The 243,793-nt window shown below is 44.2% G+C and overlaps 4 protein-coding genes and 1 long non-coding RNA gene across 14 annotated transcripts; 2 read left to right on the forward strand and 3 right to left on the reverse strand.

Moving 5' to 3' along the window:
* Nucleotides 1-30,638: 30,638 nt before the first annotated feature.
* Nucleotides 30,639-36,404, reverse strand: LOC308574274. The gene is made up of 2 exons (XR_014002426.1): nt 34,856-36,404; nt 30,639-30,951 (listed from the first exon to the last, which is right to left on the reverse strand). It is a non-coding gene; the product is annotated as an uncharacterized lncRNA (long non-coding RNA).
* Nucleotides 36,405-38,412: 2,008 nt separating this feature from the next.
* DOCK5 (dedicator of cytokinesis 5) lies at nt 38,413-188,774 on the forward strand. Of its 2 annotated transcripts, XM_081171580.1 has the most exons (53): nt 38,414-38,638; nt 78,929-79,012; nt 81,456-81,496; nt 89,657-89,712; nt 91,551-91,647; nt 98,209-98,357; nt 102,007-102,142; nt 103,037-103,194; nt 104,339-104,420; nt 107,827-107,956; nt 110,857-110,929; nt 112,729-112,871; nt 113,073-113,198; nt 114,275-114,399; nt 115,134-115,232; nt 116,666-116,738; nt 117,910-118,013; nt 118,542-118,728; nt 119,678-119,775; nt 120,795-120,884; nt 121,894-121,994; nt 124,505-124,639; nt 126,310-126,421; nt 127,942-128,012; nt 130,206-130,312; nt 133,656-133,792; nt 135,115-135,210; nt 138,262-138,360; nt 146,920-147,014; nt 148,602-148,680; nt 150,392-150,492; nt 156,795-156,853; nt 157,663-157,817; nt 159,536-159,621; nt 160,281-160,437; nt 160,519-160,559; nt 160,712-160,802; nt 162,481-162,600; nt 163,211-163,300; nt 164,232-164,336; nt 164,897-165,038; nt 165,225-165,306; nt 166,303-166,387; nt 167,234-167,320; nt 168,971-169,147; nt 172,762-172,845; nt 173,688-173,825; nt 174,997-175,163; nt 176,184-176,361; nt 180,201-180,339; nt 181,212-181,315; nt 183,148-186,319; nt 186,747-188,774. In XM_081171580.1, the coding sequence occupies exons 1-52, from the start codon at nt 38,596-38,598 to the stop codon at nt 183,247-183,249; spliced, it is 5,616 nt and encodes a 1,871-aa protein (XP_081027706.1). In that variant the 5' UTR covers nt 38,414-38,595; the 3' UTR covers nt 183,250-186,319; nt 186,747-188,774. The 2 variants fall into 2 exon arrangements, with proteins under 2 accessions (XP_081027707.1, XP_081027706.1); XM_081171581.1 differs by lacking the exons at nt 181,212-181,315; nt 183,148-186,319; nt 186,747-188,774 and adding an exon at nt 180,464-181,143 and having other exon boundaries at nt 38,413-38,638.
* Nucleotides 188,775-189,704: 930 nt separating this feature from the next.
* On the reverse strand, nt 189,705-196,458 carry GNRH1 (gonadotropin releasing hormone 1). The gene is made up of 4 exons (XM_081172415.1): nt 193,626-196,458; nt 193,386-193,527; nt 192,346-192,441; nt 189,705-190,237 (listed from the first exon to the last, which is right to left on the reverse strand). The coding sequence occupies exons 1-4, from the start codon at nt 193,658-193,660 to the stop codon at nt 190,199-190,201; spliced, it is 312 nt and encodes a 103-aa protein (XP_081028541.1). The 5' UTR covers nt 193,661-196,458; the 3' UTR covers nt 189,705-190,198.
* Nucleotides 196,459-200,258: 3,800 nt separating this feature from the next.
* On the reverse strand, nt 200,259-216,534 carry KCTD9 (potassium channel tetramerization domain containing 9). Of its 2 annotated transcripts, XM_081171777.1 has the most exons (12): nt 216,384-216,534; nt 212,860-212,981; nt 210,972-211,015; nt 210,778-210,874; nt 210,172-210,230; nt 208,488-208,616; nt 206,360-206,427; nt 205,813-205,908; nt 204,478-204,627; nt 202,728-202,833; nt 201,744-201,877; nt 200,259-200,735 (listed from the first exon to the last, which is right to left on the reverse strand). In XM_081171777.1, exons 1-12 carry the CDS (start codon nt 216,429-216,431, stop codon nt 200,619-200,621), a joined length of 1,170 nt encoding a protein of 389 aa, XP_081027903.1. In that variant the 5' UTR covers nt 216,432-216,534; the 3' UTR covers nt 200,259-200,618. The 2 variants fall into 2 exon arrangements, with proteins under 2 accessions (XP_081027903.1, XP_081027904.1); XM_081171778.1 differs by lacking the exon at nt 208,488-208,616.
* A 360-nt stretch (nt 216,535-216,894) lies between these two features.
* CDCA2 (cell division cycle associated 2) lies at nt 216,895-237,008 on the forward strand. 8 transcript variants are annotated; one of them, XM_081171640.1, is made up of 16 exons: nt 216,895-217,209; nt 217,502-217,675; nt 220,258-220,725; nt 222,720-222,847; nt 224,254-224,368; nt 225,717-225,901; nt 227,177-227,261; nt 228,377-228,564; nt 228,743-228,818; nt 229,049-229,167; nt 229,786-229,849; nt 230,558-230,623; nt 231,100-231,212; nt 232,128-232,308; nt 233,719-234,545; nt 236,853-237,008. In XM_081171640.1, exons 3-15 carry the CDS (start codon nt 220,335-220,337, stop codon nt 234,516-234,518), a joined length of 2,511 nt encoding a protein of 836 aa, XP_081027766.1. In that variant the 5' UTR covers nt 216,895-217,209; nt 217,502-217,675; nt 220,258-220,334; the 3' UTR covers nt 234,519-234,545; nt 236,853-237,008. The 8 variants fall into 8 exon arrangements, with proteins under 8 accessions (XP_081027766.1, XP_081027759.1, XP_081027760.1 ...); XM_081171633.1 differs by having other exon boundaries at nt 216,896-217,209; nt 230,558-230,628; nt 231,102-231,212; XM_081171634.1 differs by having other exon boundaries at nt 216,896-217,209; nt 217,502-217,628; nt 230,558-230,628; nt 231,102-231,212.
* Nucleotides 237,009-243,793: the final 6,785 nt, after the last annotated feature.

Here is a 243,793-nt window from a genome sequence, read left to right on the forward strand (position 1 = left end):
TTGGCCTCTGCAAAAGCAAGAGACTGGATGGGGCTTTGTAGGGTTGGAGTTCTTGTGAAGTGCTTGGGTGAGTCTGCCTTGTTCATCTTCTCTCGCTCCGGCCTCTCTCATAGATTTGTTGTGAGGCTAAAATGGAGGGGGGAGAAAAAAATCTGGATGACCTCACATTGGCTATCCCTATTTGAGGGGGTGGGAGAAACCCACACACAATCTCCATAAACATCCTGTTTTCATTGTTGATGGGTCTTGGACTGCACCTAGGAACTTGCCAAGTCAGTCACTTGTTGGCTTTAATTACTCCAGCATCTCAACAGGATCTTGTCGCCAGTGAGCAGATGGCAATAATCGTTATCTTCTAAGTGACAGTCTGCTTTCTGCTGAACAGCGATAGACTGGGGCAGTGGGGGGGGGGGGAGGAAGGAAAAAGAAAAACCACTCCAGGTCAACAATTTATCCTACCTAAGGCATCTCGGGGACCATCAGTTTCTTCCTAGATGTCTAGCTTGTCGGAACTGAGATGGAAGCGCCAGGCCCTACAGCATATGAATGTGTACATTATGATGCACTTATGGGGCCTGGGTGGCAAGATAAGTGCTCATTATAAAGCATGGGATTTCTACAGCTAGATTGGTAATCACACTAACTATGCTGTCTATCTATGATTGCTGCTTGAAAATTTAATAAACCAACCCCATGAGACTCATGGGATCAGGAAGTACCAGGGTTGCCTTTGAACTGAAGTTCCGCTCCAAAAGCTATTTTGAATAGGTTTATGCATTTGATTATTTATGCATTTATTTGTAAAAGTATTTATATGCCTCCTTCCTGCAAGATTCGGCACAATGCACAACAACTTAAAACACCTTTAAAACAATCAGTGGTGACTTAAGAAAAGTTTAAAGTCTGTTGACATGAAAACAATAAAATGCTTCAAGAGATGCCTGAAAGTCAAAAGCAAGGATGCCTGCTGAATGAGTGTTCTACAGCATGGGACCAGTGATGCTAAATGCCCAACTTCTGGTTGAGGCCAGGCAGGCCTCTGTAACATGGGGGACAACTATCAGTGCTCCTCCAAATGACTTTAGTGTCTGAGCTGCAATATAAGAGCTCGGGAGATCCTTAATAGAGTTCTCCACTACAACCCCAAGATCTCTCTCCTGCTCGGTCACCACCAGTTCAGACCCCATTTCCATACATGTGAAATTAGGATTTGTTGCCCCAGTGCTCATCACTTTTTTCTTGCTTTCAAGTACGGAAGATGTGGCACCTTTTCCTGGAGAGCCACTGCCAGTCAATGTAGACCAGGGGTCAGCAACCTTTTTCAGCAGGGGGCCAGTCCACTGTCCCTCAGACCTTGTGGGGGCCTGGACTATATTTTGAAGAGGGGGGGAAATGAATGAATTCTTACGCCCCACAAATAACCCAGAGATGCATTTTAAAGGCCATCTTCTACTCATGTAAAAACACGCTGATTCCTGGACTGTCCATAGGCCAGATTTAGGCGGCGATTGGGCCAGATCCGGCCCCCGGACCTTAGTTTGCCTACCCATGATGTAGACAATGCTGAGCTGGATGTACCAGTGGTTCAACTCAATAGAAGGCAGCTTCCTATAGTACTAATAGATGCCAGTTGCCAATGTCCCATTAGACCAGCTAGAAAATTTCAAAGTTTTTACCTTGTTTTATTAAAGGCAAGTAAAATAAGCACACTATATTGGATCACTCTCCATGGCACCAGAAAATGATCCAATACAGCTTGAAAATATTCTGATGCCAATTATTCCATGCATAGTACCTTAATTTGCCCTGGAATGTTTTCCAGTTCATTATAAAAAAAGAAAACCACACCACTTGCTCCGGATGTCCTTGTCCAGTGAAATATGTGACATGAGTCTTCTAGGTGTGCAGCCCTGTTTATGGAATGGCTCACCTCGCGGTACTTATTCTTTTTGCACCAGGTGATCTCTCTTTATTGTTTTACTTCTGTGGATGAGTTTTTATGCTCATTCATTCAGCCTTTATTGACATAATTTAGAAAATAAACCATAAAATCCCCATCCATAAAACTGGACACATAAAACATATAAAAGGCTCAGGTTTTATGTTGACTCACTTTTTATGTTGCTTTTACCTGCTACTTTAAATTTTTTGTTAATTTTATATTTTAATGCAGGGGAAGGGAAGGGAAATATCCAGTGCTATTTTTCTAGAAAAAGAGGTGCTAAAATTCATCATGAACACCTCCCTCATTCTCTTATAATGGCAATGGCACCCACCTGAGAAGGGCCAGAACTGAGTTCCAGCAAGTTCCATCTGAAAAAAAGTACTGGAAATACCTATTAACCCAAGTGGTTTATCTGGTGCCTTCAGTGCAGACTCCAGGTAAAGACTTTGTCTCCCAGGTCTTGTAATTTACAGCAGGCATATAATTTTGGTGATTTTTTTATTTTTTAAAAAATGCATCAGGTTTTTTTATGCTGGATCTAATTGTTTTTATGCTGCTAAATATACTCTGGCTTTTGGGTGCCAGTGTGTGAGTGCACTGATTTGTACTGCATGTACAGTAGTTGGTTTGGGCTGTTTGTTATGCTGTAATGTACCTGGTTGATTTATGTAGTAGCTACATTGTAGCTGGATTGCATTTTGCATTTTAAAATGTGTTTGCAAACAGCCCAGAAGACTTAATTGAGGGGCCATAGAGAAACGTAACAAATAAAATAACAAATAAATAAGTGTAAAAGGCAGTAATTGTGTGGCCTCAGCAAAGCTTAATTGCCACTCATCCCTGAGCTGTTGTCTGTAAGGAAAGCCAAGCACAGCCTCCCTTTCTCTGGCTTTCTGCTTCAACAGCGCCTCCTGCCAGTGACTTGGCCATCATCCTCTGCAGTTCGGCAAGCTGGCACAAGGCAGAGGCTGCAGCCGGTTGAAGCAGGAGTAGCAGGTGGAAGGAGGGGGGATTCTGCTTTGTGTGAGAGAGAAATAACAGCATCCTATGTAGAGTGGATGCAAGGGAGGTGGCCATGGACAGTAGTCAGTTCTGGTTGTGGGAGGGAAAGGAAAAGAAAGAGGGAGGGGAAGGGGAAGGGGTGTTTCTGCAGGGAGGTGGAGGCTGCTGCTGTAAAGACCCTGGTGGGCCTTTTTGTGGGGGACACATGTGGTTTGTGTTATGTATCTTTGCTGGAGAAGAATATAATCAGTAGGAACTAAGAAAGACCCTTCTCTGAAATGCTGGGGAGATACTGCCAGTCACAGCAATGCAGACTTTGCCAGAAGTTTCAGGTAACAGCTGTGCTGCTGTGACTGACAAGGCTTGTAGTCCAATACATCTGGAGGGCACCTGGTTGGCAAATGCTGGCAGAGAGCTAGATGGACCAGTGGTTTGCCTGACTCAGTACAATGCAGCATTCCATACTCCTATTTTGCTTGGGTTGCTGATGTACAATGCCACCATTCAGTTTAAAAATATTATTTCAGGGCCGCCTATAAATGTAACAAAAATACATAGTTGTAGTAGTAGTAGTAATGATGATGATGATGATGATGTCCCCCTGGCTTGGTGTTTCCAAGCTGGGGTAAACTGAAGTTCAAATAGGGCTGTGAACCTATATTTAGTTACCTGGGAGTAAGTCACATTGAGCTCCCCGGGGGCTTACTTCTGAGTGTACATGAGTAGGCTTGTGCATATGTGTATAAAAATGGCATTGCATTAGTAGCAGTAATAGTGGTGGCGATCATCATCATATAGGAAGGGCATCTACCCGGCTAGCTGTTCCAGGCCAGGAGTCAGCAGCAGTTTGCTGCTTCAGCTGCCGGAAGCACAGCCACTGGCAGAGTTTGGACACTGCAGCAACAGCAGCAGCCAGCAAGCGGGCTGGGGAGGGGGGGCAGAATCCCGCATAGAGGAGGAGCCTGCCCGTGTCCCAGACTGCTCTGGCCAGGAACCCACTTACTGCAATGGGGAGGGACAGACAAGCAGCCAGTCTGTCCTGATCTCCAGTTCTCTCATTCTCCCCCTCCCCATCCTCCTTTCTTTCCTTGGGAAGGGCAGGGGAAGAGAATTCTTCTCCCTGCTAGACAGATCTCCAAAGGGCTCGGCAGCACAGGTGTTGTGTGCAAGGAATGGGAAATCCAAACAGATATCCCTGTTCACTACTAGGGTTGCTAATTGGCCAAGTGAAAAAAATCTTGCTCCTGTGCTTTTAGCAGAAGTGTGATCTGCAGAGATCAGCATCTGAAACAGCATCTGACTTCCTGGCTGTTCATTGCTGCAGAGCCGGCTGCTGTTTAAAGGGACAAGGACTGTTTTTAAAGCTGGCATTTGCACACCCCACTGCAAGGGGGCACAACCAACCTCCAAACCCTTCTTCAGTTCCAGAGAATTTCTTTCTGCTTTATGTGCCCTGCAGTCAGATATGTTGTTTGCTCACTCAGCCAAAAAGTGTCAGCAGATCAACCGGGGGGGGGGGCTTGCCCTGATTTTCTGTGCCCCTTGACTGAGGAGGATTAAAATTGTTCCTGATTTTTCTCTTTCTCGGGGATGTGAGACCACAGTCTGAAGTTCTGAATATGGTCCTCCGTGCTTCTATCTGGCTCCCAAGACTCTTTCCAAGACACAGCTCCTCTCCTCAGGCCCTCACTGGCCCTATTCAAGAAGACACCAGTACCTGTAGATGTTAATTTTACCTTAGTTAAGTTGTCTAGTTTCTACACCCACCCACCCATCCCTCTCCAGGGCCAGCCCAAGACATTTTGGCACCTGAAGCGGACCGCAAATTGGGCTCTCCACCACCAAGGAAGAAGAGGGGAGTAAGTATCTGTATCAGGAACACAGGGAAGAATAAATATCAACATTGGGAACAGGGGGGCATAGGGAACCGAGAGGCCTCTGTGGAGGCAGCACTGCAGAGGGGGGATGCTGCAGAGGAGACAGCAGATCTAGCCTCCAGGAAGTGTGCTGGCACTGCTGCCGCCACTGTGGCAGGTAATGCATTCCTTGCAAGCCAAATCTGACATCCCTGTAAATCCTGCCACCTGAGGCGGTTGCCTCACCTTGCCTTTGCCTCATGTGTGGGCTGGCCCTGCCCCTCTCTGTCTTCCATCTAGGCAACCAAGAGTCATTATCAGAATTTAAGAGTGCATTTCAGCCAACCAAAAGCAGAGGCAGTGAGGGGTGTCACCTGGGAAGAAGAGAGAGGTCTGAAGAGCAGGAACAAAGTGGGGTGCTGTTTGGGGTTTTTTGTTGGGGCAGGAGGTTGTTGCTGTTGGGTATTGTTTTGTACCTTTCTTTTAGATATTGTTTTGATTTATGTGGAAATTTTTCACTTTGGTTGCATATTTTTTAGTGTTTTATTTATTGTTCACGACTACTTTTGTCATGTTGCAGTTGTGTATGTTTTTCATGTTGTAAGCTGCCTTGAGTGCACTGTAGTTTAAACTGTGAAAAAGAAGCGTGAAAATAAAATTATGTATGTTCATATGTATGACGTGCTCTCTGCTTGTGCTCAGAGGCATCACCCAATTCTCTGTATGTTCCAGAAAGGTTGCCCTGGCACTGGGCACAGATTCTAGAGCTGACCCTTGGCAGGAATTAAGCCTCCTCTGGCTCAAAGGAAGCCGGGTTGGTGTGAGACCCAAGAGAAGGGCACTGGCATGATTTCTGTCTCTCCATTGCACCCTCCAACTTGCCGCAGATGCTGAGTCATTCCTGCAGCATCAGCGCCTCCCTCTCACCTCCCTCTCCGGCTTCTGATCCCAGCTCAGCTGAAGGCAGATACTGAAGCTCAGACTTCTGCCTCCCCAGTCTCCTGCTCCTCCACCACCCACCATCAGGGTCCTTTCTCCCTCCCCCCTTCTTTGCGCCTGTCTGCCTGCAGGTCACCATTATCCAACACCTTTAGGGGAGGGGGCGGGATAATTGCTGTGGCTAAGTACATCTCCCCCCCCCCCATCCTTTCCCTCCACTTCATGGATCTCCTTTTCCCTCTAGGGCGACAGCAATCCCATTTGATGAATAGGGCTGTGTGTGCTGCAGTAATTTCCTCCCTCCCGGGCATCGAATCAGCAACAGCTAAGCAGCATGAAGCAGAAAGTTCCTGGAAAAGGGGACTGGACTGAGGGCAGGGTGAGTAGGGAGGAAGAGGGGGGAGGCAGTGATTTCTTGCTTGTGGAGGAATAGGCAGCAATAAAATAAGCCTGTTCCTCCACACGGCACAAGCAGAGACATTCACATTAACCTCTTCTTCCTCCGGGAAGGCGCCTGCAGAGAGATCTCGATGAGGTTCATCAAAGTGCCAAGCCCCATCAGTCTAGCTGGAGGAGAAAAGGGAGGGAGCCAGGAGCCTGCCACCGTAGCTTAGGACCCAGGTTCAAACCCCAGCATCTCCACGTAGAGCTGAAACCCAAGAGAGCTGCTGCTGGTCAGTGTAGACAATACTAAGCGAGATGGACCAGTGGTCTGACTCAGAATAAAACAGTTTCCTTTGTTCCTGTGACCTTCCAAGTACAAAGGGTAGCTTGGCTTGACTCTGTTTCTTAGGCCATCTGCAGAAGGGGAATCACTCTGTGGTGGTACAGCTGCCTTGCATGCAGAAGGTCCCAGGCTCAGTTCCCAGCTTCTCCAAGTAGAACTGGGAAAGAGCTGCTGCCAGTCAGAGTAGGCAGTACTGAGATAGATGGAACAATTGTCTGACTCAGTTACAAGGCTCCCGCTGAAGATGCCAGGCAAGAAACACGGTGTGTGCACTTGTAGTCTCCTAGAAGGACGTCACAGCGGTAGAGCACATGAGGTAGCAGGTGACAGAAAATACCTCTACCTGAGTCCCCAGAAGAGAGCTCCTACCAGAGTAGATTTAACTTTGGACTAGATTTAAGAATAGTGTGGCCTGCTAATCAGCAGCTTCCTATGTTGTATCCTTGAGCTCTGCCCAGTAAGTGGAATTTTTGAATTCCTGGTGGCAGCCTGAGAAGTATAAAAAGGTAGAATTGGAAGGGACCTCAAAGATCATCTAGCACAACCAAGTTAGCCCAGCCAATGCAAGTAGCTCACTACTCCAGCATCCTTGGGAGGTAGCCATTCCAGCTCCTGCTTAGAAACCTCTAACAAAGGAAAGGCCACCACCTTTCAAGGCAACCTGTGGACCAGCTCAAGCCATCTGGAAGGAGTTCCCCTCTCTAATGTTCAGTCAAAATCTAGATGTTCTCACTACCTTTGCTAGGGGTTCCCCAATTTCTTTCTTTAAAAAAAATATTTTTGTTCTAAACTAGTACTGGGGAAACTGGTGCCCTCCAGATCTTGTTGGACTACAGTTCCCATCTTCTTTTACTTCGGCGATCCCTCGTAGCCAAGTAAGATTGTCTTCCATGAATATGGTCTTGACGGTGTATTCGTAAGTGACTGTGAAGGCCAATTCTGGATCCACGTGTCCTTCCATAGTGGGGACATAGGTTTCCGAGTAGGAATTGATCACAATGAGGATTTGCCAAATGTGCCTTCCTCTTAGCTCATTTCTCCCTTCCGTCCTGCGTTCATGGTTCTTCAAAGTCCATGATGCCTTTGGTAGAGGCTTTACTCCAATTGGAGCGCTCGTAAGCCCGTGTTTCCCAATTATCCAGGCTCATAATGCTTTTTTAAAGATTTGCCTTGAGAGCGTCTTTAAACCTCTTTTGTTGTCTGCCGGCATCACGGTTTCCATTCTTAAGTTTGGAATAGAGTAGTTGCTTTGGAAGACGATAATCAGGCATCCGAACAACATGACCAGTCCAACAAAGTTGATGTTGAAGAATCATTACTTCAACACTAGTGAGCTTTGCTGCTTCCAGTACACTGACATTAGTTTGCTTGTCTTCCCAAATGATATGTAATTTTTTCCAGAGACACCATTGATGGAATCTTTCGAGGAGTTGGAGATGGCGTTTATAAGTGGTCCATGTTTCACCAGCGTACAGAAAAGTTGGTAGTACAATAGCTTCATGAACAAGCATTTTGGTTTCCCTGCAAATGTCCCAGTCCTCAAACACTCTGCCCTTCAGTTGGGAGAAAGCTTCTCTCGCTGAGCTCCTCCTGCTTGACCTTACCACCTTGGGTGACCCTACTGGGACTACGAGACTCCTGATGGCTTCACGCACAGCAACAACAACAACAATACAGTGGTATCTTGGTTTAAGAACAGTCCTGTTTACGAACAATTCAGTTTACGAACTCCGCAAAACCGAAAATAGTGTCCCAGTTTGCAAATTTTACTCTAAGAACAGAATCTGAATGGTGGAAGGGCATCGGCGGCAGGAGGCCTCCTTAGGGAAAGCACACCTCGGTTTAAGAATGGTTTCAGTTTAAGAACAGACTTCCGGAACGGATTAAGTTCATAAAACGAGATACCACTGTAAGAATAATAATAATAATAATAATAATAATAATAATAATAATAATAATAATAATATACTAAAACCTCAGCGCCTAGGACTTGCCGATTGCATGGTCGGCAGTTCGAATCCCCGCAGCGGGGTGCGCTCCCGTCGTTCGGTCCCAGCACCTGCCAACCTAGCAGTTCGAAAGCACCTCCGGGTGCAAGTAGATAAATAGGGACCGCTTACCAGTGTTCCGTGTGTTGCGCTGGCTCGCCAGATGCAGCTTGTCACACTGGCCACGTGACCCGGAAGTGTCTGCGGACAGCGCTGGCCCCCGGCCTATAGAGTGAGATGAGCACACAACCCTAGAGTCTGGCAAGACTGGCCCGTATGGGCAGGGGTACCTTTACCTTTACCTTTTTACCCCACCCATCTGACTGGCTTTCCCCAGCCACTTGGGGTGGCTTCCAACAAATTATTAAAAACATCAGACATCACAAGCATTGTAGGAATGTGCAAGCCCACTCACCATGACAAAGTGATGATCCAGTGAGTGAGCAATTCCCATCTGCCTCAGCCAGCATGGCCAGTGGTCAACGATGATGGGAGCTGTAGTCTATCAACACCAAGAAGGCCAAAGGTTTCCCATACCTGTTCTAAAGTATCAGCTGCCTCACCCACTTTAGTGCCATCTGCAATATGCCTATTATATACTTGCTGCTTAATAACCAGATAGAAACACGAATCCATAAAATCCCTATGGATCTTACACAGTCTCGTTGTCGCAGAATGATATTTCCCAATAGGATTTTTTTAAAAAAACAAAAAATACAAGTAGCAGACTGCTGTTGTTGGCCTCTGAAATCTTCATCATTTCATGCATGCTTGATTGATGATGGGGCTTCGTTGTCAAAGACAGACTGCACAAATCAGCTCTTTAAAGGAGGGTAATAAGCTGGCATCTCACATGCATTACAGAATGAAGAGTAAAGAAAGGCAAGAAGGAAACAAATGGAAATGCTAAGCCTTGATGGATGCTGGAGAGGAATGCAGGCAAGAAAGCATGCTCTTTTGTAGCATATATCCAGGCAAATTCAATTGTATTTCAATGCACAGACTGAGCCCTGGTACTGAAGCCCTGCAAGTGCTTGGGCTGCAAGAAGAACGTCAGCCAGAGTTCAAACCTCCAGACGCACATGAGAATGGCCTCCCAAGGATGTGCGGGGGGGGGACATGGTGGTCACTCAAGTCCAGGAAGCTTGAGGGCAGGGGTCAGCAACCTTTTTCAGCCATGGGCTGGTCCACTGTCCCTCAGACCTCGTGGGAGGCTGGACTATATTTTGGGGGCAAAAAAGAACAAATTCCTATGCCCCACAAATAACCCAGAGATGCATTTTAAATAAAAGCATACATTCTACTCATGTAAAAACATGCTGATTCCTGGACCGTCCATGGGCGATTGGGCCGGATACAGCCCCCGGGCCTTAGGTTGCCTACCCCTGTCCTAGGGGGCCAAAGGTTCCCATCTCTGATTTTGCAGATATTTTTGCCTGGGTGGGTAACATTAGGGATAGAGCTGCATTATGTGGGTAGAACATAGAGAGGTGGGTTTAGAAGAGACATTGACTGACCTTTTTGCATTCTTTCCTTTCCTTTCTTTCTGTGTGTGTGTGTGTGTGTGTGTGTGTGTGTGTGTGTGTGCTTTAATTAAAAAAAAAGTTTAAAGACCAAGCACCCTGACTCCATTCAAGTCTCAGTGCTGATCTCTCTCTTGGTATTTGTGAAGGAGGACGTGTCTGCACACAAAAAGCATGAAGTGGCTTTATCCCAGTTTAACTGCTATGGCTTTGCTGAAAAGCAATTTAACAACCGAATTGTTTCTCATAGTTCAAGGTCTGGAAATTCACTGTTGGGGACCCCTAAACCTGTCACAGAACTGTAGGGCTATTGGTGGAGTGATGTTATATTTCAGGTTTACAAGTAGAACCTTCAACAAAATGTTGCAGTGTGGAGGGCTCCTGTTCTGAATTCCAGCCAGGCACCTGCCGAAGCCTTTTCCCACGATGCTCCATTTCATTCCTGCTTCCAGCAGTCAGACAGCATTCTGTAGCCACTGAGCATGCTCAGTCCATATTTGATTGTTTTTCACAGTTTCTTCCTTTCAGTTTACCCCTGCCCCACATGTGGGGGGTTTTTTGTACTTCTGCAAACCACATACTACCCGAAGCCTGTTCATACCATCATCTTGTGTGAGGATGGTGCCATTTTGGCTACGTAAACAATGGCACTTCCAGCCTGAATATTAGAAACAGAGGGAAATGAGGTGTCAGTGTCAGAACTGAATCATTAGGGTGGGGCTACATTATTTACCACCCCTCCCATCACTGGGGTTGCTTCAGCTTACCAGGGTGAAATGGGGAGAGGCTCTGGTAAGCTTGGTGCAATGCAAACTGCTGACAGGAGGTCAGGTAAGCACCACCAGTTGCTCCCAAATCGAGTCCTTGAGGTTTATTTCTGCATTTTACAACAGAAGTGATAAATAGCAACATGTAAGACAAGCCAAAATTTTAATGCTCCCTTCGTTGCAGAACCAAGAGCCAAAGAAAAGCCTGCCTGTTAGCTGATGGCAAAAGAGTCATAGGCTCTATTAATGCACTGGTGCAATTTCCCAGCACGCAGACACTGCGCAATGCTAACAGCATTTGTGGGTGCTATAAATTGCAAACATGAAATTCAGCTATCTGCTGTACGCTGGATGAAAAGGCATGCAGACTTGTGAGGTTTTAAAACCTTTCATTCTCCGCCAAAGCCTGCTCCCTTCCTTGCCGCAGACAGTGGGAACACCAGAGGTAGATTTACCTAGGGTTGCCGTATTTGAAAACCTGGACAGAAAAGTTGTTGAGCTTTTTTAAATGGATTTTCCCGGACATGTGGCAGCTGTAAATTAGCACTCACAGTGACAATATCTGCAAAAAAATAACCCTGCACCCTTTTCCTTCCTCCCAGATCAGAGAATAGCTGCCACTCACTTATGCAGAGGAATAAAGCTTGCCTGCATTTGCACAGTGTTCAGGAAGTCCTGATGATCACTGGGGCTTGCAAAGTGTTGTGCTCCACACTTTGCAAGCTCAGGTGATCAGCAGATTGTTGGCACAGCTAGTCTAGTCTTGATGACCTGCAACTCCCTTCTGTTCAAGTATTTATTCACATGTGCCCCCCCCCCAATTTCATATATGATGTTTGGTGTAGGGCAGATGGCTGTCGCTTGGCCAAAATAGCCTCATGAGCCAAAGGAGGAGAGCTATTGAGCCTGTGAGCTAGAGATGCCCCACCATTGTTCAACCTCATGGTAAGGCCAGCCCTGAACACCATGAGAATGAAAAAAACTGCATACACCCAATACATTTAAAGCACACCCTACCAAAAAATGTCCTGGGAACTGTAGTTTATTCACACAGAGCTATAGTTCCCAGCACTTTTAAGAAACTACAGATCCCAGAATACTTTGCAGAGTGCTTTAAATGTGCAATGTGCCTACAGTCACAATGTAAAGCACAATTATAACTAACCTGGCCACTATTGCTTTAACTGCTGCATAGCGTTTTCAAATGCAATGAACAAGTTGAGCAGAATGTGGGACTGTCATCCAGGAAGATAAAAGAAGGTCCCTGCAGGAGTCTGGATGTTTGTTTTCATATCACCAGGATGGTCCTCTGACTTTGAATTAATTCAAAGCTGTAGGAGCAGCAGGAAGGCTTTTGAAACCTCCCTGCCTCTTTCCCCATCCTTTTCTCATGATCCCACTGCCTGTAATTAGGAGGCCTTTGCAGGAACCTGGTGTCAGACGCCTCCGCTTTGTTTCAGGGCAAAATACACGCTTCAAAATAGAAGGGGTGAAAGAGATGACTCTAATCTTGCAGATCCTCTGCTTTGCCTGGCAACAGCCATGAATTATGTATACCACCAACTTCCTCTCATTCCTGCAGCCTTGGAGAATGGGAGCAGCAGCATGAGTCTGCGCTTTTCGGCTTCAGAGGCCCTGATACGACATTGTGGGGTGCGGTGAGGTGAGATGCATCAGCAGAAAGAGGCAATAGTTGCCAGAGTCTGCAGTCCTAAGCAGAGGCTCCCTTGAGCCCTTGGCAAAGAGCTGTATCTGCACCTCCAAAGCAGAGAGAGACCATAGACCAGAAGCGCAAAAGGTTGCTTTTCGATGAATTTTGCACTCTGCTAGTGACTTCCTCTATGGCCATAAGGGCCAGATCTACTCTACTCTGTCTTTCCTCCTCCTCCATTGATCTGTTTGTTTGCCTGCCTGCCTGCCTGCCTGCATTCCTCCCTCCCTTGTGCAGCCACCCAGAGCAACAGAGAACTGGCCTCCGGGTGTGGAGATGGACAGGCAGGCTCTGAGCCAGAGTGGAGAGGTGATTTGGGGGCCTGAGCTCTTGTGGGGGGGGCACACCCTGACCAACCCCTAGGTACACCCCTGATCCTAAGCCCACTTACTTGAGAGTAACTCATGGAATTTCTGAGTAGACATGGTTACGAATGCAGTGAAACAGATAAGACTGAGCTGTGAACTTCTCCATGTGCCCTTCGTAGGCTGAGCAGGCAGTCCATCCCAACCAAAACCCATCTGCTCAATTATGAACATAAAGGTAAAGGGTAAATAGACCCCTGACTGTTAAGTCCAGTTGCGGACAACTCTGGGGTTGTGGCACTCATCTCGCTTTATTGGCCGAGGGAGCCAGCATATAGCTTCCGGGTCATGTGGCCAGCATGACTAAGCCACCTCTGGCGAACCAGAGCAGCACACGAAAATGCCATTTACCTTCCTGCCGGAGTGGTACCTATTTATCTACTTGCATTTTGACGTGCTTTCGAGCTGCTGGGTTGGGAGGAGCAGGGATTGAGCAATGGGAGCTCACCCCATTGCAGGGATTCGAACTGCCGACCTTCTGATTGGCAAGCCATAGGCTCTGTGGTTTAGACCACAGCGCCACCCGTGTCCCCATTAGGAACATAGGAAGGTGCTTTATAGCAAGTCAGACCACTGTCCACCTAGGTGAGTACCGACTACCCTGACTGGGAGTGGCTCTCCAGGTAAGGAATATTTCTCAGACCTACCTGGAGTTTCGGGGGAAAGGCAGGCTGGTGAAGGCTTTATAAGAGGGATGGGCAGTCTCTCAGTTTTTCTTTTTACTAGTCTTAAATCTCTGTCTGTCTCTGTCTCTGTCTCTGTCTCTGTGTCTGTCTGTCTGTCTGTCTGTCTGTCTCTCTCTCTCTCTCTCTCTCTCTCTCACACACACACACACACACACAGAGAGAGAGAGAGAGAGAGAGAGAGAGAGAGAGAGAGAGAGAGAGAGAGCTAACTGTTAGACCATGCTTCCTCAGATGTTTTGAGACTACAATTCCCATCACCCCTGTCCACTGGTCCTGTTAGCTAGGGATCATGGGAGTTGTAGGCCAAAAACATCTGGAGGACCGAGTTTGAGGAAGCCTGTGTTAGACCTTAATTCCATACTTCCAAGTCCTGAGTCTAGGCTCACAGGCATAAGTAGCTTTTTCCTGTTGCTTCAGTACAGCTGCACCCGATGCAATATTTTATTTACAATGTGTTGCAGAAACATTCATAAAGAGGAGAGAAAATATATGATTTCTATTGCTGTTACTTACTTGACACAGTAATTTATCATCCAAACTCTGCTTTCAGCAAGGGCTGCATTTTGAGCTCTTTATCTCATTAATTTCCAGTAAGATGTTATCTGCAATCTTTCTGGTAAGCCTAGTTTTTGTATAATAAGGGAATCCACAATGATTAGCGGAAGGGCCCAATTTGATTTGCAGCACTGGTGTGCTGGATACATTATTCCATTAGACTCCCCCCCCCCCTTGAGCTTCAGAAATTGTAGGCTGATTATTACTGTTGCTAGCAAAAGGGGTGGGGGAGAATAATAAAATTAGAGGGTATAGATAGCATGCAGCTAATCACTTTTTTGCTTTTTCAAACAGATGACAGATTAGATTCATAGAGGCAACATCTGTAGCAGCTGTGTGGCTGTATATGTTTATCCTGGATATAAATCAGTTGGAGAAAATTTAAAAAGGTATCCCTTAAGGCACAAAAGGACTCTGGCTTTGAATCAGTTAGCAGCACTCCCACAAGGGAACCAGAAATGTATTTTGAAGGGTTTTGTTTCTTTTGTAATGGGAAATTACAGTAAAATAATCTTAGCAGGGCTAGCACTTTGATGGGAAGATAGATGAACTGGTGTCTGAGTGGCACAGCACAGCAAGGCTTAAAATTATTTTGGCCCTAGCAAAAGGGACATCCATACTCCAATTGTATGGACTAACATGGTCTGAGCTGCCGCTGTGTAGACTCCATCGAGGACAAGGCCAGGCTGAAGTGGTTGGGGACCCTGATGCAGTTCCCAGAATAGGTCCCCTTTCCCTCAAAAATGAATGCATGAAAGAAGTTACCCGAAAATACATTTTGAGATATCTTAAAGACTGAGAAATGTATTTTTTACATTATTCTATACATATTACATGGACTACCAGAAATACTCTGATCAAGTGCAGCTTCAGAACTGCTGTGAGAGGCAAAGGCTTCTGCTTTGTATGCCGAAGGTCCCAAGTTCAGTTCTTGGCATCTCCAGGTCAGGCCTGAAAAGACTCCTACCTGACCCCTTGGAGAGCTGCTGCCAGTCCATGCAGGCAATACTGAACTAGATGGACCAACAATCTGACTCAGTCTCACTATGCTCCTGTGAGAAGCTTCACCCTTCCCTGCAACTTTCAGAATTACAGGAGTGCTGTCCAGTGCTGATCTAAGCTGGTGCTTTCCAATGGTTTTGAACCACAACTCCCATGGCTGATGGGAGTTGTAGTCCAAATTATTTGGAGGCAGCATTTGAAACTCCCATTGTTCTAGGTGCATGAATTTCATTAGCGTGAGCAGTTTCTGAGCTCTGTGTGCAGTTCTACACCAAAGATTTCAGATTAAAAATGCAGAGTAGAAGGAAAGGAGGACCTTTTCTGCGCCTCCACTTCCAGGTACTCTCTGAGGACTGGAGAAGAGACCCTCTTAATAATATTAGGGGGGCAGGCAGGGAAGCCTGGCTTTGTTTTTTGCAATCTTCAGATGAGAGCTAATGTGAAAAATGAATATAAGATTTTAGCTACAGTTCATTCCTTTTCAGCTTTGTATTCTTGTTATATTAAAAAATGTGCCTAGACATTCTGTTGTTGTGTCCATGACCTACCTAGTTTTAAGGTGCCATTTAGCTCCTAGCTTCGATATCTCAGTTTCTAGCACTGTCTGGAGGGCATCAGCTTGGGGAAAGGCTGATCTAAAAGAAATCTCAAAGGGAGACAACATGAATAAGTACCATGAGCATCTGTATGGCACACAGAAGGTCCCACGTTCAATCCTGGCATCTCCAGGTAGGGGTGGGAGACACCCTGGCATGAAAGTCTGGAGAGCTGCTGCTGCCAGTCAGAAAAGGCAATACTGAGCTACAATGATCTGACTTGGTAGCAGGCAAATGCCAATGTTTCCATACTCCTAAACCAGTGGTGGGCTTTGGTCTCTCAAATATCAGTGGTACCCTGTGTGACACTAAAAATTGGTGCTCCTCACCTCATGCTCTCCATTCTACAGCACTGTTGTAGTGTCCCCTGTAGCACGGCGCCCAGTGAACCAGTTGCACTACCCTAAAACCACCTCTGCATAAACACATGTGTGAATTCCACTAGCCACAGGCTGCTTTGCTTGTGGGTGCCCAGTATAGAGCAGTGCCCTGACCAGCTTGTTTCAGGTGACCCTTGGTGACTCAGCCAGGGTTCACAGAGCTTGCAGCGATTAATAAAAACAGCCATGCTTGACACTATTGTACGACTGCAGCAGATAACAGGTCAGCTGATACTTGTTCTCTTTAGAAAGGATTTTGCCTTGCAGCTAGAATCCCCTATCTTGATTCCAACCAGCCCCACCCAAGCCAATGCTGTGAGCCCAGACATTGCACCAAAATGATGTCAGCTTTTCCCTCCCCCTCTTTCTGAGTCAGAGAGAGAGAGAGAGAGACAGAAAAAGCCTGAGATGAATTTATGTTTCCAGAAATGAAGTGGGGAGACAGCACTAGAAAAAGCCTGAGATGAATTTATGTTTCCAGAAATGAAGTGGGGAGACAGCACAAAGGGGGTGAGGTCTGTCTGAAGGGCAGGAGCCGAGGGCTGCATCTTAAACAGGGTGTGGCCAATCTGGTTGCTGCAGTCTGTGCTGCAATGAGGTTTTACATCCCCCCTCAGACCTTGATCTTCCGTTAACTCTCTCTGCACCAACTGGAACAATACTTTCTCAGACCAGCTGACTGTTTTAAAAAAGACTGGAAGCACAGATCTTTAGAGCAACAGAAGAAGGGGAGGAAGGTGTTGCATTGCCCGGGAGATGCTTAACTGACAGCAACTGCATTTTAGTAAAGTGACAGCTCACCTTTCTGTTTCTGCTGAGGGCGGTCAACGTTCCCCATCCTCCCACATCATCATCTTCACAACTACTGACCCAAGCAGTGGTGTCTGGTGCCTAGTAGGGTAGAAATCAAGGAGGCCGAGGGGAGGAGAAACCAGAGCCAATGGCATGTGGAGCCCAGAGCAAAGAAGGGGCAGTCAACTAATTCTACTTTTGCTTCCCCCTTCTGAGTTCTACAAGGGGCGAGACTGAGGATTGGTTGCAAGTAAGAAGGCGTGTATTGGGGGCTGGCCAAAGGGAGACTGAGGGTGGCGGGACAGTTCTCTGCTTGTCCTTATAGATCAGCCTCCACTGGGTCCAAGGTCACCCAAGTAAACCTCTTTGTTGAACAGGGATTTGAAAACAGGTCTCTCTTGTCCTGGCCTGCTAGCTTTTCAACAGTGGAAGAGAGTGTCATGGCACCCCCTGAATTAAATTAAATTAAATTAAATTGTACTTCACCTCAGGTTCATGAGCCATACTGGTTTAAACCAAAGACCTATCTAGCCCAGCTTTCTATTTTTGACAATGGCAATGGTAGCCTGCTTTTAGGAAATATTTATTTATTCATTAGGAAATATTTATTCATTCATTCATTCATAGCATTTGCATCCCACCTTTTTTCTCCAAGGAGCACAAGGGGACATACGTGCTTCTTCCCCTCCTCAATTTAATCCCCACAATAACAGGTAGATGAGGCTGAATGGCAGCGGCTGGTCCAAGGTCACCCAAGTGAGCTTTATGAGCAGATGAGGATTTGTACCCGGCACTCCCTGGCCAAACGCGCTAACACGCATCAACAGTGTTATCTGAATTGCTGGGACCATCGGGGGGTCTTCGTCGAAGACAATTAAATCTGTCTCCTGCTTAATAATATTAGAACCTAGGGTCATCCTGTGAAGCTGAGCTTTGGGAGACTCAGGAAGACAGGCAAGTTCCTAACACAAGAAGACTATCAACATGGACATCTCTAAAAGGGGACTGGGCAAAATTTATGCAGGAGAAGCTTATCAATGACTCTGAGTTGTTATTTTTATATACCGTTATTTCCTCCATTATCAGAGGCAGTATGCTTCTGAAGACCAATTGCTGGGGAGCACTATTGCACTCCTGTCCCCATCATGGGCTTCCCATGGGCATCTGATTGGCCCCTGTGAGAAAAGGCTGCTGTCTGATTCAGCAGATCCTTCTGACTTCTGTCTGCCTTGAATATGGTGCCTTTTTATATCTCCAGGTGCTAGAATTAGGCAATTTATTTTTAAAAGGGAAAAAACCTCCTCTTGTTTTTCTACACCATGCATAATTCTAAAGCGCTCTGTCATGCCCTCACTTGGATATCTTTTGAAGAAACCAAAAAAGTCCCATACATTTTATCCATCCTTCATAGAAGCAATGGTGGAGGAAGAGGAGTGCGGGGGGAGCGCAGAACCCCGGCAGTGCGATCCCAATGGGGTGCCATTGCGGCTGCCCCCCTGCCCGTGCTGGGCGCCACTCCCCCGCAGGTGGCACGCCATGCCCCAGAACGTGTGCCAGCCCCGCCCCCACCTGCTCTCCGCACACACACACCCCGGTGCCAGAGCATGAAGCTCCACCACTGCATAGAAGGTGTTCCAGTGCCCTTGATCATTGCCCTTATCTGCACCTTGAAGAGACGGTGGGATTCAAGTATAATGCACAGTAATCATCAGAAACACTTCGCAGCTCTTCCTGGTGGGGCTGTTGCTAAATCAGGAGTCTGGAGCAGATCTCTCCATGCAAATGTCTCTCCATTTGCAGAGGTTGCTTGGGAGTTGCAAAAGACACAATAAATTGTTATGCAGACATTATACCAACTGATTGATCAATACCTTAAGTAGTCCTTGCTATTAGGATTCTCTTTCTTTCTCTCTCTCTATATATATCTCCACTGACAAGAAGCAAATGCAAAACTATACCTTTGGGGTGACATTTTGGTAACTTTTGGTGTGTGTCTTGCAGAACCCTTAAAAGCACAAACCCTTCAAAGTGCAAACCCACAGATCTCTGCTTTGAGGTAAGAACCACTGAGTTCAACACGGCTTACTCCCAGGTAGCCTATATACAGTGGTACCTCGGGTTACGAACTTAATTCGTTCCAGAGGTCCATTCTTAACCTGAAACTGTTCTTAACCTGAGGTACCACTTTAGCTAATGGGGCCTCCTGCTGCCGCCACCACGCGATTTCTGTTCTCATCCTGAGGTAAAGTTCTTAACCCGAGGTACTACTTCCAGGTTAGTGGAGTCTGTAACCTGAAGCGTTTGTAACCCGAGGTGTTTGTAACCTGAGGTACCACTGTACTAGCAAAGCTAGAGCTTACTACTTAAAGCACAGTCAGCCAAGCTCCCATTTTGATTACAATTAATTTTGTGAAGTGAGACAATGGAAATGCAAAAGTATGCAGAATTCTAATCAGCAGCATCATTGCCTGTATTATGTTCACAATTTTCTAGGCACTAAACAAATATTAAAAATGACACAGGCTTCCTATCTAAAAAGCTTAATACAAATTCAGGATCTGAAACTTAAAAAAAAAAATCCATCATTCAGACAAAATGTCTCAAACTCATTAACAACAAGAACAGTTAAAGTGTAAGAACTATTCAAATTCAGTGCAGATAAGAATAAATATCTCCACTTAAGAGGTTTGTGGGAAAAGGAAGGCCTTCCTTTGGCTCAGAGAACATAGCAGAAGCAGTGCCTTTTCTTGAGGATCAAAGTGACCAAGAAGAGAAGGAATAGCAGCCCTGCCTTAACCTAATGTGACTGAATCCCAGATCAACCCCAGTGGCCCCTGCTTGGTCCTAGATCTGGGATTCCGTCGGTGTTGGGGTACAGTCCTAGATGGTGCTTGTTTGTCTGCACTCGCCTCTGAACATCTGAATGAGGATCAAAACCTGAACCAGAATGCTAACTTTTGGTAGTACACGCAAATCTCTTCACCTGTCTTGATGTCTTTGTGGTCTAATAAAGGTGTTATCTTTGCAATTGGATTTTGGGGTTTTCTTGCGGGCCTTTACTTATTGTATGACAGAGATAAAAGGATTGTGGATCTTCCCAAAAGGTTTAGTCTGAGCGTAAGAAAGCTTGTCACTCTCATTTTCTAGTAGCTGAATGCAGTTTTTCTCATCTAACTTGTGTCTGCATTATTCAGTTTGACACTGCAGAAAAGAAACAGCATAGCTATTCAAGCATGTGACACAGACATCAGCCTGCACTCAGATTTCTCTCTGTAAGATTTGGGAAGAAAAGGAAGAGTTTTCCAGTCTCAGATTTAGTGATAGGCTCTTTCTTTCAAATTCCAGGCACAATAAAAGGGATTAGCTTTAGAGATCACAGCATGCCTGGATTTTTGAGGGGCAAGAGTGGGAGGCATATCCCTCAGCCAAAACTTGACTTCCAGAGTTTAAAAGGAGAGCCTAACTTTTCCCAGCTGGGAAGTAAGGTCAGCCGGATCTGTCAATTTCAATTCCTGTCATTTTGTCAGTTTTCCAATCTCTGTTCTACACATTTCTATATCAGATCAAGATATTTTTTTTTGAGTATGCTATTTTGCCTAATATACACATTTTTGTAAATCACTTTTCCCTAAATAAGGCATGTTTCTCCTTAATTTTCTTCCTTGCCATTCTTTTCCATCTCAGATTCCCCTACCCAGCATCTTTTGCTGATAAAAGAACAGGAGCTGATGGAAAGTTGACAGTCTAACACAGTATTAGCCAGGAAGCTCTGCCCTTGGTGACAGGAGAATCAACAAGTAAGGAAGAGACACTCTGTACATGCTTAGAGGCATTCTCCTTCATCTCTCTCTGCCCCCCCAGGATCGGTGCAGAATCCTAACATTTGGAACAAATCCTGGTCTCTGATATATTGCTAAGAGATTAAATTCTCCCATAAAAACCCAGAATTTCTTTTTTTACTGATTCACTCAATGAGGCCTGCTTTTAATGACTCAGCAATTTTTTCAGGGGCCGTGGTTTGTGGTTTCTGCAGGTACATCTGGGACATAAGGCAAATTGAGCAAAGAGATCAAGCCCATTTGACAAATGCCATTAAATCCGTGCCTGTGGTTAGTGAGCAAAGGTCAGTAGTCCAGGGAGCTGCTAGCAATCTGCAGTCTAGTAAAGTGAATTTGCGATTCCTCATTTATGGAGCCACCAGACCTGTCTCAGTTTTGTATGCTCATAACTGGTCCAGAGTTATCTCACAGTGCCATCTAGGGTTAACTGTACGCAACTATTTGCCTTCAAAACCCAGCTGCAAAAGTAATGTGGTATGTATGTATGTATTTTTGAGCAGATATCCTTTGGACCATACTGATAACACTGGGAGAAATTCTGTAGGACTTTCTGCATGAGTAAGTTTTATTTCTCTGGGACTTGTGACCAGGCTGGGACTTTGAGGCTTGACTAGCTATCAGTTGACACCTGCCTCTGAAGGCTGGCTGTGGAGGTTTCATGTCCAATGCTCTCCTACTATTCGATTTATTTCCCCTGCATTCAAAGCTAGTATGTCAGGACTTCTTCTATGTATATGCATTTACACAGCACAAATATACAGATGAGCTTTCAAAAATGTAATTACCCTTTCACTTGCAGTCTAAAGTGGTACAGTCCCACTATATGGATGCTTGTCCCATGTGATATTTCTCAATGTGTAGATTGACCCTGAAGGCGGGGGGTGGGTGGGACTTAGAAACAATGAGTTGCATCCAGTACTGGTTTTAATCCAAGTAGACTTGCTGAAGTTAATGGACATGACTATCTTTGGGTCATTCATGTCAGTCGGTCTACTCTCAGAATGACTAACACTGGACACAGACCTCAGTCTGCTTTGTGAGTGTTGTTAAGTGTGGAGGTGCAGCTTCAGTGCCCTTCTTCTCTCTTATGGTTCTTTACATTAAAGTGGTCCTAGACCAGCCAACCCTATAAACTAAGAACTCTTTCAAATAGAGGTTTGCCCTCCAAGCACAGCCTTTCAAATTATACAATAGGGCACATGGTAACACCAGGGGAAATGGAATTGCAGTGAGGGAAGGAAGAATTGAATGGAGCAAAACTGGAATCCTGAGCTGAACCACTCCATGCTGCAACATTTTGTTGTTGTTGTTCAATTCACGTGACCTTTATGCTGGCTGGCTTGCTGAGGCCTCTCCCTCGTCAGTGGTAGCATGATGAGGGGGGGAGTCCGTTTCTAAAAACCATGCTCTAACCATAGAATCATAGATTTGGAAGGGGGGGTATCTAATCCTGCTCCCTGCAATGCAGGAATATGCAGGTGGCCCATAAGGGGATTGACCTTGACATTATCAGGCGCACTTTGCTCTAACCCATGGGTCGGCAAACTAAGGTCCATGGGCCAGATCAGGTCCAAATTCCTTCTGGATCCGGCCAACGGACGGTCCAGGAATTGCTGTGTGGATTGCCAGCACACACGTTCTTTCCCTCTCCCTCACACGGCGGCGGTGGTGGCGCCTCCTCCCTCCCTCCTCCTGGCTTCTCCCTGCCCTGCCTAGAGGAGGAAGGGGCCTGGGCTTTGTTGGTGCCAGAAGCAGCAGCGCTCGAGCAGCTGCCATTTTAAGCAGCCCCTCTCTGGAGCCCTTTAACGCGCCACTCATCATCCCTCCGCTGCCGCTGCCGCTGCCACCACCTTCACTGCCAGCCCCTGCCGCTCGCAAGACACAGGTAAGCAGCCACTGGGGCTCGTGCTGCTCTTGCATAAATATAGTCATCCCCCCCCCCAAGGTCTGAGGGACAGTAGACCAGCCCCCTGCTGAAAAAGTTTGCTGACCCCTGCTCTGAGAAACTGAACTATCAGTGAAAGCAGTTCAGGATCAGACTAGGAGAGAAAAGACTTTTCCAGCTTGTTTTAAAAAATGAATCTGAGGGTGAAGACAGGTGTTACCCATTTAAAAAGAGCTTGCATGGCACTGCCAATTTTTCCTTGCAAAATGCAGCCACAGGATAGCATTGAATGTCTTCTGGGTTGCATACTCAGCCCACATACAATATTTTTTCTTCAATTTTATGATTCTGTCTGTCTGGATAGCTCAGTGGGTTAGAGCATGGTGCTGATAGTGCCGCGGTTGCAGGTTTGATCCCTGTATGGGACAACTGCCTGTTCCTGCATTGCAGGGGGTTCGACTAGATGAATCTCAGGGTCCCTTTCAACTTCATGATTCTCTGATTTTATTATTAATTGCTGAATGGCTCATTTGTTTTATACTTTTGTTGATTGATATCTAATTTCTCTTGATACTCAGAATTGCCCCCTTGTACATTTTGGGGGATAAATGGAAATTGAACCAAACAGGCCCCCTTTTGTTCTATTTCCCATTCATTTGTTGTTGTTTAATCATTTAGTCGTGTCCGACTCTTCGTGACCCCATGGACCAGAGCACGCCAGGCACTCCTGTCTTCCACTGCCTCCTGCAGCTTGGTCAAACTCATGCTGGTAGCTTCGAGAACACTGTCCAACCATCTCATCCTCTGTCGTCCCCTTCTCCTTGTGCCCTGAATATTTCCCAACACCAAGGTCTTTTCCAGAGAGTCTTCTCTTCTCATGAGGTGGCCAAAGTATTGGAGCCTCAGCTTCAGGATCTGTCCTTCCAGTGAGCACTCAGGGCTGATTTCCTTCAGAATGGATAGGTCTCCTCCAGCACCATAATTCAAAAGCATCATACCTAAATGAATAAACAACCTAATTCGTATGAAGCATCTGTGTGACTCAGTAGGCCTATGCAATGTTATGCAGGAATCGGGTGCACTCCATAAAATAGGGGTGTGGATCTCCAGATGTTGCTGGGCTTTGACTTCCTTCACCCCAGCCACCATGGCATGATAGAGTTGTAGTCCAAAAACATATGGAAGTTGCAAGTTGCCCAGTCTACCCCATGAGACCTCCGGGTATTGGGTGGTATATAAATTCAATCAATCAATCAATCAATCAATAATAAGCATGACCCAGAATTATCCCAAATCATTGGGGTTTCTGTGGAAGATGAGTCAGTACAGAAAGAGATTCCTTAAGGCATAAACTTTGAAAACCATTGTTCACCCATGGCTTGAGGGTCATAGGAACACTGGGATGGCATGCAACTCTATCTTCAAGCAGTCGAGAGATTCCAGGGTTCCTAGGTGTTTACCCAGGGTTTGGTTTCCTCAGAATGAGGGACAGCAGAGACTACAGTGTCTTTAGGATATATGGTTTATTTACATATATATACAGTACAACCTGAGCTTATGATGGAGAGGCTTACAGCATTAACACCCCAGAAAGTCTTGCTTCTCCCATGGCCACAGCCTTGGATTGAAGCAGAAACCAAGCTTGTCTCTCACTCTCAGGCTTCCGCTTGCTACCTGCTTCTAACACAGCTCTCTCTCACACATTCAACTCTGGCTTTTGTCTTTCTCAATAAGAGAGGGGGCCCACCCATTGCCCTCTGACACAAAGCCACTTCCTTTGTTACCCATACTTAGGGCCCATTATCTCACCAAGAAGCTGACTTGGCTATTTCAACAATTGAGTCCTCCATTAGATTTTAACCCTTGCTGGATCCAGAAATTAGGAGGGACTCCAGCATACAGCCTAACACACACACACCCAACCAACCAACAGCAATAGAAAAATGCCTTATGGACCACTGATCCATCTAGATCAGTACTTCCCACACTCACTGGCAGCTGCTCTCCATCTATACCTGGAGACACTGGAGACTGAAGCTAGGGGCTTCTGCATGCAAATCAGATGCTCTCCCACTGAGCTATTTCCCATCAAACTACATGTGATGCTGCATCATTAGAAAATGTAGCCGGGTTTGTTTTACAATTTAATAATAGGGACAGGGTTGCTTTTTTTAATCAGGACTGCAACATGCAGGGAGGGAAAGTTAAACCTTCCTTCCTCAGCCGTAATTCCAATGAAAATTGCACACACATCCTGCATTGCTATAAGCTTTAGAAAAACAGCTCCAACTGATGTGTCATATTATTCATTTTAAGAAGCCTGGTGTAGCTTCTAACAATGCATTTATTGTCCCCTGCATTTTGGCAGTAGGGCCTGGCTTTGAAATCTGCTTGACAGTAGGATTGGCAAGCTATCAGAAGGATGGGGGGGGTGTTGCTGGCCTGGCCTTCGTATCCCTTTAAGTCTAAGAGAAGCTTTTCATGGCTTAGAGCTAAATGTTATCACCTGCTAATTACTCCAGATCAAGTGACTGCTAAAGGGGCAGGTGCAGAGTCTAGTTCAAAAGCTGGCAACTCTTCCTGACATACATACATTCTATCAAGTGAATGTTGGATCAGCAATTAATCTTCCCCTCAACCCGTGGTGCATGGTGATTTTCTATCTTTTAAACAAATAATAATAACAATCAATGTATACATTCATTGATATGTTCATTCTTGTCTTTATATGAAAAATTTGCGAGAGTCCTTTGGGGGTGGAAGGATGGGAGTTTCTATGTGACTCCTCAGACGCTAACCAATTGGTGCTGTTTACAACAAGCTTTTCTTTACAAACTTGCAAAACCTGCTAGCCAACCTCTGTACCACAGATGATGGAGGAAGCCAAATCAAATGAGGATCTGAGTACTGTCATACCTTGGATCCCACACGCCTTGTGAGTTGAACGGTTTGGCTCCCGAATGGCACAAACCCGGAAGTGACTGTTTCGGTTTGCAAACGTTCTTTGGAACCCAAACATCCGACGCGGCTTCCCCTGCTTCTGATTGGCTGCAGGGGCTTCCTGCAGCCAATCAGAAGCTGCACTTTGGTTTCCAAACATTTTGGAAGTCGAACAGATTTGCAGAACGGATTCCTTTCGACTTCCGAGGTAACAACTGTACATGGACAGGCACATGTGGAGATGTGTGAAGCTCTGTGTACTCTGGTCCCAAGTTATGAAGGTCAAAGCCAGCACTCTTATAATGGAGACTTGATGGAGGAGCATTGGTTAAGCCCGAGACATTTCTGCTTCTTATCTTGTACTTGGTACTTGTTCTTTTTTTTTAAAAAAAGATATTTATTAAGAACATTTTTTGAATATAAGAAAAAATAAAAATAAACATACAAAATAATAAGCAGTTAAAAACACACATTAATCTTCAATAACATAACTTCCATACCCTTATTTCCTCCAACCTCCTCATACTTCCCTTCTTTGTATTCCATTTCAATTTGTTAGTTCAGCAAATCCTTACCATTAAACTTTTACCCATTTATAATCCTTTTTTCATATCTCCTAAAGCATTACAGCTGGAAACCGCTTAGTTTCTATCCAACATCTTTCTAACATTCATTAATTTTACAATATTTCTTTAAGTAGTCTTTAAATTTCTTCCAGTCTTCTTTCACCGACTCTTCTCCCTGGTCTCGGATCCTGCAAGTCATCTCAGCCAATTCCATGTAGTCGATCACCTTCATCTGCCATTCTTCCAGGGTGGGTAGATCTTGTGTCTTCCAATACTTAGCGATGAGTATTCTTGCTGCTGTTGTAGCGTACATAAAAAAAGTTCTGTCCTTCTTTTGCACCAATTGGCCGACAATGCCCAGGAAAAGTCCTCTGGTTTCTTCAGGAAGGTATATTTAAATACCTTTTTCAATTCATTATATATCATTTCCCAGAAAGCCTTAATCCTAGGGCACGTCCACCAAAGGTGAAAGAATGTACCGTCAGTTTCCTTACATTTCCAACATTTATTATCGGGCAAATGATAGATTTTTGCAAGCTTGACTGGGGTCATGTACCACCTGTATATCATTTTCATAATATTCTCTCTTAAGGCATTACATGCCGTGAACTTCATACCTGTGGTCCATAACTGTTCCCAGTCAGCAAACATGATATTATGTCCAACATCTTGTGCCCATTTAATCATAGCAGATTTCACCGTTTCATCCTGAGTATTCCATTTCAACAGCAAGTTATACATTCTTGACAGATTCTTAGTTTTGGGTTCTAACAGTTCTGTTTCTAATTTTGACTTTTCCACCTGGAAGCCAATTTTCTCATCCAAATTGTATACCTCCATTATCTGATAATAATGGAGCCAGTCTCTCACTTTATCCTTTAATTTTTCAAAACTCTGCAATTTCAATTTATCTCCTTCTTGCTCCAGAATCTCACAATAAGTCGGCCATTTGGCCTCCATGTTGAGCCTTTTCAAAGCTTTTGCTTCCATTGGTGACAGCCACCTTGGGGTTTTATTTTCCAACAAATCTTTATATCTTATCCAAACATTAAACAAAGCTTTCCTGACAATATGATTTTTAAATGCTTTATGGGCTTTAACCTTATCATACCACAAGTATGCATGCCATCCAAATACATTGTTAAAACCTTCTAAGTCCAAAATGTCTGTGTTTTCAAGAAGTAGCCATTCCTTCAAACAGCAAAAAGCTGCTGATTCATAATAAAGTTTAAAGTCTGGCAGGGCAAATCCACCCCTTTCCTTTACATCTGTCAATATCTTAAATTTTATTCTGGGCTTCTTGCCCTGCCAGACAAATCTAGAAATATCTCTCTGCCGCTTCTTAAAACAATCCATCTTGTCCACAATTTGCAATGTCTGAAATAAAAACAACATTCTTGGCAATACATTCATTTTTATCACAGCAATTCGGCCCAACAGTGAAAGCTTCAAATTTGACCAAATTTCTAAATCTTTTTTCACTTCCGTCCAACATTTTTCATAGTTATCTTTAAACAAGTTCCCATTTTTGGCTGTCATATTAATTCCCAAATATTTCACTTTCTTTACCACAGTTAGTCCTGTCTCATTCTGAAACCTATCCCTTTCAATCGGTGTTAAATTTTTCTCTAAGACCTTGGTTTTTAACTTATTTAGTTTAAAGCCTGCCACTTGACCAAATTCCTGAATTAATTCTAAAACCCTCTTAGTACTAGATTCTGGCTCCTGTAACATCAGTACTAAGTCATCTGCAAATGCTCTCAGTTTATATTGTTTGGCTCCGACCTGTATACCTTTAACCAACCGGTCCCTTCTAATCATATTTAGCAAGACCTCCAGGACCGATATGAAAAGCAGTGGGGAGATTGGGCACCCCTGTCGTGTCCCTTTTTCTATTCTAAATTCTTCCGTAACCACATCATTTACAATTAGTTTAGCCTTTTCTTCAGAGTATATTGCACCTATACCATTTTCAAAACCTTGGCCCACCCCCATCCCATGTAGGTTCTTCTTCATAAAACTCCAAGAGATGTTGTCAAAGGCTTTCTCCGCGTCCGCAAATATCAAAACTGGGTACTTGTTCTTGGTAGGTAAAAGACACTGATTCTACAGCAGGGGTCAGCAAACTTTTTCAGCAGGGGGCCAGTGTCCCTCAGACTTTGTGGGGGGCTGGACTATATTTTTGGGGGCAAATATATGAATGAATTCCTATGCCCCACAAATAACTCAGAGATGCATTTTAAATAAAAGCACACATTCTACTCATGTAAGAACACCAGGCAGGCCCCACAAATAACCCAGAGGTGCATTTAAAATAAAAGGACACATTCTACTCTTGTAAAAACATACTGATTGGCGGACCGTCCGCAGGCCGGATTTAGAAGGCAATTGGGCCGGATCCGGCCCCCGGGCCTTAGTTTGCCTACCCATGTTCTACAGCTATGTCTCTTGAGAAGTTTCCAATGCATCTGTTTCTGCTTAGACTTTGGCAAGAAGGGCTGTTGACTTTATAGAGCTCTGCAAAGATGGCCAAGAGGTTCAATGTGCAATCAATAGAAGACTCATCCCCCCAAAGAGAGATGAAGGCAATAAGGAAGCAGCATAAACAAGAAGTAAATAAATATACGTTTTATAATGAGGGCATTTATTAGATAAATGCAGTTGGCTAAGTCAATACTGATGTCTTGTTCTCCATGTTGCTTCCACCCCTGTAAAATGAGGAGCTTTTTAGAAAATTGGTTTTAGCTCATGCAATGAGGGTAAGAGAGAAAGAAATGCATCTTTCTTGGATTATTGATTTTTGCCCACATCCAAAAATGAATAGATGCAGTCTTCAGTACATTGCTGATGGGAAGAAATGCAGCCCATCACCACCAACTGCCCCAAAGATAGTGTTTCCATTGCTCACCTGATGGTGTGTTCTGCCTCCACTGTTGGAGGCAGTTTTCTTCAGACTACCAGCTGCTGGAAACTGCAGGAGGGGGGAGCACTACGGCATTTTATTATGAATGATTTTAGAATGTTGTTTATGTTGTACTTTTGTACTGTTTTATTGTTGTTAGCCGCCCTGAGCCCGGCTTCGGCTGGGGAGGGCGGGATATAAATAAAATTTATTATTATTATTATTATCTGGTCTACCACTGTGAGAACAGGATGCGGCACTAAATGGGCCACTGGCCTGATCCAGTAGGCTCTTCTTATGTTGTGTTGTGAGTTCCCTCTGGGCTATTGGCTAGTACCTATGACATCTCTAAGGTCAAGTCATACAGCTCTTTCCCTTTCCCAGGCCAGTTTATATACCTTTTAAACTTTTTTAAATGGTTAGCAACACTCAAAGGGAGATGATGGAGAATAGAAGAGAAAGAAAACAGCTACATAGTCTTCTTCCAATGTCTTTTTATAGCCAATCCCAACATATTTTGAGGATAACAATAACTCTTTCATGAGGGATAAGCCTGACCTCTAAATCAAATATGAGGCAGAAACACTTTTGGCAACAACTTTTAACAGCTGCAGTGGTGATAAACCTGAACCCTGTAGAGGACTGCCAACTTTTGGGTCAGTTTCAAGCAGCTGTGACTTTGGGGGTAGAGGATAAACATGAAATGAGTAACCTCCCCCCTCCCCAAGTTAGCTGCTGTTGTTAATTGCTTTATAAATTTATCAGTTTTAATTTGATAGTTTATGTTTTCTGATGTTATATTGATTTTGTATGCACCCCACTCTGAGATTGTATAACGAAGGTTAGGTCATTAAATACATATAACAAATAATAAATAAATGCTAATTAATTAATGCCATGGAGATATTTGCTATCGCAGCAAATTAGGGATGGAAACTGTGACACTCCAGATGTTGGACTACAACACCTATGATCCCCAACCACTGGCCATGCTGAATGGGCCAGATGGAATTGGAGTCTAACTCCAGCTTCCCTTTCCCTGCAGCTGACCACTGTCACTGCTGCCAAACACACCAATGCAGGTATAGTTGCAGTTGTTGGTTGAAAAGTTGCAGCTGTAACTGGATCTGGCCCATGGCCTGAAAAAGACCCTCCTGTCACCCATATCTTAAGTGTTTCCTAAGATGGAAACTGCAGTGATGAGAGTTTGTAGTAATGAATAAAGCTGAAACAAAGACTAAGTTGTATTGATGAGTGCAATTAGGTTGAGGAGGGTGAGCCTTTTAGGTGCCTATTTCGTCCTGGGATTCAGCTACATTAGTAAAGAGACAACGAATCAAATCCGTTTTAAACATGCAACAGCAGATGGCGCCAGAGAGCAAGAATTGTTTAAAAGGACATTTCTCATAGCAAGTTTTTTATTTTGTTAAAACGATCTAATTTCTGACTTATTTATAGTGTTTCTTTCCTGTGTTTCGATCCACTCAAGGTTCCTAACACCTCTACCTCCTTAGAAGGTAATACTTGGCCTCAAAAACTTAGAACCTGAAGTTTGTGTCACAAAACATTCTTCATCTGGACCTGTTTGGTTGGTATTTTAAATCATATCCCATGATGGTATCACTTAATGGAGCTTCTGTATTTCCATGCATTTATATTCAGGCCACGTTCATCCTTATTATGAAATAAAGCTTTATTTTCCTGCAAGCCTGGACTAAAGTCATAACTCTTCATGGGTGGGATGTAGATACAGAAAGGAATAAAGGAGGAAATATGGGCAGGGAACTGCCATTTCGTTGCAGAATTTGGCTCTTTATGACATGCTGCTGCTGCCTTGCTTCAGACATGAAGAATGACTAGAGCCCACAGATAATTCAACACTTGCATAGCTTGTCGTATGATCAGGCATTTGTCTTCACTAGGGAGAGAGAGGAACTATAATCTCTGACTCATATTCAGACCCTCTGTAGCTGTGCAGAGCAATTCTGCAGAAAAACAGAGACATTGTTTGTCATGATTTACAGTGCAAGCCTGACTGTTTCTGTTCGGAAGTAAGTCATATTGAATTCAATGGGACTTAATCTCAAGTAAGTGGGGTTGGAGTTGCATCCTCAGTTGCCTAATCATCTCCTGCTATGGGTGCAACATACCCACCAGTATTTTCTCATCAACATTTCATGGAAGCCCCCCTGCATAAGGAACCATTTATGTTAGGGTTGTGCACCAACCACAAGATTTGGTTTTGACTGTGATTTCGCACTTTGGAAAACAATTTGACACAGGGTCGGAAGCCAAACCCCAGTTCACAGAAATAAAGTTTAATGCTTCCCACATTCATTTGCACGTGTATCATGTAAGCAAGCTCACCTTCAGATTTGGGGTGGTGGCAGCTCCCCTCCTATGTCGGTGGGTGCCAGTGAGCAGAGCTGAGCATCACCAGCTGAATCTGGGCAGTCAGGGGTTTGGGGTGGGGATTTAAATGTGAATCCCTCAGCTCCACCTGCCCAGAACTCACTGGGAGCACTGGAAACATTTTTTTAAAGGGGGTCAGCAATGGTAATATAGGAAGCAGCCTTATACTGAGGTTTATGGGTACTTAATACCGAACTCGATGAACTAATGGTATATATTCTTTCTCTACATGGAGATGCTGGGGACTGACCCTGGGACCTTGCGCATGCAAAGCAGGAGCTCTACCACTGAGCTGCGGCCTCTGACTCTCCTAGGGCCCGGCCAGGGCGCTAAGATCCCAGCAGCTGCTCAGGATTGCCGCAAGCTGACACCAGGCCTGCTTGCAAAGAACTCCAGCTGCGATTTAACCTTGGCACGGTTGCCTCCACCACCAATGTTCTCAGCCGCTCAGCTTTTGAGATAATTAATCCACCTCTGCTAATAAGGCTTTTATTATTCCATGTTTCATAAGAATGAAATGAATAGAGTTGGAAAAACCCACCAGAGTTCACTGAAGGTTGATGATACATTGGCTACAGGGCAAGCTTCCATGGACTAGAGACCACTTTGTCACTTAACTGTCCTTCAGAATTTTTGGGTTGTTAGTACTGTAGTTTCTGCACTCTCTGCTGCAGCCACAGGGGGGCATGAGAGTCATCTCTTCTGCTACTCCTCAAGCTGCCCAAAAAATTCTTGCAAGTTCCACTGGTCATAAATTGGCTTATTTTTGTGCATTTAAAAAGAGAGAGAAAGCATTTGTTTGGTTAACAGCTGAACATGTGATAGGATGGGGAATCCCGACATTCCACATATCTAGGGATGAACACCAAGATTATATACTAGGCTTCCCCAACCTGGTGCCCTCTAGACGTTGTTGGACTTGACTCTCATCATTCTTGGCCATTGACCATACTGACTGGAACTGGTGGGAGTTAGTCTGGAGAGCCACAGGTTCTCCTCACATCTTCATGTCTAAAAAAATGACAGTGTTCAGACACAAATTGGGAGACATATTTGTTTGCCTTTGGGGCATGGATGTCAACTGAAATTTCAGCAGTTGGTATTGCTTTGTGATTTTAGCTTTAGAAATGTATTTTTAAAGAATGTTTTTATTGCATAGATTGTATTTTTATGCAGAGCATTGCCCTGGGTTCCCATGGGAGGAAGGGCAATATAGAAATAAATTAAATTATGTTGTGACGCAGAATGGTCACTTTATTTAGCACTGACTTCCACTAATACTTCCACACGGCTGCACCAACAGGACACAGCACACACACCCTCCAGCCTCCTGAGAAAGCCCATTGATTCTGATTTCATTTTCTTCTTTGGTAGATCTACAAAAACACACACCAACCAATAAATTTTAGAAAGGGGCAAGCTTAGATGTGGATGCACAAAGCCTTGGTTTGTGCTCTGCTCCGCCTTCCTTCCTGCCCAGGGCAGCCCTGCCCTGCCTGTCCCCCCAGAGACGGTGCGTCACGTGAGGCTGAGGCTGGGTCTTGGTGGCAGCAGTGGCCATGGAGAGGCAACAGGGGGCTCCTGCACAGCCGCCACTGCCACCACTGAGAACAAGCACTGGCTCCTCCTTCTCCTCCAGTTTAGTGGTGGCAGCCCTGGCAGGGGAAACAGGGGCATTCCAGGATCAAATCAAATCGGGGTGGCTTGTAATTTCAGAACTGTCCCTGGAAAATAGGGACACTTGGAACAGTTGTAGCTTCCCCCAAAGAATCTTGGCAACTGCAGTTTGGAGAAAGATCTGAATGTGTGTCAAAGGTACAGTTGTGGATGTGACCTAACAAAATCATAATCTACTGATTACTTTTATTATAACACTCTCCTTTTATATTTATTTTCTAGCAAAGTGTGTGGGTTTGCTTTTGATGTTTGGTCTTTATGAAGATAGACTCCCTACCACCTTTTGAGTCTATGGTTCTAAAATACTCACTACAAAAGAACAATTGCTATAGCTGTTTGCTTGTTTTAAATTACTTTCTGCTGAATTGCCTTTCCATTTGCTTGAACACTTTTAAACTGGAGTGGGGAATTTATTCCAGCTGGCGGGTCCAATCCAGACCACCACCACCCCCGCAAAAGCACTATCAATGCCACTTTAAAATTCATGGCTTCTCTGCAAATTTTCTCAGGTCTGTGCAAATTTTTCAAGCATTTCCCTTCCCTTTTTTTTATTTATCTCATAAAATGTATACACTGCTCGATTGGGGGGGATGACAACTCAAAACCGTTTACAAAAAAAGATAAAACTATAAAAATTATCACTACAGCAATAATTTACAGCAGTAATTTAAAGTCTACAAAAAGTGTTAACACAACCACAGATTGAAACAAATTAAAACTCACACCAACTTTCTAAATATCTAGGCAGGCTTGTTTAAACAAAAATGTTTCCAGCAGGCCCTGAAAAGAATACAGTGACAGTGCCTGTTAGGTATCAATAGGCAGGGAGTTCCAAAGTGTAAGGGCTGCCACACTAAATGATGGAGCACTTACAAATGCGGATGCAGGAATTACGTGACACCTGCAGTAGTGCCAATTCCACTGATCACAGTGGTTGATTGGGCAAATACGGGGTAAGGCGATCTCATAGGTAAACTGGTCCCAAGTTGTTAAGAAACACCTTGAACTTGGCTCAGTAGCAAATTGGCAACCAGTGCCGATCTCTGAGCACTGGTGATTTATGCTGACCTTTACCAATGCGCTCTTCCCCATAGGCATTTATGTATCCCTTGCTTGGCTGGAGAACAGCACCACACAACGCCAGAGTCCTTCTCATTGGTCGGCCTACTTTGTTCTGGCAAAGGAGTAAGGGAAGGAAAATAGGAATTACAACCTATTTTGAACTCTTCATTAAACTACACTGGTCTGGACATGCTGCATTTTGTTTTTGGCTTTTTAAAGAAAGCCTTTTATGTATATTTGACTCAAGTACAGCCAGTCAGCACACAAAGTATGCTCAGGGCAGATTTGGAGAAGAAGCATAAGGCAGAATTGCAGCAAAAAGTTGGCCTGTTTGAATAGAAACTGGGCGTATCATTGCAGGATCCCAGCCAGAACAGGGTGACTAACACCTTGTGCATGCAAGGAACCCTTGAGCTGCATTTCCCCAACACTGCTGACCAGGTGTTGGTTAGCACTCCTACCTTTAAAGGTGCAGTGCATATTTGTTGAAAGAATCCTAAGAGTGTTTCTTCAGAAGGAAGGCCAGATCTACTTATGCAGCGAGTTGGGGCCAAATCCTGGTGATGTGGACGTTGTAGAGGTTAGGAAGCTCATTTTTGAAAGCTTCTCTGCAAGGAGAAAAGTAGCAAGCAAGGAATGAGCTAAGCTGGAGCATGTCCCCTGCTTTGTGCGTCTATTTATAATGTGAAGGGAGGTTTATATTGTTCTTGAGTAGCATTCAAAACTGGCATCCCTCACCTGCAGCCTGAAGTGGTACAACTTTATCGCAGGATTGTGTCTTGAATTTGATTCTACATGTCTTGATTAAGTCTAAGAGCGAGCTACAAGATAAGCAGGAGGAGGCAGCAGAATTCTGGAATGTACCATTAGGCAGTAGAGGAACAATCATTTGTTTTACTCTTCCAGCCCAAGGACAACTGAGCATGCTCAGTGGGCACATGGTGCTCGCTGACAGCAAGAATTAAAAGAAAACAGGGAAGAATGGAGGAGGAAGACTGGGATAGGCTGGCTGTAACCCTGAACAGGAACATTCCACACTGCAACATTTTGTTACAGGTTCCACTTGTATTCACTAAAATGCACAACTATGTTTGGCTTAGTGAGAGGGATACAGAAGCTTCTGCTGGTTGTGAGGAAGCCATGGCTTTCCCTTCATTTCTTTAAAACCCTGCCTGGAAACAGAGCGGCACTGCACAGCAAGAAAGGCTGGCGACAGCATTTTAGGGCATGACTTGAATGTCGTCATCATGGGTCCTCCTGGGTAAAGCATTTCCCTCCTCTTTAAAGCGCTGGCCCATGTTTATTCATCGCTAGCAAGGCAGGGATCGCAAGGGATGGACGCATCTCTTGGGATATAAATTTCAGTTGTCCAAGCTTCTTAATGTTCCAGTCTTAAATTCACATTTCAGCAACAATCTGGTGTTTTTTCAAAAACAAAAAAGCAAATCATCATGAAAATACACCAGCAGTTTAGTGTGCATTTCACCACATATTTCTGTGTGCAGTTTGGACTAATATACAATTTCAGCAAGCAACTTTCCACCATATAATGAATTTTTGTATGCTATTTTCAGAACTATAGGTGTTGTTCTGCACACCTTCCCCTAGCTTATGCATTTTTGTAAGCATTATACGTGGGATGCGGGTCGCGCTGTGGGTTAAACCAGAGAGCCTAGGACTTGCCGATTAGAAGGTCGGCGGTTCGAATCCCCGCGGCAGGGTGAGCTCCCGTTGCTCGGTCCCTGCTCCCGCCAACCTAGCAGTTCGAAAGCACGTCAAAGTGCATGTAGATAAGTAGGTACTTATCTGGTGGGAAGGTAAATGTCGTTTCCGTTCACAGCTCTGGTTCGCCAGAAGCGGCTTAGTCCTGCTGGCCACATGACCCGGAAGCTGTATGCTGGCTCCCTCGGCCAATCAAGCGAGATGAGTGCCACAACCCCAGAGTCGTCCGCGACTGGACCTTACGGTCAGGGGTCCCTTTACCTTTTCCTTTAAGCATTATACTTGGCTGCAGAACTGCATTACAAAATTTGGAGAAGTGTAGATTTTGAGCCATGTCTCAGTTTGCATAGTGTTTTGAAAATTTGATGGGTCCGCCTTTAAATGCAAACTGAATGAATTTCTCACCCCTGTGACCCAAAACCTGCCTTTAACCCAAACATGCGTTTGGGATCCCATTTCTTTTTCCTCCTTCTTTTACCAGATATTTGTTGGGTTGTGTCATCATCATCATCCTTATTTTATTACCTGCCCTTCACCCTGAGGTCCAGGGTAGGTTATAACAGTTTAAAATACAGTCTAACAGTTTTAAAACTAACAAAAAAACACACACCCAAAACCAGTCACAAAAAATAGGGTGGATCCTGATTTGGGGGCAGCGGAGGGGCTATCAGGAGATTGATAGCGTTGCCATATCTCAAGAGGTAAAAAAAGCTTTTTTAGGGCAATCGCCTGATAGCACCTTCACTGCCACAGAGCCAGAAACCCACCACTGATTGCAAAATATACTGAAGAGAGTGTAAAATATGCTGCTCTACTAGGCCAAGTATCATGTTGCTAAAATCAAATGCTCCTCCACCCTCTAATTCATTTATTTAGAAGGTATATGGTTTCTAAGAATCTATTCTCTCGAATTTGTGCCTCTCAGCTTAACAGTTGGATTGTGCATATCAATCGCTGTGCAGAAATTAGATCAGGTAGATATTTAGGTGATTGGCAGTAGATCAGTAAGGATTTCCGACTCCCAATTGTTTAAAAATTACAACTACAAAATGACTTCTTTAGCCTAACTTAGGCAGCTGAAATGAGGAAAGCTGGGGCAACTCAGTCAGATGGGTGGGGTACTATTAATTATTATTATTATTATTATTATTATTATTATTATTATTATTATTATTATTATTATTATTATGGCTGGATTTTCTTCTCTTTAGAAGAGGAAAAGAAGCAGTAGACCACACAGAACTATCATTCTTTCTCTCTCCTGCTCTCACCAGCAAGGCTAGGCCTTTCGTCCCTTCACAGTTTGCTTTTTGATATATACTCAGAGTCGCAAAGTGATTTCATGCTCTTTATTCAGCTCATAGTGGTGAGGAGGAATGAATGAAAGTCCCCTCAAAGTATCTGCTTTATATACATTATTTACACAATGGGCTGCACATGATTGGCTAATTCTGGAATTCTACTGTAAGCCAATCAGGTTGTGGATTCACTTATATCTGGAGCAGGATTGGGTGGTTCCTGCCAACCAATCATAGCGCTGCATTGTTCTAGGACCAATCAGACTGCTTCAGTTTGGATCCTATTCAACTCAGTACATAACACTTGTTTTCCTTTTCCCTCCTCACCCATTTTTCCTTACTTGTTGGGTCTTTTTATACTGTAAGCCTGAGGGAAGGGGCTGCATTATTTCTGTGGATTTGCAAGCTGCTCTGTGAGAGCTTTTCCAACTAAAATCCTTTGTCTAAGAAGGACTGAGTATTTCTAGGATGAATGTGAAACTGTGACGCTCCCTTGTTATTTTTACTATTGGATGCTGAATGCTGTTTATGTAATCTTGTTATATATGTATTGGAATGTGGTATTTTGTATGTTGTTGTGTTATTATTGTATTTTGTATGTTGTCGTGTTACTATTGCATTGCCATGTTATTATAAGATTGTTTTTAGGTGATTGGCAGTAGATCAGTTACAGTGCAATCCCACCCTTATCTATTCATGTAATCATGGCATTGTAGAGGTCTACTCAGAAGTAAGCCTACTGAGTTCCATGGGGCATATTCCCAAGTAAGTTGGTACAGAGCTGAAGGCATATAACACATACCATAAGGGCCAAACTAGACATGACCCCATCCAAGTCATGAGCGGCGGCATGAATGAGGTTTCCCAGCTTTTCCTTTTAAAAGTAAACCGAAGTCAGGCTGATCCAGATGGGGAGGGAGGCGGTGGGAGGGGGCTTTCACCCTTTGCCCCCCTGCCCTTTGCACAGGAAGGCAAACTCCCTTCCATGGAAGCCCTGGAACCGCAGGTAAGGCTGCTCTCCTCGCCAGCGCTTTCCCGGGAGTAAGTCCACTTGCCAAGCTGAGTGCCAGGACTGGGATCCCGAGGAAGCCCCGCTGCCCGTCTGCCGCCAGCCCTTCCCCGCGGCGGGCAGCAGGGCGGAGCAGGTGATCCCTCCCGGCGGAGGCGAGTTCCCGCCCCTGCGCTCTGACTCGGGCCGCCCGGGCGGAGCAGCGCAGGAAAGTTCCTCCGTCGACGGCGGCGCCCGGCGGCTGCGGGAGGGCAGCTCTGCGGCGGAGAGGGCAGCGCCGCGGGCCGGATCCCGCCCCTGAGCTGAGCATGGCGGCGGCGGCGGCGAAGCCGGGAGCCGCGCAGGCCGGAGGGGGCTGACTTGGAGCCGCCTGCGGGCTGGAAGCACCGAGCGCGGAAGAGGCAGAGAGCGAGCGAGCGAGCGGGGAGGGGATCCCTCCCAGCCCCGGCATGGCCCGCTGGATCCCGACCAAGCGCGAGAAGTACGGCGTCGGTGAGTGATCGCAGGCAGAGGGATTGCTCTCCCCCCACCCCCGCCCCTTACTTTACTTGCGGTTCCCACGTGCAACAACACGCGTGCCGCCTGCCTCTTCTTCCTTGGCCCGGGTCGTGGGGACGCGCCCAGCATCATCTGAATTAACCCTCTGCTTGCTTAGTTTCCTTCCTAGCACTATTCCCCGCTCTCCTCGCCCTGGATAAAGTCGGCAGAGCTGCCCCCCGCCCCCCCCCCGTCTTAGATCAGATAACACCCTCGTTTGTGTGAATGGTTACATTTTCCTGCGCGGGTCGGCTCAAAAACACCACCCATTGAGTTCAATGGGCCTTACTCCCGGAGGGAGCGTGTGTAGGATTGCAGAGCGTTTGGGGAAACGTTAACTCCACCATAGCTCTTGAACTCGGGAGGAATAAATCTTTCTTCTTCCTTCTCTCTCCAGTCTCCACACCCCCCTCTTCTTCTTTGAAAGTTTCAGGAGGAGAGCATTCAAGATCCTTTAAGCTGATTGGTTACCCATTAACACCTTTTTCTGATCTGTCATCCCGCCTGGATGGGGAGAGAGAGGCGGGTGGATTCCCTCTGCTCCACACCCAGAGGGACCTCTGATTCACGCTGCGGAGGGTTGTAAATGTGGAATAAGGAAGCATTGCTCTGTGTGAGTTGACGGGGGGGGGGGGGGGTGTAAGGCTGCATGTTCTGACAAAGGTCACTCTGGCCCTCTCTGCTTTGATGGTCTGCTTACGGAGCTTTTCCATAGAAGTCATCCTTCCCAAGTTAAACTGTCTTGGAACCAGGGCTTTTTTTCAGCCAGAGCTCACCAGAACTCAGTTCTGGCTCCTCTCAGGTGGGCATCAGTGCCATTAAAAGAGAACAAGGGAGGCGTTCATGGTGAGTTCCGGCACCTCTTTTTCTAGAAAAATGGCACTGCTTGGAACAGTCATCCAGCAATCTTTTTCAGATCTGGGATTTGCTTTATTCTTATTAATAATACCTTTTCCCTCAAAGCAGCTTACAGATAAAATAAGAGCAGCTAAAAACATAGGGGAGAAATCATTTAAAACAATTAAACATTAATAGAGTTAAAAATGTATACAGCACATGTAGAAACACACACACACACAATTTCTTAGAAACTTACAATCACAACAAAATTGGCACTGAGCCAGCCCCCCCATTAAAAGTAGACATCCACCTGTGCGCCCATTTCTGTATATCTCTATTTATACCAGTGCTTCTCAAACTTGGGTCTCCAGCTGATGCTGGACTAAGCTGCTCCCCCATCATCCCTGACCACTGGTCCTGCTAGCTAGGGATGATGGCAGTTGTAGTCCAGCAACAACTGGGGAAATACTGATTTGTACAATATATTTATGTGTCTTGTGACTAACCCTCGGTCAGGCTGTGATGCCTAGTGGTGGGTCTTTTATGCCCGGTGAAGACCATTGCCTGTGGGTCCCCACATGTTGTTGGACTCCAACTCCCATCATCCCTTCATCCCTGTGCTGGCTGGCAGTGGTGGGAGTTGCAGTCCAACATTGTGACCCAGAAGTGTTTCCCTCTATTCTCAATGGTGTAAGAGTTGGTTGAGGTTGCTTAGTGAGGCGCTTTGTATGTGCTCAGAGACACTTCACATGTTCTCGTTCAGAGTGCTTAACTGAAAACAGGTGGTGGGACTAAGCGGGGCCCTGGCCAAAATCAAGTCCTGTTCGGGTTCGCTGGGTCTTGGGGGTTAGAGCACTGGATTTAGACTGGAGAGACTTGAGTTCAAATGCTGGCCTGGCCACAAAGCTTGCTAGGTGAAGCTGGCCTGGTCTGCCTCACAGGGTTGTTGTAATAATTGTAAAAGGGTGAGGGGGAGAGTTATGTATGGTTCCTTGATGCAACCTCTTCCCCAATGCCTCTTCCAATCTTCCCCCAAAGATTGCTGCTCTCATGTCACTGCAAAATGGCATCCTTTTCTTTCAACTTTCAGTTTTATTCCATGCTCCCAGCACTGTGTTTCCCTTTGACTTGCCTTATTTTGCCTTTTAAGCCCCCACCAGGGTGGCATCAGGGCAGAAATCCAGGGTGCCACGGGGCGAGAAGGAGCTCCCTGACCCCCATGCAGAATGGATGGCCCGACCCATTTTGATATGAGTGAAGTCATAAAACCATTAGGTTCGAGGCCTCGTTACCTATCAACACCTAGGCTAGAGGTTCCCCAAACTTTTTTATAAATGGTTTTCTTTTCAGTTCAGTTCTGGTCACCTTATCTCAGAAAGGATGTCTTTGAGTTGGGAAAGCTGGAGAAAAGGGCAAGCAAAACAGACCTGTGAGTTGGAGCGCCGTACCTAGAAGGAGAGGCTGAAGGGGCCTTCCCCATCCGGGTGCCTTTCAGGTGTTCTCTTCTACAGCTCCCGCCAGCCCCAGCCAGCAAGGCTGGGAGTTGTGGTCCTAAACGTCTGGCGGGCACCAGGTTGCAGGAGGGTGGGCAGAAACATTGACAGGAGGGAAGATTCATAAGTGAGTTTAAAAGAAAAGAAAAAGACAAGGAGCTGCAACAAAATGTTGCAGCGTGAAGGTCTCCCTATTCAGTATTCCAGCTTACAGTATTCCCTTCCATTGCCTCCCTGACTTCCTGTCCTTGCTCCTTTAAAGTACTTTAGTACACTCGTACCTTGGAAGTCAAATGGAGTCCGTTCCGGAAGTCTGTTCAACTTCCAAAACGTTCGAAAACCAAAGCGCAGCTTCTGATTGGCTGCAGGAAGCTCCTGCAGCCAATGAGAAGCCGTGGAAGCCCTGTCGGACATTCGGGTTCCAAAAGAACGTTTGCAAACCGGAACAGTCACTTCCGGGTTTGCGGTATTCAGGATTCAAAATGTCTGAGTTCCAAGGCGTTTGGGATCCAAGGTACGACTGTATTAAGTAAATGTAATACTGAACTTTTAGTCCCAACTGCACAGTTACCTCTCTCTCTTACAAGTTTTTATTATTATTTGTGCAAACCTTCTGGGTTCCCTGAAGTCTACTGAAGCCTCCCTCTTTTGTGTGTGAATAGTACCATTTTGGCTATATAACCAGCAGTGCTCACAACCTGAATGTAGGCAATAGATGGACTTGGGTTGTTGCTGGAACTTCGAGGCATAAAGAAATAAATCTTTATGAGCAATGTAGGGCATTCAGCTTGACACCTTTGATTGGGAGTCAGACGAATTCATAGCGGGCAAGTCTATCAGTGGCTATTGTCCATGGAAGCTAAGCAGAACCGCCGAGGACAGGCAGTGTACCACTGAATATCATGTGGTGAACTATAGCAAGTAGGTGCGTTGCCTTCATGTTCTGCTTATGGGCTTCACAAAAGTGTTTGGGTGGCCGTTGGCGGAAATTGAATGCTGGTCTAGATGGGCCACCCATCTTGATCCAGGTTCTCATTGAGAAGAGAAAGGCAAGAAATCTTGCTGCATGCTATTGTCTGCCCTGCCAGGATCAACTGGAGTCAAGGGGTGCTTGTTGGTTGACCTTGATTGCTGGCTCTCTCTCTCTTTCTGGTGGAACAGAAGAGTGAAAAGAGTGAAATTCTTTAACTGCCCACTTGAACTCCAAGCAAGATTCCAGTGTCTTCCTACCCCTATGATGATGTGAGATGTTGTGCTTTGGAAACCCCTGGACTTTACCTTCTCTCTCTGCTAGGGACACTGGAGGAATTTGATCTTTGCAATACAAATTGTACTAATGCCCAGAGTAGAACATAGCAAGTCTGTCTGTGTTGCAGTTCTTGTCTCAAAACTATCAACCGTATAATGTTTTTAAGAATGTGGCCTGTAAGATAAAATACAATGCGAAACATTGAGGTGTTTTATTATTTTGACATAGTTGGTTGTATCCAACTAACTTCTACTTAGAGTAAACCGTAAATTAGCCAAGTCTGTTGAATTCAGTGGGTTTGCTCTTAGAATGATTAGCATTTGACACAACCCAATGTTTTGAAATACAATATATTCAAAATATGTATTTACCGTATTTTTCGTCCCATAGGACGCTCCGTCCCATAGGACGCACCTAGTTTTTTGGGGGGGAAATAAAGGAAAAATTTTTTTCCTTTATTTCCCCCCCAAAAGCAGGTCGGGGAAACCAAACCAGGTCGAGGAACAGCGGGATGGCGGCGCTGCGCCTCCCTGCTGTCCCCCGAGCTTGTGGGGCTGGCCCATGTCTGCCCGGCGCGATGGGCGCTCTGCTTCAGGGCGCCCCTTGCGCTGGGCGGCAGGCTGCTATCCGCAGCATGGGGAGCTTTGCGGGGAACTCCTGCAAGGCTCCCCACGCTGTGGATGTCTGCCGGGCGCGGGGGGCATTCTGCTTCAGGGCGCCCCTCGCACTGGGCGGCAGGCTGCTACCCGCAGCGTGGGGAGCCTTGTGGGGAACTCCTGCAAGGCTCCCCACGCTGCGGATGTCTGCTGGGCGCGGGGGGCATTCTGCTTCAGGGTGCCCCTCGCGCTGGGCGGCAGGCTGCTATCCGCAGCGTGAGGAGCCTTGTGGGGAACTCCTGCAAGGCTCCCCACGCTGCGGATGTCTGCCGGGCGGGGGGGCATTCTGCTTCAGGGCGCCCCTCGCGCTGGGCGGCAGGCTGCTATCCGCAGCGTGAGGAGCCTTGTGGGGAACTCCTGCAAGGCTCCCCACGCTGCGGATGTCTGCCGGGCGCGGGGGGCATTCTGCTTCAGGGCGCCCCTCGCGCTGGGCGGCAGGCTGCTATCCGCAGCGTGAGGAGCCTTGTGGGGAACTCCTGCAAGGCTCCCCACGCTGCGGATGTCTGCCGGGCGCGGGGGGCATTCTGCTTCAGGGCGCCCCTCGCGCTGGGCGGCAGGCTGCTATCCGCAGCGTGAGGAGCCTTGTGGGGAACTCCTGCAAGGCTCCCCACGCTGCGGATGTCTGCCGGGCGCGGGGGGCATTCTGCTTCAGGGCGCCCCTCGCGCTGGGTGGCAGGCTGCTATCCACAGCGTGAGGAGCCTTGTGGGGAACTCCTGCAAGGCTCCCCACGCTGCGGATGTCTGCCGGGCGCGGGGGGCATTCTGCTTCAGGGCGCCCCTCGAGCTGGGCGGCAGGCTGCTATCCGCAGCGTGAGGAGCCTTGTGGGGAACTCCTGCAAGGCTCCCCACGCTGCGGATGTCTGCCGGGCGAGGGGGGGGGCGCTTTGCTTCAGGGCGCCCCTCGCGCTGGGCGGCAGGCTGCTATCCGCAGCCTAGACATCCCTGCGGGAACTCCCGCAGGGCTGCCTAGGCTGCGGATGTGTTCCCGAAGCCTGGAGAGCGAGAGGGGTCGGTGCGCACCGACCCTTCTCGCTCTCCAAGCTTCAGCAAAAGCCTGCATTCGCCCCATAGGACGCACCCAGATTTCCCCTTCATTTTTGGAGGCGAAAAAGTGCGTCCTATAGGGTGAAAAATACGGTAAATGCAAACTTTTGTGCAGATAATGTAGAAAAAGGACAGAACATACTTAGGGCTGATCACTTAGGGCTGGTGAAAGTGACATGAGCTGGAACCGTACTCAGGCTGCAATTGTACTCTCTGACCTGGGAGTAAGCCCCATTGAATTCAGTAGGACTTACGGTTAGAAATGTGCTGTTGTGCATCCTTGCTCTGCAAGACCAGTTCCTCGATACAGGATTGCACTTGGCTTCCCTGCAGGTAAAAGATCTGTTGCCTCTCTTTGCTTCTCACTTGGTTGGGCCTGCTTTGCACATGTCAGCCCTGTCCATAGGAGGGTTTTGCACCTTGGGTGCCAGAGCAGATCGGGATGTATCACCAGCCTAACATTGGAATGTATCACCAGCCAAACACTGTGAGATGGGGATGCAACACACACACACAGCAAGCTAGGAGCGGGCAAGGAGGAGTGCTGCCTCCCTGCTTTGGATTGCTCACTAGCCTCCCCAGCCCCCAGTCCCTTCCCCTCTGATTTCTCCTCTGAGCTCTGGTGTGCATCCAGCTGATCTCACCACTCCTTCACCCCCCCCCCCCGCCTGATTCTCCACGCTCCTTCACCCATCCACTCAATTTCAAGCCCGGGCCAGAGTTACTTGTCCCTGCCACTGGGCGCAGAGAGACTTGGGAGCGCTGGCAGCTTCACTCGCAGTATGCCACCGGGTGAAGCTGCTATTGCACTCTGGCCATCATACCAGTCCTGGGTGATGTATTAGTATATCACCCAGGCCTACTCAGTGCCCAGGAAAGCTACGGGCTATGTAATCTGAACAACTGATGTTTGGCATAAGTCTCTGTGCTTGTGGCTGCATTATGGTTATGGCAACAAAGGGTGCAGAATGCAAAACATTTCATGTCCTGACCGGTGTGATTCATGCTCATCTCTCCTTATAGTTCCTGATATTTCCTCCTTATAGTTCATCTCTCCTTATAGTTCCTTATCTCTTCAGCCATAAGAACTAGAAAATTTAAGAAGAAGAAAAAGGGCCACAGAGTCTCAGAATGTTGAATTCTGTTGCAGGACACCAACTTGTACAAGCACATATGTGGACAAGATGTGTCCAGACGTTTGCTGGACTAGGCAAACTCTGGTCCCTGAGCAAGTGGAGGGACGGAAGAAAAATATCTCTTGCAGACCTTCCCACTCAGCATGGGGAGAGGTTGGGTGCTGAAGGTCTGGGGCAATGTGTCTGGGCACATTGGGGTGGGGGTTGTGTGCGCACGTCTGCCCCACCAACCTACGATACAGAGTTTGTGTATTTAGGCTGTCACCTGAACACAGCTAAAGTGTGCAGACCTCCCATGATGTTACTCTTTCTAACTTCTCTAGATGTATTTCATTTTTCGATTCAGAAGCTGCTTGGAATATAGTGGTACCTCAGGTTATATACACTTCAGGTTACATATGCTTCAGGTTACAGACTCCGCTAACCCAGAAATATTACCAGAACGAATTAACTTCTTAACCCGAGGTACCACTGTACTTCCTCAAAGTGGATATAATGGACTGAACAGGCTGCTTCTAATCCTTCGTGCCTTGACTGAGCATCCTAGCATTCTTTATTCTAGTGGCAGTCTGCATGGCCCCACACCAATGTTTTATAAAACATTTTTTAAAAAAGCACTTCCCTTCCTTTTGCCTTCGCAGGCACGCTTCTGACCCTCTTTTGTGGAATCTTTGGGTTCTCCCACATCTTGATCTACGAGTTCCTCTTCTCACATTAGTCATACATACATGGATGTTTTCATGTACACATAACTCACTTCCCCATGTGTGGTCTCTTCTTCCTTAATGTCGCTTGGTGTCCCCCCACCGCAGTGGTCTCCTCTATCTGTTTGAGGGAGGCTACGGCATCCTTTGCATCCACTACAGAACCTCCCAAGTTCAGTCTCCAGCATCTCCATTGAGAAAGAAGAAGTGGGACCTGCAACAAAATGTTGCAGCATGCCGTGCTGCTTTTCAGTGGTCCAGGCACCTCATGCGATTCTCTCTTTCCCCACACTCCTGCCCCACAGTCAGTTTCCATTCTTTGGCCACTGAGCATGCCCAGATAGAATCAATTTTGGGGTCCCCCACCCTCCATTTGGCTTTTGTTTCATTTTGTTGGTGGGTTATATGATGTCTCCTGACAACACAGTTTCCCACAGTTTCCAGTCTATTCCCACATCAGTTTTCTTTCCCCACAAAAAAACCAGTTTTGGGTTTTGTTTTGATTTTTGAAGTGGGTTTGCTGCACAATAACACCATATTCACTTTAATAGCACAGCCCTAATTTGCTGATATGCAATTGAATCCCACTTGCAAAATATTAATGGTCTAGGAGCATCCCATATCACTTGATGAGTTATCACCAGATGATATAATGTTGAATATATAAACTGATTCCACTGGAAAGGGTGGCATAGTTGTGGGATTTCACACATTCATGGATGCTTCCAGGCGTTGTGATTAATCCGAATGCAGGCATCCTTGCTAAGAGCATAATGTATAGAATCGTAGAGTTGGTCAGTTAGTCCAGCCCTCTGCAATGCAGGAATCTCAGCTCCATCATTCATGGCCATCCAACCTCTGCCTCAGACCCCGGATATCCATTGTCAGTCAGATGGCAGTGCTGGCCTAGACAGACAAAGATCCTGGCCTGGTGTAAAGCAGCACCCTACGTTTTACATTTTGTACTTCGGCACAGATATCAGGAGTACAGAATAAGCACATTTGAAAGTGCCTTGGGTTGAGTCCAAAGGGTATATGTGCCTGACGTTTGGGGCATTTCCTTTTAAAAATCTCAGAGGGAGAAACCAAAGGTTGACCTGGCAGGATTGGAGAACCTCAGGCCCAGGGGCCAGATGTGGCCCTCGCCCCCTCTATCTGGCCGCCAAGGCTCTTGTCCAAAGCACCCTCCCCAGGTCTTATATCTCGCTGGTTCCACTTTGAACTCTTGTTGTGTGTTTCTGCCTGCCTGGAATGGATGCTTGTCTTGATGGAGGATAGAACAGTATGAGTGAGGGTGAAAATTAGCCTACTTTAAAAATGTGAAATTCACGTTTGTCTCTCTGCCCGCTTTTGCCATCCACCGCTGGCATTGGAAGGTTGCCCAGAAGGAAATGCCCTTGAGGATCTACTTCTGTGTAATTTAGAGGCACACATAAAATTCTGCACATGTGCACCCTTCAGACGCAGACAGGGCTAGAGAAGTCTGGGGTGTTTTGTGGTGTGTGTACATCTGTTCTTCAGGACAGAATGTAAAATGAAGACCATGGAGAATTGAAAATCATACATACACTTGCCCAACTTCCTTGCAGATACAAAGAGCCTCCAGAAACCAGGAACAACACAAATAGCCCTTCCCAAGCTTGTTTATAAGTTCATACTTCTATGGATGGAGCCTTTTCCAAGAGAGATGCTCAGACAGCCTCTACATAAGTAGCTGCTATGCTGGTAAAAAGCATTTTATTAATTGGAAGGACTGTAGCCTAAAGGAAGAGCATGTGTCCTGCATGCAGAAGGTCCACAGCATCTCCAGCTAGGGCTGCAGATGCTCCCCTCCCCCGCTCAAAACCCTAGAGAGCTTCTGCCAGCTTCTGCCAGCCAGTGTAGACAATACTGTCTGACTTGGTATAAGGTAGCTTCCTATGTTTGCAATTTGATTACAGGGTACCTTTGCAAAAAGAGGTATTTGATAATATGTATGTTGAATGTCAATAACTGAAACTGACAAGGATTACGGTGCATCATGCATGGGGAGTTCATTTGCACCTCCTGGGGCACTCTGATGTTATCTGGGTTCTGTAATCCTTTGTGGTGTAAATTCCTGTGGGGTCTGAGAGACCTTCCTTTTTCTTTCAGATCAAAACTCGCTGGATGCAAAAATAATAAAATCCAAAAGTACTGAACAGTTAATTGTAGCATAAGTATAAAGCAGCCTATTGTGCTGTTAAAACATTTTCGGTATGTTGTGGGCATTTATACCACACTTCCTGGGATACGCCATGTCTCCCTGCCCTGCTATTTACTTTAATTGGGGTCTAACTAACCCCAGTGCCCTTTTAGTAAAACATTCATTTAAAAAAATGCTGTGGAAGGGAGGTTTGAAACATGGTTGAACATTGCATCAGGCTATTAGTAGTGGCGTTGGCTGGAGAGAAAATGTTGACATATATCTTTATACTCATTTGGGGTCACTTGTGGTTCCAAATGCATAGGAAAGCAAATGGTTAAGCCCTGCAGTTAAATTTGCTTTTCCAGCAGTTCCTCCAACAGCACCCAGGCTTCCAGGCTGATGAACAAAACAGTTTCCTTTTCTTTGAACCCTTGTCAATTCCAGAGGGTTGGCATGTGGGTGTTACTGACTTGGTATCAGTTCCTAACTTGTTTACAACATACATATGACATGCAACATTGTCTTATCTAATTGCGACCGCCCCACCTCCTTCCAATGGGTGTGTTAAGGCTGCACATGCTGAACTTTGTTTTTTCAGTAGTTGGAGAGGACTCATTTGGAAGAGATGGCTTTGTTGTATGGATGTAACTTCACTGGGGGGGAATGTGAGCTGCAAGTACGAGCTGCTGAAACTACTGTTGTAGGAGTCTTAGGACCAGCGGTGGGTGCTGGCAGGACAGGACTTTGGGGCAGAGGTCTCCCACTCAGCAGAATAACCAGCCCCCCCCCCCCATCAGCAGGGGTAGCTTAGCATCTCTACTCAGGCAGGTTCAAGGTTCTTGTATTGCTTTACAAAGTCCTGAACAACTTGGGTCCAGGAAGCCTCAGGGATTGCCAGAACCCTTATATTCTAGCTTGATCACTAAGTTCATCTGCAGGAGCATCTTTAGTTATTCCCAGAGGTGGTGAGTCCCGTTTGACAACAATGAGAAACAGAGCCTTCAGGGTCATCAGCCCAGTCCTGTGGAACACCCTGCCACTAGAGATTCAGCAGGCACTTTCTGTACTAACTTTGAAACACTTGCTGTAAACTTTTCTCTTCTACCAGGCCTGTGCAGGCAACCCCCCACAATAGTCTGTTGATGTTTGTTCTTAATTTATTTTGCTTTTAACTTGTTTTTATCTTTATGATTTTATTGTTTGGTTTTATGTTTTGATATTGTTGTAAACTGCTGTGATATATTTATTACAATATGGAGGGATAAAAATATTTTTACAAACAAATAAGCACATTTTGAAGTCGGTGCAGGAATGCACATAACCATCTGAAAAGAATTCAGGTAATGTAGCCGTTTTGGTCTGTCGTAATAAATAACAATGATGAATGATTAAAAAAAAAATACAGTGGTACCTCTGGATGCGAATGGAATCCGTTCCGGAGCCCCATTCGCATCCTGAAGCGAACGTAAGATGCGACTGTGCGTGCGCGGGTCACGTCTCGTCACTTCCGCGCATGCACATGATGTCATTTTGAGCGTCTGCGCATGCGCGAGCGGTGAAACCCGGAAGTAACACGCTCCGTTACTTCTGGGTCGCCGCGGAGCACAACCCAAAAATATTTAAGCTGAAGCGTATTAATCCCTAGGTATGACTGTATTGAAAGATGTTCCAGTAGCACCTTAAAGCTCAACTAAGTATAAGCTTTCTAGGTATGAGCCTGGATCTTCCCCTCATGAGGGCTAGCAACTGGGGGGGGGGGCGGTGGTGTATGTGTGTGAACATTGGAGAGTAAACTTAATATATGACTTTTAAAATAGATTGCTCTTTAAGCAGTGGGAGCAGGCAAAAAAGCCCCCCCCCTTAAGTATTTTCTTTGTTTCTCAAGGACAAGGAATATGGCTAGCTGCAGAGTAAGGTATCTGAAGAAGGATGCAAGGAGAGCCAAGGACATTTATTTTAGCAATGGAAGTGGGAAAACCTCTTGCCTGGACATTTTTATAAAGTTACTGCAGAACAGGTTAAGTGTATGTGAAGGTGTTAATTTTGTTTAAATGCAATGCTGCAATTGATATTGTCCCCATTAGAATTATGACCAGTGAGCCTCGTGCCCTAAACTCTTGTTTCATTGCTGTTGGTTTGAGTTTGCAAAGGTCTCTGTGTATTTGTGGGCTGGTCGCCTCCAGGGATTTGGCAGTGTGTAGCCCAAGTACTGTATTGGGCAATATGCAGTTAAATTGGATTGTACTGTCTCATGCAATCAGCTCTCATAAAACATCACAGAGTTTTTGTGATCAAATATACTCATCACACAATTAATTCTAAATGATTTGTTTGGCACAGAACACCAGAGGGACTGTTCTCTGTTTTTAGTTCATTAATTTATTCTCTAGACTTTATTTAGATTGTCAACAACAACAACAACAGAATTTATATACTGCCCTATACCTGGAGGTCTGAGCGGTTTCATGTAGATGAAACAAATTTGAAAATGTGTAATGTTTTTTTCTTTCCTTTTCACTTTGAACATAAAATGTTTTAACTTAGCACCCACTTTAACCCAAACATGAATTTGGGAACCTATTTCTTATCTTCCCCACCCCCTTGCATTTTTGTGCTGGTAGTGCGGCTGCTGTAGCCCACTTTAGGCCACAGCCGATAGCAGATCCTAACCCACTGTTCAAAACTCAGTGATTTAGCCTATATCACGATACTGGTTATAGTTATTAAATTTAGAAGTATAAATGCCTCACAGTGCAATGTGGTACATGTCTGTTCAAAAGTAAGCCCCATTGATTTGACTGGGGCTTAAAAGGTCCAGTCGTGACCGACTTGTGTTGCGGTGCTTCCAGAGCAGCGCACGGAAACGCCGTTTACCTTCCCACCGGAGTGGTATCTATTTATCTACTTGCACTTTGACGTGCTTTTGAACTGCTAGGTTGGCAGGAGCAGGGACCAAGCAACGGGAGCTCACCCCGTTGCGGGGATTCGAACTGCCGACCTTCTGATCGGCAAGTCCTAGACTCTGTGGTTTAACCACAGTGCCACCCACTGAGTGGGGCTTACTCCCAGCTTAATGAGCATATAGGATTGTAGCCTCAGTTTTGCTCAGGGAATAATTGCACATCTACCCAGTATTCAAGATAGCCTGCTGCTACCAAGTACATCTGGGTAATTTGCTGTTTAGGGGAAAATAATATAGTTCTCTAATGTGACAGTGTGACATGACTGCATACATGCTGCAAACAAAGATCTGTTTTTCAAGCTGTCCATTTGGACTAAACTACATGTTAGCATGTAGATACTGCACAGGGGCACAGGGTTGGCAGAGGGGATATTTTTCTGAAGCAAAGCTTGCAGAGAAAGGAAGTATAACTCTTCCTTGTCTATCATGATCAGAACTAAAATACTGTATCCCTAATGCTTGGGGGGGCAGATATTGTCATTGGGCCAAAGACACATTTCCTTCTGATATATTGTGAGGCACCTATGCCATTTTATTTTTGGGTTGATGGTTTATTCAGTCTCCTGCTTACATAATGATGGATGCCCTAAAATAAACTCGTCTGCATTGCTTTAAAATAACATGCACACTCTTCCTATAATTTTACTAACCCAAGCATGCCGTTTCAGCCTTGGTTTTCTTACAGGCTGCCGGCCTTAACTGCCTTCTCTGCTTCTTCTGGGATGCAGACTTATAATTTCCCAGTAGTCTCAAAAAAGCAACTAAGAATGAGATCTTCAGTTTGCATATAATCCTCCGTAAGAGTGCCGGAATAAAAATGTATTTACCAGTTGGGAATGTTAGTGCCAGGCAAGCCTCCTTGAGAGAGTGTTCCATGAATGGGGCTCCCTGGCTGAAGAGCCTCCTCTTTGATTGTTCCCCACTTCACCTGTAACACGGAGGGAATGGTCACCTAAGAGCACAGGTGGGAGAAGGCATCCCTCCTGGAACAATGGAAAGGCAATTTCTTTGGAATCTCTAGATAGCCCTGTGAATACTATTTCCACACATCATGTATTCCATTTGCACTATAAATCAGGACGACGAATGGACATTGGACAGCAATGGTGATACTGGGACTTGGAACTGGGTCTACTAGCCATAGCAAGATTGGCAGCAGAGTTCCAGCAGTTAGAGGTGTTCGCTGGCATTGTTTTCTGTTCCATCCTGTTTCAGTCGCATGCAGCACCATTTCCATTCCACCGCAATTCAGGTTCTTCAAAAATAGTGTTACTCAGCTTTCCGTTTGCTGTGGCCAAATCTGATAATGTAATTAATCACACTATGATGTGATTCCATATCATTCCCTTCAAGGGCAGGTGTGTGAGAGAAGCTTCATCAGTAGTATCCTGAAAAAAAGACCAACAGTGTATTGCAGACTGGGGGAGCCCATAGGGGTGGAGAATGACAGCCAATAACAGTTATTCACCTGCCTGATTACTGTTCCTGTTTGCAGATGGGCATATGAGCTAATTGAATTTACAGTACACTTTCCCATTTCAGTAGAACTTTCTGACATTCTTACCCCCAGTGTATCCTTTACTCCCTCCCTTTGGGTAATATAACTACCAATATATTTGGAACAGGTGGTACTAATTCTGTACAGGGCCTCGCGCTCTAGCAGGTCCAGAGTGGTCAGATACCTCTCCAGTGGAAGCGTCATTCATTCCTTCTAATTCTGGAGTTCAGGCAGTGAGTACAGTTGCTTATGGAGTCCAAGCAGCATCACACCCACACAAGAGAGAAGCAGAACCACTCTCGGGGTGGGTGGCCCGATGATTTGTAGAACTACAAGCAATCTTTAGGAAAAAGAACTCTCAGGAGCAGTCAATAAATGCCCCCAGCACCCCAGTGAAGGCAGACCATGGCTATAGTCTTCTCACTTGTAGCCGAGTAAGATCGTCTTCCATAAACACGGTTTTAACAATGAGTCCGTAATTTGGGTTGGGTTTTTGGAAGATGCCTGTGCGTGGATTTATTTTATGTGTGTAGATCAGTGCACGCTGACCAACGCACAGTCTTCGCAGTAGGGCTCTGTTCCGATGGCATGAAGTAGTCACAACAAACTGGTAGATTCCAATCTGCTGCAGCCTTTATCCTCCTTCACAGCCTTTGTAACATACCGCTTGTTATCATCCGCCTGTTCTGCCGTTGAGGACTTCTTGGATCATTCTTTGTCTGGCTCCTTCCCTTTGACCTCACCGCCTTGGGTGACCCTGCTGGCAGCCCGAGATTCCTGACGGCTTCGCTCACAAGGGTCATTGGAACATGCAGACCCACTCACCATGACAAGGTGATGATCCAGCGAGTGGGCATGGCTATAGTAAAAAGGTAAAGGGGCCCCCGACCATTAGGTCCAGTCGTGACCGACTCTGGGGTTGCGGCGCTCATCTCGCTTTAATGGCCGAGGGAGCCGGCATGCAGCTTCTGGGTCATGTGGTCAGCATGACTAAGCCGCTTCTGGCAAACCAGAGCAGCGCACGGAAACGCCGTTTACCTTCCCACCGGAGCGGTACCTATTTATCTACTTGCACTTTGACATGCTTTCGAACTGCTAGGTTGGCAGGAGATGGCTATAGTATGCCACCATTAATAGTAGTAAAGTGACTGGGGTTTTTTGGATTATTATTTTTTTGGGCAGGGGGCTTTCTGCTGCATGACACCATATTTATTCAGCTAGTGTTCTGGAATACTTTAAAAAAAGCAACCTCCACTTTTTATTCTTTTGCAAAAAACCCCTCCACACTTTGTGAAATCTTTGGAATGAATCCTCAATCTTTTCATTTGGGTGACATTTGTAGAAACATGCTTCCGGTTTCTGTGTGGAGGGGTTGGGGGTTGGTGGGTGTGGTGTGAGAGACATCTGTTTTGTGCCACTTCCCCTGACTGGTGCCAGCTGTCAGTTTGTGAACTCAGTTCAGAGGAGAGAGATGGCAGATGGAGAGACACAATGGCACTGACCCAAGTCCTGCCCATAACAACAGTCATTAGCTGCAGATAGAATTTCAACACAGTAACCAGGTTTGCCATAGCTCAGGCAAACATGTAGAACTTCTTCTAATCTCCCATACTCCCACAAGATTAGAATTCCGGCTAATAGGCATTGCGTTTTTCTTTAAAGCTGCAAAAGGGTTACCCCTCTGCACATTACTGACTACAAGACATGAATGTGCGTAGGGTCTGCCTACATCTATGGAACATTTGTCAAAGTGGAGAACAACCTGCCATTAGTGATGAAAGGAAAACCCCACACTCACTCTGTCTAATACAAGTGGCATTTGACCAAAGGTTGCATCAGACAGCAACCATGCCACTATAAATGGTGGATAAATGGACTCTCAGAAGGTGTTGGGAGTCTACTTCGCTGGAGTTTTCTAAACAGTGGTTGGGAGGCCACCTGCCAGGGATGCTTTAGCTGGGATTCCTGCATTGAAGGGGTTGGACTAGATGACCCTTGGGATCCCCTCCAAATCCACATTTCTGTGATTCTGTGGTAAGTGCAGAAATGCCCTAACTGTAGGCAGGAGGGGATGGAAACTGAGGTGGGGGCCAGGGAACTGAGTGGGCAGGTATACTGAAGGGCAGTGTGCCACACTACAACATTTTGTGGCAGGTCCCCTTTTTTGTGCTTAGTTCCTGTGTTGTGTTCAGTATAGAGAGTGCAGTAGTTGCCTCATTGATGCAAGACAGGAGAATGGAGGGAATGTGCATTAGCAGGAGAAGGAGAATATTGTCTAAGGCAGCCTTTGCCAAACTGGCGTCCTCCAGAAGTTCTGGGTGACAGCATCCACCAGCCTTTCCCCATATAAGCCTACCTGGACCCTGCAGCAGTCATCACCTGAGCTGCTTCTTTGGGTGCCTCCTCCGTGAGAAGTCTGGAAGGTGGCAACACAATTATGGACCTTTTCTGCGGTGGCTCCTCATTTGTGGAACACTCTTCCCAGGGAGGTTCACCTGGTGCGAAAACGTTCCTCTTCAGCCAGGCATTTGGCAGGTTAACATGTTTGTGTTTTTATTATGTATTTTGTGTTTAAATCTTGTATTCTTATGCTGTGAACTGCTCTGAGCTCTTTGGATGAAGGGCAGTATACAGGTTTTAACATCATCATCCACCGCCACCACCTCTGTAGCACTGGGGGCTGCTCTTATTGGGGTGACTGGGGCTTAGCCTTCCCCCACTTGCCTGTTTCCTTCCTTGCCTGCTTTCTTATGGTCAGGGGGGTGGCTCTGCCTGGCTTCACCTGCTGCCAGCATTCCTGCTTTCTGCCTTTCAGTCGCAAAGGGCACTAACCGCTGCTGTTCTATAGATAATTCTCTTGCTGAGCCCCAGTGTCTACGTAGATTTTATTGCCTATGAATTCTTGGGATCAGAGCTGTGTAATTTGAATAAGGAAGTTTATTGTTAAGTTCAGAAACTTTAACCTAATGATAGCCAGCACCTTCCTTAAATAATCAGTCACTTCTGTGGGTTGCATCTCACCACCTTTAAGCAGCCTGCCATGTTCAGATTCACAACAGCTAAAGGTTCCCCACCCATTATCACCTACACATGAAGCAGTGGTGGTATTTACTGGAAATTCCACGCGGGAGAATTTTGGGTAGGAAATGTGAGGCAGGTTAGATGAATGGTTCATGGCACCCGATCGTGTGGTGGTTTTTTGGGGGGTGGGGTGCTAGCTGTGACGTTGTATTTTTACCGGCAGTGTTCCTATTCTTAAAAAGAAAATCCACAAAGTTCCCAGCCTGCATTTGATTTCTTTCCTGGAGGCTGTCAGAAGAGGGATAGAGAGCATCTTCCCTCCTGCAGCTGTTGGCATCCATCTGTCTTGAGAGACAATGGATTGAGGCTCCAGGGGTGAAGTCAAACCACTGCATTAGCAGCACCAAAGTGACTTGTCTGGTGCACAAGCTTGGGCAGTGTGTATGAAAGTCCTGGGCTGCCCAGATGACAAGACCCCTCTCTTCGCCTCGCTAATGTGGTCCAAAGAAAAGGAAAGCAATGCGTTTGGCACCCGCTTAGCTGAAGGAGTTGCTGGAAGGAGGTGTAAAAGGTGCTACCCAACTGCCTTAGGGACTCCACTCTGGATTTGTGTAGGGTTTAGCCTTTTCTTTTCCCAAAGATATACCACAAGGCAGCATAGGTTAAGAGTCAGAGTTTTCCTTCTCCTAGATGGACTATCTTCCCAGGTGGATGAGCTCCATCTGCCTCACACTTCCTTCTATACTACATGCAGAAACTACTTTCTTGACCGTTGGACATACTATTGGTCTCGTCCACTCAATCTGCTGGAGCCTGTCTTCGCATGCAGGGGAAGTCCCTAACTCATTGAGGGTTTGAGAGCCATCAGCTACTCTCCTGGTTTAGCCAGCCAGTCTACGCCATTCCCAGGGTGTAGCCACTGTTGCATGCTGACAGCTTCTAGGAGCCACAGGTAAGAGCTGAATGGAGGGTGGGGACCAAAGGTGGATAAACTACCCCGGAAGGAGCACAACGTGTCCCCCACCAGAGGTACTACCCCTCCCCTAACACCCCATACATTCCCATCCTGCAGTAGCTCACTGCATTTCTGTGCTGTGCACAGACCGGAGACTCTGCTCCTCTTCCACTAGTCCACCTAAATCACCTGCATGGGCTTTCATGCACTTGCCTCCTGTGCCATCTCACAGGAGAATACAAGGCTGACTTATGTTTACTTGCTTCAAAAGAGTGATAACGTAGATGAAAGCCTCTTTTGTTTTTTAAATCTTAAGTGAAGCAAGTCAGTGCCTAAGGTGGGGTGGTGTCCCTAAGCAAATAGCCTCTGCCTGTCTTTTTGGAAGCAAATGACACAGGAGCCCTCTGGGGGCAGAATCCAGCTCAATCCGGAGAGAGACCATGTTGAGCATATGCTTGGATCTCATCCTTAATGAATTGGCTCCTGTACGTGATGGCTATAGAAATTAGGAGTTTGGGATATTCAGAATCTGTACTTTAGTGTCTTCATTGACTTGCTGTTATCTACCTCATTTATGCATGTTAGGGATGAGCCTGTAAACAGCAGTCAGAGAACTAGGAGCCAGAAATGGTGTCAGAGCTGATGGAGGGACAGAAACACACCAGAGCCAGGAAGACCTTGTTGCCCAAACAGGAAGTCTTTTAGAGCCTTTCCTGCCCAGGAGGACCCAATAGCCAACTGGAGTGGGTAGGTCCAGTCTAGACCTTGAGAGCACTTTACTGCCAAGAAGATGTCCCAAGCTGAGGTTCTGATAGATCACCACTCAGAGCAGCCCACAGAGAACTGAAAGTACCCTGGGAACTCCTGTCAATGTGCTTCAGTACTCCCCTCCCTGTTTCAATTCCTGTATGATCTTATTTTGTTTCTTCCTTGTGTCTCATCCCAGAAAGAATGCTTTATAAGCTCCTGGGCTGCTGGATATTGGCTCTTCCACTAACACCCTTTCTGAAGTCCCTTTTGTGGTGCCTCCTTGTCCTGCATTTCTGTGGAATCGGGTTAGTCAATGTGGCACCCTCCATAAGTTGTTGGACTCAAACTCTCTTCAATCTTGAACATTGACCATGCTGCCTGGGGCTGATAGGAGCTCTAGTCCCAAAAGCACCTGGAGGGCACAAAGTTGGGCATCTCTGCTGTATTTAGGAACAGAGGAAGCTGTCTCATCCTGAGTCAGACTGCTGGTCCATTTAGCCCCGTATTGTACACTCTGGCAGCTGACATCCAGGGTTTCAGGCAGCAGTTTCCCAGCTTTTTCCTGAGGATGGGAGGGATTGAAATCTTGTGCATGCAAAGTGCTAAGCTCTTTCATTAATTCAGGAATAGCCAACCTGGTGCCCTCCAGAAATTGCTGGATTCCAAGCTCCCATCAGCCCCAGCCAGTGTGGCCAGTGTTCAGGGATGATAGTTTCTGTAGTCCAACAATATTTGGAGGGCACGACATTGACTCTCCCTGTGTTAATCCATTCAGCAGAGGCCAGTTACGCATTCTTAGGGAGGGGGAAATAAATGTTCCCTCCTTCCACACTCTCCTTGCTCCTCATAATTGTGTGGATGACCAGGAGAAGAATAAAGGTTAAAATAAGCAAATATGTGTGAGAAACCTTCCATATAATTAAGGCGTGAGAGTAAGTTCAACTCAATGGGTCTTTTATCTGAAAAGGTCTGTGTTGTAACTCACCGCTTAGGTATGTGCTGTATACGGACAGTTGTACCTCGGCTCCCGAATGCCTTCGGAGTCGAATGGTCTGGCTCCCAAATGATCAAAAACCAGAAGTGAGTGTTCTGATTTTCAAATGTTCTTTTGGAAGCTGAATGTCCAACAGGGCTTCTGCAGTTTCTGATTGGCTGCAGCTTTCTGCTGCCAATCAGAAACCTCACTTTGGAAGATGAATGTTTCGGAAGTCAAACGGACTTCCAGAACGGCTTCTGTTCGACTTCCAAGGTACAACCGCATTTGGGAAAATCCGTTACATCTCCCAAATGGAAGTGGTTTTTCCCCAAAAAGGTGTGATTTTGTTTTGTTTTGTTTTTGCTTGTGTAATTGCAAACAGAAAAGGCTAAATTCATTCTAATTTTTTTCCTGCAGTGCTTGCAAAAAAGAAGATCTTCAGTTGTTGGATCAATGTGGGGTGGGGGGAGCCGTAGTTTGGTGGTACCGCATCTGCTTTGCCTGCAGAAAGTCCAAGGCTCAGTCCCTGTATCTCCAGGCCAGGCTGGGAGAGACTCCTGTGTGAAATCCTGGACAGCTGCCACCAATCAGTACTGAGACAGTACTGAGTAGATGGACCAATGGTCTGACCCAATATGAAGCATCTTCCTACATTCAAAATTGCCTGCTATGTATGTGAAAAATTGGTTCAGTTTCTTGCCTCTCGTTCCTTCCTCAGTGTTAATCAAGTGGCGACCAATTTCTCTTCTTCTATGAAAGGAGCCATGTGCCAGCTGCTGCTGCTGCATGTTGAGTTGTGTGCCCCATCTGTACTAAAACAAGTGATCAAGTGGTTCTTCCTAATGCTCTGGACTTGACTTGAGGCACACAGGCCGAAAAGGATGGGCTGCTGGTGGTGTAAAATAGTGCCATGTTAAAGTTTGGTGCCAATAATATTATGTTCAAAAAATAATTTTTAACTCTGAACATTGCACAGTACAATCTCCTCTCCTTCCTTGGTGAAGTGCTTGCTAAGTCACGGAGAAGGATGCTGGGCTGCAGGTTATTTTATTTGAAGCAACACTTCAAGATTGTGATGGCCCTTTAAGAGGATTCACAAAATGGGCCCCTTCCCTGTTTTGGCTCAGCGCTAACTAATTTGAAGTGTTCAAGGAAGTTCTGGTGAAAGCTTCTCCGCCTTCCTCCAGACACCTGAAATCTGGGCTGCTCCCAGCAGAGCACCAGCACACAGCATCCTGAAGCAGTTGCCCGGGCCCCAGCATCTCAACAGGGCCCACGGCAAATCATAGAATCATAGAATCATAGAGTTGGAAGAGACCACAAGGGCCATCGAGTCCAACCCCCTGCCAAGCAGGAAACACCATCAGAGCACTCCTGACATATGGTTGTCAAGCCTCTGCTTAAAGACCTCCAAATGCCTGCCCTATAACCACAGCTCCGTTACAATAAGTGGTGAGCAGCTGGCTCAGGAAGTATCACTTAGGGACATTGTGGGAAATTTAAGCAGTGGCCTGCCATCAGGAAAGGGAGCCACCATTTTAATATCCCACAGTGCCCCTTATTGAAGTCGGGGGAATGTAGAGAATTAAAAATGGCAGAGGACTGATCCTTGGCACTTCTTTATGGATAAGCTAGCAGCTCTGGGGGGCAGTGTCCTAGAAGGTAGTCTCCAGAGGGCAGTTTTGTGTTGGCTCTCTCAGACGTGGAGCTAGTCCAGGCTCCAGGGGCCTTGCTCTCTGAAGCGGGCTGCACTAGGGGGACTGAAACTTCCCAGCATGCTCTGGGGTTTTGTGTGCGTTAATTTGAATGAGGAAGCACACAGGTAGGAATTGTAGAGGCCCACCCCAGGTACTGAGGGTTTTGTGTCCAAGAGCATTTGGAGTTCGCACCATGCCTGACCATTGGCCATGCTGACCATGGATTTCACATTCCTTATCTAGACCATGCATAAAGATTTTACAATTCCATTGGTTGTGGCAAGTGTACCATTCTTCCTCCCATCAAGTGTGACAAGCTCCAAACTTCCTTATGATCTTAGACAGTTGTGTTGTCCTCCTGAGGCCCTCTGAGCACCGCAGAACCCAACACTTCTCTGCATGCAAAAGGTTCCATGTTCAATCCCCGACATCTCTGGATAGGGCTGGGGAAGAATCCTGCCTGAAATGCCTCAGAGCCACTGTCAGACGGTGCAGAAAATGCTGACCAAGGTGAATCAGTGGGTTCTGACTCTGTATAAAGCAGTTTCCTATGTTTGTAGGAACAATTCCCAGCCTGATCTTGGCTAGAGGTGAGAGCAGTTTCTTGCCTTGCGCTGCATTTTGAAGGTGCAAGGTAAGCCAAAATTTGTGCACCCCAGGCATGCACAGATGATGATTGCCCACTTTTTGTTTTTAAAACTCTGCACATTTTTCTCAAGCTTTACATTCTCCTTTTATGGCATGTGGAGCAAGGGCTCAACTCCCGCCTGGCTCTGTAAAATTCTGACTGGTTGGCAGTCCTACGTAAGAGCAATATATGATTAAGGAACAGCATGAGGACCTCAAGCCCCATTTCTGGGCAAACCTTCAAAATGTAGCATTGCTGGCAGTCGGATCTTAACCTGTAGCACTTTTTTTAAAAAAGTACTGAGCTGAAACAGCCTTTTTGATTCCCCCTCCTCTTTGTGCTAACTGGTACAAAAGCAGAACTGTCCCTTAATCAAGGCTTGTGAAACAAGGTATTTCTCCTTTTTTTGCTGCAGGATATTTTCCCCTTCACAGTTGACTTTGCCTTTTGAGAGTGCATTGCATAGTTTTCCAGTAACAACTTCATTAGGCAGTGCTAGTTGTGCTCCTTCTTAAGGTGTAAAATGCAGGTGTTATAGATGTTAACTGGTTTCCTCCTCCTCCTTTTTATTTAAAAAACATATTAAAAATATATTTAAAAATGCACTAAGGCCATAAGAAGGTGTTATAAAATGAATTTAGGATAATAAAGCAGCCTTCCCTCAGCTGGTGTATTTCAGAAGAAGGCAGGCTGCACTAGGGAGACTGAAGCTTCCCAGCATGCTCTGGGGTTTTGTGTGCGTGGGACTGCAACTCCCATTGGCCCCAGCCAGCATGGTCAGTGGTGAGCGGTGATGGGAGTTGTAGGCTGAAAAGAAAAACCTGGAAGGCACTGTTTTTCTGTTGTGGAGAAATTATAAGTGTCTGATAAATTTTGGAAATATGCTGAGTGAATAATCTCCCAGGGTTTGGGAGGATGATGGGTTAATGGACATAAAACCCAATATAGGTTAGTAATGTTGATATAATAGTTAAAAATGCCGCCTTAAACTGAGTGAAACCAGCCATGAACCTTGTGAAGTGTGTATGTCTAGGTGAAATAGCTTTCCTATATACTTGCATTTAATACCGGAGCATATCCAATAGGGCACACTCCATCAAATTAGTTCCCTCCAAATGTTTGGGACTACAGGAGTTGTCATTCTAAACCAGGCATAGGCAAACTCGGCCCTCCAGATGTTTTGGGACTACTACTCCCATGATCCCTAGCTAACAGGACCAGTAGTCAGGGATGATGGGAACTGTAGTCCCATAACATCTGGAGGGCCGAGTTTTCCTATGCCTGTTCTAAACTTCTGGAGGGCACCATGTCAACTGAGGCTACAACTCGTAGCTGATGGGAGACCAGCATTCTGAGTTGAAGCACCAATCTTCTTATGGGACGGTGGGGAAGGGAGGGAGATATATCTTCAATATGCAGCTACTGCATGTGAGCTAGCACAGTCCTCAAGTTGGTAGGAATGGAAGATGGAGGAAGCTTGTCCTCTCCTGCTCCAGAGGGTGGGACCTGAAACCAAAGAATTCAAGATATGAGAAAGGAGATTCCAACTTAACATCAGGAAGAAATTTCTGACAGTAGGAGCTGTTTGACAATGGAGCGGTTTTCCTCGTGAGGTTCTGGACTCTCCTTCCTTGGAGGTTTTTAAGCAGAGGTTGGATGGCCATCTGCCATGGACGCTTTAGCTGAGATTCCTGAATTGTAGGGCGATCGACTAGATGGCCCTCAGGGTTCCTGCCAACCTTATAATTCTATGATTTAATGTGTATTTAACCAATATTTAATAATGATCTCATATTTAATATCTACTTAATTTGAATTTAATATGTGCTGATTTTGATGTTTTGCGTAAAAATGATGGATTCCAGCCAACTAAGTTCTTCCCAGAGTAGACCAATTGAAACTAATGATCCTAGCTTAGCCAGGTTTATTAATTTTAGTGAGTATTCTGAGCATGACACTTGTTTGGTACAACCTACTTAAAATAATCAATGATGTTTTATTTTTAAAATTTATTTTAAATATCTTATTTATTTGTTGAAAAACTCTTAAGAAAGTAGAAATGCATCAAAATCAGTAGATATTAAATTTGAATTCAGCATATATTAAATTATACAAAAGTGGAAAGTTGCAATTAATACGGTATATGTGAACTACAAATTCAGTAGACGTTAAGCATAAATTTGTTAGTTTAAATATATATGTTACATCCCACTTCAGCTGGGCTGGATGAACCTCTCAATTTCCATTTCTCTCAGTTTCTTATTTATAGTCTTTAAATTCACTTTTCCACATTTACACATCAGATTGCATTTTTAATATAACCTACATCAATGTTCATCAGCATTTTGGTGTGAATTTCTCCTAATTTGTATGCAGTTTTGCCTAATATAATGCATTTTTGGTTGTATTTATATGCACACCTTCCCCAAGTATAGTATGCATTTTTATCGTCTGGCAGGGGTGCCAACTTGTATAAAATATGGGGCGGAGGGGGTGGCCGCGTCCCACATAATTAATCACATGACATGGCACATGCACCCTATTTGAATGGGAATTCCCCTTAACTTGGGGGGGGGGGCTGGCTCAAATATTTTATTGGGGGGCCAAAGGGACCTTGGCCCCTGGAGGTGACTCCTGTGTCATCTGGTTAGGGAACCGCACTGCAAAATTTGAAGAAGCGTGGAATGGAAAGGTTGGCTGCATTTCAGTTCTCCCATTGTTTGGGAAACTGCAAATTAAGCTGGTTTTCAATCCAAACTGAATCAAATCTCCTACCCAGCCGTATACTTCTGTGAGGTCGATGACTTGACAAGGCCACACATTAGAAGTCATGGCTAAATGTGAACTTCATCTCAAAAAGAGAGAGAGAGAGATTTCCCCCGTTCAAGTCCAACACTTGACCACTCTATCACGTTGACCCACAAGTTACAATAGCTATTGTCTGCTTCTCCTCGGAGCCTGTTTTTCTCCTGGACAATGAGTTCTCTTTTTGGCTTCTCCCCTCCCACCCTCCTGCCACTGGCATAGCTATGAGGAGGAGGGAAGGGTATAGCAAATAAGGGTCTTTTTTGTTTGAGGAACAGTGCTGCTTAAAATGTGCATTGAAAAAAAGAGGCAGAACAAGCAGGATTTCAGAAGTTCCCTTTGATTGGTCCCTGGAGCAGGCTGCAAGCATAGTATCTGCATCATGGAGTTTGCATGTGGCGTGCGGGAATGCATGGGCCTACAAGTGTGTTCACCACTTAAAAAAGAGATTCTGGCTGCCACTGAGCACGTTTGTGGATGGCTGGATAGATGCCACAACCATCCACTAACTTGGCACTTCAAATAGATATTGAAAGCCTAGATCATGCTTGAAAGTTTCCTCTTCATGGGGAGTGCCAGCTGTGCCATCCCCCAAAGCAGGCATTACTTCTTCACACAGCACATAGTTAAATGATGGATTTTGCTCCCACAGGAGGCAGTGAGGGCCACCAATCTAGGTAGCTTGAAAAGAAGACTAGAGAAATACACGGAGGAGGAGCCAAGATGGCTCTGCTCTGCCTCTACAGTTGGAGGCTGGAATGCTTCTGAATTGTTGTTGTTATTGTTTAGTCGTGTCCGACTCTTCGTGACCCCCTGGACCAGAGCACGCCAGGCACTCCTGTCTTCCACTGCCTCCCGCAGTTTGGTCAAACTCATGCTGGTAGCTTTGAGAACACTGTCCAACCATCTCGTCCTCTGTCGTCCCCTTCTCCTTGTGCCCTCCATCTTTCCCAACATCAGGGTCTTTTCCAGGGAGTCTTCTCTTCTCATGAGGTGGCCAAAGTCTTGGAGCCTCAGCTTCACGATCTGAATACCAGCTGCTAAAAACGACAGAAGGGGAGAGTGTTTTTGCACTCAGGTCCTGTTTGCTGGTTTCCCACGGGCATTTGTTTGGCCACCGTGAGAACAAGATGATGGAGATGGACCATTGTCCTGATCCAGGAGACGTTTCTTATGTTCTTATGATGGAGGAATAATAGATGCATAGAATTGTAGCATTGAAAGGGACCCTGAGGACCATCTAGTTCAGGCATCCCCAAACTCAGCCTTCCTGATGTTTTGGGACTACAATTCCCATCATCCCTGACCACTGGTCCTGTTAGCTAGGGATGATGGGAGTTGTAGTCCCAAAACATCAGGAGGGCCGAGTTTGGGGATGCCTGATCTAGTTCAACCCCCAGCAATGCAGGAATATGCAGCTGTCGCATACGGGGATCGAACCTGCAACCTTGGTGTTAGCAGCACGATGCTCTAACCAGCTGACCTATCTAGGCTAATGGAAGAACATGACAGGTCTCAGGGCAGTTCACAGGATAAAATCATAATATAAAACACAAAATACGTAATCAAAATAAAAACACCCAGTTTACCCCCCCCCCCATTTTAGGTGCTTTGGGCCACGAGCAAAAAAGAAAAGAAAAAGAAAACAGTGAGCCACATGGTCAAACATCTGGAAGTAGAACAACATAACGAGAAATAAAGCTGTTGGTTTTGTTCTACATGGGCTAAAGCAAAGAAAAAAGAACAAAAATGGGCTGGTGTGCCAATGTAAAATGCATCCAAACCGTGCAGCCTATTTGCACTTGGTTCACACACAGCTGCCACCCCATCCGAGTTTTCAAGCAAAGGGTGATAAGAGTTCCTTTCTGAGCAAGCCTCCCTGCCTCTCCACTGGCATTTTGGCTTGAACCCCTGAGAGAGAAAGAGAGAGAGAACTGTCCGGGGGCTTTCTTCTCAGAACAATGGGCTGCATTGATGGCCTTCTCACTCAGCAGCTCAAACCTCATTACATCTTTCAAGCAAAGGAGTCACGAACTGCTCTATGGCGGGGGAATTATGCACTTTTCAGCCATGTAGTTAAAGCTGGCATTTGAACACCACTTTGGAGGAAAGGGTTGCTATGCAGGCCATTGCCAAGCTCCAGCCAAAACAAGAGTGACTTTCTTTGGGGGAGGGGGGAAGTGCAGAGAAAAACAACCCCAAAGGAATTGCCCAAGGAGATGGTCCTTTGCTGGTAACAAAGGCCTTTTGATCTTCAGAGGAAAGTTTTTGGATACTGTGCCCCAGACCTAGGGAGCCTTCTAAGGGGTTATTTGTCAGACACAAAATAAGACAACACACACATACAAAGCCATGCAATTTTGAATGATGTTCCCAGCACATGAAGGGAGCTGAAATTAAGCAGTGGATGAGGCTGACATTTAACTGCTTTGTGTACATTTGGACGGATTGCTTGGCTTCCCAATAAATCAGAAATAAAGCTAGGAAGATTGTGCTATCCCTAGTTATGGCTGTTGGTGAATAGTCACTGTTCTCATCTCATATGCATCCAAACTTTGCACAGAAATATCATAGCCATTCAGCACTGCTTGCATTTTGTGTCCTTTTAGCCCCCACAGTCTATAGCAGGGGTAGGAAACCTAAGGTCATAGAATCATAGAGTTGGAAGAGACCACAAGGGCCATCGAGTCCAACCCCCTGCCAAGCAGGAAACACCATCAGAGCACTCCTGACATATGGTTGTCAAGCCTCTGCTTAAAGACCTCCAAAGTAGGAGACTCCACCACACTCCTTGGCAGCAAATTCCACTGTCGAACAGCTCTTACTGTCAGGAAGTTCTTCCTAATGTTTAGGTGGAATCTTCTTTCTTGTAGTTTGGATCCATTGCTCCGTGTCCGCTTCTCTGGAGCAGCAGAAAACAACCTTTCTCCCTCCTCTATGTGACATCCTTTTATACATTTGAACATGGCTATCATATCACCCCTTAACCTCCTCTTCTCCAGGCTAAACATGCCCAGCTCCCTTAGCCGTTCCTCATAAGGCATCGTTTCCAGGCCTTTGACCATTTTGGTTGCCCTCCTCTGGACACGTTCCAGTTTGTCAGTGTCTGGGGGCCGAATGCAGCCCAATCACCTTCTCAATCCGGCCTGCAGACAGTCCGGGAATCAGCATGTTTTTACATGAGTAGAATGTGTCCTTTTATTTAAAATGCATCTCTGGGTTATTTGTGGGGCATAGGAATTCATTCATATATTTTTTTCAAAATATAGTCTGGCCCACCACATGGTCTGAGGGATGGTGGACCGGCCCACAGCTGAAAAAGGTTGCTGACCCCTGGTCTATAGGTTTCCCTCTTTTTATCTATGTATCATAATCAACCAACAGTGATCCCAGTTCTCTAAGTAGCCAAATGGCCCCATCCATGCACAAGATGGAAATACCACCTTGGAGGGAAACCAAAGTTTGGCAGAACGCTGGGGTATGATGGAGGAACTTATGGGGGACAAAGGAATCTAGAACAGCTGAATGAGAACTGGGCATGCTCAGTGGGCACGGAATGCTGTCTGACTGTTGAGGGCTGGTGGGTAGAAAACCAGGTGAGAATGGGGATGGAAAGGAGTTCCTTGTACAGACACACTTCACACTGCCCCATCAGGGTAACACTCCACCAATGTGGGCCCCATGCCCACAAAAAAATGAAATCTGATAAGCTTCAAAGTGTCACAGGGCTGTTTTTCTGTGGAGCATCACTGCAACCTGGAGAATGTGGAAGTGTCCATTTTTAAAGACACAATCACATGGAACCTTCAAAAAGTGCCAGAAGTACAATAGAGGCATTTTCGAATCTGACGTGCTTTTATTCCCCACCCCTTCTAAATGGGAGTAACCCTTTTCTAAATATGATACCATGCCTCCATTCGCAAATGTACTTCAAGGACCCCCTTACTTGGTATGTCACAGGCGGACCACCATAATTATCTGGGGCAGCAATCTTGGTGGTCCTCCATGGACCAGAAGCACAACTCATGTCAACAAAGAATGGCGCCTTCAGTGCGGTGAACCCAGCTCTGGGTCTCCCTTCCATCAGAGGCATCACATTGTGCCTGCTGTACTTCTGATGCCTGGCCAGAATGCTTTTATTTCCAGAGGCCTCTGCACCATGAATGGTGTTCTGATGTTTTACTCTGCAGTTTCTGCATGGAAAAACTAAGGAGGAGGGAAGCCTAAGCTGCCTTATGAGGACTGAGCATGCTCAGTGGCCATGGAATGCTGACTGACAGCTGGTGGGGTGGAATTCAGTTTCCTGAAAGAGGGTGTGGCTGGCTGGCTGACAATAATCCTGCAACAACACTCCACACTTGTGCAGGTCCCACTTGTTCTCTTGTGGTTTCTTTATGAATTTCTTTTTTTTAAAATAATATTTATTAATTTTACAACAGTTTAAACATAACACTACAAAAAAGAAACAAGAAAAGAAAAAAAGATGAAACAATACAACACCGTACAGAAACACTACAAAACACTAACACATAAGATTAACAAAACAAAACAAAAACCATTTAAGACACAAAACAATTTCAATATCATAACTTTCATTCACTTATTTCCACGACCTCCTCACACCTCCCTTTTTGTATTCCACTTCTGTTAATTGTTTCAGCAATTCCTTTCCATCTTCCTCTGTTTTCTATCCTATAATTATCCTAACACATTCTAACCTTATTTTTCCCTCTCTATTAATCTATTTATACTTAATTCCTTATAGCCTTTCTACTAAAGCCATATAACTTCATTCCAACATTTTTCTAACATTCATTAATTTCACAGTATTTCTGTAAATAATCTTTAAACTTTTTCCAGTCTTCTTCCACCGACTCTTCTCCCTGGTCTCGGATTCTGCCAGTCATTTCCGCCAGTTCCATATAGTCCATCAACTTCATCTGCCATTCTTCCCGGGTGGGTAAATCTTGTGTCTTCCAGTCTTTATGAATTTCTTTTGTTTCTCATGAATTATTTTATTCTGTTTACCTAAAACATAAAGATGGAGCAAGGTGGACAACTCTAGGGACCACTCTAAGGAAGGCATTGGGAAGGTTGTCACCATAAATAGAGAGACCTTTCCCGCCCCGACCTGGCCACAGTGATCCATGCGACAGTCATCTCCAGGATTGACTACTGTAACTCGCTCTACGCGGGGCTGCCCTTGAAGCTGTCCCAGAAACTCCAGCGGGTACAGAATGCTGCAGCGAGGCTCCTCACAGGGTCTCTGCCATGGGAGCATATTCATCCAGTGCTTTTCAAGCTGCACTGGCTCCCGGTGGAGTACAGGGTCAGATTTAAGGTGCTGCTTTTGACCTTTAAAGCCCTTCACGGCCTAGGACCCTCGTACCTACGGGACCGCCTCGCCTGGTATGCCCCACGGAGAGCCTCAAGGTCCATAAATAACAACACCCTAGTGGTCCCAGGCCCTAAGGAAGTTAGATTGGCTTCAACCAGAGCCAGGGCCTTTTCAGCACTGGCCCCAACTTGGTGGAACGCTCTGTCTCATGAGACCAGGGCCCTGCAGGATCTGATCTCTTTCCGCAGGGCCTGTAAGACAGAGTTGTTCCGCCTGGCCTTTGGATTGGAGCCAATTTGATTCCCTCCGCCCCCTTTTTCTTTTTTCTTTTCCTTCTCCTGCAATGAGGCTCCATTTTAATATTTTAATGTTCCATTATTTTAATGTTGTATTTTATTTTTGTTTTTAAGTTGTAATCACTCATCTTGTTTTTATTATTGCTTGTAAGCCGCTCTGAGCCCGGCCTTGGCTGGGGAGGGCGGGGTATAAATAAAAAATTATTATTATTATTATTATTATTAAACCAGAGCACTGAGCAGTCTTATTTTGAGTTGACTTACAACACCTTACAACAGGTGTGGGCAACCTTTGGTCCTCCAGATACTGGGACCAATTGCCACCCTCTCCTGGCCATTGGCCATGCTGGCTAGGGTGATGGGAGTTGTACTCCTACAACATCTGGAGGGCTAAAGATTCCCTATACCTGTGCCTCTCTTGTTTGCAAATTAAAAACTCTGCATGTAGCCAGAGGTAACTGACCCTCCTTGATTCAACCCCACTGAGGAATCTACCTGTGCCCCTTGGCTGCCTTTACCTTGTGCAATCCCAGTGGTTGCTGTAGGTCATAAATTTTTACTGCTGGCCAGCTGCAGTGTTTGTCCCTTTGACCTTCCCTATCAGGGAATTCCACAAAGCCTATATATTCTACAATCTGTATATGTACTTAAAGCAGCTCCCAGCTCCCAAATTGCAAGCTAAACAAGTGAATAAAAAGGAGACTGTGGGTTGGTAGGTTTGGGGAGTGTCCAGTTTTTCAGCCCCCCCCCCCATTAAATCATCTAGGCTCCCAAATAAGTTGTACACAGCATTTTCTTTAAGGGAAATGTGGAACGGAGAGCTGGCGTAACACAGTGGCTCAGATATGAACCAGAAATTCCCAGGTGGACATTTCTAACACACAACGGTGCTAGGTTTAGGCAGTCTGTTATCCTTTCAGCATTCAAAATTATCCCCATATTGCAGTTGAAAGGCTAGGTCACATCCTTAAAAAAGTAAAGGACCCCTGACAGTTAAGTCCAGTCGCAAACGACTCGGGAGTTGCAGCTCTCATCTCGCTTTACTGGCCGAGGGAGCCAACGTTTGTCCACAGACAGTTTTTCCAGGTCATGTGGCCAGCATGACTAAGCTGCTTCTGGCGAACCAGAGCAGCGCATGGAAATGCCGTTTACCTTCCCACCGGAGTGGTACCTATTTATCTACTTGCACTGGCATGCTTTCAAAGTGCTAGGTTGGCAGGAGCAGGGACTGAGCAATGGGAGCTCACCCCGCCGTGGGGATTCGAACCGCTGACCTTCCGATCGGCAAGCCCAAGGCTCAGTGGTTTAGACCACAGCGCCACCTGCTTCACATCCTTACCATACATTTACCATACATTTAAAGCACAGGCCTTTCCCCAGTGAATCCTGAGAACTGTGATTTAAGGGTGCTGGGAATTGTAGCCCCTTCCATTCTTTGATGGAAAGCATGGCTTTTAAAGTGATATAAATGTGCTTTAAACATATGGTGTGGATGTGGCTTAAGGCTGAGAGGGTTGCACAGGGATAGCCAAGGTGGTGCCCGCTTGATATTCTTGCACCACAACTTCTGTCTTCCCTGACCATAGGTCATACTGGCTATGAGTTGTCCCATTGCTTACTCCTGGGCTAGCTTCTTGCCTAACCCTGTGGCTCACTGAATGAGTGGCAGGTGTGAGGTTTTTAAACGGGGGGGGGGGGTGTCTTCCTGGTTCATATCTCACTTCTGTCACTTGCTGAGTGTCCTTAGGTTCAGCAACACCTTTTTAGTTGAATAATATGTTTCTAATCTGGGCAAGATGCCTACTCCTATGTGAAGGGCAGTCAACACCTATATTCACTGGCCCATGTTTTAAAGTCAGCTTCAGAGATCTTACTTGTGTGACCATTTCTAAGATCAGTTTTGGCTGACAGGTGCTAGAGATAGGGCCTTCTCAGTGGTGGCTCCTATCTTATGGAATTTCCTTCAGAGAGAAAGATGCATCTGGTGCCATCAGGTCAGGATTTTAAGGATGTTTTAAAAACTTTCCCTGGTTTTTAATGAATAGTTTTTGTTTTGTTTTTTGATGTTTTAGTGTGTTTAGTGTGTTTTAGTGTGTTTTTTTATTATTTAATTTAAATTCATCATTAATACACATATACAAGCATACAAACATATATTTCATACAATCCTTAAAAATGTTCAAACATATTTACACTCAATCCCACAAATAGTTCCTTTCCCCATCACCATCCACCAACCTTTCACCCCACCTTTGTGTTTGACTTCCAATCTACTCAATTACAATTTCTTTCCACTTCTATTACTTTCTTTCACACACCTTTACCCTAATTTCATACTTCTTTTTCTATTACACATTGTTTTCCATCTTATTTGATATTTCAGTATTTGAAACGGAACTTGTTTATTCTAATAGGAGTTCTGATTTTTCGATATGATTTTGCAAGTATCTTTTAAACACCTTCCAGTCCCTATCTATCTTTTCTTTTGAAATCCTTCCAATTTCTTCCATTGTTTTGGATATATTGTAATACTCCAATAATTTGACAAGCCACTCTGTTTTTGTTGGTATTATACCACTTTTCCAGTTTTTCGCAATCAATAGCCTTGCTGCTACTGTTGCGTATAAATATAAGGTCTTATCTTCTTCCTTTAGGCTTCCTGGTACTATTCCCAATAGAAAACCTTCTGGTGTTTTCCTAAATGAGTATCTAAACATTTTTTTCATTTCATTATATATTATTTCCCAAAATTGTTTGATGTTTCTTAATGAATAGTTTTGTTGTATATGCTGCTGCAGGTGTTTTTTTATTTTCAGTTTTTGTTGGTGACTATTGAATTTAGTTGTTGTGTTTTGACTTTTTTTATTGAAAACTGTCTGAATTCCATAGGTAGAACTTATTATTATTGTTGTTGTTGTTATTATTATTTGGTGCAAGAAAAATGTGATCTTAAATACCCAAACTTCGTTTTTAATTCTGTTCTCTCTCACACACAAAATCAAGAGAGCTGATGTAATGCACATAAAACATCATGCAGTGTTAATACCTGAAGAGAGCTCTGAACTTGCCAAGAGACTGGTGTGTACCAGACACCGGTAGCAAAAGCTCCCAGGGGGGAAAATCCTGGCAATTTGTTTTTCATAAACTTGCATGCTACTAGCTGCCTTAAGGATTTTATATACAGTGACTCTCTGTTCTCATGGAACAATCAAATGGGTGAAACTTCACTGCTTTGTGTTCTGCCCCAGTAATGACTTGCATCAAAACTATGTTTTGTTTGCTCACAGATAGTGACTTTTGGAATGTGGAATCTTCCTCTGTTTTACAAGTGAACTGATTTTTAGGGGTAGGCAAGCTACTGGCCTGCTAGATCTCCTAATTTGTTTGTGTTTTACTGGGAACCTGAGGTTTGCTGGGTGCAAAATAATGGATTGGGGTGAGGGATGTACATGGATTGTTCACACATTACACTGGAAACAGGCACAGTTGCCTCTACAGATGCCCATGCATTTGTGTGACTGTGGACTTTTTGATTTGTACAGCTCAGCTGTTGGGTACACAGACTGTGCACTCGCTGAACATTACAATTCCATAATTGCACAGTGCAACTGTTTGTGTGCTCTTGTTGAGTGTAATGTGTGAACATCTCTACAGTTAGAACGGGGGCGGGGGGGGCAACGGCGACATGTGGCCCTCCAGATATTGCTGGAATGCATCTTCCAGCGTCCACGACCATTGACCCCCAATATCTGGTGTGTCAAAGGTTCCATATCCCAGAGTTGGAAAAGGCAGTGGCTTCAGCCAAAGAATCCTGGGAATTGTAGTTTGCTAAGGATGCTGAGAGTTGTTGGGAGACCCCTTTGTCCCTTTCTCAGAACTACAGTTCCCAGAGTACTCTGGGACGAGGGATTGATTGTTAAATAGCTCTGGGAATTGTAGCTTTCTCGGGGGAATAGGGGTTTTCTAATGGTTCTCAGCACCTTTATCAAACTACACTTCCCAGGATTCTTTGTGGGAACCCAAGACTGTGTAAAATGGTATCATAGTGCTTTTAAATGGACTGTGCAGATGGGGGGGGGTCTGTTTTTTCAGTGGAGGCTGGTCTGTTATAGGGCACTGCCCTACCATTTACAGCTCCTTGGAGTGCAGGAAGACCAGAAAGGTTATTGTTTTTTAACTCCTGTTTTGCTTTAAGATTCTTGTTGTTGTTGTGATCTTTTTGTCATTTTTCAATTTACTGGCATGTTCTGTACTTTACATTTGAATCTCCAAAGCCCCGTATTTTGATATTTTGAATGTTTTCTGTAAGCTGCTTCGGGCACAGCTCATTGTGGAAAAGCAGCGTTTAAGTAAACTCAATCAATCAATCAATCAATCAATCAATCAATCAATCTCAGTCTGCCCTGAGCCACTCCCCACCTGCCTGCCTTCTTGCTTCCAAACAGCCCCATTTTACAAGCCTTTTCTTAACCCTTGCAGAACTTAGCAGGGAGGAGGATTGTGGCACAGCCAGAATTTGTTGACTCAGCCCGTAATGGACTCTGGCTCTGCCTATTGTCACCCTCCCTACCTGCTGCCCAGCCCGTTCCAGGGAGCACCAGTCCCCACTAAGTCTCTTTTCAGGTTAACATCTTTTCCTTTCCTTTCCTTTCCTTTCCTTTCCTTTCCTTTTTGCTGGATTTGCAGAAACTCGGCCTTGATTAAAACCACATGTCTTCCCTGTCAGGGTTTCCTACTAGGAAATCCTACATTTGAAGAGATATCTAACTTCTTTTGTGTTTCAACATGTAGCTGGTGGGGCAATTCAAAGTGGATATGACAACCTCTGAGATTCACAGCTTTTCACTAACAAGAAAGGAGTTATGCATGCACTGCTGAAACGAGAGCAGGGTGGGCGATGAAATAATGAATGTGGTGTTATATGCAGATTAAAAATCCCAATAATTTTATTCTTGTAAAACGGGCTATTAGGACATTGTTCAGTTCAGGGGACTTTTTTATGAGCTGTTCCTGGTGTAGACGAGTACCCATTGCTTTTCGCAGGCTTCACCAGCTGGTGCCCTCCAGAAGTTTTGAACTCCCTTCAGCCCCAGCTAGTGTACTGATGGGGGCTTGTTGGGGGGGGGGCATATGCCAATGCAGAGGCAAGGCATGGTTGTGGCCAGGGACAAAAATAGGCAGAACAATGAATATGCCTCGTGCCTTTTTATACTGTAGCCTACATTCCAGTGATGCAAAAAGCAAGAGGTTTCTCTGTGTTCACACACACGCTCCTCCATTCAGGTAAGCAAGAGGCCTTACCAGCCAGGCAAGACCATTCAAGGAGGGTTTGAGGCACACCCAGGGCAGGATTTGGCCTGGGGTGGGGCCCAAACCTGCGCAAAGTCCCATGGGTCAAGTGGAGAGGGCTGGAGTCAGCCCCGGAGCTGAGCTTCCCCACCTCTGCCGCCAGCTGTAGTTTGGCTTCTTACCATGTGACACGTGAACCAGGCCAGTATCTGTTTAGACTGTAATTCTCTATTGTTTTTACAGACATTTTTCTTGATAAAAGGGTCTCCTTGAAATGTGTTGGGAACCATCTGTACTTGTGCAGCTTTCTTTTATTATATATTTTTGGATTATTATTTTTAATGACTCTTATCGATCCCCACTGTTTGTGTTCCCGTGTGAATCTGCCCTGAGCATATCCAGAACCAAGGAAGGGAAAATAATAAATGATAGCAATTCTGCACAATTCTGTTAACACTGGAGTTATTTTAGACACATGCTTGACTCTATGATTCTATGAGGCATAAAAATGATTGGAAGGAAACAGGGTGTGTATTACTAGCTAAAAACACAGCTAGGCCATCATTTTTCCTAATTTGGATTGAAGCTGGTTTCGGGGAAAGTGCATCAAAATGCAAAATGCAGTATTTAATAAGAAACAACAAGCTAGATACAGGTTGTGGCTAACGCTCTGTATAAACCGCTTCTAAGACCAATATTGGGTCATAGAGTAAATGGGAGTGTGTTTAAAGGCTAGCATATGTAGAAACTTAAAATAACTGCATTTTGACCCAGGCCCCGTCCACTGGGAAGAATCCAAGCAGCTTGTTTGCTGCCATATTTGAAAGGAAACGTGAGTGTATTGTTTCCTGTGTGGTAAACCACAGTCCATTTGTTTATATTGGCTCAACGCCAGGAAGTAATATACCTCAATATAAATGCACCCGGTTCTTGTAGATTGGTGCATAAATGTCCTCAGAAGCATGTGTTTTTATTCTTCTCCCATGGGGATATATCATTGTCAAAGCCTGTCTGATGAGGAGAGGCCAGTCAGAGTTATTTCTGTACAATCTGATTCCTGCTTTATGCATGCAGAGTGGAGGTGACACCCACACCAGGCGTGCAAAGTGCTTGGCTTCCCCCAAGAATGCTGGAAAAAACTGGCCTGACCGAGTTTGCTCACCGAGTTGGTGCCCAAGGAGGGACTTGAACTTGGCGAGTGTTGCCTTGTCTCCAAGAGGCTCAGTGGTAGAGCATCTCCTTTGCCTGCAGAAGGTCCCAGGTTCAGTCTCTGGCATCTCCTTGTAGTGCTGGGACTGTTCCTTGGAGAGCGACTGCCAGTCAGTGTGCAGACAACACGGAACTAGATAGGAAGCTGCCTCTTGTAGAGTCAGAGCGTTGGCCTGTCTTCTCCAAGGACCTCACATGCATTGCTCACTCATAACTTTGATCCTGTCAACAAGCCTGTGAGACTAAGAGAGAGAGAGAGTGTGTGTAACTGGCCTTATGATGACTTTCATGGCTGGCTGAGGGAGTGTGTGTGTGTGTGTGTGTGTGTGTGTGTGTGTGTGTATACACACCCCAACAACATGTCTAGGGTGGCTAGATTGAGAGATGGTTCTGGCCCAAAGTCTTAGCTTCATGATTGTGCCTGGTCTTTCAAGGTTTTAAAAATTACTGTTACCTCTTTAGGCTGATTTTTCTTTTTTCTTTTAAATCCCTTCTACAATAACATCTCTAAGTGCAAAAATGCTCACTTGAGCCTTTTTTTAAAAAAGGCCAGTTTTATTTCACAGCAGAACGTTTTCCTTTTTCTCTCGGTAGCAGGTCTTGGAAACATCTGGGGAGTTCATTAGACTCCTGATGGATTACAAACAGCTGTGTGCCCTGGATTAAATGCTCTGGGTGGTGTTCAACTAAGTTTCTCTCAGAGTTAGACCTACTGAAATGAATGAGCCTAGCTTAGTCATGTCCATTAATTTCAAAGAGTCTACTCTTGAGTAAAACTTGGTTGACTGCAACCCTCTGTCTCCTTGCTTTGTTCTTAGCTCAAATCAGGGCTGGCACCAGACTTCAGGGGGCTTTCTCCCTAGTATCCACCAGGTGGGATTATTCTTTATTTCTTATTTCTTTCTCTCCCTTGAGATGAGTCCAGGGCAATGTACCAACAAGTATGTTGTTGGGCTGCATCAATAGGAGTATAGCATCTAGATCAAGGGAAGTAATAGTGCCACTGTATTCTTCTTCTTTTTTTAAAATAAATTTTTTATTAGTTTTTCACAATTTTTATAACACAGACATAACACAATAAAAACAAACAAACACATAAACAAACATGTATAATTTCAAATCCTTATTTCTTAAACCTTACTTCACCGACTTCCCCATACCTCCCCTTTCTGCATCCCAATTTCCAAATTCGTTTCAGCAAATCCTACCCCTTAATTTTATCCAATTTTCCCTTATTCTTTCCCTTTACTTAATCTTTTGCAGCTGTAATCCCCTTTTTTCAAAAACTTTAACATTCATTAATTTTACAATGTTTCTTAAGATAAATTTTAAATTTCTTCCAGTCTTCATCCGCCGTCTCTTTCCCCTGATCACGGATTCTGCCGGTCATTTCAGCCAGTCCCATGTAGTCAATCACCTTCATCTGCCATTCTTCCAGAGTGGGTAGATCTTGTGTCTTCCAATACTTTGCGATGAGTATTCTTGCTGCTGTTGTGGCATACATAAAAAAAAGTTCTGTCTTTCTTTGGCACCAATTGGCCGACAATGCCCAAGAGAAAGGCCTCTGGTTTCTTAGGGAAAGTACATTTAAGTACCTTTTTCATTTCATTATATATCATTTCCCAGAAAGCCTTAATCTTCGGGCATGTCCACCAAAGGTGATAAAAAGTACCTTCAGTTTCTTTACATTTCCAACACTTATTATCAGGCAAATGGTAGATTTTTGCTAGCTTGACTGGGGTCATGTACCACCTATAGATCATTTTCATAATAGTGCCATTGTATTCTGCTCTGGTCAGACCTCACCTGGAGTACTGTGTCCAGTTCTGGGCACCACAGTTCAAGAAGGACACTGACAAACTGGAACGTGTCCAGAGGAGGGCAACCAAAATGGTCAAAGGTCTGGAAACGATGCCTTATGAGGAACGGCTAAGGGAGCTGGGCATGTTTAGCCTGGAGAAGAGGAGGTTAAGGGGTGATATGATAGCCATGTTCAAATATATAAAAGGATGTCACATAGAGGAGGGAGAAAGGTTGTTTTCTGCTGCTCCAGAGAAGCGGACACGGAGCAATGGATCCAAACTACAAGAAAGAAGATTCCACCTAAACATTAGGAAGAACTTCCTGACAGTAAGAGCTGTTTGACAGTGGAATTTGCTGCCAAGGAGTGTGGTGGAGTCTCCTCCTTTGGAGGTCTTTAAGCAGAGGCTTGACAACCATATGTCAGGAGTGCTCTGATGGTGTTTCCTGCTTGGCAGGGGGTTGGACTCGATGGCCCTTGTGGTCTCTTCCAACTCTATGATTCTATGATTCTATTCTATGTGAAGAAAATACAATAAAACACTGCTCAAACATATACAGTGGAACCTCGGATTATGTACCGTCCGCCTTATGAATGCTTTGGGTAATGAGCTCTGCTAACCCAGAAGTAGATGCTCCTGGTTGTGAACTTTGCCCCAGGATGCAAGCGGAAGTCGCGCGCCAGCGGCGGGGCGGCAGCAGGAGGCCCCATTAGCGAAAGCGCGCCTCAGGTTAAGAATGGTTTTGGTTTAAGAACGGACCTCTGGAATGAATTAAGTTCGTAACCGGAGGTATCACTGTATACACTTACAAGCTTCTAGCATATCTGAACAAACAAAAATACCTACATTATACGAAGCATCATCTATTAGTTGCTTCCAATGCCTTGTGAATTCATCTCTCTGTTCGTTTATGCCTTCCCTGACCCACAAGACTGAATCCTGATATTTCTGAATTCCTGTTTCTCCCTGTCCCTGGTTTTATAATGCTGCTTTTCAGTTTTCAGAAGATTTTATCAAACTAAGTGTTACTCAGAATAAACCCATAAAGTTAATGGACGTAACTTAGCCACATCGGAGTAGAACTAACTTTGGAGACAACCCATTATGCTTCTTATTGCACATTCATGATGATCTGTGCTCATGATGGCTATCAGGATAGTCATATGCAATCCCTCTTCCAATAAAAGTTTTTGGGAGTCGTGCCACTGCTTCATTCCCAGTCAGTGAATATCCTTCCAAAGTCCTGTATTTATTTAATACCACAAATATTCTGGTTTATGTTTATTTCACTCTTGTTGTGCTGTCGTTTCTCTGGACAGCAATCATGTGGCAGCATTGAGAAAAAAATCACAGGACAGACTAAAGCAGAATAACTGCACTATTATTGTTGCATAAGAAAGACCCCTGCAATAAGACACAAATCTGAAGGGACCCATTTGTTTTTATATCATTTTTCTATATTGCATAGGTTGTGTGGTGTTGTTTTTACAGTAAGCAGTTAAGAAATCCTTTTAAATAAATATGGTCCAGGAACAGCCATAGCTAACTTTCAGTGTACGTTGAGGGGTGGCCCTCTAAAAATTTCCACAATACCCTGAAGCGCCACAAGGTGAGAATTTTTTTAATAGTGGCTTGTAGCACTTCCCCTGGCCTTAGGATGTTGGATACAGACGCCAGCCCTGATCTCAATTATTTACTGTTTGGTTCTGTCCCCCCCCCCCTTTTCTCAGCCATCTACAATTATGATGCCGTCCAAGATGTCGAGCTGTCCTTGCAGGTTGGTGATACAGTTCACATCCTGGAGATGTATGAAGGTAAGCAGGCGCTGGATTGCTGGGAGGGTTCCCGATTATATTCCTTCTCTGTTTACTCCAGATTTAAGAGTTAAATCTTTGGGGAAATGCCCTAAAAACTAGCAAAAAAGAAGCCCAAAGGCTGGTGCATATACAAATGATTTGCTATGTTAGTTCCAAAAAATGTGTTTGGTAAGCTCCAAAGTAGATTGAAAAATATTGGATCAGCCATGTTTGTTCAGATATGGGAACATAGGAAGCGGCCTTATACAGAGTCTGTTGGTGCCTCAGTTCAGTGTTGTCTAGAATGACTGGTAGTGGTCCTGTAGGATTTCAGAAAACGGTCTTTTGCAGCCCGAGTTGAGACGTCAGGGATGGAATTTAGGAAGCTGGCTTATGCTGAGACAGGCCATTGATCCATCATAAGAAGATAAGAAGAGCCTGCTGATCAGGCCAATGGCCCATTTAGTCTGAGATCATGTTCTCACAGTGGTCAGCCAGATGCCCGTTGGACGTCTGAAAGCAGGACCTGATTGCAAGAGTACTCTCTCCACATGCAGTTTCCAGCAGCTGATATTCAGAAACTGATACTGCCTCCAGCAGTGGAGTTGGAGCAGGGCCACCATGGCTCGTGTGGTCAACATTGTATTGTATTGCCTGCATCAGTATTGTCTACAAACTGATTGGCAGCCGCTCTCCAGGGTTTCAGACCAAGGTCTCGCCAAACCCTGCTGGGGATTGTACCTGTGACGCCTTGCTCAGTGGAAAGGGTTTAGTTCTACATCCGTCATCACCATTAGCAGCAGTAAACTGAAACATCCTGACACAAAGCTCCTTTGGTAATGCTAGCAAGGAAAACCAGCTGCTTGCTTAGCACTCCAGCAAGACAATTGGTTTCTTTTCCCTTTGCGTTGACCTTGACACTGGAGATAGGGAGACAGAGCCTTTGTGTCAAAAGAGATTATGTTGCTGATGGGTGTATTTAAGAGGAGTGTTTTTGTAGAAGATTTGAAATGCAGAAGGGCCCAAAGCATTAGATGACCTTGCAAGCGGGGAAGAGAGAGGGAGAGAACATAAATCGCTCTTTTTCTGGGAAATTGAATGTGTCTTTTCTTTTCCCTCCAAAACAGATTTAAAAAATTATTCTTAAGCAGATTTATTTTTCCTTTCTATTCTAGGCTACAGATACGGTTTGACATTTGGTTATGGGTCACCACATGTAATGCCATATTAGCTATGTGGATATTATTTTAGTTCAATTTATGCACATCACACATGTACCCCAGAGACTTCGTCATTGAATTTTATTTCCATTAATTTCTAACTTCGCCTGACCCTATTGATGTGCAGTATTGATTGTACCCCTTATTAGGTTTTCTGTAGCAAAAGAGTTTTCCACAAATGCTTAAAAACTATTATTTAAAATAATAGCAATCACAAAAATAATTAGAAATAACAGCAGCAACAAAATAATTTATGTGAGCTGGTTCTGATTTGGACAAGCTAGTGATCCTATGACATTGTTCAATTCAGTGAGGATTTCATTTATTTCAAGAGGCCCTGACTAATCTATTCGAGTTTCAATAACGTCTAATAAATCCATGCTGATAGCTTCTGATGATTCAGGTGAATTGAACCCTTAGCCTGTAATCTTGTGAACATCCTTCCCTGCGAGTAGTCTCACTGAATTCAGCTGGGCCTGCTTCTGAGGCAGATATGTCTAGCGTTGCAGCTGTCTTGTGCCATTTAGGGTTTCAGTCCTGTACACCAGCTTTTCCCATCTTGGAGCCCAGGTTGTTGGACTACAACTCCCATCATCCCTGGTTGTTTGCAGTCCAGCATCAGTGGGAGGGCACCAGGTTGGAGAAATCCACTGTATACAACTACTTGGAAGTAAGCCCTATTGACCCCAGTGATGCTTACTTTTGAGTAGGCAGGATTGCAGCCTATTTTGTGTTGCTTAAGGCTGTAGCCCTGCACATGATTCCCTGGGATGAGCTCCATTGAACATGGTACCATGAGAGGATCCCAAAGAGTGGTCTGCAGACCACAAGTAGTCCATGAGCTTTATTTGTCTGGTCCCTGGAAGTGACAGTGGTGGTGGAGGAGAAGAAGGCTGGGCCTTCCTCAGAGGAAGGCATGGCGAGAGATGGTCACAAGTGGGGAAGAGAGCTAGTCAAGGCATTTGAAAGGAACTGAGAGTCAATACATGGGAATGAAGGAAGCATCAAGAAAGAGTAAAGGAAGCTAACGAGAGTCCATGCACAGCACATTACAATTCCTAAACAGGCAGAAAAATCATGACGTAGTCTGCCAAAGACCCTCAGCCATTTTCAAGTGGTCTGGGGGGAGTGGAGTTTGACGACCACTATATATAAGGATCATTTATATTTGAACATTTGATTTCTGATGATAAAAGCACATTTTCTATCTTTCTTCTTCTTTGTCTCCTTCTTCTTGGCAGATTGGTACAGAGGATACACTCTTCGGAATAAATCGAAAAAGGTACTTCATCTTTCCCCATTCAGTTATGTGTTTATATTAAAATGCATCAGATCTGCTGTGAAAATGCTCTTAGTAAAAGTTTTGTCACCTTTCTCTCTAATATCTTCCAAACTTTGGTGACAGTGGTCAATAAATATTTCCTGAGTGGTCGGGGCTCTTCTGTTTTGTAGCCGTATAGCAAAAACATGAATATTTGATACTGAGTGGTGAAATGAGCATTGTGAGAATTAGGGTGCCCAATTTCAGTGTTAATTTAAAAGCCCCCACTTGTTTCAAAAGTAGGCTTCAGATTCTGTGGGAGGCACTGGGTGGAATCTGGAAGGAGGCAGGACGCAGCGAAGCACAATTTGCAGTGGTTAGTGGGTGGAATGTCAGAGCCGCACGTAGCTCTTCAGCTGCCTTCAAGACTCAGAGAAGCAAAACAGATTATGCAGAATAAATTAAGTCTGTGATGGAACAATCTCACATTGTTGGATTAAGCAAAGCAAAACCTTGTTACTTCATGATGAACAAACTGCAGATATGTTGCTTGGAGTCCACCCCGACTTCCAAACCTTTGATTAGAAACAAAGGCTCTTTTCGGGTGGATGCAATGTAGTGGGATCACACAGTGGGCCACACCCACATCTTACGGTTGTCCAGTTGGTCTCCTGAACAGATCATATGCATTTAAGCTCTGCATGCATGTTTTTGGGATCCTGCAGAAAAACAATTGGACAGGCATACAGAAAATCCTCTGGGCAGTTTGTCAGGGCATACCAATTGAAGTTATGTTGGTCTGGAGTGGGCCCTACTTCCACGTTCCTGCTTTCCACTTATTCACAGTACCCAGTTTTCTTGACTAAAAAGAGTTAGATGTGGTTGCCATGCAGAACATCCATGTCATGCAGCCATGTCAACATTTTTTAAAGGAATCACAACAATCAACAGCATTTCAAGATCTTGAATTCTGCTCCTTGAGGAAAGCTTTTGCATAATTGCATTTTCAGTTCATGCCAGTGGGTATTTTGGTGGTAGATATAATTTCAGTAGATGGGTGGTTGTGTGTATGCCAGCAAAATGTAATTGAAGATATAATTCATTATAGTCTATGATACACTCTGTATGAGGAGATAAAGAAAAAATACCACCAGGCTTTCACAGACTTGCTGGCCTAGTTGGATAAATGTATACCTGTAAGATAGCATTGTTTGCTTTTGCAGCTGAAAAATGTTAAAACCAAGCCTGTGCAGCCAGTAGGGATGAAGAAGAATGTTGCTTGGTTCACATTGGAAGGGAATCAACTTAATTCCCAATGTAACTATGGAACATAGTTTTCTGTCTGATTTCACACTTCTCTGAATTTTGCAATAGAATTCTCGGCTCAACATCATACCAAAATGATGAAGGGAAGGACTTGCAGATTTTAAGATAAAATAGGTTGTATTCAACTAGCTTATGCTCAGAGTAGACTCACTGAAATTAATGGACCTACATTAGCCATATGTATTAATTTCATTTGGTGTGTATATTTAACATTGGCTACAACCCAATATGCTTAGAAGTGCTTACCTTAAGACAAAATTTTCATATGTATTTAAAAATAGAAATGTTTATATGGATTTTTTTTTATATAAAAAAAGATACCTGAAGATAAATGAAGAAACAGGGCAGAACAGATTGGAAAGAAATTGATCTGTTCGTCCCTAGCACTCAGTGGTTGGTACATGGTGATCATTTATGACAGGTACCTTTGGCCCTTCAGATGCTGTTTGACTCCACCTCCCATCAGTCCCAGCCAGCAAGTTCAATGGTTCAGAGATGATGGAACTTGCCCATGTCTTTTCTAGAGTACTAACCCCTCTCTTCTGCAACTGGTGAATGAACACATATTTCTTGCTTTCATAAACTTGTTCAGCTTAACTTTTTGGCTTCTTGACAATGGTTCTACTCAACAAATGAGTCAGAATAGAAATTTAATGTACCTAAGTTAGACCTGTCTATTAATTCCAGTAGGTCTGCTTTGAGTAGGACTAGCACTGGATACAACCCAATGTACTGTACTGGGTCTTTGTTTTTCAGTTGCCAGATTGCAAAAGGAGCAGTCTTTTATTGTGGGACAGCTTTCTGCTTTAAAATTCCATTTTCTAAGATTTGCATCCAAACTGTGTATGGGCTGGAAAGGTTCCCTTGAATTTCCATGAAAAGCAGGCCAACATTTGACAAGATAGCTTCTCTATCTTGGAGTGTGTCCACTGTGTCAAAGTGGGATAATCAATGCCTTCAACTGCTTTGGAGCTGTTTGCTTATTGACATTCTCTGCGAAATGCAGTGTCCCCGGGCCTCTTCTATGGAAATTATTGGCAAACATCAAACTTAAAACTAGTGAGTGGCCGTAGGATTAAGCTTTCTGTGCTTCTCAGATCTTCACTTCACAAATCATTTATCGTCTGGGAAGGCTTCCTTCCTGTGGGATTTGTGCTTAATGCTGTTGGCGTCTGAGCTGTTAATGGATGGTAAGCAATTAGTTCCACAAAAATCAAATGCTTAAAAGGTCTTATAACTGACACCTGACAGTAAATTGCAGAGAGTATCAGGAAGTAGGAATGGTGGAAGAAATGAAAACTCTTCTTTTAAAGCAGGGAGGTGTAACCTGTGGCCTTAGGGCTGCCTCTGGCCCTTGGCCAGTTTCATGTGGCCCTTGGGCTAATTTAATGCAGTAGCTAGGAATGGGGAAAAGAGTGAGAAAAGGAGTGAAATAAAGGGAAGAGAGAGTAGTACCACCCACCTTAGTCTTTACTCCCCACCATCACCACCATTGGTATGTGGCCCCTGACTGGTTTTCACAGAGGGAATGTAGCCCTCAAAAGAAAAAAGGTTGCCCATCCCTGCTTTAAAATGTAACCTGTTGTTGAGAATTGCACATTGTGCATATATTTAGCTATTTTTTGGTATGCTGCTGCTTTTCTACCAAACAAGTGTCTAAGAAGAGGATTAGACAAATTCATTGACTTATAAAGCTGATCAGTATATTCAGGCAACGACTGATATAGGTGCATCTCATAGAATCATAGAATCCTAGAGTTGGAAGAGACCACAAGGGCCATCGAGTCCAACCCCCTGCCAAGCAGGAAACACCATCAGAGCACTCCTGACATATGGTTGTCAAGCCTCTGCTTAAAGACCTCCAAAGTAGGAGACTCCACCACACTCCTTGGCAGCAAATTCCACTGTCGAACATCTCTTACTGTCAGGAAGTTCTTCCTAATGTTTAGGTGGAATCTTCTTTCTTGTATTTTGGATCCATTGCTCCGTGTCCGCTTCTCTGGAGCAGCAGAAAACAACCTTTCTCCCTCCTCTATGCGACATCCTTTTATATATTTGAACATGGCTATCATATCACCCCTTAACTTCCTCTTCTCCAGGCTAAACATGCCCAGCTCCCTTAGCCGTTCCTCATAAGGCATCGTTTCCAGGCCTTTGACTATTTTGGTTGCTCTCCTCTGGACACGTTCAAGTTTGTCAGTGTCCTTCTTGAACTGTGGTGCCCAGAACTGGACACAGTACTCCAGGTGAGGTCTGACCAGAGTAGAATACAGTGGCACTATTACTTCCCTTGATCTAGATGCTATACTCCTATTGATGCAGCCCAGAATCTGAATGACTTGCGATCATGCACACGGCGCTGAACCTGGAAGCAGCCCCAAAATATCCTAAAGAGGTCATGAAAAGGGGGAGAACAGGACGGAGCAGGCCTATGTGTGCTCCACTGATGCATGTGTGGGTCCAGAATATAACCCCTGTGCAAAATGAGGACTGCTTGTGCTAGCCACAGTGTCTGTGTTCTCAGTCCACTGCTGAAGGTGGCATATCTCTGAAAACCAATTGCTGGTAATTGCAGCTGGAGAGAGCACTGCACCCAAAGGTCTCCAAGTGACACACACAACACACACGCACACACACACACACACGCACACACACACACACACACACACACACACACAATATACTGTCTAACATACGCTAAGGGTGGTCAAATTCTGTGGGACTGCCATAAAACTTAGGTAACAGGCTGTACTACCAAAATGATTAAGGTTTTAAATGACAATTTTAGGTTATATTTTAGTGATCAGGATTTAATGTATATTTTTAACTGCTGTTATATCTGAATTGTCTCTGTTAAACCCAATTGCAATTCAATGTATTCCTGTTGTGCTTTATGATTTTTCTGATATTGTAAGTGAGCCGGAACTGGTCTGTGACCCTAATAATAAAATTCATTCATTCGTTCACTGTCTAACATAACATTTATGGAAAAACAAAGAGCAATACTGGCTTCCAATAAGTATTCCAATAAGTTGGCCACTGTGAGAACAGGATGCAGGACTAGGCGTATTTCTGGCCTGGTGCAGCAGGAGGTTCTTACGTCTGTAAGTGGCTCTCAGAGCAGCTTGCAGTGACAATAAATAAGAACATAAGATCAGGCCAATGGCTCATCTGGTCCCTCAGCCTGTTTGCGTAGTGGTCTGCCAGATACTTATGGGAAACACTCAAGCCGGGTCTGAGCACAAAAGCCCTCTCCACTCCTGTAGTCTTCCAGCAACTTGGTATTTGGAAGCCTTCCTGCCTCCTGCTTGCAGAGCCATTGATAGCACTGTCCTCATGAGCTTGTCTAACCGTTTAACTCCGTCTAAGTTGGTGACCATTGCTGCCTGCTATGGGAGTGAGCTCCATTGTTAAACTATGCACTGTACATTTAAATAAGAATAATTAAAACACACAAACATACATATATAGAGAGAGCATCTAGAGACAAGGGCTGCAATCCTACGTGTGCTTACTCAGGAGTAAGGCTTATTGAACTTGGTGGGATTTCTCTGGCGGGAAAGTAAACGGTGTTTCTGTGCGCTGCTGTTTGCCAGAAGCGGCTTAGTCCTGCTGGCCACATGACCTGGAAGCTGTACACCGGCTCCCTCAGCCAATTAAGCGAGATGAGCGCCGCAATCCCAGAGTTGTTCACAACTGGACCTAATGGTCAGGGGTCCCTTTACCTTTACTTAAACATGCGTAGGATTTGGCTGTAAGAATCCAAACCAGGGCATCACGAGGCACCAAGAAGCAAAGTTGGCTGCCTTCAGTGCCTTTTGCAGCAAGTCTGAAGCTTCATTCTCAGAACAAAACTCCACTGAATTGTCTTAAATATGCATATCAAGAGCAAGCCTAATCTGTGGCAGCTCAGTCAGTGGAGTCATATTCTCAGCCCAGCTTTTTGTAGCATTTCAGAGAGATGGGCTTCCACTCAATCTCCCTCCAAAGAGGTGACTCAGACCTCAGCATCTGTGTATGAAATTCTGAGACCTTTTAGGAGTGGGTGGTCTTAACCTTATGCAGCACCTTTCCCAGGGAACAGAATTTCTACGGAGGCATAATATTCCCTTCCCTAATAATTCTCAGGATTGTGCCAGCCCATTTTGTGGCACACTGAGTTACCACTTTGGGAAAATTTCCTGTTGCAGCAGGGCTGTCCTACAGCTGTTGCTGCACAACATTGGCCAAAATGCCTTCTAGATGTTGTTGGATTACTACTCCTGTCATCCCTGAACTTTGGCCATGTTGTCTGGGGCTCATGGGAGTTGGGACCAGAGGGCCATAAGTTATGCACCCCTAGAGTAGAGCAACAGCGCCAGCCAGCATGGCCAGTGGCCAGGGATAATGGGCACATTTTAAGGGCACCATGTTGGCTACTCCTGTGGGATTCCTAGATGTGTTTTTCTCCAGTAGTTGTAGTAAGATTGGAACCCCTTCTCATAAATCCTGTAAATTAGGAATTCTCCTGTAGCCTCGGATACATTTATATGAATTTTTGACATAAACAAGGGGATCTAGCTGTTAACAGAACGTGGTGGGAGGAATCCTGCAGAAATAAAATGAGCAGTGCCCCTTCAGGTTCCAAGGGATGCATGCTCCTTTATTTATTTATTTATTTTAATAATTCTATTTTTTTAAAAAAAAGTGTTTACAAAAGTATGTGTATTATCTCTTTACAGGTTGTGTTTTCTACAGATCAGTTACATTTGTTGTGAGACATGCATGTTCCTTTTTGTACAGTTTTAGCAATTTGCAAACTAGTGATGGTGAGAAGGAGGTTGAGATCTCACCCCTTCCTTTGCTGTTCTAGGTCTTCTTGTAAATATTTTTTGCTGTTTTTGAACGCAGAGAAGCATTTTGCTTTTAAAAGAATGAAATGTTTTGGTCCGTTCCTTCTCTTGCATGTATAGCTTTGGCCCAGGTCTGGTGCTTTTCCCCAACCCTAACAAGCTGTTTAAAAATCCCTTTGTGGTGGAATGGACATGTTACTCATTTCCTGGTGCCATTGAGTTTGAAGGTGATTTTTTTTTTTTGGGGGGGGGAAATATCTAGCAGTGCTTCATTTCAAAGAAGTTTTAAAAAACGCAACTCAGCAATTGACTATCGATCTGGAGATGTTCTGTAGTCACTGGAGAGATTCCTTTATCTGTGATTGCATTGACCAGAACACTGGCAAAAAAATTGAAAATAAATTGAAGGCCAAGTTAATTAAGAGAGGGGGGGAGGGGCAACTTGGATGTTTATTACTGTTCTAACCACTTTGGAAAATACTTATTCCCTCTGGGACACCTGCAGGAGTGAGGTCTGGAAGAAGTTTGAGCATAAATTCCATAGCACTTTTATGGGGAAGGTCTTCTTTCCCCCACCCCCTCCGAACCAGCACACTTATTTGTATCATTCATCTAGTCCCAATGTTCAGGGTGTACTGATAGGCAAGGAATGTCCAGAAAGAGGAATCAACTCTTCATTGTCAAAAGTACACTAATGTTTCCCATAGGTGTAAACTCAGTAATGCAATTGCTGCAACAGAGGCCCTGGCCCCAACCTTGACTTATGTATCTCCCCATTCTAAGCCATGCGCAAGCAGGCATGTCTGACTTTCTGCTCTTCTATCTCTTCCGTCTCTTGCTTTTCACTCTCCCATCCTGCAACTTCTCCTGCTTCTGATTCTCACCTCCCAGCTGTTACAGGCTCCCCAAGTTCCCTCGTCCCTTCTTCCAAGCCTTCCAAAAGTAGATTTTTTTTTTAGAATAATAATAATAAAAACTTTTGGGAACTCTCAAAAGTAGCCCAATCAGGGACTGAGCATGTTCAGTGACCACAGAGTGCTGAATATTTGGGAAGGAGATGAAAAATAGGGGGAGGGGGGAATGGGATGGAATGACTGATTAACTAAAACACTGAAAAGGAGCACTACTGTCTGTTGTAGGTCCCACTTGTTAACGCTCCTGCCTGATGATCGGAGACCTTTCTAGCTTAACACTGCAGGCATGGTTCAGTAATGCATATGAGAGGATGCACTTTTAGAGTGTAAGAGTAAACTCAGCTTTCTAAATTAATTGATGAAGGTTTGTAGTCTTGCGCTCACTTGGAAATAAGAACTAGTGTCTTCAGGTATTAGCCAGGTAAGTTTTACTCAGAGTAGACCCATTGGATGGTGTTCAATGCTACTCCTCAGTAGACATATTGAATTTATGTCTAACTTAGGTTCTTTCATTTCAGTGGGTCTATTCTAAGTAGGGTTTAGTTGCATACAACCCCTTGAAGTTAAAGAACCTAAGTTAGTCATGTCCATAAACTTCTGGGTCTTCTCTAAGTAGAATTAGCATTGGATACAACCCAGAGGCTGCAATCCCAAACCTACTTACCTGGGAGTAAACCCTACTGAATTCAGTGGGATTTAATTTGGAATAGATATGGTTGGAGTAGATAGGGTTAGGATATGTGGGTGCCTGTTTTCCCTTCCCTTCATTCCCCCCCCCCCTTTTGTGTTGGGTCTTTTGGATTGCAAGCCTTGTCTTGGTTATTAAAATGTGAGCAGCAGTTAATAAATCTAGGCACTTTAAATGTTAATAATACTAATAGATTGATTTATCATCTTATCACATTATTAATTACTACTTGTAGAATATGCACCAATCCCAAGATGTTGGTGCAATCGAGTACTTATTTTGATGGTAGAGAATTGTTACATTTATGTTCCCGAACCTCTGCTATGCCTGTTTGTGATGGTGACTGCTTTTTCTTCTGCCACTCAGTGATTGAATAACTCTTTGCCCTTTTGATAAAACGATTCTTTTGCCTTTGTCTCAGGGCATCTTTCCATCAACGTACATCCATCTGAAAGAGGCAACTGTGCAAGATGGCGGGTAGGTCACCAAGACTTTTTTTTCTGTGAGATCTAGAAACATGATCAATTCCTAAAATGGCAGCAGGGAGAAAGCACACTGCCCTGTGGCGATGGCAGGCTTTTGTGTAAAGAAGCCACATTGTGTAGCTTGAGGCATAATGAAAAGACAGTGATGTGGGGCAGAAAATTTTCCATTTCATCAGTTCATTATTAACAGTGAATTGATTGCCAATTGATTGATTGCTAAGCAAGTGCAGCAGTTTCAAAGATTTTAAGCTCAGGGCTCACCCAATACTTCCATTTGTCCCATGATTTCCAGGCATGGGTCTGAGAAGTTTTCCTTTTGTCCTGCCACTTTCCCTCAGACCCGTGTCTGAAAATCATGGGGCAGTGATGAAGGGTGGGTGACCCCTCAGTTGACTACAGACAAGTAAACTAAACATGCTAAATTATACATGCTAAATTAGATCACTCCCCAGAGCATCAGAAAATTTTTTGATCCATATTGTCCTACTCTGCTTCGGAAAATTTCCTCAAAACCCCAATTACTGAGTATGTAGAAAATTGTATTATACCAAGTCGAGCCAGTGGTCATTCCGACTCAATATTTGTTGGCAACGTCTGCATGCAACAATAAACCAGGGTTTCTGGCTTATCGTGGTTTGGTTTGGTTTATTAAATAGTATTTAACATTGTCAACATTGCAAATCCAATTAAAAACAGCAGTAAAAATATTCTCCTAGGAAAATAGGGAGGGGAATATAGAAAACAGGAAAAACAAAGTGTGTGTGTATATATAACATCATATAAGATAATATCATACTGTGCAGCTCTTACAGTTTTTATTGGAGAGGAACCTTTGAGAGGATCTGACCAGTTTCTTTAGTATTACTTCTAATAGGGAAGTGCTGGCTATTAGTTCATTACCAACTTCTCTCAGCAAGGCTGGATGGCGTGAAGATGCAATGAATTTCATTGAATCGAATGCTGCCTGGTGCACGACAGCCACAGTTGTATCTAGGCTGCTGCTGGAGCTTCCCATGGTTCAGCCTAAATGAGAAGCATGCTGGTATACATGCTGCCCAGTTGCCCCTGCTTTGCTCCTTCTCCGGCACAAGCAGACTTGGCATGCCAGGAAGCCTTGGCTTCTCGTTACATTGGAAGCAGGTCTCATGGTTTGTTGCTCCCCAGGAAAGACATGATTCCTTGCCAAGCTCAAATTTTAGCTTTGATTTTGGCTTGTGGACCATTTTGGGTCTCTGGATTGTTGTCCTGCTTATATCAGGAGAAGAGTGAAGCAGGAATTAGACAGTATGCATGACCATGTTGCTCGTTGGTGGTAAACCACAAAAAACCAAAAACTGACTTATTGTCACATGCCAAGGCAGCCACTGTCTACACTTCCTGGCAGGGCCTCTCTAAGGTTTCAGGCAGGAGTCCTTCCTATCACCACTTGAGGATGCCAAGGATTGAACCCACGACTCTTAGCATGCAAAGCATCTGCTCTTCTGGTTTGCTACAACCCTTCCTTAAGCTGTCTCCATGTTGTGCCTTGCTTGCTTGCCTAACCTTTTATCACATCCACACCACATTTTAAGGCACATGGCTTCCACCAAAGAATCCTGTGAACCATGGTTCATCAATACCCAGCACCCTTACAAAACTACAGTTCTCAGGATTCTCTGGGGAAGCAATGTGCTTTGAATGTACGATCTGGGTGTGAGCTACGTACGTGAATAAGTTTTCTCTGATTTCCTAACCCCAGTAGAGACTCCATAGACAGAATATTAAATGACCTAATGGCCATTACCTTTTCGGTAATCATTTAAATATTTCTTCTCCATCCGCCTTCTGCAGACAACATGAGACAGTAATTCCTAGTGAGCTGCCTTTGGTCCAGGAACTCACTTCCACTTTGAGGGAATGGGCTGTGATCTGGCACAGGCTGTATGTGGTGAGTTGCGATTCTCTTCTCCTTCTTGGGCAGGGAGGTTTTTGGCAGGTGTGGGGAAGCCCTGACTCATGGGCCAAATTAGGTCTGGCAGGTGTCTGAATTTGGCTGCCAGGCCATTCCACGTGTGACATCAGGTGTGGGACAAGTGAGAGCTGAAAGTGAGCCCTGCTGTACAAGAGAGTTTCCCATTGGGAAGTCCCAAGTGCAGCCAGGTGGGCTTGCTTTCACCCCAATCAGTTAAGCCAGCACAATTAAAGTTGTCATAATGACACCAGGTAATTTGACAAAGCAGCAGACTTTTAACTGGAGATCCTGGGGGTTGAACTTGCATGCAAAACTTGTGCTCTTCCATTGAACAGGGGTCTCTTCCCATTATCCAGTGGTTCACCAATGGATCATGATTTGTCTTTTGTTCACCTCCGCTCTAGGGGCTTAACCTCCCCCCCCAAAAAACCCAGAGAGACGTGTGCTGTTTGTGACTTACTGTTTTCAATTGCATTTGCTACTTTTAGCCTCCAATCCTTTCTCTTTCTTTATTCCCCTAAAGCAGTGGTTTCCAACTAGCTAATTACTGAAGAACCCCTGTTTTCCAAAAGCCAAGCCATGGACCCTCTGCTTTTGAAAGTTTTGATAACTTTATGGTAGTTACCTCTGCCAGGGAATTTTTTGAACAAAATGTGGGCTAGCCCCTGTCGTCGCCTGTGCTCCCAGCCCTGGCAGTGGAGGGAGAAGCCAGCCAACCAGCCAAGTCACTTCGCCTTTTGCTTCTTCAGGCTGCTGCTCAGCAGATGAAGGTGACTCCTGGCCCATGATAGCCCCTAATCAGGCATGCGGATGAGGGAAGGTGCAGTCATGACAATCGCATGGGTGGGGTGTGTCAGATCAGACATGGGGATCAGGAAAGAAGCAGTTACAGAGATAGGGGGGAGGGGAGGAAGCGAAGTCACCTCCACCGCATGGTTTGAGTGGGAGGGGGTAGGGATGTGGGGTGCATCAAGCCACCATCAGTGGGGCAGCCAGTGGTGGCAGCCAGCAAAAGTGCGCATCCTCTGTGGCTGCTGCTGCTTTCCTGCGGACTGAGAAAAGCTCCGCCTCAGGGCCAGCGTTATCAGCTGAAACCGTACTGCAATATTGGTGGTGCCTTCAGATCGGCTGCCTTGCTTTCCCTCATGTAAGGAGCGATATATTGCTGCATATTGCCTGGTCAAAATCGTTATGATGGTGTGATTTCAAAACCAATTTTGGCCAATATATTGAAAAATTGCACAGCACTAAAACAGACCATAAAAATTGTGAAATTACCATGCAAAAATGACAAAAATTTAGTGGGAGGTGGGAGTCAAGAGATGAGGCTGCAGATCCCCTGTGTTTGTTCTGTGGACTCCAAGGGTTCCCAGACCCCTATTTGGGAACCACTGCCCTAAAACCATAATATCTTGTTCTAGAGTCTAGACCAGGGGTCAGAAAACCTTTTCAGCAGGGAGCCGGTCCACTGTCCCTCAGACCTTGGGGGGGGGGGCAGACTGCATTTTGAAAATAAAAAAAATTGAACGAATTCCTATGTCCCATAAATAACCCAGAGATGCATTTTAAATAAAAGGACACTTTCTACTCTTGTAAAAACACGCTGATTCCCGGACCATCTGCGGGCTGGATTTAGAAAGCGATTGGGCCGGATCCGGCCCCCGGGCCTTAGTTTGCCTACCCATGGTCTAGATCAGTGTTTCCCAACCACTGTTCCGCGGCACACTAGTGTGCCGCGAGATGTTGCCTGGTGTGCCGCGAGATGTTGCCTGGAGGGAGGCGGGCGAGTCGGGCGGCGAGAGGCGGGGCGGCGGTGGCGAGGAGCGCCCAAAGGCGTCGACTTCGCGCAAGCGCACTCCCTTTGCCTTCTCTCTCCTCCCACATTCCGGGCCGCCGGGCCAATCACAGACGGGGCTGCTGACGCTTCTGCCGCACCCAAAGCTCGTCACCGAGGCCTCCTTTGCCTCTCATTTGCTCCCGGGCCGTTTGTTCTCTTTGGGCGGGTTGGCCCCGGCGGAAGGAGACGCGCGCGGCCTCCCGCCTCTGCGCCGCCATGCCCAATAAGGTGCCACGTTAGAAAACGTTCCTGCCGCTTGGCTCCGCCCCGACCTCCTCTCTTCCTTCGCCCCCACTTTTCCTTTGGCTGTGTCAAGCGGCGGCCACCAACGTGGAGAGCGGAAGCTGCCGCCGCCGCCGCATGAGCTGAGGAGGGAGAGAGGCGTCCGGCGCGCGGGCAGCTGGCGGTTTGAGGACTGTACCATTCGCCTCCCGCGGAAGGGGCGAGCGACTGCCACCCCCATTGAGGCGCACGTGAGGGCTGCTGTTGGTGGGCACCTGTGAGGGGGTCGCTCACCCGCTCGCCTTCCCTCGTTCACTCCCCCGCCCCCGGCGCAGCGCGTCGGCTTGGTAGGCGCCCAACCGCCGTCAGGCGCGAGGAAGACACGTCCCGTCAGCCACAACCGGTTTGAACCGGAGCGCGAGGAGGAGCCGCCGCTTCTGCCGCCGCCATGGCCGAGACTGAGGAAAGGAGCTTGGACGACTTTTTCGCGAAGCGGGCTCTCGCCGTCTGCCTGCCTGGCTGCCTGCGAGCTCGGCGGGCAGCGCCTCCGTCCGCAGCGCCCGCCTCGCGGCTCTCATTCCCTGCCCCTGCCAAAGCTCACCCAGCCAAGCCGCGCTCTCCTTCCTGCCTCGCTTTGCTGCCTCCTCCCCCCCCACCCCCAAAGCTTGGAGGTTCCCCGGCAAGGGGGAGGAAAAAAAATTGAAACTTACACTTTCGTGCTTCCCTCCCGGCGTGACGCTGCACGCTGACGTCACGGGGCTGTAATGGTGGTGTGCCTCGAGATTTTTTTCATCAAACAAGTGTGCCTTTGCCCAAAAAAGGTTGGGAAACACTGGTCTAGACTCTAGACATTTTAGAGATCTGCAAACATTCCTACCCCTCTGAGGCCCAACCTGGCAGTGTTTTTGTTCAACAGAATGGCTTTCTCAGTGGGGGATTATTTTAAATGCAAGGATTAGGCACCTTAGAAACCACCTTGTATTTTTATATCCTGCCTGGCAGGAACCCATTCAGAGCTCCCTGAAATGTGTCTAATGTAAACTTCCCTGCGAAAACCGTAAATGACCATCCTAGCCAGAAATTTGAAAAGAAAGAAAAAAGTATCTGTATTGTGGATTAGTTTTTTCCTCCCCTGGTTTGTGTTTTGCCCACAACAGGAAGAAGAAGGAAGTAAAGCACAGATAAGTGAAAGTGCCCCATATTACTTGCTTCAAATCACTTGGGGCAGTGGCTCTTAGAAGCCACTGCAGCGATTGGCAGCTGATGGGTCACAAAGTCTGCCACGAAGCTGGGCTTTCAGAAACAAGAAGTGTCTTGTGGCATCTTAAAGACCAACCAAAGTATTGTGGAATAAGTTTCCATCAGTGGACTCTTTGGGCACCCAAAGGGTATATATATTTGTATGGTGGTAGTGGCCCTCCGGGTCTTGTGGTGCCTTAGAGCAGCTTTGTGCAACCTTGGGTCCCCAAATTTTGTTGGAGGCCAACACTCTTGCTCTGGTTGGATGCAGAAAATGGTGGGTGCAACCAGCTGAGGAACCCCCAAGGGAAGAAGGCTCAGGGCCTGGTGATTGGTGTTGGGATGACAATGAGTGGTCAGAGGGAGAAGACTGGGAAGAGGAGGAGGTGTCGGACGCTGAAGACGTAACAGAGCTTAGTGAGAAATACGAGTGTGTGCCAGAGATAAGTCCAGAATCAGAGGCAGAAACTGAAGCAGGAGAGGAGGAGGGAGGTCAAGAAGCAGAGACGAGTCAGGCTGCTGAGGAGTCAAGGGTGTCTCCCTCTCTTACTGCAAAAAGCTCCCCTCCTCCCTGGACTTCCAGAACCGGGAGAGTCATTAAATGGGAGGAGCAAAGGTAGACACGCCAACACAGTCTCAGATTGCTTGGGAAAGACCTGGGAAAGGAGGGGACGTAGGCAGCTATGGGAAGACCTTCAGTCTCAGCAACTGCTTCGTAGGGGCAAGACCTACTGTAGAAGAACATGAGACTATAATCTCAAAGTTGCTGGTTTGAAATTGGGCAAAAAAGATTCCTTCATTGCAGGAGGTTGGACTAGATGACCCTCGGGGTCCCTTCCAACTATGATTCTTTGAATTCTTCAACCAATTAATGTGTAAAGAAATGCATGTACTAGGTAAAGTGTGTAAAAAGTAGATATCTTATGAAAATAACATACAGAAATGCATTATATTTGGCAATGTCATTTACTAAAATGTGCATGTTTGGATAAATTCACAAAACAATGCTGATGGATTTTTATGAGGACTTCCAAACTGATGCAGAAACATGGAGATCTGAATTTGAGATTAGAAAAATGAGAAGCTGAAATTGACAGGTTCACCCCTTCGTAAGCATTGCCAAGGGAAATGTAGCAAATTTTGTGTGTGAAGTGGGTATTTAAAACACTGAGTGGTCTGTTTTTCCCTAGTTGCTAATTAGTGTATGCTGCACAATGTGTCCTCTGGGACACACTCATTAGAAAGACAAATGGTCCTTAAATTGGTCTTTTTCTTTCGTCCTTCCACTTGACCTTGATTATGCGTAAGCCTTACAGAACCACACATGATTTCCCCAATGAGAGACAAGGTGAGACATCATTCTTGTGCGGTGGGAAAAGGTTCCTTTTGGTGCATTTATTTTTCTTTGTGTAGTTTATTGAATTGATTTCAAATTGTACAGGGCCCTGATGTCTAATATGATCAAGTCTAGATTATAAATGTTTTAAATAAATAAATAAATATGAATTTCTTTCCTAAAGACCTAATGTGAGGTTACATGGGAGATCTGGGAACTTCAGCTCACCATGCATTTTTTCTTCTTCTGAAAGCTACAGCAAGGAACTCATATTGGACTGGGGCTGCACGTAGGGGAGGAGGGTCCAACTGTTGTTAAACTTTTTACAAAATTTGCATGCCGCCTACTCAATAAACAAACAAAAAAACAACACACAAAACCCCTCTAAGCCAGGGGTCTGCAAACTTTTTCAACAGGGTACCTGTCCACTGTACCTCAGCCCTTGTGGAGGGGCCAGACTATATCTTTTTGGAGGGGCGGGAGAATGAATTCCTATGCCCCACAAATAACCCAGAGATGCAATTTAAATAAAAGGACACATTCTACACATGCTGATTCCCGGACAGTGCGTGGGCTGGATTTAGAAAGCGATTGGGCTGGATCTGCCCCCCAACCCGGGCCTTAGTTTGCCTATCCATGCTCTAAGCGGTTTACAGAGGGCAATCTAAAACATTCATTAAAAATTCCAAAAAACATAAATTAAAAATAAGTCAACATTTTTTTTAAAAAAAAAGAGAGAAAAGTTTTCAGGAGAAAATTTTCAGTAAAATGCTGATGAATTTTTGTGAGGAGTTTTTTTAAAAAAAAAAAGTTCACAGTGTTATGTGCAAATGTGGAGAACTGAATTTAAGGTTGGAAAAATGAGAAACTGAAACAAACCCCAACTGACAAATTTGCCAGCAAAGTCAGCTTTGTTAATGAATTCATTCTGCATTAATCTGAGCTATGGTTGAGAAGATTCCTGGGTCCAGGTGGCTGTAGCTGGTATCTTAAGTTGATGGCGTGCTCAAAACTCACGGCTCATTTTTAGCCTCCAAGCCAGGGTTTTAAATTTCCCCAGATTGCAACCATTAACAGTAAATTCACTGTCTTCTCCTTTCCTTTATTGAAATAACATGGATGGATGATTTCCATGAGTTTTTCTACCTGGCAGGTTAATTTTTCATCTCCCTAACTGAAAGCAATTGTGGGGGTGGGGGGGAGGGGGATAATCTGTGCCAGATGTAGCTGAGAGGACCAGAGTAGACCCATCACGGGAATGAAGCAGATCTGGATTCAGCATGTCCATAGCCATTTCTGTCCCATCCCTGGTCCACCCGGTTGCAGAGGCCTACACTTCCCACTCACCCAGCCTTTCAGCAGTGCTTTTCAATGCCAGTGGTGGTGCAGCCCCCTCTTCACTAGCGGAGGGACACCTTTGTCATATTCTGACCCTCTCCAGCAAGCAGCAACAGGCAGTTAGGATTGTTCTTGTTTGTTTGTTTGTTTGTTTGTTTGTTTGTTTGTTTGTTTGTTTGGTGTCTCTGGTGTCTTAAAAGCCTCCCAAGGCAGCTTATATACAAAAGATAAAATTCAGAACTATTAACACCCCATTCCATGTAATTCCGTCCTTTAATACAGACGTTTAAAACACTTCACAATCCAGCAGTACACTGCTATAAAGCTAGCATAAGCAACTTGAGAGAGAACAAACAGCAGTAATATAAATGGTCAATGCTTGGAAATTAAGCTCAGTATCTCGACTAAAAACAGCTCAAAGGAAATGAGTTTTCAAGGCCCATTTGAAAGCCAGCACTGATGCGGCCAAATGTACATCACTTGAGATGTGGTGCCACCATTGCAAAGGCCCCGTCTTCAGTATCATCTCTTCCAATCCCCTTTTCTTTCCTTCTGTCTGCTTTAGGAGAACAAGAAGTCTCTCTTTCGCCAAGTGCAGCAGATGACCTATAGCCTAATTGAATGGCGGTCCCAGATCCTCTCCGGCACCCTTCCCAAAGATGAGCTGGCTGAACTCAAGAAGAAAGTCACAGCCAAAATAGATTATGGCAACAGGTAGGTGATGCTTCACTCCTAGCAAGGGATCTGAATGTGGTTATGTATGGCTCTCAGGAGTCACTCTGTCCATTGGTCTTCCTTGTGATGAAGCATGCTTAGGATATTGTGTTTGCACAAGAAGCATCTTTTTGAAATAGGATAACCCTTGATAATAATGTTTTGTTTGGTCATGCCAAACTGTGTCCTTTCTGCAGTAAAGGTGCCATTTTTAATTTTCTCCATTTCGCTCTCTTTGTGCTCTCTTTCTCTCCCCCCCCCCCATACTTTTTGAATGCAAGTCGTTCAGGGATACAGAGCAAAGGAGGTAAATGGGGAAGGAGCATACCTCAGGGAGGGGGGAGTCTCAGGTTTGATTCTTCTAAAGAATTTGCATTCTTCTAAAATTCTCTTGTAGCTGAAATGTCCAGGCAACCTGATTTCACACTCGATTCTGTGATGAGCAGCACATCCAGGAAATGAGCACAGCTTTGTTTGTATGCTAAGCCCTAGCCTTAAGAACAGGTGCTGAATATTTTAACTCTTAAGCTCTGTTCTATGGCGATGTTTTGGCCTGTCTTTTATGTGTGTGCATATATGTGTGGTATGTGCCATGCAACTTCTGTGTGTTTATTTATTGATTTATTGATTTACTGCTGTGGTGCTAAATGTTACTATACCTAGCCAAAAAGGGCTGGACCCCCCCCCCTCTCTCATGCACACACACACGTTTCCAGCTCTGCTGTTGAATCCTACCCCACCCCCGATTAAAAGTCCTGAAAGCAGGAGCTTGCAAGGGAGGCACAATCAAAATCAGAAATTTCTTAAATAGTGCAACCCACTTCCAAAGTTTTAGCAGCAATTAGCAAAAACTGGGAGGGTACCATGCAGAAGTAGCATGAGCTCTCCCTAAGACGCGACGTAGTCTCAGGGCTGTAGCTAGGGGGTGGTGAAGGAGGCCCCCACCAGGGGTGGAGGCGAGGGGGCATGCAAAATTGGCTTTAAAATATGTCCATAAATATGTTTATAAATAAAAATATTGATTATTGCCTCATAAGAAAAGGTTTTAAATGGAGGGTCTTTATATGATATGTGGGGGCTCTGTTTTTCTCTATTTTTCATGGCTAGGGGGTGCAATCTGGACGGTTCTGCCAGGGGTTCAAGATCACCTAGCTACGGCTCTGTGTAGTCTGGTCAATTTTTAAAGACTTTGATTTGCCCCTTCATTTCTAGGGCAGGGTATTGGCACTGATTTTTGTGTTGTGTGTTCTTTTTAGAGCAAAGCAGTGTGGGTGGGGGGCAGAATCTCCCCCATGGTCACCACTCACCCCCTTATCTGTTCCCCCCACTTCAGATATTTCTCTCTCTCTCTCTCTCTCTCTCTCTCTCTCTCTCTTTCTGAAACTCTAGTACTAGAAGTGAGAGTGGCAGAGAGATGAAACGTCTGCAGTATGGGGAGGTTGGTGGAGGATATGAGACAGGTTCCGTTGCCTGGGAAGAGCCACCGCTTGGTAGCAAAGCATCTGCCTTGTACGCAGAAGGTCCCAGGTTTAATCTCTGGAATCTCCAGGAAGGGCCTGAAATGCTGGAGAGCCTCTGCCCGTCAAGGCAGGCAGTTCAGGACTGGATGGTCCCAGTGGTCTGACTCGGCATAAGGGCTCATCCACACTTCCATTTGTCCTATATTTTCTTCCACTTGTCCCCTGCTTTCTAGGCATGGGTCCAGTAGGTTTTTCTTTTGTCTCGCTGCTTTCCCCAAGAAAACCTGCTGGGGACAAACGAAGTGTGGCTGAGCCTTAAGGACGTTTCCTCTGCTCCTCTGTAGGCCTCTTTGCATGGGGAGGGGCTGCGGGATTCACACACACAAACTTCTACCTGTCTGTCTATTTATCTGCCGATATCTTTATATGGGGAAGAACTGTACAGAAATGTTGCATGCAAAAGATGGAGGTTTGATCACCAGGCTCTGTAGACATGGGGCTGGGAGGGATTCCTGGCTGACACCCTGGAGAGCCAATGCTAATCATGGCACACAATTCTGAGCCTGATGGACCAAGGGACCAGCACAGTATGTTGCAGTTTTCTGTACACGATTGGTTCAGTTGTGGTTTAGACAAATATATCTGCCACTGTTGCATCTTGTTTGAGCCCGAGACGCACGACAGACGTTGCACACTCAGCATGTTAATTGGTAACCTTCTCTTTGCAGCTGAAGGAAGCTTTGGACATTCTGTCCTGTCTGTAGGTTGCTTCCATGGCTCATTGATCATGTCAGCTCTCTTTCAGAAACACTAATTAAGAAACCACTTGAAAGCAAGAAGCTAAAAAATTAACTTTATTGGGGAAATGTCATAAATTTGAGTAGTTGCGTGCTCAGACAGTGCCAAAGAACCTTAATTGATTGTGTCTTGTGGTTCAGCCATGGACCTTATTAATTCTACCTGCCCTGCAATAGTTGTTCATTTTTTGTTCCCTTTTACTTAGTCTGGTCACCAACCTTCTGGGGCACACTGGCAAGCAGCAGAAGCAACACAACTGAGCACACACTGAGCACACACTGCAGCCTGTTCTATTGATCGCTGTGGGATGCTTCTTTTGAGCCTACTTTCAGTGGGTGGCGGTGACCCTCTTGGCACCAGGAAGTCCTCTGCAAGCACACATGTGCCTGTGTGCGCCACATTGCTTACTGTGTTCTGCTGCATTGCAGCATAGCTGGATGCAGAACTTCATGCAGTAGCAAGATACAAAAGGTCTTTCCTCCTTTCCATCATTTTGGGATACCTCCACTCAGTTTCCCCCTCCCCGCTGTCATGTTGCACTCCTCTGCTGCCATGCTGGCATGTTAGGAGTTTTGAATGACCTTGGGGAAGTGGAGGAAGCAATATGCATTGGAAGCTAGTCCATTAGAGTGAATGGGCATGGCCTCACCTACCTTGGCCTGCCCCCACTTGCCTGCCCTCTTACTTGTAACCAGTCATTGACTCCGGCTTCACCTACTGTTGGCCTCCCTGCCTTCTGCCCCACCAGTCCCAAGGGGCACCAGCCACCACTGGCAATATATCTAGGTTCTTATGTGTGCTGCAAGGTCCAGTGGCATGACCAGGCAGCTGCTGATGGCCCACCACTGCCTCCTTGACACTGCTTTTCATGTGCGGCGCTGCCACCACTTCAGGTTTCTCCATCGGTTATGGGGCTGCATCCTCCTCTCTCTCTCTGCTGTTTGAGGGGAGGTCCTGCCCATCCTGTCCACCAATAATGAACCTGCTATGTACAAGGCCTGAAGTTAGAAAGACAAGCACACTGCTCCTTTCTCCTCAAATTTATACACTGTTTTGGTTCAGTTTCCTCAGAGAGTGTTAGGGCTTCTCTTCGCTAGGGACTCCATTGATTTGCTTACACTGCCCCCCTCCCCAACTTCACTCCATCCTCCTTCTCAGCAAGCAAGAGACAGCATCCAGGATACATTCCAGCAATGTAAAAACACTTGAAGGGGGTAAAGAGCAGGGCGAACGAGGGGGACATCCTTGGGAAGGGCCTAGCCTCAGGAGAGTCCCGTGTGCCAGATAGAGAGGCCTGCAGACCACATTCCTCACCTCAGGTTCAGATTCCTATGAGTCCCCTTGTTAATCCATCTCCCTTACTTACCATGGACTGCTTGTTTTCCTGCAAGGATCTTGGGGCTGGACTTGGTGGTACGGGACGATAATGGCAACATCCTGGATCCAGATGCTACCAGCACAATTGCGCTCTTTAAGGCACACGAGACGGCATCCAAACGAATAGATGAAAGGATCCAAGAGGAAAAGGTATACGCAACTGTGACACCAAATGAGATGCAGGGGTGTCTTGGCAGAGAGCACCACGAGCCCGGTTTTGGTTTGAGTGAGCAAATATGGCCTGTGCTGCCTTTCCAGCATTACAGTATCAGGTCAATGAATAATTTCAAATTCCTATTAAGATTAGACATGGGTGATCTCTCTCCTGCTCATATTGGATTAATTTGGACATCTTCCCAGATCTGCCTGCAAAGCAGGAAAAATTCAAATCACTTTCTGAGCCAATCTGAATGGGGACAGATTCAGATTCATAGTAGCTACCCGACCCCTGGCAAAGCAACAAAGAAAAAACTGCCATAAGGCAGCCTTCCCCAACCTAGCTCCCTCCAGGTGTTGTTGAACTACAGCTCCCATCAGCCCCAGGCAGAGTGGCCAGTGGCCAAGGGTGATGTGAGTTGTAGTCTAAAACATCTGGAGGGCACCAGATTGGGGAAGGCTGACCTAAGTGGATGTTTGAAGAAAAGGACTCTTACATCGCTAACATCTGCAAGACAGATTTTACCAGATAATGCTGTTCTCTGTCATGGAAAAAGCTTGTCCTGTGGTTGTAAAAAAGCCCCTAGGATCTAACCAATTAATCAATTAATTGCAGTCCTTGTTCTACATAAACGCCACTCTCAGTTTTGCTGTCTATCCCATATGCTATCCCATGCATATGTCCAACCGCTGTGCAACTTCATAAATTTTGGCGGGGTTGCGCAGGGAAAATTCCTGGTGGGTTAGGTTTCCACTCTATCTATAACAGTCTTATTTGGATGCGGGCTGAGAAAATAGATAGTTTTCAAGACAGATTGGCTGTGGCATATGCTCAGCCCTCTTCCTTCTAAAGTTTCACTTTCTTGTTCATCTCTTCTTTCCATCAAGTCTTTGCAGCAGAATGTAGACCTGCGGGGACAGTCTATTTTCAACACAACCCACACGTACAGTCTTTATGTCAATTTCAAGAACTTCGTCTGCAACATCGGTGAGGATGCGGAGCTGCTTATGAGCCTCTATGATCCCGACCAATCCAAGTTCATTAGGTATGTGGTTATTCTGATGCTTTCTTCTAAACAAGAAAAAGAATGCCACTAAAAGAAAGAGTGTGACACAGACTTAGGCATCAATAGAATAGTTCTTTGAATTTGGTCTCCTTTTCTCCCTTCCCTTCCTCTTCACATGTGAGTGGGGGAGATGTGAAGCTTCTATTTGCTATTCACCCAAACAGAATAAACTGTGGCTTTTGCAAACCATTGTTTGTTCACAAGCCAGGATATCCTAACCAGTGTTTCTCATAATTGGGCAAAACCACACAGAAACTTTCTTCTTCACCCCCTGCTTGCAAGGGAGGGAGGGATGGGGAGTTTGTGAGTCCAGACTTGTATCTGCTTGTTCTTATAATGAGAAACATTTGTTTGTTGTTGCTTATGCCCTGGCTAGCATATAAATTAAGGTTCATAAAACATCATTTACCCACACATTGATCACAACTGAATTGGCAGGTGAACATACTGGCAAAATTCAACTCTGCTTGCTTCCACCCTCCTGCTGTTTCTGATAAGAAGAGAAATGAACCTTTGAGGTTTCCCCCAAATCTCTTTGGTGCATGGCGGGTGCCTTTTAGCCTGAGCTCTGGAAATGTTCCCTCACTTGGTGTCTGAAATGGAACTGTCCATTGTCTCATCATAGTATGCTATCCCATGCATATGTCCAACCGCTGTGCAACTTCATTAATTTTGGTGGGGTAGCGCAGGGAAAATTCCTGGTGGGTTAGGTTTCCACTCTTCTGCCTTCATCTGCCTCCTGATGTGGCAAATCCTTTAGATGGGGAACCTGGGGCCCTCCCTCAAGTTGATGGACTCCAATTCCCATCAGCATGTCCAGTGGTCAGTGATGATGGGAGTTGCAGTCCAAGAACATCAGGAGGGCCACAAGTTCCCTATGTCTGACCTAACACTCTGAGCAAAATCATTACCTGGTTTTTCTTTCTGTGAAATGCCAAAGCACCTGAAAGTTTGTTTCACCTGGACACAACAGTTGCTTCTCTCTGAAGTTCTGAACTCCCCCCCCCTTTTTTTGCTACTGGGCAAAGTGATTCATGATTTAATTAGCATAATTAAGTATGATGATGTGACCTAATTAACCTAGCCTAGCTATAACAATGTTTGTTTTATTTATTTTTTGTAGTGAAAACTACCTGGTTCGTTGGGGAAGTAATGGAATGCCAAAGGAAATTGAAAAACTTAATAACCTTCAAGCCGTCTTTACGGTAAATCCTGTTGCTCTACGCTTGAGAAAGTTTGTTCTTCCCTGCCCCGCCTGCAGCTAAGTTATTTGTGGCACTCTTCTTATAACTGTTGCTTTATTACTTTTGTTGTGATAGGCCTTTACATCATTGCAGGAAGCAGTGGAGGCCATCAGACTGGTTGCTGTTTAAATGCAGGTTGTTAAGCCATCTGGCAAACACAATACAAAGCCAAACAAGTTTTTATTTTTTAAAGGTCATTTTGACATGCTGGCTCGCCTTCATTACTTAAGCTCTGCTGATTTTGCAGGATTTTCAGACGTTACTTTGGTTCTGTAGCTTCTGACCAAAGAACAACTGTGAAACCTGAATGACAAGTGCCTTGTAAGGTTGCCCTAAGCCTGAGTCCTTAAAATTGCTGGTGACTTAGGCAAGTCTTGCCTGCTTTGATTTTAAAATAGTAATTGTAAGTCCTTTAAGATGTGGCTTAAAAGTGAAAAATGGACCTTTCCCAATGAGGAAAATGAAACCAAAAATAAAACAGGAATGTTTTCAATAAGTACAAAATTATTGCGACTGAAATACCATTGGAAAGTCAATCATGCCTGCTCGGATCCTGAAAACATAATAAAAGAGATGAATCTTCCTGGGAATCAAATTCCATAATCTCAGTCCTGTCCTGTATCAACACTCTCTGTTCCATTGACAAAGGGACATATTTCAACTTTGTGATGGAAACGTAGAAGATGCTATGATCTCTGAAGCATCAACAAGCCTAAAGAGTGAATTTTGATAAACTGTGGTGACCATCTTTTGGTGGAGCCAGCGACAAATCATGGCTTGCAAACATGGTTTGTTCATGATAATATAAACCATGATTAAGCTTCTGAGCCATGTTTGGACAACCAAATAAGCCATGGCTTAATAAACCCTGTCCTGGCATTATGTATGAGCCAGGCCAGTATATAGAATTGTTCACGTCCCATGTATTTGTATCTTTTTGTTTAAGTTTCTAGCCTCTGCTGCAGAAAAAAGAGTTTGAAAGAGGGGGTGGTGTTTTTACTGAAGAATCAGAAATAAGGATTGTAGCTTATTTTCCTGTGTCAGGAGTCAAGAGGCATGACAAGCTGTGAAGAGACAGTTTGCATGTTTTATGCTATCAAGGCAGGCATGTATTTGTAGAGGCATTTGGGGGCTGCTCTTACGGGTGGCGCTGTGGGTTAAACCACAGAGCCTAGGGCTTGCCAATCAGAAGGTCGGCGGTTCGAATCCCCGCGATGGGGTGAGCTCCTGTTGCTTGGTCCCTGCTCCTGCCAACCTAGCAGTTTGAAAGCATGTCAAAGTGCAAGTAGATAAATAGGTACCGCTCCGGCGGGAAGGTAAACGGCGTTTCCGTGTGCTGCTCTGGTTCGCCAGAAGCAGCTTAGTCATACTGGCCACATGACCCGGAAGCTATACACCAGCTCCCTCGGCCAGTAAAGCGAGATGAGCACCGCAACCCCAGAGTCACCCGCGACTGGACCTAACGGTCAGTGGTCCCTTTAGCTTTACCTTACATATTTACAGAACTTTTCTCCATCAACATGCCCAGAATCCCAAACTGTAACATAATACGGAAGCTCTAAGCAGTGAGAGGGCTTTTATGCAGCCTGATTTTATATGCATTGGTTTCCAGTCTTGGATCATCAATCTCAAAACTAGAAATAACTCTGCTGTACTTCCCTGTCAGTGGCAGGTTTGCATTAGATGGAAATATGATGTCATCATTTAGTGGTGGAATGGTTAATTATTGGCTCTCGCTTCCTGGCGAGTAGTAGAGAGGTTTTCTGCAGAACAAGGAAGTGGTGGAGGGTTGTGTTATAGGTTCATCTCAACCACTTTGATTTGATCTCTCATTTTGGAGGAGTTACTATCTACAGAATCCTTTTACCTGGTGTAGCAAGACTTGGAACATGACTGACCTAGCTGTAGTATCAAGTACTTAAAAGCTCACTAAGGAATTTGCTGTCCTTTCCTCCCTACTGTCAGAATTTAGATTTTAAACACTTTGGAGAAAGGAACCTGCAAGTTGTATCCCACTAAGTTCTACTTAGAGTAAGCCCATTGAAATGAATTCACCCAATTTCCATTAATTTTGGTGGGTGTATTCTGAGTATCACCAACATTGCCTTCCTTCCTTCCTTTATTAACTTTTCTTTTTGGTTTTGTTACTCTATAGAGTACCAGGTACACTGATAACACTACATCAATTTATTTTCATTAGGACTGCAGTGTTGTGGCAATTTATTCATGCAGATGGATCCATTAAAACACTTTCAGCTTTTTAGAAAGGCCCCCAAATTTCAAGTGATGGCAGAATTTTACTTTTTGGAAATTAGATTTAATGTAAGTAGTTAATATGCAGTGGCAGCGTTCCTTCCTCTGTGGTTGAGAGAAGAAGGGATGCCTCTTCTAAGACAAGGAGGCTGCAATGTCTGTGCCCATCATATGAAAACAAAGGAGATGTGTTTTCCCACTGCATTTTTCTCATATGTACATTTGTGCAAATTTTACTTATTTATTTACGTATTTTATATTCTGTACCTTCAACATAGAGCTACACCCCCAGTATGGCTAGTAAGAAACAAAAGTACAATTTGAAAGGAACCAACCATAAAGCTTACAAACTAACACAGCAAATTAGAATGACAAACTAAAACAGCAACAGCTGACTTAAATAGATGGTGAAAATCCAAAGTCAAAGGAATGTTTACATTAGCTATTCTTAAAATCTGAGAAAACAGAATATTCCCCCCCCCCGGTGCCTAAACGATAATAATGAAGTATGTAGGCAGTCCTCCTTGAGGAGTGCATTCCATGGGGCAGAGGCTACCACAGAAAAGGCTCTCTCTCTCCAGAGACCACTTCAGAGAAAGACAATAACAATCTCAGTGCATTAGCAGATTGGTATGGTAGAAGGTGGTCTAACAAATATCTGGGCACCATGTATTCAGAAAGCATTACCAGAGATGTCTAGTAAACCAGATCATTAGTTAGGTGTCAACTGAGGGTATTTGGTGAACCAAAACGACAGTGATGGGGGATTGAGGATTGGAATGATCATTCTGCGGTATTATGGCAGAGGACAAAGTGGTAGTGTACTTCTTGATTTTGTAGGAAATGTATTGTTATGATTTGTTTTGATATTAAATATATGGTTGTTGTTTTTAAAAAGACAAATTCCAGGCAAGCAAAAACACTCCAGGGCTTTTTTTGGGGGGGGGGGGTGGCTCAGGAGTGTATGTGGCCGGAGGAGAGTCCTATTCCTGTTCTGGGATTTTTGATGGTTGACTGACAAAGCCATGTTCCTTTCCGCCCTCTCACTCACAAACTAGTCTGAGGTGATTTTGACTGTCTTTTCCTTCTGTAATGACTTCTGTTGCCCTTTTAGGACCTGAGCAGTTCTGACCTGATACGGCCTCGAATCAGCTTGGTGTGTCAGATTGTGAGAGTAGGCCACATGGAGCTCAAAGAGGGCAAGAAACACACCTGTGGACTCCGGAGACCCTTTGGAGTGGCAGGTATAGCAGCTCAAAAGATCTTACAGTGGTACCTTGGTTTAAGAACAGTCCTGTTTATGAATAATTCAATTTACGAACTCCGCAAAACCGGAAGTTGTGTCCCGGTTTGTGAACTTTACCTCGGTCTAAGAACGGAAGCCGAACGGTGGAAGGGCACCAGCAGTGGGAAGCCTCTTAGGGAAAGCGCGCCTCGGTTTAAGAACGGTTTCGGTTTAAGAACGGACTTCCAGAACAGATGAAGTTCATAAACTGAGGTACCACTGTATTTGCAAGGCAGTCCTATAAAAAATGGATGAAACGGGTAGGGGAATAGTCCAAGGCCTGAGCTCAAATTCTGATTTTGTCCCTAATGAGAAGTTGGGATGTGCAAGAAATTAAATCAACACTTCCTGAATCAATATGCAAACTGAAGTGTAGCTATCTTTTTAAATTTGCGCTTCTCTGAATAATGTAGTGCAGTTCTCTAATGTAAATAATGTGTACCAAAGGAATATAGCTGGGAAATGCACACACATAATTGTTAGGGGAAATTGTTTGCAAAAAAAATTTATGTTGGGAGGAATATGTGTGCGAAAGCATACAAAGTTTCATGTTGACTTAAAAAAAATAAATCAAAAGCTTGTGTGGAAATGAAGCAAACTGAATTTAAGTTTAGGGAAATGTGAAACCAAGATTTGACAGATTTGTCCATCCCTGATTATAGGCTGTAAGCAGAACTTGTGTCTGTCGGACAGATATGTGGGATTAGTAGATGAGCATGAAGTCTCATTATGAAGTATAATATTTGTCAGAGCCACTTTTGTAGTGGCTTGTTTATTACAAAAGCAAACTTCTAGTCCTTATGAATATACAGAAAAACATCGTAAGCCAGGGGCAACCTATGATGAAATCTCCAAAGTCATGTAGGACCCGAGCCGTTTCAGGGATGGGTTTTCAGTTCCCTACAGGTCCTCTCCGCCATGGCCCCTTGGGCCACCTATTTTTCAAGTGTTTTTGTGAACCCATCTCCTTTCATTCCTTGGGGATGTGAGGCAATATTAAAGTAGGCTAAAATGACACTTAAGTTACAAATGTTACAAACATAAGAAATGACTTTCCATATAAAAAGCAGGCCCATTTAATGTAGCCCCTTCTCCTTTCTGTGTCACCACCATCTGGTCCTCTGATGTGCACGGCATGCGAAAGGTTCCAGGTTCAACATTCAGGTGGGGTCAAGAAACATCCCTGTTGGAAACTCTGGAGAGCTTCTGATAGTCAGTGTAGACAATACTGAACTAGAATGACCAATGGTCTGACTCGGTATAAGGCAGCATTCTGTGTTCCTAGCTATGATCTCTCCTTAAAGTTGTGGTGGTTGGCTCAGAACCTGAAGAAGATTTCACGTTCAGTGAGCTTGTGGTTTAAGTAATGTACTAAAAATGTTATTGCCATATTTGCTCTGTATTTTAACACTCCTAGTAACACCAGCTCCTCGTTTTGTAAAATGAATGTATTGAGAAATGTATGAGAGAAGTGTCTTACTGTTCCCGGCTGTTGGGGCTTCAATCCAAAAGCAGTCAGCTTGCAAGGAAGCAGTGGTTTCCCAGCTCTGTCATAGCACAATTTCACATCCCTTTCAGGTGGCTCCATTTCACCCAGCTAAAGAAACAAAAATGAGTTGATTTTAAAAAGTCTGGTGAGCGGAAGTGAGGGATGATTGGCACCTGCTTGATTCTCTGTGGACTGAGAGCTAGTGTTTAAATCTGTTACATTTTATACTGTACCCTTTCTCCATGGAGCTCAAGCTCAAGCAAACCGGAAAAGAGGTTTATGAAAAAATGTTATGAAATTATACGTGTTTGTATGTCTTTTTAGGTGTTTGTTTGTCTTTAAAAAAACTTTGTAAAACCAATAAAAATTTTATATTAAAAAAAAAACAAGCTGATGTATGTGATGCCTTCCCAGTTTACTTTCACAACAACCTGGTGAGAGAGGTCGGGTCGGTTGAAAGAGACCGATCGTCACCCAGTGAGTGTCCAGGATGAGCTTCTTTGAACATCATAAGAGCCCAGCACAACTGGGTGCAGAAGCGCATCTGTTCCAGTCTCCTGTTCTTACAGTGGCCAGCCAGATGCTTCTGGGAAGCCCACGAGCAGGACTTGAGTGTAACTGCACTCTCCCCATTTGTGATTCCCAGTGTCTGGTATTCAGAGGTGGTAGGTAACCAAGTTTTACTCAGAGAAAACCCATTGAAATCAATGGACCAAGTAAAACTTAGTCAAACACTACCTGTACCGCCTCTGATAGTTGAGTTAGAACATGGCCATCATCACTAGTATTTGCTAATAGCCTTAAACTTCATGAATCTGGCTAATCCTCTTTTAAAACCATCTACGTTGATGGCCATCACTACCTCTTGTGGGAGTGAATTCCATAATTTAAGGGCCAGGATCAAAACGATATAAACAGGTAAGTTCCCGCACGCCTTCTTTCATTACAGATACACCCGCACACTCCATTCCATGCCTACTCAACTTGTAACAACTTGCCACAGCCAGTAAGTCACTCCCAGAACCACATATTCTGGCTCGCCTGGAATGGGACAACACCCACCACACAATCACTTTCACTGTCCCATTCAGACAACAAAAGTGGACTTCTGTAGACTCTGGTCACCCATTATATGTGGCTACTTGAGGTCCAGTCCTGCTGTACAGTTAGCCTTTCTAATTCAAGTTGCTTTTACTCACCTCTAATATTTTTGCTGATGGCAATTGTTGTCCCAAACAGCTGGAGGACAGTAGGTTGGGAAAAGCTGGGTAAATGGCTTGACATAAAATAATCTTATATAGTTAGTGAGTTCTTCATTGAAGCCCCTTTTATTATGGTGATGTAATTGGTTAACTTCTGTCTTATCCTAGTGATGGACGTTACTGACATCATCCATGGAAAGGTAGATGATGAAGAGAAGCAACATTTTATTCCCTTTCAGCAGTAAGTATTGGGAAAAGGTTTTGAAAGCAACATTTTATGGAGATTCATTGTTTGTGTTTGCGTTCAGCAGATCTGTGCACATTTAAAGGCACCATAATTACTTTGCTGGATCAGACCACTGGCTCACCTAGTCTTGCATCCCTCTCCCTTCAGTGACCAGCCTGAGAAGCCCACAAACAGGGCAAGGAGACAATAGTTTTCTCTTATTGCTTGTTTACCTGCAGTTTGCATGCACAGGTACACTTTATTTGAACACAGGATCCACAGGCAGAGTTGGCATCATTTTATGCAGAATTTCTGCTAACATTGACAAATGTGTATTGCTTCTGCATTTTAACTTGCAGGCTATATATAGATGGCCTTGATTAAAAGTTAGCATTTCAATAGAATAAAATGGCTGGCAACCCTCTTTGTACTTTGAAAAGTATTTCAGAAATCGTTAATCAAACAAATGGCTTTCCTGGCTGTGGTTTCACGAGGTAGGCACTCAACCATATTCAGTCTTACTATAATTATTGCTTTCATCATTACTATCTGCTCCAGAGTTGAACACAGTAAAGCATCGTGAATAAAATAACTCAAATGTTTCAATTACTTTATGTGTATAACAGAGTTTTCTCCTAGAATAGACCAGTAAAGCATCGTGAATAAAATAACTCAAATGTTGCAATTAGTTTATGTGTATAACAGAGTTTTCTCCTAGAATAGACCAAACATGCTTGGTAAAAACATCAGCTTTGAGGTCCAGCACAGGCAGAACTCTGAGCCTCTCTTAGTCTTGAAGAAATTGGGTTGAAGGTATGAGTTATGAATCAAAGTTGAGTGGAGAACATGTTCGTTGTTGACGTGGCAGAAGCCAGTGGCAAAAAACCCTTTAAGTGCGGGCTAAGCTGAGGGGGGAAATCCTCTTGTGGAAAGAGGGAGATGAATCTATAGCTGATTCCAATTTCTTAAATAGGAATGGAGAACGTGTGGCCCTCCAAATGTTGTTGGACTATAACTCCCACCAGTTCTGACCGTGATTGTGCTAACTGCTAGGGCTGATGGGAGTTGGACTCCAACAACACCTGAAACCTCTACTGTTTTGTGTGTGCCAGCTTATTGTGTGTGTAAGTCTGAAGTTCTGTTGAAAAGACTTTGGACCTGTCCCAGCTGTTGCCATATAGATCAGTTGAAAGGAAGAGAGGAAGAGGAAACCCTGCTAATGACTCTTAACGTTTGGCCAAGGATCTTCACTGAATATGCATTGCGTATAGATTTGGAAAAGCGCTAAGGTCCCAGGGCATGGTTAGCCCCCACAAGAGCACCTTTCTGCCTCTCCTCCATGAGTAGCTAGCACATTTGCAAAGCTAAGCAGGGTCCATTATGGTTTCAGATTAGATGAGAGACCATGTGTTGAGATTCCTGCCCTGCAGCGGGTTGCATTGGCTGGCCCTCAGGGTCCCTTCCAACTCTACAACTCTGTCATAGACTCCACCGACTTTGAGGGTGGAGGCCAAAAGGAAAAGGTGGACAGAGTGCTGGGAGCCACCATCGTTTGATGAGTGGGGTGGGAGTGGCATTCTACTCCCTCAGCTGATGAGAGGGCGCTGGGTGCATGTGTGTGAGAGCATTGGTGGCGACACCCACACCTGGCATGCCGCCCCCAGACATTCTACCAAAAGTGATTGTGGCTAAGGAAAAAAACGTTAACAACCCCTTGCCCCGAAGAGTCCTGTCTTGTTTATAACACGGAGGGTGCTTGGAAGCAGCTGGAAGTTAACTTCTGTTTCCCATCCTGTTTCCCATCCCATTCTCAGGATTGCCATGGAAACGTACATCAGACAGCGGCAGTTAATCATGGCACCTTTAATAACCTCTCATGTGATTGGAGAGAATGAGCCTCTCACGTCTGTCTTCAACAAAGTCATTGCTGGCAAGGAAGTGAATCACAAAGGGCAAGGTACACAAAAGAAGTGGAAATGTGTTGTTGTTTTTAAGCACGAATAATGGGATGGGACCTGTGTATAATTTTTACTATTTTCCCCCACCCGATGCAATGAAAGTAATGATTTATTATTATTATTATTATTATTATCCAGTCTGCTCAGATTGCAACATTCTCCAATGGTATTTATATATTAATGTTTCTTTTCTTCCATAGGCCTCTGGGTTTCTCTGAAACTGCTGCCTGGGGATTTAGCTCAAGTTCAAAAGGACTTTTCTCATCTCATTGACAGATCTACGGCTGTGGCCCGCAAAATGGGATTCCCAGAGATTATATTGCCTGGTGTGTGTAGTTCCATGTTAATGGTGATAGCTTCCAAGAAAACAGAGCAGTCATGGAATAAGAGGATCAATTGACATGGCAGTGGAAGGGAATCTGTGCGCCTCCAGATATTGTTTATTTATTTATTTAAGCCTCAGAGTGGCTCACAATAATAAAATACACAATACTGTGTACAAAATTTATAAAATTCAAAGTTTTACAAAATGTTGTTGGACTCCAACTCCTATCAGCTCCAAACTAGCATGGCTATTGCTTGATGATGATGGAAATTGCTGCTGTTTTCTGGCTAAGCATTAGGAAGAACTTTCTGACACTGGAATGGACTACCTCAGAAAGTGGGGGAGACAGGAGGTTTTTAAACAAAGGTTGGGTGTCTATCTGTCAGGAATTCCTCAGCTGTGATTCCTGCATTGTAAGGGGATTGGACCTCCAAGTCTATGATTGCATGAATATCTGGAAGGCCACAGGCTCCCCGTTCTGCAGATAGGATAAAATAACTGGTTACAGAGGGTAGGAAGAAATTGACAGTTTCTTGCCCCCACGTTCCACAGTACTATATCCATCATGGGTAGCCAAACGGCCCCATTGCCTTGTGGACTACCTGCTAGGGGCCACATGCCAGTTATGGGTGAGTCAGAGCCGAAAGGGGGCACAGCATTGGATGTGACGCTTGCATTTGTACAGTAGAATACATTCCACCCAGAGGTTCCTAGCAACCTGGCCTCTATCCGGACAAACAGGTCATAGTATAAGAGTTCAAGATCACATTACTATCAGACAAAGACGCTTGCAGAGAGTGCAGAGCAGGGCTTGGGAGAGGTGTGTCTTGGAGAGAGTCATGAGGGCCAAACAGAGTGGCCTAGAGGGCCGCATTCCGCTTCTAAGCCTGAGGTTCCCTGCCCATGATAGACATGGTCATGTGGGGGAAGGGCATTTTATCTGATTTCTAAAAGTGTAACCATGGGCAGATGCCCTCCAGACAAGAAGAATCATTTGCTGTTGAATTGCACATATCAGGCTTTGTTCTAACTTCCAACCCGGACAAAGAAACTTTACTATAGCCTTGATGGTTGCAGGTGAAGTTCGGAATGATATCTATGTGACCCTGATGCATGGGGAATTTGACAAAGGGAAGAAGAAGACCCCCAAGAATGTCGAGGTCACTATGTCTGTGCATGATGAAGATGGCAATCTCTTAGAGGTAGGAAGGGGCTTGGTAGGTGGGAGGCAGAATCATAATTAAAACCTGTACTATTTCTCCCCCTAATCAGCTGTGAAGAGTGATTAAATGAGAGGCTTTTGCCCGTGGAAAGTTTGCCCACTAGGAAGCTACCTTATGCCATTGGTCCATCTATGTCACTAGTGTCTCCCATGACTGATAGTGACTCTTCAGGGTTCCAGGCAGAAGAGTCTCTAGTCCTAACTGGTGATTGAACTTGAGACCTTCTGCATGAAAGCAGGTGCTGTGCCACTGAGCTACAGCCTTTCCCCAGTAGAAAATACAGTTTCAAACAGTGCGTAATTAACTTACGGGATTTGCTGCTATGAGATGTGGTGATGGTCGCTACAAGAAAGGATTAAACAAATTCATAGAGGGGGAGTCTTGTCAACTGAATCAGGGATGGGAAATTTGTGGTGCTGGGACTCCAACTTCAATCAGCCCCAACCAGCATGGACAATGGTCAGGTATTATGGGAGTTATAGTTCAAAACACGTGGCGCACAGAAAAAGCTGGTGCCAAGGCTTCCATCACTTCTTCATGGTATGTTTAGGACCCTTCACTGTCCCTGAAGCATTTCACCTGTCTGTGCAAATCATCTGCATGTAGTGAAGAGTTTCCTTCTATCCAGGGTTTAAAATGGTCATTCCTTTCAAAGATTGTCACGTTCTTTGATTTGGTTCTGCTTTTTAATTTGTTTCTCGTGTCATCCAAAGAAAGCTATCCATCCAGGTGCTGGTTATGAAGGTATCTCTGAATACAAATCAGTTGTCTACTACCAAGTCAAGCAGCCTTGCTGGTATGAAACTGTCAAGGTGAGATTGTGCACCATTGCTAGAGTTCTTTCCTGTGAGCTGCAAACTTGTAATTCACTGCTAAAAATGAACTCAGTTCCCTGTGTGTGGTCCTTTGGGTAGCTAAATTGGCACCACCTAGTCATAAGAGAAAGGCATGGGCAGGCTTGGGAAGCCACAAGCTTTGCAGCAGTAAATGCTGGGTTGCTGGGGTGGAGCCAGGAATCACCCTCAACACATTGGTATTGCTGCAGCACACCTGGCCAGGAGCAGGAGTGCCATCTTGGCTACAATGGCCAGTGTGGCACTCTGGAATCCACAGAGCTTTACTGCCACCCTTTCCTGACTCAGACCCACCTAGCTGAGCTGCAGCAAGGCCAGCACCAGAAGGTTGACTTTGTATCCCAGAAAAGAAAATGGCTGGCCAGCTAGAACTCAGAACAGGAGCACTCAATTCATCAATGATTTGTGGCAGGTATTGCCCATACCACCTAGAATTCCCAAGTAAGAAAGAAGACTAAAAGTGGCATTTGTATATTTTGTCTTCAGAGTGGGGAATATGGTGTGTAAATCCCAATAGTTAAGATTCTTAAAGAGCGGGTGTCACTTGCACACCAGCTAAAAAGCTGACATGTTGTATACAACATATAAGTAAAACCTGCTGTGATCTGCCCCATGATAAGAGGCCAGCACAGAGCGGCAGCTATATAATCCAAGGCATACATGGGACTGAATAGGAAGCTGTGAGTTCTGATTCTTTTTAACTCAGTTGAATGAATTGTGGATGGGGAGACCCAACCAAATGGGCGGGGTATAAATAATACATTATTGTTGTTGTTGTTGTTGTTGTTGTTGTTGTTAAAATTCATATTAGAACTTGCTAGGAACTGAACTTAAATAATACTCTGGGCTGGCCATTCTTGACTAAAAGCAGAATGCAGATTCTGAACGTGGTTGAGTAAAACATCTTGCCAAGGAAACTGAAACTCAATCTTTATACACATTTCAAGACTTAGAATTCGCATAATGTGTTTTAAAATCATAAAGTGTTTATGTTTAAGATGGAAATAACAGACCAATCACCCCCCTTAAAATCATATTTATTTCCATTGATGTCTAAAATGTTTTGTAATGGAAGAAAAAGCTAATCCTAGATGGCGTTACAGAGACTGTGATTAATGACGTGATTTTGGCCAAGTAAACTAGGCTACATTATATCTAACTTAAAAACATATGGGTAGAGGGTTTCAATCAGCAATAAATTGCTAGTTTTATGGAATCCTCCTGTCAATCTTGTTGGGTATTCCCAAATACCCTAAGGTGGGGGTCACAATGAATGGGAAGGTTTGCAGGTGGAATCAGTAAATCCTTTTAATGGACAGAGGAATCCCATATTTGTTCTGTAAACTTGGTTTCTGGTGTGCATATTTTATAACGAGCTGTCTTTCATGCAGGTGTCCATAGAAATAAAAGAGGTCAGCCGCTACCACTTAAGGTTTACATTTCGTCACCGATCATCACAGGAATGTGAGTACTTGGGAGACTAGCAGCTGCCTGTCTCTCTGGCATGCCAGCCCCCGCGATTGAGGGGGCCAGCGCTACGCAACATGCTTATGTCATGTGTGCACGCCCAGCGATATGCTCACGTTATGTGTGCTGGCCATGCAACACGCCACACAGCTTGCATGTGTGACGTGAGCGTGTCACGCAGCATGCACGAGTGACCCGGACACGTCACACGGTAGGCGCGAGTGATGTGCACATATCGCCACACAGTATTGAGGGGGCCCGGCCCCTCCTTGAAAATGTTGGTGGCCCCTTGCCCGCCCCATGGCGCCCCTGCTGTCTCTTAAACACAGAAGGGTAAAAATGTCCCTTGAACCCATTGAGGTGGGTGTAGAAGAGAGAAGTGGCTTGCAGTGTGCACACTGTAATGGGGAATCAGCACGTGGAATACGGCTGGTCAGCCTTTTTCTGATGCCTCCCCTTTCCAAATCAGGAAGGATTTAACATATCTTTTATCTGAGGTGGGTGGGTGTGAAATTTTTCAGGTTTATGGCAGGGTGGCCCACCCTAAGCAGTGATGACTTCATGGATTAAAAAAAGCACCACTCCTGGGGGGTAATTCCCCCAATATGCCCCAAATGATGGGGCACTTAGGAGAAGAAAATGGTAACTGGGTCACCAAGGTGGGAACCTTTGCCATTATTGCTGCTCCTAAAGGTATCCTTCCCCTCACCCACATTGGTGGTGAATTTTACCACCTCTTCTTGAAATCATTAAAATTGTCTAAAAATTGCCATCCTTCGCTGCCCCAGAAAAAACTGCTGAAATTTTAACTGTTTCAACTCAATATAAATGTTGAGATGGTTATTACTGTAATGATTATCACTGGAATTGGCATGATTCGGGGTGGGGGGATTGCACAGAAAACTCCTTATTTTATTTATTTATTTATTTTACTGCGTTGATATACCACGTTTTTCTCCAAGGAGCTCAAGATGCTGCTCCCATTTAATCCCCACGATAACCCTGTGAAATAGGTTAGGCTGAGAGGCAGGTCACCCAGTGAGCTTCATGATCGAGAGGGGATTTGAGCCTGGGTCTCCCAGGTCAGTCCAGCACTTGCAGTGGCTTCTGGGTGTACTTCAACAGAGACCAGCAAGCAATATGTTCTCCTTCCTTCCTTCTGCTTCAGCGCGAGATAAATCAGAAAAAGCTTTTGGAATGGCTTTTGTGAAGCTGATGAATGCGGACGGTACCACTCTGCAGGATGGCAGACATAACTTAATAGTCTACAAGGTACTCCTTTCTTTTTCTTTTTTAAACCTCAGTGATATTGTTGAACCTGTCAGAATTACTTCCTGACACAGTGGCTCTGTCCAGATAACACAGTAACCCATAGTTTAGTGTGACAAGAATGAGCTGTGGTGAACCCTGGGCTTGTGTGCTTCTTCCTTCTCAGATGTGGATTTGAAGAGGGCACTGGAAGGGCTTGATTTAGATTAATCATAGATCAACACTTCATCTAAACTTTGACCCCTGTTAACATGACTGATTTCAAGGAAAGAGTAATCAAGATGGCGCAGTAGGTTTGGACATGACAAACTACGGTTTATCTAAGCTGAGAGGAAGTCTATGGTGGGGAGAGGCTAGGATCATTCCTATAACACTTAACTATGGTTCAGCATGATGTTCAAATCCAGCCAGTTTTCTACTGCCCTAACTAGCTCACCAGTGTATAGGAAGAAAGAATAGAATCTGGATGGTTTGTAGCTAATATTACAGCAGTATAGATGTCTGAAGTTATATTCTCTATATTATTCATAGGGTGAAAACAAGAAAATGGAAGATGCTAAGTTTTACCTAACGTTGCCTGGCACCAAAGTGGAGATGGAGGACAGAGATGGTCTTCCAGCAAAACATCATGTAGCCAACTTTACCCCAACCAAAGACAGTACCAAGGATAGCTTTCAGATTGCAACTCTCATCTGCTCCACAAAGCTGACACAGAATGGTATGTTTGACTGCTGGTACAATCCAAGCTTTCCTGCCTTAGCCAAGGTGACACTGGCCTAAGTTCCTCAGCCTAGCTGGACCTGAGATATGCTAGTGTAAACCCCTCAGTCCGGGCTCAGTTGGCATACCTTAAGTCGGTGTAATTCACACCAGCACATGTTCTGGGGGATGGGATGCCAGGAGTGTCTTATGCCTATTCCAAATCCCTTTCAGCTCAGCCACGTGATCTAGCAGTCCAGTGGAACTTAAGCAGATGAAGAGGGTGGTGCAAGTCAAATTCCTCCTGAATAGAATTTGGAATAAGCATAAATTACACTGGCGTAAATTATGCCGGCTTTCTGTAGTAGGACTGCTCTGTTACTTTGCTTTTTTCCAGTTGTGGGGAGGAGTAAAAAAATCACAAACACTTGCAGTGCACTGAAGATTTCCCCCAACTTTGGGAAATGTGCTTGACCTTCCTACTGGCTTCTGAAACTTTGCCTGGCAGTGCCCATTTGCTTCCATGCCCATCTTCACAGCCCTTAAGGATTAGAAACTTGCTTTTCAAAATAACTGAAGCTGTGATTTACAGGATGCTGAAAACTGGCTCGGTAGGGCTTACTTCTGTGTAAACAAGTGTAGAATTGTGCTGTAATTTTCAAATTTCCCCACCAGCACTTTCTAACAAAGCTGATCAAACACATCAAATCTGCCATCATGTGGTTGCTGCCGGTTCAGCAAATGAGTAGGGAGGCAGGCAGAGGAAACTAAGGTTGAAACAGGATGCCAAAGAGTAGGCAGCCAAGGTGCTGCGTTCTCTAGAACTGCAGAGAAGTTGTTTTTCATATCGTTTGATGCCAGAAATAAAACATTGCTTCCATATTTGCCTTGTACTGTGACCACTAAAGGAAATGAGCTGCATTGCTTATAGTGATCTTACTCCCCCACCCTCATTTTGCCCTTGCCAGTTGACCTCCTGGGGTTGCTGAATTGGCGTTCAAACTCCCAAAACATAGGACACAACTTGAAGAAGCTGATGGAGGTGGAAGGAGGAGAAATTGTCAAGGTAAAACAAAATTGAGCATACAGGCTTGCAAACAATTTGTGCATGCATCTATCTTATCATCCGGAGAGTTTCATTGGAACAGAATGTCTGCTTAAATTTTGTTCTCATTGATGTGCTGGATCAGGGAGCTGATAATTTTAAAGAGCTGACCTAGATAGCGTCAGGATTTCAAAGAAGTTGAGGTGAGCAACTCACCAGATTATCTGTCATAGTGTTGCTACAGCAGCAGCACAGTTAGCATGGTTAGTGTCCATATTATGTTTTATACTGTTTTCATCTATCACCATATCTGCACTATACATTTAAAGCACTACAGTACCTCTTTAACAGCTGTTGGTGTCCACTAAACTATCCTGTGAATTGTCGTTCATTAAGGATGTTTGGCATTGTTAGAAAACTCATATTCCACTCACAGAGTAGCAACTGTCAGAGGGATTTAACAGTCAATCCCTTATCCCAGTCAACTCTGGGAATTGTAGCTCTATTAGGAAAATAGGGGTTTCCTAACAAATTTCAGAAACCATAACAAGTTCCCAGGATTCTCTGGCAGGAGTAGGCATGGATGTTTAAAGTGGTATAATTGAACTTTAAAGGCATAGTGCAGATGAGGCCTGTGTGTCTTTTTGCAATTTCATAATCAAATCATCCAGTTTTGTGCAGTGTTGAGAGAAACAAATACTCAACTGCCCAACTATGAATTTTTCAATTTTTTAAAATATCTGTTTGCAGGGCTGAAATACAGAATTGTGGGGTAGACTTAACACTTCATGCTGAGGACCAGCTTCAAACCTACAGCAGTAGATTTGCCCTAGATTTGCCCATTTCTTCCAGCATGCTTGAATAGTGCCCCTCCCTGTTTGCAGAAGGAGGGACTCTGGCAATGAACCATTTCCTGTCATGCTAACTTGTATGACTTTGAGTAACTCTGTTGCTAAAAGACCTGTACATAAAAGGGAATGAAGCTATAACACAACAGCCTTATTAATTACAACCCATTTCTGTTTCTCCTCCATCTCTAGTTCTTACAAGATACACTTGATGCACTTTTCAGCATAATGATGGAGATGTCTGACAATGAAACCTATGACTTCCTTGTTTTTGATGCACTAGTAAGTTGTTCTGACCATTTATCCCTCCTTAGCTCTCTATTAACTCTGTCACCAAAAAGAAAGCTGGTTACAATTCCAGATCAGGCTGGTTACAGCTTCTTCCCAGTGACAGGCTGATGTGTAAACAACAGCCCCCAAATGGAGAGTTGCTGCTGCTGCTGCTGATGATGATGATGATGAAATTTAGAGTGTGGGTGGTCTCTGGCCTGCAGGCCAGGCTTGGCCCAGCAGCCTTTCCCATTTAAGCCCACCAGGCCATTTTGGACAGTCCCCAATAACCAGGGCTTCAAAGCTCAGCTTCACCTGACATCATAGTAACAGTCGGTGACTGACAAGTGAGCAGGGCTTTCCATCTGTCAAATTCGGCTCACCAGGGATGGCCCAAAGGCTGGGGGGGATCCCACCCTTTTTTTTTTACATAACGGAACAGCCTTTATTTCCAGTTAGATTTGGGTTCAGGTTCCTGAGTCTCTCCTTCTAAAACAAATATTTGAGAGACTTTTATGACAGCTTTTATGGTTTCAAGCTTCAGGAAGTTGTTGCTGAGCGGGTGAATTTATTATAAGAATTAATGAGGAAGATAGCCAGTAGCTCAGGGCCGTAAATTGTTTTCAGCTGGTGTTTATTGCATAAGCCTGTATGCCCAACAGAATTATTAAGATTTAAATACTTTTTAAAAGGAGATTTCTAGCCCTCATGATCGTGACTGAAAAAGAAGAAGAATTGATCACTTGTTCTATAATGCTTCCATTATATAGAATTGTATAGAATTATATAGAATTGTAGAGTTGGAAGGGACCTCAGGGGTAATATAGTCTTAACACACTGCAATGCAGGAATCACTGCTAAAGAATCCTTGACAGGTGTTTAAAAACCTTCCTTTTAGGAAGGTTGGCAGTCCCTCCTGTTCTTCCTGCTTTAGCTGCAAAAGCACAACATGGTGAAAACTGAAAACAAAAGTCCAGCCAGGTCATGGTGTTTACATCTTGCATATTTCCTCTTTAAATAGGTATTTATTATTTCACTGATTGGAGACATCAAATTCCAGCATTTTAACCCAGTACTCGAAACTTACATTTACAAACACTTCAGTGCCACCTTGGCCTATGTGTAAGTATACACTTTTGTTACATTGCGGACTTGTGCATTTTTGTCACGGGATGACTTACCATATTTTTCGCACCATAGGACGCACCTTGTTTTAGAGGGGGGAGAACAAGAAAAAAAATTTCTCCCCCTCTCTGCCCAGCGCCCTTTCAGCGAAGCGGCAGGAGGCGCTGCGCAGAGATGGGGAGAATTTCCCCCCTCTTGTTTCCCCCCTCTAAAACAAGGTGCCATTTAAGGTGCGTTCAGTCGCCTTCAGTGCGCACCGACCCCTCTCGCTCTCCAGGCTTCAGGTTCCTTTCGACCTGCTCTTTGGGGCTGGCGGGGGGAAGCCCACCACCAGCCCCAAAGAGCAGGCTGGGGAGCAGTGGAAAGGCGTGCAGCGGAGAGGCTGCTGCCATAGTCACACGTCACCTCTCCAGCTGGGAGAGGGTCGCGGGGCTATGGCTTCTTTAGCCCTGCATGCGCTCTTATAGCTGGAGAGATGGCGCGGGGCTAAAGAGGCTCCTACCATAGCCGCGTGTCACCTCTCCAGCCGGGAGAAGGTCGCGGGGCTATGGTGTCTTCGCTCCATAGGACGCACACACATTTCCCCTTCATTTTTGAAGGGGGAAAAGTGCGTCCTATAGAGTGAAAAATACGGTATTACATGCTTGTCACTTGGTCCAGTTGTGTGGTTATTCTCTGCTCTTGACACGTTAAGGTAGCACGAGTTCTGCTTAAAAATAGTCCCTAATGTATAACCCAGCATAGTGAGCCTTTATTTGGAAGAAGAGGGTTATGAATTTCAACCTCATGTGTTAGTACATTCAGTGGGGGTGGGTGTTATAATTGCATTTAGCCTACTGGAGGCAGGTGTAAATCCATGACACCATCTGCACTGTACATGTATATCAGTATCATACCACTTGAAACAGCCATAACTTCCAACAAATAATCTTGGGAAGTATAGTTTTAGGGTGCTGAGAGTTCTAACGGGACCCCCTATTCCTCTTATAGAGCTACAGCTGCCAGAGTGGTTTAACAATCAATTTCTCTTCCCAGGGATTCTTAGGAATTGTCCCTCTGTGGAACAGAGGGAGCTCCTAATAACTCTCTTAGCAAACTACACTTAGCAGCATTCTTTTCTGAAAGCCATGGCTGTTTAAAATGGCATGATACTACTTTAAATGTATATTGCAGTTGGGTATTTGATATGAAGGAAATGGCTTGGGGACCTCAATATTTACCGTATTTTTCGCTCTATAACACGCACCCAACCATAACACGCACGTAGTTTTTAGAGGAGGAAAATCCGTAGGCATGCCACCCGTAGGCATTCCCTCCATAACACGCACAGACATTTCCCCTTACTTTTTAGGAGGAAAAAAGTGAGTGTTATGGTGCAAAAAATACGGTATTTGTTCAGTTGTTTACCACATTCCCTTCTGGACAACTTTTGAAGAGTCCCATGCCAGTGATGAGCAGGGGTAGAGGTGAAACTGGGCAGAGGAGTAAACATAGGATAGTCCTCTGCACCAGGTGGAAGGATGTTCCTGAACCACATCTCCCATCAGCTACAGAAATCATGGCCAATTCCAAAGAGAATGGATGTTGCAGTTCAGCAACATTGGGAGGGCCAAAGGTTTCCCACACCTGTTCACACACATCCCTCTTTAGCCTTCATCCAGACAAGCAAAAGGCATTATTAGAGTTCAAAGTCACATTTAAGTCAGGCGGCAGCGGGTGTGTGTGTGTGGAGTGTAAAGTAGGGGGAAGTGAGAGCCACATTCAGTCCCTAAGGCTAAGGATTCCCACCCCTGGCCTATTGGTTCCCGCTCACAGGAACAGCCTATGCGTCTTCATGGCCCTAGTCCATGGACAGTGGGGGGTAGTATATGTGGCCCCACTCATGCTTTCTACATGCAGTTTTAATCATGTTGGGAATATAATGACTAAATAAGGCTACTTACTCAGCAGCTTAGCAATACTAGTTCTATTCAGAATAGACCAATTGAAGTTAATGGTCAAGACTTAGTTTCATTAACCTCAGTGGGTCTGTTCTGAGTAGGAATGGCGTTGGACACAACCCAGGGCCTGAAGACACCTGATGCAACAATATTGCTGGCACTAAGCTAGTCTGTGTGTGAATGGAAGGCCACGTGAAACTCTCACACTCACTTGCCACCTGGAGGCTAATGGAAGAACGGGGATTTGCAATGCAGTTCCCCAACCAATGTGTACAAAAATGTATATATTAGCAGTAAGTGCACATGAAGATGCCTTTATCAGTGGAAATGCAATGCAATTTGAATTTTATTACAGTGGAATGTTTGCAGAATTGTATTTATGAGGAAAAAGTGCATTGCAATGACTGGACATTGTCATGGGGACTTTTTTTTTTAAGGTCTGCACAAATTAGTGCAGAAATGTAGAGAACTGAATTTAAGAATTTTTTTGGGGGGGGGAGAAACCTAAACTGACAGATCTGTCCACCCCTACGTAGCCCCCCACTTACTTATTTTCTCTTGCCCCAGAAAACTTACCAAGGTTCTAAACTATTACGTCGGAAATGCAGATGACTCCAGCAAGACAGAATTGCTCTTTGCCGCTCTAAAAGCCTTGAAGTACCTGTTCCGGTTCATAGTTCAATCGCGAGTTCTGTACCTAGGGTAAGCAATGGCTGGAAAGGTAAAGGTACCCCTGACCGTTAGGTCCAGTCGCAGATGACTCGGGTTGCGGCACTCATCTTGCTTTATTGGCCGAGGGAGCCGGCGTACAGCTTCCGGGTCATGTGGCTAGCATGACTCAGCCGCTTCTGGCGAACCACAGCAGCACACGGAAACGCCATTTACCTTCCCACTGGAGCGGTACCTATTTATCTACTTGCACTTTGAGGTGCTTTCGAACTGCTAGGTTGGCAGGAGCTGGGACTGAGCAACGGGAGCTCACCCCGTCGCAGGAATTCAAACTGCCAACCTTCCGACCAGCAAGTCCTAGGCTCAGTGGTTTAGACCACAGCACCACACGTGTCCCTTAATGACTGGAAAACATGGGCATAATTTGTGCTTCTCCAGTTCAGCTACTACTATTTACTTATTCATAAATGTGTGCTCCACCTTTCCTCCAAGGAGCTTGAGGTGGAATAATGCATCTTCCTCTCCCCATTTTATCCTCACAACAACCCTGTGAGTGGGTTGGGCTGTGCGATTGTGACGGGCAGGCCATGCATGCTCAGCCCCTGTGTGCTTGCTCAGTCCTGAGGTGTCAACTACGTAAATCAGCTGTGCCTGCCCTTCTCTTCAGAAGGAGAGTGCGGGGGGGGGGTGTCAAGTGTTGGAACAGCCTCTTAGCTAAGCCTAGCTATGTTGTGCTTTACTTGCTTGTAACCTGTGAACCCGAATGGGGATGCTGCACTGACTTCATCACTAAAACGTTTTTAAAAAAACCAAACCATCATGGTGCCATTTCCAATTCGGAGTCCAAGGGGGAGAGTCAATATAATTGCTGCAACACGCTGAGTCTCGGTGCACCTAGGCATGTTATTAGCCTCTCTGTAATTATTAGGAGCTTATTATCCTGTTACTATTTGGATTCTGTTATTGCCTTCAGTTAGGATGACTGCATACCATTCAAAATGGCTGCTTGTTACCTCTGCGAGCTTAGCATCCCCAACCCACCTTAATAAAAAATAAATAAGTTACACAGCCATGAGGCCTGCTAACTTAAAAAAAAAAATGGTTCTCGGCCGTCAAACATCTATTTCAGGCTCAAGATTTTATTCTGAGCATATGAAGTCATAGTTACTGAAGAACCGAGTTGCTTGGTGTATATACTCTATTTGCCTTTATTAATCAAGAAATGTAATCATTCCAAGAGAGTCTATGTTTTAATGTTCAAGGAACAGCACACAGTGATTTCTTTCTGGAACAACACAGCTGAGCTTACAGGAATTCCCCATGTTATTTATGCATAATTTATTTCCAGAGAATCATTGCCATATTTCAGGAAAGCCCAGTTGTGTTCAAAGTCAAGTGAGTGGAAATAAGAAGCTCTTTGCTTCAAACCAACACTAAATATAGAATCATATTTTTCTACTTCCCTCTTGTGCTTCTCTTAGGCTGTAATCCTAATTAACAGCTAACAGCACAGTGTGTGGTTTGCGTGTTTACTCAGAAGTAAATCCTGTGGTGTTCAATGGGGCTTACTGTCATGTAAGGTTGCATAGGTCTGCAGCCTAAAAGCACATTATGTATAGAAAGAGACAGTTTTTTGTAATGTTATTTTTTAACTATAATCCGCAATGGAATAATTAGGGAAATTTTCTTTCTCTCTCTTCTAGGTTTTACGGGAAAAGCGAAGATGGAGATGAGTTTAACAATGCCATCCGCAAGTTGTTCCTCTCTTTTAACATCCTCATGGACAGGCCTCTGGAGGAGGCTGTCAAGATCAAGGTTAGCCGGAGTCTGTTGCCATTATCTGAAATGGGCATGGCTTCAGTTCCAAGGGCTTCTTTGTTCCTGCATTCCAGGAGTGGCTCACCTGTGGCCATCCCAGTGTTGCTGAACTGCAACTCCCATCAGCCCCAGCCAGCATGGCACATGGACAATTATGATGGGAGTTTTAGTCCAACAAAATCTGGATGGCCACAGGTTAGCCACCCCTGCTGTATTCTGATTCAGTTTATCTCCCCCCCCCCCCATTTTCAAAACATGTTTATTTATTTTTTCAATTTACATCCCACTCTTTGTTGAAAGACGCAATGGCAGATTGTATCAAACATATGATGTTCAATTATCAGAGAATTTGCATCATACAGATCATTATGACTACTTTACTAAAGAAAACTGAACAAAAAGGCTGTTTTTCAGCTGCTACCAGAAGCTATACACTGTTGGCATCAGGCTAAGTAACCCACGTATTTATTTTCCATTTGGGACCACCAGCATGGCCTCTCCAGCAGATTGTTATGGGTAGAGGCATTTCTGTACATAAACAAGTCCCAAACTGTTTAGGGCTTTTATAGGTAAAGATCGATACACTTAATCTGATTCGGTTTATCAAGTGGCATTGCTTGTGGAGCCAAAATGGAGCAATATTCACACAGGACACGGAAGATAGCAGCAGCTTCTGAATAAATGTGACATTTTCTAAGGAAATAAAAATTTAAGGGCTACTCCCCCCCCCCCAAAAAAAAGCCAGCCTTGGCAGTACTGAACATGCTGAGTGCCCATGGAATACTAACTGATCGATGAAAAAGGGGAAAAACTAGAAACTGGGTAGAAGGGGTAATGGAATTGAGTTCCTGGAAAAAATGTAAGAGAAGGGGAACTGAGTGGAATGTCTGGAAAGGAGGATGAGTTATATTGTGTAGGTAGGCTATTTCTTGGTTCACGCTGAGGAACAATTTTTAAATGCCTCCTGGGATAATAGTGAGAGCTGCCCATGGAAATCAAATGGAGGCAGCCACAATTTTGGTGCTTCTGGGATAAGGCACCAGAGTGCCGCTGCTGCTTTAGCCAAAATGACACCATCTCTACACAAGAGAGAAGGCATCAGCAAGGCCCCAAACAGCTGAATCAGAACTGAGCATGCTCACTTCTCAGAATGCTGGCAGACACTTGTTGGGAGCACATTTGCAGAGCTGTCCTTACTTGCCCACAACTGACATCAAGCATGGCATCAGGGGTAGTGGCATAGGGGAAACTGCCTGGTGGTCCACATTAAGACCTGGAGAATGGGCAAGAGGTGTCGCTCAGGGTTAGAGCATCTGCTTTGCATGAAGAAGGCTCCAGGTTTTGTCCTTGGCGTCTGCAGGTAGGACTTGGGGAAAGGGGCCTGTCTGTGTAGGTAAGACTGAGCAAGATAGATCAATGGTCAGACTCAGTGTAGGGCAGCTTCCCGTGTTCCTGTGTCTAGTTTTTAGAGTGAAGGGATTAACTGTCTTTCCCCACTTCCTTCTTGTATCTTGCAGGGTGCTGCCTTGAAGTATTTACCAAACATCATCAATGATGTGAAACTGGTATTTGATCCTGTTGAACTCAGGTAGCTATAAAACATTTTCTTTTCCTCTTTTCCTCTTCCTGCTGTAGGCCAAACAAGATGGATTAGTAGTTGCAGATGGACAAGGTGATAGCCATATATTATAGGATATATATTTTTTAAAAAAACCTATCGGATTGAAAATCCACCAAAGTTGTCTAGAGTCTTTCTAAAAACCAAAGAGTGTGTGTGTGTGTTGATGAAACAGTTTTTGGCCCTATTCTGTTGTTAATGAGCCCTTATAGGATTGACGTCTTAGCACTCTGTAGCTGGAATTATGCAGGATAGAATTCTCATGGGGATTTGCCTTCAGACACTCACTCCCGCCAATGGTGAACACATGCGGTGAGTGGCAATGGGAGAGTTAAAATGGTGCCCCTGAGAAGGAAGAGATAACCGCATATTTGCTGTGGAAGGATGCAGGCTTGCAAAAGCACAAGAAACGTTTTAAAAGACATGTCCGGTCCCCCCATGTTTTAGTAAATTAGTAAGGAATCCTCCTCATTATCATACCCCACCCATTTGACTGGGTTGCTCCAGCCATTCTGGAAACAAACCATCCCACTGAAACAAAATGGCCCCTTGGCCATGCAATATTGAGTGAATGTTGAAGGGGGGGGGGCAACAGAACAGGTAGGAAATAGTGGGGTGCCTTAATTGGTGGGATGGCTGTGTGGAATCCTGAACAAGAGCACTCCTTTTAGGGGGAGGACAATACACTGCAACATAATGTTGCAGTACCTGCTTGTTCCTTCACTCTTTGCTTTCTTGTAGTGAGTCAGACTATTGGTCCATCTAATCCAGCTTTCCCCAGTTTTCTTATCTCACTGAAAATGCTGGAGATGGAACCCGGGACCTTCTGTGTCCAAAGCACTTACCACTAAGCTATAGCTCTTCAGCAACCATAATCGCCATGGGTTGAATGTACTCTGTGACATAGATGCAGTTTTACATGTGTGGCTTTATGCTGCCTAATTTTGCATTTGTGGTCATCAGAAAGGGGCAGGAGCTATGCAAGGCAGCAGAGCCCATTCCCCTCTTCTCCCTTCTGATGCTTCCCCAAGCATCACATATTTGCAAGCCTGTTTTCACCACCTTGAGGACTAGAAGTGTGATCTTGTTTTTTGAAATGGTAGCTGAATATGAGGCTACTGAATTCTATGATTGCAGAAATTGTGGGATATGCACATCCCATGTTATGCGTGTCCAGCACAAATTAACAGTAAACAGAAGTGAAACATGTCCAAAAGCAGATATTCTATTGTAAACTGCTTTGTGATCTTTGGATAAAGGGCTGTAACGTAATGTAATTAATTTATTAAAGAAGAAGAAGAATAGAAGATTCAGTAAAAGCAGATGTTTCAAGCAGCTTAGCCAAGCCTGATGTTAAATGAGAAGGCAGAAACCCTTCAAGGTCGCCAGTCAATCTGACCAACGTAAACGTCAATTTTTGGTTTAGCAAAAGAGCATAGTAGCTTCTTGAAACCCCAAGTATAGAAAGATACATCCTTCCAAGAAGGGGGAGAAGTGCCCCCAACTCCCATAGCTACAGCTCAACAGTTCAAACATTCTAGGTTAACTGTTGCTGGTCTGATGGTGGTCTGCTTAACAGGACATAGAAGACACAATGCACTAGCGTTAACTGTACACTAGATGGCAAGAACATAAGAATCTGTGAATGTGTCCAAATAGTAAAATTGGCAAATATTATCAGGATAAGAGAGGGAAGACAATCTGATAACGATTTTATTAAAAGAGGGAGACCCCTTTTATTACTGAGGCAAAAAAACATGCAAAAATGCAGAATCATGTACACTGTCCAGAATGTTGTAAAAACACCATGTACTTAAAAGAGAGGGAAATGTAAAACCATGTGCTTTCTTTTTTCTTTGTAAATCTGTGCATCACAATATTTTCTGTTACTTGTCAGAATGTCTAAATATTTTTCTAAAAACAAAACAAACAGTACACAAAAATCTTAATCTGAGACCATCTTGCTGCTTTTATTACATGTATGTTGGTTTAAAATTGTCTTTACTGTGTGTTCTGATTTTCATTTATGCAAGACCATCAGGTTTGAAGGATATGATAGAAATCCTTGTAATAAATAAACAAATCTGCAGCTGAAGAGAGTGCTTATAATGTTAATGGGACCAAAACTGTTCTCTCTCTCCTCCCCCCCACTCTGCTTCCCAGTGTCCTCTTTAGCAAGTTCATCCAAAGCATCCCAGATAACCAGCTCGTCAGACAGAAGCTCAACTGCATGACAAAGGTTGTGGACAGTGACCTATTCCGTCAATCTGGTGAGTCTCTCTTTCTTACTTCCCACCCAGTTTTCAGGTACTTCTTTATTTTTATCTGCAACATTTCTATGCAGTTTTCTGGGCGTATCACAAATAAAAACAAAGACCATGAGGTGTAAAAAAGGGACATAAAACTTACAATATAAAGCCAAGGGGGGGGGGAATAAAAACAGATTAATGCTCATAGTAGAAGATAACAACAGTGCAAAAGATACTGAAATGCACTAAGCATTTATGTGTCTCCCTATCTGTCTGGAAAGCCTGGGTATGTAGAACAGTCTTCACTTGGCTCTGGAGACAACAGTATAGATGCCACATAAGACGTTTTTAGGTTTTTTTGGCTAACGTATTGAGACCCAGGGGACCAGTTCATGTAGGGAGCATTGCAGAACTCCTTGGAGGGAAAGTAGAGCATCTGCTTTGCATGCAGAAGGTTCAGTCCCCAGGATCTCCATGTGATATCATGGCACTTTTTATCTATAGTCTATTGGGGTTTGCACATTGTGACAGTAAAACAGTACAGCCTTGTATTCCCTGCTCTACCTGGTTCCCCTCCTGCCTTCGGCCCTCATGCTATTTTGTTGATACATTTTCATTTCTGATGTTCAGTTGGTTGGCAGGTTATGCAGTGTTGAGATGCTCAAGTAAGGGTTAGGATGAATGCATTTAGATGTAGCCTTAGATGTGGCCTTGGTTGGCTCCTTCTGTTGGGCTCTGTGCCTTCTGAAGGCCCACCAGTCCCAATGGGCACCAACCAGAGTGAGTTTTTTCTTGGTGATCTGATTGCCCTTGGTGTTGCAATGCCCTCTCCCTGATAACATCTAATTGGAACAAGATTAACCTTTCCCTTGCAGCACCTGGGATGACCTTGCATCTGTTTGCTTTGCTTTGCCTTGCAGAGCAGACCACAATGCTGGGTTATGCCTCCCAGCTAATAAAGTTTATCTCATTTGCTTGCCTGAAAACAAAGCATTTTGATGGTTCAGTGCTGGTAAATTGATGAAAAAGAAAAATATTTCCTGTTGCAGCCTGACTCGTATTCTCGCAAACAATAGTAAATTGTCACACATTGTTTTATTTCAAAATGCTCTGTTGTTCATATTTAATGGTACATTTGTAGCATTTATATTCTGCCATTTGGATTTTTTGTTCATACAGAATTAATGTATTCTGTGTAGTTTGGTGGTCTGGTTTCTTATTTTGTTAATGAAGGCTCTATTTTAACTGATGATTAGGTTATGAATCACACCTGATATACATGAATGGCTCATGGCAGTGGTCTGTTTGCATGAGTCGTGTGATAATGGAGACAGTTAGAGGGCAAGTTTCCATTAGCCAGGAATTGCAGGAATTTTTGCTCATGGAAACTGTATTGCCTTTGAGTCTTCTGTGAGTAAACTCAGATTTGTGAGTAGACTATTGGTTTGAGCAATTGCTTTGCAAAACTCAGAGCCATTTCAGATCACGAATTAACTCTTAGCCTATCAAAAACAGAATAGACCTATAAAGTTCTGAAATGTAGGCAAGTAGTCAAAACCACACTTTGGTAAATACTGACACATTGCAGTTACACAAAAGCTAGCAGATCCTATGCAGAACAGCTCAAGGCACTGAGCAGAAATTTGTGAAAACTGGGCTGAGTTATGCAGATGCTGATGCATTGCACTGGTTATGTAATTGTTATAAAGCAGCCTTCCCCAATCTGATGCCCTCCAGATCCTGTTAGCCATTGGCCATACTGGATGGGGATGTTGGGGTTTGTGGTCTAAAACATCTCATCGAATCATAGAATTGTTGAGTTGGAGGGGACCCAAGGTTCATCTAGTCCAACCCCCTGCTATGCAGGAATCTTGGCTAAGGCATCCATGACAGATGGCTACCCAACCTCTGCTTATAAACCTCCAAGGAAGGAGGGCCAAGAGAGACCATTCCACTGCTGAACAGCTCTTACTGTCAGAAAGTTCTTCCTGATGTTTAGTCGGATTCTCCTTTCTTGTAACATGAATCCATTGGTTCAAGTCCTACACCCTCCAGAGCAGGAGAAAACAAGCTTCTCCATCTTCCATTTGACAGATAGATGGCTATCATATCTTCTCTGAGTCTCCTCTTTTCCAGTCTAAACATACCCATCTCCTTCAAACACTCCTCATAAGGCTTAGTTTCCAGACCCTTGATCATCTTGGTTGCCCTCCTCTGCACACATTCCAGCTTGTCAACATCCTTCATCAATTATGGTGCCCAGAATTAGACACAGTATTCCAGGTGTGGTCTGACCAAGGCAGAATAGAGTGGCACTATTACTTCCCTTGATTTGGACACTAGACTTCTGTTGTTGTAGCACTAGCTTTTTTGCTTCTGCATCACACTGTTAACTTGTGTTAAGCTTGTGGTCCACTAAGACCCCAAGATCCTTTACATGTGTACTGCTAGTAAGCCAGGTGTTCCCCATCTTATATTTGTGCATCTGGTTCTTCCCACTTAACCACAGAATCTTACATTTGTCCCTATTGAAATTGTTAGTTTGGCCCCATGTTTCCAATATGTTAAGGTCATTTTGAATCCCGATTCTGTCTTCTGTAGCATTATCTACCCCTCCCAGTTTGGAGTCATCTGCAGATTTGATGAGCATCCCCTCAGTTCTTTAATCCAAGTCTTTTATGAAGACATTGAACAACAACGGGCCCAGGACAGAACCCTGAAGCACCCCACTTGCCAACTTTCCCCCAGGATGACGAGGAACCATTAATGAGTACTTTGGGCATTTGGTCAGCCAGCCAGCTACAAATCCACCTAAATGTTACCTCATTCAACCCACATTTTACCAGTTTCTTCACAAGAATGTCATGGGAGACCTTGTCAAAAGCCTTGCTGAAATGAAGATACACTATATCCACAGCATTTCCCTAATCTACCAAGCATGTAACTCCATCAAAAAAAGAAATGCAATTTGTCTAGCATGAGGGCTTTGGAGGGCTTTTTATAATGAGTGACAAGGTGTGTGTGTGGTGAGGTGTGATGCATAATGGACTATATCAAATTGTCTTGCATTTCTTAGACTTTCTGGAGTGGACTCGGAGTGGGTTAATGCTCTCGTAGGGTTGCATCCAGCATTGGTTATACTCAAGAGTTGAGCCACTGAAATTAATGCTCAATTAAAGTGTAAGACTAACTCAATTTAAATGGATCTATTCTCAGTAGAAGTTGATGGGATATAACCCATAAAGTCCCTTTTCTGTTTCTCAACAAGTGTATGTTTTTCTGGAAGGTTAATACATTCATAAGTTCAAGCACACACCACCTGATGTGTGGATCCTCTATTATATTTCCCCATTGTGTTTCACAGAATGCCGAGATGTTCTCCTGCCTCTGCTCGTGGACCAGTTAAGTGGTCAGCTGGATGATAATTCCAACAAACCTGATCATGAAGCTTGTTCACAGCTCCTTAGCAATATTCTGGAGGTTTTGGATCGGAAGGAAGTGGTGAGTATCTGAATGACTGTGATTTCTTTATTTTTCAGAAGAAGGACTATTGTCCCAAAGCAATACTGAAGGAGCCCACAACTTAATAGAACAGGTTCTTCTATGCATCTTAGCTATAATCACTGAATGGCTGAGCAGTGCAGCAGGGGAGGGCAGAAGATCACAGGGAACAGAAGTCAACTCAGACTATGGAGAGAGAGCAGGGTCTTGCTTAAGTCATCTGGTGGGCCAATTTAGGCCCCTGGGCAAGAGGTTCCCCATCACTGGATTAGGCCAACACACACAATTTGAAAAATGAGATTAAACTATAGCAATCAAGGACCGACCCGTCAGCACTATATATTTAAAGTGCTATTGTATCACTTTAACAGTTATGGCTTCCCCCAAAGAATGCTGGAAGTATAGTTCATTAAGGATGCTGAGAGATGTTAGGAAACCCCCTTTTCCCCTTTCAGAGCAACAATTCTTAGAGTTCCCTGGGGGAAAATGATTGATTGTTAAAGTACACTGGGAACTGTAGCTCTGTGAGGGTGATGGGGGAGGGTGTCTCCTAACAACTCTTGACACCCTTAACAATCTAGTCTTCCCAGAACTCTTTGGGGTGAGAGGGCCATGGCTGTTTAAAGTGATATAATAGTGTTTTAAATATACAGTGTAGATGTGGCTTTTTTAAAAAGTTAACTTCCTTTGTCAGTGTGATCTGGACTCTCCCTCAGTCCCATTTCAGGTAAGTCACAGGAGAGGGGATAAGAGAGAAGAGGACAGGAGCAAAGGATGTTTGTCTTGTTCCTTAGGGATGTGGGAGATATTCAGTTAGGATTTTCATGTGAATCTGCCTGATTTGCACTTTCTAAAACACTGTGTGAACCGAAGCACACCTGTCCTTTGAAATTTGCACTTCTCTGGATTTTGCAGTACAGTTCTTCAACCAAGTAACCTGTGTGAAAGTTTTTCTGTTAGGGGAAGGTACATACACTGGTGGAAATGAATAACATGTGAAATGTGTTGCATTTGGAGGATTTGCTTGCAAATATGTGTGCATTGGGTAAAATCACATGCAAAAAAAATGTGTATATTTGGAGAAACTGTCACTAAACTGTTGATGAATTTTCATGAGGACTTTTGAAAAGAATGAATAAATCTCAAATTGAGAAACTGAATGAAATTGTCTGATTCATCCATCTCTGCTGGTGGCTGAAGACTTCTCTAGAACCTCTTGTAATGAATGTCCAGCCAGTCTGTTTCTCTGCAAGGAGAATCCCTGTGGAAGGTGTTGTGCCAAGATTCTGTCTAAACAGTTTGTGCTTGTTTAATATCCTCAGGGACCCACGGCAGCTCACATCCAGCTGATTATGGAGCGCCTGCTGAGGAGAATAAACCGGACAGTGATTGGAATGAGCAGACAGTCTCCTCACATTGTGAGAGCAGTTCTCTTGACTCTGTGGCTTTTGTTTTCTTTTGTTTTGATGTGCACGTCCCTTGTTTTGAAACTTCAGCAGTCTGGAGCCTACACTGCTGGGCAGACCTTTTACTCAGTGTGTGACTGTCCTGTTGTGATGTAGTGATGGTTGGCCCACACCTGTGCTCTCATGAAGTGGCCTTTTCTGATGAACCCATGGCAATCATGCATGTTGGCCATCACTGGTTCAGACGTGATGGCCAAACATACCTTGGGCTCACACTCTCCCTACCTTCCTTCCCTTTCTGGTAGAGTTTCCTGTGGCATATATTGTTGCAATTGAAATCATTCAACCCCATTGCAAATCAGGTTTATTATCAAAATTTACAGACTTTCAGATGTTTGCAATGAGCAAATCAAACAAAAGCAATTGAAATAGTTCAACACAATGCATGCTTTAAGTGGTTTCTCCAAATTCAGCTGAAAATTCAACTTATGCTGACTTCTCCAGTCTCACTATTATTCAACCCCCTAAATAGAATTTCTCACAACAGCACAAATACAACAGGTGTTTTCTCAAGCACACCTGATGTGCTTGAGCTGGAACACATGAGATACCTGAGGTGGCTAGGGGTTTGCTAAGTGTCAGATTTGGCTGCATGTTAGAAATATGGCTGTCAAGAGAATGGTCCAAGAAGGTACGAGAAGAGATCATCGCCCTTCACAAACAAGGAGCAGGATACAAGAAGATAGCAAAGGCACTAGAGACACCGTTGGAAGCATAGTTTGCAAGTTCAAAGTTAAAGGAATAGTGGTTACACTACTTGGATGAGGCAGAAAAAGGAAGTTATCTGTGGCGGCAACCAAACTTCTGAGAAGGCAGGCTGGGGAAAAACCCCGCGTGACTGCAAAAGAACTGCAGCAAGATTTGATGGCAGCAGGCACTGAGGTTTCAGTGAGCACAGGGAGGTGCGTACTAAATGCAGATAGTTTCCATCCCAGAACTCCAAGACGTGCACCACTACCGACCCAAAAGCACAAGAAAAGTCGGCTCCAGCATGCTCAAAATCAGATAAATAAGCCAAAGAAACCACAGAGGTTCTGTTCTGTGGAGCAAAGAAACAAAATTGGAACATTTCTGCCCCATGAATCAGCACTATATCTGGAGGAAGAAGAATGAAGCCTATGCAGAAGAGAACACTCAGCCTTCAGTGAAGCATGGTGGTGGCTCGATGATGCTCTGGCACTGCTTTGCATCCTCTGGCACTGGAAACTTGCAGCATGTGGAAGGCAGGATGGATTCATTGAAGTATCAGGAAATCCTAGGAGGAAATGTAATGCCATCTGTGAGGAAGCTGAAGCTTGGGTGTCATTGGATCTTCCAGCAGGACAATGATCCCAAGCATCCCTCAAATTCCTACAAGGCTTGGTTGCAGAAGAAGTCCTGGAAGGTTCTACAGTAGCCATCACAGTCACCTGACTTGAGCCCCATAGAAAATCTCTGGTGGGATTTGAAGAAGGTGGTTCCAGCATGCAGACCCAAGAATGTTGCTGAACTGGAGGCCATTGCTCATGAGGAATGGGCTCATATTCCTCAGGAACGCTGCCGGAAGCCGCTGTCTCATTTGCAGCAGGTCATAGCAGCTAAAGGCTACTCTGCTAAGTACTAAAGATGTTTGCCATGAAGGGGTTAAATAATAGTGAGACTAGAGATGCATTTTCAGCTGAATTTGGGGGAACCACTTGAAGCATCCGTTATGTTGAGCTTTTTGAATTGCTTTTGTTTGATTTGCTCATTGCAAACAGCTGACAGTCTGTAAATTTTGATAATAAACCCAATTTGCAATGAGGGTCGAATAATTTCGATTGCAACTGCAAATTGGTCGGCACAAAGCACAGTTGTCCCAGAACGGAATTGGAATCTATAGTTTGACATGGGTCCCAATCCTGGGTAGGAAGCAACCTATGGTTCATGGTAAGCTTAGTTTACCAATTTCAGGTTTTGTGACAAGTTACAGTTATTGCAGACTAACTGTGTGAGAGAATCAGAACATGTGAAGAGGGCAGGGGGAGCGACATATGTGAGTCATAGCCCCCGTGGCTAAGCCATGATACTGAGCCTGGAACTGGCAGCTGCATTCAGATGTCACAATAAGCTGTGGTTTATCATGGAGAGAAACCTATCCTTGCATTGCAGCTTAGCCCTAAACTGTGGTTAATCTTAACTATGTTTGGTTTTATTTTTTTAAAAAAACACCTCAGAAGCCATTGTTGAAGTTGGCTGTTTCAAACAAACCATAGTTAGTACTAAACAGTTTGTCTGACCTTCTCCAAGGAGGCTGGGGGAGCAGGTGAGTCCACTTGTTTCCATTACGATAAACCATGGTTCTTTGAGACATCTGAGTGCAGGTATTCAGCCCCAGTACCAGGTAAGCTGCATTCCTCCTATGTATACTTATCTCCGCACCTCCCACAAAACTAAGTAAGTCACTGGATTTCCAAGAGACCACATGTCTCAGGTAACTTCTCATAACACAGTTGTGGGGCCTGGACAACAGTTTTGAGTTTTCAAGAGGCAAAGTTACAACACATGCTAGAAAAAACCAACAAACCTAAAAGTGGCTACAAAAGTAAGCCTTGGCAGAACAGAAACTGCTGGGGACGTTCTGTATGTCTGCAGAGCAGCTTCACCAGCCAGGCCCCATACAGACGTTTGAGCTTCAACTCTCATCAACCCCTGCTAGCACAGTGCTGGCCAAAGTTGATGGAGAATTCTCGTCCAAACATCTATAGGGCCCCAGGGTGGTGAAGGCCGATGTTGACCAAGTGTTTGGGGTGGTGAATGGTTTGCATTTTCTTCCCCCACCCTATCTTTCCCCCCAATCAGCTTTGAGAACTGACTTGTATCACTCCACATCTTAAAAAGAGCCCTGCTGGATCAAATGAAAGCTCCATCTTACCCAGCAACTTGATGCTTTTGTGAAGCCCACAAACAGAACCTCATCCCATTTTCAGTCACTTCATCTGCTCACATGTGCTCATTTGACAAAGGCTTTGTTTTTGTTTGCAGGGTAGCTTTGTCGCCTGCATGACGGCCATCCTGAGACAAATGGACGACTCCCATTATACCCACTACATCAGCACGTTCAAAACCAGACAAGATCTTATTGTAAGTCTGACTGCATTTTGATGTGGGAGGAGGATGTTACGAAGCTCACGCGTAGTGGGTCTCTAATCTTTGTCTTTTGAAAACTGGGTCCTTTTCCTCTGTGCAGCACCCTGAGTTGTGATCAGAGGTGCATATTTTCTAAGAGATACACAGTGTGGTGGTTGGTTGAGTTTAACTGCTTAAGAATCTCAGGTTTCTTTAAACAAATAGAAAAAAGATTAAAGTCAGGTTTCTAATCCATTAAAGTTATGTAAATATGCTTTGAAAGTATGTGAGTCACACCTGTTGAAATTACAGGAACCAGGAGGCATAGCTGAATAAGATTTCCAAAGGCCAAGAACGGGGCAGGCAATAGCAGAAGGTACCAGACTCAGCCCTGGTTGGAAAGACCTTAGACAGATGCTGCCAGTCAGAGCAGACAGTGCTGAGCTAGATGGATAAATAGCCTGTATAAGGAAGGCAGCTTCTTGTGTTTCTAGCCCCTCTCGCACAACTAGCAGAAACAAAATAAACTCTGCAAAATGCTTTACGCAAATACGACTGATTTCATTCTCTGGTTTAATACTGGTCTTCCTTTCCTGCCTCCTGATCCTTTGGGGTATCTTTCATTCAGTCTTTGGCTGGCTCAGGGCCTGATCACTGTGGCATGGAAAAACCAGTAAGGAGAGCAGTTTGGAGACTGGCATATGTTTATGTTCACTGGGTGGAGGGAGAAACTGGGAGTGGCGTTCTGTCTCTTCCACTGTGGAGCTCTGCCAAGAGCTCGAAGGGCTTTGACTTTATTTGGTCTGATGGGAAGCTGGCAAATTTTGAGCCATCAGGGTTGGCTTCCAGAAAATGAAGTTGTGTGTTTATTACTGTAAGGCCATGTGATCCGTTTGCAACCAAATCCCCAGGCCATTCAGATCTTAAAAGTGGTTTTCATTTCAGAATTTCCGCATTCAGCTCGAGTTACTCAAAAGCTCCTTTAGCGTAGAAGGTCTTAGAAAACCGTGTGGGAAGCTCACTTGGGAAAACTCAAAGGCTGCCGAGGAGGGTTTTATTGCAACCATTTACAAATATATCTGATGAGTTTGGCTCCCAACATTTGCCCTTCAAGTCAACTGTAATGTTTGGGTTCACTTTCCCATCAGGCACTATTAAAAGTTGCCTTATATCGCTCTTCCCCAACTTGGTGCCCTCCAGCTGTTTTGCACTACCACTCCCATCAGACACAGCCAGCATGACTGTATATACCATATATAAGTATTTTGGCCAAGAAACCAGTTTTAAAAATTCATTGGAGCCCTTTTTATTTGTTTAGCATTGAATTTATATCCCACCTTTCTTCCAAGGAGCTCAAAGTGGTATATGCCGTTCTCCACCTCCCTGTTTTACCATCCCAACAAACCCATTCAGTCGGTTAGGCTGAGAGACTGAGCCAAGGTCGCCCAGTGAGATCATGGCTAAGTAGGGACTGGAATCCTGGTCCTTGTTGAAGAACTACTATACCACACTGCAAGCCAGTTTCATACTAAATCTCACACAGCCTTAACAATTGAAATCTTTTTAGTAGCCCCAGGACTTGCAATCAAGTCAAGCTGTAAGGTGTAAGAAGAAAAGTAAAAGGTAAAGGTAAAGGGACCCCTGACCATTAGGTCCAGTCGTGGCCGATTCTGGGTTTGCGGTGCTCATCTCGCTTTACTGGCCGAGGGAGCCGGCGTACAGCTTCGAGGTCATGTGGTCAGCATGACTAAGCCGCTTCTGGCGAACCAGAGCAGCACACGGAAACGCTGTTTACCTTCCTGCCGGAGTGGTACCTATTGATCTACTTGCACTTTGACGTGCTTTCGAACTGCTAGGTTGGCAGGAGCAGGGACCGAGCAACGGGAGCTCACCCCATCGGGGGGATTCGAACCGCTGACCTTCTGATCGGCAAGTCCTAAGCTCTGTGGTTTAACCCACAGCGCCACCCGCGTCCCAAAAAAGAAAAGTAACTTGATGCAAATTACTTCTCACAGTGGCAGTAACATACAGTTGCCACAATCAAGATACGGGTCATGTTACCAACAAAATCCAATTACAAATCTCAATTTTATAAAAGGTATCAGTCAGACATGTCCATAGCTCAGTTGGATAGAGCCTGGTGGTGATAAAGCCAAGGTTGCAGGTTTAATCCCCATAAGGGACAGCTGCCTATTCCTGCATTGAGGGGGCTGGACTAGATGATCCTCAGGGTCCCTTCCAACTCAATGATTCTATGATTCTAATTCCAGGTCACCCACCCATTATTCCCACACAGGTTAGGATTTTATTTTTTAAGAAAAAATGGAGTAATAAGGGAAGGGTGGGGAATCAACCAAGGACAAATGCAGAGTCACTTTTGGAATTACTGTTTTTATAGCCCTGCTTCCAGACCTGGCCAGAGTGTGCAGACTAATTTGCAACCAAAGCAGGTCTCCCTGTTGCTCAGACTAGCAAGCAAATCTTTCCCAGAAGCCTTCATTCACTGGTCAAGTATGTCGTCTGACCTGTGCTGACCATTGATAGAAGGAGGTTTCCTTGGCTGATGTTGCTTTTCTCCCTGTAGTTCCTTATTTAGCCAGAGCAGGGTACTGGTGCGAAGCCTAAATCCCCTTCTGCCATTTCTTGCACCATCAGCTGAAGACCCCCTGCAAGGCTTCAGTCTTGACTGACAACCAAAATTTGTACCTAGGTTGTCACACTTGCCACACCTCTCTGTTTCCATTAGTCACTTTTCTTCTTGGAATGTTCTTAGTTGCTTAAAATGTTCATATGCCTCTTTCTTTTAGCAATAGCTCAGATTACATTTGTTCTGTTGGGACGAGGGTAGTTCCTTAATGGGTATTTATAACAATTGCATATTGGTCAAGAGGAGCTGTTAACATTTGGCAGTTGTTCCTTTGATTCCAGCACCCTAGATCTGCTGAGAAATGTTGCCATCTGCAGGAAGCAGGAATTCCTGAATGTTTGAGCTGTGTGGTGTTTGTGCACATGTGCGGATCAGGTGAACAGACAAAAATCAACAGCGTAACATCCAGATCCTACCCATGGGTTGTATCTGATTCCAGTCCTACTCAGAGTAGACTCATTGAAATTAACAGATCTGGTTCAGTTAGGCCATTAATTTCAATGAGTCTACTCTGAGTAGAAATCAGTTGGCTACAACCCCATGTTTCCTGGGCAGGAAAACCTCACTCAGTCCAGTGGGACTTATTCCCTCGCCAGTGTGCATAGGATTGTGACTACAGATTAAGAAATTCTCTCCAAGCAAGTTTTGCAGAGCTACCTTTTTCAAGCAGCTGTCTTTCATCAGTGAGGGATTAGCATGATCAGAGAGGCCAATGTCTAGCTCATCCTTTTGCACTTAAGCAAGGTGATAAATCTTTAGTTCCTTGGGTCAATTTTCATTTGAAGAAAGGCTGAATTGATTGATGTCACCATTTTGGAAGCGTCAATACATGGCATGTCTTGAACCTGGGAATGGTTCATTAAATCAGCCATGTGGCCTGTACTTTCTCCAGTCATGACTTAAATAGCTGTGATGATTCTAGAGCAGATTTCTGGAACCTGGTGCCCTCCAGATGATTTGGACTCCAACTCCCATCATCCCTGCTAGCTGGGGCTGGTTGCAGTTGGAGTCCAACTGGAGAGGATCAGGTTGGGGAAAGTTGAACTCAAGCCACTAAATGTTGGCCATTTCGAAAGAAACGTTTTGAGTCCAAAACATCTGGCAGGCACCAGGTCCAGTCTACTTCGTTCACCATTTTTAGCAATAATAAAAAACAATAATAATAGCTTATGAAGGAATAGGTGTGTGTGTACTGGGGGCACTTCGGGATTACTGTTAGTTAAGACTCAGATTGCTTTGGTGGTATGGAGTGCTTTCCATCCACTTTGACTAATGGCTCAGCTGTGACCCTATATGGACAGGAATAGCCTAATTTCTGTTGTCCGCATTCCGGTAGCCTCCAGATTAGATTACTGCAATGTGTTTTATGCGGGGCTGCATTTGAAGACAGCACTAGTGACCATTTAGTTTCTGAGCCAAATTCAAAGCTGGCTTTGACCTATAAAACATTATGCAACTCAGGAACCAAGTACCCCAAGGATTGGCTCTTCTCACATTAACCAAGATCCTTCATTAATCAGCTGAAGCCCTAATCTGTGTGCTGCCTCCAAGGGAGGCCCAGAGGGTAACAACGCAAGAACAGTGGTGGCTCCCTCTTTGTGAATTCTCTCCCCAGGCAAGCATGAGTGTCACCATCACCAGGCCTCTTGACCTTCCTTTTCTGCTTATCTTTTAGTGGGGCTGAACTGGATCTATTCTTTCTATATGTTATTGATCATTTTGTGTAGATTCTAATCTTGTTTTTACACTTGCTTTTAACGTTTGATTTTGTTAGTTGCTTTGAGCTCAGCTTTCTGAAAAAAGCTGTTTTGCTGGCAATGTGACAGGGAAAGAAATTCACTCTATCAGGAAGGCAAGATGCACTTTGCTGACTCTGCAAATCAAGCTTGGACACAGTAAAATAATAGTAACCAAGTCAATATTCACACAGGGTTTTTTAAAAAAAATCTCTGGGAAAATTTCATTCCTATATAAAATTAACAAACATTCACTTGTAGGCCTTCTAGTCCAGACATGGGTCCCCTACGTCTTCGGGTTAACATTATTAGTCTGTTAATTCTTATCTCTGTGGTGCCCTGTGTCAGCTGGAATTCTGTACATCAAGCATTGATTTGATAAGGCTTAGCAATACTTCCCTTAGCAAGCAGCCATCCCCATTAATCCTTCTGAAACAATTTCATTTTCCAGTTCTGTAGCAGTGCTTTGATCCCAGCCATATACCTTTTTAATGAATGACCACCTTATGAGGATCCCTGTGTCTTGTCTTGGGATCTACGGTCTTGCTTATTTATTGTTTATTTACAGTATTTATAGCTTGCTCTTTACTGAATATTTTCAATACTAGTGGGGAACAAAGTAATAAGCAGAGAAAAACAGTATACAAAATCATGTAAACAGGTCCAAAGAACAACAATGTCATGATCCAATCATAAGGTAAATCAGCATGACTACAGTAACAAAAAAATAAACAAATGTAAGATATTCAAACAGAATTAAATAGAATAAACCACTCATGGTCTTAGAAACAGTTCCCAGCCACTGTCTCCCCCTGTCTCTCTCAAACACTGACAGCAGCCTTATTGTTGGGCTGCTCTTTAAAAATGAGCCAACCAATGCATTGGATGTAGTCATGTTTTTAACATACTGTGTTGACTGGCCTTTGGTTGATCTGCATGTTGACAGCAGACACTGTGTGCTCGGTCCAGCCACACACACGTACCCTGTATACAAAGGAACTTTTCTCCATCAGAGTTGCTGCATTCTCTCATAGGCAGCTTTCCAGGGGCTGAATGCAGTTGTGAGTGCAGCCGGGGGGGGGGGCTGGAGAAAACTGCTGGTGTGACCCTTAACTTTGAACAGTAGGCTACATTGCAGTGCTGCAAAAGTGCAAGGTTTCTGCACTGAATACTCCCCATCCTCCATCCAGGCAAGCAGAAAGCATTGTCGCAGTTCAAGGACTTTCCCCAGCCAGGCAAAAGCATTGGAGGAGGGTGCAGTTCAGAACCTGTGAATGGTGTAGCTTGGGGAGGAGGGATGACCATAGAGTTGTAGAGTTGGAAGGGACCCTGAGGGTCATCTAGCCCAACCCCCTGCAATGCAGGCATCTCAGGTAATGCATCCGTGACAGAGGGCCATCCAACCTCTGCTTAAAAACATCCAGTGAGGGAGTCTGTTCCGCTGTCAAGCAGCTCTTGCTGTCAAAGAGTTCTTCCTGATGTTTAGTCGGAATCACCATTCCTGTACAGTGGTGCCTCGCAAGACGAAATTAATTCGTTCCGCAAGTCTCTTCGTCTTGCGAGTTTTTCGTCTTGCGAAGCACGGTTTCCCATAGGAATGCATTGAAAATCAATTAATGCGTTCCTAGGGAAACCGCCTTCAGACCAGGTCCGGGGACAGTCTGTCCCCGGACCTCTTCTGAAGGCTGGGGGGGGGACAAGGGCTTTTCTTCCCACCCCCAGCATTTTAAAAAACCCCAGGACAGCGGAGGACTTCTCCGCTGTCCGGGCGATCTTAAAATGCTGGCGGGCGGCATTTTAAAATCGCCCCGGGACAGCGGAGGACTTCTCCGCTGTCCGGGGCGATTGAAAAGCCCCTGGGAAGGCAGGCAGGGGGGACAAAGACTTTTGCCCCCCGCCCGCCTTCAGAAGAGGTCCAGGACCTCTTCTGAAGGCGGGCGGGGGGCGAAAGTCTTTGCTCCCCCCCGCCTGCCTTCAAAAGCCCTCCGGGACAGCGGAGAAACGTGCTGTGTTTCTCCGCTCTCCCGGGAAGGCAGGCAGGGGGGAACAAAGACTTTCGCCCCCCGCCCGCCTTCAGAAGGTGTTCCCTCCCCGCCGCCCGGCTTCGGAGCATCGTTCCGAAGCCCGGCGGCGGGGGCAGGTGTTCCCTCCCCGCCGCCCGGCTTCGGAGCATCGTTCCGAAGCCCGGCGGCGGCGGGAGGAGGCGTTCCCGCCCCACCGCCCGGCTTCGGAGGAGGTCCGAGGACAGTGGGGAAGACGCGCTGCGCTTCCCCGCTGTCCCGGATATTTCCCTATGGGCTGTCGTCTTGCGAAGCAAGCCCATAGGGAAATTCGTCTTGCGAAGCACCTTCAAAACGGAAAACCCTTTCGTCTAGCGGGTTTTCCGTCTTGCGAGGCGTTCGTCTTGCGAGGTACCACTGTACTTGAATCCATTGTTTTGGTTCTTACCCTCCAGAGCAGGAGAAAGCAAGTTTGCTTCATCTTTCATGTGACAGCCCTTTAGATTTCTGAAGATGGCTCTCGTGTCTTGATTCCTGAAGGTCAGGTAGAAACTGCATCCCCCCCCCCAATGCATGCATGCACACACACACACACACACACACACACACACACACACACCCCTATGCTATAGGGCCTAGTAGAACCTTTCTCTTCCCGCCCCCCACATGCTCACTCCATATACACATGCCAGGCTGTTTGAGGGAATTGGGGGTGAGGGGCTTGTGGGGGCCTCTTGCCTTCCCGTGCAGTCCTTCTCTCCAGTCAAGGAATATAAGCTCTCAGATTGTGCTGGCTAGATGCACACATCTAAGGGAGGCGCACACAGGCCTGATATTCCTCTAATGGCCTGGCATGGTGCCTGCCCAAGTGCCTATGCCCACATACCCAAGGGGAGAGGAGTCAGGGCTGGGAAATTGGCTGAGGTTCTCATGTTATGGACCAATGCACAGCCCCACCTCCACTGCGTTTTTAAAACCAAGCAAACATTTTCCCAATGCGCCACAATTTCCCAGTGGCAGTGCAGATGTTTGACTCTGACCTGACTGAAGAGTTTTGACCCACAGATGTGCAGTGCCCACAGATAAGGCGGCAATTTCCTCTTTCCTCCTTGGTTCTCGGACCAAGGAATATTGGGAAATTGCTTGGCAGGAGGCGGGCACCTTCCTGGTCCCATGTTTGGCGTTGAGCAGGGGAGCATGCTGGAACACAGCTGTGTGACCTTTGCAAATGTGTGGTGCTTGGCAGTGTTGGGAGACAACCCTCCCCTTTTTACAGGCATCCTGCTTGGTGTGCCCTTGCTCTGGGGATCTTAAGGAGCGCAATGGAGACTTTTTGTGATCTTCCTGTGTTGGCACGGAGTAGGCAAAGGCAGCCAGCTGTCTTTTGATTTATTTCAAAATTGACAGTTTACTACAGGGAGTGTCCCTACTACTGTTGGAGTCTCTGAGTAGTATCCAGTGTTAGTCATATTCAGAATAGGCCCCTTGCAATTAATGGACGTGACTAACTTAGGTTCATTCGTTTCAGTGAGGCTACTCTAAGCAGAACTTATTTTGAAGACAGTCACTTTTCCTAATGGCATGAAATCCAGTTTAGTTTGCAGTGCAAAATCTTTGACTTTTTAAAAATCTTCTTTTGTGGCAAATTGCTGAGGGTAGTGTATAGGGTCCCATTCCCTTTACCCTCGCAACACTCTTGTGTAGTTTTGGCTGAGAGGGACTGGCTGTTCTGAGGTCCTTGGGGTTGAGAAATAAAATGGACTGTCCTGTATAGGAGCTTGGGCAGCTGACCAGAATACTGAACAGAAGCACTCCATGCTGCAACATTTTGCTGCAGGCCCCACCACCTAAGTACACATAAATGTATCCACAAAGCCCACACACTGCATCTCCCTGGGGGACCTTGAAGTACACAAGCTCTTTTTCCTGCACATTGACCAGCCCATCATAACAACAAGCATGTCACTACTATTAAAAAGTGATTTTGTTATTTTCGACCGAAAGACAGGCCTGTGGAATAAAACCTAGAGATTTACAGGACATCTTTCCCTAGATTTGCTATCACAATGTCTTTTCCTGGATTTGGACTCATCTCGATTCTTTTGAGATGTACAGGAATTTGTCCGCTGGTATAGATGCTGGGCTTATATAACTCCCTTCATTCTTTTTTATTGTTTTCTTTGCTTTATAGGATTTCTTGATGGAAACCTTCATCATGTTTAAGGATCTGATTGGCAAGAATGTCTATGCAAATGACTGGATGGTCATGACCATGACACAGAGCAGGTAAAAAGTCTGTTCCCATACTTGATTTAGACGTCGTCGTCGTTCCCCCCCCCCCCACAAGATGGGAACATGGGGCTTTAATTTATTTGTTTAGTGCAGCGCATAAAGCTGTGACTTTTTTCACATTCATAGAAGCCATGTTAGAAATGCTTAAAGATTTAACCTGGACTTAAGAATACTCTCATATATCTCACAGAGGTTTGAGTAAGGCAGGGATGGAGGGGCATAGGAGAGCTGTGAGTATATGTGGGGCTTGAAGGAGCTGTGAGCCAGTGGGGTGGGGGGTGAGGTGAAAAGCAGCATGATTATCCCCACTGAAAGATGGTGTGATGGACAGCTGAGCCAGGCCAGAGTCTGGTGATGCAGTGCCTCAGAATTCCACCAGAGGGCTGGAGCCTCTCCCTGATTGGCTACCAAGAGGGGGGTGGAGCCAGCGCTTTGGGAGGGAGAATAAAAGGAGCCGTTTGAGAGAGAGGATTCAGATGGGGAGGTGGATTAAGAGAGAGAAGGAGAGTCAGGGATAGTCAGTTCTGGTCTGTGTGCGACAGCCACTCTGAGGAAAATATCTCCAGCTAGAGAAAGGGGCCTCATAGCTTAGATAGGAAGACATGGTGTGGAGTCTTGGGAGAGTATTCAGAGAGGAGTGAACTGGGGGGCTGAGTTGGAGAAGGAGAAGCTGTGAGGACACCGTCTCCTTGGGTCTCATGTCGTCAGGAGGGGAGAGATCTTCTAGGAAGAGAAGAATCCAAATCCAGTCACAAGGGGGGGGGGGAGATCCTGGGTCTGTTATACTTCTAGAGGTACCTCAGGAGCGGGCGTGAGAAGAGTTTGGGGAACAGAATGGAGGTTCCACCTTCTTTAAGAACCAACGTATTATGCTGTAACATCTACACAACAACTAAGTTAAAAACTGAAGTGAAATAACTGGAAATATGCAGAGTCTTTACCATCTAGTCTAGAAACCCGTAACATCTGAGGAGTAATAACTTAAAATAAGCAACTGAAGTTTAAAAGAAGTTGTGCATTTACTACCTTATTTAGAAGCCTGAAATATCCACTAGATTTGATATAATTATTAGTAAGTTAACTGTTCCCTGAAATAACTTTATCTCCTGAAACAGCATTTGTTTTTCCAGCTTTGTTCTACATAATAAATCTTTGTTACATGTTCATCTGCCTGAGTGTCCCAGGTATCAAAGTTTTACCTCACACAAAAACTACAAGTTGACCCATGGTGATTATGGAGTGTGCAGAGGGGGTTTGCCGCACTTGGTGGTGGAGGTGGAATTGCCGCAGGGGGGTTAGACGTTCAGCTGGAGGGTGGGGGGTAGGTGGGGTTGGTGAGCAATGTGAGCAGGTTGTGCATGCTACACTGATATTTTATAAGAGTATATGAATCCTTTAATAAATAAATAAAAATGACTGATTGACACCATTACTTGGGAAAATGTGTGAGGCAAATCACATCAAATATCTTGCAAGTGCCATGTGGGCCGCCACCTTTTTTTTTTTTTTTACCAGGATGGGCGAGAGATTTGAGCCTTTTTTTTTGACATTTTCTCATTTGTACGGACTTTACTTTTCCAGGATTTTCCTCCGAGCCATAAACCAATACACCTCTGTGCTCAACCGTTTCTTTCTCGATCAGGCAAGCTTTGAACTACAGGTAAGGATGAAATGCAGTCCTGCTTTGATCATGAATGCTAAAAGTCTGAACCTGCAAACACCTCTTGTAAAAGATGTTGGCGATGGCCATTTGAAATTGGATTCTCAATCAAAAAAAGGTGCCAAGGTTGAAAGGTTGGATGATATTTAGCTGTTTGGCTCAGAAAGAAACACCTGCCTGAAGGTAGGGATGGAGGAAAACTTTGATTTGTCCAGATCTTTAAATGGGACTGACCTAATTCACACCTCCCAGACCAATACATGACTTTGAACAGCTGGTACCCTAATCTTAGGGTTGTGGGTTCAACCCCACATTGGGCAAAAGATTCCTGCATTGCAGGGAGTTAGACTAACCTTGGGTCTCCCATCATCCCTAGCTAGCAAGTGGTCAGGGATGATGGGAATTGTAGTCCGAAAACAGCTGAATACCCAAGGTTGGGAAACACTGGACTGGATGACCCTTGTGGTCCCTTTCAACTCTACAATTCTAGTTCTGATTTCATACCTCTAACTTTTGTGATACAGTTTTCAGCTCAAAAACATAGCAAAATGTGTATTTTTATATTGTATTTATTTAGACAGTTTCTATGCATATACATCTCTGTGTGTGTGTGTTTAAAGCAGGATATAACTTATTTTAAAACTTCATAAATTTAAAGATCTAATATAAAAAAATACCAGGAAAAGTCCGCATAATGGAAAACCATGATTATTTTATTTATTATTACCACATTTATACCCCTTCTTTCCTCCAAGGGGCTCCACCCCTCCTCATATTATTAGCAGAACAGTCCCATGTGGCAGGTTAAGCTGAGAGACAGCGACTGGTCCAAGACCACCTAGTGAGCTTTATGACCAAGTGGAGATTTGAACTCTTTTCTCACAGGTCCAGCAATCTAACCACTACACCACACTGACTCTTAACTCAATAACAGCTAAATGGAGTATCCTCTTAAACATCAGGAAAAAATCAATATACACAAGGCCGGACCTTGGTAATATGGCCCCCTGTGCAAGGCCAAAATCTAATGCCCTCCAGCCCTCCCCTCTCCAAAACTAAGGGAAGCACCATGCTTTGGGAAGGAGGTGTGAGGCTCTGGCAGGGGGCTAGAGCCCCCCCTGCCTCTTTCCCAAAGCTGGGTAAGTGCTAACTAGGCTTTCGGAAGGAGACGGGAAGGTGCCCCGTGGCCCCTGCGCCCTGTGTGGGGAAACCAGTCGCCCTGCCCTAAATCCACCTCTGGATATACATGAGAATTGATTCTAAAGAAATACAGTGGAAGCCCCACATTTTAGCACAATGTAAATAACAAATCCACAAAAGAATAACAACTGAAATATCAACTTTTTAAAATAATGCCATTAACAACTAGGCAAAAGGAAAAAAATAACTTGCTCTTTTTGGCCCACCAATCACTCAGCTGAACAAGCCAATCCCTTTATATTTCCAAGCCCCTACACAACAATAAACACAATTTAATTACAACTAAAATGCTGCTCAGTTCCACTCAAGCATATCCTTACATTATCAGCACACTCGCAATCAGCTATAAACCAATATACTCAAACAGCATGACCGCTGGTTGGGAATGATGGGAGCTGTGCTTAAGCGGCATATGGCTGCCCTGACAGTTTCCTCTTCCCTGCTCAAGGTCTGAGACTTGTGACATCTGTCCTGTGCAGTGTTTCAACCATGTTCTTCCTCTCCTCCACAGCTGTGGAATAATTACTTTCACTTGGCAGTGGCCTTTCTTACCCACGAATCTCTCCAGTTGGAGAGCTTCTCCCAGGCTAAACGGAGCAAGATAGCCAAGAAGTAAGTTTTCATGTGAGTTTCTCCCCACTGTTGAACTTACTGGGGACACATTTTGCACTTTCAGCTGCATGTATTGAAGGAGACAGATGTATCTGTAAACGTGTGGCGAATATGTCCCAGGGAGCTTTGTCCAATTGTCACTCTCCATTGTGTATCCGCTGTGGTTTTTTTGGCACAAGTCATGCCTTCAGGCTTTATGGCAATTGCCTTCCACTGTCTACCGCTCCTCTCTCTCTGGATCCAGGATACACAAATCTTACTTGATCAAATCAGTTTTAAAAATTAAATCCAGTAGTGACCGGTGCTCACTAGGACTTTTAGGACAGGGAGACCAACAGTAGGTGGAGCCTGGGCCACTGACAGGCAGTGTCATTTTGTCCCCATTCTCCTCCCTTCTGAGTTTTACAATGGGCAAAACTGAGAATGAGGAGCAAGCTTCCAGGCAGGGCCACCTGCTGTCCTGGTTGGCAGTAGGAAGACAGGCAAGGGGCTGGCTGAGAACAGGCTGAGGTTGACGGGGCATTGCCCCATTTCCGCTAATGAACCAGCCACCACTGATTAAATCTGTCTACATTTGCATATGACTGCAATAGTTTTGAAGAAAAAACACATGCTCACATTGCTTTTGGTGTCTGCCTATGCTGCAGCAAGTGCCATCTTAGCAGAGGCATTCTCGTCCTGTGTTTGTAGAAGTAGGGGCAATATTTCTTCTAAAATGCCACCTGCCACTTGCAGTTTTTACAAGTAAAAACAGTGTTTGTTTGTTTTTAGAAATTGCTTGTCTGCAGATAGTACATATCTGAATTGATCCAAAAACGGGGGGGGGGGCGTATTTGATTAACTCCACCTTCCCCAACCTGGTGCCCTCTAGGTGTTTTGAAGGTACTGTTCCCACCAGCCCCAGGCAGCACACACCATTGTCAGGGATGATGCAAGCTGCCCAAAACATGTGGAGGGCACTAGGAAGGAGAAGATTGATTAAAGTGGGGCTGGAGTGCTTGTGGTTCTCCAGATGTTCCTGAGCAACACCTCCCATCATGCCTGACCATCGACCATTCTAGCTGAGACTGAGTTGGGACCAACAACAACTGGAGTCCTACCTTTAACTCCAAACTGCTACCTGGGGTTCACTTTTAGCTTAAAAAATAATAATAATAATAATAATAATAATAATAATAATAATAATAATAATAATAATAATTTTTTATTTATACCCCGCCCTCCCCAGCCAAGGCCGGGCTCAGAGCGGCTTACAAGCAATAATAAAAACAAGATGAGTGATTACAACTTAAAAACAAAAATAAAATACAACATTAAAATAATGGAACATTAAAATATTAAAATGGAGCCTCATTGCAGGAGAAGGAAAAGAAAAAAGAAAAAGGGGGCGGAGGGAATCAAATTGGCTCCAAGCCAAAGGCCAGGCGGAACAACTCTGTCTTACAGGCCCTGCCGAAAGAGATCAGATCCTGCAGGGCCCTGGTCTCATGAGACAGAGCGTTCCACCAAGTTGGGGCCAGTGCTGAAAAGGCCCTGGCTCTGGTTGAAGCCAATCTAACTTCCTTAGGGCCTGGGACCACTAGGGTGTTGTTATTTATGGACCTTGAGGCTCTCCGTGGGGCATACCAGGCGAGGCGGTCCCGTAGGTACGAGGGTCCTAGGCCGTGAAGGGCTTTAAAGGTCAAAAGCAGCACCTTAAATCTGACCCTGTACTCTACCGGGAGCCAGTGCAGCTTGAAAAGCACTGGATGAATATGCTCCCATGGCAGAGACCCTGTGAGGAGCCTCGCTGCAGCATTCTGTACCCGCTGGAGTTTCTGGGACAGCTTCAAGGGCAGCCCCGCGTAGAGCGAGTTACAGTAGTCAAGCCTGGAGATGACTGTCGCATGGATCACTGTGGCCAGGTCGGGGCGGGAAAGGTAAGGGACCAACTGCTTGATGCGGCGAAGGTGGAAAAATGTCGCCTTGGCTGTTGCTGTGACTTGCGCCTCCATGGAAAGGGAGGCGTCAAGGATTACACCCAAACTCTTAACGGAAGGCAATGGCACTAATTGGGCCCCCGCAAGAGAAGGGAGTTGGTCCCTCATCCCCATGCTATCCCGACCTAGCCATAGGACCTCTGTCTTCGAAGGATTTAGTTTCAATCGGCTCCCACGAAACCATCCAGCCACAGCTTCCAAGCATCTGGTCAGTGTGTAAGGGGCCGAGTTGGTGTGGCCATCCATCAGTAGATAGAGCTGAGTGTCATCAGCATATTGATGACAGCCCAGCCCAAAGCTCCGGATAATCTGGGCAAGAGGGCGCATAAAGATGTTAAAAAGCATTGGGGAGAGAATTGCGCCCTGCGGCACTCCACACACCAAGGAGTGGCGTGACGACATTTCCCTCCCCAGTGCCACCCTCTGTCCCCGACCAGAGATAAAAGAGCACAACCAGTTACGGGCTATGCCCTGTATCCCCACGTCTGCAAGGCGATGGTCCAGAAGATCATGATCGACCATGTCAAAGGCTGCTGACAAATCTAAAAGGATCAGCAGTCCTGACCCGCCTCGATCCAGTTGTCTACGGATATCATCTGTTAGGGCAACCAGAGCCGTCTCCGTCCCAAAACCAGGACGGAAACCGGACTGAAATGGATCTAATGCCGATGTTTCCTCCAGAAACCTACCAAGCTGTTCAGCAACCGCTCTCTCAATTACCTTACCCAGGTATGGAAGATTTGAAACTGGGCGGTAATTGGATAGGTCTAAGGGATCTAATGAAGTTTTCTTTAAGAGTGGACGCACCACTGCTTCCTTCAGTTCCCCTGGGAATGTCCCCGTGTCAAGGGACAAATTGATAATTTCAACCAGGGGGGTCCGCGCAACATCTGGACACTCCCTAATCAGCCAAGACGGGCACGGATCAAGGAGGCAGGTGGTGGGCCTACCAACTTGGAGGAATCTATCCACATCAGTAGGGAGTATCCGATCGAAATGGTCCAACACTGGACCTGAAGTCAGTCGAGGGGCCTCCAGTTCAGTCACTGTATCTAAATTGGCAGGGAGGTCACGGCGGAGCAACAGGACTTTCTCCGCAAAAAAGCTCGCGAATGCCTCACAGCTGTGGGTCGAATTTGTGCTTAAATTTGGTTGTCCTCCTAAGGACGTTATTGACCTAATTATTCTAAAAAGTTGTGCCGGGCGAGAGCTAGCGGATGCAATGGAAGCTGCAAAGTAAGATTTCTTAGCAGCTTTCATAGCCATCTCATAGGCTTTCATAAGCGTCCTATAAGATGTTCTTGAGGCTCCGTCACGAGTCCGTCGCCATACTCGCTCTAGCCGTCTGAGATCCCGCTTCATTTTCCGGAGCTCCTCAGTAAACCAAGGGGCCCGGTTTCGACGGGGTCGCAGAGGGCGCTTAGGCGCGATCTCATCAATGGCTGCCAAGAGCCGGTTATTCCAGTCCTCAACAAGGTCATCTAATGAGTCGCCAGGAGGAGCAGGGTTCCGCAAGGCTTGTCGGAATCTATCAGGATCCATCAGTTTTCGCGGACGAGCCCAAATAGGTTCGCCACCCGAGCCGGGGAGGAGCGGGAAGTCAATCTTGGCTTTTAAAGCGTAGTGATCAGACCATGGCACTTTCACAGCGGGGAGCATGATCACATCTATGCCAGCCCCAAAGATCAGATCCAACGTGTGGCCTGCTTGATGAGTGGGGCCCAAAACAAACTGGGAGAGCCCTAGTGTTGCCATGGAAGTCACTAGGTCTAGAGCCTGTGAGGAGGGAGCGGCATCGGCATGGACGTTGAAGTCTCCCAAAACCAGTAGGTTTGGGAACTCCAAGGCCCAGCCCGCCACCACCTCCAGCAGATCTGACAGGGTGGCTGCAGATGTGCTGGGTGGTCGGTACACCAGCCAGACAGCCAAGCTCTCCTTGGTGCCCCACACGAGACCAACACATTCAATGCCGGAGATCGCTGGTGATGGCAGAGCTCTGAAAGAGCAATCCTCCCGGAATAACAACGCTACTCCTCCCCCCCGACCTACAGTCCGCGATTGATGGAGGACAGAGAAACCTGGTGGTGTTATCTCATGTAGGGAGACTACTTCGCCTTCCCGTACCCAGGTCTCCGTCACGCAAGCCAGGTCAATCCCCTGCGAGACAAAAAAGTCACGCATGGTGGCAGTTTTGTTGCCTATGGACCTGGCATTGCACAGCACCAATGATGGAGGTGTGTAATCCTTGTTCTCCCTACCCTCATCCCTTGGGATGGGGCGTAGATTGGAAGGGGTTCGAGGATCACTGCATCTCGAAACCCTTCGCCGATAGAGATATCTAGCCCTACCGCCATTCCTCCCTAGCCCTTCAATTGTGGAAATCCTAGATCCCATACTAGCCTCCCCAATAGATGGGTAACATCCCCTCAATAAGAAGTCATCCTTGGGCCAGGACTCCTGGGTCAAAATGGTATGGGAAAGAGGTGGAGGTCTGATAGGGTAAGTATCCCTAGAAGATAAAACCCAACCAACCGCACCCCAAGCGGGGGGGACAGTCCCATGGTGTTTCATTAACTGTCAATCCCCCTCTCCCTCCTGGGTTAATTGGAGGATTGTTGGTTCTATCTGTGGCTGTGGAAGTATTAATGAGGTATGTGTTATAAAATGTGGATCACTGGCCAACAAAGAGCCAGATTCGAATTCGGAAGATCTGTCCATCCTGTCTCGCCAGGAGTACAGTAGAGAAGGTTGATCATTCTGATAAGTTTTTGGAACATTAGGCAAAGGTCCAGATGTAGAGTTGGTGCTACAATAATCAATACAAGATCCAGCAAAGTGTCTCGTGACACTTTAAGATTATCTAATTATTGCAGGGCGAGCTTTCAAATATCAGGGAATAACTAGATGGTGTGGTCAGGGAAGCTATATAGGGTGGGAGTGGGGTGTCTCAGAGCCACAGCAGGCAAGGAAGAGATTAAACACCCCATGCACCACAGTCCGAATGGAAGTATCTTGCTCCACCATCCACACCTTTCCTATTAATTATTCTTTGTCTCTTGGCATCATATCAAGCTTATTCCTTAGAATCTGCCTCCGTCAGATGTGTGGAGCGTTTCTCCTTTTATCTTTCCGCTCTCTTTCTACTCACCCTTTTTTTAACAACAAGTAAAAGCAAGACCATGGTGCATCACACCTGAGTAGCAGCACAGCCTAGTAGTGGGCTCATTGCCCACAAGCTGAAGATCTGTGCTTCATGGCAGGGAGGGAAACATGTGGCCTTCCTGATGTTGCTGGATTAGCCTTCCCATCAATGCTGACCATTGGCTGTGATGGCTGGGCTGATGGATATCAGAGTCCAGCAACTTCTGGAAAGTGAATGTGGCCTGGTGATTGCATTCATTGCTTTGGACCTCACTTTTTGTCCAAGGAGCTTGAGGTGGTGTACATGGTTCTCCCTGTCTCCATTTAAGCCCCATTTAAGCTGAGAGGCAGTAACTGGCCAAAGGTCACCCAGTGAGATTTGTGGAGGGGTGCAGATTTTGAACCCTGGTCTTCCAGGCCCTAGTCTGACACTCTAACCACTATACCACAGTGGTGTAAGCATGTTTTGATATATATGCATGGGTTCCTGGTGAGATCAAGACCACTCTGCTCCTCCAATGGTTCTTTTGCTGCTGCCCTTAGTTACAGTTTGGCTTAGTGTGCCATCCAAACCTGGGCTTGGGGCTTAGCCCAGCCAAAACCACAGGAAGAATCTTGACTACAGTCTGAAAAACTTTGCTGCAGACCCTCTTGGCTCTTAAGATCAGCAGAATGAGGCCCCTCTTGGTAATTCCACTGCCCTCAGAGGTTTAGGGAGTGGCGACCCAGGAGAAGCCATTCTGTGTGGCAATTGTGGCATTCCCTCCCCTCACAGGGGCACCTGGAACCTTCCTTGTACAGCTTTCATCATATGCCAGCAACATACCTTTTCACCCTGGCGTTTGATACTTCAGATATGTATTTTGGGGGCCCACTGTAGCTGTGATTGCAATTTGTTTCAAACTGTTTTTAAAACTGTATTTTATACAGGTGTAACCCGCCTTATTGTGAAGGGGAGGGGTAATAATTCTAGTGGTAGTGGAAGTAATAATAAGTCTATTAATAGTAGTAGTCTGGAGAGAGCTATAGCACAAGCATGAGTTCAGACAGCATACTATGGCATGGCTTTCCTCAGCGCAGGAGAATGAAGCTGCCATGAATATATATATTCATGAATATATATTAATTGACTGATTTTCCCTGGATGTTTCCTTCACTCTTTCACACACACTTTCCTTGTAGATATGGGGACATGAGGAAGGACATTGGCTTCAAAATAAGGGACATGTGGTACAATCTAGGTAAGTTTCATGCATCACCTAAGGACCTGGAGAAGCAGCTCTGAGAATCTCAGAGACCAACTGCAGAGAGTTTGCAGAGGTTTTTCCAGTATTATCCACATGGACAATTTAGACAGATTCATGGAGGAGAGGGCTGCTGAAGGCTACAGAGCAGGGTGGCTGTGCTGTGCCTCTACAATTGGGAGGCAGCAATGCTTCTAGTTGTTGCAAATCACAGGCGGGGAGATACTGCTTTGAGGGTTTCTCCCAGGCATCTGGTTGGCCACTGTAAGAACAGGATACTGGACTAGATGGGCCATTGGCCTGATCCAGCAGGCTCTTCTCATATCCTTATAAGACTGGCATCCTCTCTCCAGGATTTCTTGCCAGGAATCCCTTCCCAGCTCTACCTGGAGGTGCCAAAGATTGACCATGGGACCTCCTGAAGACAAAGCAGATGCTGTACCACTGAGTTGCAGCACTTCTCCAAATAATTGAAATAAAGCTCAGTTAACAAATTCTGATATCAGTGCAATTGTAGAAGTAATCCAGTCTCCAGGGGTCAGCTTCCCCTAGGGTTTCCCCTTCCCCTTCTCCCACCCACCCATCTTGTGCATCTGTGTCAGAGAAGCATTTAATCCTAGAGTCCCCTGCAGGAACTAGGGGAGGTGGAAAGGGAGTGGTCAAGCAGCAGGTGCTTCCATTGTGTGTTTTGCATATGAAAGACTAGGAGAGGATTAGTGGTTGGGAAGCAGCTGCCTGTGTTTGCCCTGGAGACCTGTAGCAGGCAAAGCAGCCATCTGCCCCTAATCCCTTTTTTCTGTTTTCAGGGCCTCACAAGATCAAGTTCATCCCCTCTATGGTAGGCTCGATCCTGGAGGTGACCTTGACACCTGAGCCCGAATTGCGAAAAGCAACCATCCCTATATTTTTTGACATGATGCAATGTGAATTTAACTTCAGCGGCAGCAGAAACTTCCATATGGTATGGACCAGCTTGTAAGGGGGAAGCAAAATAAGGGAAGGTGGAGGCAATGGAAAATTGAGAATTTGGGTTTGGGCACTTTGAAGCAGAGTATCTACAACAAAGGATAGAGTTGATAAACAAACCAGCATCAAACCACGGTTCAGCTGGTTGTCTCAACTGGGTGGCTGCCTGGTTTCTAGCAGAAGGTTGATCTAAGTGGGATTATTGAGGAGAGGAAAGAAAGAGTTTCCCCTTGTAGGTTCCTAGCAGGGATTTCAGTAAATAGGAAGTTCTCTAAGGCAGATCATAATACTTTGTCTATCTAGCCCAGTGCTCTCTACTCTGACTTCTTTAGCCCCTAACTTGTTTGATATGTGTAAAGAAGTTACACAGTGAGCTTGTTGGCAAGAGTAGATGATATTGTATTTAGGGGTGCCCAACTCTCCCAGCAGTGACTAGGTGGCTGGGATCAACTTGTGGTCTCTGCAGGACCTCCTCCACTCTCATCTTGGTATGTCCCAGTCATTTCTCTTTTGAGAGGCTCTAGGTCTCCTTGCATACCTGGCAACATACTGGGATTACGTCATAGGGTCCATTCTGTATGATGGCGTCATAGTTCACCCTCAGTTGTGGTACAGATCCAGCATTAACCTCCATCTTCCTGGTCTAAAATCGCATGGGGACCAGCAGGAAGTGTGTGGTTCTACTTCAGAGCAAAGAGAGACGATCTTAAGCAAATGGGTTGGAAATTATATTGGGAATAATCATAACAGACAGACAAAACAGAATTATTCTTTGTAATGTTAATGTTTTGCATCACACATACCTTAATACGCATCATTTTGTGTTTTGATTGAATTATTTGGAAATATTCTTGCTGGGCAAACCTATTTTAATGTAGGAAGTTCAGAAATGCCTGCCATATTTGCCATTGTTTGTTAGTTGCAAAAGTGTGAGTTGGAACAGGATTGGCAGATTTCTGGCTTGTCAGATTTGCTTCATTTTCTACTAGAACCCAAAATCCAACTGAGTCAGGTTGCATCTGGCATCTTGTTGGAAGTAAAGAACAGGATGCCTTTTGAGCCACATTCCGAGCCTAGATATTTGGTTTCAGTACCTGAACAGATTAGGGACGCGGGTGGCGCTGTGGCTTAAACCACAGAGCCTAGGGCTTGCCGATCAGAAGGTCAGCGGTTCAAATCCCTGCCACGGGGTGAGCTCCCGTTGCTCGGTCCCTGCTCCTGCCAACCTAGCAGTTCGAAAGCACGTCAAAGTGCAAGTAGATAAATAGGTACCGCTCCGGTGGGAAGGTAAACAGCGTTTCCATGCGCTGCTCTGGTTCACCAGAAGTCATGCGGGCCACATGACCCAGAAGCTGTACGCCAGCTCCCTCAGCCAATAAAGCGAGATGAGCACCGCAACCCCAGAGTCAGTCACGACTGGACCTAATTGTCAGGGGTCCCTTCACCGTCACCTGAACAGAACTGAACTTGTAGGCCTTTTTTCACACACAAGTTAGCTTTCTTTATTTCAGCTGCCTATTTGAGGTGAAAACAAGGCATTTTGCTGCTACTATTGTTAAACATTTCAGAGTCAGAAATGCTTGCCAATATCTTGCAATTCACCCAGCATTCTGCTGGTAGATCTCAATCTATCCTCTGTCCACTCCTGCAGTAGAACAACAATAGATCATTCTCTCTTTTCGTGTTTTTGCTTTTTTGTCTGTCAACTTGTAGTTTGAAAATGAGCTGATAACAAAACTGGATCAGGAAGTTGAAGGTGGTCGTGGGGATGAACAATACAAGATTTTGCTGGAGAAACTGTAAGTGTGTGAGTGTTTTTGCTTGCCTTTCTAGAACCCCTTTTCTCCCTGGTGAGGTGACTCTGTCTCCCTCAGTATTAACCTTCAGGAGATATTTCCCTATTTACCCTAGCATTTCATGGCTGAAAGGCACTGTTCCTGGAGACCCTGAGATCAATGATTGTGAATGTTTTAAAAAGTTTTTTTATTATTTAAAAAAACTTTTAAAGAGCTTTAAAAGCTGCTTTTTCATTGATATTTTTTGAAAATATTCTGCAGTTGCGGTGTCTGCCATTGGTATTATTAACAATAATAAAGTTCCACTAAGATGTGACATTTTTTTTTTGTGCTTCAATTGATTGGATCCAAAAGTTGCATGACTGGAAGGCTTCTAGCACAAAAGTGCCTCCCCAGTGCAGACTTCCACTAATGCAACTTTGGCCCTAACACAACATAGGATTGAATCCAACTAACCTCTACTCAGAGTAGACTGAGCCCTTTGAAAGTAATGGAGCCAAGTTAGCAATTTCTATTAATTTCAAGAGGTCTACTCAGGGTATAACCAGCATTGGATAAAACCCATAATGTTTTATTTATTTGTTGTAAAACTTAATTATAAACTTCTGATTTTCTCTCTCTTTGTCTCCCACTTCCCTTGTCCCACACACATGACCCTGCAGCCTGTTGGAGCACTGTCGGAAGCACAAATACCTCTCGAGCTCAGGCGAAGTCTTTGCTCTCTTGGTTAGCAGCCTGCTAGAAAACCTCTTGGATTACCGGGCCATCATGCATGACGGGAGTAAAGAAAACCGCATGAGCTGCACTGTCAATGTGCTGGTATACACCTTTTGGCTTGCATTATTCTTATTTGTAAAAATCAGTTCAGTTATTCACAACCATACTTTTTTACTTTTGTAGAATTTTTATAAAGAAAAGAAGAGAGAGGATATCTACATCAGGTAGGCCATGTTACCTTTAGGCTTTTGTTTTTTGGTATGAGGCATCATTGTGTAGAGAATTCTGCCTTAGATCAACAGGCTGAATTAAATGATATTTGAACAGCTTCTGTGCATGTAATTCCATGATAATCTGTTTTCTCTTCCCTTTCTAGATACTTGTATAAACTCCGGGACCTACACACAGGCTCTGAAAACTATACTGAGGCAGCATACACACTTCTCCTTCATGCAGAGTTGCTCCAGGTAAGTGTCTTAGGTACTAAAGGGTGGCATCGTAGCAGTAGCCAAGTCAGGATTGTTTTTAGCCTGGATAATCCAGCTACCTCTGTCCAAAGACACCTGGGTGCCTCAAGTAATAGTGAGATCTTAAAAGCACCCTAAATTGGAAACCTGGTCCTTAAGGGAAGTGTAACCCAATCCATAGCAGATTGAACCCTGCCTCCTTGTTGAAGTAGTGAGTTCCCCAAAACTCACTGCTCATCTTGTCTGGGATTTCTATGTGGGATGTGTTTCAATGAATGGAATGTTTTGGAGATATGGCTATATCTATAGCTTTCAGAAGAGAACTTCTCATTGCTTAGAAGTTGTGGAATTGCTTCCCAAGAAGAATGATAGAATTAGGCAGGGTCTTGCTGACCATCCAGCCTTGCCCCTTTCACAGTGCAGAAGACCCAGAGATTCAGCATCCCCAATAGCTCTGCTGAAGACATCCATTAATTGTTTCCATTCTCAAAGTGTTCCGACCACCAAAATGTTCTTCTAATGTTCAAGTCTACTGTCCTGTAATTTAAACCCTTTAGATCTAGTTCTGCTTTCTGGGGCAGCAAATAAGAACTCTGCCCTCCTATTTAACAAGTGTACAACCTGTATACACAACTGTAGAGCTGTACACTTGCACAGTTATTTACATGCAACATTCATAAAGGTAAAGGTACCCCTGCCCGTACGGGCCAGTCTTGCCAGACTCTAGGGTTGTGCGCTCACCTCACTCTATAGGCCGGGAGCCAGCGCTGTCCTCAGACACTTCCAGGTCACGTGGCCAGCGTGACAAAGCTGTTCTGGCGAGCCAGCGCAGCACACGGAAACGCCGTTTACCTTCCCGCTAGTAAGCAGTCCCTATTTATCTACTTGCACCCGGGGGTGCTTTTGAACTGCTAGGTTGGCAGGTGCTGGGACCGAGCAACGGGAGCGCACCCCGCCGTGGGGATTCGAACCGCCGACCATGCGATCGGCAAGTCCTAGGCGCTGAGGTTTAACCCACAGCGCCACCCACGTCCCGCAACATTCATAGAACCATAGAATTGTAGAGTTGGAAGGGATCCAAGGGTCATCTAGTCCAACCCCTGCAATGCAAGAATCTCAGCTCAAGCATCCATGATAGATGGCCATCCATCCTCTGCTTTAAAACCTCCAAGGAATGGAGAGTCCACTAGCTCCCCAGGGAGACTCTTCCACTGTTGAACAACTCCTACTGTCAGCTTTTCCTGTATGTTATTTGGAATCTCCTTTCCTGTAACTAGAGGTCATTGGTATGAATCCTACCCTCAAGAACAGGAGAAAACAAGCTTGTTCCCTCTTCCTTGAGATATTTGAAGATGGCTATCATATCTCCTCTCAGTCTCCTCTTTTCCAGGCTAAACATATCCAACTCCTTCAAGCATTACATTCAGCAAATGTACCGTCTGCATACATAACAGCTGAATTTATAAACTGTACACCCTTTCACACAAAAAACAACAACAGTTGTACATTGGTAGCAACAGCTTGTACCTGTGTTCAGTGTAACTTTTGAACAAGCCTTGTATGACATACCTCTTGGTATTTTAAAGAATGCTGTCATATCATCCCTCAGGTACTCTCCTCGGAACCATTAAAGGAAAAATGACTATGCTAACTCTTTGATTTGTTTCCTTTATCCTAGTGGTCTGATAAGCCATGTGCTCCACATCTGCTTCAGAGGGACAGTTACTATGTCTATTCGCAGCAGGAATTGAAAGAGAAACTCTATCAAGAAATCATTGTTTTCTTTGACAAAGGCAAGGTGAGTCTGTCACAGCAGGATGAGGCAGACAATTTCCAGGACAGTTTTCTAACTGGCCTCATGGTAGTGGTGGGTGTGGCTCAAGAAGTGCAGAATGATGGATGTGACTCTCACCTTTATATGACTTGCCTCTTGTGTGCAAACCACACAAAAGCCAGATAGATGTTCACACATATGTCATCCTCATCATTTTTAATTTGTATACCGTCTTTCCATCTTACAATACTCAAGGCGGTTTACAAGCTGCAGAAACAAGGAATGTACATCTTATAACAATCAATGCAATACAAAAACCTGATAATAAAACATAACTTTAAAATAAGCATCCTACATAAAAAATGTAACATTCAACCATCACTAGAATAGTATAGAATAATAATATCAGCATATAAAAATTAAACAGAAATTCACTCTTAACAATTTCAATAAATAATTTCTAAACAACAATCAATAAAACAACGGCAAAGGTGTGTGTGTTGTGGTTTTAGTTCTTATTAGCATCCTTGGCATCTGTTAGAAGCCTAACTTCTAAGAATTAAGTTTGGTCCATTGGGTATCATCTATGCTAATAAATCTTTCTTCTCATTTTTTTAAAAAATCTTTCCTGAAGATGTGGGAGAAAGCAATCCAGCTAAGCAAGGAACTTGCTGACATGTATGAGAACAAAGTTTTCGATTATGAGGGCCTTGGCAATCTCTTGGTAAGATGGCTGGGTTTTTGTCCTCTGCTGGGTTGGGAGGATTGCTGTGGGTTATTTTTTTTTGGGGGGGAGGTGGAGATCTGGGAGAGTTCTTGTACTCCTGACTGAGTACAACAGCTGCAGATTAAGGGCACAGGAAGCTTCAGTGTACTTGAGGCTTTAAGAGAGAGAGAGCTAAAATGCTTGTGCGCACACACATTTCATTCTTTAGCATGGGGATGGCAAACCTTTTTGAGACTCAGGGCTGCGTTCCCTTCTGGGCAAGCCTCTGAGGGCCGCACAATAGCAAGAGGCATTTGGATACAGTCCAGCCAAAGGGAAATACTAAAGAAGGGTGTGCAACACATCTGGAAAGAGGATGAGACCTCTAAAGGGGTGTGGTCCGGGGAAAGTCCAAAGGACCAGACAAAGAGTATTGGAGAGCCAAATTTGTACCCTGGACCAGAGGTTTCTCTCCCCTGCTGTGAATATTGTGCTTTTTGGCAACTAGCATTTTGAGAATTAGTCCTATTTGCTTAACCTGTTCTGATGGGTTTGCGTTTTTGTGTTTTTTAATTCCATAAATTTATAAGAAAGAGCAGAAGAGCATGCAGCAGATACCTCTTAATCACTAAAAGTTGGGTGAATGAATGAAATGCCTTAACCTAGCCCCTCAAAGTCGTTAAACTAGGTGCCAGGCAGACAACCCAGTGGAGAGTATTTCAAAGTTGGGATACCGTTAACTTTACCTTGGTTGCCACCCTCCTAAATGTTCATGCCAGTAGCCCCTGTGATTATGTTAAGACAGGCAGCTTCATAGAGGAGCAGGTGATCTTTCCAGCTTTGTGTGCTGTGGCTTTTTAAACTTGAAATGTGGTTGAACACTTTTCCTTGATCGGGTTACTTTTTTGTATAACAGCGCCCACCCACCCTTCTTCTTTTTAATACACAGAAAAAACGGGCCACATTCTATGAGAACATCATGAAGGCAATGAGACCCCAACCAGAGTATTTTGCTGTTGGGTATTTTGGCCATGGATTCCCCTCCTTTCTGCGGGTAAGAATGATATGGGGGTCTCAATGATGGGCCCATAATAACCCTTTAAAATATGTCAGATATCTGAATTGCTGACTGCAAACTAGATTACAATGAGCAGAGCAGACTTAACCCTCAGGTCCACTGGCTGGAAGGAGTTGGAATTGAGGGGGTGCATCTCCCTGACAGAGAAGAACTTCACCAGTGGAATGGCATGTCCACAACAAAGGCTTCTGCTATGCCTGCAGATACATCTGCAGATGTAGATCTACTACTGGTGGCTTTTTGATACCATTAGCTGGTGGAGGGACCCTGAAAATGAGCGTTCCAGTGGTGATGTAGGGATGGGGGCTGGATCCAAGGTCCCTTCTTTTAAATTGGAGCAACTGAAATGGACCATGCTCTATGAAACCAGAATCAATAAGTCCTTTAAATCTGGACCTTCTGCAGTATTGCTTATGTTTGTGTCCATTTTGTTGGCTTGCCAGGTATGTTCTGTTCTCAATTTAGAGCCATGGGAATTTGTCCAGACTAGCAACTTTAATAGCACTGCTGTATTTCCTGTCTGATCCTTGTCACAGAACAAGATCTTCATCTACCGTGGCAAGGAATATGAAAGGAGGGAAGACTTCAACCTGAAATTACTGACCCAGTTTCCAAATGCTGAGAAGCTGAGCAGCACTGCTCCACCCACAGAAGAGATCAAAACGTCTCTTAAGCAGTGTATCTTTTGTGGGGAGTCTGGTTAGAGACTAAGCTGGATATAAAATAGTGGGTAGGGATAGGAGTTAGGTAGGAGTCTTAGGCTATGTACACATTAGCAGCTGAAAATGCAGCAATCATTTTTACACACCCTTGCTCTCAGCAGACGTTTCCTCTTATTTCTTGTCCTTAACGCACACCACACAGATGTCCAGTGCTTCATAGTGAAACCTGTAATGAACCTCCCACCAAACTACAAGGACAAGCCTGTTCCAGAGCAGATTCTAAAGTAACCACTTTTTCCTGACTAATCAACCCTTTCTGCACATCTAGAAACAAGTACTATTACTGGGCTTCAGTCACGGGTTGGCTTGCCTATACTTTGGATTTCTTTCTGACGTACAGCAACAGCTCAATACTTACTTTTGTGTCAGGTTTAGAAGACCCGTGCCACATTGTGATGCTGTGTAAAGCTCCAGTTGCACCAACCTCTCTCCATTCCTCTTCTTACCTGTGGAGCTATATGCCTCCATTCCCCCAATCCTGGTTCAAATGCACCACTGCTTTAGGGCTAATCCTGACCTGCTCTGTGGCTATCACAGCAAACACCCTGATCTTAGTGGACATAAGGTGAAACTTTGGAGCATATGGCACAGCTAAGAGTGTCCTTCATGATGACTGAAGTGTCCCAGCAGGAGTATATAAGGTTCCTGGAGGTAACCTGGTACCAAGTTGTTGCCATTACAGTGGTGCCCCACAAGACGAATGCCTTGCAAGACAAAAAACTCGCTAGACGAAAGGGTTTTTTGTTTTTTGAGCTGCTTCGCAAGACGATTTTCCCTATGGGCTTGCTTCGCAAGACGGAAACGTCTTGCAAGTTTGTTTCCTTTTTCTTAACACCGTTAATGCAGTTGTGACTTGACTTCGAGGAGCAACTCATAGAACGCGGTGTGGTAGCCTTTTTTGAGGTTTTTAAAGACTTTGGTGATTTTTGAAGCTTTTCCAAAACTTTCCCGACACCGTGCTTCGCAAGAAAAAAAAAAATCACAAGACGACAAAACTCGTGGAATGAATTAATTTCGTCTTGTGAGGCACCACTGTAACTGTTTTTATTTTATGCTGTAAACTGTCTTGAGTCCCTGTCATGGAAAAAGGCTGGATATAAATAAACAGAATAATAATGTAGAAATAAATTGTTACAATAATGAAAATAAATAATAGTGTCAGACCGCCTGATTTTGGATGGTGGTTTGATTTGAGCTGATCTGCTTGTTTACTGCTTTAGCTTCTATAGATCCAATGAAGTGCAACAATTCAGATATTCCCGGCCATTCAGAAAAGGAGAAAAAGATCCTGAGAATGAATTTGCAGTAAGTCCTTCATCCTTTGGAGCAATCTTTGAGGTTCTACTTCTTTCTCTGGGTTTTGTTACCTTCCCATCCACACCTCCACTTGCCCCACTGCTTTCCCTGGGAAAACCCACTGTTTACTGCTGAATCAGAACAAACGTCTGTCAGTTTTTCTGAGGAAAACTCTGGGTTTCCTCAGGGGAAGTGGTGGGGCAAATGGAAAGAAGTTGGGACCCATGGCTTCTAGGCATGGGGCAAGCGAAAGCGTGGAGCATGGTGCTGATAATGCTAAGGCTGCAAGTTCGGTCCCCGTATGAGACAGCTGCATATTCAGCATTGCATTGCAGGGGGTGATCCTCACAGTCCCTCCCAACTCTAAAATTTTGTGATTCTGTGGCAGACCATGCTGAGTCCATCTAGCTCAGTGCTGTCTTCGCCAGGGGTGGCCAGCTGCAACCCTGGTTTGCCTGTGGCTTAATGTCATCCTCCAAAGCCCTATGCAAGTGATCAACTAAAGACCTCTGGCAAAAGCCACCTGTCCCAGTTTGCTGGATGGGGAGAGAGGGAAAGAGAAGAATAAGGAGAGGAGGGAAGGAAAGGGATAGCTGGACCCACCTCTCGCCGTACTCACAGCCAGCATACAGCCCCCAACAGAATAAAGGTTGCCCACCCCAGGTCCACAGTGCTTACAAATGACTCTACCCTCGGAGAGGGTTTCCAGGCCCACCTGGAGATGCCAGGGATTGAGCCTAGAGTGCTTTGAATGCAAACTGCATGTTCTACCCCTGAGCTACATTCCTTTCCAAAAAAAAAAAACCCCAGCTAGAAGTTGTAACTGCCTCCACTTTGACTTTTGCTTTTTTCCAGACTATGTGGATCGAGAGGACCACCTACACCACTGCCTATTCCTTCCCAGGAATCCTCAAGTGGTTTGAAGTCAAACAGGTTGCAGTGGTGAGCTTTTGAGAGGATGCGTGTTAATTTTTTCCTCACTGCATTTTTATCCTTCCTCTTCATGGGGTTCAGGGTAGCACACATGATTTCTCCCCACCATCATCCTCTTTGTGACAATTAAGTGAAGTGGGTAAGGATGGAAAGCTTAATGATTGGCCCAGGCTCTTAGTTTCCCAGGCACCAAGTCCAAGGCTAAGCCATTGTGCCATGCTGGCACTCAAGATCTGAATAGACAGCTGACACAACCGGCAACTGAAGGGAATATTTCATCCCTCTTCATCCAAGGGCCAAACTATTCACACAGTTGGCAATTGCAGTCAATATTTTGAAAGTGAATTGTAGGCACAGAAAGGGGTGAGTGAGTTGCATCTGAATGGGAACCCTGGCATGGAGATTTAGATGACTTAAATCTTTTGTCCCACTCCCACTGTGGTCTTGGTCTAGATCAGGCCCCCTGTCATTTGTTCCTGCTGTTTATGTCATTGTCCTCAGCAACTTAGGCAGCTGCCCTGAAAATTACAAGGAACTCCCCTCTCCCTGGCTGTATGTTTAATTAATCTCCCCTATCAGGGGCCAGACCACCCATGAGGCAAAGTGAGGTGACCGCCTAAGGAGCAGGATCCCCAGGGGCAGCAGATCCCAGTGTCTTTCTTCACCTGCTCCTGATGTAGATCTTCTTACCCTTACCCCTTCTTCTCTGATGGGGAGGAGGAGTGCCATTTTAGGGTCCACCTCAGGTACCAAAATGTCTTGGGTCAGCCCTGTCTTCTGTGTATACGTAAAGTTTATCATGGTCATGATGGATCAATTGTTCCATCCTACTCAATAAGTGAGGGAAATAAGGTGGCCTGCAGAGAATTGCCACTTCAGATTTCTAATACATTCTGCAGGACCTTTGTTCAATTTTTGTACCTAGGATTTCATAGGATTAGTGGTCCTCAAAATCAAAGCCATATCTTGCAGAATGTAGCAAAAAATCTCTGCACTAGGAGCAGAACCTCCTGTGCACTCCTCTTCAAAGTGGTTTCCCCCTCATTTTTAGTAATGCAACAAGTCTGTGAGGTAGGCTGTGATAAAGAGAAGAGAATTGCAGAAAGAGAGCATGCCTGCCCCTAGTTCACCCTGTGGGCTGCATGTCTAAGAAGGGACTTGAATTCACGTCTCCATAATCTGGCGTTCTGGCTACCACTCTGAGTGAGGGAACAGGGCTGGGAAAGGTGTCAACCCTGTGTCCCACCCTTCCACTGCATTTAAGAACCAGTGCATGCATGTCCTCCTGAGATGATACAGTCCATAAGCTGAAACTATGCTGCCTAAGTTTCACATTATTAGGTGTTTCCTCTCCTGATAATTGAAACCTTTTGTGACAAGTGCAAAACAAAACAAAAACCCCATGCCAAAGACTGGGCTTGAAAATACTGCCCTCTTTTTCCATGTGATAATTTTTGCAGTTTTTACTTTGGGATGATTTCCCATATGGATCACTGTATCATGTCAAAGAGGTTCAGTTATGGTCCATAGTGTGGACAACACCACTCAGGAAAAAGTCATGGCGTATTATATGGATCTGGAAAGTTGGGCACGCATTGACCTGCACTGAAGAGTTCATTTTAGATGTGGCCTTAACTCTCCTGTATTTGCATTTCTCAGGAGGAAATAAGTCCCTTGGAGAATGCCATTGAAACGATGGAGCTGACAAATGAGAAAATCAGCAACTGTGTTCAACAGCACGCCTGGGACCGCACCCTGCCTGTTCACCCTCTCTCTATGCTCTTGAATGGCATTGTCGATCCGGCCGTCATGGGTGGATACACCAATTATGAGAAGGTCAGCTGTCGCTGCAGAGTAGAGATTAGTGTGAAGTGCATTTTGCATTTAAAAGCCAACATACCTAGCTTGCAGTTTCTGAAACAATGCACAAACTGAAACACAGCTATCCTTCAAAATTTGCACTTTCCCAAAATTTGCAGTGCAGTTCTTCACCCAGTTAATGTCTACAGAAGCACATTAATCCAGAGGGATTTGCCTTGCGGAAATGTACAGCAGGGAAGATTGCATACAAATATGCAAGAAGAAATTTGCATTAAAATGCTGTTGCATTTTCATAAAGACTTTCATTTGACTAGTAAAGAGGTGTGAAAATGTGGGGAACTGAATTTAAGATTTTAAAAAATGAGAAGGTGAGAAAAACAAAAATTGCCCACTCCTTGCAGCAGGAATGGGTGAATCTGTCCATGTCGCTGTCTGATTGAAAGAAGAAAAAACAGAGAGAAGAAATAGTATTTTTGTTCTATGCACACTTATTGTGGGTACCAACAACAATGTTGCAGTATAGAATGTTGCTGTTCAGAATTCTAGCTGCTGCATTCAATTCTCCCCACATTTTGCAATGCCACCCCCCAAAAAAACCCCACACCTAACAAACAATATTATGTGGCTACTAAGCATCTTTAGTCCTCTTTGGGTTGTTTGTCTTCTGCTCCCCTTTAGGAGTCCTTTCCTAAAGCTTTTTTGTGTGTTTCTGTACACCTTGGGATTACTTCACCTTTTGCCCTCTGGCTATATAAGTAATGGTACTTACAACCGGAACATCTGAAAATTGAGGGAATGATTAGATTAATACAGAATAGATAAAAACCTATTTAACTTGAAAGGGACCATGGTGTAAACTACCAAAAAGCTTAGAGTGAGAATCAAGGGATGAGATTTACACTTTGGAGAGCAAAAGAGCTCATGTATTTTAGTATAAAAATAACTTAGTGGGCTATAAGTATAGAGTATTGTAGGTTTTTCTGAATATTTTGGCAAGAACTAAAAATAATGGAAGGTAGAAAGGTGTAGAGATTAGTCATGGGTAGGATGTTGAAGAAATTTAACTCAGTTAGAATTCAAATGCAAACTTACCTAATTTGCACTTTTCTGTTCTCTCTTATATTATAGCTGCCTTTGACTTGCACTTTTTCAGTTTTTGCAGTGCAGATCTCCAGGCAATGAGTACAAAAATGCATATACTAGGGTAAAGTGTGTGTTTTTTCTGTTCTCATCCTGAGGTAAAGTTCTTAATCCAAGGTACTACTTCCGGGTTAGTGGAGTCTGTACCCCAAAGTGTTTGTCACCCAAGGTGTTTGTTACCCAAGGTACCACTGTAGGGATCAAAAGTAGCAGTGATGATGCTCCATAGATTGTGAAAGTCCATAGTCCCCAATGAGAGCTATAGCTATTTCTAGTTACAATGTGCTGGAGTCAGTACAGGTGTTTTCGGATAAGAATGCTGCAAGACACAGTCTTCAGGTGCTTAAAATGGGATTAAAATCCATTTTCAACCAAGGAGTATTTTGAGCTGGCTCTACTCTATTTTAGGCATGGAAGTGAGATTTGCAGAAGTGGAAAAGCCGTTAAGGCTTTGAAATGCTGTGGCCACATCTGGAAGTCGTCAGGGTGTTTGCTCACAGTTTCCTATTCTCAGCTCGCTCTGTGGAGGGAGTGTGGTTTTTGTGGGCTGCCATAATCATCATAATCTAAACCCTTTGTTTAATGTTGGGGACAAGGAATCAACCTTTGGAGCAGATCACCCTCCTTGCTCACCATTAAACGATAGCAAAAAGCCAGTTTTTTCATCACATGCATGTCTAAAGATGGATTGTTCATTGTCGTGCCCTCAATTTGGGCTTATAGTCAGTGGAATCTTGCAGGCTTTACCCTTGACAACACTGCCCCAAAACATTATACTTTACTGTTCTATCTAGGAGAAAATAGCAAATTTTCCCCATATCTGAGAGGACTCAAAGGGGTACATTTGGAGTAAGAGCTAAGCTGCTGCTTCTTGCTATGGTACCCTGGTATCTCTGTGAGAGATCACTTTAGATCTTCCTGGACTTTGTTCTAGATTGGCTTGCAATAACCCTGTACCAAGAGGGTTCGAAAAAGCAGGGAAATACTGATGGGTGGAGCAACAGAAGGCACTAGTAGAACTAGTTTCAATCCTTTTGCTAATGCAAATGCATGTGGATCCCTGTTGTTACCACACTTCCTCTGGACACATTTCTCTAAGCATGTCTGCAGACTGCCTCTCCGTGTTCAAGCTCTGTGTTCAAGCAATAAGCCCTTCCCTAGTAGAGGGGGGAAAGCCTCAGATCAAATGCAAAATCTTGATAAATGTAAATAAGAGGGGGTTAGGCTCCCAGACCTGAAAGTGTACTATGAGGCAGTTTGCTTGTGTTGGATGAAAGATTGGGTGGACCTGAAAAACGTAAATACTCTGGACTTAGAAGGATTTGATATGGTGTATGGATGGCTTGCTTACCTATATTATAACTAAGCTAAAGTGATTCCACAACCACGTGATAAGAAAGAACCTATACAGCATTTGGGCAAGATATGAAGACCACCTAGAAAGGAAGACCCCCCCGGTGGATATCCCCCATTAGGGCAGTGGCAGTTAAAAAAAATTAAACATGAATAAGAACGGGTACAAACAAGGACCTCCTTGAGCTTAAAGAGGGTACTATAGAACTAATTAAAGAAGAGGTATAAAACTGGATCTCAGATTGGTTTCAATATTTTCAATTAAATGAGGTTTTCAGAAAAGATAAAGAAAAAGTGATTTTTGAAATGAGGATCATTTCAAACGAAATTGGGAAACAAAAAATAATAATATCCAAACTTTATACAATTTTACTAGAATGGGAAACCAAAAACGAAATAGTCAAGGCCGTAATGAGACACTGGGCTATAGACATTGGACACAACATTGAAATTTCAGTTTGGGAGACAAAAGTATGGAACAAAAATATCAACTTTTTGGCTTGCTATTTGATAAAGGAAAATATACAAAAAAATGCTTTACAGGTGGTATTTGATGCCCAGTATACTTGTTAAAATGTACAAAAGTCGGTCCAAACTGTATTGCAAATGTTTGGAGGTTGAGGGAACTTTCATACCTATGTGGTCGCACTGCAAATATGCCCCAAGATACTGGGAGATGGTCTATGATGAGCTCAAAGGAATTCTTAAAATCACATTTCCAAAAACTAATGCTTTTCTATTAGTGATAACTGGGGATGAGATCCCTATGAAGGCATGCAACTTATTTCTTTATGCAGCATCCTCTTCCCAGGCCCCTGTGGGGTGGGGTGAGGATGCAGCTCTCTCTGGGGCAGGGGGAAGGGTGCTGCCCAATGAGAGGGGAGAGGAGAGGAGGCTGAGGGAACACTGACCAGGGAGGGTGTTCTAAGAGGTATGGGGCTGCCCACTCTACAGGCAAGGGGTGACATAACCGGGCTTCTGAGGCTTGGAGCGTGTTTCCCCACAGGGTTGCTGCAGAAAGAATGTAGCTGGGCAATGGAGCCATGGACTCAAAAAGGTTGAAAGCCTGTTGCCTTAAACCAAGGAAAAAAGATTAAGATTCACATCTCAACTGTTCTTTGTTTTTCTCCCTTCAGGCCTTTTTCACAGAGAAATATATTCAAGAACACCCTGAAGATCAAGATAAGATTGAACTGCTCAAGCAACTGATTGCTTTACAGGTACCTGCTGGGAAGCAGTGAGGGAGCTGCTTTATAGCAAGTCATGGACATTGCTCTGTCTAGCTCAGTATTGTCTATGTATTGGGTGGAGTCTCTTTAGCCCAAGGGCTGCATAATCCCCTTGGCCTAATTTTATGCAGTCCTAAGCAGCGCTGTGGGTTAAACCACAGAGCCTAGGACTTGCTGATCAAAAGGTCGGCGGTTCGAATCCACATGATGGGGTGAGCTCCCGTTGCTCGGTCCCTGCTCCTGCCCACCTAGCAGTTCAAAAGCACGTCAAAGTGCAAGTAGATAAATAGGTACCACTCCGGCGGGAAGGTCAACGGCGTTTCTGTGCGCTGCTCTGGTTCTCCAGAAGTGGCTTAGTCATGCTGGCCACATGACCCGGAAGCTGTACGCCGGCTCCCTCGGCCAATAAAGCGAGATGAGCGCCTCAACCCCAGAGTCGGTCACGACTGGACCTAATGGTCAGGGGGCCCCTTTACCCTTTAAAGCAAAATTTGGTTCTCCTACATACTTGTTGACTGGGCCTTCATGGAATCTCTTCCTCTTCTGCTTTGCACAAGTGTATGTGTGTAAGATAAAAAGAAGGGATGTGGGGGCACAAAGAGAGGGAAAGCTCTGCAGTCCTCCCTGGAGATCAGTGGTCCTTTATAAGAAAAAGGTTCTTCACCCCAGGTCAGGACTGACTGGTAGGGGTTCTCCAAAGTTTCAGACAGTGTCAGAGTAGACAATACTGGGCTAGAAATGCTAATGGGCTGACTTGGTATGGGCTGAGAAATGAGAGTGGCCTTCCTGACATCTAAATGTGGGCATCCAATGTGTTTGGCTCCTTCTTTCAGATGCCTTTGTTGGCTGAAGGGATTCGGATTCATGGGAAGAAGCTGACAGAACAGCTGAAGCCTCTTCATGACAGACTGACCTCCTGCTTCAAGGAGCTGAGGGAGAAAGTGGAGAAGCTCTATGGTGTGATAACTCTGGTAACTGTCGCATCCTGTTTTATTAAGGCAACCTTTAAACCTGTCTGCCTGGAAAGCAGTCACCATCCCAGTGCCTAGCTACCAGTTTGTTTTTAATTTAGGTATAGAAAAGTGCAGCTGAAAGCCCTTCAGCCAGATAGCTCAGTTACCACTGGAGGGATGTGCAGTTAAGCTGTACAGTGGTATCTCAGGTTAAGAACTTAATTCGTTCCGGAGGTCTGTTCTTAACCTGAATCACCGCTTTAGCCAGTGGGGCCTCCTGCTGCTGCTGCGCCGCCGCTGATTTCTGTTCTCATCCTGAAGCAAAGTTCTTAACCTGAGGTACTATTTCTGGGTTAGCGGAGTCTGTAACCTGAAGCATCTGTAACCTGAGGTACCACTGTAATTCCAAAACAGGATTATTTTATTTCTTTATTATTTTTATTAACTATTTATTTTTAGAAAATTTGCACCCCATTCTCTAGCCAAAAAAGGTTTGCAGGGCTGGTAACACACAACCAGTCAAAATAAGACAACCCCATGCCTGCAGGCTTTCCGTCTAAAAGACATGACACACAAGGGGAAAGGGCCAGAGAGGGAAAAGGAAAAAACCAAACTCAGACATCATTGTTGAAAAGTCAAATAGTTGTTCTTATAATAACCAGCTGGAATGGAAATAGTTCAGGGACAGGAAGTGCTTGATTGAGCTGGTCTTTCAGTCATGATGGGGAAAGGGCCCTGCTTCTCATCTCTCCCCCTGAGGCAACCTAAGGAATAGCTGTGACCAAACGACAGTCAAGGAATAGGAGGCCCAATGGAGCTGGCCTTTCAAGCAGAGCTACTTACCATGTTTATCTTCCACCCTTCCTCCTACAGGAGCACAGGGCAGCTAAGGCTCAAGATGCTTGCACAAAGTCTTGCAGGAAGTCGATGGTTTTCCCACAAGAGCATTCCAGAGTCGGCCTGAGCAGGTCTTGCCTGGCAAGCAAGGCAGAATGTTTAAAAGCTCTTTTCATCCCAGTTAGCCCCAAGTGGAGCCAGCACAAAAAGAGCAATTAAGTTCTCTCCTGTGCTTAGGACTTGACTTGCTTTTCCAACAGAGGTGGATTTAGGGCACTGAGGCAGGAGGACACCTTCCTCCCTCCTTTCCAAAGCCCAGTTAGCACTTTTCCTCTTTATATTCCAACCACAGCCTTCTTCGCTGACGGAGAGAAAGCAGAGCAGGTCTGGGTCAGTGGTTTTGCCCTACATCATGTCCTCCACTTTGAGGAGGCTCTCAGTTACCTCTGTGACTTCCTCTGTGGGATCAACATCCTCTACCTCATCAGACAGTACTTCCTCCAGACCAGGATCAGATGGGTGAGTGAACTTGTAGGAAATCAATCCAATCTAGTATTTATTAGGGTCAATCCACCAATAGATAAAATACAAAATTAACAGCTTCAGAATTGTAATATTTTATTAATGACCAGCTTGGAATAAACAATTGTGAGATGTTTACTCACCTATTTAGTAATATATTTATTATTATCCTCAAGGAAGAAAGTCAAAAAGGTCTCTAAGATGACCAGGAATCCACCTTATAAGAGGATAAAATAAGTGTTCTCCTATCTTTTGTCAGAAGAACACTTGAGATACTGTTTAGTACACTAAGTCAGGGTTCACCAACAAGTTTAGGCTCATGGGCAAATTTGGATTTTCTAGGACTACCATGGGTACCACCTCTCTGGTCACTTCTTTCACCCCTTCCCCAGGATCAGCCCCCCGAGAGACAGGAATATAGTGTGTGCACACACAATTCACTTTCCCAAGGGATCTTCATTAAAGTAAGATTCAACAGAATTAGAGCATTGAAAAGCAAAGGAAAAGGAAGCAGGGAAGAGCTACACTCTTCCAAACTTTGTCTGTCAGTTCTATATTTTAAGAGGGAGAAATAGATAAATATTAATTATTATTTATTATTTATACCCCGCCCATCTGGCTGAGTTTCTCTAGCCACCTAGGGCAGCTTCCAACAAAAAGTTAAAAATACAATAAAACAACAAATATTAAAAACTTCCCTAAACAGGGCTGCCTTCCTCTCGCCACCTCGTGACAAAGAGTGCATTGAATTGGCGGGGAGTCAGATAGTTGATGGGCACCAGGGGAAGACCTCAAGGGTCCCATTAAACTCATGGGCACCACATTAGCAACTTTTGCTGTAAGTGGTCACAAGTACAGCCTCTGTCCTTGAAAGGAACTTTGGCAAATCTGCCGTCTAGGCTGTAGGAGGGCAAAACTGCCAGTGCTTCATGTCTCCAGGGGACAGTTGTGATGTTTTCTCAGGCTGACAAGAGGAGATGGGATAATCTGTGCTTGTTTTTCCTATATGGGCTACAGATCTATTCTTGAACCACTGGTGGAAAGGAGGAATTTGACATCCTCCAGGATGGAGGAGCTCCCGGCCAAGGATGATGGCGAGAACCGGACTAATAAATTCAGGCGGAAGGACTGGAGCCTCAGCAAATCTCAGGTCATTGCAGAGAAGGAGCCAGAGGCTGAGCTGACTTCCAACATGGTAAATAAATGAGTGATAATTATGATGAAATTCCCCCTGGGAGCTTCTGTCATTTTCTGTTAGCTGTGCATGCTGCTTATGTCATGGTTAAAAACCGGGAGAGGCTCAAATAGTGGAAGATTTGATGATCACATTAAGGAAGGCTTTCCATTTGGTTACATTGTGTTGGCCACTCTGAGCACACGGCTGCAAATTACATTACCATGACCTGTGCTCAGATACCACTCTTAAGTATCAGGCAGCGCCGTTACCATTTCAGCAGTCTTAACTCAGGCTCAGTTCTCACTAACATTGCACTATACCACTTTAGCCTGCAGATGGGAAATTTGCATGCTTGAATGTTCTTCTATACAAAAGCACAATAATAAAAATCTCTGCACACAGAACTCTGGTACATCAGGGAGATGGACAACTTAGCATCCTTCTCTCTGATGTGCAAATCCCAATCAGAATCCAGCTCTCTGGCTGTAGCTTTTGGGTGTGACAGGAAGTGCCCAAAAGGCAGGTGCAAATGAATCACACCTCTGCCTTTCCAGCTTCTGAGATGAAATTTCACACCTTCCATGTGGGAAGCTGCACAAGTGGTACCCACTTAGAAGTATATAGTTTTGCACATTTATGTGTTACCCATGAAAAACACCCACTCCTTACTTCCTGCAGCATGCAGAGCTGCTCTCTGTCATATCACTGAGTTAAAAGAAAAACCATGTAAACCTTTGGTAAGAGTCATACTCTGTATTTTTGCCTTTACCCCAGGTTTAACATCATGGGATGCTGAAAAGTGTTACTCTGAGCCAGAACCTCTCCAGTGTTGTCTGCACTTTGGGGGGGGGGTGTATTTATAGTGGGAAACCCTGCTGGATTGCAAGTAATTTGTCCAGTGTAAGCTTGGAACCCTGTTCTGATGATTAAGCTTCATGAGAACAATACCCTCCAGATAAGACTTGCACAGGACGGCAGACTCTCTAGAGAAATCCCAGTCCAAAGAGGAGTTAGACAAGGATGCCTATTAGCCCCATTCCTATTTAACATCTATGTTAACTCGCTGGTCACATGTTGCCGTGAAATTGAAACCCACCCCCCTGTGTTCTCTAACGGCAGAAAAGTACCAGTTTTAATGTATGCGGATGACGCTGTTCTTCTCTCTCAAACCAAAGTGGGTCTGAAACGTGCCTTAGGAAAGTTTAATGACCAATGCAACACTGAACTGTTAACAATTAACTTTGCCAAAACTAAAATTGTACATTTTAACCGCTCCTTCAGGAAAGATAATTGGAGTGTAAAGGGAAACGCCATTGAACAGACTAAGACCTTCCAATATTTAGGCATTACTTTCTCTTATAATGCCAAATTGTCAACACACTTGACCACATCAGCTATATCAGCAGGAAGAAGTGCAAATGCTATCCTTAGATTATTCAGAAGGAAAGGAGCTGGCTTCCTCCCGATGGCCCTAACAGTCTTTCAAGCAAAATCTTTAGCCCAACTCCTATGTGGCTCTCAAATTAGCCCCACTGCCAACCTTAAGACCCTTGAAACAGTACAATCAAAATTCTTAAGATCATTATTTGCTACCCCTAAGTGTACACCTAATGCAGTCTTAAGGCAAGAGGAAGGACTGCCCAGAGTGGAATTAAAAGTCTGGGAACAAGCAATATCCCTCTGGCTGAAAATCCATTCCAATCCTAAGGGTCTATTACCTTGCTTCCTGGCCGCAGTTCCCTATCCTCCTTGGCTTATGCAAATAACTAACAAGATCAAACAAATTGGCCTAAACCCTGAAAATCTTTTTATTACAGGTAGGTAGCCGTGTTGGTCTGCCATAGTCAAAATAAAAAAATTCCTTCCAGTAGCACCTTAAAGACCAACTAAGTTAGTTCTTGGTATGAGCTTTCGTGTGCATGCACACTTCTTCAGATACGTGTGCATGCACACGAAAGCTCATACCAAGAACTAACTTAGTTGGTCTTTAAGGTGCTACTGGAAGGAATTTTTTTTATTTAATCTTTTTATTGGAACTCTGAGCAAGGCAAAAGCAACTATCACTCAGAGACTTTACGATATCGAATTACAACAAGAAGGCGCCCTACTCCCCGAGACGTATAGATGTTTAAAAGCTTGGCCTAATTTTGCAGCTGCCCCTTACTTAACTAACATTACTAACGAAGCCTATAGATAGGCTTTCTCTAGAGCCCGCTTTGAGACAATGCCCTCAGCAATACTGTACGGCAAATTCACGCGGGTTCCAATGCATGTGCGTCTCTGCTCTTGTATGTCTAATAAGGTAGAATCTGTCACACACATTCTTCTATTTTGCGAATTTTATAGCGAAGAACGAGTTCAACTTATTTTACCGCTTCTATCAAAATTTATACCCGTTCAATATTATTTGGAATCCTCCCCCGAAATTCTTCGAAAATACCTCCTGGAAGATTCCTCAAGCTCAATATCATATGAGGTGGCTAAATTTTGCACTTCAGTAATTAGGAAGCGTAAATCTCTTCTGTCGAATGGCACACTGCGAAGTTCCCTTGTGTAACCTTTTTTCTTTTCTGAGGTTGTCGTTGATTTCTTGTTGTTTGATCTTGTGGTGTTTAGTGTCACTGGCTCCGGCCGTAATAAAACTTGTTGTTGTTGTTGCTTGGAACCCTGAGCACTCAGACTGTCAACTCACAGGAAGAACCTGTTGGTTGGCAGGCTGCCATTCTGAAGACATCTTCCCAAATGCATTTATAGTGTTGGGGAGGCCTGGGGCGTAGCAGTGAACCTTTCCTGCCTCTCACGAGGTTGATCGCATGTTCTGAACTCCCAGGCAAGACTTCTGGGGATACAATCACTAACTGGATGATCATGGAAACCTAATTTGCACCACTGGTATTTGCACTGGATCTTCAGTCATCCAGACAGCAAATAGAGATAGACTGAATTTCTCAGTTGTGGTTTCTCTGTTTCTCCTCTTTGGTGCAATCCAAGGATGGAGAACCTGTGGCCCTTCCAGATGATGCCGGACTACAACTCTCATCATCCCTGATCATTAGTCAAGCTGGCTGGGGCCTCTGGGAGTTGGAGTCCAAAAACATCTGTAGGGCCATAGCTCCGTTGTTCCTAGTTCCTCAGTTGCCTGGCTTTGAATGTTCTGAAGACCTGTTACTGTCTACTGTGAATATACTGTAGGATGGCAGGTGGGCAACTTCAGGTGTGGGGGCATTTCTGTCTGGCCCTTAGGACTCTCCCCAGATCACCCCCACTCCTTCACCAGGCCTGTTCTGTGTCCCACTCAAGTGCTTTTGCCTGATGGGAATGTGTCCTTGAACTATGATAGTCCTTCTTGCTTACTTGGGTAGAGGATAGAAAGTGGTGAGTATAGAAACCTCTCACTTTAATATGTCTAGACCAGTGTTTCTCAAACTTGTCATTCATGACCATTGGTTCTCCTAGCTAGGAATGATGGGAGTTGTTGTCCAACAAAAACTGGAGACCCACATTTGAGAAACACTGGTGTAGACTGCAGTCTACCCTACAAATGTAAAAATTTAAATAAGTTGTCGCACCAACTTTTAGACACTGAACCTCACCCACCAATGACACATTGCCCAGAAGGGAATGTGGACTTTGGGCTAAAAAGGTTTCCCCATCCCTCATTAATAGGCTGCAAATCATTAGCCTACTGAAGATATATTGCCCCTCAGTAGCCCGTTTTGGTGCACTGAGCCTTCCTAGAGCATTGCAAAGCCTTCCTGACAGGGAGTAGCTAACATCATGATGCCCATAGTGTCGCCGCCAGCACCTTCAACAATTTTTTGTTTGTTTGCTTGTTTGGTCTGTTTCCGCCACTGCAGAATGCATCAGGAAAAGCACCAAGGCCGAAGAGTCTCCAGCTGGGGGAGAGCAGACTGTCGCTACTTCAGGGCTCATCACTGCAGCAGGCCACACCTCTCAGCCCACTGCCAACTACTCCCAAAACGCCAAGAACCCAAAGTACGTTGTGCAGATCGCATCTGTGTTTTATTTTGCAGAGTGTTGGTAAAGTGAGTTTTCCCCCTCAAGGGGTTTACACATTTCTTCTCTTTGTACCAGAGATGGGGAACTGGTGGCCCCCGAGATGTTGGACTCCATCTCCTATCAGCTCCAGCCAGCATGGCCAGTAGTCCAAGATTATAGGAATTGCAGTCCAGCCACACATGGAGGGCCACATGTTCCCCATCCCTGTCTGCAGACCAAGTTGCTCAACACTGGGAACCACTTTGGCATGGTTTTACCATCACCAATTCAAACATGTTTCTCTAGCCACGAGGGCTAGAAACTGCTTCCTCCCCCACCAGCAAACTTAGGTCTTCCAAAGCTAAATAGAAGAGGGACCCCCCCCGCAGCCCTTCCTAATCCCATGGTTCTTAAAATGAACCATAAACTCAAAAGGCCAGCCCAGACTTGATTCAGTTCATAATTTCTTTCTGAAGTTTGGATGACATTCTCATTCCATCACTAGGCGTTAGAGTTCAGGAAACTGTGAGGGATGAAGTCCAATGAGAAAGGAACCCCCAATGGACATTTCTGGTGTCATTCTGGATTTCCTTTCCCATTGTCCCAGGTGTGCATTTTTCACATGCGCTTAAATTCATTTGACGAGCACAGACAAAACTTCTGAGACATTTAGGGCTGGGGAATTGCAAGTGGGATTCCAAATTGACACATCTGTCCAGAATCACCTGCTAAAGTGTGTGTGTGTAAGTGTGTGTGTGTGTGTGTGTGTGTGTGTGTGTGTGTGTGTGTGAAAGCACAAGGCAGTTTCCTGTCTTTCGCCCACTGCCTTTTTTTAAACCCGTCTGTCTTTTTCTTCTCTCTTTCTCTAGGCTTTCCTTCTTTGCAGGCAGATGGATTAGCGACTCTTAACTTGCAGAGCACTCCACCCCCACCTCCACCCAAATGCAATAGCAGCTCAAGGAACTCCGCAGAGGTAAGGAAATGGAAAGTGACATACTTTGGATTGAGTTATGTGATATAGTGGCAGCAGTGCAAATTTCCCCAGGGGCTTCTTAGGGTGGTACTGCATGGAAAGGTGTCTTTGGCGAGGCCATTGGCTCATTTCCTGGAACCACCAGAGTGGTTGGAAATATTCTACTCAGAAAGGGGATGGTAGTATACAGTTCTCTCTTTTTCTTTTTTGCCTAGGGAATAGCTGCTCTCACTGGGCACTGAATGTTGCGGAGATGTGGGGTTGCTGCTGAAAATTGCAGCCTTGTATTGAGTCTCTCCCCCACTCCCATCCCACCAGTTTAGTCCAGGATTCTGTTCTCCCTATGGCCAGCCAGACTCCTCTGGGAAATCCACAAGCAAGGACACCTGTGCAGTACCCCTCTTCTTCTTCTTCTGCTGCTCTTCTTCATCCAGTGTTAGACATGCAGTGAAGCTGAATGTTGGAAGAGTCAGGACAGGCCAAAGAAAGTACTTCTTTGCACAGTGCAGTCCAGCTATAGAATTCACTCCCATAAGAAGTAGTGATAGCCACCCCCTTGGGCAGCTGTAAAAGTGGATTGGGCAAATTAGTGAAGGACATCTTCTCCCTCTGGCATCAGAGGCAGTATGTCTCAGGATACCGATTTCGGGAATCATAAGTGAGGAGAGAGCTGATGCACTCAGGAGGACCCGTTTGCAGGCTGCCCATATAGACATCTGGCTGGCCCCTGGGAGAAGAGGATGCCGGACAGAGGGGTCTGTGGTCTAACCCAGCAGGGCTCTTACATTCCACAGCAACTAGTATCCAGAGTCAAACTGCCTCTGATCCTGGAGGTAATATATAGCTTTCATGACTAGTAACCATTGATAGCCTTATCCCCCTTGCCTGCCAACAGGCAGTGTGGTGGGAGATGCAACCTAACAATATCTGAAGCAGCACAAGTTCCTGAGATAGTAGCTAATGAGGAAAAACCTCTACCTGAGACCCTGGAAAGCTGCTGTCAGTCTGTGCAGACAATAGTCATTTACCTGAAGGAGGGCAATGAACATAAGCTCCAGCCCCCAATGCATCCTGGTGGACTAGCTGCTCCTGAAACCCTTGTGCACAATAAACATCAAAGTCTGGAAAGAGTTTTAAAGCGCATTTAATTGAACACACTTGGAACCTCTCCCTGTGACTGGAAACCTTGATGAGCCAGGGTTCCTGTTTGAGGGGAGCTTTCTAAGTGTGTTGTATTGAACATGCTTTAAAACTCTTTTTCAAACTCAGTCTAACTGCATGAAGAACTGAAGAGCAGTTGGGGGTGGGACATGTGTCCACAGTTTAACCCTTTGTGTGTTTGTGCAAATATCTTAGCATAGCTCAAGCAGGAACAGGAAGCCCTTGATATTCTTTCCTGCCATAGCAGCCAGCTCCTAGAGGTTCTGAGGTCCCTTAGGTCCCCCCCAATAAAATATTTGAGGGGGCGGGGCGCCAAAAAACTTAATGGCCTTTGCCATTCAAATGGTGTAGGTGCACTCTGCCATGTGATTGATTGTGGGGGGGCAGGGCTTATCTGCCCCCCCCCATTTTTTATTCAAGTTGGCCCCCCTGCTTCCTTCCTAGAAGGATCCAGTGGCCGGCCAGACTGGGTGGATGGAGTCAGTCCCAAAGGCTCTTTACCAAGAAGGCTGCTGGCTGCAGTTCAACGATTTCACCACATGGGGCAGCTGCATGCAAATCCAGAAGGTCCTGACACCCAGCAGGGTCCTATTAACCTTGGGAAGCAATACAGAGAATGGCTTTGCTTGTTGTTTACTTGCCAATCTATGTGTGTGTTTGTGTGGTTGCAGGTCGCTCCACCTTTGCCCAACAGGCGGGAAGTCAGGCCTCCCCCTCCTCCTCCAAAAGCAAGGAAATCCAGTGTCATTTCTTCAGATCCAGGACTGCAATGAAAACTCCAGGCCAGACCCTTGAATGAAATGTCTGCTGTCTTGTTTCATGTATATGTTTTTCTTCTCTTTCCGGACAAACAGCTGCACCCTCTTCAGCCATACAAAAATAAGCCGTTTAATCTGTATCAGTGATTTGCTCTTTGATTCCCAAGCTTCTGATTTTCCCAGTTGCACATCAAGGCTCCAAGCATTAACATGTTGGCCTTCAGCCTGCTTCTGAGCTGTGACAGGTTCAGCCGGCCAATAATCTGTCTGTTCCAACCCTCTTCTTCTGATGCCTGTAAGGCAGCAGCTGTGCTAAAGCTGCTTTCCTTTGTGGAGTTCTGCACTTTATTGGTGATTGTTGGTCTTTAAACAGATTATAAGAAGATCCCTGCAGTATCAGGTCAAAGCATCCTGTTCTCACAGGGGCCAACCAGTTGCCTGTGGGAACCCCACAGCCAGGGCCTGAGTGCAACAGCATCTTCTCCCCACCCCCTGAGATTTCCTGCAACCTGTTTTAAGAATCCTGCTGCCTCCAGCATTGGAGGATAAAACACAGCCGCTTACAGCCAGCCTTCTCTTCCGTGACTTTGTCTAATCCTCTTTAAAGCAAGAGGGAAGCACTGTAGCACGGAAGGCGTCCTTTGACGTCCACCAAGGCTGCAATGGATTCTCATGAGGAGTTCATCTGCACCCAGGCAAAGACGATGCTGGAACAGACATGTGTATCCACAGAGCAAGCTGCAGCCTTCCACACAAGCTCCACAAGTTCAAGTGGCCTTTCCTAGATGCTTTACTTGGTCAAGTACATGGATCTTATTCAGAAGATTCTTGTCGATGAAGAGAGGGCACCATCCCCATGACCCATTTTGTTCCACTATGTACAGTTCTGGTATAGAGCAGAAATTCTCTGTATTTTTTTCTCTCAGGACTTTGTCAGTGCTGTCATTTATACTGTCAGTTCCTCATTTTGTCTTAACATATCCAGTTTTTGCACACAAACAGGGTTAAGTACACTACTACAACTTCTTTTCTTACTTTTACCGAAATTGTTGGTGTACATTTTTTGGTTCCTCTGTCGAATAGCTTGTTGCCTTTAAGACTGGCTTGAAGATGTAATTATCCTTGAGAATTCAGAGGACAGATTGTGGACAATGGTGCTTCCTGGTCTCCCAAAGCAAGATTTGTAAACGAAGACCTGTTAGCAACTGAACTCTTTGCTAAGCTGCAAATGTATCTATAGCCACGTGTCTAGGCCTGTAATGTATTTACACTCATGGGTTTTTTGTTTTGACTTTGTAAAATAATGCTTCCGTGTTTCCATGTTTTGTACCAGAGGCTCATCGCCTAACCCGAGAGAGAGAGGGGGGGGGGAGAGAGAGAGAGAGAGAGAGAGAGAGACTCAGATATATTCCAGAACTAATCCAAATTGTTGGTTTAGTCATATTCAGACTTTCCGTTCCCCCCGGCAACTAGAATTACAAGAGGGTGAGTTGAGTAGGTGCTGGCTAACACCACTTCTCTCTTTCACATCCTGTGCTGGAGGGTGACCATTCATGACAAGCAAGATCCTAAATCACACAGGATATAGCAGGCTCTCTACTACAGGCTCTTGATTGATTGATTGATTGATTGATTGATTGATTGATTGATTGAGTTTATTTGCATGCTCCATTTCCACAGTGAGCTTTGCCCAAAGTGGCTTGCAATAAACGTTCAAGAACAAAGCACTGGGGTGAAGGAGAGAAGTCTGTTGACAAAACATCAATAAATTAAAATAGGGCAAAAACCATAAATTTAGCAAACACAGAATAAATTCAATATTACAAAAGAAATAATGTTGATGTAAACAAGTAAGTACAGAGCAAAAAGAAAACCCTACCTGCTTATGCAGGTCTTCTTTCATTCCAAGGAGCCTCAGCAAAAACCAGTCTGGGGGGAAGAGGTCCTCTCACCTGGCTAGATGGCTTACAGCTTGTTGCTCCTTGTCTTCTCCAGGGGAGAGAACCAAAGGGAAGTGCTGAAGACAGCAGTGAGGGTAAGTCCTCTTCCCCCTGCTGGCGCAGATCTCCTTGCACTGATTGGAGTGAGTGTAGGGCAGGTTGGAGGGGGAAGGGTCAGTCATCAGCCCCCGTCTCTTCTCCCTTGTGCAGTTCTAATTGTGTAAAGGAATTGAAAGTCCAAATAAAGTTTTAATGTTCATCCACTTTAGCTTTACCCTGTAGTCACAGGGTAAACAAAGGTGTAAGTGATCATTTTCTATTTTATGTGCATTTGGGCAGCCTTAATCTGATCTCCTAATCATTTGGTTGCATTGATCTCTGTGTAGTTCCCACTTCCAGGAATATGACATAAGGCTTTCTCAGATAGTCAAGCCCAAGACTGCACTTTGCCCTTCAAAGCAGAGATTGTATAAAATAATTAAGGGAAGAGTAAGAATTCAAAATGTCTGTGATAGAAGACCACAGATGTGTGCCCTTGATTGATCAGGGGGCACATCCATGTAATTAACAAATTGGAACTGTCAGATGTCACTCCAGACACTAAAAGCATGATGATTGGGTTCTGGATCCAAATTGGGAAGGAGTGGTGTGTGCTTGTGTGCTTACAGCATCAGTTTTCATTCCTAAGTTTTGTATTGTGTGTTCAAGAAACCAGAAGCAGTTAGTTAAGAGGCTCTGCTTCTAAAGACTAACTTGGTGTACTGTGTTCAGCATCTCTCCCCACAAACACAAAAAGCCACTTTGCATTTGCTTCAGCCTCAGTGGCTCAAGTCACATGTATCCACCCTGGGAAGAGTGGCTGCACAGCTGAGGTGGGGACTTTAGGGTTATGCATAATGATTTTTCCATTTTTAAAGATGTAGCCTTCAATCTGCCTTTGGCTTTCCCGCCTTTCCTCCAAGGAGCTTCCCTCTTTTAAGAGCCACAGCAACCGGGCAAAGGAGCCATAGCTCAGTGGCACAGCACACACCTTGCAAGCATGAAGTCCCAGGTTTTCTCCGCAGTATCTCTTCAGCTTTTTAAAAATACATTTGGAAGGTGACTGGAAGAATTGCTGCTTGAGACTCAGCTGTTAATCAGGATTTGTTGTTTAGTCGTTTAGTCGTGTCCGACTCTTCGTGACCCCATGGACCAGAGCACGCCAGGCACTCCTGTCCTCCACTGCCTCCCGCAGTTTGATCAAACTCATGCTGGTAGCTTCGAGAACACTGTCCAACCATCTCATCCTCTGTCGTCCCCTTCTCCTTGTGCCCTCCATCTTTCCCAACATCAGGGTCTTTTCCAGGGAGTCTTCTCTTCTCATGAGGTGGCCAAAGTATTGGAGCCTCAGCTTCACGATCTGTCCTTCCAGTGAGCACTCAGGGCTGATTTCCTTCAGAATGGAGAGGTTTGATCTCCTTGCAGTCCATGGGACTCTCAAGAGTCTCCTCCAGCACCATAATTCAAAAGCATCAATTCTTCGGCGATCAGCCTTCTTTATGGTCCAGCTCTCACTTCCGTTAATCAGGATAGATGATGCCAAAGGCCAGATGGACCAATTGTCCAACCAAGCTTGAGGTTTGACCAGGTAAAATGCCTCATGTAAGTCTGATTCTCTATTCAGTCACCAGATTAAGATTTATGCCTGATATGCAAATTGGGCACCTGCATCCATTTGCATAATTGGATCTTTTCTTTTTACTGTGCCTAAAGTATAAGCAGGCTGCTTCTCGCATCAGGTGCAAATGCAGCTGGTGTATTCTGCAAGCTTCCAAGCTTCCAAGGCCATAAGGTGGCAATCTTTTTGCATCTTCTTCTTCTCACTGACTGAGCTTGCCACATCTAATCTTTTCCCAGCGAATTTCTCCAACTTCTGTCTGACTTTAGATAAAGGCTGCCTTCCTTTTACTGCCCAGGTGCCTCCAGGAAACAGATTGCATGCGCTGGCTGGGGGATGGGAGGGTTCATAGCAGATTCTTATCACAAAGCAAGTGTTGGATGTTTTCAAAGGCACACTGCGTAAGGCTCCAGCTGTGCTGGTTACATGGAAGTGTCTTAAGAGCCCCCCTCCCCAGCCCCATGGGGAAAGCTTGCTGCATCTTCCTGGGGACATCCTGGCCATGTTTCACTCCCCCTTTTAGGGTGCATGACAGATGGCACCAGCCCTGTGTTAATGTGCCTAGATATATATAGTTCTTGAATTGGAAACCTGGATCCTATTGATTGCTGTCTTCCAGTCTTCCCTGGACAAGGCAGAAAAAGCTCAGAGTCCTGAGCCACCGTCACCAACTGAAATTTACTGCTAGCTTTGAAAAGCAATTTTTGTCTGCAAGGTTCCATTTCATTAAATGTGCAATATTGCCTTGCATGGTTTAAGGTTTGTCCTCTGTGGCAACTTTTAGTCTGCATCTTTTTCAGTCTCAGGATTCTATACTTAATCCCAAAATGTAACATTTCACACACAAAACTGCATTATACCGAGTCAGTCAATTGGTCTTTGTAGCTCAGTATTTGCCTACAACAACAGTGGCTCTCCAGGGATCAAACCAGGGGGGGGGGGGGTGTCTCCCTCACCACCTTAACTGGATATGCTGGGAATTGAACTTGGGGTCTTCAGCACAAAAAACATGTCCTTATCAAACTGTAGCCCAGACTCAAAGATGCAGCCCTCTTCTCTGCATTCTCATGAACTTACTTGGAATCTTTTATCCGTTGTGCCTGTTTTCCTTCTCTCCTCTTTTAGGAACCACGTAGCTCCTTTGTTTTTAAGAGCATTAAAAACAAAGAACCCATTAAACCATTACTCCATTGAACCAATTCACTCTATGTCCCTCTAAAAAGAAACACAAACTGAAGAAAACAGTGTTGATGCATCACCTGCATCAGTTTCACCGCAGCACTGCCTGCTGACTAGCCTCTCATGTGCGATAGAGAGCATGATGAAAAGAATAAAGCAGGGCTTCTGCTCTGAAGATGCTGCATCAATTTTGGGTCTGAATTGAAGACCACCTGGGAACCTAATGTACTCCAGGCCCATGGCGGAATAAGTGCAGGGTATCAATAAATAGGCAGTGCTGTCCAGGGATGCACTTGGAGTTTTGGGCACGCCAGGGTTGGCTCTGTTTTATTATCTTCTGTGAGTTAGGTTCTGCTGTGTTAACGCAATGGAGGGAATCTTTGGGAAAGCAGCAGGTGGCACATCTTGCATTCCACACTGCAGAATGATTGTGTTATTGCTAAAGGTGGTTTCTCTCTCTGCAGGGTTATATGTACACCAGCCTTTTAAGCAGTCTGTATGAAGGCCAGCTTGAGTTGAGAGGACTTCCTCTGAGAGATATTTTATAGTGCAAAGGGTACACCCAAAGATTTGTTAATGACTGCTAAATGCCGTTCCCATATTTGTTTGCCCACCCACCACGCCCCACATCATCACACCTGTTGAAGTATTGTTAAGTTAAAAACTTTATTTTCAGTACAGGAATTATTGCACCAGACTGACCTGCCTTATTTATTTTTATAACTGTAAATGAAAATATTAAAAGAAAACCATGATTATCTATATGTTGAAGTGTTGTCTCTCTTTCCTTTGTACTTTTTGTTGGATGGAGAGAAGCATAGACATGTGGAGCCAGTCCTCTGCCAGGGGGCATGCTCTAGAATTCATTTGAAGGAGGAAGCAATCACAGGTGAAATCAGTGCACTGCTTTTCACTTGGTCCTTTCACCCCCTTTGCAGTGCATGCCAAAGACAGGAGAGGAAAGTCAGCCAGGCAAATCAGCCCTGACATCCATGCAAAATGGTCTTGCTGACCTCCAGAAGGTAAAAAGAAAGGCAGAACAATGTTGTTCTTAGATGGAACAAAGCTGGAACTCCACTGAATTCTATCCCATTCTATGTCTCCTTAGCAGGTAGATCCCCCCCCAAAAAAAGTATCCCCAAGCCCAGGGCAGGTTATTAGTTTTCCACATCAGTTTTGAAAATAATATATGTTTCCAGAAGAAATTGCATCCTTATATGTCTGAAAGCTGCAACGGTCTCTGGCAGCTTCTAGACTGTTACTTTTTAAGGGTGGGATTCAATCATATACTGGCAAATTCAGGCTCCACAATTATTGCAGATTGGGAGGTTATATGCAACAAACCTGCCTCTGCAAAAGATTGAACATTTTCCTACAAGGAGGCAGGGAGAAAGGGAGAAAGACAACACCTGCTTTGGCTTCCTCTAACCTCACTGTCAACAAATCAGAATGCTCAATAAATAGCCAAAGTTGTCTAATTTCCCTACAAAAAATAAGTATGAATGCCCAATAAACAGGTCATCTGGAAGCACCCTCTGCTTCTTAGCAAACTCCTCCCTGCCCCATCTACTGTCCCACACACACACACACACACACACACACACACACACTAAAAAATGGCCTACCAGCACCCCCTTTTACTTCTGCATGGGTTGCTGTTTCTTCCTTTTTATGCCAGATTATTATTACCAGAATCACTTGCAAGTCGGAGGAGGGTGAGTAGGATGCTGAGAGGTTTTGTTGTGTTGAATCTGAGAAGATACGATTCCTGAACACTCACCCATTGCTGAGTGTGGCTCTTAGACCAAAACAGCAATAAGACACAAAAGGAAAGTGAAGAGTTTTATGTATATTTGCAAAAGTCTGTTCAGGATTGTTTCCCCCCAGAAAATCTAGAAGCTTTTTTGGAAGCTACAATAGTTAAAGTAATCCAACCAGCAAAAACACACTTTTCTTTTTGCATCCTATCAGCGTGAAACAATGTGCCATATGAGGCTATTGTCAAGCAATTAATTTTTTTATTATTTTTAATTGGTGCTTCAGCAATGCAGTGGCTCCATTAATGTTGGTAGGTGTACTTTCCCCCACTCCCAAGACCCTGGTTTGATACTTCTGCATGTTCTGCAACAGAGTGAAGCCCACAGATCTGGTGGTTTCATCTTTTCTTGGTGACGGCTCTTCTATAGATCTAAATCTTTGGCCCATTCTCTCCTTCAGTCAGACGTGCCTGTGTGACACAATAAGTTTACAACTGCTTTTCTTTTAAGCAACTTATAAAAATGTTCAGATCATCTTGAATAGTAAAGCTATCACCATCAGCATTGCCAGGCCAGATATGACTGTTGCTTCCTGGTTTCAACGCAGCTTTGTTATATATAACTTATGATGAGCAGTTATAATGAGCTAGCTGCAGCCATAAATAAGTCAATATAATCAAAGCTATATATCTCAGTATGATTAACACCTTGCATCTGTCAAAATAATTAAGACTTGGCACCCATCAGAAGGTCTAGACAGCCAAACTGAGAAGAGGAGTCAACTAGTGGAAATGTCCCTCTTGGCCCAGTCAAGATGGAACTGACAATTAACTTTGATTCATCGCTGGGAATAGAGGGAGGATGGACACACTGCCAACTGCAGAGATAAGACAAAACTTAATGAGCACACTGGCTATTAGAGGATGCTTACAAGCCCCTATATAAGGGCTGGGCAACAGCAGTTTTCTGAGTCTTCACACCAAGTCCTACCGGTCAATGTCAGTGTCGGTCCTGTCAACTGAGCGAAGAATCTGCCTCTCCCAGGGACTCCGCAACAAATGAGATGAACCATGAACTTCACCTTTGCTGTTATGTCCCTAATATCCTTTTGATCTTTTATCTTAAGTGCCACTTGTTAGTGAGTATGGAACATAGACGTTAGACTGCTTATTTTGCTTATTGTGCTTATCTTGTTTCTGCTTAAAGTAATAAAAGCTGCTGCCTGTTCCTTTAAGATAAGGTGACCAGATTTTTTTTCCAATGAATCCGGGAACACACTTCAACTTCAGTAGGAATGATAGGAATTTGTCAGGGGACTGATTTGTAAATCCGGGGACTGTCCCCGGGAAACGGGGACGTCTGGTAACCTTACTTTAAGAGCCTGTCAGCCTCCATTTACTGGATACCCCAAAGAACCTATTGTCTGCTCCTTGCTCTAATTACTAGGCTAGGTAGCCCGGCAACACACATCATTTTTAAACACACTACAGATATTAAAAGATAGGGCTGATAGGCACTTTTGGTGCACAGCTTTGCTTTGAGAAACTGACTCACGCCATCCAGCTTGCTACAGACTCTGCCAAAGCTATTGCTGCAGCTTGGTTCTTCTATCTCTCATCAATAACGCCAAAGAGAAACAGCTTCTTTCATCTTTCTGTATGAGCCTCAGGAAAGACTCTATTCAGCAACAAACTCAAAATGCAGGGTTGCATTCTGCTCCTCCAGATATCCCTCCGTCCCTTCTCCCTGTCCAACCTTTAGGTTATTTGTCAACTTGTCTGTGCTTTTTCTTTCTTTTACCCCCTGTTTTCCTTTATTTAGTTGTTTTGAGGTTTACCTATCTTGTTACATGATTATTGCATTGCATTATTTGTATTACAGTAAAAATGCTTTAAGTTTTTTTAAAGTTCATTGTGCAGACTAGGAAGATCTTCAATGTATAAATTTACAGATTAGGTGGATTAAGTTTATTTATAGCCCGCTTTTCCACAATGAAAATTTAGTAAATTCAAAAATAACAAAAACCAACACATACAAATTCAGTATCAAGGTTTAAGTACATAGATACAAAGCAAAACAAGAGTTCACGGACAATAAAGTTTCTGATACTGGTTTCCTGCACTCCAAAGAGCCTGGATTAGAGGGGAGGTGCCCTCTCACCAGGCTAGACGGCATAGAGACAGGCTTTTAAGCTCCAGGCTGCATCATTTATTTATTTTAATTGCTTTTTGGCATTGGGTTGCAGCCAAATATGCTCTACTCAAAGTAGATCCATTGGAATTAATGGGTTGCAACCAAATATGTTCTACTTAGAACAGACCCATTGAAATGGAAGAACCTAAGTCACCATGGCCATTTACTTCAAAGGCTCTACTCTGAGTAGGACTAGTATTGTATGTAACCCAATGGAACTAAGCCGTGTCCATTAATTTCATTGAGTCTATTCTAAGTATGTCTAGCCCTGGAGACAACCCATTATTAGTGTTGGTGTTAGGATTAGCTAGCAAGAGAAATCGTTTGTCAGTACTAGCAGTCAGCACCCCTGGGAAAGAGAGAAAAGGAGGGGGAATATACTTACAAGGGCAGCTTTTAGGCTTCTGAATATTGGGCGCTGATGCGGCACATTACGATCAAAATGCTGCAGCTTTCCAAGTTTACCCAGCTCATTTGTGATCTGTGTTGCAGAAAAGGAAAAAGAATGGAATGGAACATGGGGAGGGGCAATCTCCTGGAGCAGGACCTCATGGGAGCTTTCTTGTTGGGGGCCCTGGACTCTGTGTGAGCCAGTATCGTCTGCTCCAAGGATGGGGAACCTGCAGCCATCCAGATGGACTCCAACTCCCATCATCCCCAGCTAGCAGGAGCCCCAGAGCATCACAGCACACAGTTCTAGGGCTCTTTGCTGGGAACCATTCTCTATTTGCCACCACCTTCAGGGGATGGAAAAGCAGCTAGTGGTGGCACTGCATGGCCCCGGGCACCCACAGGACCAAGTTGGCACTCCTGGGCCCAAGGTCACCCACTTAGAATAGAATCATAGAATCATAGAATCATAGAGTTGGAAGAGACCACAAGGGCCATCGAGTCCAACCCCCTGCCAAGCAGGAAACTTAGCTTCATGATTAAGTGGGAATTTGAATCCTGGTCTGCTAGGTTCTAGTCCAATACTCTAACCACTACTAATAAGTAATGACAGACAAGTCCCATTGATGTCAGTAGGTGTACTCTAGCAATGACAAAGTATGGATCTAATATATATCAACAGCACAATCCTATGCATGTCCACTGAGTAGTAAGCTTTATTGGCTTCAGTTGGGTAAGAACAATCATGGCAGTTTTCTTGGGGTGCATAATTTTATAGCACAATCCTATACTAATCCACCCAAAAATTATATGTAGACATCTTATAAACACTTAATCCCACTGAGTTCTATAGGATTTACTCCCATAGAAGTGTGTATCTGACTGTAGCTTTATTTAGCTTGCATAATTTGGCTTTTTGTTGCTGCAGAATTTCTGTGACCGGGGTGCAGAATTCTGCAAAAAACAACAACAACCAGTTACAGAGGACCTGACCTTATCTTCAACCGGTAATGCACATTTCTGAAGCATGCTTACCTCTTGGAAGGATTCTATCAGATTTTCAGCATCCCCTTTTCCTCCAGGTTGAAGGCTGTAGGACCAGTGCTGGGCAGAGCAGATTGTCAAGGATATGACCAACAGGAAGGAACCGGCAAACAGCATCCCAATCTTCTCCATTCTGCAAAAATCCAAAATAAAAATTAAATTGAAAATGGAGTAATCTACCTAGAATAGTCCTGTGCATGCAAAATGCACTGCAATTATTAAGTACATTACCTGATTGACAGCAGAAGAAAGGAAAGGAAGAGCATTTGCCTCTGGTGCCTCCTTTGAGTCGTACTTTCTCACCTTTTATAGATGCCCATTTTCCCCACTGAAGCATCTCCTCCAGGTGACCACGCAAACCCTCTCTCTCATGCTGACTGTAATTAAGTCATAATGAGTGAGAGGGAGGAAGGAAGGAAGGAATTGGAGCGCCTTCCTCTCTAATGGATAAGCACAGCTGATATTCCTCCCTTTGAAAGCCTCAGAGGTAGAAGCAGGTTTTTTTTTAGAAAGAGGAAATTAAAAACAAGGAGATTAAGATCCAGGTGACTCTGCTATTTTCAGGGAGGGCAGGGAGGAATTGAAATCTTTTGTCTAATTTAATGGCTTTGAAATATTCTTATTTGGAACAAGCTTTTAGATTTAATTTGGCTTCTGATTTCCTAACTGCAAGTGCTTGTGACAGTGAAGACTGGTGAACTCTAAAAAGCATAGGGTGGCCTATTCAGGTCTTGGATATCAATCTCTTCTGCCGCTAAAAGCAACACAAAGTTCAATCTGGGTCTTTTGAGCAGCAGATCACTACAGAATTAAGAATTGTTGTCGTTTAGTCGTGTCCGACTCTTCGTGACCCCCTGGACCAGAGCCACTCCAGGCCCTCCTGTCTTCCACTGCCTCCTGCAGTTTGGTCAAACTCATGCTGGTAGCTTCGAGAACACTGTCCAACCATCTCGTCCTTGGTTGTCCCCTTCTCCTTGTGCCCTCCATCTTTCACAACATCAGGGTCTTTTCCAGGGAGGCTTCTCTTCTCATGAGCTGGCCAAAGTATTGGAGTCTCAGCTTCAGGATCTGTCCTTCCAGTGAGCACTCAGGGCTAATAATCTCCCTATTTTCAAGGAGGGTATTACTATAATTTTATAGACAAGTTTTTCTCAGTTTCTCATTGTTCCAATCTTAAATTCAGTTCTGCACATTTCTACATGTTGGCACTTTTTAAAAAGTATTCATAAAAAAGTCTTCAGCATCTTAGTGTACACCACTGTATGCTTTTGTGTGCAGTTTTGCCTAATGTACAGTGTTTTGCAAAGAAAGCAATGCAAAGCAGCGTGTGATTTTCACCACTATATACATATTCATTCACACTTTCTCCATATATACAATTTTAACACAATTTTTGGTTGGAGAATTGAATTGAGAAATTCAGAGAAATAAAATTTTGAAGGATAGCTGTATTTTGGTTTGCACATTTTTTCAGGAAGTATGGATTGGGTGAGTTCACATTAAATGCGATCCAAACTGAATCTATTCAGGACTAGAAGCTGCTGAGTGGCAGTTATAATGGGCAGGCGAGGAGGAAAGGGGAGTAGCTGGAGCAACCCAGCCAGTTGGGCAGGATATAACAACAACAACAGTATCTGGTGATTCTATTGACCCTCAGCTATTAGAAGGTTGCTCAATTAGACAGCTGTATAAAAATGGTGTACAGGAGCTTACATGGAATACATTCCTGTGTACAAGCTTTCTGTTACCTTATTCACATTCTCTTCCCCACTTTCCCTGCATATTAGTGAACTAAAGCATTTGCTAAAGCTAAAAATAATCAAGGATAATTAAAAAGGTTAGATGCTTTTGTCTCCTCGGTTGCAACAGCCTTGGAGGGAAGGAATAATGTGAACCTCCTGCAGAGATGGCCAGGAATCTAGCTGATCTGCACTTTTATTAGCAATTGTTAATGGGGAAGGTGGTTGGATGTTCCAAGGCAGGTGAAATGATCAAAAATTAAGTCATCATTGCCACGTTATACACTGAAAAACTGGCTGAGTAAGTGGGTAGACTTTTGCAGGCATGACAGGACATGGTATGGCTCCAATTTCCCCTTCCTGTAGTGCAGGCTTCCTCAAACTCGGCCCTCCAGATGTTTTGAGACAACAACTCCCATCATCCCTGAGCACTGGTCCTGCTAGCTAGGGATCATGGGAGTTGTAGGCCAAAAACATCTGGAGGGCCGAGGCTGAGGAAGCCTGCTGTAGTGCTTCCTATGCCCTTCAGTACCAGAGCACCTGCTTTGCATGCAGGTCCCTGGATCAAAAATTCCTGCCTGAAACCGTAAGAGAGATGTTGCCAGTCTACAATTCTGAGCTAGATGGACTGGATGGTCTGACATGCCATAAAGCAGTTTCCTGTGTTCTGCACAGGTCCTTGTATATCATTTCAGAGAATCCTTAAAATCCACCCCCCTGTTCTGTATTCTCTATCCCAAGCAAAACCACTTTGGCACAATAGTACTTGCCATGGACTGTTTGGATATGAAGAAACGGTGGGAGGAACCAGGTGGGGAACCACCGAGAAGAAAGGTCAGAGCCCGGGGAGTGGTGGTGGGACAACAAAGAGGGAGAAGACTGGGAAGAGGAGGTGTCAGAAGCTGAAGAGGCACCAGGGCCAGTGGCATTGCATGAGCGAACAGTGCTGGAGGAGTGCATGCATGTGCGCCAGGGGGTGGGCACATGAGCCAGAGGCACATTCATATGGCTTTCTACCTTGCCACACTAGATGTCCCTTGCTTAGATAACAAATCAAGATTCCCAGTGTTAATGACATTGCATGGTTCGTTTTTCCAATTCAGAGGCAGGACTCTTGCAAGCTTTGAATATTCTTTATTGGTGCAGCTGTACAGCAGTGTGTGATCCACACTCTGACAAGGCCAGATGCGCCTCACCTGCAGCACTGGAGGTCTTTTCTATGCAAGTGAACCATGCTGTGATTTCTCAAGAAATATGACTTCAGCGAAATGAGTATCATTTATACAGTTAGGAAAATAGAATTCTCCAGCACAATGTCTTACTGCTACTGTTAAGACACAAGGTGAGAGGGGAGAAGCTAAACTGACTTCTTCAGACCTGAAAGACCACCCTAAAAGAAACATCACTTTCTATGAAGAAGCTCTGCTCCAACCTCTGTGCCAATAACTTGGTTGAAATCACCCATGGTGTTCTTCAATATTCTCAATCATTTGTGTCTCCAGATGTTGATGGACACTAACTCCCATCAGCCCCAGTCAACAAGGCCAGGGATGGTGGGAACTGAAGCATAGCAACATCTGGGCAGGGGCCCAGGTTCCCCACTCCTGTTCTTAGATTTAGAATCCAGATCGGTACAGAAGAATATTGCTTCCTGTTCCTGCAGTAGAATTTCATGGTGCCCCAACCCCACATCAATGTACTTGCACTCTACCTGTCATACCTCGTCCAGGTGACTGAAGGTCCCAATTTCCCTGGTTAAGAGTGGAATTGAGGAGAAGCAAATAATCTACCAAAGTTGAAACTGCAACTGTGTGAAACAGCAAAGAGTGGTTGCACTTTATTTGTGAACAGCAGAAGGAAATGAATTTCAAAAATGAAGGCCAAAGGTTTCATTACACTTACAGCATGAAGTTCAAGTTATCACATTAAAGCGAAACTTCAAACCCTCATCTATGAAACCAGTTCACCATTAAAACCAGAGATCACTTGGAGTCTGTTTGCTTGGGTGGGTACATTAACTTAAAATTCATTACAGGTGTTTCAGACACGCTATTTCCTGCTGGGACAGTCACCATGTCAGAAAACAGCATATGACATTTTCACTTGTGAAGAAGTGTGCATATAGGAATATAAGTGAGTATTTGTATCACATGGTGGACAGAAGCATTCCCACATGGAATGAATGAGCCTGTGTAAAATTGGCTTCCTACCATGCCGTCTTCATTATACAAACACTGGTCTGCACAGTTGTTTAGTCTCACCGAGGAGAGAGATGCATGTTGTTGATCACCACCTTCTTTGGGCAGCATCCACCCCTTTGATATCTGTCTTTTGAGTTGCATAGAAGTCAGCATCTGAGGTATCCATTTTTGCTGGCACCCAGCTTTTATTTGGTATTGAAAGTTTCTACATGTGCCTGTACTAATTGTGGGTACAGATAACACAAAGACATACAGAGAAAAAGCTTTTGCATTGTCATTACAGTGGAACAAAGTCTCATTAGGATAAAGTCATGTTGGTGGGAAGAATTGCTCAGTACTCATGCTGCCTACAGTCCATGATGTCCTTCTTGGTACAAGACACTTTAGCAACCTGCTGTCCTCCAGGTATTTTGGACCACAACTTCCCTCAGCCCAGGTAGCTCAATGAGGAAGGAGAAAGGGCTCTGCAACATTTGCCATGCCAGTTTAACCAGAGCTATTTTGGTCCCCCACAAAGGATGATGCCTTAGCTCCCCACTTTCATAAATGAGCTAGATAGCTGGATAGGTTACAGTCAGAACACGTAACTGCAGCACAGGGAAAGCCAACCTGTTGGCCTCCAACTGTTGCAGATTTCAACTCCCATTAGGCCCAGCAGCATGGGCACTGGTCAGGGATGATGAGAGTTTTAGTCCAAAAGATCTGGGGAGCAGTGCAATGGCCACCCCTCCTCTAGGAGCAATAGTGGAGAACAAGAAGACCCTGTGTGCCTCACTTCAGTTGCTGCTGGGGGCAGATGGGAATTGTAAATCTAATTATGTGCCTACATTTTATCAAAGCAGGGATGAGGAACCTTTTACCTCCAGATTTTGCTGGACCCCGAGTCCTATCGCTCCTGGCCATGCTGGCTGGGGCTGATGGAAATTGGGAGTCTCACCATTCCTGCGTTACAAAACAAAAAACAACCTTGTTGCTCCAGTGGAACATTGCTATGGTTGTTTCTATCTCTTGATGCAGACACATTGAAAAGTTCCTGGGAAATGGACAACAGGGAAAGAGCAACTGGGAGCAACTCTGATCCCAAGGCTCTACTTGTTCTACAGATGCCTGGACCTCTCTTCTGCGGCATCTTTGGCAAGACGTATTTTAGGCTGCACCGTTTCTGATCAGCCCCTGCTAAGAGACTTCTGAGCAACAGCAGAAGTTGGGATTAGGCGGCTTAGCTTCCCCATCCAACTTTCTATTTGGCCTGGAAAAAACTAACAGGAAAGGAGGTAAAAATGGGCCAGACAGAAATGAGATACAGTGGTACCTCGGGTTACATACGCTTCAGGTTACAGACTCCGCTAACCCAGAAATAGTACCTCGGGTTAAGAACTTTGCTTCAGGATGAGAACAGAAATCGCGCAGCGGCGGCAGCGGGAGGCCCCATTAGCTAAAGTGGTGCTTCAGGTTAAGAACGGACCTCCGGAACGAATTAAGTACTTAACTCGAGGTACCACTGTACATTCATCATAGTGGCAGAAGTCTGCAACCATACTTGCCTGTTACAGGTTTCAAGACACACCCAGCCAGCTGTAACTTACAAACTATGCAATTATCTTTCATAACATTTGAAGCAGCTACATTTGTAATAGCCTAGTGACAGAGCACGTGGTTTGCCTACAAAAGGTACCAGGTTCAATCCCCCGTCTGAAACTCTGGGGAGCAGCTGGGCCCGTGGTCAAAATTCAGCCCAGCATTGGTCCCAATTTGAATGGCAAAGCAGTTTTCTCCAAACCACACCCATCTGCCCCACACCTGGTATCATATATGACATATGCAGACATTACAGAGATAGATGGACTAATGGGTCTACCATATTATCAACAGGTTCCTATGTTCCTAATGGATAAACCTCTGGGATCTGGGGCTGACAGACTCTACCCTGAGTGTATCCAATTTCAAAGTGTGCTATAATAAGCAGCAGGGGATGTTCAGACCAGAGCACACAACTTCTCTCACCTGCTGCTGGTTCCAAAGGAAGTTCTTGCTACACCCACCACTCTCAGTTAAGGGATGGGGGCAAGATGGCCCTTCATCATTCGTTATTTTGAAACACTGAATAAATTAATCTGAGCTCACAGGAGTGAAGCCTATCTTACACATAGATACTCTAGTTAGCAGCCATTCTCGTTCTACAAAGATGACTTTGAGAGTGTAGCGAATGGTATAGTTTGCGTGGGCCTGAAAGGCGGAACACCACCACAAAATGGATGCAGTGTCTTTGAACTGTCAGTGAACTGCTCATGAACTGTGTTGTATAAGTGCTAATGGAATGTGGAAAACATCTTGATGTTTTGGCAAAAACAGTGTGCGCGGGAACGGAACAGCACAAGGCGGCTTGGTATATGCACAGCTTTATAAAGCAGTCAGATAAGATAAGAGTTGTGAGACGATGCCAAGGACAAGGACGAGATGTTGCCAAGGACAAGGATGTGCGATGCCGAAAACATGCCAATGACAAGGAGTTGTGTAAGCATCAGGAGTTGCCAGGCATCAGATGAACGAATAAGGTGTATATCAAAGCCCTCCAGCCTCAAGTTGTGTGCATTGACAGCTGTCGTTTGCCACCCGTGACTCTTACTGGGTCAGATCAATCCAGTGTAGAGTGGGGAGTATGGATGTGTGTATGATTGAGTGCATGTTCCCTGTCTTGTCACGTTTGTTAATCAATAAAGAAATGTTACAGAGAAAATCCAACATTGGTTGTCTGAGGTTTACTTGCACCTTCCCTGGAGTGTACTGGGTCTTATTTATGCTAAACACCTAAACAGATTAAAAGGACCTATTTGGTCACAACAAAAGTGGTACCTGAAAGGGGGCAAGTGGGCTATTTAATATGCAACATGAACAAATCAAAACCTCATTTTTTGGCTACTGTGTATGATCCATACTGCTACTAGACATTTAATAAATATAAATTGCATATATTGTGCTTTAATAAATTAACAAATCTCTTAAAATGCATTCTGGAGTGAGTGAGGTGGTGCACAAGTGCCAACGTATTCAGAGCAAACAGCAACATCTCTGCTTCCAAAGCCCTCCAACTTTCCTGGTTTGGTTCAACAGCTACTTCTACGCCTATGAAAGGGAAATTCCCACATATGTGTGATCTGGGGCAGTTCCTTAGTCAACCACAGAGAAACTCAAAGCCATGGAAGAATCGTTGCTCCTACGTTATTAAGGATAAAGGGTGGAACGAAGGTGATCTGCAGCAAGAAGCTCCCATTCTTCTGGACAGCCTATCTGACACTCTGAGACATGTGTAGCGGCGTCAGCATCTCTTCAAAGATGGCTCCTTTCACATTTGACCCTCTCAGATTGGCTTCTTGCAGGTCACAGCCCGACAGGTCACAATTCTGAAATGGCAGAGAGACATTGGTAACTAAAGTCTCCTTTTTTTATATGTTTAAAACACGCACGCACAAAGCTAACAGTTTCCATCTTGTTAAGTTAGGTTGAATTTATTCACCTTAGTTGATTTCCATTTGCAGCATTTTACTTCCTGATGCTCAGAGGATATTTTGTACATTCGTTTACTACCCTTGTGAATTTTCTTTGTGTTTTGTAGCTGCTTTTTATGTGCAATGTTTATTTTGATATTAAAGAGGATGCTCCTTTTAGTTGTTAATTGTGTTTTTATATAATAATTAAATAATAAATAATAATAATAATAATAATAATAATAATAATAATAATAATAATAATAATTGCACCCCACCTATCTGTGCCCCAGCCACTCTGGGTGGCTTCCAACATATATAAAAACATAATAAAAAATTAAAACATTTAAAAACTTCCCTATACAGGGTTTGCCTTCAGATGTCTTCTAAAAGTCAGATAGTTGTTTATTTCCTTGACATCTGAGCGTTCCACAGGGAGAGTGCCACTGCCAAGAAGGCCCTCTGCTTGGTTCCCTGTAACCTTACTTCTCACAGTGAAGGAACCACCAGAAGGCCCTCGGAGCTGGACCTCAGTGTCTGGGCTGAACAATTGGGGTGGAGATGCGCCTTCAGGTATGCAGGGCTGAGGCCATTTAAAGGCTTTTCAGGACCGGTGTTATATGGTCCCGTCGACCGTTCCCAGTCACCAGTCTAGCTGCCACATTCTGGATTAGTTGTAGTTTCTGAGTCACCTTCATGGGCAAACACTTTTGATAATTTATTACAAATGCAAGGCGATACCTTACTGTTGGAGCCAACAGCGAACCAAAAGGTAGCTAGCCATGGAAAGATACAAAAATGTATTCAGTAGCATTGAGAACCAAAGACCCTTTTAAATGAAAAGTCACCTGAGATTTGTGAAAAGTGTTAACAGAAACCCTGTAAATGCTCAGCTGTTGATCAAAAGCTGAAAATGTAACTTACCTCCAAGTCAGTTCCTGCAAGAGTTGCTCCTCTCAGGTTGCAGTTCTTTAGCTTTGCATTTTTCAAAGTTGCAACTCTCAGATTTATTCCAGTCATCTGACTACCTTCCATATCAACTCCTTTCAAGTTAGCACCTGAAGTAGGAAATAACATTTTAAGTCCAATTTAAAAATGTGAATGAGTTCATTCTCATCACCTGCACTTGATCTTCTTATTGAGAACCACCACCCTAGTTCTGCAGCTTGATGCTCTGGTTTCTTAATGAAATGCAGTTAAAGGTCTCAGACAAGGCTCTTTCCCATCGTCAGCTGCCTGATATGGAGGTGCCATCGTCTATGCCTCCCCACTCCAAACCAACACACTTATGAAGCAATCCATCTTCAGAATTATCCAAGAGTAATATGGAGACTGTAAGTTCAGCAGATGAGCTCATTTTGGCTTTAGTACAGGTGTCCCCCCCCCCCACACTTACACACAAATTACTTGTGTGTGGCTGCATGAACTCATGGAGCTGGGAAATATTTAAATAATACAATTCAACCTGGAAATGGCAGGAGAGCTGAGTCCTTGTAGCTCATGAGGAGACATTCCCTGTAGCCCAAAGAAGACGTCAGTGAGCCCAAAGAGGCCAGAGGCACAGTGGTGATTTGTTTACACTGCTCAGCCTCCCCACCTAACAGCTGATTTGCTGAGTAGGGCAGCAGAATCCACAGCCACTTTTCCATGCGTCCTCCAGCCTCCTGCCGGCCCCAGAGCTTCAATTCTAGTTGTAGATACTCTTGGATACAGTCTTTTTTGTATGAATTGAAGAGCGAGTGTCAGAGAGGGCATTTAAAGAATGCTCCCCATATTATGCAATTTCACTTATGCATGCAGGGCATCTGAATGTAACCCCCACATAATCCTCCAAGCTATTTCAGAATTTCCCTGTCACTACAGCATGTGTCATATAAAAGCAGAACAGCACCAAGTTTTTGTTTTTACCTTCTAGGTTAGCTTTAAGGCCAGAGGGGTCCTCAAAATTGCACCCTTTCAGGGATGCTCCTTCTGCATTAGAACAAAGCATCTTTACTCCTTGGAGGTTGGCACACTGATGGAGAGAGAGAGGGAGAGCTAAAATGAATCAGAGTCAGAAGATGTGCAACGTATTAACTGGTCCAGATGTGAATATTCTATCTTTGAGACATGCCTGACCAGCCTTTGCTTATTGGAATTCCACAGCCCCCACTGGTAGCCTATTTAATTGTCACAATGCTCTTATCTTCCGAAAGTCTTTCCTACATCTACCCTCCAGTATTCCAAAAGCACTGGTTTTGGTCCTGTCCCAGTGGATGGGTAAAAATCCCTGCAATTCTCTTCAAGCAATGGTTCAAGGACACTTCTGTTCCAGCTCCGCTGCCTCTTGTGTATTTTGCAGGTGAACCCAGGTGGTGGAGAGAGGTATTGACGAATGTATAGGATGGGAAATTAGGGAATTAGGAAATTAGGAAGCTGCCCTTATACCAAGCCAGGCCACCAGTTCATCTAGCTCATTATGGTCTATACTGACTGGCAACAGCTCTCCAGGGTTTCAGGAAAACTAATGCAGCTGTTATCATTAGGCTAGTTTCCATACATACTCATGCATTCCTCTCCATCCTCCAGGCAGGAGGCATTATCAGAGCTCAAGGACACATTCTTGTCATGCAAATAGGACGAAGTACTGGGCAAGGGGTGTGGCTGGGAAGGGAGTGTGGCCTGCAGGAGTCCCAAGGGCTTGCTAGGAAGGACTGGAGGGCTGTATTTGGCCTCCAGGCCTGAGGTCCGCCACTCCTGGACTCAGGGCAATGTTGTCACGCTATTAAAGAAACCTTATTCAGTTAATCAGGCCAGCTGCATAAATGTACCTGTCAGAGGCTGCCTCAGGTCTCAGCTCACAAAAGACCAACGCCAAGCTCTTCTTATATACAAGGATGTTTATTGCAGTTCATTATTGATTCCACAACCGAGGCGCGCAGCCCCGAGTCTCTAACGTTAGACATTTGAAGTCCCCTCTGAATCGGTCCCGCCCCTGCACCAACTTATGAGGCTTGTGCTAGACCACCTCTTCCTGTCTTTCCTTTTCCGCAGGGTCTTTCTGCCCCCCTGGGTTCCTTCCCTCCTGCTCTCTCCTGAAGCGGATTCCTGAGATGCCTGTTCCCCCCTCCTTCGTGCTTTGGGGCTGGGCTCCTCCTCCGGGCTTTCTCCATTTCCGCGCGCCTCCACATTTGAACTTGGCGCGCGCTCGCTACCCCTGACCTTCCTTTTGACACTTACGCTACTCCCTGTACTACTCTCCGCCTCTTCCGCCAGGACGTTCTCCCCAGATCTCCTTCCCCTGTCTCTTTCCTGCTCCGCTCCGTGTGTCACACTGGGAGCCCCCCTCTCTTCCCTTCGTTCCTGCTGGGAAGCCGGCCCCGATCTCCCACTCCCGCTCGGGGTTTCCCTGCTGCTTCCCTGCTCCTGGCAGGTCCCCCCTGTGACCCCCCTTGTCCTGACTAGGGGCGCCCCCTCCTGAGAATCCTCCGATTCACTTGAGAGACTCATGGAAGATCTCAAGTCATTGTCATCCTCTTCCTCACTGTCCTGGGATTCTTCCTCGTCGCTCTCCGTCTCCTCCCTCACCTGTGCCTCTGTCTCTGAACCCCTGACAGTACCCAACTTTGTTCTAGAGACAAATGTATGCTGGTTTTTAGCCCCACTCCAAACAACTCACATCTAGAACTGATCCAGAGAGATCTGCTCGTTCAAGGTTTGCACAGCACAGGTTGGCATGGGCCAGGTTGCATCGGCTCAAGTTGGCCATCTTGAAGTTGATATATCGGAGATCTAAACGAGAGAGATCTGCCCCGCTGAAATTTAAACCCTGAAAAATTGGGAGAAGGGAGGGGGGAAAGACTTGCTGCCTGTATAGCACTTCAGAGCACTCAACAAATTTTGCCTACATAATCTCAAGAATCCCTTACAACGAAGCCCATTGGGGAGGATGATGGTACCCCCACACTGTAGATGCAGCACTGGCGCTAAGAAACGTGTCCAGAGCCTTAAGCCACAGACAGTGTGTGGGGATGAGATGGGATTTAATTTTGGAACTACCTGGTTAACAATACTGGCTGTTGCATGGCCATGAACAAAAAAGAGCATCACTGAACATGAATTAATCAACTCTGTGTAATTGTTGACTGTATTGGCATTATACTGATCAAGAGAACAGACAAATTATCTGCTTTGTAGAAAGATGGGTTGTTTTCTATAGAGGGATTTTCATTGGTAAAAGATCAAAATATTCCAATTCATTGTGGGATATGGCTGGATCATGACTTATTTATTTTTGTTTCATTAAGTTACTGGAACAGTAGGTAGTAGTCACAGCCTTCATTTACACATTCAGTAGAATGTGGTTGGAGAGTAGACCATACCACATTAAACTGTGGATGATGGAACACCATTTGTAATGCTCCCCATGTAAAAATGCAAAAGAATTCCTTCAATTAAAAAACTAGCATTTCTTACAGAGGGATTCTTGCACAGCCCACTCCTACCTGTGCCAGTCTTTCTACCGGCATGAAATGTCCAAAAATGAAGCAAAAGAATGTAAAATTCATGGAGGCCATCAACGGCTATTGCTCATGACGGCTTTCTCCTAGATCCACTGTCAAAAGCAATATGCCTCTGAATGTCAGCTGCTGGGAATCCAAAGTGAGTGAGTGCTATTTCACTCAGGGCTTTCCAGAGCCACCTAGTTGGCCACTGCCAGAACAGGAGGCTGGACTAGAGGCGCCATCCAGCAGGCTCTTATACCATCTCAGATAGAAACATGGGGACACATTTTTAAATTCTGCTCCACATCAAAAGCTTCCTGCGCCACCTAGCAGCTTGAAACTTGACCGGTGGGTGGGCTATGCCCATTGGCCTGAAATGTCCCACAAAGGATAGGCCAGTTCTGGCCCTGACCTTCAGGCTGAAACAGATCCCCCACTTTGCCTTAGGAGTTATATGATAACCTATAGAATAACCCTAACTAACAAAGAACAATCTTTGTTCTTGATACCTGACAGCGTAGCTCAGATTTGGTTGAAGTCGCAAGTAGGAACCTAACAAATTCCTTTCGGGAGATTGGTGAATGATCTTCAGCTGGTTGTGAATTCTGTAGGGAAAGAAGAAGAGCAGCAAGAAATGACATTCAACTACTAGTTGAGTTTTCAGTGATGTCGGGATTTTGGAAAAATTCTGAACTGGGAGAAAATTTCTGATGCATATGGATTGTGATTTAGCACATTTATTTTTACATCTGTTTTGTAATCCAAGAGCAAAAATAATAATTAAAAAATGCCCATATTAATCTAACATACTACATAGTTATTTCAACATTGTTCTAATAAGCAAATTATCTGAGTGTAGAAGGGTAGAAACCCCCCTTACAGTGCAATCCTATGTGTCTACCCAGAATTTCTGTTGTTCTCAGTGAGATGTGCTCCAGTTAATTTCCAGCCTTTATAACGCTTGCTTCTGAGTAGACATGAATAGAAATTTCAACCCAATATCACTGACATTTTTATTGGGCAAGAAAATGAGGTGGTAGCACAAACTGTAATTACCTTAATAGCTGCTTCTAGGTGTTCAATCAGTGAGTCAACCCCAAAAAACCTGGCTTCTTCTAAGACCCCTAGCACAAGAGAAAAGAACATGAATGTATCCTTGCTATAAATTACAATTATCATTATTCTTAATTAATTACCTTCCACATACAGTGGTACCTCAGGTTAAGAACTTAATTCGTCCTGGAGGTCCATTCTTAACCTGAAGCACCACTTTAGCTAATAGGGCTTCCTGCTGCCGCTGCCCAATTTCTATTCTCATCCTGAAGCAAAGTTCTTAACCCAAGGTAATATTTCTGGGTTAGCGGAGTCTGTAATCTGAAGCGTATGTAACCCGAGGTACCACTGTATATGTCTCCAGGCAATCTATGCAGTACCTCAGAAGTCGAACAGAATCCGCTCCGGAAGTCCGTCCGACTTCCAAAATATTCGGAAACCAAGGTGTGGCTTCTGATTGGCTGCAGGACCATACCCACCACCATTGGTGTGGGGCAGGTGTTTTTAAATTGTTATTTTAACTATTATTCTTAAAAGAAGTGTCATAAGTAGTAAAATGTAAAGAAACAACCAAAACCCTACAGTATTTCTAATCAGTACTAACTGAAATTATAAGGGGGTTAAACCTGGGCAGCAGAGGGGTGTGAGTGAGTGAGTGAGTGAGTGAGTGAGTGACAGACAGCGAGCACACAAAATCCTGCAAAGGTTCATTAACTGTGATTAGGTGAAATCCTGATTAGATCAACATTATTATTATTATTATTATTATTATTATTATTATACACAATTCTATCCCCCTTTCTTCTGTTGAGCTCATAATGGCACAGAATAGCTTCATGGCTGGGGGAGGATTTGAACTCAGGTCTCTCTGCAGCCAAAGCACTGGACTATTACATGTGCACAGGGCCAAGTCCAGTCCTGTGAGTGCAGCAACTCAGACTGCGTGTTTCAGCTTCATACCGGTTGAGGTTACCTCTTCTCTTGGGAAGAGAACGAGGTTGCTTAAAAGTTGTAAACTCTCTCCTATGAGCAGCACACACCAATAAAACTGTCGGTCGTACACATCTTATATTGGATGTAATTGGGGACGGAGGAAAGGAGAATTAGATTTCCAGCCAAAAGGGCCCCATGGTTATCCAATTTCGGAAGCGTATGCTTCCAAAACAAGTACTGTTTTTTCCATGGGGGATGCAAAGAGGTGAATAAAATTTAAGAGCACAGGATGCAATGTCCCCAAATTACTCTCACACACTTCTGATTAATAAAATGGCGATTATTCCAGCCTTTAATAAGCTGACAGCAACCAATATATTTAGGGTGAAGTATTTGTTCCACTTGAGCCAAGGGGAGTTTTGACATGCTATACTGAGAATGTATTCTGTGTTAGTTAATAGTTTCTCTAGTTCCAATCAATTAAGAGCTAGGATGTAAAGTGTGAGCTCTACGATAATATATTCTGACATGTTTCTTCTTTTTTAAAGCTAAGAATTGCCCAAAGTGGCCCTGAATTAGGTCAGGGAAGAAGACTTGACCCCTTTTTCCCATCATTATTTTCCTTCAAAAAAGAAAGAAGATTGGCTTTCTTCCTTTTCTCCTCCAAAGTTGCCAGGAGACCACTGGGAAAGAGACCTCCACACTCTCACCCAAATGATTTAACAGCTTCAGGAGTGGCATTTGGAGTGTGAAAACAGTGTGAGGGGAAAAGAGGATAAGCAACCCTTCCCTCAATGGCAGGATGTTCAAATTCTAATATGCTAGTCCTACACAGAGTAGACCCACTAACAATAGGTAGACACAACTAACTTTGGTCTACTAATTTCAATGGATGTCCTCTTGAGTAGATCTTAGCTGGATATGTCCCAAGCTAGAGTCCACCTCTCTCAGCTGCAATTTATTTTAGTTCCATATTGTTTTAATACTTCAATAATCAATCTTCTGCATCCCATACAGGTTTGGCTCTTAAGTCTGCAGGATGCGCTCCTCCCCACCCCTGCTAAGGAAAACCAAACTAAGCAACAATTAGTTTTTTGACAGCACCATCCAAAAGCCCCTTTAGGCTCATCTAAGAACAAGAGTTCGGCAGCAAACAACAACAAAATGATAACATGACTGGTACCCCAATAATACATACCTAACAAATTAATGCCTTCATTTACAATAAGCTGTCCATGACGCAAAAAGTTCAAAATTGGTTCAAAGTACTCAGGACTACGGTCGACTAGGAAGGCTCCCCGGTGATCTCGCTTATTCCCCCAGGCATCTGTTTCCAACAGGAAGTATCACACAAAAATTCAGTGCACAAAAAGAGAAAGCCTTCAAAAATCAGATTTATTATTGTAATAACCCAGTTGTGCACTAGCTCAAGGAAGTTATTTAGAAACAGACAGCTTGGGAGAGGGAGCAATTTTCAAAAGTCCTCTTAAGAGGTTCAACTCAAAATGTTTTAAGGAAAAAGCAAGCCAAAGACCAAATGCAGGGGCTGTTCTAACAGTTCCATCCTACTTAAAAGAGAATTGGTGAGATACAGATTACAGTCATGGCCTTTCAGCTAGACCAGAGTTCAAATTCTGGACTAAGGGTTCCAGAGAAGTCTCTGACCCCGTGTTAGAAACTCAGCTATATAAACCTGGGCTACGGTTGCCACAATGGAATGTCTAGGCGCCATTCCCCCTTGCACAATGTGATATTATTATTATTATTGTTGTTATTATTATTATTATTATTAATAATAATAATTCCATTTCTATACCACTTTATATTTTAAAGAAAAAATCACAACACGATTTACAACACACTAAAACATCAAATAAAACAATCCAGAATAAAACTAATTCAAGCTTCAAGGAAAATATTTCAGACACTTCTCTAAGTGACATTCTGCTTTCCTCAGTTGCCAACCTGGCATCCAGAGCTCTCCACAGAGTCACAATGGGACCTGCACCAGTTGCTAAATAAATAAATAAATAAATAAATAAATAAATAAATAAATAAATCCCCACCCATCTGGCTGGGTTTCCCCAGCCATTCTGGGTGGGGAAACATACAACATATCTAGCAATATAGTAAAAACATTAGTCCTTAAAAACTTTCCTAAGACAGGACTGCCTTCAGATGTCTTCTAAGTCAGATAGTTGTTTATCTCCTTGACATCTGAAGGGAGGGTTCCACAGGGAGGGTGCCACTACCAAGAAGGCCATCTACCTGTCACCTGGGCTAACTTCAAATACTGCTCTGAGCTTTCCTATAGTACAGGGGTGTGAAACAGAATCCACCTGGTGGGCCGGATCCTGAGCTCCCACAGCCCCTGTGGGCCATTTTTGAAGGGTGGGTGGGACTGCCCACTTGTCAATCAATTGATGTCACAATGACTCAAGGGGGGCAATTAACCTTTGTCTTGCCAACCTGAATTCAAGCCGGTGATTTAAAGCATAATTAAGATTGCAATCCTGATTATTCCTCTGTATTGTAAGACTGATTAATTAGGCATCTTTTTCTCTTGCTGTACAGGGAAAAAATTCAAGTTCATTTGTTAGAGGAAGCCAGGCTTGAATCTGGCTTCTTAGGTTCTTCTTCTCACTAATACAGGGAAGAAGCAAAAATGGAGAATCACACAACATGAACAATAATCCAACAACAAGACACAAAGCTTATTTGCTTGCAGAAACAGCCAACTTGTCATACAATGGGGCAGCTGCCAATGAAGCTATGCAGTGCACCTTTCGATAAACTATATGTCTGCTTTGAGAGAGGCTCCCATAACAAAGCGTTAAAAATGGGGGGGGGGTTGACTTAGAATAATTTTAGTCCATACTGACCTTTATCTTTAAACATTCGAGCCAGCATGCTATCAGGTTCTTTACTAACTAATGTGGTCCTAGAGGGAAAAAGGAGAAGTATTAACAAATAAGTTTAAGGCTTTGATTTTTAGAATGATGTTCAGGTTTTGCGTAGGTTTTTGTTTTGCTTTGCAGAGATATTTCCCTCTGTGTTTGGTACTTTTAACTGTAAACCTTGTGGAAGAGGGCCAGAGCTCAGTGGATGAGCTTATGCTTTGCACATCATGTGCCGCAGATTCAATTCCCCACATCCCCAGGGGAGAGCCATTGCCGGTCTGTGCAGACAACCGTGAGGTAGATGAACCAATGGCCTTCTTATTTTTCCTATGCCGTTCCTTCCCTTTTCTCCAATAGCAAAATCATCATTTAGAAAACCAACAAGCACAATTTATTTACTTTAAAAGGGCATTCGACTGCAGAATGTTGGAGCCGAGAGGTGCTGCCTAGAATTTGGAGCCGGTGTTTTAGTGGGATGGAGTAATTTTCTGCAATGTTGGTAATGATTTTGTCTGCTGACTCAGTGAGTTCGTTGCAGCGTATTGCAAATATAAATAACCTTGTGGCAACAAAGTGACAGGCTCTTACCGGGTAGTTGTGAAGTACCGCCCTCCAACATTGAGAGTTATCCAGTCTGAGTGAGAGCCTGTTAATGCTTCAGGAGGGTTTACATCATTCTGGGGATCTGTAAGCATGGAATGTAAATGAACACTTTTAGTGCCGTCGTGAACTTGTCCATTACACAAGACAAAAAGCAACAGAGCAAAATTCTGGATTCTTACCAATGAACGGTTCCCCTTCACATACAAAGAGGACATCATCATCCCTGAAATGGGAAGAGAGAAAGAGAGCCAAATGTTTCCATGTGCAAGTAGACGGTAAATAACTCGGTTTAGGGCAATAGTGACCAGAAGCATAACTTCAATCTTCAAGGTTTTAAATTTAAACTAAGGGGCATTAAAAGCTAAGGAACTGTTCCAGGATAATTGGTTGGGTGCCAGGGAGGCAGTAAATAATTGAGGGTGGAAAACAACCACCATCATGTTTTAAATTATGCATGCTTTAAAGTATGGTTGTAAATATTTTAGAGATAAATTTATGTAATAAAATTTTCTTGTAAACTGCTTTGAGGTTTTCTACGATCAAATGGTATATAAATTTTATGAAATAAAGGAATGAATGAATAATCTGGTTAAGCCCTTTTAAGACTGTGTTACTAAAGAATGCAGGCAGAGGACTGCATGTCTGAATGCGTTCCATCAAAAACTCACTGTGCACATGAGCTAACCTACCAGGGATGCAAGGGAGCATTTGGGAATGCTATTTCCTACCTGCATTCGGGCACTGTCCTGGGGGGGGGGGTTGCACCATGATGCTTTTCTGAATGTGTAGACCCTCTCTTAGAAACCTAGCATCCCCTTCTGATCCCACCCTCAAGTATGTTAAGCTCTTCCCTCTCCATTGCATGTGTGTCTGAAGTAACTACTTCCCACAAACAAGGAAGGCTTTCTGGGCTCACAGGAAAAGTTATTTGGGCACACCCAGCCACGTCATAGTCACTGGTGCAATACAAGCCACAATTACTCTATGAGCAGAGTAATATTTTGTTGATGCCAAATTTGGAACAGTTGTTTCAATTGTCTTCAAAAACTGATAGCAGAATGTATTTTCTAAAAGTTAACTTTCAGTAAACACTTAAGTGTTCAATTTTGCAATCCAATACTTGTACACCTCATTTTGACCCAGTCACCAAAAAATGCAACAACACTCACAATTGAGGGCACTGGAGAAAGTTCAAGTTAGATGCAGATTTTTGCAAGAAAATCTGAATGAGAATTTGTTTGAGGTCTATTTCCCAACAAATTAATTCCAGCCTCTGAAGGCATCAGACAAAACCAATACATAACAATAAATATTTAAGGTAATAAGTATATCAGAGCAGTGTTAGAAAGCAAGGAGCCATGTGCTCCTGGGTAGTGGGAGCCAAAAAATGTCTGTGTGCCTTTTTTTTTTTTTTTTTTTTGCTGCCACACTACTCCGCAGACCAGGTGATTTGTCTAACAGCAAATATTAATAATTGTATATAGAGATAGAGACAGTTGCTGCTGGGTGAATCACCTGGTGTCTTTTGCTGCCGCGGTGCCCAGCAGACCAGCTGACTGCAGCCAGGCAAGTGGAGGTGCTAAGTGCACAGCTCCATCCAGTTGCAAAATGCACTTAGTGCCTGGTAATTTCGAACGCTGAATAAGAGTCCACAATAATCTCTGAATCAGGCAAACTATGATTACTACAAACCCTGGCTCACCACCCTACTAGAACTGAAAACTGTTTTAAAATGGATTTTTATTTCTGGTATACAGGCAGATTGTGTTCTTTATGACAAACTCTGGTTCCTCCAAACCGGGAAATGGAGGAGGGGAAAGGAGGGAGTCCACAACATGCTCCCCCAAACCAAGGTGTAGTTTGACCAGCAGTTTTGAGCTGGTCCTCATGAGCAGCTATCCCACTTTTGAAAGGTCAGAAAGCAATAGCACATTCCAGTGCAATGAGGTCATTGTATCCTAACAGACAGTTGACAGTCACCCCCTTCCCTCCAAACAGCTGTTGGTTCCTTTTAGTTTCTGCCAGAAAGTTCCCATCATGTGAACATCAAATCCACGCCCAACTTACCTTATCAAAGCAATGTCGTCAATGAGCCCACCTCTCCCATTGTACACGCTGGTTGCTTTTATTCCAAGCTTATTACTGGCCACAGACAGCAAATCAGACAGTGTCCCATAAACAGCCACAACCTATAAAAAGAGAAGGTGAGTATTTAGCCCAACAGTGGTTAATGTTTTAGGGCCCCCACTTTTGTTTTATGAACCTAAATTCCCCGTCCAACCTGAATAGCAGACATAGATGGGGAAATGCCAGAAACCTCACCATCATTTGAATTATGGCGCATTCAAATGCAGCTGTCATGTGTTTTCATTCAGCTAAAACACAGATTCATAACTCAAACAAGATCTTGAATAGTCAGCAGCTTCACAAAACACAAGCTACAGGTACATGGGGTTCCAGTGAATGAAAAGGGGGGGGGAAATGTTTTGCCCCAAACACAGACAGTTTGTTATTTATGGTTCCTGTACTTGTTCCTAATCAGAGCTCGGCTGCCTGTTGTTGATTATGAGCAGAAACAGCAACAGGAAGAGCACCTGCTAAATTTATGCTTAATGCTGCTATTTCTACTCTGTCCCTCTGTGGATGTATGACGACTAGTACTGTAAATGAAAGCCAGCAAAGTGGCTTTTCTGGAAAATTTTGAATTAGAAAGCTTTTTAGACTTTCCCACCCAAAACCCTAAAATAGACCAGGTTTTCCATGATTGTCTTCAGTTTAGTCAACAAAACAGTGTGTGCCATTGTAGGTTTTAACATGTCAAAAGTCACCTGAGCCTCTGCTCAATAGCCAAACTTTCTGCACTACTTAAGACAAAACAACAAAAACAAAGTCCGCTTTGTATTATTGTACTGACATTATTTCAAAAAGTAAAAGCCAGGACAAACTGAGCTTTTTTAGGAAGACATTTGTAAATGTTTCCAGATACAACTCAATAGTGTACACTTCCTTATACAGTATTAAAAACATTAAACAAAAAGAATGAAGGCACTGCATACTAATTTTAGCTTACTAAGAGAGCAAGAGTTTTATGCATGGGATTTTCTTGGGTATAGTTGCCTGCAAAAAAAGTTACAGCTTCAAAACTGACTGATCTGATTCACATGACACGGTCAGTCAAACTGTGCCTTTGCCAGACCATGCAAGCAAGTGGGCTCAGAGAAAAGCTCACAGCTGCTTTGCTCCCCCTGGTCCTTTCTACTGCCAAGCCATGCCTAGCTAAGTCAAGGTTTGGCTGAGCATGCCATCTTAACTGTGACTTGTGGTTTAGCTCTCCCCTTACAAACCATGAGACACAATCAAGGTCCATTTTTACTGTTTTTACTAGTTTCACAGACAACTACTTCAAATAACAATTTTCCACCCTGTATGACTCATCTGCTCCAGCTCTAAACTTGTTCAGTATTTCCAAAGGCAATAAATAAAACCATTTTTGGAATGCCATGTTTACCTATATTTCACTAAATTCCAAAGCCACCTAGAGCTTTTAACAGCTATGTATACAGCTAATGGCTATATCTTCAGAACCAATTTACATGTACAGTTATCAAGGACTGTTTTAATAGAACAGGTCTCAGAGACAGACAAACCTCCGAGTGAAATTTATGAACATGAAAAAAAGAAAACTGGAAAATTCAGCTGTTTGCATACACCCAGTTCAGAAAGGATAGCGGTAATTAGTGGAAGGATGTCATGTTATTATTTTTAATTATGATGGGCAATAAGCTACTCAACCTTTTGTTTTGGACACAACTTGCAACCCATCACCATACTTGGGGGTAAGGCAGAAATCCCTGCCCTCCACCCAGAATCACTACTGAAGGAAGCCCTGTTTAGGGAAGTTTTTAATGTTTGATGTTTTATTGTGTTTTTAATATTCTGTTGGGAGCCGCCCAGAGTGGTTGGGGAAACCCAGCCAGATAGGTGGGGTCTAAATAATAAATTATTATATATTAAGCTTTTGTTAATTTCTGACTCACTCTTAGGTACCAGGTGAAACCTTTTTGCTTTAGGGTAGAAGTTTTCAACCACCTATGTTCTTTCTGTGGCACCCCTTGCCTGCAGAGCTGGCAGCCTCTCACCCATTTTTGAACACCCTCCTTTGTGGAGTGTTTCCTCAGCCTCCTCTCCTTGAGAGTCCTCCGGTCAGCTGCTGCTGCTGCCCCCAAAGGCAGGTGCTTGTAGCCAGGGCTGCTGCAACAAACAGCTGTGCAAGCCTTTGCAGGCAGAGATGTGAGAGGGTACACCTGGAAACATGGGAGGGGGCTGCAGGGCTATCTCCCAAAAGAAGTTCAGCAACTTTGGGTGATCCCTCTATTCCAGGTGCTGGTGGGGGTTGCTGCACATCTGTGTGGCCACTGTGCAAAACAGGATGCTGGACTAGACAGGCCTTTGGTCTGATCCAGCAGGGCTTTTATTAGTCTCAAATCCAACAGCTTCCCTCTGCACTTTCACCTGGTAATGTTATTGCTCTCTTTCCACAACCCAGCAAAGTCTAATCCGTTCTGCCAGCTTGTTTTTCCACAGTAATTATGATCTACTTCCTACCCACCCACCCACTCACTCTTTCCTTTGTCTCCCCCACATATATTTATTGCATTTATTTTATTTGGATATCCCTTAAATAAAAAAATTCTCAAAACAATTTACATAAATTTGTGTATGTGTATATTATATATTTATGTGTATATTATCAATAAAATCAAATGTCAAGAACAAGTTAGCATAATTCTTTTCAAAATAAGGTTGAGTTTTAAAAATATACACTATAAAATAAAGTTACATTTTAATACACATGTGCCTTGCTTAAACAAATACTCATTTTAAATATTTGGGTCAAACAGAGTTGTTGCCAGTTTTCCAAGCTGATCAATCTTGGGTGATTGATTTTATTGAATATAATTACATGATTAATTTCATTTTAATCAGTAAATATATATGGTGAGTCTTCTTGCTTTAAGGCTTTTATAGTTAAATAGGCAGGGCATAAATTCCTTAACTTTTTTTTATTATAGGATTTACAGTACTTATTGTGTGTGACATTCTAAGAAAGAGGATCAACAAGATGTCTTCTCAGAAGTGGCACTCCACTGCTGGAATCTACCTGCTCAGTGACCTCTATTATTTTTTAATAAATAAATGCTGCTGTTCAGTATAACTTTAATCTGTGTATATTATCTTGGGGCGGGGGGTAAATTCGCCCTAGAAACGTTTCTAAAGGATGCCATATAAATCAGATGACTAAAATTGAAAGTCTGCATAGCAGTGAGTCCCAGTGGGGTTTACTCCTAGGTAAACTGGTATAGGACAGTAGGGAAAAGGGGGAGGGGACCCCAAACCCGTAACCTTCTCATCAGACCTTGAGATCTAGCCACTTCACTGCCTGTTTCCGATTGTAAGCTGCTTGGGAGCAGAGACTCGGCTCTGTCGCTTTACGTGCCTCTTGCCCTGCTTTGTATCATGACTGGGATGGTGGAAATTAAAGTCAATCTCCTCATGATTCAAGGCCCTTCTCACCAAAACGCCTCACTCACCTTCCCATTCCTGGGGCTGCCATTGACAAACAGGGTGACTCTCTTCATCGCCTCCCCCACCCTGCAGGGACTGAGGCGCCTGAAGCCGCGCCCGGGACTTCTTGCCAGCCGAGCGACAAACCCGGAAGCAGCACTTCTCCAACTGGCACGCCCACCCACCAATCCACGCCACTCATTCTGAATTTTTTCCCCCTCCCGTCTTCCCCTTCTTTCATCCAATGGGAACCAAAGCCGACGCGATGGGCGGATCTTCTCGTCTGGGCAAAGGCACCCGGCTGCTCTCCTCAGAACGAGCGGGGCGGAGTCTCAAGTAGGAACCTATCAAAGGCGGGAGAGGACGAGAGGGGCGGGGCACCACGCCCTGAGCAGGCGGCCTCAGGATTTTTAGCTTTTCATATACAGGAGATGCGAACGTGGCTCCCGATTGGCAAAGCTAGTACCACGTGGTGTGCAAACACGGCCGTGTTTAGTTTTCTACGATTAACTTTACTAAGCGTTTAAAGCTTCCGCCGCGCGGCAGGAGGGGGGGGGGCGGAAAATAGTTCCAGAGATGCGGCCGGTTTCTGGCCTGCGTGGGCTGAGGAGACCCTCAGGCAGCTCTTTAGGTCCTCTCGCCTGAGGCTGGAGCGCGGCTGCAACCCGAGACGGGAGAGAAAAGGGGCCGGAGAGTGTGTGGTGGCGGCGGAGGGATACGTGGTTCGCCCTGGTCGTCGGTTTGAATGGGGCGCGCGAGGCAAGAGCAGGTCGGTCGTTGGGGAGCCGCTGAGGCGCCACTGAGGCAGCTGGGCCTGCCTCGAACTGGCTCAGCAGTTGAGGGGAAGTGGAGGTAAAGGGGCCGGGAAGTGCAGGGGCCCCTTATTAACTCTCCAGTTAATTAATCCGGAGCAACGCGTCTCTGCTCTGGTGCTGCAAATGGAGCTCCTTGAGTACTTTTGAATTTTGGCGGGGGGTGTGAGGGGGGGGAGGAAGATCGAGATCTACTGGGGTGATCGAGATCTACTGGGGTGATCGGGATCCACTGGGTGATTGCAGTAGATGCGTCATTCCCAAATTGTTTCAGTGGCTGCAGCAGCTGAACGAGTCTCTCTACTCCCCACTTTCTGCCCCCTATTACATAGCTCCGAGCGAAGGGGGGAACCAGGAGTTGATTTCTGTGCAGGAGACCTGCGAGACTCCCCGCAAACAAAATTCCCTGGCTCCCGATTCTTTAATTCGAATCTGTGGTTGGTGGATCTCTGGGATCTGGTCAGAAACAAAATAGTCCTGAAGAATTGCTTCTTGGCGGATCCATGGTATGTATATGTAGTTCTAGTTATGATCCGTTTTCCCTTTCTTTCTGGGGGTACTCAGTGGTATGCAGTACCGGCGCCGTGTCTTCTAGAAGAAAAGCACTGGTTATGACTGGGGGGAGACAGGCAGTCCCCTTCTGATTCCTGGATCCAGGACGGATTCAGTTCCAGTTTCCTGGGGAGGTAATGGCCCTCTCATTAAGGCAACAAAGGAAGTTACTCTTTGCCAGATAGCAAATGGGCAGGCCTCCCCACCTCAACTCGCTGGTAGCTAGAAAGAGTAAAGGCCAGAATTGAGGGGTGTGGGAGGTAGAAGCTAGAAGCAAGGCTTTGATCTGGGCAGCTGGGACACAACACTGTGCCTGATTTCGGCTGGAATCCAAGGCTGCGGCTGTGAGAGAAGCAAGACCCTCTCAGGGTGTTAATGCTATCAGCCCCTCCATTGGAGGCTCAGGTTGTATATATATATACAGTACAGGCATCAAACATTTAGGCACATCCAACTGAGGCATGATTGCTGATGGGTGGGTCCGTTTGGACCTAGAAGGCGGCAGAACGGGGCAGGGGACACTGTTCTGTGCTCCACTTACATGCACACTGTTGGTGCACGTGGGTGCTAGAAACAGAACTCAAATGCAAAATTGTTGCCGCCTGTGTGCGTAAATAAACCATATATCCTAAAGACACCACAGTCTTCGCTGTCCCACATTCTGAGGAAATCAAATCCTGGGTAAGCGCCTGGAATCTTGCACTACTTGGAGATTAGGGTGGCATTCAACAATATACTGTTACAAAAGTTATGTGCCTCCGCCGCATGATGGCAAGAGCCCATGGGGTTCTAGGCATTCACCCAGAGTCTCTGGTCCTAGTTTCAGGCAGAGACTGTTGTAGCTTTAAGAAATATGGTTTATTCACCTATTTACATCTTTGGTCTGCATTTCAAGAGGGGCTGGTACCCCACAGCAGTGCAGCATCTCTGCATAGATATGGATCCCAGCCCTTCTTTCTCCTTCCCAGAACCCCTTGCTACCAAGCTCCCTTTTCCTGTCACCTCAAACACACAGTTACTCTGGCAACCTTCCCAACCCCTGTCTCTGTTCTTACTTTGGGGGGACAGGGGACAGTTCTCTTGCATTTTCAGTGGCCGTGTTTTGTTTCTTAATGGCCCTAGCTTGGCCAGGTTTTGGCTAGGCTAGCCCAGAAATTCCTCTTCAGTTTGCATTTCTCCCTTCACATCCCAAATCATCAAAATCCTACCATTTATTTCTAGGGTTTTGCGGGTCCCCCCCATCTATAACTATATTTTTCTGACTATATTTTTCCATTATCTTCAGTAGAATTTACTGGCAAGGAAACAAAATTCAAGGGTTGCAGTTATGTATTATAAGCCCTGCATAGGTTTATTATGAACTAAAGCATTCAGAAAACTCAGTGGGGCTTACTCTCAGTACTGCAGCTTTTAACAGATGCATTAGAAGCTGGTTTTCTTTCCACACTTCTTGGGGATGAAGGGTTAGCATGTAATTACTCTGAAGTAATTACCACAGTATTCAAATGGGGTTTGCACCCAGAAAAGTAAGCCTGCAGGTTGCATCTTCACTCTGAAGTAAACCTTATGGTTGTCAGTGGGATTTATTTCTGTGTAAGTAATATGCATGTGGAATTGTGATTGTGTGCTTTGAATGTGTGTTTTAGTTCTGAGCTCTATGCATTCAATGGGGGAGAAGTGTGCATATATTCACAGCTTTAATTTTTAAAGGCCACTATTCTTTTCACATTTGGTTGGGGGTAAGCCTTAAATTCTGGACTGGCTTTTGAAGAGGCATGCATGTATCTGTATCCTGAACCCCTACCCACCAGACAAAGAACTCCAGTTCTTGTTCTACCAAAGTCTTTAATGCTTACATCAGATTGCTATATATAAGGCAAACTACATTACAAGATTTAGCAGGTAAATACTAGGTAAGATACATGGCTAAGCATCCAACACATGGCACACTCACAGCTAGGCCTTCCTTTTGAAGAGAGGGGCAGGTGCTTGACAAGCAGTTAAGAGTCCTGGGATTGGGCAAGCAAACAGGTACTTGTTTGACTGGGTTGGGGCACTGAATGAGGCTGTTCTGCTAGAGCACGGGTGTCAAACACAAGGCCCGCGGGCCGAATCCAGCCCGCCAGACCTCGTCATGTGGCCCGTGTAGCCGCCGCCGGCCGCCAGCCTTCACCTTTTATTCTCGCTTTTTTTGACACAAGAAAGCCGCCTCTTCAGCGCATGCACGGCAGCCTACAAGCCAAAGAACATCTGCCCTCTAGCGGCGCCGGCCGTTCTACACAGGAAACCTCCACTTTACATAGTCCTACAGATAGAACCGGCCCTTTGAGGGTGACCAAACTGCTGATGCGGCCCCTGATGAATTTGAGTTTGACACCCCTGTGCTAGAGACATCTGTTGTTGTAGGGGGTTCCTCATCAAGGTCTGAATCTCATCCGCCACCCCAGTCTCTGAGCCCTCTCTCACATCAGACACTATTTTGAGTCCTCATTCCAGCATGGAATTGGCTAATATCTTGCTTTTGTCTCAAAAACAGGAGAGCTCCAGCTTTGCAATGGTATCTTGGTGCAGAAGTTGTGGTTTGGAGACAGAATCTGTGTTCCCAGCAAAGGAATGATTTGCATCACTTATAAATCAAAGGCCGTTAAGACATTTCCAATGGAAACTCGGAGTAATAGGAAGGTGCTTTCTGAATGTTCTAATGTACAAACCAACCTACATTTGGGGCTTGAAAACTGCATTGACAGTACAAAGAAGGCAGACAGTTGTTCATCAGATGCTCTAACAGTAGACATGTCTACCATGTACAGCAATGCAGGAAGCCATCTGGTAGAGGATCACCCCACCACCTTGGGGGATACAGACTATTTGACACCAAACAAGAATGGTTTTGATTCAACTTATGGAATATCAAGCAGCTATGCTTCACCTCCTGTAGACTTTTCTGCTCTTACAGCAGCTGATTTTGGAATCACACCAAAGTCATTTACGAAACAAAATAAAGGTAAGGATTGAGGAGAAATATTTTTATGCAATGTTCCTTGTGCATGTAGCATTCTGAATCATTTACACTACAATAAATATGTAAATGGTAGGCATGAATTGTTAGGACATCGGTCGTCTTCTGGTGGGTCAGGACCCAGTTTTTGCCATGATCTGCTCTAAGGTTGGTTGCAACAGCAGCACTGCTACCATTCAGTTATAAGGTAAGAGCTTTAAAAAAATTGATCCATAAATGCATGTCTAGGTTGAAGGATGGGTATTGGGTCTGAAAAGGTTCAGGTGACAGGCATTTGTCACAAAAATTCTTTGAAACTGTTCATGTATGCATGCATGCACACATGTGCCAGGAGTCTATAAACAAACTTGTTATCTCATGGTGGGCGTCCTTCTCTGCCATGATGAGCATGATTTAACTCATTATCTAACAAATAATTTGAGCCAATTGTGCTCAAAGATTCTCTTGCTGTTTTTCCACACTAAACCTTGGAGCAGGGTCAAGCCCCTTTCCCACTACCAGTTGCAGGTGATACCTACTCCTGTAATTGCACTGAAATTTTCTCCCACAACAGAGTTATGGAAGTACTCCAAACACAAGGTGATACCATAGGAAAGAGCCCTCCCCTTCAGAAAAAGAGCAGTATCAGTGATAATCGCAGGTTAATCTGAAGTGTGCATGCACACGAAAGCTTATACCTGAACAAACTTAGTTGGTCTATAAGGTGCTACTGAACAATTTATTTATTTTTTATTTCAACAGTGTCAGACCAACATGGCTACCTACCTGAATCTAGAATCACAGGTTTTGTTATGGCTGCCAAGGCCAGTAAAAATTTGCATTTTTTTCTGTAATGTGTTATTTCATCTACTGTTTTTTCAGTAGAGATATAAATAAAGAAATCTGGGTTTTTTGTTTTATTTTTTGAAAGATGATGTAAAGGCGTAAAATGTTTGCTTACTTGTAAATAAGGCAGTCTTCAACTTTTAAGAGGCTCTGGAAATGAAGGTACAGTACACTGGCATTGTTGCTTGGAGAGACTTGGAGCAGAGGTTCCCAAAGCAGTGGTTTGTGAGCTTTATACTGGTGACGTGTTTTTGAAGAGACAGTGGCTGTGCTGCTCCATTGTTATCAAAGCCTGGGCTTTGCACTATATGTTGTTTCTCTTCCATATAGCAAAGCAATCAGCATTTCTGTTGTCCTTTCGCTGTATTTTACCCAGATACAGAAGGCAGGTAGCCAGTGTTCTTGTCAGGATTGATGTCAGTTCTGAGGGCCTTTCCTGTGCTTTCTCTGGCTGTTTGTGCATGCATGCCAAGGGTCTGTCCAGGTGTGGAGCCAGTCAGACAAGTGAGGGCTTGACAGACCTTTGTTTCTATCACAAGTGCTGTCATTCCCCTCTTAATACTCGTCACGCTTCCTTTCCTTTCCTTCCCTTCCCTTCCCTCCATCCTTAATGTCCCCCACCCCAGAAGTAGAAGCCTCCTTTCCTCCTCAACAGCCTGGAAATTCTCAATGTGAGTGGTATTGTTGAGAGACAGCAGGTAAGTAGGGGTAAAACCAATAAAGTTTTCCAGGCTGTGAACCACAATGCTTGCAAGTAAGTACCGTATAAAATACAGACTACCTTTTGATCCAAGGTGCATGGGATCAAGCTTCCGAGACTGCAGCCTTATGCATGTTTACCACTGATTTTGGTGAGGCTTACCTCTGCATAGAATCAGGTGCATGGTGCTCCCTTGAATGACCACCCCTTGAAGCAATAGAAGCCATTCCTCTTCAACAGCCCTGACATGATATTGTTGAGAGACACCAAGTAAGATAGGGAATTAAAATTACTGCAACAGGCGGCGGGGTGGGGGGGCATGAATTTATCTGCCAAGACCCTCAGCAATTTTTATGTGATCTATGGAACAGAAAGATGTGGGAACCACTGACTTGACACTTGCACTTCCTTCTCTATTCATTGAATGTTCAATATAGATTACATTTTGTTTTAGGGGACTCAGAAAACCTGTTAAAAAAATTTAGACGGCGGTCTACGATTGGAGTGCGGGGTTCTCCAGAAAATAATTCTCTTATCCAATACATTGCTCACCAAAAGAGACTAAAGAAGCAAGATACTCTGGTAGGTGTGTTGTAATTTGTAATGTGGACATGGAGGCAGTTAATTGCAGATGTTTGCAAAGAATGTACATCCATTTCTAAAGTCTGCCTTACAGACTCATTGGTTGTGAAGTAGATGTTGCCTCTGGGACCAAACAAAGAGGGTGCTGGGTTTTATAGAGTTTTGATGGATGCCCATAGCAGGGGCCAAAAGCATAGCTTTGATAATCAGCTCAAACTTTTGCTCAGCACCCATCCTGCCCCTGCCTCCTTCCCAGGTCCAAGTTGAGCTTGGACTCCTCACTGTCACCTTGAGTCTTGGAGACACTAATGCAGTGTTTCCCAACCGGTGTTCCGCGGCACACTAGTGTGCCGTGAGACGTCGGCTGGTGTGCCGTGGGAGGGAGGCGGGCGGTGAGAGGCGGCGGCGAGGATCCACGTCGAGCCGGGGGCGGCTCCGCGGTGGTGGTGCCGAGCGGCGGGGCAGCGCGTGCAAAAGGGAGGAGCGCGAGACAGCGGAGGAGGAGGAGGCCGGCATGTCCGGGCAGCAGCAGCAACAACAGCAGCAGCAACTCCCGCCGCCGCCCCCTCCGCCCGCTATCGCCGCCACCACCACAACAGCCGCCGCCGCCTCAGCTGCCGCCGTCCCTCAGTCCCTCGCTCTGCTGCCTCCTCCCCCCCCCACCCCCAAAGCTTGGAGGTTCCCCGGCAAGGGGGAGGGGAAAAAATTAAAAACTTTCACTTTCGTGCGTCCCTCCCGGCGTGACGCTGCGCGCTGACGTCACGGGGCTGTAATGGTGGTGTGCCGCGAGATTTTTTTCATTAAACAGGTGTGCCGTTGCCCAAAAAAGGTTGGGAAACACTGCACTAATGCATAGGGAGGGTCAGTGTTCCTGTAGGGAAATCATGTTTATTATTTTTTAAGTATGTTACTGAATTGTTGTGGCCTATGGGTTTAAACAAAGAGATTTTAAAAATCTGAGAATAAAAAGTGACCATATCCAGGTCAGATATAACGAAGCACAACAAAATTAAATTATGATTTGCTATGCTAAATTAGTTTTATTTTTTGGAGGGGGGTGACAGAGGAAATTGGGTTAAATTGCATGGGTGGTTACAAATGAGAGACACAAGCCCTTCTTCAGGTGGAAGCCATAATTGAATAACCATTTCTTAAAATACATTCACTTTAAAAATTATAAAACAAGTACAGTGAAAACAATGTGCAAAGTACACTTCATGTGCAACATGATAAAAACATTTGGATTGTCAGAACTGGTAATCAATGTAGGAAATATAATTTAGGTGCAATTAAACTTGACATTTCCTTTATGATTGATATGGAAGGAAAGCAAGGCTGTTCTGTGAGACAGTCATTTGTTTTTATGGTGAAATAGTTTGGAATTTTTTTCTGGTATCTTTGAACAGGCTAGTCCTCTTCAATGTCGAAACACTTGGCTAAAGGACAAGATAGCTGCCTTCCAGTTTTCCTTTAAACCACTTGAGGAATCCAAGGAGAGTGCAATCCATATAGCTGGCAGCTGTAAGTAAGGAAAATCAAAGCTCAGCCTATATTATGTGTATTTGCTATTGAACGTAACAAACAAGTCCAAGAAAGCAACTTAAATTCCGTAATTCAAACCGAATACCATATTGGCCTGAATATAAGCCACACCTGCAAATAAGCCGCACCTTAAAAACTAAAAGGGGAAAAAGAAAAAAAGACAATACCTGAATATAAGCTGCTCCCTTAAAATTGGGTTACAGGCTGAAAATCACTGTGGTTGGTATACAGTGGTACCTCGGGTTACATACGCTTCACGTTACAGACTCCATTAACCCAGAAATAGTGCTTCAGGTTAAGAATTTTGCTTCAGGATGAGAACAGAAATCATGTTCCGGCAACGCTGCGGCAGCAGGAGGCCCCATTAGCTAAAGTGCTTCAGGTTAAGAACAGTTTTAGGTTAAGAATGGACCTCCAGAATGAATTAAGTACTTAACCCGAGGTACCACTGTACAGTGGTACCTCGCAAGACTAATGCCTCGCGAGACGAAAGAGTTTTCCGTTTTTTGAGTCGTTCCGCAAGATGAATTTCCCTATGGGCTTGCTTCGCAAGACGAAACGTCTTGCGAGTTTGTTTCCTTTTTCTTAAAGCCGCTAATAGCCGTGCTTTGCAAGACGAAAAAACCGCAAGACGAAGAGACTCGCGGAACGGATTAATTTTGCCTTGCGAGGCACCACTGTAATTGTAACTCCAAGCCAATTTAAGCCTTTGATCTTGCAAGCCTACAAAAGTTACTGTACAGTCATTAAAATCGCAAATTGCTCTTCAATTGCTACAATTTCACAGGCGCGCACACCCGTAAATGGCAAATGAACAGTCTCAAGCTCACAAATCAGCAAGAAAACATTGCTCCCCCTTTTTTTTTACCGTATGTGTTTCAGCAGCGATATCATAAAAGCCAATTTTTGTACGGTCACAAATTTAAGTCGCACTTTAGCTTTTCATTGTCGGAATTGGGGGAGGGGGGAATGAGGTTTATATTCAGGCTAATACGGTACTTTTTAGATAGTTTTCAGTAGGATGTATCTAGTGTCTTCATCAATATTTTATCTCATCTGCTAGAAATAACTGCTAGAAATCTTATAAACCACTTTGGGAGGTTACTGTACTTTTTCGTTTATAAGACTAGGTTTTTTATGTTAATGTTTAAAAATTGGGGTCGCCTTATACACAGATAGTGCTGAGTGTATTTTCTTAATTTTGAGTGCCAAAGAATAGGGGGCATCTTATACACGGGAGCGTGTTATACACGGAAAAATATGGTATATACCTAGAAAACGGTATACAAATGCTTTTAAAGAAATAATATAAATGAATTAAATGCAGCTTTGAAAACTGACACAAGTCTGCATGAGCAATCTAAAGTGGGCCTATCAGAATGTAAGGATTTTGAGGAAAATCGACACTGGAAATCCGTCGGTAGAGGAAGAACCCCAGCTGATATTCAAGGCGACAGTACTGTACCTTCATTACAGAAACATCTCATCATCAGCACTGCTGCTGTTTCTAAGGTATTCTTTCTCTTTCTCTCTCTGTTTGTGTGTGTGTTGAAACTGGTGACATTAAATTCCCTCTCTAGCTATGTCTCTCGTTCTAAATAAATAAAATTGAAAGCACTATCAAGAGCCTCGGGCTATTCACAATATTTCCCATAAAATACTAGGAAATAAGTATTTTCTTTGAACTTCTACTGACAAGAGAAGAAAATATTATGGAGTAGTGTCCAGATGTTTTTAGAAACATTTCTCTCTGAAGAGTACATAGAAACATTTATCTCTGAAGTTCTTTTTCAACTTGTATACTGATAGCTTCAATTCCAGTTATCTGAATTTGGAATTTCTGGTGGAGTGAAAGCCACAATATAAACCAGCCAGAAAAAGATCTTGTTTTCTTCCAAACCATTCTACGACAATTTTTCTCAGAGCAGAGAAGATGATAGCTGCTTTGTAAAAATTGCATTGTCTCTTACTTTCTCAAAGCCAAAGAGAGAGTTTTCTTTGTTTGCTGTGAAGAAGCTTCTGAGACCCTGTATTTTGGGGAACCTTCTCTGTCCCATGGGTTTTGCCGCGGTAGCAGCTGTAATCTGTTTCTCTCGTGTGGAATTTTGCCAGAGAGGATGAAAATTCTGCATTTTTCCTTTTGTGGACTCCACAAAAGCAGCAAGATCTGGCTCCTCTCCCCTACTGAAGCTGGATAAAAGGCACATTATTCTTCACAGGAGTGGAGGTAATGATGCCTTCTCCATGACTCCTCTTCCAGCTTTTGATGTGTTTTGCTGAAAACTAGCTCACGCTTGGACAAAACCAGTGGTTTGGTTGATGCCTCAGCAGTCTCCATGGTCTGTGTCCCACCTCCATTTCACCCCCATTTTCCTTCTAAGGCATTTTTTGGTATGATGATGATGATGATGATGATGATGATAATAATAAATAATATAAAAATAATGATTAATAATAATTATTTATTTATACCCCGCCCATCTGGCTGAATTTCCCCAGCCACTCTGGGCGCCTTGTATCCCAAGCTTTTGAATGTTGTCAGTATTTGGTCATCTACAGTGTTTCTCAGGTTACTCCCCTCCATCTGTGCCAGAATCTCTCCCACAAGTGGGAGGGGTGTTGCCATTGCCACAGATCAGAACGGGAAGCCTGATTTTGGTTTCTTAGAATTCCTAAACAATGCCAAGTATGAGGCATGGTAAACCAAGTTTACACAATGAGGCTTCTGTAAACTAAGTGATGTGTCCTTTAAAAATTGACATTTTAAATATCCCCTTCCGTTCCTAGGTTATTCCAGTCTTGCAGGCAGATACTAGGGAATCTGGATGCATCCCTTTGGAAGCAACTCCAGATAAGTCAAAGGCTGTGTGTGGTGAGTACTAACATCCATGTTATTAAGGCTTTATTAAAACAAAAAAGTGTAAGTGTTTTCTTTCTGAATGTAATGTTTGAAAATAGAACTAAAATCGTAACTTTGATATAGATTGTACAAGACAATAGCAATAGTGCAGTGGAAGTTTTAATAGCTTACTTTAAGCTGCCCTGATTAATCATAATCATAATCATAAAAAGAAGGGTGGAATGTAATTCTTAAATTGTAATCTAAAACTGTTATTTCTGATCAAATATGCAAGTAAGTGTATTAAGCGATGTTCTGAAAGATAGTAGCGTACCTTACCAGGAAATGATGCTTAACAACTATGCTTATCAAATAGATGGTTTTATAAAAAATTTGGGAAGTTCTTGAAATATGGAACATAAAGCCACTGGGGGGTGTTTTTACATATGATTCCCATCTGTTTTGTGATAGTCTGATACAGTGTTGGTAGTTGAAAACTAAAATTAGTCCAGCTAAAATCATAAGTCACTAAGTATTGTTTTCACATTAAAAAAAAGGTTGTTCTTGATAAAGTAAAAATCAGTTATCTTTCCTTGCTCCCTTGTGCATGGAAAGAAAGTCTCATTTAGTTCAGTGACACTTAAATGTATAGGATTGCAGGCTTAATTCTTTATAAAATAGGGAAGTACACAAGAAAATTGTAGGCCATTGTAGCACATAACAAATGCTCACAATATTTTAGCAATACTGTACATAGTAGGCCTTGAAAAATCATTGGCTTAATGCTGCCACACACCCCTTGGAAAGTCTTTCTGGCAAGCATAGAATTGGATCTATATCGTCCCCCTGAACCAAAATCAAACTTGTCAATTTCACTGCTGTGAAGAAAGATCCTTTGGTGTGGGTTGGGTAGCCTTTCATGAAAATACTACTTCAGTGTTGCTGCTGACTCAAATGTGATATTACTAGATTTGTAAGAAACATGCTCTTTCCCCCCGCCCAATGTTCTACTAGTATAGCCTAGAGAGAATTTTTCACATGGCCACATACACATGTACACAGTAGAATTATTGAATATATTTTAGCAATACAAATAGTTTGTAGCTTACTCATCTCCTCCCCACTTTTTTTTTAAACTACCTGTGCAGAATTAAGCAGCAATCCTACATCTAATCAAAGCTGTAAGAAAGTTAGATTTGCAGAAAAATGGAGCTTGGAAATATTTGATGGAAACAAGCCACCCATTACCCCCATACGAAAAGAACAATTACCTTCTAATTCTCTTCATTCTGCTTTGAAGAAAACACCAGTAACTACGTTCACAGAAGACATGAAGGTTGGTTATATGACCATCATTTGTGTAGTATAAGCTTTGTGTGTGTAGCAAAATCATTATAATTGGGAAAACCTAAACATATTTGAAAGTCAACATTTGTTTAGATTTCATAAACAGAACAGACCACCTACGAAAACCCATTCAGCAGCTGAAGATTGATAACACTACTCTTTTATAGGGACATCTTGATAAAAGGACGGAGGAAGGAAGTGAAGTGCTCCCAGATTGCAAAAACTTTGAAACACTGCAAATAGGTTTGAAATGCTTTCTCTCTTCCCACCCCTCTACCATGAACTCAAACTTATTCCTAAGTCCTTAGACATGAATTGAACTTGGTTGCATGAAACTATTTAGGAATCTGTCAACACAGCTTGAACGTTCATCTTGTACAAGTAATATTACAGAAAGAAGTACCGGACCAATAGCTGAAATGAAGGTATGCAGCAATGATCTAGAATCTGACGTATTTGACACTTTTCTGTAGATCGTCCGTTACGTAGACGAAGAGAAGCCATGTTCAGTGCATCAGGTTCAAGAGAAAAAAGTTCTATTATAAGCCCTGACAAGCAGCCCTCGTCCCAGCCAAACTTTGATTATGTTGATGTAAGTTGGCTTCACACTGTTATGAGTTCTTCAGTTTATGTGCTTGGATTTTCCCTAATCATAAATTTACTCAGTTAATGTTCACTGGAAATTCTTATATCCTCTTTGAGAACCTCCTGATTTCACATTGGGGTGATTGCAGAAGGTAGGGCATTGGACAATATGCCAAGCCATGTTTTATGAAGGTTTTCTATGTTTTGTATGATTGACAAACCAGGGCTTGCAGTCAGCTGGCATATCAGAATCTGAAAGCATGTTTCATCTGTTGTCAGAATTGAGGAAACAGCTACAGCAATTGCTGCACTTCAAAAGCCCTTGCATTTTACAGCTGAGTAGACTTGGTTCAAAAGTGAACAAGCAACTCTAGACCATGACTTACCTGATCATTTGAATGCTCAAACCATAATTTGAATTCTACACTACCATTAGTGCAAGCCACTGTTTGACATGCAGTCTGAATGAGACTGTCTTAGAATTTTGTTTTGTGCCATTTTTATATATTTGAAGCAGGAATGTTCAGATATCCATCTGGATTAACCCTTCTCTTGCCATATTTAGCACTGTACACATTTGCATTTTATTGTAAAGTATGTTTGTAATTTTACTTTTGTACTACAGGAGCTTCTTCAACAATCACCTGATGTATCCACTTCTGAATATGCTGTAAACTCTGATCTGGAAGGTGAAGTTCTGTTCCTGTATTCTTACAGTTGAATTATTCACCATCATGAGTTAATTCATGTATTACACATTACCACTGAAATTTAAGAGTTGCCACTCTGTGGTTTTGTGTTACAGCAGAATGTTAAATATGATGCCGTGTTGCTGGCTCACAGAGAGGAGCAATACTGTTGTGTGAAGGAATTATGTAATTTGATAGGTTCCTGAGGTTTCCATTTACAGATATTACTGATGGGGTGTGGGACACAACTAGGGTGAAGCATTTTCCACACCATGACAGTCTTGACAATAAATGGTAAACTAAAAAACAATGTGAGGCTTCCAGATTATTGGGAATATCTAACTAAATCATACTCAGAATGGATCCACTGAAATTAATTGATTTCATTTTATCTGCTCTTGAGTCTGATAAACACTGGAGATCACCAGTTAGTTCTGACCCACCAATATTAAATGCAACACTTCCTGAGTGTATATTACTGTGTTGATATAGACTTGGGATATTTTCAGTAGAAAATAAATGCCTAAGCACACAGTCCTTCTGTATAATAAATGCATGAGCACTGGAAGGATTCTAACGGAAAAGGTTTGAATTACTGCTTAAAACTTTTGGAAGGAGCCCATTGCTGCATATGCAGCAAGCTATCAGTGTGGCTGAGCTATAGTGTCAAGCCTGCAGATGTAATTTGAGTCTTTTTCTCATTTTTAGAAACAAAAAATAGTTCTCCGGCATTCCAGGCAACTTCCACTAGAACCACCAGGTCATCTGCTAAAAGGAAGGTGGGTTTATTCCTTTATGAGAGTTACTCTTTCTTAAGAACTAACATTGCAGTAAGTGAATATATTGCTTTTTTAGTATGTGCTTGATGATTTCATAATTTGTTGTATATCATACATCACTCAGGTATATTTTAATGTTGAACAGTTTAGAAATGTATACATAGAGAAATATGTGTAAGGCACTTCGTTTAGATTTGATATACTCACACCTGTGAATTTACAGAGAAATGTTTTTCAGTCCTCCATCAGCTATTTTGTACATGTTAGTTACTTTTAGAATTTGTAATAAATTATTATCTCTTGCATAATTTAAAAAAACTGGCAGAGAAAATTATCTTTTAAGAAAATGAAAATTTTCTTTTAAGTTTTGTAGCCGCATAATACTTCTTTGCATTTTTTAAATACACATTGCCCTATGTAATTTTTGTAGTATAGCAGCCTCTTGACTTTTTAAAATTGGTGTTTCCTTCCAGTCTATCAACAAAGCAGAAGAAATGGCTCTTAACCCTACAAAAAAACCCCTCCCAAAATCCACCAAATTCCAAAAGGCAGAAGCGGCAACAAAATCGGCTGAAAAGAGAACAGTAAGTTACACAGGTTTAAAACTAACTGCTCCTGTATGCTTTAAAAATAGGCTACAGATTGTTTGTTTTTAAAAACAGACTTTTAAGCCACTTACTGTAATTGTGTCCTATAAGCAGCATTCCTTGCATTGGTGGAATCCTAGCCCAGCTGTGAAGGCGTGAGCCCAGTGTTTCTCAGTATTCTCCTACACACACAAAGAAAACAAGAAAATGTTTTAGCCACTGTGCACTTAGTCACCACTGTCCCCTCTTCTCTCCTGTACCCTTTCTGAATGGAAGGGAGGGAAGCTGGTATCCAATCAGGATTAATGTTGGAAAGGGAGTTTGCTCAGCTTGCATGTGGCCCAGCAAAAAAATTAGAAGCCTAGCTTCTAGCAGAATTTTCAAATGTTATTGTTCACTTTCCAAGGGTAGTTATTTTATTTTCAGTGTCATGGTTATTAATTATTTTCATGGGTTCTATGTTGTTGACCCTTGTTCAGTGTAGTTCTCACTAGTACGCTAAAAGGTAAAGGACCTCTGACACTTAAGTCCAGTCGCAGACGACTCTGGGGTTGCGGAGCTCTTCTCGCTTTACAGGCCGAGGGAGTTGGCATTGGTCCTCAGACAGTTTTTCCCGGTCATGTGGCCAGCATGACTAAGCCGATTCTGGCGCAACGGAATACCAAAACCAGCGCAGCCCACGGAAACGCTGTTTACCTTCCCACCACTTTCAAACTGCTAGGTTGGCAGGAGCTGGGACAGAGCAATGGGAGCTCACCCCGTCTCGGGGATTCAAACTGCCAACCTTCTGATCGTTAAGCCCAGGAGACTCATGGGTTTAGACCACAGCACACCCACGTCCCTTAAAGTTAAAGGTGAATGATTCTCTGTCAGGAGAAGGAGTGTTCCATTGTGTCTTCTAAATATCACCAGGCTGTCAGAAGCAAGGTTTTTGGAAAGAGGAGAAGAAGGAAAAAGAAGGAAAAAGCATTGTATGGGGAGCGACAAACTGTTTCAAAGAAACCTCTCTTGAGCCCAATTCCGGAGATGACAGAAGATTTCTCTTTTATGTCATCTTATCAAAGCACACCAAAGTCAGAAGTTTCTATCTTCGGTATGTAAAACTGTTGTTTGCTTTTCTGTTTTCTGTAATTAGTAGCTGATTTATAGTTCATTTTAATTAGTTTTGCATGCTGTCAGCAGGGTTTTTTGTTTCCATCAGCAGGTTCTGAAACGGCTCAGTCTGCTGAAGGTGTCACTTAAAATCTTCTTAATGGTTAGGCCAAAAATTACTAGCAGACCTTGACATTTGAATCTAAAGTCTCGTTTAGCATTTAATAGCCTGGTCCTTTTCTGTGGCATCAAAGCAGCTAAGTAAGAGGTAGGGTAAGCAGAGAAATTGGTCAAAGAGAATATTTCAGGAGAGAAGTTGGAAGTCTTTTGGAAGACCAAAAATAAATCCTACACAAATTGGCCACTGTTTACTTTCAGGTCATTTCATATCAAGTGATCCAACTTTTTTATCTCATGTCATCCAATTTTCTTAATATTTTGTACACTTGTTGAATGATCAGAACTAATTTAAATCTAAAATTTTATTTTTTATCGCATCCTGTTTGTGAGTTAATGAGGGTTTGAAATGTCAAAAAATTGACAACTTTGGCCTTACCAAACTACACAAAACCTTAAAGCTCAGCCCAGAATTGAGATACATCAAAACTAAAAACACCAATCTCTTCAGAACTTCATGGGCTTTAATATGATATGGATTGGATTGGGATGATATGTAACATGATGGACTTACTTTAAATTTTAAATGTAAGTTACAAAATTGAAATTTTAAAAAAGTGAATTAAAAATATGTTTAGAAAGTTCAAAAATTGTGTTGATTATTTAATATTTCTAAGAGCTACCTGCAAAATTTCATCTTGGGATTTCAATGGGATCACATTATTTATATTGTATAGACATGTCTGCCTTACTGGGTTCTATTTAGGATAATCCTATTTAGGATTTTCTTGGAGCAAAATATAACAGAATAAACAAGACTTCAGACTATAATATCATTTGCTGCAGGCATTTCTTTGAAAAGTTATTCAGTTAAAAGGTACCTGAAAAGCTAGTCAGGCTTTTCTTTTAAAAATGTGTTCTAAAGCAGAGTGATAACTTGCTGTTGCATGATAGAAATAACGCATTGAAAAAATTCTTGTTAGTACTTCATTTCATGAACATTAGAACAAAATGCATTATCACTGGCTTCAAAATAGTAAGATCTGTGAAAAGCGCTTTACTGTTCAGACATCATGCAGAGCTACTGTTTGTGCTGTCCATAGTTTAAAACTGCATGGTTTTGTGCAATCACCTCCAGAGGCAGTGCAAAACTATGCCTGTGATTTCTCATGCCAAACGATCCCTTAACCGTACTTTATGTATTCTTAGCCGTTTGGTATTATGTCTTTGCCTTACACCTGACGATTAAAACAGAAACAAGTTTCTTCTCTAATTGAAACTTTATTTATCTTAGATGATTCCAGCTCTAGTGTCCTGAATGCAGAAAATCAACCTAACATACAAGATAGTAGTAGTAAGGACAACAGCTGTCTACCTTCCAGCCTCAATCTTGTGACAGAAGATGCTTCACCTATTAATATATCTGGCTCATCCTCGCAGCTTCTTGACACGGCTACAAATGATACGAAAGATACTCTTCCTTGGAACCCACTTGAAAAGAGCTCTCCTGAGAAACCAAAGAGCTGCTATTCTCCAAGTGTTGAGGATTTTGAGTCTAAAACACCTGGAAACAATCCCAGTGTTCCTAGAGATAATGTGAACAAACTGCCTCCTTGGACAGTAAATGACTCTGAACTCCTAGATAATTTACAGTGTTCTATAGAGGAATCTTTCAGGAGTGTAACCAGAAGTAATAAAAAAAGGGTGAGACGTAGCATGAGACTGCTTAAAGATGCGGAAAATGATGGGCTTGCCTGGATTCAGATGCCTGATGATAATGTCCTAGGCCAAGCTATCCTGGGTTCTGCTGGCAAAGCCCAGAAACGAAAGTCCACCTCCCGTTGTCCAGAAGTGGAGCCACTTCATCCAAAGCAAGGGATTAGGGACCAAATGCTCTTGCCAATGAAGGAAGGGCAGAAGAAAACCCCTGTTGCAATGGGCCCTTCTGAATCCAGGAGGAAGAGCATCAGTGTGCCGAGTCTTGAAGAAAACCAAAATGCCACCTTGTACAACCAGAGAAACAGAAGAAGAAGCCTTGGCTACAAAAGTGATCGCTGCTACCAAAAGGATCTCATAAATCAGAAAATTATTTGAGAGTCAAACTAAAGTGCCTTTAGAAAGGTGAACATTTATGATTTCACTTCAGTGAATATAAGCTAAAACAGTGTTTATATGTGCTGGTTGATTTACATCAGTGGTTCCCAAACTTTTTGCCCATGGACCACTTGAAAACTGCTGATGGTCTTCGTGGACCACTTACCAATTTTTCTGCCAGTTGTAGCAATTCTAATGCACTATGCTAGATGCTATAATATATTTAATTGTATTTTCTTGCTTTTATTTTTTATAGTGCATTACAATTAGCTTTCCATATAGTTCAAATTATAATGTGATAAATTACTATAAATGAACCTAATATAAATACAATTTAAAAACTATGATAGAGAACTTTGAGGGAGGTGGGTTGATGTAAAATCAAAAATAGGGAAATTCAAATGATGGAGGTTCTTTTCAGAAGTAATTGGAAATATAAAGAGATGGTTTATGACAGCATAAAGCTTGTAAACCCCACCCACTGTTGGCTTTTGGAATCCCTAAATTTCAGACTGCACACTGGAGCACAGCCAGAAAGCTGACCTCCTTGGCTAGTGATGGTAGATGATGATGGAAGCGTTGAAACCAACATAGTTTCATTTATGACATTTACAGTGCAATCATATTCATGTTTACTCCTGCTGTGTTTAATTGAGGTTACTGCCAAGCATTAGTGGACTGAGTTGTAGGCTAAGAAGGCATTGGGAGGGCTAGTGAACTTAAGCTTCATTGTATTTACAATCCAAATCTGTATTACGGTCATCGAACATCATAAAAGGGTGGGATACAGTCATTTAAAATCTGAAAAGCGTTTTGGAAAGGTAAAAGGTATTAAAATAGAAGGTGAATATAAAAGTCTATAAATTTAGAAGCAGCTAAAAGAAACTATAAAAAGGGATAGGAGCATTGGGTGGGTGTGGAAGAGCATAAAAGGTTGATATATAAAAGATTTTAGTTGCCACTGCCTATTTCCACGTGGATTGAAAGTCATCGTTCATAGTTAGTGGGGCAAGGCCACAGGAAAACAAAGATAGTTTAAGCCAATAATTGAGTATGGTCACCCACACCCTAGCCTCCACTTTTGTGAAGCCTGTCTCTAGTCTCAGAGTAGCATTAGAAACTCATTTTGGGACTTGAAGGACTGACCTTAGAGATTTGGATTGCACAAGTTCTAGTGGTGCAGAATTGGAAAAGGGACCCAACTGGGCACCATGGAGAAGTTGTGCTATTGGCTTGGCTTCAAAGAATTTAAGTGCTGCTGGTATATAATGACCACCTCTTGTTTTTTAAAAAAATTAAGAATTTCTGATGAACTCTGAGCAATTTCAGCAGCATAGTCCCCAAAATGGAAGACTACCCCCCAGGTATGTGAAGCAGGAGACCTGCTCACTCTTGTGGCCATCTATGCTCCAGGAGCGGCTCCTAGGCCTTTTGGCAAATGGCTGCAGTAGCTACTGGAAGGAGGCATACAATGTGCCATCCAACTGTCTTAGGGGCTCCGCTCCAGATTTGTGTAGAGTTTAACTCCTGTCTTTTCCCAAAGATTTCCCCCTCTACAGCACCACTTTAACTGATGGACCCATTATTTGTCTGATAAAAGGAAATTGGGTGATAACAAATTGATCATGTTTAACCTGTCCTCTAACCACATTCCTATGTTTTGTTAAATACTCAGAGAACACTATATCCCAAGCCTTTTTCATTTATTCCATTTTGGATGGATCCTTCCTAAGGCACACTCGCACAATAGATATAAAAGAGTCCCATGCTCACCAAGTGGGAAAGCTTTCCATTGCCACCTAAATAAAACCTTAAGTGTGGCCTCTTGAATTCAAACAGATACTGACTTCACAGGGAGTTTCTTCCAAACCTTGCTCCATTCATAATCTGATCTCTCCCGACGTAATTACAGTGCTCTCCAAGCTGTATTTGTGCTGTCAGCGAATAGCTCTGCAAATACCTTCACTTTTACCAGGAGTGCTGATGTCCAGTCCTTCATAAGGACCCTCTGCTTGTCAGTTTCATCATTGTCTAGGAGTGCGTTAGTCAGTTTTGTGTCTTTTGCCTTACTGGTTTTTGTGACAACATCTGACAGCTCACGAGAGAATAGTTCCTTGTAACCCCTGCTAGCCAAGGATAACAAGAAAGCTGAAAAGACTCAGCATCCTATATAGTTGAATCCCATTGCCCTTTCTAATGGCTTGACTCCTTGGTTTTTCCAAATTTTCATTCCGTATATTTTATTCTTCTGTAGCATTTTTAAACTTTCAAATGGGCATCTTGTTTCTTTCTAGAAACAAAGTAATGATAATGTATCACATTTTCTCTTTTCAGAGACCGTATCCTGTGTGTATCAGAAGAGGGCAGTATGGCATAACTTACAAATGAGCATATTTTATAAGATCGCCTTTTGTTTTGTGTACTATATAGCTCGATCTTTAAGACACGTCAGAAACATTTTAAAAAATAAAATGCTATGGGCCTGATCCATTTTAAATTAGTATTCACTTTAGTTCTTTTAAAATTAATGGAAATTAGTTGTAACTAATTTGCTACATTGTCTAATCCAACCAGCTTGAAGTCTGTTCAAGCCCCTTTGATTTCCATGGGAGAAATATAAGTACATGGTTTAATTCACTCTGTCACTATTTCATGTAGTTTCCATGGAACAATGTCACAGTTCTTGTTCTTCCCATGTGGTCTTGTACAGATGCTTCTCATTTTCCATACATAAACCTGACAAAGTTATTTCTGTGTGGAGGATTGTATTTTGCTATAGATTGGAATTTGTTGTAAAATAGAATGTAATGCTTCAAAATATTAAGAATTCTTTATTGTGCTGTTGTGTGTGTTTTTACCTATGCATAGGAGTGTCTCTTCTTGTATTGTACATTATTATTACAATTAAGAATATAAACCTATATAAGCTTAATTTTTTGACTTTAAAAGGCTTAGTAGAAATTGATTCCTGTTCGCAAACATGAAGTAGAAAAATGTCCACCTGAAATGATTTTATTATGTTTGAAGTGTGCAACAAATTTTTGTAGAAGTAAAGTTTTCATTTTCATAATGTGTCATTAAAATACATTGGAACCTCAATCTTGTTCTTACCCCATGGCTGTTGTAGTGCAACATGTAGTGGGTATCCTGTAAAAGGTAAGGATAGATGCTTCTTGTCTGTGAATATAAATGCAAGAGTCTGGGAGTAATTTGATTATCCATGACAATTCCTTTCCACTCCTTCCCGATTCTCAACCCCCAATCTTCTGTACCATCCAGGTGTACATTTTTTCTCCCACTGATTAATGTAGGGGTATTGCAATTCTGTCATAAGATGCCAAATACATTTCAGAGAAGGATGAGTAAAATGTGTTGTCTGTTCCTGAACCAACTTCAGCCTCATGGGAACTTCTGGTTTCTCCAGATCCATGGAAGAAGAGTGACTTTGAATGCCCCTTTGCATGTGATACGATCAGGAGTATGAGGCATAGCAGATCTGTCTCAAGCTGTGGCCCAAGAAACTTTACCTCGGGTTCTAGAGGCTCAGAAATGTCATAGCAGTGCAGACATAATTATTTCTTAAAGCCTTTAGAGATTTCTTATATCCGGGGGACTTCCGGTCGGCGCCAGTGTTTAATGGCGGTCCTTGCCTCGAGCTCCGAGGAAGGACTGCTCCGCAAGTTCGGGTCTGACCCGCTACGGCGAGCGGGGGACCCCTAAAATTGCAGGCGCTGAAGCCTGCAAGCAAGGAGACTCGGCGGGCACCTTTTGCGTCCCCCGGTACTGTGAAAGAGCCTTTTTAAAGGCTACGGAGCGGCACCGGGTGTGAGCGCGGTGCTGAGAGTCGTCACCCAGCCTGCGGAGTGAAGCCGCGTCGCCATCGAACAGAGAGCGCCGATTCCTTCCTGAAAATTTGAAATTGGACTACAAACCCGTGAGTAAGACTGATACAAGGAACGGGACATTTAAAAGTGGAAATTACAATTTGGCGGAAAACGGGAAAGGCATAAAGTAAGGAAGTCTGCCTCCCCGGACTGCATGTAAATAAAGCAACGAAACGATAAAGCTGCATCTAAATGAAGCCTAACCTTTAAGTTGTTTAAAACCGGACATTGGATTAAATCTCCCCCCCCCCCTAGTAAGCAGGAGAAGGAGGGGGGGAAATTTGGGAACTCTTAAACCTGCTTGAAAGAACGGAGGAGAGAAAACTTCCACTGTCAAAACCCTGAGTCGGGCTGCTGGAGTAAACACCAGGCAGCTGAACTGTCAATTTGAATTGGATACAAAGTTAAGATCTTGACTGGGACAAAGTTACAAGACTTTAATGGAGTTATTTTGTGAACATTTAAGTTGAAACTGTAAAAAGTGCTTTAACTGTGGACTTTGGACATTGCTGTTTGGATTCTTTGTTTGCTATTTTATGAGCTTTGGACTTTTTAAAGTGGATACAATTAAATGCTCCCCCTAGAGGACTTTAAAAAACTTGTTACTGAGAGAGGGAAAGAGTGGAACTTTCCACTTCCAAGCCTTTCCTGTGAGAATTGACCTTGAGGACATGAGTAGCCAACCAGATGAGATAACAACTAGATCCAAAACAAAACAAACTCAGCAAACTCAAAAGAAAAGGGGCTCGATACAAGGCACAACACCAGCTGGACAGGAAAAAGTACCAACTGCATCTATGGAGTCAATGACACAGGCATTGCTCAAAATAAATCAGTCCTTGGAAGCATTGACAAAGCAGTCGGCGGAGAATACAAAAAAACTGAATGATCTGACAACAAGATTAGACTTGAACACGGCAAGTGTAGCCTCCAACACAGATTCTATAAACAAACTTATTCAAGAAAACTCTGAAACAAGAAAGATTGCTCAAAGTGCGAAAGATACAGCAGAAGAAACTAAGAGGGAGCTTGCACCAATCACAAAAAAGGTGAATGAACATGACGCAACTTTATCTTTGTGGGAACTCCAGCGAAAGGAGAAGAACCTCAAATTAAGATCAGTTCCAGAGGAGGAGAAAGACAATCTTGTAGAATTCCTCACAGAAAACATTTTTGAATTTTGGCAGGATGAACTCCAGGAGGAGGAATTCGAAATAACAACGGCCTTCCGGCTGGGCAGAAGGCAAGGCAAGAAGCCTAGGGACTGCTTGATTACATTGAGATCTAAAGAAGAGAGAGATAAAATACTAAATTTACACTATCAAAGGTCTCTTGTAATCCAGAATTCCCAAGTCCAGATCTTCAAAGACATCCCTAAATATATATTGGAGGTGAGGGCCTTTTATAAAGATCTCGTCTACCTTCTGAAGAAGAACAGTATACCTTTCAGGTGGGAGTTCCCACAAGGGCTGTCCTTTAACTATACAGGAAGGAAAATTAAAATAAAAACTGTTCAAGATAAAGAATTGTTTTTGGAAAGAAACTTGGAGGACCTACAGAAAGGAACAGTAGATACAACAGAAGAGAAAGAACCGACTGACATAGCAAATCTCTCATTTGGACTTTTGCCACCATCGGAGGAGGAACAAAAACTTGGAGCAGTTGGAGGAGTAGGTACTTAGTATCAAAATGTCTCTGCAACTTCTTAGCTGGAATTGTAATGGACTGAACCTCCCCAGGAAGAGACGCCAAGTCTTCCATATTTTGAAAAGAGAGCACCTGGACTTAATTTGTCTGCAAGAAACGCATGTGATTAGGACACATAGGAAACTACTTATAAATAAGAGGCTTGGACAAGAATTTATTTCATCAGACAAAGTCAAAAAAAGAGGCGTGGTGATATACGCAAAGGAAAGATTGGCCCCTAAAATGATCTTTAAAGATGAACAAGGAAGATACCTGGCAATAGAAATACAAGTCCAAGGAGAAAAAATTATGATACTGGGAATATATGCACCAAATGAGGGGAAGGCGGAATTTTTCAGGAAGTTGCATGAGACTTTAATGGACTATCTGGACTGTAAAATTATAATGATGGGAGACATGAATGGTGTTGTCTCCACCAACATGGATAAGGCACAGAGACAGACAATCTCCAACGATGGAAGACTTCCAAAGACTTTTTTTGAAATGACTGAAACACTGGACTTGATCGACATCTGGAGAACAAAGAACCCCCTGGAGAGGGAGGGAACCTTTTTCTCTGAAGCTAAAATGACCTGGACAAGGATTGATCAAATTTGGGTAACTAGTTGCATGGCACCAAAGATAAAAAAAGCAGAAATTTGCCCAAAGACTTGCTCTGACCACAATGCAGTGAAGATAGAGATGAAACTAACAACAACTGGAACCTTCAGATGGAGGATGAATGACGCCCTATTTAGAGATGAAGAGATTTATAAGAAGGCCCAAAAAGCAGTGAAAGATTACTTCGAGATAAACTTGAGAACTGATGTGGAAAAAAGAATAATATGGGACGCTAGTAAGGCCGTGATGCGAGGTTTCCTAATACAACAAAACTCCATAAAGAGGAAAAAACAAAATGAGAGAAAAGAAAAACTATTGGAAAAGATAAAAGAAGCTGAAAAGAAATTGAGGTCTAAACCAAAGTCTCATGAGATTTTGAGAGAAATAAAATATTATCAGACACAGTATATGGAACTGATGAATCAAGAGATAGAATGGAAGATAAAGCAAATGAGACAAAGAACATTTGAATCAGCAGACAAATGCGGGAAACTTCTGTCATGGCAATTGAAAAAGAGACAGAAACTGAATACTGTGACAAGTTTGGAAATGGAAGGAAAAATTATCCACAAACCAAATGAGATAAACAACTGTTTTCAAAGCTTTTTCAGGAAACTATATGCACAAGGGCCGGTTAACGAGCAAGAAATAGAAGAATTTATTAAAAAGTATGGACTACCAAAGATTTCAGACCAAAGTAAAAGGATGCTGAATGAGAAAATAACAGGACAAGAAATAGAGGACGCCATTCAGAACATGAAATTGGGAAAATCTCCAGGCCCGGATGGTCTGACTGCTAGATACTATAAGTCACTGAAGGAATGGATAGTACAACCATTAAAGGAAGTTTGTAATGAAATTTTGGAAGGGAAAAAGGCACCCGAATCGTGGAAAGAAGCTTTTATTTCACTTATACCGAAAACAGAGACTGAAAAGAATCAGGTTAAGAACTACCGCCCTATATCATTACTCAATGTGGATTACAAAATCTTTGCAGATATCTTAGCAAAAAGACTGAAGAGAGTTTTGGTGCAGGAGATTCACAAGGACCAAACAGGCTTTCTCCCAGGGAGACACATGTCAGACAATGTAAGGAACATTATAGACATTTTAGAGTTGCTGGAAGTAAAGATTAATAGAAAAGCAGTTATAATTTTTGTGGATGCGGAGAAAGCCTTTGACAATATCTGTTGGACCTTTATGAAGAAGAATCTCCAAGGGATGGGGGTAGGCCAAGGATTTGAAAACGGTATAGGTGCCATATATTCTAAGCAAAAAGCAAAGTTGATTGTTAACAATGTGGTAACAGAAGAGATTCCTATAGAAAAAGGTACACGACAGGGATGCCCAATATCACCCTTACTTTTTATAACAGTCCTGGAGGTCTTGCTGAACATGATTAGAGGGGATCAATTGGTTAAAGGTGTTGAGCTTGGAACAAAAGACTATAAATTAAGGGCATTTGCAGATGACCTGGTATTGACTTTGCAACAGCCAGAGACTAGTACTAAAAGAGTGTTAGAATTAATTGAGAAATTTGGTCAAGTAGCAGGATTTAAATTGAACATGCAAAAAACCAAAGTGTTGGAGAAAAATTTAACAACGGCAGAGAAAGAGAAGTTTCAGAGTGAAACAGGTTTAACAATAACAAAAAAGGTGAAATACCTGGGTGTGAACTTGACTTCTAAAAATATAAATTTATTCAAAGACAATTATGAAAAATGTTGGACAGAGGTGAAAAAAGATCTAGAAATATGGTCAAGGTTGAGACTTTCCTTGTTAGGCCGAATTGCTGTCATCAAGATGAATGTATTGCCTAGAATGCTGTTTTTATTCCAAACACTCCAGATCTTGGATAAGATGGATTGCTTCAAGAGGTGGCAAAAAGATATATCAAAATTTGTCTGGCAGGGCAAAAAGCCCAGAATAAAGTTTAAGATTTTAACTGATGCAAAAGACAGAGGGGGTTTTGCCCTGCCGGACTTGAGACTCTATTATGAATCGGCAGCTTTTTGCTGGCTGAAACAATGGTTACTTCTTGAGAATACAGATGTCTTGGATCTGGAAGGGTATGATAATAGATATGGTTGGCATGCATATTTATGGTATGACAAGGTAAAATCGCATAAAGGCTTTAAAAACCATATTGTGAGGAAAGCACTGTATAATATTTGGATAAGATACAAGGATTTGCTGGAAAGTAAAACCCCTAGGTGGTTATCACCAATGGAGGCTAAGGAGACAAAAAAACTAAATATGGAATCCAAATGGCCAAAGTATTCTGAGATTTTAGAACAAGATGGTGAAAGAGTTAAATTGCAGAGTTTTGATAAATTAAAGTCTAAGGTACGAGACTGGCTGCATTACCATCAGATAAACGAGGTATTTAAACAAGACAGGAAAATAGGTTTCCAGATGGAGAGGTCGAAATTGGAAACAGAATTGTTAGAACCCAATACTAAGAATTTGTCGAGAATGTACAACTTGCTGCTGAGGTGGAATACACAAGATGAAATAGTAAAATCAGCCATGATTAAATGGGCGCAAGATATAGGACATGATATAATGTTTGATGACTGGGAACAGTTGTGGAATACAGGTATTAAGTTTACAGCATGTAATGCATTAAGAGAGAATATAATGAAAATGATTTATAGGTGGTACATGACCCCAGTCAAACTTGCAAAAATTTATCATCTGCCCAGTAACAAATGTTGGAAATGTAATGAGACTGAAGGTACCTTCTATCACCTTTGGTGGACCTGCCCGAGGGTAAAGGCCTACTGGGAAATGATCTATAATGAAATTAAAAAAGTCCTTAAGTGGACATTTTTGAAAAAGCCAGAGGCATTTCTCCTGGGCATGGTGGGCCAATTGGTGCCAAGGAAGGATAAAACATTTTTTATGTATGCTACCACAGCGGCTAGAATTCTTCTGGCAAAGTATTGGAAGACGCAGCAGCTACCCACTCTGGAAGAATGGCAAGCGAAGGTGATCGAGTACATGGGAATGGCAGAGATGACCAGCAGAATCCGCGACCAGGGGAGAGAGACGGTGGAAGAAGACTGGAAGAAATTCAAAAAA

This window comes from Podarcis bocagei (genome assembly GCF_964188305.1).
Source record: "Podarcis bocagei genome assembly, chromosome: 15".
Classification (NCBI taxonomy): Eukaryota; Metazoa; Chordata; class Lepidosauria; order Squamata; family Lacertidae; genus Podarcis; species Podarcis bocagei.

Bases quoted from the DNA above. Each gene is read 5' to 3' on its own strand.
- CDCA2 (XM_081171633.1), top strand. From the start codon at position 220,335: ATGATTTGCATCACTTATAAATCAAAGGCCGTTAAGACATTTCCAATG. The intron at 229,168-229,785 runs GTAAGTTGGCTT...TTTGTACTACAG, and splicing joins CAAACTTTGATTATGTTGAT to GAGCTTCTTCAACAATCACC. The intron at 229,850-230,557 runs GTGAAGTTCTGT...TCTCATTTTTAG, and splicing joins TGTAAACTCTGATCTGGAAG to AAACAAAAAATAGTTCTCCG.
- KCTD9 (XM_081171777.1), bottom strand. From the start codon at position 216,431: ATGAAGAGAGTCACCCTGTTTGTCAATGGCAGCCCCAGGAATGGGAAG. The intron at 205,909-206,359 runs GTAATTACAGTT...CTTTCCCTACAG, and splicing joins ACCTAGAAGCAGCTATTAAG to AATTCACAACCAGCTGAAGA. The intron at 201,878-202,727 runs GTAAAAACAAAA...TTCCTACTTCAG, and splicing joins CCTTAAAGCTAACCTAGAAG to GTGCTAACTTGAAAGGAGTT.
- DOCK5 (XM_081171580.1), top strand. From the start codon at position 38,596: ATGGCCCGCTGGATCCCGACCAAGCGCGAGAAGTACGGCGTCG. The intron at 147,015-148,601 runs GTAAAAAGTCTG...TTACTTTTCCAG, and splicing joins ATGACCATGACACAGAGCAG to GATTTTCCTCCGAGCCATAA. The intron at 163,301-164,231 runs GTAAGATGGCTG...TTTAATACACAG, and splicing joins AGGGCCTTGGCAATCTCTTG to AAAAAACGGGCCACATTCTA.
- GNRH1 (XM_081172415.1), bottom strand. From the start codon at position 193,660: ATGCTCTTCCTTTCCTTTCTTCTGCTGTCAATCAG. The intron at 192,442-193,385 runs GTAAGCATGCTT...TCTGCAACACAG, and splicing joins TGATAGAATCCTTCCAAGAG to ATCACAAATGAGCTGGGTAA. The intron at 190,238-192,345 runs GTAAGTATATTC...TGTGTCACACAG, and splicing joins GAAGCCTAAAAGCTGCCCTT to GCACGTCTGACTGAAGGAGA.